This window comes from Eubalaena glacialis, chromosome 5 (assembly GCF_028564815.1).
Source record: "Eubalaena glacialis isolate mEubGla1 chromosome 5, mEubGla1.1.hap2.+ XY, whole genome shotgun sequence".
Taxonomy (NCBI): Eukaryota; Metazoa; Chordata; class Mammalia; order Artiodactyla; family Balaenidae; genus Eubalaena; species Eubalaena glacialis.
The window spans coordinates 53,238,920-53,519,198 of record NC_083720.1 but is presented as its reverse complement, the minus strand read 5'-3'; the positions used below and the strand labels follow the sequence as shown (position 1 = coordinate 53,519,198).

Below are 280,279 nucleotides of genomic sequence, written 5' to 3'. Positions count from 1 at the left end.
TGGATGGAATACTGTCTTAGCATAGGGAATGTTAAATGCCAGAGGGGGCAGAGAAATATTTTTCTACTTTAATAATATATATTGCTTAACTCCACCTTTATATGGTGATACGAAACCCCGTGGCTTCTTTGCCTCAACTTAATTTCTCATACTCATCCTCTTTTCTGGAAAGACCTCCAGGTACAAAGGAGAGCTGTAACCTATGTGCACCTGGCCAAGCTGGAAACAGGTGGAGTCAGGCCCAGAATAAAAACTGGCATACTTGGACTCAATTAACGAGTAGCTTTTGAAAGTCAAAGGCTGTATATGCCTTTAAATACAATCTACGTGTTTGTTAATGTTCATAGTAATTTTATGTGTATGTGGAATATGAACAGAGAAGTACATTCTTTACATATAGATATACTCTTCGGTGTGTTTAAAAAAAGAATAGTGAATGGAGGTTGGAATTCAGAAAGTGTTATCATTCTACATTCCTCTACAATAGTTGGAGTTTCATGAACTTCTTTTCTTTGCAAAATTGGTGTTGAAATCTCTCTCCTCCAGTGTAGAATCTCAACTTAAAATAAGACATGAGCTGTACATTTAGATACAAGGAAGTGCATTTCTAGAATAGAATGTGTCAATCCAGTCTACCAGCCCTCCTCCCTCCCTCCCCACCACTTTCTTTCATAGTTGTCATGCCTCCAAGCATCTGAGAGGTGAGCTTTTCTTTTTCCTGTTTTCTTGGGTCCATGACCACCCATGGATCCATGCCTGACAGACACTCTTTGTGGTGCACAAGGGCTAGTGATTTCAATTATCAAAAAAAATCAATATGGAAAGGGGAGGGGCAGAGAGTGGCAGGAAGTGATCATGAATAGGGGAAGGGACGTTGTATAATTTAACAAGATGTGAGTGTTGACATTTGTTGTTTTTTTGCGGGTTGGGGGGATAAAGTGTTAACAGGGAAGAAATTATTGAGGATGTGAACATATGTTATAGGGGACTTTTCAAGCCAGATGTTAGTTTTTCTATTCCTCAGACTACAATCTTATTTTAATAATTCTAACCAGTCATCTCTGTCAAAAAATTTCAAGGTAAAAATTCAACTGACTAAAACGTGCACTGCTAAAATAGTAATGATAAAAGGTGTAAGAAATGAAGATGTCTCCAATATTTGAGTAAATCCTACAAAACCTACCATTTTCCTGCCAGAAGAATAAGCCTTCCCCTCTGACAGTGTTAGCATATAAATGAAGCTAAATTAGCCTCTTTGCTCCCCACACCTTATTGGAAACCTTTGGAAATTCCAAAGGTATGTTAACCTAAAAATAGGGTTGCCAGATTTAGCAAATAAAATACAGGATGTCCGGTTAAATTTTAATTTCAAATAAACAATTAATAATTTTTTTTAGTATGAGTATGTCCCATGCACTAAAATATATCTTATATTTTATCTAGCAACCCTACTTTAAAATAATTTTTAAAGCATGTAAGAATATAAACAAGTTTTCCCAAATATAATATAGAGCAATTAAAATGCCTCTGTTCACTAAATTTATTGGAAAGTCTTTCACATAATGGAAGCTTTTTTTAAAAAGAAGAAAAATGCTATTAACTTTCAGAGTCTGTGCCTGACCTTTGGAAATGGTACTATCAATAGGCTGATTTTACTTTAAAAAAAAAATGTTTTTAACATAAATCTATTCTAGTACTTTGTTGAGTCAATTGCCTTTATTTCATGGTAAGCTGAATTCTTAAATTTGAAATAAAATGACCAATAGAGTTAAGAAAATAGATTCACCAAGTTTCTGGTATTTTCTAGTGTCTTCTGGTAGCTTCCACTCATCACCAGAGTGGTAAGTTTGAACCTGAGCACTGAAATGTATCTTTGATTTTTACTTAGCCCATGTGTCCCAATGGCTTCTCATGCCCTAGTTACTTTGGTAAACTCTCATGATAACTTACAGTGCTGAATAAGAAATGCATGTGTCTAGATGTTAGTTTATACATGTTCATGTGTGTATCTTCTCCTTTCACGTAAAATGTAATCATGAGGCGAGCGACAGTAGCTGTTGAATCTCCATTGTATTTCCTTCCAGTGCTTTGCCCAGTACTCTGTACACCATGAGTGCTCAATAAATGTTGTGACTGACTCCTGCTCTGCCTCCGATGCTTTGGAGAACTCTTTTTCTGTCCACAACAGTGAGTCTCAACAAGGGGGGCATACTCTTGGGGAGTATCAGAATCTCTAGAGGGCTTTTTCCAACTCTGCGTGTATCCCTACCAAAGACTTGGCTGTGTGAGCATTTGCTGCCATCTCTCCCTCTCTTTTGCTCTCCCCCGTGTGTGTGTGTGTGTGTGTGTGTGTGTGTGTGTATAATTGGAGATGTTACCAATGGGATGCTGTCACGCCTGTGAACAGTGCCAGGACACAGATTTTTTTAAAGGGCTGGGGAAAAGGACAAGTACTGTAAGATTCTATTCACATGAGGTATCTAAAGTAGTCAAAAATCATAGAAACAGAACATAGAAAAGTGATTACCAAGGGCTGAGGATTTAGTGTTTAGCCAGTGTAGAGTTTCAGTGTTGCAAAATGAAAGAGTTCTAGGGTCTCTTGCCCAGCTATGTAAATATACTTAAAACTACTGAACTGTGAGCTTAAAAATGGTTAAGATGGTAAATTTAAAGTTAATGTGTTTTTTAGCAAAATAAAAAAGGGGGAAGGGGGTTGGGAAGCACTGGTCTATAGTATCCCTTGGTTTTGCTCCTTCCCACCCTCATTCTCTTTAAGGAGAACAGTAAAAATAACCATCACTGTGTTCCTAATCCATGTTTAAGTACTCTACTCACTCGTTAGGGCTGATAAGTATTATCAAAGCCCACTTGGCGCCCTTAGCTGTTACCTCCCATCTATTTGCTCTCCTGCAGGACTCCTCTGGGTACCTCTGGGCATCTTCCTGGGCCATCTCCCCTGCCCCAACCCTACCTCTGAGCCCTGTGGCTGGCTCTCAGCTCCAGCCAAGGTGCTTCCTTGATTCAGATCTCTATGGCCACCCCAGCTTCCTGGTCACCCTCAAGTGGAACATAGATTCCACATTTCCTAAACCTGTTGCCACAGCTGAGGACCAGCCCCATAATTCCACCCCACACCCTGGCTCTGAGCAGCCCAGTCAGGGAAGAATTTCAGGTCCTCCTTCTTGCTCAAGAAGAGAGATCAGACAAGTATGAATTGTCCAGCAGCCACCCTTGTACATAACACATAACAGGTGCTCAGTAAGTGTCTGGGGGGTGAATGAATGAGTGAATGGATGAATGCATTTGAATGGGTCCTTCCTCAATGGCGGGCCTTTCCGGGCTGCTTTGGGGACGGCACCGTCCTAACCAGAGGCATCTTGCCCAGAGTGTGTGGTAGGTAGTGCTTGACAAGAGGTAAAGCTGACTGGGCAGCTTCATTCTGTTTCCAATCCTCCACGCTGAACATGAAGTACAGCAAAAACTGCTTTCGAGTTAGCTGACCATAAACACGTCCTCTGTGGGTAAAGAGGATATACTTTGGACCCCAAGTCCAGAAATCTGTGTCCCAAACTTAGCCCTGTCCCTAACTTGCTGTGTGGCTCCAGGCAGATCACACACCCTCTCTGGGTATCAATTCCTTCCTGCAAAATGATGGGTTGTCGCTCCATTTTTGGTACTGTGGGATTCAGTGGGTCGGAATTTGCTATGTGCTTTTATTATTCCATACCCTCCCTTAATTTCGTTGGCTTCCCGTTGTCTTTGCAATCAGAAAAGCTCCCTGACACCAAACACATAACCACCTCTGAGGAAGGCTTGATCTCCAGGGCACCTCTGAGAGAAGGCGGCCAGGGTGAGAAGGAAATGGTCTCAAAGAGGAATGTGCAAGCTCTCAGCCCCTTCTAGCTCACAGCTGTCCAGAGCAACTTGTGTGAGGCTGGTCCCTGGAACACGAGCCACATTCCCACTGAAACGTAGGCAGAAAAATCCACTCCCAAACCAAATTTTTCCTAGATGAAAGAAGTACCAACATTCGTTAAAGCCTGCTTTATGCATTGTGAAGTCACTGGTGACAGCGGGTAACAATACACACTCATGGAAGGATGAATGAATGTCTGGTACAGATGGGGTTAAAGGAGGCCGTCAAAAAAGATGCTACCGCCAGTTGACCCTTGAGCTGGAGGCTCCATTTCCCCTCCCCTGTCCTTGGAATATGCTTTCCACTTGCCTTCCCTGTTCCCAGAAGCTGCTCCAAGGATACAGCCTTGAGATAGAAATGTGGTGCTGAGGCTCCTGGACTGTGCAGAGAAGGCCTCTGAGTAAACTTCTAAGAGTCTGGGGGGCACGCGTGGAGATCTATTCATCTTGCTGCCACCCAAGAAAGTCCCCTTGCTTATTACACTCGCCACAACCAATCTGGAGGGCTGCCTCTGTCTTCAGTCTCTCCCTGCCCTCTACCAAGGAAGCCGGTTTCAGATTTTACCCTGGAAGGCCCCGAGAAGGTTGCTTGCGAAGCAGCATCTGGTTTCTTATTTAAATCTCAAAACAACGTGTGAGGCATCATTTTCCACAATTCACAGGTGAGTAAGTTGAGCCTCAGGGGAGTGACCATGTGTACAAGGTCCGACAGCTAGTAAACAGCAGAGACAGATCGAGCCCATTCTAATGCCACCAAGCTGCTGTCGGGATTAGGTGACATTCAGTAACCTAAGTAATCAATAGCTGGTGATTTCATTTCCTATAATGCTTCACGGTTCCTAGTCCTGGTGCTACACAAGCCTAAGGATGAGAAATCCCGTCTCTGTCCCCCCCCCCCCACAAACTCGCTCACCAATGGCCTTGCTCTTAGCTCCCTGAATGTGGAGGAGTTGAAAGCTGGCATTTTGCACATGTGTCTTGGATGCTTCTATCTCTATGTTTATTTTTAAAGGGACGATAATACACTTTGCCATATCACGGGGAAGCCGAGAGATGCTATCAGTCAATGAGCTTTCACCTCTTGGGCAAATTATCAACATTATTAAGGTAGGTCTATTTTCTCAGAAAAATCAGAGAGGAGACAAATATAGGCCAATTTATCTGTCAGCCTGCCATGTGAAGCTCCCTGGTCTGTCCCTTCACCTGCTACCTTTCTACCAAATCCCCCTTCCCCAGTCAAATCTACAGATTATTATTATCTACAGACCATCATTAAGATGTCCCCACCCCAAATTCATCATCTGAAATGGAATGATCTGTCATATCTCAAACCACCTCTCCTGATTCTGTCTGCTTGCTAATGGTACCTCCACTTGCTCAGATTCTCAGGCTCAAAATCTGGCTCATCTTTTAAAAGGTGGTATCAGGAAGTCATGGAGAACTTGAACTTTGGAGTCAGAAAGACCTGGATTCTCATCCCAGATCCAGCATTTACCAGCTGGGGGATAGCAGGCAATTTCTCTGCTCCCAAGTCTTAGAGGCCTCATCTGTAGTACTTATCTCAGAGGATTTTTGGGAGAATTAAATGATATTAAATAATATTAAAGGATATTGATGATATTAAATTTAAAATGACATTAAAGGATATTAAAGCAGACTTTCACAGACTCAGATTGTGGCTGTGGACAGGGCTGGCAAGTTGTCCCACATTTGAAAAGAGGGACTAGATGCCATCCCAGCTATAGACAGAATGTCTGTGTCCCCTCAAAGTTCATATGTTGAAATCTACCCCCCAATGTGATAATATTAAGAGGTAGGGTCTTTGAGAGGTGATTAGGTTATGAAGGTGGAGCCCTCATGAATGCGATTAGAGCTCTTATAAAAGAGAAGGTGGGGGTGGGGGGAGGAATTGGGGGATGGGGATTGACACATATACATTATTGATACTATGTATAAAATAGACAACTGATGGGAACATACTGTATAGCACAGGGAACTCTACCTAATACACCGTGGTGACCTAAATGAGAGGGAAGTCCAAGACGGAGGGGATATCTGTATGTGTACGGCTGATTGATTCTGTGGTGCAGTGGAGGCTAACACAACAGTGTTAAGCAATCATACTCCAATAAAAATTAAATCAATAAATAATAAAAGAGACCTCAGAGAGATCCTTCACCCCTCCCACCACGTGAAGACACAGCAAAAAGATGGCCATCTATGAACCGGGAAGCAGGCTCTCACCAGACACCAAATCTGCCGGTGCTTTGATCTTGGACTTCCCAGCCTCCAGAACTGTGTGAAATAAATGTTTGTTGTTTGAGCCACCTAGTCTGTGGTATGTTGTTATAGCAGCCAAACAGACTAAGACACCAGTGAAAAGTAAGGACAAGTCTGCTTGGGGTTTCTGGGTTTATTGGTCAATTTTTGTTGCCTTGTGCCTCATTAATAAACAACCCCAAATCTAGCACAGAGGATCATACATGAAGGTATTTAAAACATGTTTGATGAATGAATCCCTCACCTATAAAATAAAGTATTGGGTCTAGATTAGTGGATTTAAAATTTTAACACAGAGGAACCTTTTTCCTCCCCACCTCCCCAAGCAATTCTGTATGGAAGCCCAAATGGGAAAGAGATGAAAGATTGAGGGCTTTGAGACACTTCCTTGAAAGCTTAGTGGAACCCCTTGGGGTTTGAAAACCACTAATTTGACTCGATTTCAAGACTAAGAACCTGTGATCCTGGGACCTGTAATATCAGCTTGTCTTCCGTCAGGACTAGCCAGTGACTGCAGTTAAGCTTGGCCTCACAAGTTTAGGGTCTTGATTTCCAGACTTGCTGTGCCCTTGGCTTTGTCGAGTGAGCAGACCACTCAACACACCACAGCATTTAGCTGAGAGGAGATCCCGGTCCAACATGCTCCTGTTGTGAGCTAAATTGTGTCCCCCTAAAATTCATATGTTGAGGTCCTAACCCCCAGTACCACAGAATGTGACTGTATTTGGAGACAGGACTTTTAAGAGGTAATTAAAATGAGGCTGTGAGGGTGGGCCATAATCCAATCTGACTGGTGTCCTTATAAGAAGAAATTGGACACACAGAGAGACACCTGGGCTGCACGTGCACAGAGGGACAACCATGTGAAGAGGCAGCAAGAGCCCATCTGCAAGCCAAGGAGGGGCCTCAGAGGAAACCAACTCTGCTCATCTTGGACTTCCAGCCTCCAGAACTGTGAGAAAATAAATGTCTGTTGTTTAAGCCTCCCAGTCTGTGGTATTTTTTTATGCAGCCCTAGCTGACTAATACACCTCCCCCAACCAAAGGTGCAGGGCTCAGAAGGCCACTCTCATTCCTAAGGCCCAAAACCAGTCCAAACTGGTCAGAGAAGACAGAGCCTCAGAAATGCCCCTTGTGTGGCACCACCAGAACCTCTGAGAGTTTGAGCTAAGTCCTCACACTTGCCCCTAGGTCTCTTCTCCCTCAACTGCTCTGTCTTTCCCTCTTGGGCCCTAATTTCAGTTACATCCCTCAAGCACAGAAGCAGCAGCTGCAATAAGGAAACAGCTGGCTGGGGGCTGGGGGGCGGGGCAAATAAATGACCTGGGCAAGTGAGAACAGGAGTAGTGGCTGAGCGGGTTCAACCCAGCTGAAAAACTCCCCAGGTGGAGCCAATGGATCCCAGGACCTAACTCAGCAGGTGTTTCCCTGGGCGCCTTCCAGGTGGAGGGTTGCCAGATAAAATACAAGACACCATTTAATTTTGATTTCAGATAAGCAATGAATAATGTTTTAGTATAAGCATGTCCTGGGCAATGTTGTATTTATCAGCTATATCTGGCAACTGCATCCAGGGGCTCTCAGGTGCTGGGGCAGAGAAAGAATGTCAGGAAACCGAGACGGAAGAAATTAAAGATGATCACGTGCAGCACAGACGGAGGACACGGCAGAGACTGGCACATCATAGGTTCTGAACCAATTTGGGAAGAAGGAAAGGAGTGCTTCTGGGTGATGTGTCTCTGGCCGGGGCAGGTGGGGCTGGAGACTGTCACCATCCCAGCCTGAAGCCCCTCATTTGGAGTCAAGTCAAAGCATCCCAGTTGTATTCGTTTTCTGTTGCTGCTGTAACAATCTATCACAAACCTCGTGGCTTAAAATAACACAACCTTATTATCTTATAGCCCTGGAGGTCAGAAATCTGAAACAGGTCTCACTGGGCTAAAACCAACGTGTCAGGAGGACAACGTTCCTTCTGGAAATTTTAGGGGAGAACCCATTTCTTACCTTTTCCAGCTCCTGGAGGCCACATGACCTTCTCATCTTGAAGGCAGCAGCATAGCACCTTCAATTCTCTCTCTCTCTCTCTCTCTCCCTCTGTCCTCCCCCGCCCCCTCTCCCTTTCCTTTTTCTCCTTGCCACCTCTATGCTTCCATCATCCCTCTCCTTCTTTGACTTTGATCTGCCTGTCTTCAACATATAAGGACCCTTGTGATTACGTTGGTCCACCTGGATCATGATAACATACATACCCACAGGCTCTGGAGATGAAGACATGGATATCTTTGCAGGGCCATTATTCTATCTGCCAGTGTTTCTCCCCTGTGGCTTCTGCCACCTTGTCAAGGCTGCTATTAGGAAAAAACAGAGTTTGGCCAGGATCCATGGCTCCTAGATACATACAAGGATGGTGCTCAAAAATCAAGGTGTTGCGTACTAGGGGTTGAGACTTAGGCATGGACATGAAAAGCTGAGGGAAGGAGACAGAATGTAGATCTGAAACTAAAATGAGTAGACACACTCAGGTCTGACCTCCTGAATATACTCCCCAGTCTACCCTGTGGGGGCATTTCTGACACCCTAAGTCTGCCTTAAATATTGCTTTCAACCAGGTCTCCCTTGGTTTGGGTGGAGAGAGCACAGTATGCTTTCTCTCAGGTCGCAGCCCTGGGGCAGCCTGAGCCCTGCACCATCTTAGCAACAGCTCCACGTGTAGACCCTTGATGATCCAGGCTCTGACCCTTCAGAATCTTAGTGGCTGTGCTCCTTTGCTAAGGCTGCTGTGACAAAAGACCTCAAACATGGAGGCTTAAACAACAGAAATGTATTTTCTTACAGTTCTAGAGACTAGAAGTCCAAAAGCAAGGTGTCAGCAAGGATGGTTCTTTCTGAGCCCCGTGAAGAAAAGTGTGGTCCATGCCTCTCTCCTAGCTTCTGGTGGTTGGCTGGGAATGTCTGTCATTCTTTGGCTTGTAGATACATCACCCCATCTCTGCCTTCATCTTCACCTGGTGTTCTTCTGTGGTCATGCTTCTGTGTCCAAATTTCCCTTTTAATAAAGACACCAGCCATGTTGGATTAGGGCTCCACCCTAATGACCTCATTAACTAATAACATCCGTAGTGACCCTGTTTCCAAATAAGGTCACATTCTGAGGTACTGGGGAGAGGGTTAGGACTTCAGCATATGAATTTGGGAGGGGACACAATTCAACCTGGAACAGTGACTTAGAGATTTCAAATCTCCTAATTCCACAGCTCTCAGTGAAATGGGCATAAGTAAGTCTACCCATGAAGTATTCACCCATCTCCCTCAGTGCGTTTCCATTAAATGCTTAATCCCTCTGTTTCCTCAGCTCGTGGCAGAATGCAGTTTCAGATGTGCATGTCTCGTCCTTATCCTCACGGTTCCTTGAGGTGGGTATTATTAACCTCATTTTATAAACTAGACTAAGAGTTTGAGAAAGCTGCCAGAACCACATCACTCATGAGGGCAGAGCAGGAAGTCACACTTTGGGACCCTCACTTCCACTGGCCCTTTCAACAGAGGGACAAGTGAGTGAGGACTAGGGCTTACCAAGGGTTATCCCCAATAGAAAACTGAGTCCCCAGTAGAGAACTGAGCAGATGCCTGGGTCTGGAATCTTCTGGCAAATTCCTTGAGGTTCAAAAAGTGCTACCAGCCAGGGAATAATTCACTGTAGGTTGAGCTGTGGGAAGCATGAGGGTAGGGGGAGGTCAGCTTCCAACAACAGAGGTATCTATGCCTGCAGTCTTGGGTCACACCACATGGACACAACGGCTTGGCATTCCCCATTCTAAGCTCCCAGAGGCCACTCCACCCTGCCCTTTGACAAGGTAGATCCTTATAACTAGATAAACAGTTCCCCTTCCTCAGCCCAGAGCAGCATTACAGGAATCCCCTGGTAAAAGTAGAGAGAGGAGAAATAGTGGTCTCAGACATTTGTTTCAGGAGGACATGGGAAGAGTTTAATAAAAACTCAGATCTGGTTCAAGATGGTGGAGTAGAAGGATGTGCGCTCACTCCCTCTTGCGAGAGCACCGGAATCACAACTGCTGAACAATCATCGACAGGAAGACACTGGAACTCACCAAAAAAGATACCCCACATCCAAAGACAAAGGAGAAGCCACAATGAGACGGTAGGAGGGGCGCAATCAAAGTAAAATCAAATCCCGTAACAGCTGGGTGGGTGACTCACAAACTGGAGAACACTTATACCACGGAAGTCCACCCACTGGAGTGAAAGTTCTGAGCCCCACGTCAGGCTTCCCAACCTGGGGGTCTGGCAACGGGATGAGGAATTCCTAGAGAATCAGACTTTGAAGGCTAGTACTCCTTGACGTGAGCACTCCCAGAGTCTCCCATTAGCCCCACCAAAGAGCCAGGTAGGCTACAGTGTTGGGTCACCTCAGGCCAAACAATCAACAGGGAGGGAACCCAGCCCCACCCATCAGCAGACAAGCAGATTAAAGTGTTTTTTGGAAGGTTTTTTTTAAAATTTATTTTATTTTTGGCTGCATTGGGCCGTTGTTGCTGCACGCGGGCTTTCTCTAGTTGCAGCGAGTGGGTGCTACTCTTCATTGCAGTGTTCAGGCTTCTCATTGCAGTGACTTCTCTTGTTGTGGAGCACGGGCTCTAGGCACGTGGGCTTCAGTAGTTGTGGCACATGGGTTCAGTAGTTGTGGCTCATGGGCTCTAGAGCACAGGCTCAGTAGTTGTGGCACATGGGCTTAGTTGCTCCACGGCATGTGGGATCTTCCCAGACCAGGGCTCGAACCCTGAATTGGCAGGTGGATTCTTAACGACTGCACCACCAGGGAATTCCAGGCAGATTAAAGTTTTACTGAGCTCTGCCCACAAGAGCAACACCCAGCTCTACCCACCACCAGTCCCTCCCATCAGGAAGTTTGCACAGGCCTCTTAGATAGCCTCATCCACCAGAGGGCAGACAGTAGAAGCAAGAAGAACTACAATTCTGCAGCCTGTGGAAGGAAAACCACATTCACAGAAAGATAGACACAATGAAAAGGCAGAGGACTTTCTGGCAGTTGAAGGAACAAGATAAAACACCAGGAAAACAACTAAATGAAGTGGAGATAGGCAACCTTCCAGAAAAAGAATTCAGAATAATGATAGTGAAGATGATCCAGGACCTCGGAAAAAGAATGGAGGCAAGGATTTAGAAGATACAAGAAATGTTTAACAAAGACCTAGAAGAATTAAAGAACAAACAATCAGAGATGAACAATACAATAACTGAAAAGAAAAATGCACTCTAGTGTATTCTGTATCAATAGCAGAATAACTGAGGCAGAAGAATGGATAAGTGACCTGGAAGACAGAATGGTGGAATTCACTGCCACAGAACAGAATAAAGAAAAAAGAATGAAAAGAAATGAAAACAGCCTAAGAGACTTCTGGGACAACATTAAATGCAACAACATTCACATTATGGGGGTCCCAGAAGGAGAAGAGAGAGAGAAAGGACCCGAGAAAATATTTGAAGAGATTATAGTTGAAAAATTCCCTAACATGGGAAAGGAAATAGCCACCCAAGTCCAGGAAGCGCAGAGAGTCCTGGGCAGGATAAACCCAAGGGGAAACATGCCGAGACACATAGTAATCAAATAGAAAAAAATTAAAAACAGGGCTTCCGTGGTGGTGCAATGGTTGAGAGTCTGCCTGCCAATGCAGGGGACACGGATTCGAGCCCTGGTCCGGGAGGATCCCACATGCCGTGGAGCGACTAGGCCCGTGAGCCACAATTACTGAGCCTGCGTGTCTGGAGGCTGTGCTCTGCAACAAGAGAGGCCGCGATAGTGAGAGGCCCGTGCACCGCGATGAAGAGTGGCCCCCGCTTGCCGCAACTAGAGAAAGCCCTCGCACAGAAACGAAGACTCAACACAGCCAAAAATAATAAATAAATAAATAATTTTTAAAAAACATTAAAGACAAAGAAAAATTATTGAAAGCAACAAGGGAAAAACAACAAATAACATACAAGGGAACTCCCATAAGGTTAACAGTTGATTTCTCAGCAGAAACTCTACAAGCCAAAAGGGACTGGCATGATATATTCCAAGTGATGAAAGGGAAGAACCTACAACCAAGATTACTCTACCTGGCAAGGATCTCATTCAGATTCAATGGAGAAATCAAAAGCTTTACAGACAAGCAAAAGCTAAGGGAATTCAGCACCACCAAACCAGTTCTACAACAAATGCTAAAGGAACTTCTCTACGTGGGAAACATAAGAGAAGAAAAGGACCTACAAAAACAGACCCATAACAATTAAGAAAATGGTAATAGGAACATACAATATCGATAATTACCTTAAACGTGAATGGATTAAATGCTCCAACCAAAAGACACAGGCTCGCTGAATGGATACAAAAACAAGACCCATATATATGCTGTCTACAAGAGACCCACTTCAGACCTAGAGACACATACAGACTGAAAGTGAAGGGATGGAAAAAGATATTCCATGCAAATGGAGATCAAAAGAAAGATGGAGTAGCAATACTCATATCATATAAAATAGACTTTAAAATAAAAAATGTTACAAGAGACAAGGAAGGACACTACATAATGATCAAGGGATCAATCCAAGAAGAAGATATAACAAGTATAAATATATATGCACCCAACATAGGAACACCTCAATACATAAGGCAACTGCTAACAGCTATAAAAGAGGAAATCGACAGTAACACACTAATAGTGGGGGACTTTAACACCTCACTTACACCAATGGACAGGTCATCTAGACAGAAAATTCATAAGGAACACAAGCTTTAAATGACACAATAGACCAGATAGATTTAATTGATATTTATAGAACATTCTATCCCAAAACAGCAGATTACACTTTCTTCTCAAGTGCACATGGAACATTCTCCAGGATAGATCACATCTTGGGTCACAAATCAAGCCTCAGTAAATTTAAGAAAATTGAAATCATATCAAGCATCTTTTCTGACCATAAAGCTATGAGATTAGAAATCAATTACAGGGGAAAAAACGTAAAAAACACAAACACATGGAGCCTAAACAATACGTTACTAAATAACCAAGAGATCACTGAAGAGAAATCCAAGAGGAAATTAAAAAATACCTAGAGACAAATGACAATGAAAACACGACGATCCAAAACCTATGGGATGCAGCTAAAGCAGTTTAAGAGGGAAGTTTATAGCTATACAAGCCTACCTCAAGAAACAAGAAAAATCTCAAATAAACAATCTAACCTTACACCTAAAGGAACTAGAGAAAGAAGAACAAACAAAACCCAAAGTTAGTAGAAGGAAAGAAATCATAAAGATCAGAGCAGAAATAAATGAAATAGAAACAAAGAAAACAATAACAAAGATCAGAAAAGCTAAAAGCTGGTTCTTTGAAAAGGTAAACAACATTGATAAACCTTTAGCCAGACTCATCAAGAAAAAGAGGGAGAGGACTCAAATCAATAAAATTAGAAATGAAAAACGAGAAGTTACAATGGACACTGCAGAAATACAAAGCATCCTAAGAGGCTACTACAAGCAACTCTATGCCAATAAAATGGACAACCTGGAAGAAATGGACAAATTCTTAGAAAGGTATAACCTTCCAAGACCGAACCAGGAAGGAATAGAAAATGTGAACAGACCAATCACAAGTAATGAAATTGAAACTGTGATTAAAAATCTTCCAACAAACAAAAGTCCAGGACCAGATGGCATCACAGGTGAGTTCTATCAAACATTTAGAGAAGAGCTAACACCCATCCTTCTCAAACTCTACCAAAAAATTGCAGAGGAAGGAACACTCCCAAACTCATTCTATGAGGCCACCATCACCCTGATACCAAAACCAGACAAAGATATTACAAAAAAAAGGAAATTACAGACCAATATCATTGATGAAAATAGATGCAAAAATCCTCAACAAAATACTAGCAAACAGGATCCAACAACACATTAAAAGGATCATACACCATGATCAAGTGGGATTTATCCCAGGGATGCAAGGATTCTTCAATATATGCAAATCAATCAATGTGATACACCATATTAACAAATTGAAGAATAAAAACCATATGATCGGGGCTTCCCTGGTGGCACAGCGGTGAAGAATCCGCCTGCCAATGCAGAGGACACATGTTCGAGCCCTGGTCGGGGAAGATCCCACATGCTGTGGAGAAAGTAAGCCCGTGTGCTACAACTACTGAGCCTGCACTCTGGAGCTCTCAAGCCACAACTACTGAGCCCGCATGCCACAACTACTGAAGCCCACACGCCTAGAGCCCGTGCTCTGCAACAAGAGAAGCCACTGTAATGAGAAGCCCGCGGACCAGAACAAAGAGTAGCCTCCACTTGCCGCAACTAGAGAAAGCCCACGGGCAGCAACGAAGACCCAACGCAGCCAAAATTTAAAATTAATTAATTAATTTTAATAAATAAATAAATAAAAATTAAAACCATATGATCATCTCAATAGATGCAGAAAAAGCTTTTGACAAAATTCAACACCTATTTATGATAACAGTTCTCCAGAAAGTGGGCATAGAGGGAACCTACCTCAACATAATAAAGGCCATATATGACAAACCAAGAGCAAACATCATTATCAATGGTGAAAAACTGAAAGCATTTCCTCTAAGATCAGGAACAGGACAAGGATGTCCACTCTCACCATTATTATTCAACATAGTTTTGGAAGTCCTCACCACAGCAATCAGAGAAGAAAAAGAAATAAAAGGAATACAAGTTGGAAAAGAAGAAGTAAAACTGTCACTGTTTGCAGATGACATGATACTATACATAGAGAATCCTAAAGATGCCACCAGAAAACTACTAGAGCTAATCAATGAATCTGGTAAAGTTGCAGGATATAAAATTAATGCACAGAAATCTCTTGCATTCCTATACACTAACAACGAGAGATTGGAAAGAGAAATTAAGGAAACAATCCCATTCACCACTGCAACAAAAAGAATAAAATATCTAGGAATAAACCTACCTAAGGAGGTAAAAGACCTGTACTCAGAAAACTATAAGACACTGATGAAAGAAATCAAAGATGACACAAACAGATAGAGAGCTATACGATGTTCTTTGATTGGAAGAATCAATATTGTGAAATTGACTATACTACCCAAAGCTATCTACAGATTCAATGCAATCCCTATCAAATTACCAGTGGCATTTTTTTTTTTACAGAACTAGAACAAAAACATCTTAAAATTTGTATGGAGATACAAAAGACCCTTAATAGCCAAAGCAGTCTTGAGGGAAAAAAATGGAGTTGGAGGAATCAGACTCCCTGACATCAGACTATACTACAAAGCTACAGTAATCAAGACAATATGGTACTGGCACAAAAACAGACATATAGATCAATGGAACAGGACAGAAAGCCCAGAGATAAACCCACACACCTATGGTCAACTAATCTATGACAAAGGAGGCAAGGATATACAATGGAGAAAAGACAGTCTCTTCAATAAGTGGTGCTGGGAAAACTGGACAGCTACCTGTGAAAGAATGAAATTAGAACACTCCCTAACACCATACACAAAAATAAACTCAAAATGGATTAGAGACCTAAATGTAAGACCGGACACTATAAAACTCTTAGAGGAAAACATAGGCAGAACACTCTATGACATAAATCACAGAAAGATCTTTTTTGATCCACCTCCTAGAGTAATGGAAATAAAAACAAAAATAAACAAATGAGACCTAATGAAACTTAAAAGCTTTTGCAAAGCAAAGGAAACTACAAACAAGATGAAAAGACAGCCCTCAGAATGGGAGAAAATACTTGCAAAGGAATCAACAGACAAAGGATTAATCTCCAAAATATATAAACAGCTCATGCAGCTCAATATTAAAAAAACAAACAACCCAATCCAAAAATGAGCAGAAGACCTAAATAAACATTTCTCCAAAGATGACATACAGATGGCCAAGAAGCACATGAAAAGCTGCTCAACATCACTAATTATTAGAAAAATGGAAATCAAAACTACAATGAGGTATCACCTCACACCAGTTAGAATGGGCATCATCAGATAATCTGCAAACAACAAATGCTGGAGAGAGTGTGGAGAAAAGGGAACCCTCTTGCACTGTTGTTGGGAATGTAAATTGATACAGCCACTATGGAGAACAGTATGGAGGTTCCTTAAAAAACTAAAAATAGAACTACCATATGACCCAGCAATCCCACTACTGGGCATATACCCAGAGAAAACCATGATTCAAAATGACACATGCACCCCAATGTTCATTGCAGCACTATTTACAATAGCCAGGTCATGGAAGCAACCTAAATGCTCATTGACAGACGAATGGGTAAAGAAGATTTGGTACATATATACAATGGAATATTACTCAGCCATAAAAAGGAACGAAATTGGGTCATTTGTAGAGACGTGGATGGACCTAGAGACTGTCATACAGAGTGAAGTAAGTCAGAAAGAGAAAAACAAATATCGTATATTAATGCTATATGTGGAACCTAGAAAAATGGTACGGATGAACGGGTTTGCAGGGCAGAAATAGAGACACAGATGTAGAGAACAAACGTATGCACACCAAGGGGGAAAGTGTTGGGGGGGGATGATGAATTGGGCGATTGGGATTGTCATGTATACACTGATGTGTATAAAATGGATGACTAATAAGAACCTGCTGTATAAAAAAATAAATAAAATAAAATTCAAAAAAACCCCCCAAAAACCTCAGATCCTGGGTCGCATCCTTAGAATCTGGTGTGGAGCTCGGGAATATGCATTATTAACAAGCTCCCCGGGTGGTATTTACACAGGTGGTTCTGAGATGCACTTTCAGAATCTTTGTTCTGCAACTTTCTATTCTTTAGAAGGTTTGAGTCCCTGTTCCCCAAGACAAGGATTTATGGGGCAATAGATCTCACCACAGCCCCCCTGCCATGAGCCACTTGGGGGGCAACTGAGTCACAGGCTGGGACTGACCAAGAAGTCAAGTGGTCCAAGCCAGGAAGCAGGGGTGGTCTTCTTTTCCGTGATGGAATACAGAAGGATTGTGGCACTGCCAGAGAGAGTGGTGACACGGACGTGCACAATGTCATCTCGCTCTCCCAGCTCCACTCTCCGATTCTCCCTTTCAGGCTGCACCCAGGAGGCCCCCTGCTAGACCAAAAGAACTGCAAAGTAATGGCGGGGGTGGTTGGTGAGACGCCCCACGAGCTGAGGCCCCATCCGAGCTAATGCAGAGACATTCTTGTGGGAAGTAGGAGAAAGGGGGCATGGTGCAGCAACCAAAAGCAAGACTCCAGAGTCAGACCACCTGCGTTCATTCTGGATTCTTCCCTGTGTTAGCTGTGGATTCTTCTTAGGGCAGGTGAACAACCTCTCTGTGCCTCAGTGCTATTGTCTGTGAAATGGGGGGAGGAGCCCAGTGTCTGCCTCTAAGGAGATTACAGAGAAGGAAGGAGGTCATCCTTTTAAAAAGCACTTACCGTATCAAAGGCGCTCAAAAGCGTTAGCTAAAATTATTAACCCATGAGTCTTGGTTGGAATTGTTACTTTGGCTTCTGGCAAGCCCATAAAGAGGAAAGGGGCACATACTAGATGCTCAATAAATATCAGTTACGTGTGCGTTTGTAAGCCTTGCCTGCTTGCATGCTGCTCCTGTATCCACCCCCAGATCCGAAGCACAGGGAGGGCAGTGTCCTTTGATCTTCTCCAGGATCCTCACACAGGGTTTGCCCAAGATAGGTACCAACAAACAGAAGCCCAGCTGGAGATGGATCCCATGACAGCTGTATCATCTTCCCTAGTCCTTCCCCTCACACTTTAAAAACGGACTCTCCAGGGCTTCATTGCTCATGAAACTGGAAAGTCTTGTTGCTAATTCTTCATTCTGAGGCTACTTCACTATCCTGATGTCTTTACTGATGAACACCTGTGACCTCCCCCTCCTTTCTCATCCAACCCCCAAGTGGTACCAGAGTGGATCCAGACAGCGGGCTGCCATTGTATATGGGTTCAGATTATAAAAATGTCAAGTACTGGAAAAAATATATTTCAAATTAGCTCAATTTAAATATGGGGCCACTTCATTTAAATATCTAATTTGAATCTTCAGTGTTTCACTGAAAGAGGAGGAGGTGGGGAGGGGAGCAAAGGGTGGGGGGAGTGAGCCCCTGGCCCCTGCTGGGCATTGGGCTGGGCAGGTTTCCGGGCCACCCATCTGTCCCACTGGGTGTGAACTGGGTCTTGCTGATTCCCTAGGGCCTGGGACGGCAGGAGGCACACTGCTCCCGCCCGCTGTGGTCAGGAACCAGCACCTCCAGAGGAAGAAAAATGCTGCTGCTCGCCACCCTGGCTGGTCCCCTTCCTCCCCTTTACCTAAGTGGGTACCGAGCTGCCAGCTGCTATGAGATCAAAGCCAAAGGGGAGAGGCTCCGTGCATGCGCACTGCAGGGCAACCAGAAACATTGGTTTAGGTCGGCCGTTGTCAGTCTTGATCTGTCAGTTTCTTACTTTTAGCACAGCACTAACAGCATACACTTATTAACTATGAAAATAATGTTATAAGTGAATTTCCTGTGGGAAAGCTAATCTCTTTAAGGTGAGTCTGAAACTGTAGCTCCTGGCCCCCTTACCTCTTGTTTTTACAAAGGGGCATTTTGAGAAATTCAGGTATACTGGACAATGGCTGGTTTTTATTGGGGAAGGTGGTAGTGTTGGCCCCCCAGGATCTGAAACAAGAATAAAAAGGTCCAGAGAGGGAAATGGAATCTGATCAATTTGGGCCCAAAAACTAGAGTCAGTGGAGCATGTGGTCCTGGAGTTTGGAGTGAGGGGTGGCAAGGGGAGGAGCGCTGAGGAGAGGGGAGTCCTTTGCAGAATAAAATTAGGGTGCATGAGAGGGTAACATGACTTAAAGACCCTGAGGCCCATTTGCAATTCACTGTCCTAATCCTGTGAGGACCCAATAAACATGAGAAGGCTTAGTGCAATGGGAGGCTCACTGCAAGGTTGGTAAAAGTGGCCTTTGATACCCAGGCCTGTGAAAGATTACTGTTCAGCCAATATTCTTTCTCTTGACACTGCCACCTCCTCTGCAGGAGGCATATCCCTGCCCCACAGATATTGGGATTGGCCATGTGACTTGCTTTGGCCAAAAGAATTTGAGGACAGGGTAGTGACAGTGAGCAAGTCTGTAGCCTATGACTGAAGAAGCGTTGAGGGTTTCCATTTATTCCTCAGTTTGCAGCTGGTCCAAGAAGGATGAGAGACACATGGAGCAGATCTGGACTCTACCCACAGCTTGGAACCGAGCCCAGCCTAGCACAGATCAGCTGAACCCAAGCTGACCAATGGACACTTGAGCAAGAAATAAACCCTTATTATATATCACTGAGGTTTTGGATGATTTGTTATGCAGCATTACTGTAGCAATACCTGACTGATGCATTGCCCTTTCCCTGTTTCCTACCACTTCACTCTATGTGTCTCCTATCCTTTCTCCTATGTCTTCTCCCAATCAGAATATTTCTTTTTTTAAAATTTTTTTTGGAGTATAGTTGATTTACAATGTTGTGTCAGTTTCAGGTGTACAGCAAAGTAAATTGGTTATACATATACATATATCTATCAAAATATTCCAACCTAAAAGGCCTGAGGTCAACTTCTTATCACTTAAACTAAATTTTAATTACAGACTTTCCTCTCCCAAATATATATATGCTTTCCAAGTCATTGTCTCTTTGCAAAAAGAAAGACTTTGCTATTAGGATTTCAGGAATCAGCAAGCAGGTGAAAAAGGCATTTACAGACTGGGCACACTTTTTTATGTCTCCTGATTTCACACTCCTAGTAGCCAGGGTGAGGCACACCCCATCAAATAGCTGATTTTTCAAGAAGCCTCAAAATACTGAAAGAAGGGCTCAACAGAAGCCACACATCTGCTTCATTCTATCATTTGCTCACAAGAAGTGACAACATGGGTTGGCGATTCTAGCTGCCCACCCCTCCATTAAAGTTTGGCCAGCTCCCCAGTGCACATGGCAGCATGTGTTCAGGAAGATGATTAACGTTAGCAGAAGGCTCTGGAGACTCTCTCAGGGAACTTTTATTTATTAAACATAAAACTCCATGTTTAAATATAATGTCAAAGTACGACACAGACCAGCATTAGCTAAGACAGACTGCTGCCTCTAATCTTCAACAAAGAGATGTTCTTCATGTTCTGGCTCTGGGCTTAAAACCTCTAAAGATTTTCCAGGAAGCCTCAAACAACTCACCAGAGAAGTCAGTGGAGGCCAACAAAGCCCATCTATTTCTTTCCATCACCTGTTCTTAATGGCAGAGGCTATGGCTTTCATGTTGGGGTATAGTACATAGTTGACTCTAAGTTACTTTCCGTGGAAGGCAGCTGTTCCTGACTGCTTGGCCTGGGCTAGAGAACACAGCTCTCTTCTCCATGGAACCCAGACTTCATGTTCACTCGTCCACTCCTTTAATAAAGAGTTATAGGGATTCCCTGGTGGCGCAGTGGTTAAGGATCCACCTGCCAATGCAGGGGACACGGGTTTGAGCCCTGGTCCGGGAAGATCCCACATGCCACGGAGCAACTAAGCCCGTGCGCCACAACTACTGAAGCCCGAGCGCGTAGAGCCCGTGCTCTGCAACAAGAGAAGCCACTGCAATGAGAAGCCCGCGCACCGCAACGAAGAGTAGCCCCCGCTCTCTGCAACTAGAGAAAGCCCGCACACAGCAACAAAAACCCAATGCAGCCAAAAATAAATAAATAAAGTAAATAAATTTAAAATATATATATACCTTTAAAAAAAAAAAAAGAGTTATGGAGAACCTGCTGGGTGCCAGGCCTGGCCGCAGGGCCTGGAGGCACATGGAGTGTAGACAATGCCCAGGTCCCCTGTTTAGACTCTGGAGGTGGAGACACAGACCACGCACGAGTAAACACAGAGCGCTTTGGTCACAAGGACTAGGAAGAAAGAACAGGGTGATAGGATATGTGCGAATAAAAAGGGGGTACATCACGATTAGGTAGGGTGCTCAGGGAATACCAGAAGTGGAAGTTTCCATGCTGCTTACCCTTTGACGGACGCTATTTTAAGTACTTTGTGTACATTAACTCATTTAATGTTCACAGCAACTGTATGGGGTAGGTACTATTACTGCCCTTTAACAGATGAAGAAACTGATGCACAGAGAAGTGAGGTAACTTGCTCTATATCACACAGCCAGTACGTGGAGGAGCCGGATGCAGGCCCAGGTGCTGTGCCACAGTCCGCACTCTCACCTGCTATGCGACATACTGCCTCACGGAGCAGGTGACGGTGGAGCCGAAGTCTGGGTGATAGGAAGGGACCAGCCATGTCAAGATCTGGGGAAAAGTGTCCTCCTCAGGTGGACACGGAGACCAGCGCAGTCCTCCAGAAGCAGAGTGGCAGCTCTGGACGCAGTGAAAAGCTTTGGGATCTGTTTCCACTCTGTGGTGTTATTTCTCATTCAAAACCACCTTTCCTGCTAAAGCTCCATGAGGGTTTGTGCATCATCTGCTTTTCTAACCTTATGTCCTAATACCTCATACAGTACTTAATTCATAGATATATTTAATAATTCTTTTTTGGATCAATGAACATGTTGACTAATTAATGAGCACTGGACCAATCTGACGTTGGTTTGAATTCTAAATCCTTCACCTGTTAACTGTTCAACCTTGGGCAAGTTACTTAACTTCTCTGATTCTCATTTTCCTTTTCCGTACAATGAGGATAATGAGACAATCACCAGGTTGGGTATTGAGAGGGTTAAATGAAATAGCTTTTGTAAAGAGTCAAGAGCAAGGTCGCCATTGGATAGGTCCTACAGAAATGCTGGTGTCCAAATTTCTTTCCCCACTACATACAAAATCAGAGTTGTTCTAGTGACATGAACCCACTGTAGAATCTAGAGTTGAAAGGGACTCTTAAGCCCTTGTTACCTGAAGTGTGGTCCAAGGACTAGCCCATCAGAATTCCATGGGAACTTGCTAGAAATAAATAAGCTCAGGCCCTACCCCAGACCTACCGAATTAGACTTTCTAGAGGAGAGGACTGCTTATTTGTGTATTTAATAAGCACCCCTCTCCATCCCAGGTGATTCTTATCATCAAAGAGAAAGTCGAGATAGATGAAACCTGCTCAAGTCCAAGGGTCTATATCCTTCATACTGCCCCAGACACATGGACCCCAGCCCACTACTCTGGCGCTTGCTGCCTGGGCTTCCAAACATTGCTGCTAACCCGTTTCCTGGCTGCCATGACTCGGATACCTGCCACTCCTAGCTGGGCCCATAGTAGATTGACAGCCACCTCACTGGATGTCCACACTGGACCAATCAGCTGGGCTCGGGAGGGTCCAGTAGCATTGCACAAAAGAAGAGCCAAAGCCTGGCTCACTGACCAGTGTCACAGCCCCCTGTGAGAGGTGCCTTCTCTCCTTTGCAATCCTCCTGGCTCACCTGCTGTACCTTAGGAAACAGAATGGAACGGGATTCTGTGTAACTGTGGGAAGCGGCCTTATTTGTGAATCATCAACCATATCAACAAACCCTAAAGACAGAGGTAAAAGAGAGGACCAATTCTCACTCGCCTGTCAAATATTTTCCAGGCCTGTCTATGCTAATTGCTCATTAATCAACTCTGAACTTAGGGTGTCACAAAAATTGGTTTCTTCATTTTTAGGATATCATCAGACCTTCCAGAAACTAAATTTTCTTCTTAGTTGCTGCAGAACTCACTTTAGTGAGGTGTGGAACCTGTTGTTCAGTCTTGGTGACTGTACTCATTTGGGGTTTTCAGGGAGTTGAAATAAGAATGCCTTCCACACCACCTTGTAACCTCTTGTTTTGCACCTCAGCACACCTGCTTTAAACGTTGTTTAGAGACCATCTCTGTTGGGACGATAACCCAAATGATGGTGCTAAAACATAACTTCAGAATGGCGGTGATCCTGTCTGCCATGATGGCTCCGCCTGGCACAAAGTGGGGTTTCGATGTATATTTCTTAATAAATGCCAAAAAGCATAGAGATGTAAATGGACTTTACAAAGTTGCTCATCAAGGTGAGGACTGGAGGGCACATTGGGCTCGCATTTTTATCCAGAGCTGTTAGCTTTTAAATCTTTACTGTGCTCAGGCTGACTTTCATATCCTGTTCCAGCAAACTCGAGAAAATCTTTCCCAGGCCAAGTTCAAACTTGCTGCCATCTACTGGCCAACCCTTGACATTATATTTACCTGCGTACATTTAAATTTTAACTAAGCCCATGTGTAACTTAAAACATTTGCAGAAAGTTATGGGAACATGATCTATTATAAGGATCTGGCAGTAATATCCCATTTCAGAAGAATAAACATAAACTGTTTTGGATTAAGTGTTTTAAAATCTGAGATTATAAATTAGAGCACAGTGAAATTTCCAATTAATAAATTATGTTATACCCTCAATGGATGGATATATTGTTTTTCTGGATTTTATGGCTCCTCCTTCATAGTCTGCAAGTTTGGGAAAAAGCATATTGAGTCTGAAAGTCAGAGAATGTCTCCTGAAGTTACTCAGGCCCAGAATGTACACATTCAGAAAATTCCGGCAGGTACAGCTGCCCACTCAGTAGAAGATACTACTAGGAAGTCCATCTTCCTGGCTCCCCTCCAAGAAAGTGTGTGTGTGTGTGTGTGTGTGTGTGTGTGTGTGTGTGTGTGTTTGATATACTTTTAAAATATCTGAACTGCAAGCATTGGAGAACAATAGATCTCACACTGCTCCCTGCTGCATATGAAAGGTAAGTCGGGTCCATAAGTAAAACTCCCCCAGAAAGAAAACACACAGACACACACACACACCTCTAATTTCAAAGATTTTTCTGAGATTCAATGTGGCTCAAGACTGGCCATTGAGAGGCTGATGGTTCTGGAATGGGATCCAAAGTCTGGCTGGTGATTTTCTTTTCTTTTCTTTTTTTAAAAAATAAATTTATTTATTTATTTATTTATGTCTGTGTAGGGTCTTTGTTGCTGTGCGTGGGCTTTCTCTAGTTGCGCCGAGTGGGGACTACTCTTTGTTGTGGTGCGCAGCCTTCTCATTGTGGTGGCTTCTCTTGTTGCGGAGCATGGGCTCTAGGCTCGTGGGCTTCAGTAGTTGTGGCACGTGGGCTTCAGTAGTTGTGGCTCGCGGGCTTCAGTAGTTGTGGCTCACGGGCTTCAGTAGTTGTGGCTCGCGGGCTTCAGTAGTTGTGGCACACGGGCTTCAGTAGTTGTGGCTCGCGGGCTTCAGTAGTTGTGGCTCGTGGGCTTCAGTAGTTGTGGCATGCAGGCTTCAGTAGTTGTGGCACGTGGGCTTCAGTAGTTGTGGCACGCGGGCTCTAGAGCGCAGGCTCAGTAGTTGTGGCGCATGGGCTTAGTTGCTCTGTGGCATGTGGGATCTTCCCAGACCAGGGCTCGAACCCGTGTCCCCTGCATTGGCACTGCGCCACCAGGGAAGCTCCTGGCTGGTGATTCTTTAGACTGCTCCGAGCCACCAGTGCCCCACAGGACCACAGAGAGATGCCTCTGGCCAGGGGCAGGCAGGGAGACTACACTGTAGTCCAGGAAACATTCCCCTTCCTTGAAAACAGATTTTGTGTCTCTGAGAATTGTTTGTCCTTGAGAACAGAAGAGTGGTGTGTGCGTGTGTGTGAGCTAAGAGTTGCCTCTTGCACAGCTTCTCACTGGCAGGGCTCATCAACGTCCCCCTTGCCCAGTGACCTGCCAGGCAACTGCCACAGAGTGCGGTTCTCATCCAATAAATATTTTTGGAGCTGGGAAGATGGACTCAAATTCATCCAATAAATATTTATGGAGCCTTTACAGACACTGTTCTAGGCTCTGGGGACACAGCATTGAACAAGGCAGACAGTGCTTCCCTTCTCTTGGCTCTTGTCTTCTAGCAGGAGAGAAAGGCAATACACAAGTGCAGAAACTCAGGAGCAGTAAATGCTACACAGAAAATAAAACAGGGAATGAGATGAAGAGTGAATGAGCTGGGGAGCTGGAGGAGAGAGGCTTATTAGGATGGCCATCTTTTTCTCAAAAAGCAGACACCTGAATGAAGTGAGGGAGACAGCCATGGGGAGCTCTGGGAAGAGTGATCTAGGCAGAAGGAACAGTAGGTTCAAAAGCCCAGAGGTGGGAATCTCTTGGTATGTTCAAGGAACCAAAAAAAAAAAAAAAAAATGCACGTCACATACATAACCTCAAATAATCTTTCCGAAGACCCTAAGAAATAAGTGCTATTATTATCCCCATTTTACAGATGACGAAACTGAGGCTCAGAGAGGTTAAGTACCTTGTCCAAGGTCATCCAGCCGGCAAATGGCGGAGCTAGGCAAGGAACCCAGGTATCTGGCTGTAGAACCCAAGCTCTTAAAGAATTTGAATTGATATGAGAAGAAACAAGTGCCAGGTATTATCTGGAAGAGCTGAGGGGTGTGGGTGGTGAGTAGGGGTGGAAGATAGAACCCAGGACCAAACCAGTCTTCGGGAATAAAGGGTGCTTTCCTTTCCTCCTGGGGAGACTTGTAGAAGAGAATCTTTTAGAAGAGGGTGTATCAGTGGACAGGAAAGGAAAAGGAACACCTAGGGTGTGCCTATGGGGTTCCCAGTGAAGTGTGTTTGTGTGTGTGTGTGTGTGTTTTCTCTTGTACGACTACGGGGACAGTTACACTAAGCGTGTCATTTTAAATTTCTCTCCACTTAGACCCACACGTCCTAACGACCCGGTCCCTCTGTGAAGTCCGAGGGTTTGTGCAGCTGCATGGGACATTGTCATGGGAGAGTGGAGTAGCCACACCCCTGCCTCCCCTGGGCAGGTGAGAAGGTCAAGGCAGGTGGTTCTGAGGGTCCAGAGGGAGAAAAGAGAGAGCCCTGTGGTCTGCAGCTAAGCTGACTGCGAATGTAAGACAAAGGCTTTCTTTCCTAAATGCCCTGAGAGATCGTAGCCCTTGGGGGGAGGGTGGTGCCTGGGTCTTACTGCCTCATCCTAGAACCCAAGTTTCCTGAGAAGAGCAGTGTCGTCTATGTCACACACCAACCCCCAGCCCCCCAGCACCTAGCACAGGTCCTGGCAGGTAGAAGGCACTCAATAAATAGGTGTAATATGGACGTGTGATATGTCTATTGGGACCTTCTGCTGCAAGGGGCAGAAATTTTCTGGTTTCCAAAAGAAAGAAAATTTCTTAACCTGGTAATGAAAAAAATGGGAACTAGATTGGGCTTTTCACCCAATGGACACGGGGCTCCTATTGTGAACCCAGAACTCTGAGTTTGCCAGGTCTGAGCTCAGCCTTTCACTATATTTGTTTCATTCTCAGGTAAGATGGTTGCAGCAGCTTCAGTCCCCACCCAACCTCCCAAAAGAAAGACAGGGTCCTGGGAATCACTCTGATTGGACCAGCTTACATCATATTACCAGCCCTGAGCCAATCGTCATGGGCAGCGAAATGCAGTGTCTTGATTGGCCTCAATCTGGGTCATGTGCTTCACCCCAGATTCCTGAATGACAGCCCCACACTGACCTCAAGGATGAGCAGAGAGGGAGAGGAAGATCCCCTATGAGCACCTTATATTGGGTGGAAATACAAATGATCTGTACCATCAGAGACAGGGAGATGGAAATAATAGCAATTATAATGACAAACATTTATAGAGGACTAACTTCTACTGGGTTCCATTCTAAGCACTTTACAAGTGTTAATGCAATTCTGGTAACAATGTGATGGGTAGGTGGTATCAATAGTCCTTACTTCACAGAGCAAGCAGCTTAGAGAGGTTAATTAACTTGCCCAAGTTCACACAGCTATAAAATGGCAGAACCAGGAATCAGACCCAGGCATCCAGCTACAAAGTCCATGCACTCAACCACAGCCTATGTAAAAAACTGCTGAGAAAGCCCAGAAAGGGGACAAATTAGTGGGCAGCATTTCAGCTGATACCCAGTGCCAAGCAGAGCCCTGACCCGTAATAGACGCTGACTATTTGTCAAATGAATAAATGGTGCCCTGGTCTCACCCATGTGCATTTGACATCCTCAGACTGCAAGTGACTTGATTTCTGGGAAAATACTTTATACTGCTTCTATATCCTCCTAAGCTGGAGGTCCATAGTGGGTGCTAACAATTTTTATTTTTAGGAGAAAATGAAGAAGCAGTCGTGATTGGAAGAAATATCCTCTCCACCCCACCTTAGGGAGGATTCTTATTCTTTCATCCACCTTACATTTTTACCCTGGGCAGCACTTCCAGAAATGACTTTTCTGGGTGGTCTTGATACCAATTCTCATCTCTGCTCTTCTGGGAAAGCTTCCTTCAGAGACCATATCTAAGCTATTTGCCAGTGGACAGGGGCTGCGGGGTTCCACATGCTGCAGACTCGTAGATCTAAGCAGGCATCTTCCCGACAGAGCCCAGGTAACGGCCCTGGATCCTGGGATGGTGGGGACAGAGAAAGCCCGTGGTCTGGAGCCAGCCCCTCCCCTGGCCAGGGTGTCTGCGGGGTCCAGCTTGGAATTCACAGCTCTGCAGGTTGGTGCTTCTTGTCTAAATAGGCCCTGTGCTAGGGTCTGAAGTGGACCACCAAGGGATGGGAGTAATACATACAGCATTCACTCACTCACTCACTCCCTTATCCATCCTATTACCGATACTTATTTGAACACTAACCAAGTTCTAATCACCCTTTCAGTTGCTGGGGCATTAAAAAGAGGAAGACCAAGATTCCTTCCTGATACCCTCCTCCCAAAAGACACCTGCTCATTCTCCTATGAAGCTGAGACTCTCGGGGGATCAAGCATTAACCAAATAATCACACACATCACTGAAAGGACCAGGAGCTAAAAGAGCATGTGACGAGGCAGCTGGCAGAGGTAGGGCTGGCAGTGGAGGAGGGAGTGACAGCAAACAGCTCCCAGAAGAAGTGATATTTGAGCTGAGCTCAGCAGAGCAAGGGGGAGTTCAAGGTGAAGTGGGTTGAGGCGAAAGGCAGTCAGGCAGAAGGAAGAGTCAGGGCCAAGGTGGTGAAGAAGGACTGACAGAGGCAGTGCGGGTGTTGCAGAGATCAGGGGAGGAAGGAGAGATGGGGCCGGAGAGACAGGAGGGGCCTGACCCTGCAGGACTTTGTAGGATTTGTTGGGAATTTTGTCTTTCACTAGAGGACACTGGAAATCTAGTCCTGGGTATGCGTTTATGAGAAAGAGCTGTGATTCAGTTTCTATATTAGAAAGTCCCACTGGCTATTGTGGGGAAAACCAGAATGGATAAGGGGAGAACCATTAAGAGGCTATTGGAGGAATCCACAGAGGAGATGATGGACGTTTGGACGAGACTGATGGCTGTGGAAAGAGGTAGCATGGACAGAGTCAAGAAATGTTTAGGACACAAGTCAACAAGACAGCTCTGGGACCAAAGCGGATTCAGAAATGTGTTTTCTACTCACCCCTCTCATCCAGGACAATCGTAAGACTCCATGGGCCCTAGACACTTATCCTTGGAGGCCATGCCCCACATTCATATAAAATACCCACAGCTCACATCAAACATGGTTTTGTAGGGTTTTTTAAAATTGAAAATATTTTAATCATTTTGCCTTTCAAATTATCTAGCTACATGTATAATTAATACATTGAATTTGCAAATGGTCACGGTTTCTTGGCAATCATCATGCATACCCCAAAATCCTAGCCAAGGGAGAAAATCAAAACTAAGAACTGTTTCCAAATATAATCAAAGTGTTTGAATGTTACTCTGGATGATAAATTAGGTCAACATCTTCACACAGTCCACAAATTTAGAACTTTGAACGTGACCTCCGCCTAGGGCAGATGCTGTCATTGTTTTTATTCTGGGTGTGTCAATAGTGTTGATTGATTCAATATGCCACAATTTTGAGAACCCTCTTTTGGCATTTCTTCACCTGAAAAAAATTAGATTTACTGGGGTACCATTTACATCCAGTAAAATTCAGTCTTTTTATGTGCATAATTCTATGGGTTTGACGAATATCTATAGTTGTGTAAGTGTGACCACAGTCAAAATATGGAATATTTTCCTCACCCCCAAAATTTCCCTGGATCCCCTTTTGTATTCAGTCCTCTCCCTTCCCCCCATTCCCTGGCAACCACTGGTGTGATGTCAGTCCCCAGGGTCTTGCCTTTTTGAGGTCTTCTGATGGAATCACAGAGCATGGAGCCTTTTGTGCCTGGCTTCTTTCACTCAGCACGTGCACGTGAGATCAGTCTAATTTTGCACGTATCAATGGTTTGTTGCTTTTTGCTGCTAAGTAGCAGTTCACTGTATGATGTAGTACCATGAACTTGTTTATTTTTTGTAAATTTATTTACAGAAATTTATTCTCTCGCAATTCTGGAGGCCAGGCTTGCGACCCCTCCAGAGGCGCTCTGGGAGGTTCATGTCCTTATCTTCTCCAGCTTCTGGAGGCGCCAGGGGTCCCATGGCTGGTAGCTGCATCACTGCAGTCTCTGCCTCCGTCCTCACATGGCCTTCTCCTCTTTCCCTCTTGTCCTTGGATTTAGGGCCCACTTGATAATCCAGGGTGATCTCATCTCAAGATCCTTAATTACATCTGCAAAGACCCTTTTTCCAAAAAAGGTCACCTTCACCGGTTCAAGGATCAGCACACAAATATGACCTCTGGGGGCTGCCATTCACCCTATTACATATGGATAGATCACAGTTTGTCTCTTCTCTCACTAGCCGATGAGCGTCTGGGTTGTTTCCAGTTTGGGGACAGTATAAATACCCCTGCTCTGAACACCCGCAGGTCTTTGCACTGACCCACGCTCTCCTTTCTCCTGTGTGTGGAATGAGGGTGTCATTCCCCTACTTGGTGACACAGGAGGCACTTCAAAACAAGGCAGTGGCCTGTCCCTCTCTGTCCACCTCTAAGCGGCTGTGCCCTGGGGCCTGCGTGTCCCCCGCCCCCTGGTCCCAGGCCCCTGCACTTGGAGAGTCAAGAACATTTATATAAATGCGCTCTTGGAGAGGAAGAGCCCCAGCAGGGTCAGGGACTGAATCTCATTTCCCCGGGCAGCTTCCTCGAGCGCCAGGCTCCAGCTTCAGACGTGGCAGTTTCTCTTCCTGTCAGTGTCCCTGGCACGTGAGTCCCGGGCAGGCTCGGAAGCCAGATACCCGGTGCTGCAGCTGTGAGTCCCTCTGCCACCCCACACCCCCTGGGACCAGGGCACACCGACCCAGACGGGCTGATGAGGCCCCCCTGGGATGCAATTTTATCATCAACCGGTAACTGCGTTATCTCCAAAAAGAAATGAACAGTCGATCTTGCTAATCCCCTCGGGCTCCCCGGCCGAGCCTGGCTTGTGTTTGGCTACACATGTCCTCCTGTGGGTTCAAAGGAGTCTTCTGTTTAACATCTACATTTGCTTTTGAACCCTTTTCATTTATTTATTTTTTCATTGTTTGCCTCTGCTTGTCCTTGCCCAGTGTGGGAACACCCGGATGCTGGGCCCTTCTATTCTAAGGCGCTCCACCCCTGTGAGATCCTGCACACCTGTGTGACCCTCACCCACCTGCTTATCTCGCGCTGACTAGGACACCTTCAAACTCCCTGAGATGAAAGCGCCAATGGAGTTGTTTAGAAAAAAGGCTTGCTGGTGACCTCACCTGCTCCCCAGGGAAGGCTGCCTCCTAGCCTGCAGAGGGAGAAGGCTCTTGCTGGGGGGCTGCGGAGCCCAGATTCAGTCTCCACCTCCTGGTTGAATTCTGTGTCCTTGACCTTCGGCTGTACTGCAACACTAACTGTCACTGCTGCGCAGAGTATAGTTCCCTCCAGGATTCATTCCCTCCATTAAAAAAAAAACAAAAACAAAACCCTTTCTAGCCTTCTATGGGTTGAAATGCCTGGGGGTTTTTTTTTGCCAGAATTCAAAATCCTAACAGAGAGTCCGCTTCTACGGCAGAGATGGAGAAATCTGCCTAATTTCCTCCCAGTTCAACTTTTCTATTCTCTGCTACTCCGGGGGCCTCCTGAATTTTGTGCAGCCCTATTCACAGTGACAAACATGGTTCCTGGGAGGCTGAGAACAGGGAGCATTCACCCTTCTTACTAGAGAATTCAGATGACTGCTCAGACACAGGTGAAACCGCCCTCAGGTTTCCCACAGGTGAGATCTCAGTGAGGTGAAAATGCAGGTGGCTTCAAACATAACGCAGGTCTGCCTCTTCTCTTCCAAGCCACTGGCTCCCGCCTAAATGTGTAGCTGGGTTTCCATGTGACCCAAATCAAACTCAGCATTACATGAATGCCTACTTTATGCCAATCACTTTACATATTTAATTGCATTTTTATGTTTATCAACAACCTCAGTGAAGCAGATATCCTTCCCTTCATTTTACAGATGAGGAAACTGAGCTTTAGAGAAATAAAGTGAGGTGTCCAAGACCTCAAAGCTAGCTAGTAGTGAAAGAGGAAACCTGAACTTAAGCCCACGTCTCTGTGTCTCTAATGCTCATGTTCTTTCCCTGTCCATGCTGCCTTCTCCAATTCTGACATAATTCACAATGTGCCTTTGAACAAGTTACTCAGCCTCTCTGAGCCTCAGTGTCCTTGTCTATGAAATGGGAATAGTAAGTCCTGCTCCCCAGTGTTCTTGAGAGCTTTAAAAATGGGATCAAGCAGGTAAACTATTTAGCATATTCCTGGCACATAAATGTTCAGCAAGTAGCACCAACTTCTATTTTCTAGTAACAGCATTCAAGCTTTTGATGGTAGAGTCAGATCATAGAATCTTCCAGCTAGAAGCACCTTTAAGACCATGTTTTACAGTCCTCTCACTTTACAGATGAGGAGATAGAGGCCAGAGAGTTTAGGTGAACTTCCTGTGGTCAGACAATGTGTTAGTGAAAAACTCAGTCCATGTTCATGCTCTTTCAAGTACAGGTTCAAGTGCTTCAAAACTGACTTTTGGAAGAAAGGAATGTTTATATCTTGCCCTTTGAACTTCTTAGCTGCATTCCAGGCTGTCCGGTGCAGGGATGGGGGATGGGGAGTAGTTTCTGTTTTTGTTTTGTACCAAATCACAGTTGAGGAAAAGTTGTAAAGGAAAAGCAGATATGGGTCAACACTCCTTGACCCATGTGAGATCCCTGGGTCAGCATCATCTAGAAACTTGTTAGAAATGCAATTTCTTGGGCTCCAACCCAGATCTCTTGAGTCGGAAACTCTCTTAGGGACTTCCCTGGTGGTCCAGTGGCTAAGACTCCATGCTCCCAATGCAGGGGGCCCAGGTTCAATCCCTGATCAGGGAACTAGAGCCCACATGCCGCAACAAAGAGTTCGCATGCTGCAACTAGAAAGATCCTGTGTGCCACAACTAAAGATCCCGCATGCCACAAAGAAGATCCCGTGTGCTGCAACTAAGACCCGGTGCAGCCAAATAAATAAATATTAAAAAAAAAAAGAAGAAACTCTCTTAAAATGGATCTTACAATAAATACTTCATTTGAAAATATTGTATCCATAAAATACACAAAGAACAGAATGTTATGAAAAAAAGAACAAGAAAGAGTTTTTGAAAACTTAAAAAAAAAAAAATGAGAGCCAAAATGAAAAAAATACAAAGAAGGGCTGAAAGGAAAACTAGAGGAAATCTCTCTGAAAAATGAAATAAAAAGACAAAGAAATGGAAAACAGGATAAAGATAAGAAAATTAAAGAAGCAATCAGGGTGGTGGTTTGGGAGGGTCATCTGACTGGTAGGAATTCCAGAAAGAGAGAACAGAGATAATGGAGGAGAACAAACTTTCAAAGACATAACACAAGAAAACTCCAGCAAAGTTCATAAATATCTATTATTTATTTATTTATTTTTGTCTGGGTTGGGTCTTTGTTGCTGTGCGGGGGCTTTCTCTAGTTGCGGCGAGCGGGGGCTACTCTTCCTTGTGGTGCGCGGGCTTCTCATTGCGGTGGCTTCTGTTGTTGCGGAGCACGGGCTCTAGGTGCACAGACTTCAGTAGTGGCACACGGGCTCAGTAGTTGTGGCTCGCGGGCTCTAGAGCGCAGGCTCAGTAGTTGTGGTGCATGGGCTTAGTTGCTCTGCAGCATCATAAATACCTATTTTGAAAGCACCCAGTGAATGTCTAGCATGTGTTTGAAAAAAAAAGTGTACAGCAACACGTATGTCAGTGTACAATTTTAGAAACCAAGGATTGAAAAAAATCCTAAAATCTTCCAGAGAGGGGGAAAACAAACAAACAAATAGAACCACACAAATCAACTGTAAGGAAAGACAGTTTAAAAAGGAAAAGGCCCATAGGACAAACAGCAGTTAGAGGTCTCTGGAAGGATGACTTTCTAAGGAAAAATAATGGTTTTAATGATTATCTGACATGTTTGCATATTTGGAAAATAACAATGATGTTTATTTAAACAAATATAAGCTCCACGAAGGCAGGGATTTAATTAGTTTGCTCACTGCTGATCTTCAGTGCCAAGAACAGTGCCTGGCACATAGTGAAAATTTAGACTTAATGAATCTTATGGACCATTTGGAAATAAAGAGAGAGTAGGTGTATAGAAAACTGAGTAGGGGTAGTGGGGGAGAAAAATGTCGCTTGTATTAACTTCAGAAAAAACAAAAAGTTATACTAAAGAGGCAACATAATTATAGTGTCCTATCTATATTACTGTATACTCTCAAGAGTGAATAATTAAACAACCACAGTAACGTAAGCACTGACCAATGATTTAAATAAAAACTGTATTATATTTGGAGGAAAGGAAGTAAGAGAGGAATGGGAATCAGGGTGGAGGCAAGCAAAATCGTCAGCTGTCACCGCAGGAAAGTTGACAGATAATGTTTAAATTAACAAGTCAAGAAACAGAGAATGAGGACCGAGAGGCAGCAAGGCAGAAGGTGAGGGGCACCAGGAGGACTTTGGATTTTACTCTGAGCAAGATGGGAAGCCAGTGGAGGTCTTTAAGCAGCAGAGGGACACATTTTCAAAGACCCACTCTGGCCGCTGTGGAGAATAGACTGCAGGAGGGCCAGGTAGGAAGGTGGAGGTGCGGTCAGAAAGCGGCTGTAATACGCCCCGTGAGAGCCGATGGCGGCGTGGCTCTCGGTGGTGGAAGTGGTGAGAAGTGGTCAGAGTTTGAACATATTTTGAAGGAGCCACTGGCTGGCTTTCCTGATGGCCTGGAGGTGGGGCACGAGAGCGAGAAACAGTCAGCCTTGCCTTCGAGCTTCTTTCCCTGAGCAATTGGAACCGCGGAGGAGGCTCCGTGTAGGGAAAGGGGAAGAACGGCTGGGTGAGGAGGAGCAGCTGGAGGCGGGGGAGGGGAGGAAACAGGAGCTGGTTTCAGATCGAAGCCTGAGATGCCTATGAGCCTTCAGATGCCAAGCAAGCAGCTATATCTACAATTCTGGAGTTCAGGTGAGAAGTCAGGAAATATGCCCTGGGGAGTCACCCCCATAAAGACCTGAGACGGGAGAGACCACGGTGGGGAGTATATAGTAGGGGAGGCGGAGGGGATCGGTCTTCGCTCTGGGACCATCCGAGGTTTGCAGGCTGGGGAGCTGAGAGGGAACCAGAAAGGCAGACTGAGAACGAACAGCCAGAAAGCTTGGTGTCCTGGAGGCCAAGAGAAAAGAGAGTCTCAGAACCGAGGGGGGTAATCAGCTGTGTCAAGTGAGTAAAAGGGATGGACAACGCTCCAAAGCCACGCTGCAATAAACCACTCACATTTAGCTAATAAAATGTGGGCTTGCAAACATGTTTCTCTAACAGCTCAGAAAGCAAAGTATTTCATATGCTTTAACATGCTGCTTTCCACCTTTTAGAATACCTCCACATTTGTGACAAAGGTTAAAAAGGAAAAAATACAAAAGCAAAACTTCAGGTTGCCCTGGGCTCCAGCACCAACACACAAAGCCCAGTCTTTCTCTACTTGTCCTCGGTGAACCAAACTCCAGTAAACGTGCCCAAAGCTTTGCTCTTTACACACACTTGGCTAGCGTTGAAATCACATGAGAGACAGAAAACGTTAAACATCACATTCCAAAAAAAGACTCCTTGGTTTGGTTGAAATATTATCAGAGCAGGAGTGTGGTTGTGTGTGTGTGTGTGTTTGTGTGTGCGCGTGCGCACCTTTGGGCCCGTAACATTTCTGAGGATCTCTCACTCTATTTTGCTTCTCTGCTCACCTGGCGTCTATATCCCATCCCTGGAAAGAACCTGTGTATTGTTTGCTCCATTTGGATCTAAAATCACAGGGAGGGGAAGAAAACATAGCCTTCTTAGAGCCAGGCCACAGAAAGTTTCTCTGTGGAGAAGCTTAAGTGAAGGGTCTGCCTCTCTCAGCTCTGAGGGTTGTCTGTCTGAAATCTCATTAGCACCCGGATGCCACTCATTTGGGTTTTAGGTTTTTATGATAATTTAGTCTCTCTGAATTTGTAGAATTGCACTCAGGAGTAAGGGAACCCAATTAAAAATGAGGGATCCCCCCCTCCCCAAACCAAAGAGTTTTAAAACTCAGGCGCCCTTGAGCATCCCTCTAACTTTCGTCTTGGATGCTCTAAGGCTCTGGAGTTTATGACACATGGTTACGTAACGCAGGCCTCTGTGCCTCGTGACTATGATTGCACATGAGCACTTCGATCTTTAGACAGGCCGCATTATCAGCCCTGTAAGAATGTGATGAGCCCATTAGCGATGTGGTAACAGAAGGTCTTCTCAAGGGTAGAGAGAAATCTTGACTCTGTGCTTCAAAAACAATAAGGCTAATTCTAAAACCATTATTAGTGAGTTAATGCTGACTTGGAAAACAAAGATGTTAGCTAGAAACGATCACTTTTATGAATCAAAGAGGCATGTTACTCTTTTAGTCAATCATTCCCATTTCTGTCTGGGCGTAAGTGAGGGCCTCGCTACCCCAGGTGGGGTCTCTAGACCTGCATTACCAATGCAGCATCATAAGAAATGCAGGATCTCAAGACCCATGCCCACTGACCTACAGAGTCAGACTCAAATTTTAACACTCTCCCCTGGGGGAGTCTAGCACAAAAAAGTTCGAGAAACACTATTCAAACAGGGACTATTGGGGTGGGGGTGGGTCTTGGACCTCTTTTCTACCTATTCTCCTCCCCCGAGATCTCATCAGGCTGATGGCTTTAAACCCCGTCTACATGTGATTCACTCCCAAACGTGTATCTCCAGCACAGAGCGCCCTGAGCTCCCGATCTGGAGATCTACCTGCTTACTTGCCTTTCTAACTTGAAGTCTAACAGGTGTCTCCGAATGAGCCTACGTGACTCTAACTCTTGCCTTCCTCCCTCTGCAACCTCTCTCCAGCTGCATCCCCGGGTAGGGAGAGGCCATGCTTTAATCGAACCAGCAGAGATGGCAGAAAACCGTGGTGTGGGCACCAGGGCCCCTGCAGGGCTCCCGCCTCCCCTCAGCCTTGCTCCTCTATCCCGGCCTCCACCAGGGTTGGCTCTTCTCTGAGGAGGGGCTCTCTCTGGAAGCTTCCCAGAGCCCACGTAAGTCGAGTCCTCCTGGCACATGAGCATCCCATTCACAGCCTGCTTCCAGATGGGCTTTCCCGGGCAGAAACTGTCCTGTAGTCATCTCTCGACCGCCCACAGCTCACAGCCCCTCACCCTGCCCTGTGTACATGTGCCCAGGGTTTACTGCAAGGTGACTGAAAGGGACCCCAAGAAAGACAACAAGGACAAGCCTAAGTTCCTCGGCGGGCTGCGCACGACTGTGATGTGTGTACAGCACCTCCGCTGAAATGGTTGGCGAAGTACTCGTTAGAGACAACAGGTTTTTATATTGAATGTTACCTACTCAGTACCTCTAGGACACAGTAATTCTCACCCATAGATGCCCCTGGATGCTGCAGAGGGCTTTTGATGGTCAGATTCCATTATCTCTGGGCTTGAGATGGTGACATTTTCAGTAGGAGCCCTTTAATACGTAAACATGCATAGACATATACCTGTATTTATTTTTGCCTGTCTCTCCCCACTAGAAGGAGAGCCCCATGAAGCAGGATTTTATTACATATCTTCAGTTCCTGGCTGGAGAAGAACTAAATTAACTCATTCAGCAAAGTTATTAGTACTGAGTAAAGGGCAGAGGCCAGGAATCTTACCAAATGGTAGGTCCCTCCCACAAGGAAAGACATGTGGTGCAGAGAACCATTCCCCCTAACAGACATGGCAGGAGATTCTACCTATCGGACCCTGGTAACCTGTTAAATTTATACACAATCATGAAACAATCAATTCCCACTGCTCGCATGGTTCCATTACACGAGCGAACCTGCCTGGACTACACTCCGTGCCTTCCGTCAGCCCATCCACTCCTCCCTGTTGAAATCCTGACTGCCTCACTCTTTGAGACACTGTTCAAATGCTCCCATCTCGATGTTCCCCTAGATGTTGGTACTGCCTCCAAACCCTTACCTTCCCTAACTCACTCAGGTCCAGAGGGCCTGGGCTTGAATCACAGCTTTGCCACTTAAGGCTGCAGAACCCTAAAAACGACCCTTGCCTTTTTCTTAATTTCTTCATCGATGAAATTAAGGTAATAAAGGCAAGACTTTCCTATTAGGACACCAGTTGCAAGTAATATGAACCTATTCAAGTTAATTGAAGCCCCGAAGGGAAATGATAAAAATAATGGGTTATCTCTTGGAACTCAAGGGCAGGAATACAGCTGAGCCTCAGAAAGGGGCGGGAACTGGAAATGCTCCCACCTTTCTTTGGATGTCTGCTTCATTCTTCTCCCTGCAAACCAGTTCTTTGCTTCTCAGTTGACATGTCAATGTTGACATGTCAAAACAAGGTCCCTGAGATCTCCTGTTTGCTTCTTGCCCAATCACCTGCAGAAAGCATGAGGAAGTCTCTCCAGTGGTTCTATCAGCTGCCATGGGGGTGAGAAAAGCAGGTCAGAGTTCCCGAGAGCCCATCCTGCAGAAGGGGCATTTCTCGGGAAGGCTGGAAGGTAGAGGAGTTGGGAGGGGTTTTGATGATGTGACTCATCATCTGAGCATCCTTTTCAAAACTGCCTATTAAATTGACTCAGAAGTTTGAGGAATAAGAAATATTTCATGTAAAGCCCTGAACACAGAGAATACACTTAATACATTTGACTACAGAATTTATTGTCTGTAGCCCTCTAGAGGAGCTCTCTGGCACCTATTCCCCAAACCCAGCAACCTCAAATTCCTTTTTTGGGGAATTATCTCTTCCCCTGTTGGTTCTAAATCTAGGCCTGTGATCACACAAACCAAAGAGCCCCTAGAGGTTCCTTTTAACTGACCCTTCCTCTAAGTGCACAGGAACAGGCAAGTGACCTAGGTTCACATGGCCGGTGGCTCTCATCTGCAAAATTGAATCTGAAGCAGCTGACTTAAGGATAAAAGAAAAGGGGGAACGCTCACAGCAGTGGCGCCCTAAGCAGACCACTCCTACGATCCAGGGTTCCTTAACTCACAGGAGCTGCCTTCCTTGTATTTCTAAACGTGATCCAGGCTGCCCTTCAATCCTTGAGCTTCTGCTATTCTTACAAAATCCCCTTTCCCCAAGTTAACCAGGTTTGGTTGCTGCTTAACTCTTGTAACTCTAATAATGGCTATCATATTGAAGGTGTATATTTTCAAATCTTTGAAGTATTAAATGCAAAACCACCATATCACTGTTTTCTTGAATGAGCAGCAAAAAGCCTGAGGGCTAAGCTCACGAAGGTCCTGGAAGACCCAGGCCAAGCGGCCTCCTGAGCTGGATGGAGAGCAACCACAGCAGATACCTGGGCTCTGAGGTAAATACAGGACAATGGCTGAGGGCTCTTCATGTGTGCTTCCTCCCAAGTGCTGTGTGTCATTTACCCCCCAACTATGAATGAGACGAATGAGCAGTGGCAAGCTGCCGAATCTGCCACCCCAAGGACATTTATGATTTGAACACCACTCACTCAGGTCATTGTTCCACACTCTGGTCTCTGAGTTCTGGTCTTACTCATATGAGGTCCAGAAACTCACTGAAGTTTGAATTAACTGTTAGATTTATTCAGAGATGAAGATCCATTATCTTCACCTGGAAGATGGAAAGGTTTTGAAGTTGTTTTTATCATTATTTTTATCATTTCCCTTCAGTGCTTCAGTGAACTTGAATAGGTTCATAGATTTCGAATTCTCTCTACGGTTGTATAATTTAGCACATATTTATGTGTAAGGCTTGGCCAGGGGGACTAAGAACATTAACCAAGAGGTCATGATACTAAAATAATAATAAAAACAAACGAACACCCGGCAACTGGATAGCACTTTCAAGTGAATAAAGCATTTTCAATCCATAATCACGTTTGGGTTTTTCAACTTCTCTAGGGCTCTGTTTTTCTCAACTGTGAAATGTGAGGACTGAAATAGAATGGCTGTTCCCTATAAAGTTCCTTAAGAAGACAGAACTTGTCACAGAACCAGCTCCTAGAAACCCTAGTCCCTGCGCCTTTGTGACTGAGACGTCTCGCGTGGCACTTGAGCGTGACTGAGTCACCTGGGCCCGCATCTGAATCCCAGCTCTGCTAAATTTAACGTATGACTTTGGGCAAGTCCTGAGCCTGTGTCTTCACCTTGAAAACAAGCATATTAGCTCATAGGGTTGTGGTGAGGATTAAATAATGGCCAAAAAACAATTCACAAGTGGCCAAAGTGACTTCTCCCTCAATCTTGCCTCTCCCCTTGTCCCTCAGCCCAAGTCTGTTCACTGTCTTGGCTAACTGTTGAGAATCCCCAACCAGAACTTAAAAATGCAGGAAACCTAAATACCATCCTATAGATTGGTATCCAGTATACTGAAACTGTAACCCAGAAAGTTTTTAGGAAGGGCCCTGCTATGGACTGAACTGTTCTCCCCCAAATTTCATGCTGAAGCCCTAACTCCCAATGTGACTGTATCTGGAGATGGGCCTTTAGGAGGTAATTTAAGTTAAATGAGGTCATAAAGATGGGGTCCTAAGGGCTGTGGGCTTAAGAAGAGACAGAGATGTCTCTCTCTGTGCCATGTGAGCACAGAGCAAGAAGGTAGCCATCTGCAAACCAGTAAGTGTCCTCACCAGAACCTGACCATGTTGGCACCTTGATCTCAGACTTCCAGCCCTCAGAACCGTAAGAAAAATCAATTCCTGTTGTTTAAAGCCACCCAGTATTTTATTATGGCAGCCCGAGCAGACTAAGACAAGCCCTTAGTGAAAATTTTTAAGAAATGGCCACACCCTGAATGAGCTCAGAGCCTAGAACATTACTGGCCATTTAAAAATTCCTGGTTGTGTCTTAACTAATTCCAACCTCTGGCACTACCCAGAAGTAATAGGGATAGATATTTATGCTTCTAAGCAAAGAGATGCATATTCCATTATCCTTCACCTGAGGGTCTTCTCAAAGATTACACCATTTGCACCTTTGGAATCTTACCAACTACACTAAAATTCTCAGCGGACAACTGTTAGAGCTACTCCCTGGGACAATCGGTGATTAAAGTCACGATGACTATCTTTGAATCACAATCATTTTCCAAAACTTTTCATTATATCATCGAAGTACGTGAATTAAGAACTCAGTTGTGAAGGTTTAAGGAGCGGGAGAAAACCACAATCACTGACTTTGTGTTGTGTTATGAGCAAGGACAAAGCAGCCTTGTGGGGAGAAAACTTCGTTTCAGGATAAAAGAACAGCTGCCAAAGACTGCTCAAGAGGCTGCTGGGAATGACCTCGTCACACTCTTTACTCCTTTATATGAAGAAGATGGGGCGGGGGCGGCGTTCTGGATTGAGAGTTTGGGATTTCAGCACCAGTGGAAATGATCGACCAGGCAGAGGTGCCAGAAACAATGGACCTGCATGTTGACCGTACTCAATGAGCAGGGTAGTAGAATACAAGGAGGTGAAAAGCAGGGACTACAATCAATCATGCCAGAAAGAACCTGATACACACCTAAACCTCATACTTACCTTTTAAAAAACTTGTCATAGAATTCCACATTTTAAAGTGCTACTTCCGAGATTTCTCTAGGCCCTATTGGGATAAGTTCCTGGACTTGGCCCTATTCAGAATTGGCTGGGGGCAGCAGGACATGGAGATCAAGCCGTGGTGGCTGGTGCCTGAAGACTTTACCTTCCCTTTGGAATTTTACATAGAAGAGGACCAGGAGGAGCTCCTCTTTGGCCCCCTGGACTCGGACCTGGCGCGCGTCGAGGCACACAACCAGACCCTCATCCAGCTGGAGACGCGCCTCACGGCCACAAGCCTGACGTGCGTCCTCGTGTGGGGCTGGCTGAGTTGAGGCAGTGGCTGTTCCACATGATCTGGAGCCTTGGGACTGGGACCCCCAAAGCCGGGCTGGAGGACGCGAGATGCTGCGGCTGGTGCGGAGCCAGCCCCTGACCACGAACCACCTGGTCGACCCCCCAACCCCGTCCATCATGCTGGACCTGCCCGGCCTGTTTTCATCCCACAGGAAAGGGAGCACCCTCCCTCTTCGGCCTTCGCAGGCTTGCCCTTCCCGCATGCTTGGTTCCAGATGCCTTCAGATTTCACTGTGTCAGTAAAAGGATTTTGCTCTCCCCTGGGCAGTCGAGACTTGAGGGGAGTTTTGGCTCGGGCATATGGGTAAAAAGACCTGAAGGGCACTGACACGAGGCTGCATTTGCGGCCCAGTCTTGTCCCTCAAAGGCCTAAGTCCCCCAGGTGTAAGAAAGTGGTCCACCAGCAAACATCCAGTAAAACAAGTGGCCCAATGTGAAAAAACAATAAGAATAAAAATTTAAAAAATAAAGTGCTACTTCCGCAAAGCAAAACATTCTATAAATTCCGTTATAAAACAACCTAGCTGTGTTCATCATGAATGTTTCTTGTTATAGAGTTAAAACCTTGTTCCTTTTCTGTATTAGATAATACTTACCTGCCTTTTCTTTAAACCAAGATGAGTCATGATTTCTTACATACGTGTGCATGACACCTTACACTATTTATTGAACACCTGCATGCCAGGCACACAAAAAACCTTATCCTTAACACAAAGAACTGTGTATAACTGTCCAGTCTTGCAGGTCCTACGGGAGCTGTGGCACCAGTTCTATCCCCCAGCCATAAGCTTTAGGGTCTAACCTGTAGGTCAAGATGAAGCACCTCATTTGTACTTTACATACATCAACTTAATTTGCTGTCCTCATTGCTCTGTCTAGCACTAAACTAGGGTTTTTCAGGGTTTTTTGTACTGTATCTTTATAGATTTTTGTTTGTTTGAGGAGAGGACTTGCTTCTGTGATCCCTCACCACTAGCACCTGATGTAGCTTGCCCTCTGCATGTTTTTAACTGGCAACCATCTACGGGTTCAAGGACAAAAAATATACACATATATACACTTAATGGACCTTTCATTAGGTTGCTTAGAAAGTGATCATATACTATTTATAACAAGGGGTAGAAACATATTATTCCCATCTAAATTCTAAACCAAGAAGCTATTACCCAATCTATACATAGACTGGGAGTTTGGAACTGACATGCACACACAGCTATATTTAAAATAGATAACCAACAAAGACCTACTGTAAAATAAATAGTTTTTTAAAAAAAAGAAGCTATTACCAATCCTAGCCATTAAAGCCTCACAACTCAAATTCCAACTATATTGTTTCTAAATTATTTAACAATCACTATTTTTAGATGTATTTAGCAAAAATTCTGATAACTTTGCTTATATTTTTTTCTTTTGGGGGAGGTCAGATAAATGAACTTGTTATGATTGAAAAAATACGTAACAACTTCCCCCCTTTACTTTCTGTTTCCCTATTAAACAAAGTACGCTTTCTCTCCAATGAGGAGCTCACACCAAAAAGGAAAGAACATTCTATGTTCTTTCATACACCAAACCAAATGACAACTTTACACTGGAAAAGCAAGCTACTGTTAAATAATGCTCTCCAATCTTGTTGAGATTAGCTTGAAAAGTTCCTGAATTGGGAGACAACCCTTGAGTGGCAAAGCCCATTTCCCCGTGAAGAAGGAAGAACCACCCCCCCGCAAAAAAAAACTTTCTCTTTTTAAAGCACTGTGTAGTTTAAAACATTAAAAAAAAAAATCAGCATAGCCATCACTTTGATGTGATGTAGATTAGATAGCAAGGTAAGACTGTAAATATACCAACTGTAGTATGGAATTTAATTTTATCTCTATGAAGTATTCTGAAATCAAAGACGATAATACATGCATCAGGCACATCCAACAGAAGACTTTTACAATGGTTTACATTTCCTTTTTATTTATTTCTTGAAACTGCCCATATTGCAGGTTTCTCACGGATGAAATATGGAACTGAGCAGATTCTTTTTTCTACAAAATTATGGTATAAACTTGCTCAATTTTCTATCTTATTGCTAATAAACCTTACAGGTGCACAGTTTGTAAAATAAACCCCTTAAGGACTGAATGCGTAGAGCATGCTGCAAGGTACAAGAAATAAGCTAAAAATGAGCATATAAACCTACATCTGGACCAACACAGTACTGAATGCTGGCAAACATTTATCACAACACATGGAAAAATTAATAAAAGGAAATACAGTTCAGTCCTGAAAGGGTTAAATAGAAACCCTAATATATTATTGTTTCTAACCATCATCCCACATTACAGTGCTTGAAAACAAAGTCGAAAGTCTGGCACAGAAAATTACACACATTTGTTCAGTACTCATCAGAAACACAGCTGCTTTTGAAATCAAAAATAAGTAACTTGGTTAATAATTGAATAACATTTTGTTTCAAAAAGGAACCCCCCCACCCCCTGCATGGATTATCTGATTAAACATGACTAGTTAGTTTAGTTCTTAAAAACTGTGTTGGAAATTGAGGGCACAGATGGTACTAGTTTCATTAAAAAAAAAAAAAAAAAAAAAAAAACCCAAAAAACAAAAACCTAACCAGTTACAACTGCAAATAAGTCTGTGCAGTACGAGTGACAAATATTTCACTAATTAATACATATATGAGGATGCCTTTAGTTGCCACAGTTTAAGAAAAGTCAGCAGCAGGGTAAATTTTATACTAGTGTTCAACTCTGAAATCATTCAAAATAAAAAGGGCATTTTATATTTAAAGCCTTTAGCTTGCCATCCCAATCTATGTGATCAAATTCAACAGAATAAAAACATATTGGATAACAGACTCAGCTTCTATGCCTATTTTCAGAAACTGCATAGAATCATAAGAGCATAGGCTACACTTCTAATACAGAACTTAAAAAAAAAAAAAAGCTTGAATGTACTATACTTTAACTGAAGTGGTTACCATTCTGAGAGTCTTTATAAGGGAAAATGACCAGCATCTCTAATAACGCCACCATTGGAGGAGGGGCCGTGTTCTACCATAACCAGACGACAAGGCTCCTGTAAATTAAACACTGAAAATAATTCACAAAAAAATTTTTAATCAGCTGACAAAAGAACTACTAGTAAACAATAAGCCACAACAGACAAATCATTTCAGTCTTTAGTTTGTGGTATGTAGAATGTCATAAAATAGTGGGGGGAGAATGCCTGTATATTCTTGGACTTTTCAAAAAAAAAAAAGAGGAAAAGGGTTTACAGTCTAATATTTCAATTATCTTATTAAAATAAACAAAGAGCCAAAATTAGATACAGTTAAACAGTAAAAAAGCAAAAGTTCATTTTAATAAAGCCATAAACTTGAAAAAATTATTTTGAGTTGCAATGCTGGGTAGGAATAGTTTGTTCTTCAAAAGAATCTCATCTGTTATCAGTTCATTTAATATAATTTGGTAACTAAATACCAAACCTGGGAAGTGGAGGAAACTTGTGGCCCATTCAAAGTAAGGCAGCACTGAAAACATTTCGGCGCTCTGAACAAAAAGCACTGTGTAAAGACTACTTCCAGACTCAACAGAGAGAAGAATAAATACTACTCAGAAATAAGCAAGTTTGCAAGAAAAAGCCAGTAAACAGTTAAAACAAAGAAAGATAAGGCCACAATGAATTCTGCCCTTGGTCACTGAAACAGATTTAAAGTGTGAGGCAGGATTAGCTTACAAGAGAAGCTAGTGACGGGAGCAGACTTAAAGAGAGAAAGGCTATATATAGTATAATGCAGCCTGTGAGTAATTAAAAAGGCTTGCAGTAAAGAGAAGACCACAATAACTTTTATTTAACCACTAACATGTTTTACAAATGACTTCCCCCTTGAAAACTGAGGAAAAAGTGATGTAAAGATGTTAGGAATTGTATTTACAATGGCAGAGTCTGAGCAAAAGAATGAGTAATGAAGATATCAAAGCTGGGGGTGGAGGGGAGTTGGGGGGAAGCTACTAACAATGATGTTTTAAAAAGTCTACTGACGGAAACTTTTCAAAATAGCCCAGGACACCAGAAAGACAATTTCTGTATGGAAACTGCAGGAAGTGACAGTTTTGCATTCTTAAGGTACTTGTGGCTCCTGTTTTATGGGACAGTAAAAGCTTACCACAATCTAGAGGTAGTTTTTACTCAAAGAAAGATGATTGTATTACTAGACCATGTCCTGTAACATTACACACATAGTTCCTGTAGAAAACGTAGCCCAATGAGTCTGCTGCAATTCCTAAGAAACCGAACACAGGCATGCCCAAAGTGCAGGAACAAAACCAATGTAAAACCGGTGAGCCCAGCACACACAGCCAGCACACAACCCCGAATGCAACCAAATCTTAACTGAATGGAGAAGAAATGCCTTCCAAGTAGGAGACATTTGTGAAGATGCTCAGTACTGGGGAAGAGAAAACAAAAAAAAGGCAGGGAGAGAAATGGAAAGATAAAGTACATTTGCATTTTTATAATCTTACAGCTATCTGTTCCTAAAGTACTGTCTTCCAGCTATTTTAGTTGGTCATCTAGTAAAAGCATCTTGTTTCAAGGTTACAATGATGTTTTGGCCTAGGCTACCCCCCACAAAAAAAATTAAATAAAAACATGCTTTTGCTGAGATTTTCCTCATTATACAATAAGGGCACCGTCTACCAACCGGTAGCAAATACTTCTGATGATATTTTTTGCCATATGCCAACAAGGCAGAAAAACACCCTGCTGAATGAAATCACTGGGAATATTCTAACTTCAAAATAAAATGTTTAACTTACACATAATACAAGTTATGTACAAGATTAGGAGGAGGGAAAACCTGAACAAATCCTGGACCGCGTAGATACATTTCTGCACAGGAAAAGGGAAGGGAACACTGTAAAACCCAACATGTTCCTCGCCATTAACTCATTAATGACTAAATGGCCACATTTAATTCCAGGTAAATGTTAGAACCTCTTGGATTACAACTATAAATACATTTTTTTAAAAAAAGGAACACACAGAAATAACTATCAACGGTGTCTGAGAACAGAGACTAAGTCAACGTACGTTGCATGTATTGCAGGCAAGGCAGAGGCATTTTTTTTAAAGCTTTTGCACAGACTTCAAATAATCTTAAAAGAAATATGCAGGCCTTTACAAGATTTGACTTGCTGAAATCAAAACACCTTCCACTCATGAAAAGTCATAAGACTTCAGCTTTTAAAGAAAATAATAAAATAAAAAGAACAGTTCCAGCCTTAGACCAAAAAGACCTGGAGGAGTATGGTAATTAGATTAAACAAGCATGGTCAGGCTTGGAACCTGAATGTACTTAAGAGCAAAAGCTCAAAGGGGGTGGGGAGGAGAACAACCTATTTGGTAACAAAGGTGTACTATATATACTGTGATATAAAAAAGGTATGGTGAAAATGTACCTTTTACTAAAGCTTATACAAGTTCCTTGGTCCATAAAAACTATGTTAGATTTTCGTCTTCTAGTTTGATTACCTTTTACTCCAGCCACATCTCTATTTCTTGCCCATTTAAACAAAACCAAACAAAAACCAACCAAACAAAAATAACAGCTGAAAAAAATCAATTTCCAAAAGTTTGCACATTTTGATGTTTTTTTGTTTGTTTTACTGTGGCTTCTGCACTTCAAATCAGCACTTGCAGGTAATGGGGTTTTTGAATAGTATCACCGGGTACGAAAAGTTTTCCCAAGAAACCACAAAAGATTGTTCATTTTTTTCTTTCTTTTTTTGTCAACATTTTGCCGCACTCAAGTCAGTGTAAGTCCTAGCAAAAAGACGGTAGTTAGGACACAACTGTTGCTGTAGATGACGTGACATTGGTTGAATTTGTGCTGACATTTGTGTAACTCCCCTCGCTGTTTGTGTTTGACTCATTAGGGGGCACTTGGCTGGAGTTGGCTCGAAGGATTGCTCCCGCCGCACTGCAATGTGGCCGTGGCCCTGGTTCTGGGGTGTAGGTAAAGGTAAGGCTGGTGGAATAAATGATTCCATCATTACGGACCAAAGTTACTGGAACCTGGACTGGCTGCCGGACCCATCTCCAACCTTCTCGGAATGCAGAAATGTCTGGGACAACACAGAGCATACTCTCTCCACATCTGAGGAGGAAATAGAAATCACTTAAAAGCACAGAAAATTTTAGAACTGAAACTTAAAACAAGGTTGCTTAAATACAGGACAATCAATATCAGGAAAGAGTCTCATGTACCCACACCCCCATCAAAAACTCTGGGTGATGTAAAAAATTATATTAAGTACCTGTACATAGTTTCAGCTTCTACATCCCCAAACCACACTCGTAAATTTGGAGTGAAATTCTGTCCTGTAAGTTCAAGCATTGCTACGTCCCCACCGCCATTCAACTGCAATGCACAGAAAATCAGAACAATGTTGAGAAAACTTTTCATTTTTCATTAAAGTACAGTTTCTCATTCGACTATCATGTGCAAAAAAAAGAATAAAAAGTTTCCTTTAAATGACATGATTATAAAGACAAAGTGAACTAAAAATATCTCAAGATAATATACAAACTGATTTACATTTAAATTTTCTTGCATAAAATTATGCTCCTCTCATTTTCTTCTTTTCTTTTTTTTTTTTACATCAACAAATGATGTGTAACAAAACCTCCAAATCACAAGATTTGGAGAAAAATCAAATTTGTGAAATAAAATTATGCCATGTCATAGCTGAGAGCAGCTGCAAATCAACTTGTAAGTGGTCTCACCTGAAGACTTTCTACAACAGGCACCGGTGTGACTGGGGCAAGGACAGGGCCCATCCCCTCATAAAATGTATACTCTGCCTTATCCGTACTAATGATTGTCCAGGAAGCGCCATCATTTATCATCTCTTTATTTGGTTCTTTTGGGCATGGAGTGGCCTTATGAAAAAAAATGGTTAGAAACTGAGTTTTATACACACTGCAGTGTAAGACACTTTAACAAAGTAACACTCATAGACTGGCATTAACATGAAGAGAATTTAGTACAAATTTATAAACTTCCCAAGCACAATGCTTTGCCAATCCCTAAACAAACAGAATGTTAACATGGAAACCTCACATATGGCAGGTTTTATTTTAATACAAAATATTTCAGTGACATACTAAAAACTAACAATACCTTCAGAATAACCATTTAAGTAAGAGTATACCAGTACCTGTATAATTTCTTTAATAAAAGATCAGTATCTGTGATGTAAATAGCTGTTTAAAACTCTTTAGGGATCCGAGAGAGAGAATGGGAGCCCCCTCCTGCTCAGAGAACAGCTAGAAACTTACGTACTTTCAGCAACCATTTCAACACCTAGGCCAGACCATCAGTGCTGGGTTGAGGAGACTGGCTGTGTGTGGCCATCTCTCTGGAAAGTCTCCAGATGTTCAGAAATGAGTTTCATGTGAAAGTATAACTATTCTATTAAATCATCTGTTCATGTCATAAATGTCCTCATGAAAGCCTTCTGAGTAAATATAGTTAAAAATTAGCTTTTGAAATGTGTCATCATTACTATCTTAGAAGACCCCAATATAAATCTGATGAGAATTATGAACGCTCCTCCAAAATAGGCATGCATCATATACAATGTTGTCTGCACATAATTTCAGGTGATTTACTGAATACTCAACATCTACTTTTGGATAATCTGAGGGGCTCTTTGTTCCTCAGAACTAGATGTTAACTGCTTCTTTTAGAACATTTTCATAGTTTTGAGTTCTTCCTTGACGTAGGATGACTGCTATATCTGAGGAACATGTGGGCTAAGGACCCTTGAACTTGAGATAAATATCTGAACACACAGCTTCATGTATTTGGATACAATTAACATTAAGCAAGAGTTTCATGTTTCTAAATGCTGCTAACCTAATAGTTTGCACATTTTAGATTTTACCAGTAATTTAAAAACATACCTGAAACTGAATTATTCTTTCTTGAGAAAGGCACAAGTACATTCTTTCTGTATCCTTAAGGTAAAATGCACATTTATGGAGCTGTGACACAGGATCATCTGCATCCAGTAATGCGGTCTGCTTATCAACTTTCCTAATTATCTGTATTTCAACAATTAAAAAAGAAAAGATCATCACATATGGAGAGTTTTCATTTCGTACACTGTCAAGAGTACACAGAAAGAATCTGCCATATAATAATACATCACAGGTATCTGTCACATATCTACATACACAAAAGCATTTACAAACAATAAAGCTAGGTATAAGAATACTTTTACATTGCAAGCATGTTAAGAATGTAGAGATGTTACCTTTTTCCTTGAACTCCTAAAAAAATAGGGCAGACTGGCACCTGTTTTCTAGATCAGTGGTTTCCAAACTTTAATGTCCATACAAATCATCTGGGGTTCCTGTTAAACACACATCTGTTCTGATCCCACAGATCACATACGGGGCCTGATATTCTGCATTCTAGCAAATTTCCAGCTGATGTTAATCCTGACCTTTCCAATACTATACAACGACAAATATTCCAACATCAAAGGGGAAATTATCTCTAAAGGCCACTATGGGTGCGCTAGTTGGCACCTAAGTCCAGTATCATACTTATAAGTTATTTTTATTTTAACCTAAAAGAGGTTATCATTTTGCAGATTAGGAAACAGGCTCAGAGGTCAGGTTAAGTTCCTCAAAATCACTTGGTTAGTAGCTGAAGGACCAGAATATGATTCCAAGGCAGGCTGCCTGTCCAGCCTGAACTCTTTCCATTACACACTATGACCTTATAATCCAAATATTCCACAAAACACATATGGATATCTGAAAGATAATCTTATCAAACCTTAGATGTTACTTATCACATGGAAGGTAATCACTAAGTGTTTGAGGACTATGAAAATCACTCCCAACAGCATACAAACATGTTAGAACTACTTCTCATCTAAAATCAGAAGAAACCCTTCCTTGACTACACATCCCTGTCCTTCCCTCTCACCACCCTGTTTCTCTGCTCTCCTTCACAGCAAAACTCCTCTTCCTCACCACCCCAATTCCTGAAATCTCTCCAGCCTTTTGTCTCAAAATTGCTCTTGGTGAGGCCACTAAGGACTTCAAGACAGTTGAGTCCCATGAGCACTTCTCTGTCCTCATCTTATTAGCTTTCTCAGAGGCATCCGACCCACACATTCTTCCTTCGGGGATACACCTGCTCTAACCGGCCTTTAGTCTCCAGAGCCGAGTCCCCAGATCTCTTCTCCTCTCTCCATACTCTATACTTTCTATACTATTTAGAAGTTGGCAACTCCTAAATTTGTATCTCCAGCCATAGCCTTTCTCAGGCACTCAACGTGTATATTTAACTACCTATTCAACAGTTACACTGAACATGTCTATTAATAGGCATCTCAATCTTAATCAAAAACAGAATTTTTTATTTCTTCCTAAATGTGATCCTCCCTCAACTCATAGCTCAATAAATGACACCACGTTCACTCAATTCTAAAACCGTGGAGTCATCCTTGACTCCTTGCTTTCTCTTACACCCAAGCAGTCAACAAATTCTGTTAGGTCTACCTTCAAACAAATCGGTCACCTCTCATCACCTTACCAGTACCATCCTAGTCTAAGGTACCATCATCAACTTCTTGCCCGAATTTTGACAAAAGCCCAACCACCTTTCTCTTTGTTTCCACAGCTATGTTCCTATGCTCTCTTATCCACAAAGCAGCCAGAATTATTCTTCCAAACATAAACCAGCCATCATTCCCTGTTTAAAACTCTCCAGTGGGGACTTCCCTGGTGGCACAGTGGTTAAGAATCCGCCTGCCAATGCAGAGGACACAGGTTTGATCCCTGGCCCAGGAAGATGCCACATGCTGTGGAGCAACTAAGCCCGTGTGCCACAACTACTGAGCCTGTGCTCTAGAGCCCACGAGCCACAACTACTGAGCCCATGTGCCACAACTACTGAAGCCCACACACCACAACTACTGAGCCCACGCACTGCAACTACTGAAGCCCGCGCACTCTAGGGCCTGTGTGCCTCAACTACTGAGCCCGCGTGCCGCAACTACTGAAGCCCATGCACCTAGAGCCTGTGCTCCGCAACAAGAGAAGCCACTGTAATGAGAAGCCCACGCACCGCAACAAAGAGTAGCCCCCGCTCGCCACAACTAGAGAAAGCCCGTGCACAGCAACGAAGACCCAATGCAGCCAAAAAAACAAAAAAAAACACAAAACACACAAAAAAACCCTCCAGTGGCCTCCTATCTTACACAGATAACAGAAAGTCCGTACTGTAGATAGAGAGAGGGACTTGACAAGATGTTGCCCATGGCTAACCTTGCAGAATCACTTCCTGGCACTTCCCCCTCTGCCCCCCCACCGACTTGGCTCTAGCTACAATGGCTTCCTTGCTAGTCCTCACATATTCCTGTCTTAAGTTCTTTTTGCCCTCATTCTGTCAGCCTGAAATGCTCCTCACCCAGTTTCTGCTTTCCCAACTTCATTCTGGTCTCTGTTCAAATAGCCCCACTTCAAAAAGACTTCTCTGACCACTCCAAGCACTCCCATTTCCCTATCCCTTTATCCTGTTTTAATGTCTTATCACTTACATTAACCTTTTAATACATTCTATGGGTATTGCTTTAGCTGGTTTTTGTCGACCTCCCTTCCAAAATGTAAGCTCCGGGCTTCCCTGGTGGCGCAGTAGTTAAGAATCCGCCTGCCAATGCAGGGGACACAGGTTCGAGCCCTGGTCCGGGAAGATCCCGCATGCCACGGAGCAACTAAGCCTGTGTCCCACAACTACTGAGCCTGTGCTCTAGAGCCCGTGAGCCACAACTACTGAGCCCGCATGCCACAACTACTGAAGCCCACGTGCCTAGAGCCTGTGCTCTGCAACAAGAGAAGCCACCACAATGAGAAGCTTGCGAACCGCCACGAAGAGTAGCCCCCGCTCGCCAGAACTAGAGAAAGCCGACACGTAGCAACAAAGACCCAATGCAGCCAAAAATAAATAATAAAATAAAATTAATTAAACAAAAACCAAAATGTAAGCTCTAAAAGGAAAGAAAGTCTACCTTGTTCACCAATGTATCTCCAGCATCTAGACAGTGCCTGGCCCATGGGTTCAGGGCTATGCACGTATGCATGTAGGACTGTAATACTTTGCTCCACAATGAACATCCTTAACAGTACTCACAGAATATTGCGAGAACTAAATGAATCAATATATGTAAAAGTGCTCAGAACAGTGCTATTAATATTATGCAATATTATTGGGTTTTTATTACTTGATTCACACCTGACATATTCCAAGATGATTTTTCTTTACTTAAGCCACAACTATTAAAAATCCCAATCTTTTAAAGTCAACAGTCTTCATATTTACACATTTTTAGCTCTGCAGTTTATTAGTCAGAATATTTGTCATTCTACTCACATCACCACTAATTTTTGAGTTTAAAGGGAGACACTATACTTTTAGCAATTACAGCTTCTAAGATATTCTGTGAGACTAATTAAACTCAAGCAAAATGTTTCCATTCAATGCTAGTCTTAAAGGTGTATTTAAATTTAATGATGTTTGGATTTTAGGGAAATAAGTGAATTTTGAATGATGTAAGTTTAAAGCTTACAGTAAGTCTACCGCACTCACCTATGACTTTACCACGTAAGAGTCAACATTTGCCTATGACACTGTCATTTCTGTAATCCACTGTTTCTCCACTACCTAGTAATAATAAGCATATTGAGAACATGGGCCATGTTTGGTTCAATTTTATTTCCCATAATAGTTCTCTGGACATAGACACTGCTGAATGACCTAGTCTCACCAATAAAGAAACCAGAGATGTCCCCTACTATTTGGTATCAAACTTGCTGTGATCATTTCTAATTCTTAAGGATAGGAAAGAAATCTGAGAAACCAGATAATACGAATGTTCTAACAAGCTATGTGTGATGAATTCTACATTCATAAGACACCAGAGGTTACTCCAACTAGCTCTCTCTCTTCTACGCTGGCTTTGTAGGTTATTGGTACAGTATTTTCTGTATTTCTGAGGTAAACAGGATATAGCTCTTAAGGACAGAAAACATATCTTATTCATATTCCTAGCACTATACCTGGTAAATGCCCAGGCTGAATTCATGTCGCTGATTAGTTTATCTAACAGATTTTAGATGTCCCAAACCTCTGGGGCATCTGACAGCCTTGAGGACGTGGGATAAATACTAACCAGTGTCTCTTGTTAGTTGGCTAGACCTACATAGACTGTGCCTGTTTTTAAAGTACCCTAAAAAACAGGATTTCTCACTAGGACACTCATCCCATTGAAACTTGGTCTTGGAGGGAGAGTGTTTTCCAAGCAAAGATCTCCAATAAGGCTAATATTCTAGGAAGCATAGCATGCAATGTTCAGATATTAAGACAGTGTCATCCTTCTTGAAAGCACATGAAAGCTGTAGAATGCCTCCTCTGAAAAACATGCCTCTGTTGAAAACTGCACGTAAGTGGAGGTAAAGGAGGGCAGGAAGTAGTGCAGACCATATAAAGCCTAGCTATGACTCTGAGGAATCTAACTCCTCAGTCACACAATCTCTAGAAAGAGGTATTTATCGGTACATTGTTAACGATGGTACTGCAACTTTTCCTAAGGCATTCTCTGGATCAGATTTTTTATTGCAACATTTTTATAATCAGAGCCACATACTTTTGAATGTTGAAAATATTCAATTAAAAATGACATTCAAGGGGCTTCCCTGGTGGCGCGGTGGTTGGGAATCCGCCTGCCAATGCAGGGGACACGGGTTCGATCCCTGGTCCAGAAAGATCCCACATGCTGTAAAGCAACTAAACCCGTGCGCCACAACTACTGAGCCCGTGCTCTAGAGCCCGTGAGCCACAACTACTGAGCCCATGTGCCGCAACTACTGAAGCCCGCGCGCCTAGAGCCCGTGCTCCACAATGAGAGAAGCCACCGCAATGAGAAGCCCGCTCACTGCAACAAAGAGTAGCCCCCGCTCACCGCAACTAGAGAAAGCCCGCGCGCAGCAGCGAAGACCCAACACAGCCAAAAATAAATAAATAAAATAAATAAGTTTATTTAAAAAAAAAAAAAAAAGATGACCTTCAAGCAAGGCAGACTGGTACTTTACATGAAACTAAGCGAAAACACTATTTTAAGATTTGAGTCTGTCTTCTAAGTGGCCCATATATAAGCTGTTGCTGATCAGAGGCACAGGCCTCTGAATAGTGATTCTGTAGCACAAGCATTTAATACCAAAGCAAATAAACATTATCCTTGGACTACAGTGACACATAATGAATGAAAAGAGAAGAACTTGAATAAATGTTGATTCAGCTTGTTTTTTGGTGTGTCTTTCTTTCTAATTTATGCACCCTTCTTTCCCTACCTTTCCCCTTTTTATAATTTGCCTCAGGTTCAAGGTTTTGTAAATTTATATTACTATGTTTCACATATTTTGGCTTATGAAGTTGAAATGGGAAATAAAATCACCTTGTACAACCATGACACAGAAAAATATAACAAAACAAAAACAATAAAATGATGCATTTACTTAGATAGTTACAGATCAACCCAGCTCCTGCTGAAATAGTCCCAGAAAATATCAGCCAGGGAAATATTTCATCAAAGAGATACAAAGCATATTCAGGAAAGTAATACTAAAAGTTCTTCCATTCACTTAACCCCCTCCCCCAACCTGACCTTGAATCAAACTTACTCATAAACCCCCTCCATCTTTAATATAACTGAATTGTGTTCTGTTTCAGAAAACGAGGGGGAAGATGACAAAGGGTATATGAGGGGCTTTTGCTTCATTCTGCTAAGAAAAGCAGTTTTTTACAGTTTCAAAAAGCCCCAAACACTATGCCTCTCTACCAGAGTAAGAAATACCAATTTTATTTAATTTTTAAATCCATCTTCCTTTGGGAGAATAAAATAATAAAAATTATGCTTATATTTTTAAAGACATTTAAAATTCTATGCTTTTGAAAACTTGGTCCTGTGTCGGGATGCAGCAGGTACCACAAAGAATGAATAATGTATCTACATCAGTTAAGAAAATAAATCCTAATGTAACTTTATAGTGCCCTCTATTGAACATATCCACATACACAACCAAAAAGGGAAAAGGCCACCAACGTTTATTAGAAACAGTCATGAAGTCATTAAGGCCATACCAATCTTGGGAGTGCCATGCCAGTAACTGAACACACAAGTTTGACTGTCTGTCCATAATGGATGTATCCATCGCGGACTGTGAATTCCTCTCCTTCTGATTCATCGTCATCCACTGCAGTGCAATGGAAACAGATCAAATTATCATCTTTTAGAACTTATTAATCTGCTTATAAAAATGACAAAACTTAATATATCTGTATGTCTTATTAGTAAAAAGAATTTAACAATTTCACACGAAAAAAATCAAACGCATATTTTTATACTCACAGAGATGAATATAAAATGCTCCCCACTGCTGAGAACTGGCATGGAAATTACCTCCTTCTACATGCAAGTATCTGGTACTAACTGTCTGGGATCGAAGTCGATTAAACAGAGCCACCTTTGTTCCTGAGGCAATGCATACTGCAAAGAAAACACAGCTCTTATTTATGTGAGTGGGGTTTGGGGGCGGGGCAACAGTGGAGAGCAAGAAGGGACCAGTACCCGGTGAGTCAGGACTATGCTTTACTATCATTTAATAATTAATGGATTCTGCTAACAATTTTTTTAACCCTCTAAGAAAATACAGATGATAACCCCCCAAAAATCAAGGTAACTCTTTATCAATAATGTCAAGCTAAAGATATATAATACGTCCATAAAAATCTTTTTTACATGAGAGTTACACAGTATGTTTAATGCGGTGCTGTTTTTTAAAAGGAAGTTACTTTTAAAATAATAAGTGTCCAACAGTAGGTAATTGATTAAATAAATTATAATATCATTCACCTATTTGAATAATGTGTATTTAAACGCATTGGTAAGAAAATATCTCCCTGATATATCACTGAATGGAAAGCACACTCTTTATACTGTGGTTTCATTAGGTAAACATATACATTTTTATGTGACAGCGTGTGTCTCCATGTGCTCACATCTAATTCTATGGAATACATTCATAGAGAGGGGTGTGGAAGGATGTTTACCAAAGCTGATGGCAACTGCCTCTGGACACTGTGATTTTAGAGATTTTGTTTCCTTCTAAATACCTTAAAGTATAGCATTGCATGAAATTTCTTGAAAACACAACCACATCTATGTAAGCAAGAAAATACTCTGAAAATGAAATACGTTCTCTGCCATCAAGTAACTTAGAGTCAGTAGAAATACAAAATTGAAGAGGTTAAATAAAATCCTATCATTTGAATTGGAAACAGCCTAAATACATGACATTATACCTCCTGATGCAAGAACACTACATCGCTGTGAGGTAGGCTTGCCCTCCAGTAACAAACAGCAAAAAAGAACCAAAGAACAACAACCTTAAATCTGATCAAGTTTCTAAATTTCCTGACAAAGACTCTCTCCTTGACCAAACTTTAGACAGGCTCCTCTGAGCCCTTTTTCCACCGGGACTCTTCCTTGGGCTCTGGCATTGGCCTGCCTAGCCCAGTTATTGCCAAGAATCCTGCTAAACCATCCTCCCATCCTTGATATCTGATCTCAGTTCTTTACTGAAATCTCTTTTCCCTACTGCAACAGTAGTGAATAAAATCTGTTTCTAACCACCTTTAGTGTCCAGCTCTGTTCCTCTTTGACACTAAAATTTACAGAAAATACATTAAAGTACACCAAGGAAATACAATTAGCAAATTCCAGTATGTGGAAATCTCTCATGGTCAACGGACTCAGTCTCTTGAATAAATAAACTACAAGAAGAGAGAGATGAAGAGAAAATCCACAGATTAAAAAAAACTCAAGGACATGTCAACACAATATATAGAATAATATCTGGTGGATCTTATTTGAATTTTGATTCAACCAAAGGGCTAAAAAAAAACCCCCACATTTTAGATAATTTTAAAATTGAGCACTAGCTAGGTATTTAATGATTCTAAGAAATTATTTCTTTTTATAGTTGTTTTATGTTTGTTTTTATGTGATCATGGTATTGTAATTATATTGGAAAACAAGAGACCCTATCTTTCAGAGATACACAGAAATATTTACAGATGATATAATGTCTTGGATTTGCATCAAACTAAAATGAGGGCAGAGGAAAGTGTGGGTGGGGTAGGGTTACAGATGAAGATAAATCAAGACTGGCTTGAAGTTAAGATCACTGCTGCAAGTTAGAGGATGAACACAAGAGGTTTCATGTCATTATGCAACTGTCTACTTTAGTATGTTTGAAAATTTCCATAATATAAAGTAAATGATGATGATAATAATGACTGAGCAGACTAAAAGCCATCTACTATATAAAATCCCATTAAGTTCATAATAAAACAAAACAAAATAAAAACAAGCAAATAAACCAAAATCCTAAAACCTCACTGGTCACCTTCAAAGAATACTAATGTTATTCTGCAAATTAGTAAGTAAGAACTTATCCTGGCTTTTCTACATAGACTATACTTAAAGCAAACAGCTAACAAATGCAAAAGTTAAGAATAAAAGAATTAGAAAAATCATCATTTTGCAGCCCTTAATGAAATACTAGATTTAAGCAGCCATCATGAAGGGCTACTAAAATCATTAGGTTAAAGGTTGTTGAGGAACTTTATAACTGGTGGATTAGACTAACAACAGCTCAAATTACTATAACCAATCTTAATATAACAAGAAGTGGGATAACCAGATATTACATGACTTCTGATCTGATAGAAATGAACATACATAGGATCAGCTAATTCTAAAATAAAAGTTTAACCAACAGTTTGTAGAAAATATGAGAGACAGAGGAACACGTAATCAGCCAGATCCAGAATATGGAAATTCCACAGGAAAAATGACCCAGTTTCAACAAATAACACAGAAGGAAAAACAGGCTGGTGGAAAGAGAAGAAACTATTACAGATTAAAATGTATGAACCTTGTTTGGATCCAAGTTTGAACAAGCCAACTGTTAAAAACAACAACAGGGCTTCCCTGGTGGCGCAGTGGTTGAGAATCTGCCTCCCAATGCAGGGGACACGGGTTCGAGCCCTGGTCTGGGAAGATCCCACATGCCACGGAGCAACTAGGCCTGGGAGCCACAATTACTGAGCCTGCGCGTCTGGAGCCTGTGCTCCGCAAGACAGGCCACGATAGTGAGAGGCCCGCGCACCGCGATGAAGAGTGGCCCCCACTTGCCGCAACTAGAGAAAAGCCCTCGCACAGAAACGAAGACCCAACACAGCCATAAACAAAAATAAATAAATAAATAAAATTTAAAAAAAAAAAAAAAAAAAAACAACAACAACAACAACACTACAACTGTAAAAAGATATTTCTGAGACAATGTGATAAATCTACACACAGATTGGCCATTAGATGGCATTAACGAACTACCATCAACTGTTGTTGGGTATAATGATGTTTAAAAGAAAATTAGCTGTTAGAGAGTCACTACTGCAGAAATGGTTGAAAGGATAGGATGTCTGAGATTTACATTAAAAAATTCCAGCAGTTGGAGGAGGAAGGGGTGGTGGTGATAGAGATGATAAAACAGAATTGGTAAAACCTGTTGAGGCCAGGTGGTCACCTTATACTACTTTCTCCCTTTTATGTAAGTTTGAAAGTTTTCATAATAGAAAGTTAAAATAAAGAAAACTGGGTACAGTGGTTGAAGTGTATAATTCAAACAGCATTTATCTGCTATAGTCTAAAAATGTGTTGATGAGGCAGCAGTCTCTGCCAGTGCAACTACGTTAAAATTTTTGTTCAGGTTCTCAGGACAGCCTTCCAAAGCCCATTTGATGTAACAGTGTTTCTCAAAGGGGTGCTTTTGATATTCTAAGCGAATCAGTTCTTTGTGGAATGGGAACCTTCTCGGGCACTGCAGGACGTTTAGACACCCTAATGCGAACATTACTCCCTCCAGTCACTGGGACAGCAAAAGGAAACTCCCATTTCTCCAAATGCCTCTGGGTGGCAGTGATGAACCAATTCTGTTTAAAAAAAAAAACCACTTCCCTACACCAGGTATTGCCCATTTTTAATTAAAGAAAAAGACAATAAAGCAGCAGTAATAACTGAATATGACTTTTTCAGATAAAGTGAAGACCACAAAAATATTTGCAAAAAATGAACTGGCTACTGAAAAGCAATTTTTAATTTAAAAAATAGTTGAATTTGTCTTATTAGTTCATGCTGGGAGTTGAGGACAAAAAAGAAAACAAGTATACATACAGTCAGCATTTTTCAATGACTGCTTCTTTTTGGAAGGTTTGGAGATGACTTTTATCCGCTTGCTGAGGAACACACCAATGTCATCACTATTGCCATAGAACATCTTTACAGAGAGCATGAAGTGCTTTCTCTTGTCTGAATCAGATATATACAATGTTTTGGCCGTGCAATAGTTCTGTGAAAGAAAAGGCAAGTTTTAATAGCACCAAAACCCTGTCAGCTGTACCTACAACTCAGTATGGCCACGTCTAAGTTTGATCAGACTTAAAGGCAGTAATTCCAAAGAAGAGCTGATAAAACCAACTGTGGAAAGTACTGATCTCTGAAAACAAAGTACAAAGCCTTCCTTATCAAGTCTACGAAATACTAACACTGTGTTCTGTTTTCCCCTCTCAAAAAGGCTTCTAAAAAATAGTCTTTTCTTGTTTTATACAGCTCTACATCTATTTCACAGAATTACCAATGTTATAGCAGTAATTTTTTAAAATAAAATTTTACAGTTAAAAAATTCCATGACTGTCTTTCTGCAAATAAGATATAAAGAAGGCTATCAGAACTCAATTAAATTATGTAAAAGATTTTAGCACTGATTCTTCTCAAAATAGTACATACAATGTTTTTTCTTATATAGCCGAACACTAGAGTAACCACCCATGAGTCTGAGGAAAACAATATTTTTTGAAATAGCTAACTTTGCCCAATGGGATAATTCCTATTGCATCACCAAAAGAACTGAATTTAAAGGTACTAGAGAAAACAAACGCAGCAAAGTACTATGTCAGTTTACCAGAAATTAAATTCTGGTAACTGAAAGGATAGTATTAAGGAGTTACAGCACTTGTAAAACAACAAAGATACTCTGAAATGCTACTGTTTTAATTATATATGACAATTCTAAAATCTTTCCTAGTCCCCTGATCCCTGTGAATGAGGGAAGAGGCTAAATTATTGATCTCCTTTTCCAGACTGGGTAAATAATGCTCAAGTACAGCTTAAGTATTTAAAAATCTGAAATATATATATATATATATTTTAAAAATCATTGCTCTACTTTAAAATTAGGCTAAACAAGTTTCTTGACTACCTCTGCTGTGCATTCCTTTAAAAAGTAGTGCAAATGCCACTCATTTAGAAAATAACTAATGGGCTCTAGGTTTTTAATCTTTAAAATATTACTCACAGCCAATTTTAGTACCAGAACAAAAATCATGCCATAGCAGAACAAAAATCATGCCATACTCTATTTCATTTCTCAACAGCAAAGTTATATAAGAAAATTTAGGTGCCATCTTGAATATTTTACTCAATTAAGTTTTTATAAATTCAAAAGGGTGATAAAAGCTTTGAGAGGCTTTGTTCTGCACAAGGCAAAGTTAAGATAAAGCTCATAATAGTAATAAGAAAAATTAAAACAACAGCCTTGCACTCAAGGATCTCTAAGTGCTCAGGGATGCTGAACCATGGCCCTGCCCTACTTTAAAAAGCTCTGAAAGTCAAATAAAGCCTGAACTATGGAATTATTCTACAACGTAAGACAAAGTCTAGGAAAATGGGTATTGATACACTAAAGCAGAGTACTCCCATGGAACAAAAATAAAATGTGTATCTAAATGAAAGCAATTAAATTCTAATGGCAAAACCTAAAAATGATGAGATCACTTAATTTGAGTGTTAACATTAGGGGATATGATCTATATCAGAAAAGAGAAAATACTGAAATCTAGCATAAATGATAAGGTAGACTGGCAAACAGGAAAGGAAAAAAGCAGAGAAAATTGGGTCATAACACAGACACTCAAAGGGCTTTATTTTGTTTGGAAAAAGCAAACACATATATATCTCCTTGGAAGGAAAGGAAATATACCCCTAATTACAAAAGTGAGTAGTCTGAATCCACAAAAAAATTCTAATAAAGCTATCTCATATACAATTTATTATTTTTTAAAAGCTATAAAGCTACTGACCACAAACTACTCAAATTTCACAAGAAAAAAAAAAAAAGGACAAGTCACTGATTCAGAAAAAGTATTACGGCTTTAAGACACTAAGTAAATAAAAAGTGAAGTTACATTCGCTTCATCATACCAAAAGGCTAAATTAGCTAATAAAATTCTAAAACAGAAAATGGCATATAATAAATCTGTCTATAAACAATGAACAGTTTAACTTAAAAAACAATTTTCTGAAGACAAGATCTTCAGGCAAGAAAAAAAATCTGCCCTGAAGTAAAAAAGAAATACCAAATATAATGCTACAAAAGTTTATAGAAATATTTGAATTGTAGAATTTGAATTATATAAACAAAACAATACTAGCAACATAGGTGTAGGGGATGTAATTCTTTAAAATAAAAATACAAGTGTGCTAATTAGGGAAGTAATTCATGTTGCATAGCTTACCTAGCTCCAACTATGTAAAGACAAAAACTGAGGAAATGAATAGTTAACAAATTAAAAACATCAGATCCAAAATATTACCAACATATAGTCAAATGTCATGACCATAAAAATAAGGGCTGCATATATTAGAACTTTGTTGTAATGAAGATTAAAATAAGGACAAACACCCAATAATGCAAAATAAAATCCCTCCTTTTTCAATAATGACTAATTGTACCATTCAATGAACAGACTGTTGAAAGAAAATAATATTACCTTAAATGAATGGAGGTTAAGTGAGATAGGACCAAAGTACCTCTTTCTGAAGCTCAGCATCTATCCCACTGCTTGGTCCATCTTTGCCTACCTGGACCCAAACTTACCTTGTTCCTGCACCTTGACGGTCCCAGCATATGATTATGTTGTTCTTTCTGCCTGGAATGACTTCTGCTGACTCTCAACCAGTCTTATTCTCTATAGACTTCTCTAATAGCATTTTTCATTATAACTAAATATTAACACATAATTTTGGCATACAAACACTGTACTATCCTGTAAGTAGGTGTTTTAAGCACTATTTAATGCTCCAGCTCTCAGGTATTCTCTTCTGAAATTTCTAGGGCTTGGGGAAAGGATATAATGGCAGAAGTTGAAGAAAGATGTACTAAGCCATTATGCTGAGAAAAGCAACTGGGGATGCTGTTTGTTTGTTATTACCTCCCTTAAAATTGCTGGAAGCTGGAAGTGTTAAAGCAAGCAATGAAGTTCAATTAACACAATTATATACAATGGTAGCTAGAATCCCTGGCTTCTTACTACCTATCTAATCTAATTATCATTCACAGTTCCAAATGTCTAGATGTACAGCTTGGAGACACATCACTAAGACTTTCTATATAACAGAAAAGTAGATGAAACATGACTAAGGCCTATTTGTTCAACCCACTACTTAAATATATCTTTTACCTTGGCTCAAGGGTCATAATTCAGAAATATTTTACACTGCTCTATTTTAAGATGAAACAACCTTTATTGTAGTAAGTTTTATCCCAAACCTAATTTAAAATACATAGTTGACAAGCCTTAATGATAAAAATATAAAGATACAAATGACATAAACATACGCAAATTTGAAGGAGGCTGATATTAAGGATCCTTATTCTCAGTGCTCATTATCTGTAAGATGACTAAAATTGAATGAGAGTACAAACCCGCTAGCTCACCACCCTCAACCTTGCCCTCCAAACTCCCATCCTTAGTGTCGGCTACAATACAGCAAACACTAAGACATTCAACAAAGACTTACTGAATGAGAAAACAGCTATTTATGCAGTACTTTAAAAGACATTCATGTGGTCACTGAAATCAGAAATAACCATTTTTCAAATTTTAATATCAAGAGAAAACAAAGTAATAGTTAACGCTAAGTCAGTGAAGAACTACTTTTGAAAACTAAAGGTACAGACTGAAATAACTGCTTTCTAAATCCATAAAATACAATTAGTAAAACTAGCTCATAAATTTTATTCCCTAGTAAAGTAATCAAAGAAAATCCCTAAAAGTCTGAGTAAAGGTAATCATGGCTGTTCTTGTCTACACAGCATAGTTCCGTTCCACACTGAAGCTAAGTAAAACATTTATGATGTTTATAACCCATAATACTTTGTTTCTAGTATAAGACTAAGATTAAATGAGTAGAATAAAACATTATTGAACTATGTATTTTCATTGTTGTTTGACTATGATGCCCCTGTCAGACAGATGAGCAATTAGCCTCCTATACTGGCCCAACAGAAATCTGATTCACAGCCTGCTAAAATTGCTAGCAAGCTGAGGAAGCTTATTGTGTGCCACCTTTAGATGTCAACAGCTCAAGCTCCATGAATCATGACTAAACCACAGCTACTTGAGAAGTTTATTTCTGGTTCTGATTTATATATTCAAAAAAGTGCTACCAATTGCCATAAAAGGAAAAAAAAAATCACCACTACAAAAACAAGTAAGAAAACTGCATTCTGGTACCATAGTTCTCTTTACCTTTCCTTCCAAGTTCAGCTGCTGCATTTCTTGGTCACTATTTCCTATTCCAATAAATGCACATGGTTGAGACTCTTGTTCAGAACAACCATCGCGTTCCATTTGTTCTTTTTTTTTCTTCCATCCACTGCCCATAAGATACACACAAGGGGGAGGGCAAAAAAACCTGAAACAATGAGGGGGAAAAAACACAATGCAATTACATTCAAGAAAGCATTTCCTTTTCTTAAACACATGAATACAAAATCATGTTGAACTGCACAAAGTTAGCTCCTAATGAAACATTTTGGTGAAGTCTTTTGTATGCAAATAATCATATCCACAGCACAGAAATCAAGACTTCCACCTCCATTTGTTCAGGTAAGATTCATCTATTCTACGCATTCACTTAGCCCAGATACTTTTTAGAGCAGGGAACATCTCTTTTCACATAGCTTAGAGTTTTGAACTACTGCAGTTCAACAAATCCAAAGTACTCTAACATATACAAAACCTGGTATACCACCACAGAATCTGCAGTTACTGATTAATGTCTACGCAAAATGATGTATCATTAATTAATGACATTCTTGGTATGGATATTACTCTTAACTTCATTTGGTAATTAACCTGGAAAACAGAATTAGAGCAATGCCCAAAGTAGAAAATTTTGAAATACTAATACAACTAAGTAAAAGAATTAAAAGCAAAATGGATCATTGGATTACTATATATCTTACATCCTGAACAACTGCTGTATGTGGATGACTGAAAGAACAATATACTGTATCCTTTCAACTCACAGACAACCAAGAGATTTGTTTTGCTAGCTGCCAAAAACCCGCCCTCACAAATTCTTCCCACCTAGAATAATTTCCTTATAATCTTCTCTTAGTAATTACAAAATATCTATTTCAAAGCCTAGCTCAGGCCCCACATTTTACATAGTTCAGACCATCAATCCAGTCCTTATGTAGGGTGTAATTCCTTTGCTCAATTACACACACTGACTTACACATACTTTAAAACATTTATGTCGGGACTTCCCTAGTGGCGCAGTGGTTAAGAATCCACCTGCCAATGCAGGGGACACGGGTTTGATCCCTGGTCCAGGAAGATCCCACATGCCGTGGAACAATTAAGCCCACGCGAAGCCCGTGCGCCTAGAGCCCGTGCGAAGCCTGTGCGCCTAGAGCCCGTGCTCCACAACAAAGAGAAGCCATCTGCAATGAGAAGCCCTTGCACCGCAACGAAGAGTAGCCCCCGCTCGCCGCAACTAGGGAAAGCCCGTGCGCAGCAACAAAGAACCAATGCAGCTAAAAATTTAAAAAATAAATAAATAAAGTTTAAAAAACATTTATGTCATGTCTCGTCAAGGGGCCTGAAAACTCAAATACCTACTCAAATAGTAGCCAAGTAAATTCAAATAGCAGCCAGGTAAGTAATATAAATGGGTGGACCAGCTGTACAATAAATAAGTAGAAATATCCCTTAATTACCCAAAGAAGTAGGTTCCCTCCCTTCTTTCTTGAAGCATACAGCCCTCATGGTAATTCCCACTTTTTGTATAGTTATAAGCATAGAAATTTCTTTCTTAATCTTTTAAGCCCACTGTAAGAAAAAAAAAAAAAAAAAGAGCTTAACTGCAAGAGCATCAGCCAATGCTGTGTGGCTCTGATGACAAGGGAACAATTGGGAACAGCAAGCATGTGAGTATACACTCACCCACCCACTCACAGGGCTGAACTATGGGCGTGGAGGCCTACTGCTGGCCACATCCTCCAACTTCCCAATAGCTGCCTGAAATCAAGTTTTACATGAAATTCCTAATTTTAAAATTTGGCAAATAATTTATGCTTTTTAGGCCAACAATGTACAGACTTAAAAAAATAAAAAACTAAAGAACTGTACACAGGCATGTGTGTGTACGTACATACACACAGATACCATCATGCTGGATTTAGCTTTCAGGCCACCCTAAAGGTAGTAGATTGGAAGGTTGGGGTTGACATATATACACTACTATGTATACTAATGAGAACCTACTGTGTAGCACAGGGAACTCTACTTAGTGACCTGTGGTTACCTAAATGGGAAGGAAATCTAAGAAAGAGTGGATATATGTATACGTATAACTGATTCACTTCGCTGTACAGTAGAAACTGACAACACTGTAAAGCAACTATACTCCAATAAAAATTAATAAAAATATAAATTAAATAAAGGTAGTAGAGTAGTGTCTACTTGTTTGCTTCCCCCTCAGCACCTACTACAATATTGACTGAATTGAATCAAAATATACGGCACCTACTTTTTGCTCAACTCTACCAAAGACTACTTTAGAGGCAATCTACATATAATTTACAGGAAGTGAGCTGGGTTTATTTAATTTTCAATAATTCACAAAAATTTATTACACCCCTAGTCTGTACTAGACACTGGGAATATATTAGTAGTTAAAACAAACAAAAATTCTTGTCCTAATGGAACTCATAGTCTAATAAGAAAGACAATTTTAAAAAGCTAGATGACTAAAATAACATATATACTCTGTTAGCTGATGGTAAGTACTGAGAGAAAAAATAAAGCAGGGAAGGGGTACTTAAAAATGTATAAGACCTGGGTGGCCAGAGAAAGCCTATTTAAGAAGATGACCTTAAGTCATGACCTAAAGCCATGGGTATCTAGGGTAAGAGCATTTCAGAAGAGGGAATAGCAAGTGCAAAGGCTCCAAAGTAGAAAGGACTATAATGGACAGCGGAGAAACAACAGACCAGCGTGGCTGGAGCAGAGACGAGAACAACAGGAGATGAAGCCAGGGTAATGGGGAAGTAGACCTAGTAGGTCGAAGGGATCAGGCTGAGTTAGGAGGAAAATCTTCTGGGGTCTTCTCATATGTATTAAACTAATAGAAAGGAATCAGAGCAGCTTTTGTTCCTGTATACTCTCTGTCACCATGGACAGAGAGGTCACAGCCGAGGCAGTGGGCTCAGTTCCAGGTCACTCCAAGTTTGGAGGGATGCCTGGATTAGCTGGGCTAGTTCAGGAGTTGGCTCAGTTCAAGTCTGCACCACGGATCTTTCTGGCCTCTAATGCTGGGAACCACCCAATACTTACCATGGCACAGATTCAAATATCTAGCTGGCACACTATCAGGAAGTTGAGAAGGCATCAATTTTGGAAGCTTGTCTACTATTAGTATTTTATTGACAGATGTTAAGCCTCCTTAGTAAGTTGGTATATCAGCTATAAAATTCGAAAAGCTATGTTTTACTATAGTGTACCAAATGTAGTGCTGGTTTTCTCAAGAGTACTGTGATAAAATGGCATGAAACCAACAGGGCGTAAAAATCAGACAGGTTGACAAGAAATTCTTTACCACAAAACACTGACCCAGGTTCTATATTGAAAGTGCTTTCCAATCGTAATAAATTAAGAAAAATGAAGATTCTTCAACTGCCTCTGAACTAGCCTTATCTTTATATCAACTCTACAACTATTCAAGAAAGCTGTGATGCAAGAAAATAGCAAGTCCAATATAAACATTAAGATTATTTCTACCATGTGATGATGAAATCATATTTTAAACATCCCAATATTGTCACCCCCTAAAAATCAGCTAATGAATCAAATCTTCATTTCCAGAAACTTCAGTAGTAATATAATAATCAAATAGAAGATAAGCATCAATACAAAAAAATTTACAGACGAATGAAAGGAAATTAAAGGAAGGAGGGTAAGGAAAAAATGCCACCTAATTAACAAAAGAAAAATTAACATACACCTTTATAATGGCATGTGAATCGATGATTCTTTGAATTTGGACAGCTGGTCAATATGTACCAAACATTCAGTGAAAAGTTTGACCAAGTGGCTAGCTTTTGGAGTTTAACAGCTGCTATAAAAGGACACTTTATGAAACAATGTGCCTTTATTTTCTGATCTAAGCAACTATGGCAAACAATGCTTTTATTTGCCACTTGGTGGCGATATGCACACATTTATGATTTCATTCATTTCCTAGTTCAACAGTCAGTCTTTATTTTCAGAGAATGATTCAACAACTTTTCCCTCAAATCCTGAGATGAGGTCTGGAAAATACCTTACAGATTCAAAGAAGCCTTTTTATTCAGCCCAATATATAAGATTAGACAAAATCCAAACACATCATTTACATTTTTTATTTTGGCAGATTCATTACCCTTTGATGATTATTCATACCTCCCCTAACACAAAGTTGAAGAAATATTAATATGTCTAATGGCATTTCCATATCTTTAATAGAAATTTGCCTCTAGACAAAATAATTTTTCTTTATTTTTCAATTTGAAAAGACATTCGATGAAAAAGTAAAACTAGCCACTAACATACTAAGTGGGATACCAAATATGTTACGCAAATAAAGACTCATCATTAGGCACAAAAGTGAATCCTGAGAACGATTTAAAATTTTAGGATAAAACTTCCTACCCAAATATTTCTAGCGTCATTCACTGGAGTTATTTTGTAAGCCAAGAGGACTGTGGTCATGTCCCCAGGTTACCTCATGCCTAATGCAAGAAAGCAAGCAGATCTTCCTCTTTCCGCTGCACTCCACTAAGGAGTAAGGGACAAGACCTCTTCCAGTAAGAAGCCCTGCCAGTCACCCAGGAGGCTGACCTGTGTTAGCAGCCCCTGACGACTAATACCTTTTTAAAATCAAGTAATTTTAATAGGTTTTTACCTTTATTGTAAAACTAGTGCATGTCTCTTCTGGAAATTTTAATAATACAATAAACATAGGAAAGTAGTTACTCTGGCTTTTTCATCTTTTTTTTTTTTTTCATTCTTTGCAGTCAGAAGCTTAGATTCTTTGAGCTTTCCTTTGACTGGGGTTTTAGACCCACCAGGCTATACCCCAAATAATAGAAAGAAATTGAAAATAAGGGCAACCATAATAACAGTTAACCATTAAATCACCTATTTTAAAACTTGATAAACCACTATAGCTTTGTATTTTTAACAGTGACTAACAAACAGGAACCTTATCTGGACTCTAATTTTTTGAGTAGCTCTTCCCCTTCTGTTATCTGCACTGGGCCTCAGTTATCCACCGAAGTATTAAATGACATAGTGACTTTTAAAATTCCCATCCAAGATGCTTTTGCACAGTACCTGGAACCTAACAGGTTGTGAGAAATAAAGAATAAATGAGTTAATAAATGAATCCAATTGTACTAAACTGAGCAACACTGCCCAGGTTGGCAGCTTATACAATGAACATGTTTTCCTATCTTCATTAGATTCAGCCCAATCTCACTCTGCTAACGGTAAAAAGAGAATCCCAGACAAAGTGAAGTTTACAAAGTTTGTGTTTTTTAGACATCTTTAGGTTCTTCAGGTGCCTTTTCCATCTTCATGCCTTGCTGTAGATAATTAACACTCAAACACAAAATGCAAGGCTATGAAAATTAGGGAAATGAAAAAAATATGAAATTTGGAATTACAGACCCAGGAGTTCCAATCCTGGCTCTTATCAACTCCTAACTAAAGTGAATCTGGGCATATTTAAAGTCTCTGATCTTTAGTCTCCTCACTCACAGAATGGGGATTAAAGCATGCCTACTTTACAAGATTATTCTGAGGATTAAAATTTAAAGACATTTGTAAGGCATTTCCAGAACAATGTCTAGCTCGTGACTGGATAAAGGGAAGCTGTTCCTTCTTCAGATTCACTATGAAATACAAGGCTGACCCTTTAGACCCATCTCAAGTAATGAGGGTACTGACTTAAGCTGTTTTGCTTGGTGCAGGGGAAGGAGACAATCTCCTATATACATGTGATTTCATTATTGGCGGGGGGAGGGGGGAAGAGCGGGCAGAACACCTGAATTTCCAGTACCAACTTCATGCCAAAAGGGATCACTATCTCGATTTGGTTTCTATGTCCCAAACTGTAGGTACCAACTTCTTCACATATTTAACTCTAAATCAGATGATTTAAGTTTCATTAGTAAAGTAATCAGAAATTTAGTAAACTTGAATAACTAAAAAAGAACACTTGGCAGTATTGAGTCCTAAATGCTGTTTTCAGCTGTTCATCCTCTTTGAGGATAACATTATCAACTAAATAGTTTCACCTTTTTTTCAGCTCAGATTTAGAGGACTTTGAGAAAGAGACTATTTAAAATTCGTCCAGCCTGTAAATTAATATACTACCTTTCCCTTCTCTTATGCATATGCTAAGATCTCCTTTATCTCACAAACTCTAAGATTCCGCTCATTCCTTTCAATCCAACACCCAAACCTGAGTTTTCATTCCTTCTCCCAATTCAGTTTTGGTGCCTTTCTAGCCAATCCAAAAAAATCTTTCATCTTCCCCCATAAGCAGCCTTTGTCCACAAAATGCTTAACACAAAAATGCTGTCTGAAAGACAAAGACTTGAGAAACTATTAACAAGAAAATTCCAGGAACCAGGTGAAAAAACAAATAACAAAAATCCACAATTATATACCAAAAATGCTGAAATTTAAAAGATACTAAGACAAACACTAAATATTAAAATCCCTGTTATAATTTAATTTTGGCTAATCTGATTTATAGGTCATTTCTGTAGTGCCTCATTCATGTGGTATGAGTACCAGCTCAGCTTCGCTGGTTTTTTTTAACCTGAATAGGCACAGGGTCAGGGTGGAGAGGGCTGGGAGTACTTTTCTTCACAATCACTCCATAATTCAATTTGGGGGTTTGTTTAAGCCTTTTTCTTTTTAAAATGGTACTTTTGGGGTCACATTTCTTTATAAAACTACATTTTCCACCGAAAGGAAAGCTACTTTTTGAATGAGCTAATGTATCACAGAAATACTCAGGGAACACCATGCAGCCCCAAATAAAAACTATGGATTATTTCATTTTGTGAAATCACAGATTTAACCAGAGGATCTTTACTAAATAAGCCACAATTTACTTTGTTTCTCCCTCTTAAATAGAGACAAATCCCGTACTTTTCATTTCGTACTTGCAAATTAACCCAATAGAAACCATCCTCTTACTTGTATATTAATACATCACTTGCAAATTCATGATAGCTATTATTAGCCATTAATTAACTATCTACCAGAAAAACAATAATCTTACCTTTTTTCATTTCCATATGACTTCTGTGCAACTTTTGCATGAAGAATAAGTACTGTTTGATCCCCTCGTTCTTTTAAATAATTTCGCATAGCTTCCCTAAAATAAAATATAAATATCACCATTACAGGGGTAAGATTTAGAGTATTACTATGCTCTGTAATGAGAATACTTAAGAATATGTTTCAAACAAGCAACTCCAAAAATGAAAACAATAAAGCAAAACAAACCCATGAACTAAATTTAAAGGATATTATACAATGGGGAAATATATACTGCTCATCTTCAACTCTATTCTTTGTTCTTTGAAAGAAGCTGTCCCTCACTCTTGGAATTTATGATATAACTCAATTAAACCACAATTACAACTTAGAGAATAACTAGAATCACTATGTACACTGCTAATTAGGCTTTAAACCCTTTATAAAATTAATGACATGCAATACTTTTGTATTTAATAATCTGATTCCCTACCACCACTAGCCCCTCTCCTCCAGCTATTAGAATGAGTATTTTTTACTGAATACAAAGCCATAAGAAATCCTTAGGTCATACAAATTTATTATTACATGTTCTTAAAGTAACAACCCTACAAAAGGACTAAGAAAGGGCTACCATTTATATACAGATACATAATTACTCTCAAGGATGTTACTAAACACATAAAGTTAATAAAAGCTAATGCAAATTAGTGAAAAACAATTAAATTTTGGAAAAAATACAATGTTAATTATTTCAAGCACAAAATACTCCATCTATTTATTATGCAAATGTTGTATAAAAAATTCAATGTCTTAAAAATATTTATTCACCCAATTATTTTGCTAAGCAATATAAGAGTATAAAGAATACAAGGTCTACACAGATCAAACTTCACATTTCTGAATCAGCAGAATCCCAGTCCTTGAGATGTTTAACACATTACAAAATAAAGCAAAAGTGCTTCAAAGGCAATCATCAAGAAACACTTTTAATAAACTGAATGCTATTTTTACTTATAAGTAAAAGACAAATGTATAAGGGGATAGCTATAGAATAGTAGTAAGTTATTAAACGTGGAGAATTCTAGACTTCTGGCACTTTGAAACTAAGTGGCCTGGAGCAAATCTCTTAACCTCATCTAGCTTCGGGTTTCTGTATCTGATAATAACAATAATGCTGACATAACATAGAGTGGTTGTGGGGATTAAATGAGATGACAGCGTTTATGTTTACTGACTGAAAACATTTTGGCTCAAGGCAGGAATGGTAACACTGCAATCCAACAGATTGCGAATTATTCCTTACCACTGAAACAAAGCTCAAAGTCCAGTAAAGACAGCAAAAAATGTTTGGAAAACAAATTGTAATGAGATTCATGTTCCAAATAGAGGTATGACCAAAGAGCTCCAATAGGGAGTGCCTATGTAAAGGAGGGGAGAGGTGATAAAGGACCACTCCTAGGAAAATTTTCTTAGTAGAGCTAACTTCTGAAGGAAAAGGAATAGTCACAGTAAGTGGGAGGAAGAAAGAGTAAGGCATTCCAGGGCCAGGGAGAGAAGTATGGACGAGCAGGAATGACCCTGCAAATTTGGGTACAGTAAGAGATTCAGGCTGAGGAGTAAACCAGCCACAGAAAACAACAGTAGCTAAGATTTCTTCAGTGTTTACTATGTGCCAGGCCCTGAATAAATGCATTATTTCATTTAATCCTCATAATCCAAAAGGTAAGTATTGTTAAGACCATGCTGAATGTCTTGCAATTAATAAATGGTAGTCAGGAAACTGAAACAAATTCTCTAAAATTCTAAAGTGAGCCATGGCAGTGAATAAAATTGAGAAGTTGGGTAGAGTCAAATTGTGAAAAGCCTATCAAATCCCTTGAAAATCTGACATTTGTAAACTTAAATACTAAGTATAAAAGTTTAAGCTAATTCAAATATCACCCTATGATAAGATGGTGATAAAAGTGGTAGCAGGTAATAAAAATTTTAAGACACCTAGAAAAAACTTAAAATCTTTAAAAAAAAATCCATCTCTTTGAGAATTAGGAAAAGATCATTTAATTTTATCTCCACTCCATTATAGAAAAACACCATGCTGTGGAAAGTGGATTTTCAATCTACACAAAAGGCAATGCAAGATCTTGAGGTTTCTTTTAAACATACAGTTAATTTTCCTTTTTATTTAATTCTAGTGGTGAAATAGAGAAGGGGTTTTAGAAAGCATAGAGAAAAGACAAACTTGAAAAAAGGCTGACACACCAAGAAAGAGGTAATAGAAGGCAGTACAGGAGAAGACAGGCTTTAGGTCTTTTGTTTTAGGAGAAGCAAGTGTTTAATAGGTTCTATTGGACAAATGTCAACTCTGAAGTGCCCCAGAACTCCAAGCTGGAAGTATTTAATAGGTTGTTGGAAACAACCATCTGTAGTTCCAGAGAGGGATCTGGGATGGAAAAGTAGGGTTCATTGGTACACAGTTCACAAATAAAGCCATGGTAGTCAATGAAGTCTCCCAGAAAGAAAACACAGTGATAGGAGAGTCAAGAAGAAAATGTATAAAAGGAAATGAAGAACCAGTAGGGGTAGAACTGAAACTGTCTATTAGATGCTATGGAAGGAGACAACCTCAAATGAGGGGAACAATCAAAAGGTAAGATGCTAGAGAGGTGAAGGTCACTTTAATTTTAGCAAGAAGTCTAACAGCCACCAGCTAAAGCCTCACAAGTTATTTGTAAAATGAGAGGCCATTGTGATGCCTAACAAGTAAAAGAGCCATAGGTACTATTTGGAAATACCCTCTAGGGAATGAAGAAAGAAGCTGACAAGTACAAGTAAATGATTGAAAATCGGTATTGAAGGACTGGCTGATGTTGAAATCCATAAATGATAGTGTCAAGTCCCACTAACATTCCAAGGGAATAGATAGAGACAGCACATTCTCAAACCTGCTGGGTGCTGGACAAGAGGTGCAGCGTGGACAGGATAACGATTAATAAGGGATTTGAGGTGTTACTAAGTCATGTGACTGACCATAGCGTTCAAGGTAGATAAGAAAACAAAAGCTAAGCCAGGAGAAGGTCAATATCTTGACAAAACTGGCACAGAGGCCCAGTCACTGGCATAAAAAGTGAAAAGTTGCTATATACTTGAAAAAAAATTTTTAAGAAACCATTTTAAATATATTTCCCCACGCTGAATTCTATTTGCATTTACAGTCTCTATTTTATCATTTAGCAATCACTTGATATGTTTGTCAGATTTCATGCCTTTTTTCCTTGTCTTCCCAAATAGTATGCAAAGCCTTTAAGACACACTATTAGGTACATTTTAGAAATGGAGGAGGGGTTAAATAACTTTCCCAAGATGATACTGAAGTCCCAGGATTCAAATTTAGGCAGTCTGGCTTTGGAGGACAAAATTACTACTATCAGATACTTTTGCACTGGTATTATGAGCACAGCTTTGGTATGAAACAAACAGGGAGGGGTCTGAATCTTGACGCCTGTCAATTACTAAGCCTGAGTTTTCTCACCTGTTTAAAAAAAAAAAGACAGTAATAGCTCATATTGTGAAAAATATTTTAAATTAAGTACCCCCACAAACTGACAAATATCAAGTGTCAGTAAACTCTACCTATTATTATTATTTTCTGAGAACAATGGTAGGAGGGAGGGGGAGATGGAGGTGGAGGTCGGAAGACTTACACTGAAGTTTGAGGGCAAACTTGAAAAGGATCTGGAGGTAAATGATCAGGTGTCTCACCTGACTTGCAAGGCACAAGTTTTTGCAAGCATAATAGGTAAGCTGCACTTTTATCCATCTTCCCATTAAAGATTTATTGAGAACCTATTACATCCCAGGCACTGGTTATCGTGCTAGCTGAACTGTTCACAATAATCATTACGACAAAAGATTACAGATCTCAAGGTATTTATGATGAATGCAAGATGACAGCTCTAGTTTTCCTTGTCTTTTCCCTTCATATTTATAATACAAATTCTTGAAAAAAGCAACTAGAACCTTAAGTAACCATTAATAATAGTTGTCCTGTAGTAGTAATTTGCCAAAGAGCTTCTTTCAACAAGAAAAAATTTTGCTTTGTTAATAGAATATCAAACATTAAAATTATGTTATCTGGCAGTTAAAGGTTGACAGTTTTGTTGTGCACCTTAAGGAGCCGTTAAAAAAGATATAGGCAATATACTCAAAAGAAACACAATTAAAAAGTAAAGACCATGGAATGACAGCCCATGTGCTCTTCATTTAGTCTAGGGTTTGGTTAATTGAATAGGGTTTCAATTTCAGCACTGTTGACATCCTGGGCTAAACAATTCTTTGTTGTGAGGGAGCTGTGCTGTGCATTGGAAGGTGTTTAGCAACATCTCTAACTTCTACCCATTAGAAGCCAATAGCACCTTTCCTACAGTTGTGACAACCAAAAATGTCTCCAGATATTGCCAAACGTCAGGGGGGTAAGGGGGGAGGTCACCTGGGTTGAAAACCAGTGGATTAAAGAAAACCAAAAATGTTCCAACAGTAAGATGAGAAAATCACTCAATGTCTTTTTAAAAAAGAATGAGGGAAATTTTGTCATTTGAAAACATAATATAGGTGCTGTAAGAACGTTACCAGTAGAATTACTACTTTGTATTACTGAATTGTTAAAAAACAGTAACAACAAAGCTAAAACTCATAATTTGTTATAACAGTTACTATCTAACAAATTTTGAAGCTTATGTATTCTTTGTTATTTCATTTAATAATTCCTTATAAAATATTCATTCTGAATGAAAGCCAATTAACAATTATTTGAAGAACACCATGGAGCAACTATTTTTGAAAGAGTTTACTCACTTAAAACACATTAGCTTAAACGTTTAGAAAATCAAATTTTTACCAGTATTTTTACTAACATGAAAGCATGGCAAATGCCATTCTAGTTTGACATGTTTAAACTATCACCATCTTTGTCAAACTTTTGGCTCTTTTTTCCTTTATAAACGTCTACTTTTTTTTTTTTTAATATCGCAAACAAAATTCACAAAAAACAACGTCCTTAACAGTGTTAACCCCTATTTTTCTGAAAATAGAACCCTTACTTCCTCACCACATTCATATACGCCGCCATGATTAGGCCAAGGGGCACATAAGTGATTTAAACCAGATGTACATGTGCGTGCCCACGTTGGGGGCTGGGGGGAAAGCATTTGAGCTGGGAGCTAACCATAGCCAGTCCCAACTACTCAAGGAATGAAGTGGCCCACAAAGTTGGAAAGTCCAGACAGCCATCCTTACCGATAGGATCAGTCCCTGTACTACTCAAAGTGGATTTCTGTCACTTGTGAAATCCAAATAATAAAGGTTCCAACGTGAACTGTCTTCTGGTAAAGAAACGTAGTTTTGTTGTACCAAGTGTGCCCAAAGTAATTCCATACACACACTCTGTACCTGCAAACATTTTAGAGAGCTGCAGAGTATACTTTGAGAAATACTACTACAGGCCACAGGTCAGCAAACCACACCAGCAGCCTGTTTTTGTACTCTCTAGGAGCTAAGAATGCCTTTTACATTTTTAAAGGGTTGTAAAAAAAGAACAGAAGTCTATGCAACAGAGGTAGTATGCAGACCTCAAAGCCTAAAATATGTACTACTTGGCTCTTTACAGAAAACATTTGCTGACCCCTGCATAAGCAATAAAAAATAAAATGATTTTAAAAGAAAAGTTGCAAAACTGGAATTTCCCCGGTGGTACAGTGGTTAAGAATCCGCCTGCCAATGCAGGGGACACAGGTTTGATCCCTGGTCCAGGAAGATCCCACATGCTGCAGGGCAATTAAGCCCGTGTGCCACAGCTACTGAGCCTGCGAGCCACAACTCCTGAAGCCCACGCACCTAGAGCCCATGCTCCCCAACAAAGAGAAGCCACCGCAAGAAGAAGTCCGCGCACCGCAACAAAGAGTAACCCCCGCTCGCTGCAACTAGAGAAAGCCCGCGCACAGCAACGAAGACCCAAAACAGCCGCAATTAAATAAATAAATTAATTAATTAAAAAAAAAATTTTTAACTCTGTGTCAGCAAAACTGTGCTTTTAGAACACTACCTAAAAGATCATCCTCTAAATAACAACACACTTTTTCACTGTTGTTTAAGTTGGAAGATGGGGGTTAGGATAGAATAGGGTAGGTTTAAGAGATTTTTTACAAGGGAAAGAAACCCTCTCTGAATTGAAGTGTCCAACCTCCATACACCCCAATGAAAAGCGATATAAAATTCCTTATTTATTTATTTATTCATTCATTCATTCATTTATGGCTGTGTTGGGTCTTTGTTGCTGTGCGCGGGCTTTCTCTAGTTGCGGACAGTGGGGGCCACTCTCCACTGTGGTGTGCAGGCCTCTCATCGTGGTGGTCTCTCCCGTCACAGAGCACGGGCTCTAGGCGCCAAGGCTTCAGGCGTTGTGGCTCGCGGGCTCTGGAGCGCAGGCTCAGCAGTTGTGGCGCACGGGCTTGGTTGCTCCGCGGCATGTGGGATCTTCTCGGACCAGGGCTCGAACCCATGTCCCCTGCACTGGCAGGTGGATTCTTAACCACTGCGCCACCAGGGAAGCCCTAAATTATTTTTGATCAAATAGAAGACACTAAAATTTTCCTAAAATGGAAAACTCTTTAAAGGAGAAATGAGAAAATATGGTGAAAAAGAGCCAGATGGGACCTAAACTTGCTATACTGTCAGAAGGGAAAATGTCCTGATTTTTGAGATTAAGGTTAAATTTTTATCACAGAATTGGGAATTGATTTTACATTCCAATTTTCTGTTTTATACAAACTGTTTTACTAAATTGCTTTATACTAGCTTTGATAATAAAGAGTAAAAAATCTGTAAGCTTGCCCTCTTTAAGAGATTTAAACAGAAATAAAGCTTACCTAAATTCTCCCCTAGAAGACACACTAATTTCTTTTAAGGTATTTTTAAAGGGTAAAATGCTACTAAAATTTTTTACAGCTTTACTGAGGTTTAATTGAAATACAGAAAAATACATTTATTTTCAAGTGTACAATTTGCTAGGTTTTGGCATATGTATACACCATCAGCACAATCCAGAAAGACAGACAGTCATCATTCCCAAGTTTCTGTCTCTCCCCAACCCCAAGAAACCACTGATCTGCTGTTATCATAGATTAGTTTGCATTTTCTACAATTTTATATAAAATTGTACTTTTTCCTGACTTCTTTAGAAAATTGGACATAATTATCCTAAGATTCATCTATGTTGTTGCATGTATCAATAGTTCATTCCTTTTCATTGCTAAATAGAAAGCCATTGGAGAATATACCACGATTTGTTGGTCCATTCACCTGTTGGTGGGTATTTGAGTTATGCCTATATGGCTATTATAACTAACACTTCCACAAACATCTGTATTCAGGTCTTTGTATTAACACGTTTCCATTTTTCGTAACTGAATATGTAAGAATGAAATGGCTAGGCCATACGGTAGGGGAGTTTTAACTTCTTAAGTACCATTTTATTGTGCTTCACTTTATTGCACTTCACAGATATTGTCTTTTTTTTTTAACAAATTGGAGGTCTGTGGCAACCCTGCATCAAGCAAGTGTGTCAGCACCATTTTCCCAACAGCATTATTTTTTAATTAAGGTAAGTACTTTTTTCCCCCAGACATAATGCTATTGCATTAGACATAATGCTATTACATTATAGCGCAAACATAACTTTTACATGCAAAAAAATTTGTGACTTTTTTCCCCCAAAATCAAAAGAGCTGTTATTGCATCTTTAAAATATCACAAATGAGTCCGAAGAATCATCTGGCATCTTGCTGTTTCTGTAGCCAGACCACTCAAATCTTATTCATCAGCCTGCTGAACTGTTTCTTTTTTCAGAAACATAGATACCATCCAAAAATTTTCTGATATCCTTGTTTTTAACTGTTGTGGCTTGCTGAATCAAAGCAGCTAAATTTGACACAAGTTCAATGTTGTTTCCTTCAAGAATCAACTCATCTTTCTGGGCCTGAGATACTGAACAAGCAAGGCCTGGCCTCATCCAAACCCTGCGGATGTGTTTTTCACCTCCCAAATTTTGGATTTCAACAAGAGAACCATTCTCTTGAATATCAACATTGATGGGGGAACTGAGCATATACAGACCTCATCTTATAACAGAAGCCCAGTGTAACACCCTTGATCATGTTCTGTATATGACTACAGACAGTGCAAACAGTCGCCAGTACCTTTCTATTTCCCCACCATTTGTGAAGCCAGAGTCTCTTCTTTTTCTTTCCAAGGAGACTGAGTTCTACATTGATGTGACTGAAGTCCCTCCACAGGGTGCCTCTAGAAAATTTGTGTGTCTTGCTTGTTTTCGTCTAAAAGCTGTATAATTTGAAATTTTACATTTAGGTCTATTTTGATCTAATTTTTGTATATGGTTCCAGGTATGAATCATAGTTATTCTGTGTATGTTATGTAAGTGGTGGGTGCATATGGTTATCCAACTGTTCCAGAATTCTTTGTTAAAAATCCTTTAGCTGACTAAACTGCCTTTGTACCTTGACTAAAAAACTTATCTCAAGAACAATTTCTGGCCACTATTCTGTCGCAATGATCTACTTGCTATCTTTAAACCAATACCATCCTTGATTACTGTAGCTATCTAACAAGTTTTGAAATCAGGTAGTGTTAAGTTCTTACTGCCCTTTTTCAAGGTTGTTCTGGCTAGTCTAAGACATTTGCATTTGCATTAAAAATTTTTGAAACAGCTTGTCAACTGCTATAAAAAAGTCCATTGGGATTTTGATTGGGATTATGTTGAATCCATAGATGAATTTGGGAAGAACTGACACTACTGAGTCTTCTGCCCAAAGAACATTTATTTAGGACTTCTCAGCAATGTTTTGTAGTTTTCAGTATATAGTTTTCCCACACCATGTGTCAGATTTTTTCCCCTAAGAATCACATATTTTTTGATGCTATTGTTTTTTTTAATTTCAATTTCCCACTGTTCATTACTAGTATAAAAAACACAATTCATTTTTTTTTTTTAATTAATAGCTACTTTATTTATTTATTTATTTTTGGCTGTGTTGGGTCTTCCTTTCGTGCGAGGGTTTTCTCTAGTTGCGGCAAGCGGGGGCCACTCTTCATCGCGGTGCGCGGGCCTCTCACTATCGCGGTCCCTCCCGTTGCGGGGCACAGGCTCCAGACGCGCAGGCTCAGCAGTTGTGGCTCACAGGCCCAGTTGCTCCGCGGCATGTGGGATCTTCCCAGACCAGGGCTCGAACCCGTGTCCCCTGCATTAGCAGGCAGATTCTCAACCACTGCGCCACCAGGGAAGCCCCCACAATTCATTTTTGTATGCTTTATATGTTGACTGCGTAGCCTACCACCTTGTTAAACTCACCTATTAGTTCTAATAACTTTTTTTTTTTTTTGAAGATTCCATAGAGATAATAGTGATGTCTACAAATAAAGTCAGTTTTACTTCTTTCCAATTTAGATGCCTTTCTTTTTCTGGCCTTACCCGTACTAATTAGAACCTCAAGTACAATGTTAAGTGGTAGTGGTTAAAAGTGGACACCCCTGCATTGTTCCTGATCTTGAGGGAAAACATTCAGTCTTTCACAAGTATGGTGTTAAATGTAGTTTGTTTATAGGTAACCTTTATCAGAATGAGGAAATTCCCTTCTATTCCTAGTTTGATGAAAATTATGATGAAGAATGAAATGTCAAAAGCTTTTTCTAAATCCCTGAGATGACCAAATGATTTTCCTTTTTTGTTGTTAATGTATTAAAATGAAACTGATTGATTTCCATTTCTGAGATAAATCTCATTAGATTACGATATATTATCCTTTTAATATATTGTTGGGGGACTTCCCTGGTGGTGCAGTGCTTAAGAATCTGCCTGCCAATGCAGGGGACACGGGTTCGAGCCCTGGTCCGGGAAGATCCCACATGCCACGGAGCAACTAAGCCCATGCGCCACAACTACTGAACCTGCGCTCTAGAGACTGTGAGCCACAACTACTGAAGCCCGCGCGCCTAGAGTCCCTGCTCCACAACAAGAGAAGCCACTGCAATGAGAAGCCCACGCACCGCAACGAAGAGTAGCCCCCGCTCGCCAAAATTAGGGAAAGCCTGTGCACAGCAACGAAGACTCAATGCAGCCAAAAAGAAAAATAAAATTTAAAAAAAGAAATAAATAGATCTAAAAAAAATAAAAATACTGTTGGATTCATTTTGAAAAACTGTTAAGACTTTTATATCTGTGTTCATAAGGGATATCAGTCCACAATTTTATTTTATTTTAATGTCTTTGTCTGCTTTTAGTAACAGGGCATCACCATCCTAACAGAATGAACTGGGAAATATGTCCTGCTTTCCAGTTTTCTGGAAGAGTATGTATAGAACTGGCACGATGTATTTCTTAAATGTCTGGTAGAATTCAATAGCAAAATCATCTAAGCCTGGAACTTTCTATGTGGAAGGTTTAGAATTACAAGTTCAATTTCTTTAGATATAGGGTTATTCAGGTTATCTATCTGTTTCTTCCTGAGTAAGCTTTGGTAGCTTGCCAGTTTCAAGGAAGTTGTGTATCTCTTCAAAAGTTGTTGAATTTATTGGCAGAAAGTTATTTCTAATATTTGCTTGTTATCCTTTAAATATCTGTAGAATCTATAGTGATATTACCTTTCTCATTCTTGATGCTAGTAATTTATACAGAAACAGATTTCTATTTGATATGATTATCCTTCAGCATGAAGGATTTCTTTACCATTTTTTGTAGCTCAGGCCTGTTTATGAATAATTCCTTTTCCGTTTCTTACATCTAAAAATGTCTTTATTTTGCCTTTGCTAGGCACAGAATTCTAGGTTGCCATATTTTTCCCCCTTGAGTACTTTAAAGCTCTTGTCCCACTGTCTTCTCCCTAGCAAGGTTTCAGATGAGAAACCTCTGTCATCCTTATCTATATCTTTTTTCCTCTGTATATAATTTATCTTTTTTTTCTCTGTTGCATTTAACATTTTCTCTTTATCACTGACGTCAAGCAATTTGATGATGATGTGGTTTAAAAAAAAATGATAGTTTTTGCACTTGGGGTTCACTGAGTTTCTTGGAACTGTGGTTTTATAGTTTTCACCAAATTTAGAAAATTTTCAGCCATTATGTCTTCATATATTCTTTTAGTCATACCTTCCCCTTCAATGACTCCAATTACATGTACATTGGTGTATTTGAAAATAAATGACAGCTCATTAATGATCTTTTTTTTTCCAGATATTTTCTCTGTGTGCTTCATTTTGGATAGTTTCTATTGGTATGCCTTCAAGTTTGCTAATCTCTTCTTCAACAGTGTATATCTGTGATTAATCCCACCAAGTGTATTTTTTCATTTAAATAGTTTAGTTTTCATCTCTACAATTTGCTTTGGAACTTCTGTTTTTTATCTTCCATGTCCTCTATTTAAGTTGTTCAACCTCTCCTCTAGCTCAGGGATCTGCAATTACAGCCTGCAGGTCGAATTCAATCCACCGCCTATTTTAGAAATAAAGTTATACTCCAGTATACAGAAATGTCCATTGGTTTACACATTGTCTGAGGCTGCTTTTGTGCTACAACAGAGTTGAGTAGCTACAACAGAGGCTGTTTGGGCCACAAAAACAAAAATACCTACCATTTTACCCTTTAACAAAAATTTTATACACTCCTGATCTTAGCTTCTTTTTTTTTTAAACATCTTTATTGGAGTATAATTGTTTTACAATGGTGTGTTAGTTTCTGCTGTATAACAAAGTGAATCAGCTATATATATATATATCTCCCCATATCTCCTCCCTCTTGCGTCTCCCTCCCACCTTCCCTACCCCACCCCTCTAGGTGGTCACAAAGCACCAAGCTGATCTCCCTGTGCTCTGCATCTGCTTCCCACTAGCTATCTATTTTACATTTGGTAGTGTATATATGTCAATGCCACTCTCTCACTTCGTCCCAGCTTACCCTTCCCCCTTCCCATGTCCTCAAGTCCATTCTCTACGTCTGCGTCTTTATTCCTGTCCTGCCCCTAGGTTCTTCAGAACCACTTTTTTTTTTTAGATTCCATATATATGTGTTAGCATACGGTATTTGTTTTTCTCTCTCTTACTTCACTCTGTATGACAGTCTCTAGGTGATCTTAGCTTCTTAAACATAAAGAAGACAAATGTAATAACTGTTTTAATGTCTTTGTCTAATTCTATCATCCGTGTCATTTCTGGGTTGGTTTTAATTGACTGATTTTTCTTACTATGAATTATATTTTCCCTATTTCTTTTTACAACTGGTTATTTTGATTAGATGTTAAGACACAATGAATTTCACTACCTTTTTGAGTGCTGCATATTTTTCTATTCCTTTAAATATTCTTGAGCTTTGTTTTAGGACACAGTTACTTAGAAAAAGTTTTATCCTTTCAATCTTGCTTTTAAGTTTTGTTAGGTGAAATCAGAGCAGCATTTAGTCTAGGCCTAATTTTGTACCACTACTGAAACAAAACCCTTCTGAGTACTCTTGTTGATGCACTGTGAATTATGAGATTTTTTTCCACTTTGGCTATTGGGAACAGGAACAATTCATAGTACTGAGGGAGCTCTAGGAATTCTTTCCTCTAATTGTTTAGGTTGTTTTTCCTCCCAACCTTGGGTAGTCTCCTCACACAGGTGGTAATCAATACTCAGCTTAAGACTAGAGAGGACCCTTCTGTAGATCTCTGGAACTCTGCATACCTCTTTCCTCTCCAGTTCTCTGCCCTAAGAGTTCTGGCCACCTTAGCCTCCTTATAGTCCCAGCTCTACCTCCACAACTCAAGGTGCTTACTAGGCTCCACCTGGATTCCCCTTCCCTACATCATGTACTGGAAACTTTCTCCAGGCACTAAGCTGAGGCAATTGTAGGGCTCACCTCATTTGTCTCCTGTCTCTCAAGGATCACTGTCCTTTCTGGCCTGCCGTCCAATATCTTGAAAACCACTGTTTCATATATTTTGTCCAGGTTTTTAGTTGTTTTAGGATGAAGAGTAATTCCAGTCCCTGTTACTCCATCTTGGCTAGAAGCAGAAGTCCTAAAAGCTACTAAAATTTTCCAAACAGGGAAAATTGCTTAAAGGGTAAATGGAAAATCATGATAAAGTAGATGGGACCTAACTATATTATTGTATATATTTAAGGAAAGGAAAGGAAATTTTCCTTACATATGCAAGTAACTATTCATCAAAATATATTTTATCGGGGACTTCCCTGGTGATCCAGTGGTAAAGAATCCACCTTCCAAAGAGTCTGTCATACAGAGTGAAGTTAAGTCAGAAAGAGAAAAACAAATACCGTATGCTAACACATATATATGGAATCTAAGAAAAAAAAAACAAAGTTCATGAAGAACCTAGGGGCAAGACGGGAATAAAGACACAGAACTACTAGAGAATGGACTTGAGGATATGGGGAGGGGGAAGGGTGACAAAGTGAGACAGTGGCATGGACATATATACACTACCAAATGTAAAATAGATAGCTAGTGGGAAGTAGCCACATAGCACAGGGAGATCAGCTCGGTGCTTTGTGATCACCTAGAGGGGTGGGAAAGGGAGGGTGGGAGGGAGGGAGATGCAAGAGGAAAGAGATATGGGAACATATGTATATGTATAACTGATTCACTTTGTTATAAAGCAGAAACTAACACACCATTGTAAAGCAAAAAAGAAAAAGAAAAAAAAGAATACACCTTCCAATGCAGGGGACATGGGTTCAATCCCTGGTCAGGGAACTAGGATCCCACAAGCCACGGGGCAACTAAGACCACGTGCCACAACTACTGAGCTCACACGCCTCAACCAGAGAGCCTGCGTGCCACAAACTACAGAGCCCACGTGCTCTAGAACACGTGCGCCACAACTACAGAGCCCATGCGCCCTGGAGCCTGTGCACCACAACTAGAAAAGACCTGCACGCCAGAACTAGAGAGAAGCCCGTGCGCCACAACAAAAGATCCCGCATGCCTCAACGAAGATCCCACGTGCCACAACTAAGACCCGACACAGCCTAAATAAATGAATGAATGAATGAATGAATAAATATTTTATCGTTAGGAGTCACTTGAACCTATTGCTGCTGGTAATGAAATTAAAATATTTATCTATTAAATTTTAAATTTCAAAATGCCTATATATGTGAATTAAGCAATTCCAGTTAGAATTTCAAGATATATAAAAATAAGTAATTGAAAAAACATTTACATGGACCTGGGAGATAAGTTATATTTTCCCAGCCCACTTGATCTGAAATACACCTTAAAATTTCTTTTTTTATTTTGAATTTCAGGCATACAGAAAAGTTACGAAAGCACAAACAATTCCTAGTCCCCATTTCCCCCAGACTCTCGAGTGTTAATATTTTACCATATTTGTATATTATGTTTTTAAAACCATTTAAGAGCACATTATAGACATAAAGTCCCTTTACCCAAAATACTTGTGTTTATTTCCTAAAAAGACAGTCTCTTATACAATCACAATGCAATTATCACTGATACAATACTTTTAGCTATAGATTTTATTCATATGTTTCCAACTGTCCCTCTAATGTCTTTTATTGGGGGTGGGAGTATGGAGCAGTATTGAGAAACAGCTGTCCTCAGGCCAAATCAGAATAGCCTCCAGTTTGTTTGTTTTTATAATTAATCTGAGCTGGAACACAGACACACCATTCATTTACATATTGTCTACGGCTGATTTGGGGATGCAAGAACAGAGCTGAAAAGTCAAAACAAACTCAGTGTGCCCCAAAAAGCCTAACACTTTTATTATCTGGCCTATTACAGAAAACGTTTGCCAACTCCAGCTCTAGAGCACAAGAAAAATTTGTTCCTGGTCCAGGTTCAGTTGAATTTGTCATGTTTAACTTAGCTGTCATGTCTTTACTGGTCTCCTTTACTCTGGTACTCCTCAGTCTTCGTTTTTTGTGATTTTGAAAATTTTGAAGAATAGGTGCTGTTTATTTTATAGAAAAGCCCTTCCATCTGTGTCTGTCTGATGTTTCCTTATGCTTAGATTTAGCTTATGCATTTTTGGCAAGAACCACTACAAAAGTGATAGTATGTCCTCAGGATGCATATGATACTTACTTGTCCATTATTGGTGATGTTAACTTAGAACGCTTAATTAAGGTGGCGTCTGCCAGGTTTCTTCACTGTCATGTTACTATTTTTCACTTTATAATTAACCATACTTTGTGAAGATATGCTTAGACACTATAAAAACACTTTGTTTCTCATCAGACTTTAAACCAGTAGTTTAAGCATTCACTGATGATGTTGGCCTGAAACGATTATCACTGTAATGGTTGCCAAAATGTACTTTCCTGGTTCCATGATTCCTTCTACACTTATTAGGTGGAATTCTTCTGTAAAGAAAAGCTACCTCCTCTCCTCCATTTATCGAATTATTTATTTAACTCAGTGTAGACTTCTAAACTGTCATTTTATTTTATGGGTTTTAATCTATTACTATCATTATTTATTTTGACGACCAAAGTGTCCATGATTTGGCTAAAAGAAGCCTCTTCAAACTGGCTCCATTTGTGTGTACTTCTGGCATGCCCCTGCCATTCTTTGAGTGAAACAGCTTTTTTAATAATAGTAATAATGCGGAAATAACCCAAATGGCCATCAGTGTGAATTAAATAAGGAGCAGTGGGAAGACAAGGAAAAGCTATGGAGACACTAAGGAGAACAAGGCAGAAGATCTACAGTTAACAGAACAATGGTAGAGTATGATGCCAGACCTTAAAAAGAAAAAAGACAGGTATATGTTTATACACGCATACGATTTTCTTGAAAGATACTAACGACACAGGGTAGCATTAACTCTAGGACTGTAATTGTGGAACTGAATGTCTTATTTTTATTTTACAATCACTGATTGTTAGAAATTTTTAAAATCATTTTCAAGACTAACACTTTTAAATTTAACATGTGTAATTAAAATGCATACCGTAAAAAATTACATAATTAGAATATAATATTTATAGTCTCATTAAAAACGGATAATATATTTTGTTTTAAAATTCTTTTCTAAAAGCATTTAAGTATCTTTCAAGTTCCAGTTGTGATCAACAAATTGTGACTGGCTAATGAAGCTAGATATAGGAAACTATCTTTACATTGTAGCCCTTGTTATATTAACTATATAATACTCAATATTAATTCTTGAAAGGTTTCATTTTTCCCTTTGAACTGTATCCTCTTACCCTGTTTTTTGAAGGGAGAAAAAGGGGAGATGTGGGGAAGGGAGGATGGAAATACGCTTATGATCTAGATATCATTATGTGAATAACTTCTTGTAAAGAACACCTAATATCGTTTCCAAAATGACAGGATCTAACACTTTTATGAAATGTTTGGGTGAAAGACTAATATAATGCTTACCTAGTAAGTCGTTTAGGTGGAGGCCGCTCACCAAATTTTCTAGAGAAAAAATAAGAAAAAAAAATTAAATAGGCTGTATGACACGCTCCACAGTAAGCTTTTTAGGCACCATGAAATCTCCTTTATGACTTATACTTCAACCCTACTAAAGTCTAGTGTAAAAAGAAATCCTCTAGTAAACACCTATACCCAGTTATAACAAAATACATTCTTTAAAACCATTCCTAAACAAAACAACACACCCTAACTAGGCCTGACACATCCACTCTGAGCATGTACCATGCTGATTAGATGAGGATGACAGGTACCTTCCAGAGACACCTTGCTAAAAAACATCTAACCAAAGACCCCCCTGCCCCAGTCTCACATAATCTGGAGCACTCAGAAAAATCCTCACAGCCCAAGAGGTGGTGTAGAGCTCACAAGTGTTTACCATGTGCCAGGCACTATGTTATACATTTTTTTACCCTTTCCAATCATTATAAAATAATTCTGGAAGGTACATATTGGCCCATTTTAAAGATGTAGAAAGCAAGGTGCCCAATGTCACATAGTAAATTAAGTGACAGACAGAGTTAAGATTTAAACCTAGATGTTGACTACTTAATTAGTTTATAGCATATGGCCCTTCAAAAATAAATATGCTAAATGTACTAGCATAGAAGCATTTCAGTTGTTTGGGAGAGGGCAAAGAGAAAAGCATGAGCAAGGATAAGCACAATTTAGGTTGGAATTAGAAATACATACACCATGCAGGTTAAGAGAAAGACTCAGAGTGAGATTAGCTGAATTCAAATCTATGATTTGGTATTGGGTTGGCCAAAAAGTACCTTTGTTTTTCAAGTAGAAATAAAAGACACATTTTTCATTTTCACCAAGAACTTTATTGAACATATTCACCGTTTTGTTCTACTACCTTCTGCCATTTTTCAGGCAACTTCGGAATTCCGTCTTCCCAAAACTTTTTATCTTTTCGAGCAAAGAACTGTTCCAGGTCCTTTTACAGTCTTCCAGGGAATTGAAATTTTTTCCATTAAGAGAATTTTGTAAAGACCAAAATAAATGGAAAACCAAAGGTGCAATGTCTGGTGAATACTCGAATGAATCAGAACTTCCCAGCCAATCTGTAACAGTTTTTGCCTGGTCATCAGAGAAACGTGCAGCCTTGCGTTATCCTGGTGGAAGATTATGCGTTTTCCATTGACTAATTCTGGACACTTTTTGTCCAGTGTTGCTATCAGTTGGTCTAATTGGGAGCAGTACTTGTTGGAATTAATCGTTTGGTTTTCCAGAAGGAGCTCATAACAGAGGACTCTCTTCCAATCCCACCATTACACGACATCACCTTCTTTGGATGAAGACCGGCCTTTGGTGTGGTTGGTGGTGGTTCATTTCGCTTGCCCCATGATCTCTTCTGTTCCACATTATTGTACAGTATCCACTTTTCATCGCCTGTCATAATTTGTTTTAAAAGCAGAACGTTTTCACTACATTTCAGTAGAGAATCGCATGCGGAAATACAGTCAAGAAGGTTTTTATCGCGTTATGTGGAACCCAAACATGAAAGCGATTAACATAATCAAGCTGGTACAAACGATTTTCAGGGCTTGAGTCATATATTTTGAGTATGTCTGCTGTCTCCCGCGTGGTATAACATTGATTGTTCTCAGTTAATGTCTCGATTTGATTGCTATCAACTTCAACTGGTCTACCCAACCGTGGAGCATCGTCAAGCAAGAAATCTCCAGCAGAAAACTACACAAACCACTTTTGACGTGTTCGATCAGTCACAGCACCTTCTCCATACACTGCCCAAATCTTTTTTTGCATTTCAGTTGCATTTTTGCCTTTCTTGAAATAATAAAGCATAATATGCTGAAAATGTTGTTTTTCTTCCATCTTCAATATTAAAATGGCTAAACAAAAATTCACCAATTTTGATAAGTCTTTTTTTAAATGCATGCTGATATGACAGCTGTCACATACAATCTAACAAAATTGTCTCGAATGAAGTTTCAGACAACTAAGTGCTACTAGAGCCATCTTACGGAAAAAACTGAACGAACCTTTTGGCCAACCCAATATTTACTTCCTGTGCAGCCCTGAAATTATTTGACTCTCTACACCTCAGTTTCCTTCCTCATCTGTAAAAAGGACACAGTGGTTGTACTGACCTCAAGGAGTTGCTAAAGGGATTAAATGTGCTAATTAACATATAGAAGACACATAGAACAATGTCTGGAATGCAGTAAATGACCAATAAATGTTAGTAATTATTACTGTTTTTTAGTTATAAATGGTTAAGCCAAAATAACTAAAGATATTAAGTGTGATATTAATAAAGATAAATAAGTATAAGAGGAAGAAACTAATCCTTATGTGATGACCTCCTATTTCCTCTGAAATAAGAAATGAGGTCTTCTGAAAGACATGGTGGAGGCACACAGCACTTGAAGAAAAATGATCAATAGAATTTTGTTTTCTTTTTAAAGAAAGACTGCAGTTATAAATAGTTTAAGTAACTTGTTCATAATCACAGTTATAGGTTTGTGAAGCCTAATTTGACTTAAGATTTCTCTACTATATTTGTGGTATTTTACATAATTATTAACTTTGATGACAAAAGTCTTAGAATCTCATGTACTTCCTTTTGTTGAGTAATTTAATGCTATATGACATTGTTTATGAACTCCATTTATAAACAATGGGCATCTGTGACTTTGAATATTTTGGTATTTTAGTTAACTCTAAAATATTGAAAAGTGACTTTAATTGAAATAGCACTAAAAATGAGCAAATAATCCAAGTTTTTGTCAGAAGAATTAATAACAAGTAATTCTCATTGATTTTATCCTATAGGATATTCAATTTTAAACACAATGATTTAGTAGTAATATCAGCAAGGCTGCTGAAGACCGTAGGTTTTAAAACACTGAACTATTGGCTAATCTATGATGTGAACTCCAATTATGGAGTTAAAGGCAAAACTCTACTCCTGAATCTTTTTCCACAGGAAAGACTTTTTTTGAACCTTTGAGATTGATTAAATGTACCACTGCAGCATATGATTAAAATAAAACTGCCTCACTAGAATATTTTACAAAAACCAGGAAGTTTAAGATAATCTTTAAATTACTTCTTCACATATGTATTTAAGAGCAGTTATACTTTATAAAGAGAAGCAAAGTTAGGTGTGGCCAGAATCTAGCTAAGGGCTTAAAATGGTGAAAATTTTAGAGAGAGACACAGTTAACAAATGAAATAAAACTTTTCAGTGAGAATCACGATGCCACTAACCCTTCGAACTAGCTAATAACTCCAACCATCAAGCATCCTTTGGGATCTAACACAGAATTTAACATAAGTTTATTACATGGCTAGTAAGAGATCCACTGCACTCAAAATTCAAATGCAAATTTTGTTTCTTGGTGCTCTGAAATGCTTACAAAATTAGATTAACAACTGAATGTTGATTAAAATATGTGTCTACATTCTTTTTTGGAGCTACCCATTAGATGAAGTCAACAATCATATAGCATGCTTGTGCAATATCACTCCTGCCCCAATAGAAAACATGAGCAAGAGAACTCAGCAATTTGCCTGCTGAGCCTGAACAGCATTTCAAAATGATGCAGTGTTCTATCTAGGTGCTATCCTAAGGCTAGAAAGCTTATAAACGTTAACAAGATTCAACTGGTTCTTCAGTATATAATAAAGCATCTCCAATTGTGTGCAATCTCAATCCTCTCTTTAATGCATATGCTATCACATTCCTATCTATCCCATTAAAAACTAATGGTTACTGCAAATATCATATGATATAGCTTATATGTGGAATCTAAAATAAAAGGGTACAAATTAACTTATTTACAAAACAGAAGTAGAGTCACAGATGTAGAAAACAAACTTATGGTTACCAGGGGATAAGGGGGGAAGGATGAATTGGGAGATTGGGATTGACATATACACACTACTATATATATATAAAATAGATAACTAATAAGAACCTGCTATATAGCACAAGGAACTCTACTCAATACTCTGTAATGGCCTACATGGGAAAAGAATCTTAAAAACAAAACAAAACAAAAAAAGAGCGGATATATGTATATGTATAACCGATTCACTCTGCTGTACACCTGAAACTAACACAACATTGTAAATCAACTATACGCCAATAAAAAATTAAAAAAAGAAAACCTAATGGTTACCGTATCTATTAGAATGGGGGGAGGATAAGAAAATGAGGTTTCTGAGAAAATTCATAAAAGTGTTTAGTAGGTTCACAATGCATAATTCTGAAGCTCACAATTGAACTAAATTCTAATTATTCAATAAAATTCATAGGTCTACGCATTTAAAACTGTCGTTATACCAAGATACTATATGCATCCCATACTTATCAAGATCCATTTTCCTCTACTAATCTGATGTATCGATAGAATATACAAAATTTCAGGAATTATCTACTACAGAAAGAAGGCCCATCTTTAAACATGAGTGACTCAAGAAAATTCATGATGTAGTATTTACATTATGCAATCAAAATAACCAGTTTTCAGCAGAAATGACAAGTCAGCTAACAATTACTCAGAGACTGATTATGATTTAAAGATTAAGTTCTATCCCTCCCTTTTGCAGTAGGGAATGGTGAGACAGGCTGGTACAAATTTTTTATCTTTACTTGTAATCTATTTTTTTGAAAATTTATTTATTTATTTATTTATTTATCTTTGGCTGTGTTGGGTCTTCGTTGCTGCGCTCGGGCTTTCTCCAGTTGCGGCGAGCGGGGGCTACTCTTCGTTGTGGTGCGCGGGCTTCTCATTGCGGTGGCTTCTCTTGTTGCGGAGCACGGGCTCTAGGCGCACGGGCTTCAGTAGTTGTGACTCGCGGGCTCTAGAGCACAGGCTCAGTAGTTGTGGTGCACCGGCTTAGTTGCTCCGCGGTACATGGGATCTTCCCGGGCCAGGGCTTGAACCCGTGTCCGCTGCATTGGCAGGCGGATTCTTAACCACTGAGCCACCAGGGAAATCCCTTGTAATCTATATTTAAAACAAGATATCTATTGACGTGTTGACAACTGAAAACCAGAAATAAATTGGATCAACCAAGTTCAGACCACTCTTCCATAAGACACTTTTCATAATAGGTGCATGGTATATTTAACAATGCAAAAACAAAAAAATCTAAATCCTTAAGTACCCTAGGGACACCTTTGATTTTATGAAGTACTGACTTAATTCCTCATTGTAACAAAGAATCATTGTTAACCAATTTATCTTTTTGATATTATAGGTTGCCAATATCTCATTTGCATGAGTAGGTTTCTTAAATTTTTTGCACACTATATAAAGCATACTTTTGATTAAATGTGATAATCAACCCTGCTATATATTTAAAAGAAAAAAGTTGTAATTCTGGACTTTTTTTAAGTAACAAGCAAAGGTTAGCTTATATAAAGGTGATTACACCCTTTTCTTCTTCTATTATGTATGCTTTTCCCTCAGATTGGGATTGGTGAACAAAACACAAAAATCTATGTGCTAGACTTCCCTGGTGGCGCAGTGGTTAAGAATCCGCCTGCCAATGCAGGAGACACGGGTTCCAGCCCTGGTCCGGGAAGATCCCACATGCCGCAGAGCAACTAAGCCCGTGTGCCACAACTACTGAGCCTATGCTCTAGAGCCCGCGAGCCCCAACTACTGAGCCCACGTGCCACAACTACTGAAGCCCGTGTGCCTAGAGCCCGTGCTCCGCAACAAGAGAAGCCACCGCAATGAGAAGCCCGCACACCACAACGAAGAGTAGCCCCCGCTCACCATAACTAGAGAAAGCCCGTGCGCAGCAACAAAGACCCAACGCAGCCAAACATAAATTTGAAAAAAACAAAAAAACAAAAAATCTATGAGCCATCATTACTTAGTAATGCTCATATAATACTATGGCTCAAGAAAACTTACATTGTCCAAGTATCTATGTTGTAAGTATAATTTTAGGCTAGCAAACTCATTTTACTTTAACTTCACTAGCTTTCCCTTTCTAAGATAACAATGATCTTTTATTCAAAATAGAGCGAGCTAGGGAAAATATTATTATAGCTAAATCTATTTTCATATACCTGGCAGTGTGAGGATTTTTTAAATTTTGCCATCAATCACTAAACATAGCACTTCCTACCTATAAATAGTATTGAGGTTCCCACATATCCTCCAATCCATTAGAATTTTCAAATAGTAAAAAACCTGCATACACTTTACACACTTCTTTCACTTCTTTTTTGCTCATGGTGAAGATGTAATATTGTTTTCCCCACAACAGATACATTTCCTTCTATATTAACCAATCTGTTAAGGAAGTATATGACCCCAGATGTATTGAAGACAAACATGATAATATCAAAACTTCACCGTCTTAACACCTTTTCTAGCTAACAGATGATTCACACGAGAAAAACCAAGTCAAAAAGCAAAAGGCGGGTGTGGAAGGATAAGAAAAAACTTTTTTGAATATAGAACAACTTAGTAATTACACTGCTAGACTACTGTCTAGTAACGATATTAGAACTTCTGAGTTTAAAAACATAGAGCTAGATGGAAAAGCAAGCTCAAGTCGTGTGGGAAACTATTCTGCCCTTGGGTGTAGAATTAAAAGTAATTTCCTCTATTTTTTTGTATTTCACAAATTTTTTGCTTCATGCAGAAACGAGATTACAATAAATTAACTCAAGAAACACTGGTGTGGTATTTGCAGGAAAAACGCAGAAAAGAAAGCATGAACAATTCAAACTCATAATTAAGCCAAACTTTGCACCAAATCTGCTGTAAACAGTATACAGTTCAAAAAAGTACTAGAATTCTTGAAACATGATTCAAGATACTGAAATTAAACAACATCTGATGGGAAAATTAGGAAACCTGATTCATACACTCAAGAATCCATACCTGATCATTCCACCAGGAGAAAGAAACAAATAGGTGATATACACTATCACCACAGTCTATGCTAAAATATAATATGAAAACAAAGCAAGTGGTACTAGGAAGCTGTTTAGTAATTTACTCACAAAAATAGAAGAGGCTAATTAGAAAGGACTACACATAACATACCGTCTTTGTCTCTAGATTCATTCACTCACCTAGTATGTACCAAATATAGGTACTTGGTATACATCAGTGAACAAAAGAGACACAAAATCCATGTCCTTATGGAACTTACATGCTACTAAGACAAATGGACAATGGCATATGTTCAAAAATGTTATCTATATAGTTTATAAAAACAAAAATGTAAGAAACAACTTAAATATTGTACTTATTGAATATGATTTAAAAGATTAATATTTGACTAATCTAAAAAATATATTTAAAGTAAATATGTAACATTTTTACTTCTAAAAGCTTATTCATTCTATACCTATGGCAGAGAACAGCCTACATATTAAGTCACATAACTTCGAGCAAGACATGTCACCCTTTGTCGCATTTCAATTTCTAGCTTTGAAACTACTCTTACTTTAAGAACCATATTTAATGGCAATAATGCTCAAAACCTGTCAGGGTGTAACTAGTGGTCTTGGATACTGTAACAAAGACAATCAAGGCATGATGTAGTCTCCGGAACCATCACATTTATTAAGCATGTTTCTATTAGAACAAATATCCTATGGGGTAGACTTCAAAGACATGCCACACTTGCAGTTGACCCCATCAGGTGGAGAAAAACGCTCCCCTTCTTACTAGTATACTGGGTAGAACATTTGAAAAGCACTGCTTCCTTAATTTTTAAAGTCCCTTTATTCTACCTTTTCTTTTTCAATTAAAACAACAACAGCAACAAACTTAACTTTGTAACAGTCTGTCAGCAGTTTGTGTAAAGAAGCAGGAAGAGTGGAAAGATACAAAGAATGAGTGACTGGGACCATCATTTCCAGCTATTCTCAGCATCTGGCTTTTTAGGTATCTCCAATATTATTATTACCAGGTTAGGGTAAAGATGTCTTTCCTAAAATCCATACCTGAGGAGGGATTTCCCCCAATTAAATCTGCAACAGCCATAAGCCTCACCACCCAGTTAGCACAACTGAGTTATGAGAACACTGGCATCCATTAACATCACATATAAAGATCTTATATGAAAAGTATATGTCTCAAAACCTATGGCTCAACAAGAGGGAGCAATGAGACACTGAGCAAACTACTCCAATTTCATGTCAAGAGACTGAATAGGACAAATTGACATCAAATGCCTCCTAACATGATGCATAAGAGCACAATATCACTTCTGTGATATCACTGACAAAAAAACACAGAACTTGAATCTAAAACATGAGGAAACATAACATACCTAAATTGTGGAACCGTCAACAAAATAAGTGGACTATACTTTTAAGAGCATCAAGGTTGTGAAAAACAAGCAAAAAACTGAGAAACTGGCCCAGATTAGAAGGGACTAAAGATACATGATCACTGAATACAACAAGACTATCCAGAATTTACTCTGCTATAAAAGGACATTATTTAGACAACTAACAAAATCTGCATAAAATGGTAGATTAGAAAATAGGATATCAATTTTAATTTCTGGTTTTGACAGCTGTACAGGGGTTCAATAAGAGAATGTCCTTATTTTGTAGAAACACTCACTGTAGTGTTTAAGGAGAAAAGGGCATGATGCCTAATTACCTTCAAAGGGTTCAGGGAAAATAAGTATATATATATATATATGTGTGTGTGTGTGTGCGTGCGTGTGCACGTGTGTGTATAGATACACAGAAGGATAATGCAAATGTGGTAAAATCTTAATGACTGAAGTATCTGGCTGAACTTCTTTGTAATATTCTTGCAATTCTTCTGTAAATTGAAATTATATCAAAACAAAAAAGGCCACAATCAGAGAAGCACTAATCTCCTGATCAAGTTGCTGGCCTGACCCTAACTGCCACAGAACCTGGTGGTGACAAACCTATCAAAAAACATTCAATGGAGGCGACACATAAGACACTCTATGGCCAGTTTCCTGGCATAGCTCTTATGTTCTTACGACAATCATTTAAGAATTGTTGGGACTTCCCTGGTGGCGCAGTGGTTAAGAGTCCGCCTGCCCATGCAGGGGACACGGGTTCGATCTCTGGTCTGGGAAGATCCCACATGCCGTGGAGCAACTAAGGCCATGCGCCACAACTACTGAGCCCACGTGCCAGCCACAACTACTGAAGCCCACGCGCCTAGAGCCTATGCTCCGCAACAAGAGAAGCCACCACAGTGAGAAGCCCGCACACTGCAACGAAGAGTAGCCCCCGCTCACCGCAACTAGAGAAAGCCCACGCGCAGCAACGAAGACCCAACACAGCCAAAAAGAAATAAATAAGTAAATTTATATTGAAAAAAAAGAATCGTTGCTGTAGATTTAAAGTTTGATAATACCCATCGTTGACGTACAAGTAGAGAAACAGGAATTCTCACGCACTGTTGGGAGTTTAAATTTGTGCAATCTTTTTGGAAGGCATTTGGCAGTGTCTATTATAATTCAAGATGTGCATTTCTTTGAATTCCTAGCCATTTCTATACTGGAAATTTATTATATAGGTACACAACTGTGACTATGCAAAAATTTGTATATGAAGATATACAATAAAACATCATTTGTGGCTGCCCTGGTGGTGCAGTGGTTAAGAATCCGCCTGCCAATGCAGGGGACATGGGTTCGAGCCCTGGTCTGGGAAGATCCCACATGCTGCGGAGCAAATAAGCCCATGCGCCACAACTACTGAGCCTGCACTCTAGAGCCCGCGAGCCACAACTACTGAGCCCACATGCCACAACTACTGAAGCCCGCGCTCCTAGAGCCCATGCTCCTCAACAAGAGAAGCCACCGCAAGGAGAAGCCCCTGCACCACAACAAAGAGTAGCCCCCGCTCACCGCAACTAGAGAAAGCCTGTGCGCAGCAATGAAGACCCAAAGCAGCCAAAAATAAATAAAATAAATAAATTTATTTTTAAAAAAGCATCATTTCTATTAACAAAAAAATTTTTAAATCCATGTGTACAATTAGGAATAGATTGCTGGTTACACATAGCACCTCCCAGTCGTGCCCCCCCCCCCACACACACACACAAGGAGAGAAAGAAAAGGGGAAAAAAAGCTATCCAATTAGTAGCATTAATCTTTTTCTCCCCCCACCCCCCGCCATGCCATGCAGCATGCGGGATCTTAGTTCCCCGACCAAGGATCGAACCTGTGCCCCCTGCAGTGGAAGCAAGGAGTCCTTACCACTGGATCACCAGGGAATTCCCAGTAACATTAATTTTGAATGAGGAAATGAGATCTACATTTTCATCCCCTTTCCCCAAGTGCATATATAAAACAACACACAAATACATACACCCCCCCCATGCCCAGTATTAATGATAATGGTGGGCAGCAGCAAAAATTCCATTTTGCTCTAGAATGTATTATACAATTTGACAGATGTTTTACTCATTACTAATTAAGTGTGGCTTAGGTAAACAGCAAAATAAAATTTCAGTCTCTAGACATCAATTAAAGCCACTCATACACCAAGTCTAGAATACAAGTGGCTTAAAATAAAAACAGAGAAAAACATGTAGGTTAAAAATTTACCCCCATGGGGACATATGTACATGTATAACTGATTCACTTGGTTATAAAGCAGAAACTAACACACCATTGTAAAGCTATTATACTCCAATAAAGATGTTAAAAAAAAAAAAATTTACCCCCAAAATGGTCTCAGTAAGCAAATTTCACTAGGGGAAACATTTTAGAAAAAAGTATGCCAGACGCAAATAAAGAACACACCTTTATGGAAAACATACTTCCAAAAAAGGAAAACATAATGCAACTTAAAGAATTTTAAAGAGGTTCCAATCTTAACCGTCTGTTTAATTTTTGCTAAGAACTTCTTCAGACACCTCACTTGATCTTATGCACTGCCTTTTAAGACAATGTTTAAGAGGTGAAAAGTGTCATCTGATGAGAGCACACACACAGTTTGTCACCAATGCAAGTCATGGGAGAGGTAGCCGCATACTGTGGTAAGGTCACGGACTCAGGAGCTAGATTGTTTAAGCTCATATTCCACCTTTAAAGCAAACTAGTGGAAGTTACTTAAACTCTCTGTGTCTCTTTTTTCTCAACTGAAAACACAGATGAAATATGTCCATATAGGATTCTTGCAAGAATTTAAAAAGTTCCTAAGTGTACAGCACCAAAAAGAGTTCTAGGCACTGAGTAAGCACTAGACAAAACACCACTACAGCTTCAGGAGTGGATTACTGAATATTTGCCCTAACAAATATGGACAAAACACCACTACTGCTTCAAGAGTGGATTACTGAATATTTACCCTAACAAATATGGTAAAACTGAAATAGGCGCTTCAAAACAAATACATATTTATATTGCTTTAAAATATATATAATTAATCATACATCTCACAAAGAGATTAATATCCAGAATACATAAAGAACTATAACTCAACAATAAAACACCTGATTTACAAACAGGCAAAGGACTTGAAGAGATAAGAAGATATGTATCTCCAAGAAGATATACAAACAGCCAATAAGCACATAAAAGAAGCTCAACGTTACTAATCATTAGGGAAATGCAAATCAAAACCGTAATGATACCACTTCACACCCATCAGGATGCCTAGTATCAAAAAAAAACAAAAAATAACAAGTGTTGGTGAGGATGTGGGAAAATTTGAACCCTTGTATGTTGCTGGTGGAAATATAAAATGGTGCAGCCACTGTGGAAAACAGTATGGCAATATCTCCAAAATTAAATGTACAATTACTACATGATCTACCAATTCCACTTCTGGGTATATACCCAAAAGAATTAAAAGCAGAACTTCAAATAGATACTTGTACACCAATGTTCAGAGCAGCATTATTCACAATAGGCAAAAGGTGGAAATAACCCAAATGCCCACCGATGGATGGATAGATGTGGTATCCACATACAATTAAATATTATTCCACCTTAAAAAAAATTCTGACATATGCTACATACAACATGGATGAACCTTGAATACATTGTGCTAAATAAAATAAGACAGACACAAAAGGACAAATATCCTATGATTCCACTTATATGAGGGACCTGGAGTATTCAAATTCAGTAGAATGGTGGTTTCCAGGGACTGATGCCAGGGGTGAGGGTAAGCATGGAGAGTTATTGTCTAATGGGTACAGTTTGGGAAGATGAAAAAGTTTTGGAGATGGATGGTGATGGTGGTTGTGCAATAATATGAATGTACTTAATGCAACTGAGCTGTACACTTAAAAATGTTTAAAATGGTAAATTTTATGTTTTATATATATTCTACCCCTCAAGTAGTACATTTAGTTTTGCTTAAACTATGGCTTAGTGAGGGATAATAGCTCAGCTTTGAGGGGTATCCTATGTTACCGCCAGGTTAGGTGGCGGCAGCTGCCCAGTAACTTAGAAAAAACAAACAAGTGGGTGCCACAACAAACAAAAGAAAAACATGAGAAGTATATGTATATATATAAAAATGGTTCCTACTACCATCAAGGCAAAGATACAAAAGGAAAGAGAGAAATCTGTCCTAGAATCTACACTTCCCAAGGTAGGGCAGCCCAGAAAGCATGCAAACAATCCATCAAAGACTGTTTGGGGCTGAACATCTCCCATGGAAAATGCCAAGTGATCATGGAAAGCAGCTTGTACATGAGATGAAATCACACAGTTTTTGCCATTGCACCCCCCATTACTTCTCACCCCCACCTCAAATTATAAGCAGTGAAGATCTTTTTTCTCCACAAAACTTCTGCCAAAGATGTTAAGGTTGTCAGTTCTCTGAGGTCATTTGAAAATTCTTTGCAGGAAGAAAGAAATCTGATATTAATCAGAAGTTATTAATTTTCTCTCATCTTTTGAAATGCTCTTTCCAATCCTAGTGAGACTTTAAAAAAAAAAGAAGAAAGAAAAAAAAAAGCCAATAAAAGTAAATGGGACTTTTCCCCCCCTTATCCCCTTATCTAAAATGAAATTTAGAAAGCCATAGATTATAACTATCCATAATAGGATGTCTTCACCTGTTCTCCTTGGGTCCTATTCTTGAAAATGTATGCAACATTTAGTGTGTAGTTCATTTATCTAGGAAGGGGTCCAGTTACCTATATGCTAACCACTGTTCAGGACAGGTGTTTGGCACTGAGAGATCAGATCCCCAAGAAGTGACCATCAATGGTTTCTGGTAGGGAAGCTTGACTATAGCAGAGAGGGCCAAAGAGATTTTTAGTGGGGAAGGATATGAGGAAGATGAATAAGTTACATTTCAGGAGGCCTCTCAAAGTAAGTTCTTGCCCCCATGGAATTAACAACCTATGGAAAAATAGGTGATTTTCAGTTAAAAAAGAGAGCTACTAAGCCAAAAGACTTTGCAATTTTAAAGCTGGGCTCTATATTGATTCCTAACACCCTATAAATAAAAATTTCCAAGTAACTGTTGAGGAATCAAAGGATTAAACTTGGTAGAGAGAGACCAGAATTGTACTACTTAGCTCCCATCACAAGGAAAATATGAGTAGAAAAAAATATTTCCCTGTAAAAGTTAGGTCCAGTGGACCTCTCTCTAAATTAACTGATTCAGCCTGTGGAATGGAATAGCCTCAGAAGCAACATCATGCAATTAGGTGGTACGTGAAGGCCCAAGACTTTTCCTTAATGAAAGTACACCTGAGAATATAGTGATACTGATAAACCATTGACAACAGTTTAAAATACATGCTTGTTGACTTGAGATTATTACTGCACATGTTCAAAAGTAGTAAGAATGCTATACCCCCACAAATGTGTATACATGGGTACCAAAAGACATCTACAACAATGTCCACAGCATCATCAGACATAATAACCCCAATCAGAAACTCAAATGACCACTGTCAAAGGATCAAATAAATTATAGAATAATCATACAATAGAGTGCTATTCAGGAATGAAAGTGAACAAATTATCATTACATATGCAATAATGTTGATTACTAGAAAAAGAAGTCAGGCTCAAAAAGGTACAAAAATTGTATGATTCTATTTATATGAAATTCAAAAAAAAAAAAAGCAAAACTAAATCTACTGTGCTCACAAGAATACAGGTTACCTTTGAGAGGAAGGTACAGACACTAGGAGGAGCTATAAGAAGGGTCCCTGAAGAGCTAGTAATATTCTGTAACTTCATCTGTGCGATGGTCACCCATGTATATTCACTTTGTGAAAATTTACTTTATTGTACATTTATGATTTGTGTGCTTTGCTTTTCTGTAGGTATATTACTTTAATTGATAAATACATTTCTAGATATATAAATATCTAAGTTTCTTGAATGAATGGATGGTTTTGAAAAAAAGTTCTTTCCTAGACTTTATTCCTATTGTCTTCGAATTTTATTTTAACATCAAAATTTAGAAGCCGGTGATTTCTAGTCCTTGGCTATACCATTCCAGAAGGTATGTATTTCATATCAAGAAAGGTTAGTATAAGGGTATAAGTCCTGACAAAATTGGTCTTCTTCTCTCCATCCAAACTGCAGATCAGAATTTACAATCTCCTCTCCTAATTAGTAGGCAAAAAATCAGGATCAACTATGGTCCTCTGTTGGGGCAAATCTATTCCAGAGTATGCATTTTTTAAAAAAAATCACTAATTATTCAGTGTCACAGAAAAAGGCTGAATGTGTACTAGGATTAGAATCTTCCTACTGTTAATTTTTAAACTGGCTTCCTATGCCTCCCTCAACTAAAACCAAGATGAAGGAGAAGGTCAGAGAAAGTGGCATAATTAATTGTTTTCCTACAGTCTCACTCCTTTGCTCTTTCATTAACATTTAACAAATTTTAAAGTGCCTATTGTATGTTAGGCACTGTAGTAGACACTTGGAACGTACAACAGCAAATAAGAAACATGGTCCCTATGCATACAGAATACACTACAACAGCAGCATCAGGCTATGCACTGTGCATGCATACCTCACTTCACACACACACGTCAACCTTATTGAAGTAGGTGCTATTATCCTCATTACACAGATCAGCTTAGAAACTACCTTGCCCAAATTGACACAATGTTAAATTTGGTTTAAAACGTAACTAGAGAGATAGCCTCATCCACCACAGGGCAGACAGCAGAAGCAAGAAGAACTACAATCCTGCAGCCTGTGGAACAAAAACCACATTCACAGAAAGATAGACAAGATGAAAAGGCAGAGGGCTATGTACCAGATGAAGGAACAAGATAAAACCCCAGAAAAACAACTAAATGAAGTGGAGATAGGCAATCTTCCAGAAAGAGAATTCAGAATAATGATAGTGAAGATGATCCAGGACCTCAGAAAAAGAATGGAGGCAAAGATCCAGAAGATGCAAGAAATGTTTAACAAAGACCTAGAAGAATTAAAGAACAAACAGAGATGAACAACACAATAACTGAAATGAAAAATACACTACAAGAAATCAATAGCAGAATAACTGAGGCAAAAGAACGGATAAGTGACCTGGAAGGCAGAATGGTGGAATTCACTGCTGCAGAACAAAATAAAGAAAAAAGAATGAAAAGAAATGAAGACAGCCTAAGAGACCTCTGGGACAACATTAAACACAACATTCACATTACAGGGGTACCAGAAGGAGAAGAGAGAGAGAAAGGACCAGAGAAAATATTTGAAGAGATTATAGTTGAAAACTTCCCTAACATGGGAAAGGAAATAGCCACCCAAGTCCAGGAAGTGCAGAGAGTTCCATACAGGATAAACCCAAGGAGAAACACGCCGAGACACATAGTAATCAAATTAGCAAAAATTAAAGACAAAGAAAAATTATTGAAAGCAGCAAGGGAAAAATGACAAATAAAATACAAGGGAACTCCCGTAAGGTCAACAGCTGATTTCTCAGCAGAAAATCTACAAGCCAGAAGGGAGTGGCATGATACACTTAAAGTGATGAAAGGGAAGAGCCTACAACCAAGATTATTCTACCCAGCAAAGATTTCATTCAGATTCGATGGAGAAATCAAAAGCTTTAAAGACAAGCAAAAGCTAAGAGAATTCAGCATCATCAAACCAGCTCTACAACAAATGCTAAAGGAACTTCTCTAAGTGGGAAACACAAGAGAAGAAAAGGACCTATAAAAACAAACCCAAAACAATTAAGAAAATGGTAATAGGAACATACACATCAATAATTACCTTAAACGTGAATGGATTAAATGCTCCAACCAAAAGACACAGGCTCGCTGAATGGATACAAAAACAAGACCCATATATATGCTGTCTACAAGAGACACACTTCAGACCTAGGGACACATTCAGACTGAAAGTGAGGGGATGGAAAAATATATTCCATGCAAAAAGAAAACAAAAGAAAGCTGGAGTAGCAATACTCATATCAGATAAAATAGACTTTAAAATAAAGAGTGTTACAAGAGACAAGGAAGGACACTACACAATGATCAAGGGATCAATCCAAGAAGAAGATATAACAATTATAAATATATATGCACCCAACATAGGAGCACCTCAACACATAAGGCAACTGCTAACAGCTCTAAAAGAGGGAATCGACAGTAACACAATAGTGGGGGACTTTAACACCTCACTTACACCAATGGACAGATCATCCAAACAGAAAATTAATAAGGAAACACAAGCTTTAAATGCAACAATAGACCAGATAGATTTAATTGATATTTATAGGACATTCCATCCAAAAACTGCAGATTACACTTTCTTCTCAAGTGCGCACGGAACATTCTCCAGGATAGATCACGTCTTGGGTCACAAATCAAGCCTCAGTAAATTTAAGAAAACTGAAATCATATCAAGCATCTTTTCTGACCACAACGCTATGAGATTAGAAATCAATTACAGGGGGAAAAAAATGTAAAAAGCACAAACACAAGGAGGCTAAACAATACGTTACTAAATAACCAAGAGATCACTGAAGAAATCCAAGAGGAAATCAAAAAATACTTAGAGACAAATGACAATGAAAACACGACGATCCAAAACCTGTGGGATGCAGCAAAAGCAGTTCTAAGAGGGAAGCTTATAGCTATACAAGCCTACCTCAAGAAACAAGAAAAATCTCAAATAAACAATCTAACGTTACACTTAAAGGAACTAGAAAAAGAAGAACAAACAAAACCCAAAGTTAGTAGAAGGAAAGAAATCATAAAGATCAGAGCAGAAATAAATGAAATAGAAACAAAGAAAACAATAGCAAAGATCAATAAAACTAAAAACTGGTTGAGAAGATAAACAAAATTGATAAACCATTAGCCAGACTCATCAAGAAAAAGAGGGAGAGGACTCAAATCAATAAAATTAGAAATGAAAAAGGAGAAGTTACAACGGACACTGCAGAAATACAAAGCATCATAAGAAACTACTACAAACAACTATATGCCAATAAAATGGACAACCTGGAAGAAATGGACAAGTTCTTAGAAAGGTATAACCTTCCAAGACTGAACCAGGAAGAAACAGAAAATATGAACAGACCAATCACAAGTAATGAAATTGAAACTGTGATTAAAAATCTTCCAACAAACAAAAGTCCAGGACCAGATGGCTTCACAGGCAAATTCTATCAAACATTTAGAGAAGAGCTAACACCCAACCTTCTCAAACTCTTCCAAACAATTGCAGAGGAAGGAAAACTCCCAAACCCATTCTATGAGGCCACCATCACCCTGATACCAAAACCAGACAAAGATACTACAAAAAAAAGAAAATTACAGACCAATATCACTGATGAATATAGATGCAAAAATCCTCAACAAAATACTAGCAAACAGAATCCAACAACACATTAAAAGGATCATACACCATGATCAAGTGGGATTTATCCCAGGGATGCAAGGATTCTTCAGTATACGCAAATCAATCAATGTGATACACCATATTAACAAACTGAAGAAGAAAAACCATATGATCATCTCAACAGATGCAGAAAAAGCTTTTGACAAAATTCAACACCCATTTATGATAAAAACTGTCCAGAAAGTGGGCATAGAGGGAATCTACCTCAACATAATAAAGGTCATATATGACAAACCCACAGCAAACATCTTTCTCAATGGTGAAAAACTGAAAGCATTTCCTCTAAGATCAGGAACAAGACAAGGACGTCCACTCTCGCCACTATTATTCAACATAGTTTTGGAAGTCCTAGCCATGGCAATCAGAGAAGAAAACAAAATAAAAGGAATACAATTGGAAAAGGAGAAGTAAAATGGTCACTGTTTGCAGGTGACATGATACTACACATACAGAATCCTAAAGATGCCACCAGAAAACTACTAGAACTAATCAATGAATTTGGTAAAGTTGCAGGATACAAAATTAATGCACAGAAATCTCTTGCATTCCTATACACTACTGATGAAAAATCTGAAAGAGAAAGTAAGGAAACACTCGCATTTACCATTGCAACAAAAAGAATAAAATACCTAGGAATAAACCTACCTAGGGAGGCAAAAGACCTGTAGGCAGAAAACTATAAGATACTGTTGAAAGAAATTAAAGATGATACCAACAGTTGGAGAGATATACCATGTTCTTGGATTGGAAGAATCAATATTGTGAAAATGACTATACTACCAAAAGCAATCTACAGATTCAATGCAATCCCTATCAAATTACCAATGGCATTTTTTACAGGACTAGAACAAAAAATCTTAAAATTTGTATGGAGACACAAAAGACCCCGAATAGCCAAAGCAGTCTTGACGGAAAAAAACGGAGCTGGAGGAATCAGACTCCCTGACACCAGACTATACTACAAAGCTACAGTAATCAAGACACTATGGTTCTGCCACAAAAACAGAAATATAGATCAATGGAACAGGATAGAAAGCCCAGAGATAAACCCACGCACCTATGGTCAACTGATCTATGACAAAGGAGGCAAGGATATACAATGGAGAAAAGACAGTCTCTTCAATAAGTGGTGCTGGGAAAACTGGACAGCTACATGTAAAAGAATGAAATTAGAACACTCCCTAACACCGTACACAAAAATAAACTCAAAATGGATTAGAGACCTAAATGTAAGACCAGACACTATAAAACTCTTAGAGGAAAACATAGGAAGAACACACTTTGACATAAGTAACAGCAAGATCTTCTTTGATCCACCTCCTAGAGTAATGGAAATACAAACAAAAATAAACAAATGGGACCTAATGAAACTTAAAAGCTTTTGCAAAGCAAAGGAAACTACAAACAAGATGAAAAGACAACCCTCAGAATGGGAGAAAATATTTGCAAACGAATCAACAGACAAAGGGTTAATCTCCAAAATATATAAACAGCTCATGCAGCTCAATATTAAAAAAACAAACAACCCAATCAAAAAATGGGCAGAAAACCTAAACAGACATTTCTCCAAAGAGGACATACAGATGGCCAAGAAGCACATGAAAAGCTGCTCAACATCACTAATTATTAGAGAAATACAAATCAAAACTACAATGAGGTATCACCTCACACCAGTTAGAATGGGCATCATCAGAAAATCTACAAACAACAAATGCTGGAGAGGGTGTGGAGAAAAGGGAACCCTCTTGCACTGTTGGTGGAAATGTAAATTGATATAGCCACTATGGAGAACAGTATGGAAGTTCCTTAAAAAACTAAAAATAGAATTACCATATGACCCAGCAATCCCACTACTGGGCATATACCCAGAGAAAACCATAATTCAAAAAGACACATGCAAAAAAAAAACAAAAGACACATGCACCCCAATGTTCACTGCAGCGCTATTTACAATAGCCAGGTCATGGAAGCAACCTAAATGCCCATCGACAGACGAATGGATAAAGAAGATGTGGTACATATATACAATGGAATATTACTCAGCCATAAAAAGGAACGAAATTGGGTCATTTGTAGAGACCTGGATGAATCTAGAGACTGTCATACAGAGTGAAGTAAGTCGGGAAAAGAAAAATATCGTATATTAACGCATATATGTGGAAGCTAGAAAAATGGTACAGATGAACCAGTTTGCAGGGCAGAAATAGAAACACAGATGTAAAGAACAAACGTATGGACACCAAGGGGGGAAAGCAGTGGGGGGTGAGGGGGGTGGTGTGATGAACTGGGAGATTGGGATTAACATGTATACACTGATGTGTATAAAATGGATGACTAATAAGAACCTACTGTATAAAAGAATAAAATAAAATTCAAACAAAAATGTAACTAGAGTATAATGTCCATGATTTTCCATATACTCTGCAGTAAGATAGAATTTAATTACAGTTCAATTCTGGATACTAACATATGAAGAGGTATGAATATAAAAATTATGAAAAGATTGTAAAATGTACTAACTGACCCTAAAAGTTTCTATGCTATAGTATAGACCTGTTTTGCTTCAGTGAGGGGTCAACAAAAAACCTGAAAGGAAACCTTCTTTCATTACGCTCCCAATACTTCCGCTACTGACTAAATTTTATAAGTGTAAAGGATAATTTTTTCTTTGATTACTAGAAAGTGAAAAAATCTTTTCTAAAGCTATAAATGCATAAAATTCAGGAAATCTAAAGACATCTGCTGTGGGAGCCATACCTTAGCTATTGCATAAACAGACACGCATGTTCACACATATCTGTATGTCAAATTTTTGATGATTACTCTTTCATATTCCCTGCACAGACAGTATGTTATATTGTTCACGTGATAGTGTCTACACTATTAATCATAATTTCACAAAGTACATTTTTTTCTGAGTTGAAAAGGACCAAGAATACATAGACATCTTCAATTTTCTAAAAATTATAAAGACGGTACCAGCCCAACCTCTATCAAACCATTTTTTGGCCAATTTCTTAAACAGCCAAACCTCTAGGATACAGTTTGGTATTCTAAAGTATTTGAATTCTGCAGTGCATCTGCCTTTTATTTCCCTTTTAAATAACACAGACCAGAACATTTATGGATGTGTAGCCAAAATAAGGTCTAATTCATAAAGGAAAGGCTACGATTCAGGTTTACAAGGAGTTAAACCTTTTCAAAGCAGCCTGTCCCTAAGGGAAAAAAATAAAAGATGGCAATTATCATTTTAAAACATGCAAAATAGGACAGTGAAGGGAGACTATTCAATAAACAAAAATAATAAGATGGTCAAAATTCGTATATTCAGAATAGGGAAGAAAAGATTTCCAGAACGTTTTTTATAACACCACTGCATGAATAAGGAAATGCCTTTCTGCTTGAGTGTTTATACCCAAAACAATACATTTCTTTTGAACCGTAACTTAACTTTCTGTTATCACGTCATGTTATAACGATCAAACCTACATTTGTGGTAAAGCCAAAAACCACTCTGAAGAAGTGGTCTTAACCACAATTCAAAGCTTAAAGAATGGCTTTTCTGCCAAACCTTATCTGAGCCATTAACCTGTCGTGCTTTCATACACTGCTAGGACCACAGACAGGCCCAGCAGCTAGCATCTGCTCACGCAAGCCTCACAAGGAGGCCATGGGGCTCCTCAAGGGGAATACACAACACGGGCACAGAGGTTGATGGTACAAAATCTGACAGCATACTGCTTTGCCTTGGGTGGTACAACAGGCAGCCTAATACTTCAACAACCATCTGAGGAGCCTTGGCTCGGCACAGGCAAAAGAAAGATTCTGAATTGAGAATCACCATAAAGTGACTGAAAGTATAGACCATGAGTAAATTATAGTAGTAAAACACTAGAACAGGAGGCAAAAGCCTTGGGATTTGATAGCAGCAATGAGGAAAACAAGTCTATACCCTTAGCAGGTGTAGACTTAACTGTCACAGTTCGGGACATTCATGCTATATATTTACTTGGTTATTTTGCTGTGCTATAAATTCAAATTATGCAAACCGCAAAGCTGTTGTGTTACAAATTTTCTAGTTAACTGGCTAGTCAACTGCCCTAACATGCGTTGTCTAACTAGAAAATAGGAGGGCACAGTTTTTCTTTAAAGATGAGCTGCTCCATTGCAGCAGCTAATTCTTAACATTCCTTTCTTACCAACTTCTACACATGCATGTTCCCTAAAGACATGGTGGTCTCTCTTCTCTACAGTACTAGTATTATTGACCTCTTCCCCTCATTCTTGCCTTCCATCACAAGCAATTCATTGACAAATGCTATCAGCTGCATTCCCAAATTATCTTCTATATCTCCACTCCCTGATTCCATAAGGTTAGATGAAGCTCTTATTACAACTTTTATATCCATAGGATCCTAAACGGGCCTCATGCAGTAAAACAGACAAGCACATAAAAACAAACAGAATATATCTGCTTATATATGCTCTCATTTAACTCTCATTAACAATTCTGATAGGCATTATTTCAAACTTAGAAGGGAAAACTGAAGCTCAAAAAGTCACAAGGTAGGACTTTCCCCTGTTTCTGATTACACACTGATCATACTAAGGTTGAAGATCACATATAAATATATAAGGAAGCCATAGTCTAGTCTTTAAACCACTTTTCTTTGCCTTCGCAAAATAATTGTTTTTTCCCCAATTCACTTATAAATTAATTTCTATTTGCTTTTTTCCATTAAACAAACCACCTATCATATGAAAATTTATTTAAATGTTTCAGAAAAATCACTTCTTAACCTGTAAACTATTTCTCAGCAAACCAAAACTGCTGATTCTCAAGGATGAAACGCTGTTGTAATCCAACTAGAGAATACAGAACGATGCCACATTTAAATAAACCAAGAAAATCTGACTGTGTTAACAGCTCTAGGAATTAGCCAAATCTAGAGACTTTAAAGAATTGTAAGTATCCCAGTAATGAAGAAAATGCCAACCTGTTTCCATAATAAACTGAAGATGCACAGGGGATTTTTTAGGCCGTAACTTTTATGCTGGACAAATTTTTTTTTTAATGGCAGAAGTGTACATTAGAGAAATATGCCCAACGCTATAAGCATGTACTGTTCATAATTAAAGTTGACTCAACTGCATAAAATATTAAGTTTTCAAATGCAATTCTGTACACAGTGTGTGCTCACTAAATGAATGAACCATAACAATAGCAAGTCATCTGTTAAAAAAAGGATAACAAAACAAGAAACTGTCATGAAATCGTAGCTCTTAAACTATAATATTATTTAGACCAACTATTTTGAATTAACAAATGATTATGAACAAACTGATCTGAAATGTCTAAAAAGTTATTTTCTACAGTGGAGGAGAAAATTATAAATGGTCCACCGAACAAGTTCATACTAACTTCACAAATTTTATAATGAGGAGAAAAAGGAATTAACTATTTTACCAAGTCCAAAGAGCTAAAATGATGATTATTTTCCTCACCCTAATGAAACTGTCTACTTTTCCCACAGAGAATGCCCTGCAAAGATACCATGCTATAGGTAATTACTGTTACTCGCTCTACAACAGCAATGTAGTTTAATGTGGCATGCTGGCACTTCAAAAAAGTGCTAATCCATGTTGTTTACAGATTCTATTAGGAAGTGGTATCAAGATCTAAATGGGGCTACAAACAATACAGCTGAAAAGAGGTCCTTAGAAGTTTATGTTTTTTCATGTAATTTTGTTGAGTCTAAAACTAATTGCTAGGAAAACTTGCATACACCAGGTGTAAGTCTTCAGCAATTTCACCCAGGCAATTTTTTACTACAATAACAATAAGCAAATACTAATATAAGATCCATTATGGGGCTTCCCTGGTGGCACAGTGGTTGAGAATCTGCCTGCCAATGCAGGGGACACGGGTTCGAACCCTGGTCTGGGAAGATCCCACATGCCGCGGAGCAACTAGGCCCGTGAGCCACAATTACTGAGCCTGCACGTCTGGAGCTTGTGCTCCGCAACAAGAGAGGCCGCGATAGTGAGAGGCCCGTGCACCGTGATGAAGAGTGGCCCCCACTTGCCGCAACTAGAGAAAGCCCTTGCACAGAAACGAAGACCCAACACAGCCATAAATAAATAAATAAATAAATAAAAATTAAAAAAAAAAAAAAGATCCATTATGTGTAAGACAATAATAATGATGCCATTAACAAATTAACTTCCTGGGCTTTTAAAATGGTAGTAGCTCTTAGGTATGACGGATAGTTTAAGACTGAAGTTAAATCCTTAATTCTAAGAATAAATTTGAACTCTGGAATGAAAATCAAAGTCAAAGGGGGGTCATTCTAATTGCTGTTTTCCTGGATATCCATCAATGCCTTGGTTTGTTTCCAGTATTCCTCTCAAGAAATTAATCCTACTTGTCTGGCCATTATACTCAACGACTGTTTATTCTGAAAGAGGAATATTACTTTGTCCTGAGTCGGCCCTCTTCACTTTTGGACAACTTCCTAGGACCTACATTCTATGCTGTTTTCATAGCATCCTCATTTCTCACTTGGCCTGCCAGGTTCTCGGACTCAAAAGCACATTCACTGGACTTGAGGACACAGGGAGGGGGAAGGGTAAGCTAAGATGAAGTGAGAGAGTAGCATGGACATATATACATTACCAAATGTAAAATAAACAGCTAGTGGGAAGCAGCCGCATAGCACAGGGAGATCAGCTCGGTGCTCTGTGTCCACCTAGAGGGGTGGGATAAGGAGTGTGGGAGGGAGACGCACAAGGGAGGAGATATGCGGATATATGTATATGTACAGCTGATTCATTTTGTTATACAGCAGAAACTAACACATCATTGTAAAGCAATTGTACTCCAATAAAGATGTTAAAAAAAAGCACATTCACATATTACTCTAAACAGTAAGAATGTAGAGCTAATGTTCTTATTCATTTAGGTTGCATGTAAATGAGGGAGAGAGAGGGCTGAGAGGTAGGAAGGAAGAAAGAAGACAGAACACTGCAGTGTAAGAGAGCAGTAAAAAAGATGGAAGAGGAAAAAAAGATTGCTTGAGGAAGTGTCAGAGGCCACCAAGTTGAAGAGACAAAGAGAGCAATGGAGTGTCTAGTGGCCATAAAAGGGCAACGGTCCACCTCCTAACAAACCAAATCTGGTCAATACCAAATATGGAAATGTTTTCATTCAAATACAAAGCTTTTCTTCTGTGGGATATGAGCACAGATCACAAACGTCTTTCCCTATAAAAAAATCTCACACTTGGATATCTACCACTGTGAGAAAAATATGTTGAATTATTGTGTAAACTATTCCCAAGTTTTACTCCCCCAAAGTTCAGGACTTTCTAACAAAGAAAACACTCCAGCCCTTTCATAGTTATTCTAGAGTTTCTTCAGTCTCCACGTCTGTAAAATAGGAAAGTTAATTGTAACAACTTGGAGAGCTGTGTGAAGATCGAGTTAATACCTGTAAAACACTTGAAAAGGGGCATTTTGTAAGTGCAATACCCACTAAATGTTAGCTATTATGCACTCAGATTTTCTCAGCCTTTAGACTTACAAACCCCAACTCACAAAAGAGCTAACTGACGACAAAAATGTACAATTAAGATTAAGACTAGGGACTTCCCTGGTGGCACAGTGGTTAAGAGTCCACCTGCCAATGCAGGGGACACGGGTTCGATCCCTGGTCCAGAAAGATCCCACATGCCACGGAGCAACTAAGACCGTGCACCACAACTACGGAGCCTGTGCTCTAGAGCCCACGAGCCACAACTACTGAAGCCCACGCGCCTAGAGCCTGTGCTCCGCAACAAAAGAAGCCCCCGTCACCACAGCTAGAGAAAGCCCGTGGAGGAAAGACCCAACGCAGCCAAAAATATATAAATAAAATTTTTAAAAATAAAATAATAAATAAATAAAAATTTTAAAAAAGTAAGACTACCTCCTTATATAGCCACTCATTCTATTTGTAAATTAAGAGGTTAGTTAATAAAAGAATGGCATGTTCTGCCATGACAGGACAGATGCATGTCTTAAAAATCTAGGGACTTCCCTGGTGGCACAGTGGTTAAGAATCCACCTGCCAATGCAGGGGACACGGGTTCGAACCCTGGTCCGGGAAGATCCCACATGCTGTGGAGCAACTAAGCCCGTGCACCACAACTACTGAGCCTGCGCTCTAGAGCCCATGAGCCACAACTGCTGGGCCCGCGTGCCACAACTACTGAGCCCACGCACCTAGAGCCTATGCTCTGCAACAAGAGAAGCCACCGCAATGAGAAGCCCACGCACCACAACGAAGAGTAGCCCCCACTCGCCGCAACTGGAGAAATATTTACTGAGTACCTGCTATGACTAGTCACTGTCCTGGGGCTGGGGATACAGGAGTCAACAAAATAAAAATCTGTATAATGTAGAGGGGTGGGGGTTGGGGAGGGGTAGGATTGGAAACTGGCTCCCTGCAGAGGAAGCTACAGCTTTTATTTCAAAAGTGAATGCTTTCAGTGGATTCTACCTGTTCCAAGTCACACCTGTTTTATATATTTATGTTACCTGCCTCTGCCCTATCCCTGCCCCTAGGCTAGAATTTCTCACAGAGTACTTTTTCCACAGGAATTTCAACAATAAAGGAATTCTAATAAAGTTAAATTTCATGCACACAATTAATCTAGCTGCTATCACCAGCACTTGTATGTACATTATTAATCACCTTCACCCACCCATTGCTGTGATAAAACACAAAAGCACTCAATCAAAGTAAATGCTTTGAAAGTGTTTTCTGTCCTATCTCCCCACCCCAGGAAGCCCCAGGATTCCTTATAACAAATAATTAAGGGGCAGGGGGAAGGAGGCAGTTGCCCTTCCTGACCACTGTCTGCTAAACTAGCACATTTTCAGTCATTATCTTTCAAGATTGTATGTTGATCTGATAATTGTTAAAGCAACACCCAAAAACTTGTGGAGGTCTGTTAAAGCTGCATGATTTTAATTGCCGTTCCCTCTTCATCAGCTATCAGAGCCTCACAGAGCTCACTCATTCTGAGGTGTAGGAACCTGGCTACAGAAGATAAGGTCTCCATAATGAAAGCTGTACTTCTCATTGAAGGGACAAGTTTGGCATTTCAAAGAAAGAATGCATGCACATTTTCCTGCTCAACTACCTACACTCCTCATAAGTCCCTAACAATTCAATAGTACAAGATCAACTGACTTCACTGTATTTTTCAAAAGAAAGAGATTCCCTGATTTTCATGACAATTACTGACACAGCATATACCACTTTTCAATTAGGTTCATACTGGAGATGGGTTCTAAAGTACTCTTTTAATAGATATCCCAGATCCCATAAAAATGCAAAACAGTATTATTTTTGAAAGTAATGAAATACAAATTAGTTTGAGAAAGTGCCTAATTCTAACAATACTACCATATACGTAAAAGATTTTTTAAACTTTGTTATCTTCAGAATCTAAAACATCTTTTAAAATACTCTCAAATAATCTAATCTTCATTCTTAGAGGGTGTTTTTGACTTGTTTTCAGTAACCAAAAGTATACTGGAGCCATATCTAATAGCTGACCCAGTAATTTATAACATGCTCTTTCTTCTAATCCTAGACGTGCAGTTGGGGTGCTGCCTCTGGTCAGTACTCTCAGTTCTTGGTCAACTAAACTACAAGGTAGTTTAGTTTCTTCCTAAACTACACTTCAGGAACTTCCCTGGTGGTCCAGTGGCTAAGACTCCGTGCTCCCAGTGCAGGGGGCCCAGGTTCAATCCCTGGTCAGGGAACTAGATCCCATGTGCCGCAACTAAAGATCCCGCATGCTGCAACTAACAAAAGATCCCACTCGCAACAACTAAGATCCCGCCTGCCACAACTAAGACCCGGCACAGACAAATAAATCAATAAATATTTTTTAAAATAAAAAAATAAACTACGCTTTAGGAGGAAAAATCTTTGAAAGAAAAAGATGACAAGCTGCTCTTGTGCGTTATGATAACCAAAGTAAAAGGAACACAGTTGTGCACAAACAAATGCCACAAGATGACAACATGAAACCTTGCACTCAACAGGATAAGCAGCATGAGGCAGAAAGTGATGACGCTGGAAGTAAATATAACTGAAATAATAATGAAAAGCTAAGCAGTGCTACTGATAAGAGGAGAAAAGGTTGGACAGTCTGGGAGAAGACCAGGTTGGGGTGGGGGTGGGGGGGCACTTGGGGAAACAGTAATAGAAAAAAGGGATTCAACTCTCCCATTCTCTGAATCCACAGGCTCTTGTTCCCTGCCCGCATCACTAGCAACAGTATGTCTTTACGCACTGACGCAAAGACAAGCCACCATCATGAAGGCAGTTAACCCACGGGGCGGGAGGGAGGTGGGATTTCTTTACTTACCTTCTGTAATTCCAAAAGATAATTTCTAGGTTTAATACATCATACCCAATTCAGAGCAGGAACTATATATGTTTTTGACTCAATTTCCAAGAACTTGCAGAGAAACATGAATTGTACTTATTATCTTTTGGCCTCTTATTTTGGCAAAGATTTTATCCATTGTTCAACTCCCAAGTGTAGAAAACTAATGTACAAATTCCATTGTTGTGAAACAATTTACCAGAAATCTTCATTCTCGTATTGTTTTCTAGGAAGGAGGAAACTGTATTTCAAACACAATCTTAAAACATGAATATGCTGATACTGTCCTACTCTGAAGCTTTATTTTTTTTAAAATATTCACCAGAAACTCTGTGATCATCTTCAATATATCTGTAAAGCAAATCTCTGCTGTTATAAGGACACTGGAATAGGCAGAGGCACTAATCCAAGAAAAATAAAATTTTAAATATTATCAAAATCCTCACAAAAACAGAAGTTCTAACATTCGACTACCTTAAATATTTGTGACATATCTAATTTAAGGTTAATTTTTTTTTGCAACATTAAACTTTTATATTTACCTTCTGAAGTAAAGAAGCACCTGGTATATGAAAAAGTCCTAAGATATAAGGAATGGGAAAATGAAGTGGGTGGATTTTAGTATGTATCATCAGTTTTTTTGTACTTTTTTAATTGCATGGGTCATTTTCATCAATGCAAAGAAAGTAAATTCCTTCACAACTAGGAAATATTATAAATTTCTTACCTATGAGCCTTTAAATATTTACGAGGGCAAGCAAGAAAACACACACACACACATACACCCCCCCCCCAAATAACACAACAAAAAACAAAAACAAGGTTTCATAGCTAACTGTTTCCTACTGTCAGAGAGAAAACTACTGAGCTAACAATCCTGTTTTAGGTATCTGAAGTCTTCTCTGGCTGAGGTCAGTTTGGCAATATAGACTTATAAGGCTGAGTGCCATACAGTTTCCCAGTTGATCATTACCAGAACTTAGGTCTGCAATACAGTACACATACATACCCTCAAAACAAGAGTTTTACAGAACTATATCATATGATCCATTCATGACATTTCCTATTCTGTTCTTTTCTGCTTCATATAATTCGCAGGGTGGGGGGGAGTAGGGGAGGGCAGAAACTTATTAAACTGACTCCAGAATGGGCTACCACTGGCAGTTTGAAAACCACTGATCTATAAGTTGATTAACACATTAACAGAATGCATGCCAAGGGGCAGTTTACTAGATTACTCTACTTGATAAAATATCCTTAGTTAATGCCACTCAACAGCTGCTGCTATTATGTTCCCCTTTTCTCCCTGCTCCTTAGATATTCTCCTGAAATAAACTTCACTTCAAATGCAAAGCATGGTCGGGAGATCCTTGAAGATGATATAGAGAGTATGTCATACCATTAGAAGCCACAGACTGGAACTTACCCTGGTCACTTTTTCTCAGCAAGGAAAAACAATATAAACCTAATACCACATCTCAGGGACATCTGTGACTATGGGAGGCATACACTTAGTGGAACCAAAACGATCCAAGCAACATACACATAAATGTGCATGTATCTTGTTTATTTCAGCTTTTTTTTAAAAAATGAAAGAAGTTTTTTTAAAAAATGCTCTTTTCTACATTCACTGCACTGATTTTATTTTCTATTACAATACATGTCTTAATGCTGATCGTAACCCCCACTATATCAAGTTCTTAACCAACTAAATCGTGTTCTTGACCCACTAATGAATGGGTTGAAACCTGCAATTTGAAAAACACAGCTTTAGAGGACACACAAATCGACCTAGCAGGATAAGAGGACCAGAGATAAATTACCAGTCTCTAGTGGCCACCTTCTTTCACTGATGAGAAAAAGCTCAAAGAATTGAAAACGTTAGAGTGATTGTTTATTTAACTCTAGGAAGATCATAGAAGAAAGTATAAGATTCAGGAAAAGAAATAATGTAATAGCATCTCACCCCACAAAAAAGAGGTTCCTGATCTGGCATTTAATAATCATCATCGGGCTTCCCTGGTGGCGCGGTGCTTGGGAATCCACCTGCCAATGCAAGGGACATGGGTTCGAGCCCTGGTCCGGGAAGATCCCACATGCTGCGGAGCAACTAAGCCTGTGCGCCACAACTACTGAGCCTGTGCTCTAGAGCCCGCGAGCCACAACTACTGAAGCCCACACGCCTAGAGCCCGTGCTCTGCAATGAGAAGCCACCACAATGAGAAGCCCACACACCACAACGAAGTGTCGCTCGCCGCAACTAGAGAAAGCCCGCGGGCAGCAACAAAGACCGAACGCAGCCAAAAATAAATAAAATAAAATAAATTTAAAATAAAAAATAAAAAATAAATCATCATCATCACTGTTAATCTAACACTGGCTTCTTGCATGCTCAATCCTACACTAAATGTGTATGGAATTTATTTATATATTTGTGTGTATATATATACACATACATATACACACACACATATATAATGCAATATATAATTATATAATTATGGTATTATATTTTTAATACACAAGTTTATTTTTTTTCCAGATCATTCTTTCAACCTGTCAAAACAAAAAAAGTAGTGCCAGATTTGAAACACAGATCAGCTGGCCACAGAATCTAAGCTCTTAACCACTAAGTTATAAACTCTTCCAAAGAGACAGGAGTTCCCAAATCTGGCTGTGCATCAAGAATCCTTTGTGGCATTAAAACAAAACAAACAGATGCCCAAGTACTACCCTAAAAAGAGATTTTTTTTTCAAGTTGAAGTGGCAAATATTATGGAGAAATATATTTTGTAAACAATGTATCAAATACCATCTCCAAGCAAAGAAAAGATCTTTTTGGAGAGTAGACACTGTTGTATTGGACATAAAATACCTGGTTGAACTTGGTTAATAGGCAGCTGACTTCACCTTGAAACTTGATTCACTGTCATTATAGACCAGAATTTAATAAAAAGCAGTTTTGTCTTAGGTTTAATAACTAAATTCCATTAATAATTTAACTGCTGACACATCAAAAGGATCTTAACATAAGGTAGACTAAATGATAAAAATTACAGGCCGCACCAACGTATTTCTATTACATTTATATATCCATGACTTAAACATCTATCTTCCCAACATATTTTCCTTCATTACCTAAAAGATAAAGAATTTTGAACCCGATGTAACATTATGAACTCAACATTCTAGTGGTTGATTCACTTCCACTACCCCAAGAAAACATTCAGTAGCAAGCAAACAGTACAAAATTAGGAGGTTTCCAAGGTTTCCAATAATTAAGAAATGGTTTTGACTACATCACTCAAATAAAATGTTATGAACATAAAAACCTTAAAGATTTTTGATGGTTAAGTGGGTAATATGAAGCCTAGAATTACCACTACTAGCAACCACAAGTAACAGTGGGACTACATACCACAAACACATGAAAGATTAACTGTATACATATGGTGGTGAAGAGACAACAATCACAGTGTTAGTAAAGAATCACTCATTTTCCTCTCAGTAAAAATTCTTTGTAAAAGACAAAAACAAGCACAAACTATAAATGGTCCAAGTAAAAATTATTTCGTTTGGTCAAATTAATACTCCAACTGAAGAACTGTATCCAATTATTTCCTGTTCAGGCTACCACGAAATGACAGCACTACAGAGAAACTAGTCTATGATGTAAACCAGAAAGATAATTACAGACTAACATATGAATAATCCCTAAACTATTTCGTGAAAGAAACTATAGCCCATTACTATTAAAATCTAGCAAAAATATCTACCCTAGTGCCTCCTATAACCATATCTCAAAAAGGGGGGGAAAAAAAATCACTCAACAAGCTTGTGATACATGTTTTTTTTACAACACAAATTACTTTTGCCATAAATCCATAACCACATCTGCAATCTAAATATTAAAATATCTTAAAATATGCAATAATTAAATATAGAACCATGAGTGTTCACTCTACGCATGACCTTGGGGCCACTGGAAGATTTCTAAAGCATACCTTTTAATCCACGCCATGGTACTTCAAGAACATGTTAAGGTAAGCCACAGGCTGGAACACTTCGATGCACCTCAAAACACCTCAGCCAGTGTATCTGTATCATTCTGCTTTCCTTTTGAGATCATAATGGTTCCGAAGAACTATAATGCTTCCATTTGAATGATAGTTTCATAATTTCAATGACTTAAAAACAAAAACAAAAAATAAGGACTTAAGTGTTGGTATGTTAAGCCACTAGTGAGTGCACTGTGTTAACTGCTGCCACGGCTAAGAAAAACAAAGCAGCTACTGCTACTACCACATAACACTGTCATTTTTAATATGACCCTCATGTGAATGAGGAGGAGTACATGCTTAGTGGTCAGAGTGACAGCCCTTGCTTTATAGAGATCTATCCAAAGCCCACAAATCTCTTTACCCCAACTGATCCTTCAGTTTTCTTCTCAAGGAATGAAAACAACCTAAAAGACAGGTCTGAATACTTGGTAGGTGCCAGGTTCACCTCTGACCAACTATTCTATTCTGTGTTGAATGAGAGCTGGAAACCACCCACACACCTGCATAAAAGGGAACTCATTAATAGACACAACAGGGATTCCTTCAAACAATGCCCCTTCTGGTGTTAATATTACTGAATCATTTTAATTCCATGGAAGTCATTAAACTGTAAAAAGTTACAGTTTCTAAAGCTTACTTCTATGAAGAGCATGCAGATAAATGAACAGATCCATGGCTAACTATCAGGTTTTAGTGCTTCTCTGTGATTGCCTTGACAGGTTACCTGATTCCTCCTTCCTCCTCACCCCACTCCACCTTTCTTACATAACAACATTAAAAACACTTCATTATTTAAATGATACAGTAAGAAGTCTATGTATCACATTTTAAGTCTAAGAATTCACTCTACTTCTGCTTCAAGTTTGGCACTCTATAGTTACAAGAAAGAATACTCAACCTACACAAAGGAAGAAAAACGGATAAATTATCAGTAATACACATACATTTATGTCATAAAGCAGTTAACATTACTTTAGGATGACTTGATAGGAAACTTTTAATAAAAGCAAGCAATAAAAGGGGCTTCCAAGGAAAGAAAGTAGCTGGGAGAGGTTTGTTATACTTTGGGTTTGTGGGACAGCTCGTGCAAAGGTTAATAGACAAGGAATGGAAGACAACAAAGTTTCCCAGCTAGAGCTAAAAAGTACGTGCTAAAGAGAAAGAGAAATTATTCCCTGTTTGAAAGGGTAGATTCAACTGATGAAAACTTTTTAGGTCCACTATCAGAAAAATTACATATTCCTGAGATTTAGATTTATTGCAGGTTGTAGGGAATACAGATTACAAAATGTAGGTCACTCTTCAGAAAGCTGGTAATGGTGCCATAATCGAATACAAGAAAGAATTCTACCAGGGTAGGTGGGAAAATACTAAGGAAGAACAGAAACAAGGGCCCTGGTCCAATGAAATCACTGTAGCCACAACCATCTTTAAAACTGATCATTTTACTGCTTTAGTGCAACCCCCGACCCTTCCCCCTCCAGCTTAAAACCTTTCAAAGGCTCTATATATGCTACAACCTCCTGGAAGGAAACCCACATTGTTTCCTACACTCTGTTTCTCCAAATAAACTCTGGACTATCAGGTTAACGTTCCTGAAGTACAGTTCCTCCCTTGCACATAAAGAATGATGTTAATCACTGGGAAACAAGGCAAGATATAAATACATTAGATAATAAAGGAAAGAATAAAAGCCTAGGTCTGTAACACTTACTCATTCATCTCATTTAATTTTTCATAACGCCATTTTACAGAGGAGAAAACTGACACTCTGTGGTCAAGTGACTGACCAAAGAAAACACACAATATGAGAAAAGAACTAGGACTTCAATCTAGACCCTCTAGCTGGAATTTCAACACTTGTTCTATGCAACATTTTTGTAAAATATTGCTGGAGGAAGGAGGTGGTACTGGGGCTAACATTTGTTAACAATATGCCAAGAATCATGCTAGGGACTTAATGGTATTTTATTTTATCCTGATTTACCACTCGTAAGACTGACTAGTTGCCTCCTTTTACAGGTGACGAGATTGAGGCTCACGGACATTTAAGCATTAATCTGTTCAACATAATGCATCTGAGACTGAAAGAGGTTGGTCAGATATTCCCTCTCACACGTCCAACTCTAAAATTCACACTCACGTTGCTATGCCAATCTATCTCCCAGAAGCAATCAGAAGAAATCAAGTCCAAACTTAAGTTTTATTTTTCAACCTGGCTGATCTAGCAATAATCTAATTTTATAAATGCTGCTTACTCAAAATGTAGTCAGTATATACAAACAGATTTTTTTTAGCTATGGTTTAACACGACACTATATATATGCACATTCACTAAAGCCACTAAGAAGGTTTAGAATCATATTTAATAACTCAAATCAGAAAGCTCATTTGATTCCTACAAATGAGATCCAGTTTTTTCATGAAGTTATGCACTTGAAGATCTTTTAAAGTTGACTTGTAAATCATGGTAGTTATCAATATAAATTTTAGTTGACAAAACAAAAATAAGCATAAAAGTTATTTTCCTTAAGAGGGTGCACTACCATGTTTCCCCATGGACTGCTACCAGTCTTAGCCTCATAGGAAGCAAACCATTTACTAGGTGAGGGAGGTGAGGCCATTCAGTCAGATTATCAGTAATTAAAAAAAACAGAGAGAGAGAGAGAGAGAGAGAGAGAGAGTAGATGGTCAGCTCTCTACAATGCTTCAAACCATGATTAAACTAAGAGTAACAAAAAGCACTGGAAAAATTCCCCAAATTAAGGACAGGAAACGCCTAAGCAACTTCAAATTTGAATAGAAACCAGCACTCACGTTGCATTCCAAAACTGCCTGCAGAAGTGATCAACAGAACTACTACACCAGTGTTTTCGGTAACAAGTTAGATGACTCAAAGAAACCATTTTTTAAATTGCTGAAACAAAATTTTGCAGAATTACCATATTTAAGGGTTCAAAACTGTTACAGGAAGAAATTAAATAGTTATTTAACAAATCTTCATCAGGGACTTCCCTGGTGGCGCAGTGGTTAAGAATCCGCCTGACAATGCAGGGGACGTGGGGTTTGAGCCCTGGTCTGGGAAGATCCCACATGCTGCGGAGCAACTAAGCCCATGCACCACAACTACTGAGCCTGAGTGCCAGAGCCCGTGAGCCACAACTACTGAGCCCACGTGCCACAACTACTGAAGCCTGCGTGCTGCAACTACTGAAGCCCCGTGCCTAGAGCCCGTGCTCCACCACAAGAGAAGCCACCGCAAAGAGAAGCCCAAGTGCCGAAACGAAGAGTAGCCCCTGCTCGCTGCAACTAGAGGAAGCCCATGCGCAGCAACAAAGACCCAATGCAGCCAAAAATAAAACCCAGAAATTCTGATGCCCAACTATATACCTTTTTTTAAAATAAATTTATTTATTTTTTATTTACTTATTTTTGGCTGCGTTGGGTCTTCATTGCTGCGCACGGGCTTTCTCTAGTTGCGGCGAGCAGGGGCTACTCTTCGTTGCGGTTTGCAGGCTTCTCATTGCGGTGGCTTCTCTTATTGTGGAGCATGGGCTCTAGGCGCACGGGCTTCAGTAGTAGTTGTGGTCCTGGGCTCTGTAGTAGTGGCTCGCGGGCTTTTGAGCGCAGGCTCAGCAGTTGTGGTGCAAGGGCTTAGTTGCTCCACAGCATGCGGGATCTTCCCGGACCAGGTCTGGAACCCGTGTCCCCTGCATTGGCAGGCGGAGTCTTAACCACTGTGCCACCAGGGAAGTCCCCCAACTACATACCTTTAATTGCAAAATTAATGTGTATTAAAACCCTATGCAATTGTCTACAAAACATTTCACTTCTTTTGGAAGAGACAGAAATACATTTTCATGACAGTCGTTACGGCCTCCTTCACTATGCTGTGTCCAAAGGGGTTAGCTTTTGTCTTTCATCTCTGTAAAACTATTATCTAACCACCAAAGCCTGGAACACAATTGGCACTAATGACTTAAGCATGTGAAAATGTTATAAACCCCATTTGGGACACACAATCGACAGCTAAGTACAGAATGTTCGTGATGGAGTGCTTGTCTCATGTGCTCTAAAATATATTAGGCACACAAATATCCCAGTGATTTGAAGAAATTATTTAGAAATGGCTTATACATGCTGCAACAATATCAAGGACAACAGAGACTTTGAAAAAAGATGATTTAACATGGACACCATTTTTTGACTACTGAATTTTGTTTGCTTTGTTTTTGACTACTGAATTTATAATACACAATGATTATGAAGGTATAAGATCAGCACTACTGCTAAAACATAAGCTTCAGGAATGTAATTAGAAACAAATGTCAGTAACTTCAAACTTCTATGCTTTTATAAACAGCCTCACATAGTAAGCTGAAATGACAATAATGAATGCATTCCGAGGCTCACTGCAATATTACCAAGCAAGGACTGGGAATTTCCAACAACACAGGAATAATTAAATCATGGCACATCCATATGATGGCAATAAGTCAGTAATGTTGAAATTTATAACATGGTAATATTCTAAATATAAACATGGTTAGTTAACTATATATAGTGTTGGCACTTCCCTGGTGGTCCAGTGGTTAAGACTCCGCACTCCCAATGCAAGGGGCCCAGGTCCGACCCCAGATCAGGGAACTAGATCCCGCATGCCGCAACTAAAAGATCTCACACGTGGCAATGAAGATCCCATGTGCCGAGACTAAAACCTGGCACAGCCAGATAGACTAGATAGATAGATAGATAGATAGATAGATAGATAAACAAATAGATAAATGGTGTTTTCTCACATTACACTTTGTGTGTGTGTGTATATAAAGTATAGAAAATTATAAATATAAATATGTTAAGTTCCATGAGATCAAGAACCATTTCAAATGTATTGCCAGCATTTATCACAGTGACTTCACACAGCCGGCAATAAAGCTTGGTGGTTAGAAGAATGGACTCTGAATGGGCTTGGGTTTGAATCCCAGATCCATAACTTACCAATATATAACTCTGAGCAAGTTAATTAATCACTAGGTAACTTAGTTTCTCCTTTTGAAAAATTGGGATAAAAATTTCATGTAATAGGAGAAAAAGTGATCTAATATATGTAAATCGCTTAGAACAGTATCTGGCACATAGTGATGACTCAATGAATGGGGGTGGGGGGGGTAGGGAGGAGAAACAGTAGATTCTCAAATACCCAAGTAAATGAATAGACATTATTTTTAAAACATACACAGAAATGTTAGTAGGTATATGCAAACATTAAACAGGGTTTTTCAAACTTTGCTAACCGCAACTAAAAGTAGGTTTTAACATAACAGCCACACACACATTCAGGTAGATAAAATCTATTCTATTTTATATCATGAATTTACTTAAAATGCTGGTTGTAACCCAATAAATGGATTTCACAATTAGTGAATCACTTTCTAAATGATGGACTCACAAATAATTTCTCCTTTATTTTTATCCTGCAACTTTACTTTTCTCAACAAGGAGCAAGAAAAATTCACTATTATATCAAGAATCTAAGGTCAGAAAATACTCCAGGTTGGGGAAAGGTGCAGGGGAGGGATAAATTAGGAGTTCAGGATTAACATATACACACTACTATATATACAATAGATAACCAACAAAGACCTACTGTATAGAACAAGGAACTCTGCTCAATGTTATGTGGCAGCCTGGATGGGAGGGGAGTCTGGGAGGGAATGGATACATGTCTATGTATGGCTGAGTCATTTTGCTGTGCACCTGAAACTACCACAACATTATTAATTGGCTATATTCCAATATAAAATAAAAGTAAAATAAATAAATAAGTAAAAATAAAATGAAAAAAAAAAGAATCTAAGGTCAGAAAATACTCCAGACTGGGGAAAGGTGGAGGGGAGGGATAAATCAGAAGTTTGGGATTAACATATACACACTACTATGTATACAGTAGATAACCAACAAGGACCTGCTGTATAGCACAGAGAACTCTACTCAATACTCTGTAATAACCTAAATGGGAAAAGAATCTGAAAAAGAATAGATACATGTATATGTATAACTGACTCACTTTGCTGTACACCTGAAACTAACACAACATTGTAAATCAACTATATTCCCGTATAAAATAAAAATTAAAAAAAAAACTCCAGAAAAAGCTTTAATCTGTTATATATTTTTAATTTTGTTTTATAGTCTTCCAAATTTTATTATTTACTTTTTTTTTTTAATTTATTTATTTTATTTATTTATTTTTGGCTGCGTTGGGTCCTCGCTGCTGCATGCGGGCTTTCTCTAGTTATGGTGAGCAGGAGCCACTCTTCATTGCGGTGCACGGGCTTCTCATTGTGGTGGCTTCTCTTGTTGCCAAGCACGGGCTCTAGGCACGCGGGCTCAGTAGTTGTGGCTCATGGGCTCTAGAGCACAGGCTCAGTAGTTGGGGCGCACAGGCTTAGTTGCTCCGCGGCATGTGGGATCTTCTCGGACCAGGGCTCGAACCCGTGTCCCTGCACCGGCAGGCGGATTCCTAACCACTGCGCCACCGGGGAAGCCCTTGTTTACTCTTAAACCACCAGAAATCTCAATAGAAAACTTTAAAAGATCATCAAAAGGTGATACAGATATTTGCCTGCTTTTAAAATATACCTAGGTAGACTTACTCTTGAAGTTTTAATAAAGGGAGAACGCAATATTAAGAGGTATGAAAGAAAAAAGGTTGCTGGGTTTGGTTTAATTGGACAACTGCAACAGGATCCTTCCTGATCCAGCTTCTGGTCTCCCCCTAGCCATACAAATAAAACATATGTTCTGGCCACACTGGAAGTTTGTACATTTCTCAGAGGACACCATGGTGTTTCAGATCTCTGGACCTTCGCCCCACCCTCCCACATCCACAAACTGCAGGAGCAGCGGGTAAAACAGAATTTAACGTCACATGATATTGTTTAAAAGGAGAATATAAGAATAAAGGAGGGAAAAAATGAAATAGGTGAGACTAGGAATGAAAAACAAAATTTTTTAATGTTTTTGGTGCCTGCAATAGATGACATTCTACATGCTGAGCTAAGTTAGTGTTTTTCCATAAATTCTCACAGGCTTATTATATGTAAGATATTTTTAAGAAGAAAAATACTAAATACTGAATTGATGAAGCAACGTATTTTTAATTAGATACCATAATTTAGGGAATGTGTTCTACAGACACTTTAATTTTAAATGAATTTTGTCAATGAAGTACTTGGAAACAGTTGTTAAATAATGAAAGAAAATTAACCATTGCTATTATCTAAAATATGAAAATCACATATTCTAGGTATTTCAATTCTAAACTTGTTTTTGCCAGTGCTAATAAAGGTTTCAAATCTGGTTTGAGGGCTTCCCTGGTGGCGCAGTGGTTAAGAATCCGCCTGTCAACGCAGGGGACACGGGTTCGAGCCCTGGCCCAGGAAGATCCCACATGCCGCGGAGCAACTAAGCCCGTGCACCACAACTACTGAGCCTGCGCTCTAGAGCCCATGAGCCACAACTACTGAAGCCCGCGCGCCTAGAGCCTGTGTTCTGCAACAAGAGAACCCACCGCAATGAGAAGCCCGCGCACCGCAACAAAGAGTAGCCCCCCTCTCAGCAACTAGAGAAAATCCGCATGCAAGCGAAGACCCAATGCAGCCAACAATTAAATAAATGAATAAATAAATAAATTTTAAAAAAAAATCTGGTTTGAGTAACTTTCAAAGAATCTTTCTGAGAATCATAAACTATTCTGATTCCACCGTAATAGTAAAGCTGTAACTCCTTTTCCAACTAAACACTGGGGGCAAGGGGAAGTCAAGCACCTAAGAGGCTAAACTGAAGATCAATGAGACCCACTAACTAAAAGACGCTTGACATCTAACAATTCTGGAAGATGGAATATTCAGCTAATTTTATTTTTGAGGAACTCCCAACTGGGGAAGCTCTTTTCTCAAAATGTATATCCTAAAATTTTCAGTAACAGCGTTAAAGAAACCATCAAAGTGCCTGATGCTGCTGCTGCTCTTAAAGTGGCAAACATCCAGGGTGTCAACTGGCATATGCCTGAATTTTTTGCTAGAATTCTAGATGGCACAGTATGGACAGGTATAATTTAAATATAAATACACACATGCATACACACACACATATACACACAAACACACACAACTATCCTTTTTCAAATAGATTAGTGTTAGCAAGTTGACCAAAGCTAGGAGGGTGGGGAACGTGGAAAGGGCGATGGAAGAATTACACTGTTCAAAAGTGCCGAGTAAAGGACGTTAAGAAGGGAAAAGTAGTAATACAGTAAATCAGCTCATAAAAACTATTATACATTTATACAAAACAAGCAAATCAACAGAAGCTTCTTTCCTTTCTAGGATTTGAGAGGAAACTAAGGAAGAAGTGCTAAAGAGTCTGAATCAAATTTACCTCTACTTTCTTTTTTATGTATATATTTATAAAAATGGTTATGAGTGAATTCAGTTTCTCCATATCATTTTCTTTCTCCTTTGGTTTCACTGCTTAGGTCTCTTTTTGTTTAAAATAAAACGTAAATTTTGGTGGCTTGAAAAATTGTGTGGTCATGAGTATAAAGAATGTGCTGATCAAGTTCTGGGCTTGGGAGTCAGGCGTCATAGGTTAGAAACGCACTGGATATGTAACTTCTGACCAGTCACAACTTCTCTGTAGATAATAAGAGAATAATAAACTACAATATTAATGCTTAAATACTGCTTAAATGTGAAAGTACCTAGAACACTGCCCACCAGAGCAGGCATAAATATTTACTGACTTTGAAGACACAATCTGATAATCAGTTACTGCTAATGTCACAATTCTAAAGCCAAAATAAAACATTTTCCTAAAAATTTTTTAATTTAATGTTCAAGAAATACTTAAGTTTTAAATTTTTCACACTTATGTTTATTTCAATTATGTGGATGATGATCCAATCTGTAGCTCTTAATTCATGCCTTCAAGCATTCTCCTTTCTCTTGACAAATTCATTAGTTCAACAAATATTTGAACATCTACAATGTGTCAGCCCTTTTTTAAGTACTAAGGATACCTCACTGTACAGATAAGACCAAAACCCTTGGTAGCACAGTTTATAGTGTAAATATAATGTCAGATAGTGGTAAATGCTACGGAGAGAAACAGAGAAGGAAAGGATAAGGAAGACAGGAGGTGAGGTGCGATTTTAAATAAGCCCTCAGTGAGGTAATATTCGAGCAAAGATCTGAAGGAGGTGATGAAAGGAGGAAGATGTCATGCAAAGGGAACAAACAACAGGTCCAAGAGCCCTAAAGCAGGAGTGTTTCAGTGAGGAACAGAGACTACAGGAGAGGCGTATCAGGAGACGAGAGGTTATGTGAGTTTGTGTGAGTACGGGTGGTGGTGTGCATGTTCAAGGGACACCACAGATCACAAAGGTCTTGGGCTTTTTACTCCAAATTTTGAGTCAAGGAAGATCAAGATCTAAGCAGAGGAAGATCAGCATGAATTTGGCTGCTGAGCAGAGAAAGAGAAAAGGCATTAAGGGAAAAAGCAGTAGAGACCAGTTAAGAGGCTATGGTGACTATGCAGGTTAAAGATGACAAAGCCTCACACAGGGTGGAAGCAGTGGGAAGTGTCACAGGTGATGAAACTATGGGCATATTTTAAAGACAAAACTAACAACATCTGATGACACTCTGGATCGTGGAGTTGAAGAAAAAAGAGGAAGAGAGCAATGGTGACTCCAAGGTTTCTAGCCTAAGCAACCCAAAGGATAAAGTTACTTAATGAGATGGGGAAAATTTAAGGAGAAGATCTGGGGTGGGGAGGGTTCATTTCTTTAATTTTGTATCTATATGAGATCGTGGTTGTTCACCAAACTTATTGTGATGTATGTAAGCTATCATTATGCTATACACCATAAACATACAATGCTGTATGTCAATTATATCTCAATAAAACTGGAAGAAAAAATACATTAGGAAAAAAAGAGGGGGTTTCAGTAGCTCAGTTTGGATATAATAAATTGGATATGCTCAGATATTCTAACAGAATTTATTAGTTTATCAGAACTTTCTGCAAAGAGTAGGGAGATATGACAAATCAAGTTAGTCTATTTAGTTCTTGCTTGTAGTTGGAATTTTTTAAAAATGAGGTAAATGTATTATTTACTAAACAAATGTTCTAATAATCTTAGCATTTTAATTATGCATCCTCTGCCGTCTGTATCTGTCAGTGTTAAATAAATGATAATGTGGTAAAAATATTTAAGAAAATCTCTAATTACAGAGACTAATTTAAGGGAGACAGTCCATATTCAAACACTGTACAGGTAAAATAAGAAAGGCAATCTCAGATAAGAACAGGAACCTATTACCTGATGCTCTCTAGTCACCAAAATGCTTCTCAGTCTCAATTCCATAGATTAGAAACAATAAATTTAACAGACAACACATATGAAGTGCTTTCCACATGCTAAGCATCTCATTTAAATTACCAACTACCTTCTATTAGCTTACCTATTAAAAAGAGGCTGAAAGAAATTAATAAAGCTAAAGAACCATCCTATAACTTTAGCCATACTAGAAAGAACTAGTTTAAAAGTCTCTAAGGACTTCTTTTGACCTGTTGCTTTAATTTTCCATCACCATTCTTCATCTAGATTTTGTGTTCTCTTCAGGCTTTTCAATTTTCCAATGCCAAATGACAGGAAAGGAACATGAAGGAAAATGATATATTAAAGAGTTCCAAAATATAACACATGTTCCTGAGATGGAACTGTGTTGAAATGTATTAACAGAAGTCACAATTTCAGGCTGTGGGCCTAGAATTACAACTCTGCTTAATAGAAATGAACTGCAGAGAACTTGGAAAGTGAATATGTGTTTTCTAGGGAGTAATGAATGAAAAGAGAAAGGAACCTCTCTGATATACTTATTCTCACCTCACTGCTCTTAACTTCAATTAGAAAATTACTGCCACAAAGTATCAAGATTTTAGAGACACTTTCAAAATTAACAGGTAACACTTACTTGACAACTCATCCCTATTTTAGGATAACCCTATCACTTAACTTTTTTCATCAGATGCAGGGGCTGTTTTATTTCACCTATCTAATAGTTCAAGTTCTTCAAGCAGTTCGTCAGTCAACCAGACTAGAACATGTATTACGACACCATCTCTGTTTTGGGCACTTCAAAGTGTACATAATTTTGTACATTTTACTGAATCCTCACAATAATCCAATGATTATATTAAAAACCTCAAGTCTTCTAAGTCCAGTTAACTTTATACTATACCTCCATTGTGGTGTCTACCACTAGTAGGTTAAGCATTTTAGGTCATTTTTCCAAAAGCCATAATATATTTGAGTTGTACAAAGTATTTATATGATCTTCTGTAATCATCCTTGTGGCAGCAAATACTATTTTCGAACAGTGGGTCTCAGCAAGACTGTAGTGGTTTGCACAGTTTTATCAAACTCAATTTTATTATATGCAATCTCCAATAACAAACAAAAAACCCAAGATTCCCACCAAAAAAACAAAAACACAAAAACAAACAAAAAACTCAAACAAATGCAACCCAAATGTCCACCAGGAGATGGACAGATTTTTAAAATGTGGTACATGCATACAATGGAATACTATTCTACCTTAAAAAGGTAGGAAATTCTGACATGCTACAACATGGATGAACCTTGAAGACATTATGCTAAGTAGCCAGTCACAAAAGAACAATGCTGTATGATTCCACTCATGAGGTACCTAGAACAGTCAAATTCATAGAGATAGAAAGTAGAATGGTGGTTACCAAGGGCTCAGGGTAAGGGGGAATAGAGTTATTGTTTAATGAGTTCAGAGTTTCAGGTTAGGAAGATGGAAAAAGTTCTGGAGATGGATGGTGGTGATAGTTGTACAACAACATGAATGCACCTAATACCACTGAACAGTACAGTTAAAAATGGTTAAAATAATAAATCTTCCGTTACATATATTTTGCTACAATAAAAAAACTGAACACACATCACGGAAATACATCAACAGCAGATAGTGAATTATCTTCTTCCTTATATTTTAATAAAGTTTCCCTTATTTTACTCCAAACCTATTTCTCATTCTAGTTTTGTTTTTGTAAATGGTGCTGCCTACCCACTCAGATAGCCACCACATTCAGTTTCTCTGTTCTCATCCTAAGCCACCAATCTTACAAACTGGTTTTAACTCTATACCACTGCTTGAATCTGATTCTTTAATTTTTAATGTCACGAACTTCATTACAGCATTTTATTACTATAACAGTCTCATAGCCAATTTCCCATCTCAAAAACCTAGCCTTCACAGTTACTGCTTTTGAAATAAAGCTCATGTGTAAAACCTTTCCAAAGGCTCCCATTGTCCATTCAAGTTTAAAGTTCTGAGCAACACAGTACAAATACTTCGCTATTTGATCCAACCTACCTTTCTAGACTTGTCCTCAAGCCCCTCTTGCTTCCTATACTCTACGCATCAGATTCTTTACTCCCTTTTGTCTCACCATATTTACTAGGCTGTCCTGCCTCCATGCTTTTTCTGACACTTCTCCATCTGTACAGAAGTCCCTTCTTCTCAATTCCTATTGAAATCCAGTCATCAACTCTCACACACTGCTATACATACGGGTGTGAGTTAATATAAGGTTCTGGAGCTGGCAGTATCTATCAGAACTACAAATGTACATATCCCTGGAACCAGCAATTCCACTTCTAAGTGTATGTCCTACAAAAATACTCACGGATATGTGGCTACTACACAGAGTTGTTCCTAAAAGAGAAACACAGGTAGTTGTATGCCAAATGCAAACTGGCTAATAAATTCTGTTACATCTATATTATGGATACGGAATACTACACAGATATTTTTAAAGAAAAATTTTTTTTTTGTGGGGGCAGGGGGGGTGACCGCGCCACGCAACTTGCAGCATCTTAGTTCCCCGACCAGGGATGGAACCCAGGCGCATGGCAGGGAAAGCATCAAGTCCTAACCACTGGACCACCAGGGAATTCCCAAGAAAAATAATTCTAAATGTATGCTAAGAACTCAAGAATGATTAACTTTTTAAAGTAAACATAATATATAATATACAAATACAATAATATGAGCCCATCTGCCCTCTAGAAAACCCAAAGTATATGGAAAATTGTCTGGAAGAATATATCTCAAAATTTTAAAACTGGTTACCTCTGGGGAAAGAAGTAGAACTGGAGGCTTCTAAACTATCATAATAATGATACAAGAATATATTCCTGTATCAATTGCATAACATTTCTAACAGGCAGGAAGAGCTTATACAGACAATCTCTCTCACTCCTGATCTATTTGGCCTGATCTAGCTCCTACTCTATTTATCCAATGATACAGAACTTAACTGAATGGCACTCGTTACACAGAGCAGAAGCACAAGCAGCCTGTCTTGGCACAGATTTATCTTGGCTCAGGCTCCCTAATGACATTCACAGCTGCCAGTGACACACGCCTCAGGTCCAGGGAGAAAACAGCCACATTCTCACTCGGCCACTACTCAGGCTTACCCTTCGACTGACTTTGTTTTCCTCCACTTGAAGGAATGTTTACAAACTGAGCACTCATGGTTTTTTAATTAATTCATCTGTCTCCTACAAGAACCACATCCTGACTGGGAGGGACAGAGGACGGAGAGTACCCAGGTATTCCTTTTTTTTTTTTTTTAACATCTTTATTGAAGTATAACTGCTTTACAATGGCGTGTTAGTTTCTGCTGTATAACAAAGTGAATCAGCTATACATATACATACATCCCCATATCTCCTCCCTCTTGTGTCTCCCTCCCACCCTCCCTATCCCACCCCTCTAGGTGGTCACAAAGCACCAAGCTGATCTCCTGGTGCTATGCGGCTGCTTCCCACTAGCTATCTATTTTACATTTGGTAGTATATATATGTCAATGCTACTCTCTCACTTCATCCCAGCTTACCCTTCCCCCTCCCTGTGTCAAGTCCATTCTCTATGTCTGTGTCTTTATTCCTGTCCTGCCTCTAGATTCTTCAGAACCACTTTTTTTTTTTTTTTTAAGATTCCATATACCCAGGTATTCCTGAACAAAATCTCGTCTCCAGATTTCCAGAACTCACCTTCCTCTAGCACAATTTAAAAGTTTAAGGGGAATTCCCTGGTGGTCCAGTGGTTAGGACTCGGTGCTTTCACTGCTGAGGGCCTGGGTTCAGTCCCTGGTCGGGGAACTAAGATCCCACAAGCCACACAGTGCAGCCAAAAAAAAATTTTTTTTTAAGTTTAAAAATAAGAAGAGGAATAAGAAATCCTTCATGAAGGCTTTGCTGAAATCCCCAGTCCAAATTAATCACTCCTTCTTCTTCTGTACTTGTGAAATGTCTCTATTATAGGAGTCATTATGTTCATCTTTGTATTACAGTAAAAGTTATGAGCATAGCTGGATTCCCCACTAAGGTACAAACAGCCAAAGACCAAACTGTCTTAACTCATCTTTTATAAAACTTAAGGTGTTCAAAGATCTTGCCTGTAACAGGTTTTCAAGAAATGACTCCTCAATAGAATTTGTTGAAAATAGTTCAGTGCACGGTACTAAGAATAAAAATGTCAATAGGAAATATCAAATCAAATAAGAAGGATCAATGAGAAGTTTTAAATGGAGTTCCTGTTCAACTTATTTGGTTAAATGAAAGCTTTGAGTTGGAAGAGAGAATGTAAACCTTAAAAACCACTACACGTCATAGGCAAAAGCAGTATAGAACTTTTAACAGCGTTTAAACAGAAAAAAGTTCATCTCCTTTGCAACCTAAAGGAAAAAACCTGTTTGTATCCCCTTACATAACACGAGCCTAAATACAATTACAGCTTCTTCATTTTCTGATTATTTTACCAGTTTCCTATATAAAACTTTGCCAAAAATATGAAAATACAAATCTCATTTATCACATTTTGTGTGTTTTCCTTGTGACCTATATTTGACAGTAAAAACAAAATCCTGCCTCCTCATATTTTATATTAAATAAAATTGATAAGCATCTAAAAGTTATCTGAAAAATGTTAAACTTGCTGAAAATATTCCTTGACAATGGTATATGTTATGCCACGCTCTGAAGAGTACTATGAATTATAAATGACAACTGCAAATTAAGAGCTAACACTTACTATTAGTAAATTCAGTGTGTAAAAAAAATTGTCAGGTATTATCTCCTTTATTTACTACCAAACTCTATGGACAGGTATAATTAATTCCATTTTACAGATACACAAATTGAGGCTTAAAGAAGTCAAGTAACTTGCAGAAAGTGACATTTAAGTGATAGAGCCAGAATTCAAAGCCTGATTCCAAAATTAATACAGTTGATCCTTGAACAACATGGATTTAAACTATGCAGGTCCACTTACACACGGATTTTTTTTTTTCCCAATAAATACTATAATACCATGCAATCCATGGTTGGGTGAATCCAAGGATGCGGAACTGTGGGTACAGAGGGCCGACTGTAATGCTATATGAGGATTTTCCACTGCACAGGGGTCTGATGTCCCTAACTGCCAAGTTGTTCAAGCGTCAGCTGAACTCACCTGCCACTCACCCTATGCATTTAACAAATCAAATCAAAACAAGTGTAAAGTCTGTTCTGCTATAATGTGTGTTCTTTGTTGTGAATTACTTCTTAGGCAACTAGAAATAGGAGAATGATGCTAGTGTAAAAGGAAGTTATGTTGCTTCTTACACTATTCTTCCTAGCATGTTAATGTTTTGAGGCAAATGGGGAAAGCTTTTCCACAAATAAAGATGAAAGCTTAGTAAGAGATAAATATTTTAAGGAAAAAGCCCTGAAAATCTACAAAAGTACTTTTCTTTCTTATGAGTAGTAGCTGGTTTCGCGGCTTCAGGAATTGCTACTCTTTCAGCTAGCTGGGTTAACCTATTTGACAAAGCTGCCTGTGCAGATGAAGAAGCTGCAAAAAATACCCCCTGTATTAAAACAATGGATTGGGACTTCCCTGGTGGTGCAGTGGTTAAGACTCCATGAGCCCAACGCAGGGGACCCAGGTTCAATCCCTGGTCAGGGAACTAGATCCCACATGCAGGCCACAACTAAGAATTCACATGCCACAATTAAAGAGCCCGCGTACTGCAACTAAGAAGCCGGCGAGCCCCAACTTAAGACCCAGAACAACCAAATAAATAAATATTAAAAAAAAAAAAAGGATTAATGAAGAAAGCTACACATAGGATTAGATTTTTAATTTTAATGAAAATGGTCTCTTAGAAGCAATGCCTTTCCAGGACCTACAACTAGAAGAGGCTGAATCCAAGGTTCAAGATTCCAAAGATTGATGGTAATACAAGATACAAATGCTAGTCCTTTGTTTTTTTAGGATTGCTATTGTTTTTAGTTAGTATCCAAGATCACAGTTTCATGGAATTTCACTAGTCTGTCCCAAGCCTTTTTTCCCCATGAGTCTTATTACTTTCACTGCACAATTTTGCAAATCTCAAGTTTTGTCAAGGTACATATTCATCCCTCAGTATTTGCGGGTGATTGGTTCCAGGACCCCCTTGGATACCAAAATCTGCAAATGCCCAAGTCCCTTATATAAAATCACACAGTATTTGCATATAACCTATGCACATCCTCCCGTATATATAGCTTTATTATTGTTATTCTTTTTTTTTTTCTTTTTCGGCTGCATTGGGTCTTAGTTGTGGCATCCGGGATCTTTCACTGCGGCGCACAGGCTTCTCTAGTTGTGGTGTGCAGGTTTTCTCTCTTTAGTTGTGGCACGCGTGACCTCTGTAGTTCGTGGCACACAGTCTCTCTAGTTGAGGCACATGCGCTCAGTAGTTGTGGCACATGGGTTTAGTTGCCCCACGGCATGTGGGATCTTAGTTCCCTGACCAGGGATTGAATCCGCATCCCCTGCATTGGAAGGCGGATTCTTTACCACTGGACCACCAAGGAAGTCCCTCCCTCCCATATACTTTAAATCATCTCTAGATTACTTATAATACTTAATACAATGTAAATGTTCCATAAATGCTATGTAAATAGTTGCCAGCAAGTGGCAAATTCAAATTTTGCTTTTTGGAACTTTCTGGATTTTTTTTCTCCCCAAATATTTTCAAACCACAGTTGGTTGACTTCTCAGATGCAGAATCTATGGATACAAAGGAGCAACTGTATATGGCATTATGGCAGAAACTCCCGTGTGCATTAGACAAAACAATCCCTACGAATCTTTAGTACATGGATTTATCAAAATGCCATGGATAGTTTTTTGTTTGGTTTTGGGTCTGGCTTTTAAAAGTGTGACGTAAACGTCAATGCTACAGAGAAAATAATAAAAGTGTGTTAAAACTGCTACCATTAGGACAAAAATGCAGTAGTAGTGATTAATGATATTTTGATGATTTGTTGTTGATCTTTTTTTTAAATATTTATTTACTTATTTATTTGGTTGTGCTGGGTCTTAGTTGCAGCAGGTGGGCTCCTTAGTTGCAGCTCAAGAGTTCCTTAGTTGTGGCACTCAAACTCTTAGTTGCAGCATGCAGGTGGGATCTAGTTCCCTGACCAGGGATCGAACCCGGGCCCCCTAAATTGGAAGCACGGAGTCTTAACCACTACACCACCAGGGAATTCCCTGTTGTTGATCTTTAAACAAAGATCAATGTCAACTAATCGTGATCCCAAAGTAGACATGAGGGGCGCGCATGCACGCGCACACACACACACACCCCCTAAAGCAGCCCTTAATGTACTTCATTTCTTAACGTAACAACTAGAGAAGATGATCCTATGGGAGTGATTCTATTGAATAATCTATTATATAAACTAAGGCAATGGAGTCCACCCAGCATGCATGTATTTCCAAATTTATAAATACAGCATCAAAACAGAAAGCTCGGGCTTCCCTGGTGGTGCAGTGGTTGAGAATCCGCCTGCCAGTGCAGGGGACACGGGTTCGAGCCCTGGTCTGGGAGGATCCCACATGCCGCGGAACAACTGGGCCCGTGAGCCACAACTACTGAGCCTGCGCGTCTGGAGCCTGTGCTCCGCAACAAGAGAGGCCGCGATAGTGAGAGGCCCGCGCACCGCGATGAGGAGTGGCCCCCGCTTGCCGCAACTAGAGAAAGCCCTCGCACAGAAACGAAGACCCAACATAGTCAAAAATAAATAAATAAATAAATAAATTTAAAACAGAAAGCTCATATAGAAAGATAAACATAGTCTGTATAGAAAACAGGCCATATAATGCAGATATTTTGATACACAGTTGCCCAGAATTAATTGTTTATAACATAAAGCATTCTCAGAAAAAAATCATTCAAGTGATGCCTGGAGACTGAAGTATGTGGTTAAATGTAGGTTCAGGTTCTGGTACTAATTCCAACATGGAAAGGGGACTTCTCATACCAACAAGCAGTTCCCTGGACAGCAGAAAGGTATCCTACAATTCAACTCAATTCCGACACTATCTACCCGGAGATAGATCTCCGAGGTTCCAATGACCTCCAACTTGGGTTTCAGAAGCCAGTCTCAAGCCCAACTTATTACATGTGTTTCTGACCAGCCAGCTATATAGATCAGAGGTTCCCATGACCCCCTTCCTTGGGTTCGATTAATTTGCTAGAGTGGCTCACGCTTACTACATTACCGGTTTCTTATAAAAGGACATAACTCAGGAATAGCCAACTGGAAGAGATGCAAAGGGCTAGGTATGGGGAAAGGGCCACAGGTTACCTCATTAACATAACAAAAGACACCTTTATCACTCAGGAAATTCCATGGGTTTTAGGAGCTGTGAGCCAGGAACTGTGGACAAAACCAAATACGTATGAGAAATATATTCTGGTCATCTGATGACCAGATTTATAAATCACAACATCACAGTGGTAAAAAATTTGTTTCTTCTTCCCATTAGTCTTAATATTATACCTCCCTATTTCCCTGTTTCTATCTAAACAGTCTCAGTATTATGACCCTCGTATGTCAGAGATCACATACTAATCTATACAATATTACCACATTTATTGTTTAAATCAACAGGGTTGGGGGCTTCCCTGGTGGCGCAGTGGTTAAGAACCCGCGTGCCAATGCAGGAGACGGGTTCGAGCCCTGGTCCGGGAAGATCCCACATGCCACAGAGCAACTAAGCCCATGCGCCACAACTACTGAGCCTGCACTCTACAGCCCATGAGCCACAACTACTAAGCCCACGTGCCACAACTACTGAAGCCCACGCGCCTGGAGCCCATGCTCCGCAACAAGAGAAGCCACAGCAATAAGCCCACACACCACAATGAAGAGTAGCCCCCACTCGCCACAACTAGAGAAAAGCCCACATGCAGCAACAAAGACCCAATGCAGCCAAAAATAAATTAAATCAATTAATTAATTATTTTTTTAAAAAAAACAGGGTTGGGAGAGACGTTTTGCATTTTAATAGAATAAAGCAAGAAAATTTCAAGTAATCATTTAAGAAATCCAAAATTACTGTGTAAAACACTCATTTACTCCAGGAAAGTTCCCTTCCTTTATTAATTACCTTTGGCTTGAGCAAATAAATTAGTTTATCTTCCCTAAGTGTCATCAATTTAGAGTGAAAGTTATTCAAAAACACATTTCTTGCCTGAGTGACATTTTTTGATCCATCACCATGCAAAATCCAGAAGCCATGCCAGCAAATTATTCCTGTACATACATCCTCATCTCCCAATCTCACACCCAAAACCTGTTTCCCATATCAAATGATGGCGACCCTGTAATTACCATTGCTCAGACCACAACATGAGGTTAGCTTTGATTCTTGTCTTTACTTCACATACCATATCTAATCTAGGCACGCTTTGCCTCAGGGTCTTTACATTTGCTGTTCCTTCTTGCTGGAATGTTCTGTCCCCACATACAACATGCCTCACATTCTCACCTTATCCTTAAGGTCCTTTGCTCAAGTGTCACCATCTCAGAGACCCACTTTATCTTGTTGCAACCTCTTTCTGATACTCCCTATCCTATTTCCAACACTCTTTCTCTTCTGAAGCCTTTATCTCAGTAAATATTTAACTTATTTGGTTTTCGTCTCTCTCACTAAAATGCAACCTCTATACACTGGCAGATTATACATATTTTTATATATATATTTTGGTCTGTTTTGTCCACTGGTATATCCTAGTGCCTGGGACATAGTTGGCACTCAAAATCCTCTGAATACATCACTAGGGCTCAGTCTATGTCAGATGATCCCAACCTGAGAGAATAAAAGGTGTTCCATAATGTGAAGGGTTGATAATGGTGCCCTCACTGACTGATCTGTTTCAGCACATCACAAATTACCTAGTTTAATGACCTGAGCCCTCAAAAAACAGGTGAGGGACTTAAGATAATTTCTGCAACAAAAGAGGTATTGGAGATAGTACTAATAATTTAAGCACACTAAATAAATAAATGGCAGAAGGGTACCTCTTCCTCCTAGTATTCCCTCTTTACCAAGTAAAAATAATGATTAATCAGATATAACAAGACAGTCAAAAAGAAGATAGAAATAACCAAGATAACTTTTTAAAATATAGATTTACATCTATTATCAACAGTAACTTCACCGTATATATAAATTTTGCCCCAAAATACTAGCAAATGACAGTGCAATCACAATTAGTAAAATACTTAAAATTTTAAGTACTTAAAACATAACAGGTCTCTATCGGTTGTGAGTTTTTTCTCTCTGGCAAGGTTTAAAGTCATGATTTTCAATTCAGTACTTTAGAAAATGTCATTGAGTTTACATGCCTCTTTTGTGACTTCTTATAAAGCAGTGTAAGATAAAAAGCCACAGGGACTTCCCTGGCGGTCCAGTGATTAAGACTTCGCGCTTCCACTTCAGAGGGCACGGGTTCGATCCCCGGTTGGGGAACTAAAATCCTGCGTGCCGCGGTCAAAAAAAAAAGAAGCCACATATCATGGGAAAGACTTATTCTTCCTCTCATGGTAGAAAAGCCTGAAGTATGACTTGGGGAACAACATGAACATAAACCAAAATGTATTTTTCTGTCAGTAAATTACTATATAAATATGCACAGAAAACACTGTTGAAGATTATGGGGGGGGGGGAATTGGTATTAGAAAAAACTACATAGTGTGGGAAATTTGTCATACAGTAGGTAGTTATGTTTTTTCTGATATGTCTCAGTTTATTTAGTCTTTGCTGGCTTCTTAATGAAATGCAAAGTTTTCTAAGAAAATATCTATAGGAAAACATATTCTCAACTGCAAATTCATTCTACAGTTAAATATTTACAGAGTGCCTTTTACATGACAGGAACTCTTATAGGTACTAGGGATAGCAAACTGAACAAAAAGACAGGATGTCTTCAGGTGGGAGCTTCTTTGACCTCTTTTAATTAAAGCTTTTTATGGAAAATCAGTTAAGAGTATTATCTGCTATGAGAGTGGCTGCTTTAAGCAAAATAAAACAAGATTTCTATAAAAAGCTTACTGAGATCCCATCACACAAGAAACTCATTCATTTCATCTTTCAATTAGGAAGCAAAGAAAATGACAACAGAATGACACAAAGTACTACCAGATGTCATGGATATGGCTAGTTACACTATATCTTCATGAAACAGGGAGTAACCATGAAAACCTTTTGTACCACACAGAGGTTTGCTCTTCATCTTGTGGCAAAGCACTTAAAAGGTTTTGAAACTTGACAAGTTACTCATTTTTCTTACACAAAAAGGTCCCCAAATTGATTACTTTTCCTGTGAAGACATGCAGCTTCCTGTAGTATGTGATCTAGCAGTTACTTCTGTAAAATTAAAAACACTTAAGGTAAGCATGGCATTTTAAACAATGGCTTTTCAACTATGAAAATCACCTGATTTGTATAGAAATAACTTAAAACTAGCCCTTTGAATGACTCTCACAAAGTATTAACCAAGATTTTTAAAAAATAATGATGCATATTACATATACCACAATTAAAAAAATAACAAAGTAAACTTAAATACACTGCTCTCAAAAAATACTTGTGAAGATAAAAAGGGGTTCTACCATTCTATTCAAAGTATCTTCAAAATTTTGTTTACCTCATTTTTATCACAAAATTTTTTAACATTTGAAATTTCTATAGATACTTCAATGTATATATTAGTAAAGTACAACACTTCATTATAATTTATTAATACACAATCACATATACTGGGGTACATGTTAACTTTCTACTGATATAGGTAAACAACCAAAAGTCTAAAGACTATAGTATAGTACAAAGCAAAACAAAGTGCTGCACAGGCCACATAGCTCTTGTAGTATATGGATCAAGACCCCAAAGACAGGCAATCTTCTTTGGCTTCATATGAATTAATTAAATCCACCACCTCAGTCACTAGGGACACCAAGCAAAAAAATATGAAAGAATCAACGAATAAACATCAACCCTTGAGGAGAAAAACAATACAGAATATTTTCCCTCATTAAAATGAGATAGTCAGGACTTCCCTGGTGGTCCAGTGGTTAAGACTCCACGCTTCCACTGCAGGGGGCACGGGTTCAATCCCTGGTCAGGGAAGTTGTACATGCCACACAGTGTGACCAAAAAAAAAAGAAAAAAAATTTTTTAAATTAGTCAATGTGGAAAGACTCTGAAAACTTAAGAGAATCAAGTTCATGAATGTCTTCATTGTCACGTTACTGAATATGTGCCCCTCTCCCCAACAAAACCCCCTTTAATGTTGACTTTCCATTAATACATGAGAAGCTGCACAATGTTACAGAAAAGGCACCAACAGGAGTTTCAATTTAAATTTCATCCCCTTCCCTCTTTGTGTTCCTTCCAATAAGCATCTAAACAAGTCAAGCCTATTCCTCCATCACAACACCTAGGTTCCATTCCCACCAAGTTCTGAACCACTGCTCTTGAAAGAGCTGTCTCCACTTCCTCAACCTGTGTCAAACCACATTTTAGCTCCCACCAGTTCTTACCAACTTGAAGCCCTAAAGTGCTAAACTAGTGAGCATTTGTGTTTATCCCATTTGCCCTCTTTGTAGCATGTGACACAACTGACAAGTTTCCCTCCTCCTAGAAGTACTCTCTTCATTTTTGTGATACTACACTGTCTAGGTTTTTGTCCCACCTCTTCTATTATTAGTTTTCCTTTACTAGTTTTTATACCTCTACTCACTCCTGAAGTATTGATGCTCACCAGTGGTTTGTCTCTGCTTAACTCCACCTCTCCCTGAGGAGATTCTGCCCACTCCCAAGGTTTTAATTAACATCTAACAGTCTTCAAGTATGTGTGTACAACCTTGACCTCTCTCTCCTGAGCTCCAGGAACCACACACATAATTTATATATGTAACTGGCCACTGGATATCTTCATCTAACTCTCACAATGGCCTCAAACAAAACATGTTCAAAACCAAAAACTCCCCACCAACACTAACTCTACTCTTCTACTATGCCATTTATCACAGTGCCATCTAATCTTAACAAATGGCACCACCATCCCCCACCCCAACAAAATGTGTAAAGCACCAGAGTTTTTTTCCTTCTTGACAATTTTTTAAAATATTTATTTATTTATTTATTTATTTAGTATTTATTTATTTTGGCTGCGCCAGGTCTTAGTGGCAGCATGCGGACTTCTTAGTTGTGGCATGCATGCAGGATCTAGTTCTCTGACCAGGGATCGAACCCGGGCGCCCTGCATTGGGAACTCAGAGTCTTACCCACTGGACCACCAGGGAAGTCCCTTGACAAATTTTTAATAGCTCCAAAATCGAGATATACCCGCCAAGACTCTATTCACTCTTACAACTTACCCCAACCAGTTATACTAAAGAAATAAAGCCCTACCCTGTCTTTTCAAAAGGTAACCTGTCTTCACAAATTTTGTCACTAGATTCCTTTCATATATTTAAAAATGACTTCAAAAATACAGATAATTCTTGCTACAGAGTAAATATAGCTTACAAATGCAGTTTTTAGAATCCTAATAGTGACTCGTGTTTTTGAAATTTTAGGAGCATAAGTATACATGTGGATCCCCAATATGCGTTTGTTTTAAAATGTCCAACAGGGGAATTCCCTGGTGGTCCAGTAGTTAGGACCCTGCACTTTCACTGCCGAGGGCACGGGTTCAATCCCTGGTCAGGGAACTAAGATCCCGCAAGCCACACAGCGCCGCAGGGCCAAAAACAAAACAAAACAAAACAAAATGTCCAAAAGAAAAAGGAAAACAGACACATTAAAAGGGAGAAGATAATCCTATTAATAGCAAATCCTATTAATAGCAAATAAAAGCTCACATTAGAGCAGAAAAAATATGTAATTTTGTCACTTCAAGTAACTGTATTCTCTGAAAATCTTCCTTGTACACCACAGAAACCTATCCTTAATCCTAACAAAAACCTACCAATGCCTCAAAGCACTGGATGGGCTAGTCATCTGACCAAGCAGAAATGAAAACAGCACAGATGTCAGAGCTAATGAAAGTCAAAAAGTGTAAGAGGTAGCTAAGGAATCCCTGAGAGGATAGCTGAGGCATCAGTATCCATTACTAGGTGATTCCTCTCACAGGAACAGACTATCTTCCCCCAGGAACGTGGGAATTATATATACTCTCAACTTTTGTAAAATTTCAAGTTCACTAAGTCATTTTAATATCTACATCATATTCTGTTGTCAGGTGTCATCTTTCAAAAGTACACCAAGTTGGTGTGATTAGGAAATCATCCAACATAAACAGGATCCTCAGTAGCACTGTTAGGGACCAGTGCTGGAAAAGCCATCTGTTTATGGAAATAATACTTCCATTTCCCTAGTGATTATAGCTACCAGTGACAACTGTAAGATCCCAAGAGAAAAAAAGAAAATTTAACTGCCTCAAAACTTTAATTATTCATATAAACTAGCCAAGAAACTAAAGTTAAATGTTACACAAAGGGCTCTCTAACCCCCTAATATTTTTTGGCTAATTATTCCTTCGGTAGCCCACATCTGCTCTGCTAAAATCTGATTATGAATCAGAAGTAACTCACTGGGAATGCTTTTTTTTTTTTTAACTTAAAGGAATAAAACACTTTATTTTAAAAATTCGAATACGCTTCAAATGAAAGCTGCCCCTTTATTAAACACCCACAAGTTCCAAGCTTTGTACAAAACATTAGAACACTTGTTCATACTCTTTTAGAGCAAAATTGCCTGTTCTGCCGCACTTGTTTTTTCTTGACATTGACATTTTAGCTCCAGTCATAAAATGACCAGTTCTTTAAGATTTGATCAAGAAACAAGTTTCTGATCCATAGAAGTAGATCATGAGGTTAATGCAGAAGTCAACTGGCGAAGTTTCTGTCAACTGTTACACTTCATGTCCTCTTCCACCTCTGAAACCACCACCTCTAGCACCTCTGCCACCTCCTCTTCCTCCTCCTCCTCCTCGACCTCCCCGGCCACCGCCTCTTGGAGATCACTTCTCACCTGAGGTTGAGGTAGAAACCTCTGCAACGGCAGCGGCTTACATGGATCTATATAAAACTTCTGTAGTTTTTTAAAGGAAGATGCCTTCATGTTCTCTGACAATTTAACTGAAAATAAAAATCTCTAAGCTGTCCAAGTATTTCATCCACTTTTCCAATTTCTTTGTTTTCTAAATAAACTGGAGCACTGAAATAAGGCACCTTATTGTCATCTGTGGAACATTTACAAACTATATCATCTTCACAGGGGTGCCGGAACTCTCCTAATAAAACTACTTTCTCTGGAGGTCCTTGGTCCTGGCCTTTGTTAAAACCTCCGTGGCCGCCCCTCGTCCAAATACTTCTCTGCCGCCGCCGCCTCTGAAATTACCGCCGCCTCCACGTCGGAAGTGGTGGCTGCCGCTGCCTCCGCGACCTCCACCTCGAAAAGACATGCTCTGCTCCCACCGGAGCCACGTGCATCTCAGGCCCTGGAAATGCTTTTATATCTAAAAGTAACTGTGGATAATAACTACAATTCACAAAAACTGTTATTTTTAATGTGCATAAAATGCTGTCCCACACAATAAAAGAACAGAAGTTACTGCCAAGGTTTAAACTCTCCTAACTACGAGGAAAAATGAGGCAATTTAACAACAAAAAAGTTCATTTTAACAGCATATTCAACCCGTACTTTTAGAATATCTTCAATACTAAGCAATTTGGGCTTCCCTGGTGGCACAGTGGTTAAGAATCCGCCTGCCAATGCAGGGGATATGGGTTCGAACCCTGGTCCGGGAGGATCCCACATGCCACGGAGCAACTAAGCCCTGTGTGCCACAGCTACTGAGCCTGCGCTCTAGGGCCCGCGAGCCACAATTACTGAGCCCGCATGCCTAGAGCCGGCGCCCGTGCTCCGCAACAAGAGAAGCCACTGCAATGAGAAGCCCGCACACCACAACGAAGAGGAGCCCCTGCTCGCTGCAACTAGAGAAAGCCTGCAAGCGGCAAGGAAGACCCAATGCATCCAAAAATAAATAAATTTATAAAAATAAATAAATACATAAATAGTTTAGAGGTTTGCAAATATATACTCTAATAACTTCCTAAATACTGACTATAATCTCACATATACAGTTACGGCGTTTTTTTATTTTTGTTTTTTTTGGTCAGGGAGCCTCATTTGTTTCAACTATCGCTCTACCACCCTTCCCTTTTTTTTTCTTTTTTTGAAATAAATATTTTCTAGAATTCTTTTCATTGGAGAAATTTATCTTCTAGATATTTTGATAGAAAATACCAAGGCTCACCTTATTTCTTGTAACTCAGCTCCAGGTGTGAGCTTTAGTATCTCAGCGTAATACTTTTAATAATTTATAGTTAACTATTTGGATCTGCTCAATAACGTATTAAAACCATATACTTTTGAAATGAAAACAGGTATACACATTGTGCCTAAAACTATATGTATGAGCTAATCATACCAAATGGAAAATATTTAGTTCCAAACAATCCAACATTTAAACAGCAGACACAGGTAAAGCATCATCCATAAGTGCTATTACACACAGTAATTGCTGAGGGCAAAAGTATTTAATGACATAAACCATGTCCATAAAACAACTAAAATTACAATTTACCTTTACACGTATCCAAGTAATACACTTAAAGATCATCAAAAAGTCAAGCGAAGCATTCCAAATTCCTTCAAAGTCATAAGAAATAAAGAGCAGTAGCAGAAATGACTGCTCCAAAGATTCCCAGGATAGAAACACTCTCTCAATTTGTACTATCCTAACTCACTCCCCTCAAAACACATTCACCCTTAGGGAACAAACACAGAATTCATTGCAACTGTGGCTACAATTTGTAAGCAGCCTTTCATTGCTCCATAAAGGCTCATCATTGTAGAAGTTCATCAGTTTTTAAGCCACATCCACAGCTGCTGTCTTAGTTAGAAAAACAACAAAATTTGACAGCAGAAACTTTAAAATAAAACAGATTTACATAAAACAAAATTAAAAGTACTCCAGTATAATAAAAAGAATGAATGTATCTAGAGTACCAAAAACATGAGACTCTTGAGTCATTTTTAATAGTGATACCTTTCATTTACATGGCGTGAGAATTACTCTCTAGGCTCTCTGGCACATATAGTATCATTTCTAACTTAAAGCCTAGATCAAAGATATCATTTATGCAGAAAATAAGCAAAGCAGGGATATTACCAAATTAGTGGTGAAGAGAATCTATTTCATGACCACCAGCCTGTGTTCTTTCCACAACCTTCCTTCCAAAATCATATTCTAAAATTCAGAGGCAAAAATCCCACATAAAACTGTTCTAAAAAAATATCTAGGGGCTTCCCTGGTGGCGCAGTGGTTGAGAATCTGCCTGCTAATGCAGGGGACACGGGTTCGAGCCCTGGTCTGGGAAGATCCCACATGCCACGGAGCAACTAGGCCCGTGAGCCACAACTACTGAGCCTGCGCGTCTGGAGCCTGCGCTCCGCAACAAGAGAGGCCGCGATAGTGAGAGGCCCGCGCACCGCAGTGAAGAGTGGCCCCCGCTTGCCACAACTAGAGAAAGCCCTCGCACAGAAATGAAGACCCAACACAGCCAAAAATAATAAATAAATAAATAAATAAAAAGGTAACTTACCATTTAAAAAAAAAACCTTAAAAAAAAAAATCTATTGAAAAAAGTCTATTAAAAAAAAAATCCTGCATAAACCAATTCCCTATTCAACTTTACCCTCCTGCCTCAGATCTATTCTCTGCCTGGACTGAGGGAAGGGGCTCCTCTGGTTAGTGAGCACAGCCAATCATGTGTTGATGGATGACTAAGCGTTAACTACATATGGGGAAGCATTATCACATATGAGACTGCACAATCACTAGAAGATGTTCATGGCAATGGAATTGGAATCCAGAGACATGAGTTTGAATTTCAACTCTCCCACCAACCAACAGGTGAACTTGCTTAAGTTTCTGTGAAACAGAGGAACACTATCTTCCTCACTAGAGGATGGCAAGGGCTAAATTCAACAACAGACCTCAAGGCTACTGAACACCATATTCAGGTAATAGATTATATTTAAAACACATTAGATGAATCTGTATTTATACCAGGGGGCTTATAAAATTTTATAAGTATAACACATAGTAGTAAAAGTAGGACTTCAAAGCAAGGAGAAAACAACAGACCATTCAAAAAGTGATGCTGTTAGAACACTTCGCTCATTCATTCAACAAATACATACTGAGTACCCACTACATGCCAAACACTATATTCTAGTGGGGAAGAGAAATAAATAAAAGGCAAATAACATATATTGTTAGAAGCCGACACATGCCAATGAGAAAAATAAAACAGGGAAGAAGCACATAATGTGGGATAAAAAGTAGGATAAATGTAGTAAAATCAGAAAGCACTAGGAGACCAAGAAAAAGGTGCCAGTGAGGTGGGAAACTAGAAGTGTGGTATCCTAGAAGGCAAAAAAATGTTTGAACAAGACATCAAATGCCACTGATCAAGTCAAATAACATTTGAAAAAAAAAAAAACTACTACATTCACCTGTGTGGAGGGAATTGGTAACCGTGAGAAAAGCAGTTTTGCTGAAGTGGTCCAGACAAAAAGCCTGGTTGGAAAAGGTTTAGGGGGAATGGAGTAAGAGTAACTAGAGATAGAAAGAACTCTTAATACGAAGTTTGTTGCAAAGAGGAATAGAGAAATAGGAACTAGAGGGGAGTGCAGAATCCAGAGAAGAAATAACAGCATGTTTGTATATTGTCAAGAATGCTTCACTAGGGCTTCCCTGGTGGCAGCAGTGGTTAAGAATCCGCCTGCCAATGCAGGGGACACGGGTTCGAGCCCTGGTCCAGGAAGATCCCACATGCCTCCGAGCAACTAAGCCCGTGCGCCACAACTACTGAGCCTGCGCTCTAGAGCCCACGAGCCACAACTACTGAAGCCCGTGCACCTAGAGCCCATGCTCTACAACAAGAAAAGCCACCGCAACGAGAAGCCCGCGCACCGCAACAAAGAGTAGCCCCCGCTTGCCGCAACTAGAGAAAGTCTGCGCACAGCAGTGAAGACCCAACGCAGCCAAAAATAAAAATAATAAATCAATAAATTTATATATTAAAAAAAAAAGAATGCTTCATTAGAAAGGTAAAAATTGAGACCAGAGGAAAGGCTAGTGGACTAACCAATGTCCTAGAGTAGCTGAGAAGGGAAGGGATCTAGGGCACAAGTAGAGAGTTTGCCCTAAAGTTTGGAAGTATACTCGCCCCACTGTAAGCAGTGCATTATCTCTGGGGGTTGGGATTTAGGTGTGAAGAGGAACTATTTTATTCACTTTATACTGATTTCCATTTACAAGTAACATGTATTTGTCTAAATTACTTTTTAAAAAACTCAAGACAGGATTTTAGGATGGTGGTGGCAGCAGCATAGTTTTTCAATCTCCCCACATAAAAGAGCACCTAGACAACAAAATCAAAATCGATGGACACCATTTACAACAAAATTAGGTTGCCAAGTAACCCCAAACCTCTAAATACTAACAACTGTACACTAGCAAACCACCAACAGCCAGAGACTAAAGAAGGAACTGACAAGGCTATGACAGTGGTCCAACCAAGAGATGAAGCTGACCTGGAGAATAAAGCAACGGCAGTGAGCAAAGACAGGAGAGCCCAGAATATGAGACAAGTAATCTGGAAGCAGAAAGGGAATGATTTGGTCATCAACAAAATAAGAAAATACAAGAGTAGGAGGAAATGAGGAAAATACGGAAGTTCATTTTTACCTGCTGGATGAACAATGGCATTAATAACAGATATCAAGCCTATTTTATAAGATGGTATAACAGGTCTAGTTGGTGGAAAAAACATGTTGTTTTGGAAGAAACAAGTTTGGTGGGCCTACAGAACAACCAGTAGTAGTTTTAGAAATATGGATCTAAACATCTGAGGTGATGATACACGTATCAAGTCAAATAATAGATAAGACAAAGAGAGAAAGACAAAGATTGCAGACCACAATATTTAAGACTAGAGGAGGAATAGGTAGAAAAGATGGAATGTCCAAGAGATAGTGTCTTATTAGTCATGAATAAAGACACCATGGTCAACAAAAACAAAGGAGGCAGAAAAATTAAACAAGGTTTTGGGATCCAGTTGAAGGGCTATTTATTGATGGCCTGGGATGAAAAACCAGATTTTAACATTTAACAAAAAAGATAAGTGGTAAAGAAAAGATCTGGCCCTGGCTTGAATGAGAAATAAGAAAGGAAATCAACAGTAAGCAATTCTTACAGAACAGCCTAGTCTGGCAGCCTCTTGCATACATACATTTGATCCTCACAAGAATTCTGAGATATGCTCCCCACTTTACAAATGGAGAAACTTAAGTTACAACACAATTAGGTAACTTGTCCAAAGCCAAACAATGTGTATACAAAATAATTAAACGACCTGAAAATTGGTCTTTAGGCCAAAAAGGAATAAGACGATAGATAAAAACTAAAAACACAAATAGAAGAGGATTAACTGATTTAACATCATCCCAGGAGTACCTGACAAGATTATTTTTTAAATGATACAAAATTTTACTTAAAGATAAACAATGCTACTTCAGAGAACCTTCTGAGTTCAAACACTAGTCAAGAATATATATTTATTTTTAAAGTAATGTAATAGAGAAGAATATAATAATCTCCTTTTCCTTAAAGCCTTGTGTTAGGCTTACCTATGTCTGGGACTGTCTTGCCACCTAGTAGAGAGCTTGGAAACTTTCAATTGATTAACATTTAGGTGGAGAGATAAACAAAAGCTCTCTGAGTACATGGTAGTGCAATGACAAAGGCAGAAGGGAAGCTGTGTGAACTTGGGATAAATCACTAAATCCCTGACCCTCGGACATCTATAAAATGGAGATACTATCTCCCTTCGCAATGTAGTTGAGGACTCAGTAGATAGTCAACAAAATGTCAGTTCCCTAATATTTAAGGGGTTAAATATTCTGTTTGCTAAACTACTGACATCTTTAATATATCAATAAAATAGAATGTTAGCATTTCCATTTAAAACAAAAAAAGTTGAAGAATATGCTCCCAAATTGATAACAGTAGTTAATTTCCTGGTGGAAGACTACAGTGGCTCACTTTACATGACATATTTAAATAACTTTTGAGTTTCTTTTAACAAACATTATTTTTCCAACAAGAAAAATAATCAAGATGAGTGTTTACAGATGACATTAACTAGCCCTTAAGGAAAACTTCCACTCAAGATAGTCACTTCCCTGAAATGATTTTATAAACAAGATAAAATACAATGAAAAAATAAATCAACTGCACACCTAAGCTACCATGTGAATTTAAATTGTAATGTAATTTAAACGATATTTAATGTACCAACTGACAACTTCCAGGACTTATAGCTAAGAAACTAGGATTAAATGAATAACATGCCACTAAATTCTGTATTAAAATGTACCCATCACACTATAGCATAGGAGAAGGCCAGGATGAAAAATACTTGTTTACCAATAATTATGAAATCATCTTTGAAAGCTATGGCTCTCCAGGTTTGTTTTTTTAACATTACAACAGTGAAGCAACAACCCCCACTAGTTCAGTACAATCCATTTAATCAAATAATGACACTCATTACTGTAAGCTGTAAATAAAGTACCAAACCAAAACTATCACTACTATCTTTGGAATGCTGAAATGGATTTAATTCACTTCCCTGACATTTGGATAAGCACAGATGACAGACACAACAGATTTAATGAATTCCATAATCAAGAGTGTCATACTGTTTTGACATAAATACACTAAAAAATATCACTGTATGAAAATCATCAGGTTCATAAACAAGCCCATCTTTCAGTATATGATTTCAAGTTGTGGCCTCCTTCCCTATATGACAGTCTTCTTTTTTCTCAATCTCCCCTCCTGTCCATTTTCTCTTCCAGAAGCTTTGGAAATAGCCAGCTGCAATTTAGTGCAGGTGGCAAAACTAAGAAGCTAAGGAGGCAAGAAGCAGAGACTGGAGTGAACCAGGGGTAAGTGAACCCAGGCAGTTCTTGCATAGGGGCAACTAAAGCAGACTGGGTGAGGAGGTGTGCAGTGAGAACAAGTGTGTGGCCACCCTGGTCAGTCACAAGTACAGTACAAGATAAAGAACGCAAGCAGCATCAAGAACAGGAAAACAGCAAAGGAAGAAAGAACAGGCAGGCTCAGAGCTGACCGCTTATTAAGCAACACTGGCAGCAGCACTCCCGGGCTTGGGGCTGAGAAATTTGTATTCTTGGTCTAAGCCCACAAAAATAGGGGGAAGAAAGTATTTTAAAAAACAAAGTGCATGTAACATTAAAAGGCAGCTGAGTGGTATAAATACAAAAGAGTGAAAGACCAGCATAAATCTCTCCCCTTAAAAAACAAACCAGAACAAGTCTCAGCTCAGGCACTGAATGTGTCTCAGCCACTAGCTAATTGTAAATTATTTACTCTGTCTCTGCCTACGTTTAAATGAGTGGTTACTTTAGAACATATGATTAACAAGGTCTTTTCCAGGTCTGAAGTTTCCTGAATCTAACGGATTTAACAATCTATAACATTTGTCACACAGGATGGAGTTACTTTCTATGGTATGTTTGTTACTCCACAACAGAGAGAGCACAATACACCAGAATATAAATTAGAGAATACAGAATCGTGTCCAGTATCCCTACGGACCACACTTCATCATCATCTCTCATTAAATCCAGGAACAAACAAATTCCCACTCTTCTCCTTTAAAGCAATCCACAAAGTCTTAAGAAAAAACAAGGCCTAAAATCTAAGCACCAGGCTTCACTTTAAATACACTCAGAGATGGGTAATTTAGTCACTGTGAATTTTAACTGAGCTTCACTTCAGCTCCTTTTTACAGGACATATTCTAATGCCATTACACTTTTCTGTTTTTCAACACTCTGAGGTTTCTGTTTGCTATATGTTTCATATCCCACTTCAAAAAGTATAGTCCAGAACTGGGAGAAAGCTAAACAATAATCCAGGGTGTCAGTTTATCAGTGGGCTCTACACACAAAAACCAATCTATGCTGAATTTCAGCTTTATCACTTAGACTAAGTGCCACCTAGTGGCAAGTATTGTATTTTATTAAATCCATTCAAGTCATGTTCATCCAGCAAGTACAATCTGGCCAATAGCAGTTGCTCCACAATTATGCAACAAAAGTAAAATATTGGCCCAGTCTTTACGAAGCTCGCTGATAGATTAGATAAATGGATATAGACAGAAGAAGAAAAAAAGATAATACAGGTATATTTACACAATTGCAGAAAAATGTTAAATGTTATAGCAGAAGCATGCAAAAATATTCAGTATTTATTTAAGAGCTAAAAGAAACAAACACTATTATGTAGGCTCTCTTATACCTGTTCACCTCACTCAGACTTTCCCACCTGTAAATACGTCATCACCCGGGTTTCAATCGTTCAGTTTCCCCCCACCCCGTCCCACCTTCTCTTCCATGCTTCTCCCCACCCCCATCTAATATCCTTTAAATTCTATTCCAGAAAGGAAGAGGAGAACCTATTTTTTGAGCACCTACTACTCCCAGAACTGAGTTAGGCATTTTATATCCTGTATCTCATTTAATCCTCATATCGATACCATGAAGTATTATTTTCTCCCACCTTTTAGACAAGGGCAAGACTTAATGACATGCTCACAGCCACAGATTTTATCTACTGCATCGATTCCAAAGCTCCCTATACCACCCTGCCCCCAAAAGTGCTGCTTTGTTCCTTCCACTCCTAGGCTTTCCAAGACCAGACTTTGCTCATATATATTTCTCTTATGTTCTCCATCAACTCCAATCTATTTTACACTACAACTGACCCTCGAGCAGCACTGGTCCACTTATATGAAGATTTTTTTCAGTAATGAATACTAAATACCACGTGACTCAGGCTCGTTGAATCTGAGGATGGGGAACCATGGGTACAGAGGAACCTCAGGTACCTGAAGGTCCTACTACAAGCTATTCGCCCCAACCCACCCCCCCCAACCTGTGTTATTCAAGTGTCAACTGTATCTACACCCAGCCTCACCTCTTCAAAACTCGGTCAGTGCCCCACCCCATCCCTGTTTGATATTCAAATCCTTGGTTTAGCACTCAAGGTCCTCTAAGAGGCCCCAACCACTTTTCTAGCTTTATTTTCTACCACTCCCTATGATCTCTCCTCTCAAATTAAAAGATAATCATTTGCACCCATGTTCCCACCAACATTATACATCTGTTATATACATATAATCTCCCTTATTATCTGTGTACTTTCCACTAAATCATGAGCTTCACTGGACCATTTTTTAGCCATCTTTAAAAGGTTTTATACAGCGGTCTTATACCTATTAAGTGCTCAATAACTTTAATAAATACATTATTAAAACAATTATAAAGAACCACTAAAGCATGGTTATACTCTTCATTTCCCTTAACCATTCCTTCATGTCTGGAGATCTCAATGTTTCTACCTCTTCCACTTGGTGTATGGATCAGGAGCTCTGTACAGAACTACATAATTTTTTCCATGAAAAAATTCCTCATACTCAAACCAAAAGTTAAATGATTTGAAAAAGTATGCTGGAAACAATGGAGATAATAAAAAGTTCAGTGGTTGCAGGATGGGATAAGGGAGGAGAGAGCAATGGACAGGCAGAGCACAGAGGACTTTCTAGGGCAATGAAACTACTCTGTTTGATACTACAACGGCACATACATTTGTAGATACGTTATACATTTGTCCAAACCCACAGAATGTACACCAAGAGTGAACCCTAACGTAAACCATGGACTTGGGGAGATAATAATGCGCCAGTTAAGTTCATCAGTTATAACAAATGTATCACTCTGTTGGGGGATGGTGGTAATACAGGAGGCTATTTGTGGGGGGGCAAGGAGTACACAGGAAATATCTGTACCTTCCCCTCAATTTTGCTGTGAAACTAAAACTGCTCTAAAAAATAAGTTCCAATTAAAAAAAAAAAAAGGAATTCCCTGGCGGTCCAGTTGCTAGGACTCGGCGCTTTCACTGCTGGGGCCCAGGTTTGATCCCTGGCCGAGGAACTAAGATCCTTCAAGCCGTGTGGCACGGCCAAAAAAAAAGTATTCTGGATAAAAAAGCAAGATCTTAGTGGATCTGCAGTTTTCCAAAAATGGAATACCACTGTTCCAAAAGAAGTTGTTTGAAGAAAAAATATGTAACACTGATTCTCTATTTTATAAGGCAACTGATATTGCAGTTATATAACACAATCTTTACAACACTAGTAAAAAATAACAGGGTTTCATAAAGTGATAAACATTTTTCCTAGTTATATAAACTTTTTATGAGAAACTATTCTTATTCATTTACAACTCTATCATCTAATTAACAAACGCACAAAAAACATTAGTTCTAAGACCAAATGAAAAATATGGAATATAGATGCAACTTCCCTGGTGGTCCAGTGGATAGGACTCCGCGCTCCCAATGCAGGGGGCCAGGGTTCGATCCCCGGTCAGGGAACTAGATCCCGCATGCATGCCGCAACTAAGAGTCCACACGCCACAACTACAGATCCAGCCTGCCGCAACTAAGACCTGGCGCAGCCACAATTCATTAATTAAAATACTGAATATAGAAAAGAAAGCACGGGAGGGGAATTAAAAAGGGTCAACTTGATTTTCTAGTGTACTCCATCTCACATCCAATCAGCACAGCATTTTCATTGCAAGGCTTTTGCAACTTAGGATACCCAAGATGCAGTGGTTTCTATCTTTTTGTTTTTGTAAATTTAAATAAGTTAAATATTCCCAAAACTGCCATGAACTTACCAATGTGGCTGAAAAGCTGTCATGCTTATCACTCTTCATTGTCTCAACACAACAAACCTACACAAATATTTATACAGATAAGTAATTACTACCAATTATACAAACCAAGCCAGAGTGACTCCAATGCTTGCTTTTTCCCCAGTAGTAAGTTGTGTTCAGGAAATGCATTACCCTTTTCACACCATTAGGATATCACTTCACTCCCTGAAGCAGAATCAGGCCTGATGAGACATAAGTGACATCATGATGTTGTACCAGGCCTAACAGGCATCCAGAACTATGGGCAAGGTGTCCTGAGAGATGGTAGCAGCTGGGCATTCAACATTCCTACATCATTATCGCTGTCCAAGCAGAGAAGAGAGCAGCAAGAAGCAGACCCCAAAAAGTTGGGGGTGACTCAATGACAACATGTGTGGTCAAGCAGTAATGTATCAAATATGTCTGCTCAAAATGCCAAGGCATATATTTAAACGGCTGCAGTCCTCTGCACTAAATACACTGTTGCCTTCCTAAGACATGATCCACAAACCACAGGTTGCAATATAAGAAAGCTCATCTTGAATCCTGCCAGTGAAAGATTACCAAAAGAAACTGATTATCAAAATTAAAGTATTTGTATACAGTGCTTTACAAATCACTTACACATCCATTGTTTTATTTGACACATATTTTTCCTTATTTGATAGTCACAATGTGTCCAGCAGATAAATACAACAAAATTATCATTCCTTATTTTATAGAGGTAGAACCTGAAGCTTAAAGAAATTATCTATAAGTAATCTGTCCACAAAACCTGAGCCTTCCTGAAGATTATAAACCTCTTATTTGGCTCAATTGTGTGGATCCCCCAAAAAAGCAGCCTACAGTGTCTTAAGGTTTAATGCATGTCCCTATGCATCTAAGAAGTACTTAAAACACTTAAAAATAATGAAACCTTCTGAAAAACACTGAATAGTCAACCATACAAAAAAATATATATATGATATTTAAGCTTGTCAGTTTGTACAAACAATACACTATTTTCTAAAAATCCAAAGGAACTTTTGCCTAAGAATTTTACTACAATGTTGTCAGGGGCTATAAGACTGTCTTTGACTGAAAATATCAATTCCTTTGGGTACTTCAGCAATTAATTACTCTATATAATCAATATATTCCCTGTACACATCAAATTCTGCTTACACAAACCATGTTGCATTATGGTTTCAAAGTTCTCTGAGTCCTTCGTTCAAAAAACTTTTTACTGAGTCCCCATCATGTTCTAGACACTCTTCTAAGAATATATAATTTTTTTTTAACGTTATCTGTCATCAAGTAACCAACAGCCTTTGGGTATGACAGACAATTACAATTCAGTATGACACTTCCAAGTGAATTATACCCAGTCCTTTAAGAACACACGGGAGGGGTACTGAACCCAGCCTGGTGGATCAGGGTAGAATATCCTCAGACCAAAATCTTGAATAATAACCTACCTAACACCAGCACTTTTCAAGCACAGGGATACATTAAACTGCGGAGCCCATACAAGGAATTCCAAGTTCTTGAATATGGCTGGAGAACTGAATATGAAGGGAGAGAAAGGCAAAACAGTTCAGCTGGAGAAAAGGTAAATGAAATAGTTATGGAGGACCCTATATGCCGTGCTAGCTAACATTTTTTGAGCACTTGCTATATGCCAGGCATCCTAAAATGTTTTCTTGCATTTAATCCTCACAGAGAACCACTGAGCTAAGATTACCTTGCAACTGATGGAGGAGGCAAGGAGAGGTTAGATCGTTTGTCAATCTTATAGAGGTTTTAAGTGGCAGAGACAGAACTGGAACCCAGTTCAGATTAAATCCTAAAAGTGAGCTCATAAACTCTCCACTCCGCTGCCTCTCTTAACGAAGGCTGCTAGGGGGAGCCATTGAAAGGTTTTTAAAATAAGGAGTGAAGTGATCAGATTTGCTCTTTAGAAAGACTATGTGGAAGCTGGATAAAGGGGGTGAGTCTAGAAGCAGAAAGAGGAAGCTGCCAATGTCTGTAGTAATCCAGGTGAGAAACGATGAGAGCATGAATTGCGGCAGTGAGGATGAAGGAGACAGATTCAAGAGTTTTCCAGGAGGGAAAATTATCAGTTCTTAGTGATTAAACATAAAGAGTTAGTGTGAGAGAGAAAACCTGGCTTGGGGAACTATTGGGACATGACATAATCTACCAGGAATAGAGAAACAACTGGTTTTGTTTTTTCAATAAATATCTACAGAGTGTCTCCCAAATGCAAAACACTTTTCTAGGCCAAAGGTCAAGTCTGAAATTATGGTCCTGGTTGTTAGAAAATATTGAGAGTAAATAACAAAGCATTAAAAAATATAAGGCATATTGAAAATTAGTCACTACTATTAACAGACTTGGCCTAGAGTCTAGTGAAAACATTTTGTGCTACCATTTAAAACAAAAGAGTACCACATGCAGAAAACAAATCAACAGAGGAAAGGCATCCCACAATTTTAAAATGTGTTATTACATTTGAGTTTGACAGATCTTCACTCTCTTACACAACACAAACACACACACACCACCCTGTAATGTGTTTTACTTATCCCTCTCCCTCTTAAAAACAGTATCAATTTTATTACCCTAACTATAATACGTATTTGGGGATTTTTCATCCCACTATCACCACTGTGATTTGCCAAGAACTTAGTTCATAACCTCCTACTTGATTTCCTATAAAATATGACCTACTTCACATTGGCTTAATTCAGTAACAATTCCTAGATTTTTTAACCACACCTTTCATCCAAGGATGCTCTCTGCAAATCCTAAAGCACAGCAATCCTGTGCAGATGTGGCAAGTTACTACAATTCCCATTTTACTACATAGTTAGGAAATTGGCCCAGGGGAAGTAGAGTAACTTGGAAATAATCACAAAGCCAGATGCCAAAAATAACAACTTTTAGCCAATCCATGAGAAAATACTGCCCCTAGTTGAAATAACATGAAATTTAGTATTAAGGAAACAAAATGTGAAATAATGTTTTAAAGCCAAGTCCTGGGTTTTTAAAATATATTTTTAAAAATGACCGAATACTAGAATTAAGATTTGTAAGAACTTTCAAACACACCATTTTTTTCCCTAATACTTTATCCATCCAGAGCGCCAAAGATTATTTAATGAATTACATCTGGCAAGAGTAGCTTCCCTCCCACCCCCGAAACGTTTTTTATCTTAGCCACTTAAGACACTGATAGAAATCTGTGGGTATAGAACAACAGGTAAGTTTTAAACAAACCTATTTAAGAAGCATATATTAGAATAGGAGTGAAAATACCCCAAGTGAGCCTCTTATATTTTTTCCTGAAAATGAAAGTTTCCCAATTACAACTAATGCTGTATGTTTCTAAATATGCTGCTATTTAATATAATTTAATAAAGGTAGTTTTATTTGGTCACGAAGTAAAGGTCTTACATGATTTAGAAACAAAAAAACACAACTTGATTTTTAAAAGTTGCTTTTATGAGGTTTGTGTGATCATTCTTATCTGCACACGTCAGAGCAAAATACCTTCCATTATTACAAGGTATTTGCTTACAGTCAGAAACAACAGTGTGTGCTCAAGATTTCACCTTCAAAAAGAATGATTATGCCCTAGGTACAAGTAAGGAAGACAAATGATTATCGGTGGAATCCACTCATGGAACCCAGGCTGCAAATTTTCACAGAAGCCTCACATATCAATCATGAAAGATGATTTTCCATTAATTAAAATTCAAACTAATTCATACTAATTCTAATCACAGCCTTAAAAAAAAATGCTTTCCTCTCCACCAACATTCCTCACACTTGTATATCCTCTACTAGTAGCACTTCATGTGGTTTACAAATGAAATGACACTCCAAGTGATTTTATGGATAACGTATTTTCTAAAAGTAGTGATCAGCTAGTTGGGGCGGGGGGGGTACCTCCTGAACAGTCTACTCAGCCTAGTAATACTGGTAAATCTAATACCTCTTATTCCAGCACCAGAATATCCAGGCCATTTAAACACACCATACCACCCTCCCCCAACTCCCACACCAAACTCCAAGCTTTTAACATTTCCATAACAATAAGCACTCTAAACAAATTAAAGCTCCTTTAACACTAGAAGTGCCTTTACCTTACTTAAAGACTATTACTTAAATGTCTTTTAATTGCATTTGATTAATGCATTCCACAAAGATTCCAGAAGCAGTATTCATCAACCCAAACTGCACTCTTAAGCACTTTCCTCGTTTGAACTTCGAAGATGGGGCAGAAGAGCTGTCATAAATCTACAGAGCAAAAGCATGTAACTGTAAACTATCTAAAAATTAAGAAAAAGTAAAATATTTATATCAAATTTCCAAGCAGGATGCCCTCCCTTTTTCCTTGCGAAGCAGCAGTTACTGGTAAATTAACTGAACTCTTGAAAATGCTGAAATTCTCCATCCCAAACCAACATTCACAAGTTTTTTGACACCAAATACTCAACTGCTATGCACGTACCAAATGAATATCCAACGTAACAATTGAAACTATTCTCGCACACCAACAGAAAAAAAACACCTTTCGTCTCTACAACACCCTCAGGTAACCCAGACGCAAAGCTACGACAGCTGCCCTTGGCCTAGGCCATCAGAAACCAAGGGGCGGGAGGGCGGGTACTGGGGGGGGGGGTGCGGGGGAATAACCAAGAGACCTTTTTCCAGGGCTACTGTTGCCAAGCAAAACAACCAGGGGCCCAAAGAGACCGCGAAGAAAACTGGAGACACTGTAATCCCGAGAGAAAGGGGTGGTGGGGAGGTGTGCACGCAATCCCGAGAGAAAACGGTGCGGAGAGGAGGAGCGCTGAGGAGGAAACCAAGTATCCCCGCGCATCTTTCAGACGTACAAAAACAACAACAAACCCTAGGGTCTGTCTGTACTTCGGAGCACCAGATGGAGTCCCCAGGGCTGAGACAGTTCAGCCGACAAACACCGTGGGTAGTGGATAAATCAACCGATGGTGGGAGGTGAAGGGGGTACCAAGCGAATAAACCACTGGACGGGGGAGACAAAGCCTCCGGGGGTGATCAAGGACCAAGCAGAAAAGGGAGAGGGAAACGCAAGAGAAAAATAATGGGAGAAAAATTAGAAGAAAAACAGAAATCTGGTACCTGGGCTGTGGCAGGTCACTGAGCTACCGAATAGAGAGGGGCACAACAAAGGGGCAAGGGAGGAAGGACAGATGAGGGGAGGAGATGGAGAAGGGATGCGGGGCGCGACGGGTCGGACAAAGCGCCCAAGGCGGCGAAACAAAGGGCCGGGGGTAGAGAGTCGCGGGGGGCAGCGGGGAGAGACAAAGCGCCCGGGGCCGGGGGCACCCGCCCGGCGAGAAGGCGACGACGGCCTCAACGAACAAAGCTGCGCGGGGCCGGGAGGCAGGGCCCGCGAGCGGCGGCGCGGAAGGCGCGCTGCGGGCACGGAGCCCGCGGGCCCCGCGCGCCGGGCCGCACTCACGCCCGCACCCGCCGGCCTCGCCGCCGTCGCCGCCCGTCCTCACGCGCCGGAGCCCGAGCCACAGCAGCGCAAAGCGGGCAGCGCACGGCCACACGCCGCCGCCGCGCTCGGCGCACGCTACACCGCCCCCGCGGCCCCCGGACGCCAAGCGTGCCGCGGCCCTCGAACCCGCCGCCCGCCGCGGGCTGCGAGACGCCCGCAACTTTCCCGGTTCCCAGCGCTCCGATTCCCCCAGACTTACCCTGTCACAACAGGCGCCATCTTCCACAAACTCTCGCCAAAACTCCAACCCTCGCGAGATTCCCCCTGACGCCTTCCCTGGTCCCTCTCCCCCGCCCCTTCCCTTTTTCCTCACTCTTCGATTCCACCCAGCCCCCGCGCTCCCTTTCCCCTCGCAGCAGCCGCGAAGAGCCAGACGCCTCGCGCCGCCAGCGGAGTAAGGCATACAGCTCACTGCCTTCCCTGGAAACCTACCCAAGAGATGGAGCATGCGCAGGCGGCTCCTCCGCGGGCGAGCCCTCCATCTGGTCCATGGGGAGCGCTCCGGTTATCCGGGTTTTGGGACGCGCCCTGAGGGACGTACGTGGAGACTGAGGAAAACCGGAGGGGATTACAACGGGGACGGAGAATGGAGGGGTCAGGAGGCGGAGCCGAGGGGAAGAGCGGAGGGGTCCTGGGAAAATCTGCCGCGTTTCACAGGCCTAGATGAAACACCTCCTCAAATGGGTGTTTTCCAAGTGGCTTCCCGCTCACTCTAGTTCCCAGCCCTTTTCATTCATTCAAACGTTCATTGGACGCCTCCATTATAGTAATGTCAGCGTTAGGTGCTGGAGCTACAAAGATGCCTGGAGTTCGGACGAGTGACAAACCAAGAACTATCTTAGTTCATTCGACCCCCTTGCTAACAGAGAGACAGACAATATTACAACGTGGTCCGACCCTCCAGAACTCTGTAAATGGACAACTTTTGCAGTTGAGCTCTATTAGAGCCTTAGCTTTCTTCTCCTTGGGTGTGAAATGAGGTCAGGCCAAGGCCTCTGGCAAAGACACCCCTACTGTGTCCACTTTGCATACACACGCCAGAGCACCGCGAAGCTTTCTCCAGAAGTGAAAACTGCGTTGTAGTTGAAAGCCACCACTCCCCCACCCCGCACTCAAGCCAAAGGTTTTGCTTGGGCAGAGAGCTGCCTGTCGTGTAAATCTCCCTAGGACCTCATCGCAGCCCCCAGACTTGTGTGAACGCAGATGTATACGGGGACACACTGACAAGGTCCTCCCGTGGGCCTGGCACAGTCGAGGACGCTGCTCGTTGCCCGAAGTGCATCTCAGACGATCTAAACCTGGAAGCCCCCGAGCAAACTTGGCCCGTCTGGGCACTTACTAGAAAGGTGCAGGACCCGAGCCCTACCTCTTCCTCCCTACTTGCAGCACCCCTTTCTTCCCCCCACCCTTGCCCTTTCAATTCCTAGAGATTCCCAGATCCAGCACTGCCTCCCGCAGGGATCCCCAAAACCCGGAGAACTGGAATCCAGAGCCCGAAACCTGCTGAAGGCGCTGCAGGATTGGCGCGGCACGAGCGAGCGGCACTGCGCATGTGCCCAATGCGGGCAGCCCAGTCTCACGCTACACCTCCTTCCCACCGCCTTCCACTACTCGATTCAGACACAACACGGGCCGTGGGAAATTTCTTAAACCTCGCGAGAACCCTCCCACTGTTGCCTATGCTTTCGCTCCAAATCTCGCGGAGCCCAGGAGGGACAGGTGTTGGTCTACAGCAGCTCCCGGCGTTGTTCGTGCCGCGCGTGCCCGGGTGGCGGGCGCGGGCGGGGTGGGAAGGGAGCTGCTCTTGGAGGAGGTGCGGGGGCGGGCTGGGGGGGTGCGCGTGGCTGGGAGCGCGGAGCGGAGCGAGGCTGGGAGCGCGAGGCGGAGGGCGGCTGGGAGGGGCCCGACGTCTCGCACACACACGCTGCGTGACGCTTTGTGGAAGGAAAATGGGGGTGGTGGAGAGGCAGCTTCTGAAAGAAGAAGGGGAAGCCTGGAGATTAGAAACTCCTCCTGGTGTGGATGGTAAGAGGTCAGACTCTAGGGCAGGAGGAGCCCCAGGCCGGTCCCCGGGGAGGTTTCCTGTCGCCCTCCACGCGCCTGGTACTTTCCTAAAATGTTTTTGACGCCGCGCCCCCGGCCTCCGGGAGCTGACGGCCCCCAGTGTCGGGTTTGAGTCATGCCTCTGAGTCACCCAGTCTGGCCACCACTTCACTTGCTTTAAAACACGTTTGGATTCCCTTAGCTACTCTCTTCTAGCGAATGGTTGTTTTCTTTCTGAGGTACCCGCTGGTCTTGCGAGTTGGGTAGGGAAAAAATTCTGCTCTGTGCGCTCTTGCGTTGTAGACTTGCATAGATTCCGCCTCCCACTCAGGGACACATTTTTAAAATTTCTCCCCCTTAATCTCTTTTTAGCCTTTTGAAATAATCGGTATATATCAGTTTCTGTTTTGTTTTGTTTTGTTTTTCCTTTCTCCTAATTTAACTTAAAATACTGGTTTTGCTTTCCTTCACTTTATGTGTTTGTTGAAATATTCATTCCAAATTTTAGGTATTGTTTCATCAGATGCTTTAGTGACAACTGTTTTAAGTGTATTCCTTCTTTTTGGTTTATTTGTCCAGTGAATTCCGGTTTGCATTCTTCAATCAGGCACATTTCAGATTGCCTTGGTGTGGTTTCTGTAACCAGCCTAGCCTGGCATTGTCTAGGAACTGGTGTCTTGATGACATCGTAGACCCACAAATGTAGAGTTGAATTGAGTTTTTTATTTTCGGAGAACAGTGAGTCCTTTAATAAGGGTTCATGTTCTGCTGGTTATGTAGTGGACAAGAAATCAAGTTTTTTAGTTGTTTTCAAGGTTAGTTGTGTGTGTGTGTGCGTGCATTTGCATATCCCTTTGATTAAGTATTTCACAAAGAAAAAGAAGATGCAAGAACATTTAATGCAGTATCTCAGTGCAAGGCTGATTTGGAATAGGCTAGCACCAGGAGGAGAACGATGCCCATGGGCACACATTCCTTTGAGCCTTCATCCCAAGAAGGCATTTCAGTCATGGCCTTGTCTAGGCCATTAATCGGATCTGGAACCATGGCCATCTGAGAGCCCCAGCCACAGAGAGCCATGGTAGCCACAAGTCAAATCACAACTCACCTTCACCCTAATACCTGCTCTACCTCCGTTCTTTCCCCATCCCAGTATATAATTCCATTCTTCCACTTATTTAAGCCAAGAAACTTGGAATCATTCTCACCTCCTTTCCGCCTCACATCCAACATCCAATCTAACAAAATCTTGCTGGGTCCACCATCAAAACTGACCCACAGTCCAAACACATCCACACCTCCATGGCAACCAGCGCAGCCTAACCCATCTCATTTCTCACCTGGTTTCCAGGAAGTCTCCTAACTCATTCTGCCTTCATCCATTATTGCCTTCCCTCAGTCGGTTCTCAGTAGAGCATTCAGAGTAACCCTCTAGAACTCTCCAGTGGTTTTCCTATTTTCCTGTGAGGCCTGCCGCCCAAACCCCCTGACCTCCTTGATCTCACCTCTTCCCCTTGCTCACTGAGCCCTAACCAGCAGCCTTCCTTGCTGTTCCTAGGACGTACCAGGCACACCCTCAACTCCTACCTTTGCTCTTTCCCCCCGGATGCCTTATAAATCCTTCCTTCACTGCTTTCAGGTCTTTGCTTAAATGTCACCTTCTCTTCAAGGCCTTCCCTGACCACCTTTCACGAAAGTAACTCCTCATACCCCCTATTCCCTCCATTTTTCCCATGGCACTTATCGTAAACTAACATACCATATATCATATCTGTGTATTGTGTTTACTCTCTGCCTCCCCCCATTATAATGTAATCTTAATGAGGGCAGGGACTTCTGTCTATTTTGTTCATTGTTCACGCCTCAGCCACCAGAACAATGCCTGGTGCAGGATAGACGCTCAGTAAGTATTTGTAGAATGAATGGGATGTCTTCCACTTGTAGAACAGAGTAGAAATGATTCTGAAGACTCACTAAGCCTTCTAGGGTTCAAAACAATACCGAGGTTAGATCAGTAATGAATATCCCAATGCCAGCTTGCCTGGAGAGGAGAAATGAGCCTACAAAGCAAACACCTGTGTTGACTTTTTGCAAAAAATATTCTTACTCCTGGGTTAGACCAGTAGATGAGCCTATACTTACTTGAAGGGTTTCCTTTACTCTCCATCCTAGAACCTCAGGAAACAAAACACTATTGGCAGGATATAAAGAAACAGGTATTCTCATGTGTTGCTAGTGGAGTGAAAACATGTATAATCTTTATGAAAACCATTGTGATAAAACTTATCACTACCTGTTAATCCTACAGTTCCGTTTCTAGACATCTGTCCTACAAATAAACTCATAGTGTGTGAAACTAGCTGTACGTATATTGTAGCATTATTGATAGTAGAGAATACTGGTAACAACCTAAATGTCGATCAAGAGATGTCTTATTAAAAGAAAACCACCAGGCTTCCCTGGTGGCGCAGTGGTTAAGAATCCGCCTGCCAATGCAGGGGACACGGGTTCGAGCCCTGGTCCGGGAAGATCCCACATGCCGCGGAGCAGCTAAGTCTGTGCACCACAACTACCGAGCCTGCGCTCTAGAGCCCGTGAGCCACAACTACTGAAGCCCACACGCCTAGAGCCTGTGCTCTGCAACAAGAGAACCCACCGCAGTGAGAAGCCCGCGCGCCGCAACGAAGAGTAGCCCCCACTCACCGCAACTAGAGAAAAGCCCTCGTGCAGCAATGAAGACCCAATGCAGCCAAAAATAAATAAATTAAATTAAATTAAAAAAAGAAAACCACCCTGATATATTCATAGAATCAAATAGTATGCATCTGTTAATAAGCAGAGGCTGCTTTTTATGTGCTTATGTGGAAGGATCACAAAGTTTAAAAAAACAAGGTGCAAGGGACTTCCCTGGTGGTGCAGTGGATAAGACTCCACACTCCCAATGCAGGGGGCCTGGGTTCGATCCCTGGTCAGGGAACTAGATCCCACATGCATGCTGCAACTAAGAGTTTGCATGCCGCAACTAAGAGTTCACAAGCCACAACTAAGGAGCCCACGTGCTGCAACTGAGGAGCCCGCCTGCTGCAACTAAGACCCGGTGCAACCAAATAAATAAATTTTTTTTTTTTAAGTGCAAAATAGTGACAGATAAATGTATACTTATTTGCCTATATGTATCTAAAGAGTTCTGGAAGTACACACGAGAAACTGTAGCAGTGACTGGTTCACTGTAAGGGACTCAGTTGTTGGAGGATGTAGGTGAAGAGGTGGCTTATCTTGGATCCTTTGAATTTTGTACCAAGCACATGTACTGCCTGTTCAAAATATAAAACATTTTAATTAAAAGGGGGGAAAGAAAGAAAAGGAATAAATGTGCAAGAAGAAAAAAATGACCAAAGTGTTTCCTTTTTCCCACCTGCTAAAAAATTATTTTCTCATAGAAGTCATGTACTTGATGTACCGTCTCAATAGAATTAAAAACTGCAGAACTGTCAGGACTTCACCCCAATCATTTGGTAACACTGAACTCAGTCCATTCAAGCAGCAAGTTCAGAGTCCCTACTACTCTATGTCAGGCATGATCTTTGGTAGTTTACAAAGGATAGGTAGTGCAGAGACCTCAGGGGACCCCCCCCCGCCCCCGGCCAGCAGAGTACACAGACCAGTTGCAGGATAATTCTAGGGTAGAGGCATGAGTTTAATGGCGTTGGGGTACAGTGGAAAAAGCACCTAACTCTTGCCTGATGGGCCCAGGGAAACCTTGCAGAGATGACTTTTGAACTAAATCTTAGTGGAGTGGGAGTTCAGAAGACAATAAGAGGAGGAAGCATAAGAAGCACAGGAAACAGCATGTTCAGGCTTTGAGGTGTGAAACAGCATCTTGTATTCAGGGGAACTCCAGGTGGTGCATGTAGAAGCGGGGGTAGGCAGCGTAGGCAGGGTCACAAGAAGGACCTTGTAGAAAGGTGGTCCACAAAAGTTGGTGGGCCCACTCCCTAAGACTTTAAATGAGTGAATCTGGGCTGAAGCCCAGGAATAGGCTTTTCTAGCAGGCTGATCAGGGATTCTGATGCAAATTGTCCATGAACCAAGCTTTGAATCTTTGTGGTAGGAGTTTGGTGTACTCTTTCTTCAGGAGTTTCACATTAAAGGGACCAATGGTGCATAGTTTCTTTGTTAAAACAATAAATGAAATATTTAACTATTAAGAGGAATAAGTTTGGAGGCCCCTACGTGTATATCCAATAGACATGTGGAGCAGATAGTGGCAGTGAGATCAGCACATTTGTGATGGGATCACGTTTTGCTGTGGTGGTTTAAACACAGCGGCACGTTTCAACATTGCTTTCATTCTAAAGTTAAGTTACACCAACTCATATTAATGAGACACACTAAAACATTGAAAATTTTATTGAATACTAGGCAGCCCCATGATGGAGAACACGGGTTCCAGCACCACATTGCATGGTTCCAGCTGTAAGACCTTAGACCAGTTATTTAACCTGTCAGTGCCTGTTTCCTCACATATACAATGGAGAAAATAGCAGCTAATTCATAGGGTTGTCATGAGGATTCAAAGTGTTTATTCTGTCTAAAGCACATAGAATGATACCTGTAACATAATTGCTATAGTAGTGTTCATTTTTATCATTATTATTTTTATTTAATAAATCCATAAGTTGCCTTCATCCCATGAAAATTCTTGCAAAGCATGTCAAAATGTCTTTAATGCTTCAACAATGTTAAAATAGCCAAACATAGTGATGATTTTATCCAGATTGATGTTGATTCATTTCTTTATCATACCCATTCAGCAATGGCAATATCATTATTATTATTTAATTTCTAAGAAGTTCACATGTCCAAAAAGGTTAGGAAACCTGCTGTAGATGGCCAACAAGAGCAGGGCTTGATGTGATCAGATTGTGAGGTGGTTGTGTGCCTAAGAAAACCTTACTGATAACTCACGTTAGAAATTAGGAGCCTTTTACTCCACAGAAGTCTCTTAACTCATGGTTTTCATTCATCCTAATACCTCCCTTTTTAAATAAAAGTATCCCTATCATTTTCTACTGTGTGTTAAAGTTAATAAAGTGTATAGAAGATTGAAAAAGTGTCAAGAAGGATTCCATAAAGACTATGTGATTCTATAAGGAAAATAAGCTCTAATTCTAGGATTAAAAGAAAGAAAGAGAACATTGAAAGTAAGTCACAGAGTGGGCTTTAGGAGAACTTGAGAAACAAAAATAAATATTCACCCTTTGCTTTCCAATTGCGTTTGATTTTAAACAGGATCTTTGGCCCTGGGAATTTGATTTATTTTCTTTTTCTTTTCTTTCTTTTTTTTTTTTAGGTCCAAGTAAAGCAAAGCTTAACATGTGCAGCAGTTCAAGAAGGTGAAACAAGGGACTTCCCTGGTGGCGCAGTGGCTAAGACTCTGAGCTCCCAATGCAGTGGGCCCGGGTTTGATCAGTGGTCAGGGAACTAGATCCCACATACATGCCACAACTAAGAGTTCGCATGCCACAACTAAGGAGCCTGCGTACCACAACAAGCAGCTGGCGAGCTGCAACTAAGGATCCCTGGAGCCGCAGCTAAGGAGCCCACCTGCCACAACTAAGACCCAGCGCAACCAAATAAATAAATAAAATAAAATAAAAATTTTAAAAAATATGCAACGTAACAAAATATTTTTTTTTAAAAAGGTGAAACAAGAAAAAGAATGAGCCATTTACTCTAATGATGTGGAATGCAAATGGAATCAAATGTACCTTCCGTGAGAATGTGTACAAGGTGAATAATCTGTCAAAAGTTGTTGCTAATGTAATTGAAAGAAAATGTTTCCATGTGTGATTGATACATCTTGTTCTTTCTATGACATAAACAAGATAAAGCTAGTGAACACTATCTATGCAGTAAATGAAAACACTGTATGAGTTGTAAAATTCCAGTTATCTGTTTATAAAAGAATATATTTGAGTTTTGATTTTCTAAATGTTCCCCTTTGTCATGTATCATATATTGTGGTTTTTGGTTCTGTGTTGGGTCAATGTTGAACACTCATAATTAACAAAACAGCTGGGGTATAAAGGAAAAAGCATTGGACCAGCTCTCCCATTGAGTCCTACATCCACCACTAGCCAGCTGGCTAACTTTGGGCAAGCTAATATTTCCTCATGTGCAAATGGGGAATGTAAAACCTATGGCTTACGGTCATTTTGAAAATTATTTGAGATATTACATGAAATAACTGGGTACATAGTAAGTACTCAGTAAATGCTGCTGCTTTAGGAAATTCTACCACCCATGCCAATGCTCAGTTTTCTTTTCTATTAGATGGACTAAAGACTCCCTGCCTTAGAGATTTGTTACACAGATCAAATCAGATAATGATGTAGGTAATTAAATGGCAAGAATTATCTTTAAATAAGTTTATTGTATTTATTTTTGGTTGGCACATTTATTTGTAAAACTTTGAGTATGGTTTTATAGCAAATCAATAGAACAGACAAAGATCCCTAAATTTTCTCCTCTGGCCCATGTTACTATTAACCTGGGGTGCAAATGACCTTTATCAGTTTTTCAAAGAAAGCCTACCAGAAAGGTTTTACTCTTTGCATCTGCGTTGTTTTGTGTCAGAGATAGTGTAATGATAAGCATCAACTTGCAGATATGACCTTTGTGGCTAGCATCCTTGTCCAAAATAGACTAAGAACTAAGAAGATCAGCTTTGGAACCAGTCTATTCAACCACTGACAAATAGTGAACGATATCAAACAATTCCTATCTTGTGAAATACCAAACTCTGTCAAGGACAGCTGTCAAGGGCAGCTGTCAACGACAATGGAGAATCCCCTTGAACATCATAATCAAAGTTGTACATTGTCACTTTTAAAACAGCCATGATGTCAGGATGTCAATATTTTTTATTTTAATTAATTAAAAAAATTTTAATTGTCATTATGTCAACAAGAGGAGTTTAAAAATGAAATCTTGTGAAATTACAGCAGGAAAAAATATATAAGATAATTTCTAAGTAAGCTATCAATAAATATTGAGTACAGATTTAGTTTAATGCAATAGGAAAAACAGAAAAGTTTCATCTCAGTCCCATAATGATGTACTTAATTTGTAAAATGCATTAGAGAAACTCTCTATTTAAAGGAACCTTTAAAGACTTGGTGTTACATATTATAACTGGTACTGTTCTACATGTCCTTTTTTTCTCTTAAATGGTTATTTAACAAAATTCTATCATGATTAGCATTCTGTGGAAGGTAAAATAAATTGTATTAAGGTGTTACTAATATCCCACTAGTGGAAAAAACATTTCTCAAGATCTTAACTGCAAATCTCCTCCCACTTAAGTACTTTGGGAAGATTTGGAAATTTATGCATGCTTTTTTTTTTTTTCCTTCTCCCAGCTTTCAAAACACTTGGCTTAAATTCTACCCTCAGAATTACTTCTGACTTCAGTGAGAGTTATAAACTATTGTTTGGGAGAAACAACTGTCTCCTACTTTTCAAGTCTAAAGTTCTCCCGAAATGTTCTTATGAAATGTGAATCTGATTTTCATCATGCAGTTTTACCTACATAACATCATAGTTTCCTTCACCAGCAAACACTAAGTATTTTATTTTTAACCAGCAAAGCTATATCTGTATTTGCATGGTACTTTCCAAGTTTCCAAAATAGGCAACAAATCACAGAATCTAAGCCAAAGAAAAGGACTTAAGAACTGAAAGATAACTTCTGAAAAACATATTACATACAGAAGTACTCAGTTTTATGAAACAGAGGGTTTTTTTTAAAGTTGTATGCCAATTTAACATGCAACAGAACCCATTTCTATTTAAAGGGATACTGTGATATGCAATTTGTGAAATGACAATATATATGAGCGAGTCTACACCATCCCAAGCCTTCTCACAAATATCATCTCAGTCAGTCCTCAGGACAAAGCTGCAGGTAGGTAATTTTATTCCTGTTGTAGCTGAGGCTCAGAGAGCATGACTTGTACAAGTTATAGTTCTGGAAGTGGAATTTATGCTTGTGAGGTTTGTTTGGACTTTTTTGCTATAGAAATTTAAGTTATTTTATTATTACAACCTGATAGAGAATATCTTGTGTCATATACTCAAAGTATCAGATTATAATTTTAAAAATTATTTACAAAAATATAAATGCTGGGCTTCCCTGGTGGTTCAGTGATTAAGAATCCACCTGCCAATGCAGGGGACACGGGTTCGAGCCCTGTTCCAGGAAGATCCCACATGCCACAGAGCAACTAAGCCCGTGTGCCACAACTACTGAGCCTGCGCTCTACAGCCTGCGAGCCACAACTACTGAGCCTGCGAGCCACAACTACTGAAGCCCGTGCACCTAGAGCCCGTGCTCTACAACAAGAGAAGCCACCGCAATGAGAAGCCCGTGCACCACAATGAAGAGTAGAACCGGCTCGCCGCAACCAGAGAAAAGCCCACGCACAGCAACGAACACCCAATGCAGCCAAAAATAAAAAAATAAATAAAATAAAATAAATAAAAAATAAAAAAAATATAAATGCTTAAGAATGCAAAAGATTTATTTTTAAATAGCAGGTAATATTTTATATACATAAATCAATTGTATGAACTAGTAACAGTGGCTAAGGATGGGTAGCCAAAGCAGGGAGAAGACCTAATTCCCTTGTGGATTTTTTCCCGTGTTTATTATTTTAAAAAATAATTCACCAAAGACATTACAAGAAAAGAAACCTACAGACCAATAAATATAAACACAAAAATTCTCAACAAAATTCCAGCAAACACTGAACAAACTAGGAAGGGAACTTCCTCAACCTGATAAAAGCATCTATGAAAAATCCAGAATCAGTGTCATTTTTAAACATAAAAGACTGATGCTTTCCCACTAACATCAGGAAGAAGACAAAGATTTCCATTTGGACCATTTCTATTCAACATTGCACTGGAGGTGCTACCCAAGCAATTTGGCAAGAAAATTAAATAAAGGCATTCAGATTGGAAAAGAAGAACAAAAAGTGTCTCTATTTTCAGATGATAGGACTTTATATATACAAAATTCTAAGGACTCCACTAAAAATGTATTAGAACTAATACACAAGTTCAGCAAGTTTGCAGGATCCAAGGTCAATATTCAAAAATCAATTGTATTTCTATATATTTGCAAGGGACAATCCAAAAATAAAATTGAGACAACAATTCCATTAGCATCAAAAAGAATAAAATACTTCGGAATAAATTTAACAAAAGGAATGCAGTTCTTAATACTCTGAAAACTACAAAATGTTGTTGAAAGAAATTTTTAAAGATCTAAATAAATAAATGGAAAGACATTCATGTTCATGGATTGAAAAATACTAATAAGATGGCAACGCTCCTCAAATTGACCTACAGAATCAACACAATCACTATCAAAATTTCAACTGTCCACTTCGCATAAATGGACAAGTTGTTCCAAAAATTCATATGAAGATTTAAGGAACCCAGAATAGCCAAAACAATCTTGAAAAAAAAAAAAAAACAAAGCTGGAGCAGTTACACTTCCCCTTTTCAAAACTCACTATAAACCTTCAGTAATCAAGACTGTGTGGTGCATGCATGAGGTAGACATATAGTTCAATGGTGTAGAATTGAGAGTCCAGACATAACCGTCACATTTATGGTCAACTGATTTCCATCAAGAGTGCAAAACCAAATCAATGGGGAAAAAATAGTCTTCATAAATGGTGCTGGGACAACTGGATATCCACATGGAAAATAATGAACTTGGGCCCCAAACTTCACAACATATATTAAAATTACCTTAAAATGGATCACAGACCTAAATGTAAAAACTAAAACCATAAAACTCTTAGAGGAAAGCATAGATCTTCATGAACTTGGATTAGCAATGGTTTCTTAGATATGACACCAAAAGCCCAAGCAACAAAAGAAAAAATAAATAAATTGGACTTCATTAAAATTAAACTTTTGTGCTTCAAAGCACACTCTGAAGAAAGTGAAAAAGACAACCCACAGCATGGGAGAAAATATTTGCAAATCGTATATCTGATAAGGATCTAATATCTAAAATATATAAAGAATTCTTAAAACTGAATAGTAGGATAAACTATAATGGAAAAGAATATTAAAAAAAAGAATGTATATATGTATAAAACTGAGTCACTTTGCTGCACAGCAGAGATGGCACAACATTGTAAATCAACTATACTTCAATTTTAAAAAAACTAAATTAAAAAAAGGGAAATAATCCAATTTAAAAATGAGTAAAGGTGCTAAATAGACATTTCTCCAAATAAGACATGCAAATGGCCAATAAACACTTGGAAAAATATTCAACATCATTAAGCATCAGGAAAATGCAAATCAAAACCACAATGAGATACCATTTCATACCCACTATGATGGCAACAATCAAGAAGACAGATAACGACACGTTGTCAAGGATGTAGAAAAATTAAAACACTTGTACACTGTTGGTGGGGATGTAACATGATGAAGCCATTTTGAAAGACAGTCTGACAGTTCCTCAAAAGGTTAAAATAGAGTTACCATATGACCCAGCAATTCTCCTAGGTATATACCAAAGAGAACTGAAAACATATGTCCAAACAAAAACTTGTACATGAACAGTCATGGAAGCATTATTTGTAACAGCTAAAAAGTAGAAACAAGCCAAATGTCCATTAACTGATGAATGGATAAATAAAATGTAGTATATCTATAAAATGGAATATTATTAGGCCACAAAAAGAAATGAAGTACTGATATATATTATAACATGAATAAACCTTGAAAACATGCTATATGAAAGAAGCAAGTCACAAAAGGCTCTCTGTGTATATGAAATATCTAGAATAGACAAAATTATAAAGATAGAAAGTAAATTAATGGTTGCCTAGGGCTAGGGAGTATTGGGAGGGGCATGTTGTGAGTGACCGCTAAAGGGTATAGGACTTCTTCTGGAACGATGAAAATGTTCCAAACTTGATTGTGGTGATTGTTGCACAACTTCGTGAATATACTAAAAACCATTGAATGTACACTTTAAAGGGTGAATTATATGGTATGTGAAGTATATCCCAATAAAGCTGTTAACAAAAAAAGCAGAAAAAAATTAAAATTTAACTTTATTCATTTAGATGCTTTAAAAGTCAATATGATCTTAACCTTTACCTTAGCCATATGCTGGTATAAATGTTCATGTGTGGACAAATAAATAATAAGCTCCATAGAAAATTAGAGAATCGTCATCACTATGTCAGTTGATTTACCCTCTAGCATCATAGTAAGTTTGAGATTATATTTCTGGCAAGGATGAGATTTCTTAACATTTCAGAAGTGAACTGACCTTGTTTTAAGATAAAATTAATAGCTGCAATTGTTGAGTACCAACTTAATCCAAGGGACTTCATGTCCAGGATCTCATTTGATGCTCTTACACCCCTGAATAGGACTCCTTGCCCTTTTAATAGCTAAGGAAGCTATGGCCCAGAAAAATTAACTAAATTTCCTTAGCTCACAGTTACAGATATAGCAGAATATGAACATTTCCTGTCATTTGCCCTATGCTGGACCTACTGGGTCACTTTCTCCCTCCTTACCTTTGATGAATTAAGAACCCAAAGTCCTGGGACTTGTAGGGTAATACATGATAGGTATGCTAATGTTACCTTGAAGACCTAAGGATTGGGACACCACCTCTAGGCTACTCCTGAGAGCTGGTGATGGGGAGTTGGAGGGTGGGGGTGGGATGTAGAGGAGTTGGAAATGGAAATTCCTTATTTTCAAATGTGGAGGAAGTGATGAAGAAATTGAAAAGAAAACCGCAAAGTTTCCTTCCAGCTCTAAAGCTCAATCAATTTAAGATTCCACCTTTGTGGAGCTGAAGGTAATTGGAATTCAGATAACTATTTCTTCCTCTCCTGACTTAGTCTTATCCCAGGATCCATGATTGAGAAGGTGTTTCCTTTACGGCGCCAATGTTTACAATTTCATCAGGAAGTGTGTTTTCAGACTTTTTTCCCCCTTAGCTGCACTATTCTGGCAAAATGCATGCCATCAAAATCATCTTTGCAAACGTAATCTTTTTATACTTATTTTAAAAAATTATCCTTAAGTCTCATATTTAACTTCAGTCGATAACGATGTCCACTTCCATTCCTTAGCTAAAATTGCCTTTAAATATGTGACAAACAGCAAAAACTGCCTTATTAAATAAAATAATTTTATTATTTTATTATTTTTAGAATGGGTCTTATGTACACATGAAACAAAATTTTAAATTCACAGAAAGGAATGCACATGGGGTTGCCAGATCTAGCAAATAAAAATACAGGACACCCAATTACAGCTGAATATCAGATAAACAACAGCAACAAAATTTTAGTATAAGTTTGTCCCATGTAGTATTTGGGACATACTTATCTAAAAATTATTTGTTATTTATCTGAAATTCAAATTTAAGTGGGCGTCCTGTATCTTAGCTGGCAACACTAAATGCAGAGAAATGTAAGACTCCCTTTGGCTGGGGTCTCCCAGGGACCCAGTTGCCCTCTCCAAAGAAAATCCTATCACCAGTTTCTTGAGAATCCTTCCAGGGATATTCCATAATCAACTTTCTTTTACAGGAGTCACTTTATCAAGCCTCAGCATAAAATAGAATCTGAAAAAAAAGGATCTAAACAATATAACGATGTCCGTATTTTTGATTTGGACTCATAACAGTTACTAAAGGAACTTAATGGAGGCCATGCAATGCACAGAGGGATTTTAGTTCATTCCAACTGGGTATGTTCCTTAACTTCTAGGATCCTTTACAAAAGGAGGTAAATATTAATAATCACCTCATATGTTTGTAGTGAATAATATACATACAACATACATGCAAAATGCCTGTCATAACAAGGTAGGCGTCAGATCAGCAGAGTCCCCTCCCTGTTTGGGTGTTTTAGGATACTCATCTGTAACTTTCTTAAGAAGTTCAACTTGAAGGCCCCTGAATGGAAATACAGGCCAGATTAACTGAGGGTGTCTCAGTATAACCTTCTAAATTTGCAATCAAGTAACTAACTCAGTTGCCTCCTTATAGCCTCTACTCCATCAAATACCATTCAGGGCCCTGATGGCTCAATTTATCCTATCCTACTTTCACCTTATTGAATCTATCCCTCTGTCATCCATTGATTGAAAAAGAAATATTTACTGAACACCCACTCTGAGCTGGGCACTCTTGTAAGCACAGGGGAGACAGGTGTGAGCCAGTAAGACAAGATCACTGCCCTCAGGGGACTTGTGTTCAAAGATAGAGACATAGATAATAAAGGAGTAAACAAATAAGTAAGACCATTTTAAATAATGATGAAAGCTAGGCAAAAAATTAAACAGGAGTGAAAAATGCTAAGCGGAGAAGGAAGCTGATTTTATTTAGATCAACTGCCCTCTTAATGGTAAATTCCTTTCATTGTGCTTAAACTGCTCGGAAGTACTTTAATTGTGTAATTCTTTTAAAAAGATTTTCAAAAAATACAAGTGGAGAGCAACAACCTTTACAATTTTAAGTTCACTCTTTAGACTCTAGCAGGATGTAGATATCGAGGTCTTTCAAAAGTATAGACTTGGATATTTCCACCTTTCTTTGGTAAAGTTTACATAGGAAAAGGAAAGTGATTAGCATTCAAATTCTGAGTGCCAATTATAAATGGACGAAGCCTCTTACCAGCTAGTCACGTTTATAATCCACCTCCCCATACCCCTATCCCAACCTCCCACCCAGTGCTGGGAGTTAGATGTTTTTATGTTTATTTTATAGGTGCAGGAAGTGAAGCTCCCAAAGTTCAAGTGATTTGACCAAGGACACCCAGGTCAGAAGTGGACAGACCAGATTTGATGCCGTCTTTCTGCCTCCAAGTCAAGAACCCTTTTACTTATACCAGGTAACCTATAATTTGCCATTCCCTCCAAAACCTTGCTACTTCATTAAGAGGTTTTCATTTAAAAAAATTACTGTGAATGGAGTTGGGGTATGTTGAGATTTGGCATAAGTGTTTCAGCATTGTTAAAAAAAAAAATCACAATATATAACTTCCCATTTCATTTTTTCGTTAAGTCACATATTATCAGAGCTAATATTCAGAAATAATTATCCATTTGTAAGGGGAGTGATCACTACACTATTTTAAAAGCAGTCTTAACTATCTTTTCTGAGAAGCAGCTTGTTGTTTGCCAGGGTAATGCAAGTCCTGTTTGTATATTATAAAATTAGCAAGGTTTATATGAAGAAAACCTTCTTCCTTTGTTCCATCCAGTGAAATGATGCCTTTTCATGATGATTAAAAGCAAAACAGCCTAAAATGCTATATTAGTTCACCAAAATTTCTCAGAATGGTGTATTAAAACTGAAACTGAAACATTATGGAGGTGGTAAAATCTACTCACATTCAATTATCTATGAGCAAAAAAAAATTAGATACCATCAGTATCTGCAGATCTACACTATGTGTTAATAATGATGTTGAAAATAGCATGAAATTTAGGGTGAATCCTCTAGATAAGGATTCTTCTAAACAGTTATAGAAGAGCTGATAAATTAGTAGACCCTTACAGTTAACTGAGGTGCAACATTGGACACACTTAAGATGTTATATTAAACTTTGCTAAGAAGATAAGAATCATTTTGAAATGTGACTGGTTTCCAGCTTCTTAGTTGACTCTCCCTCCCCTGCCCTGTCCCTAAATAGTTTCTCTTTTGAGGTATAAAGTATTTATTTCATAGCCTCATTCCTATGTTGGAGTTCTTTTCTTTCATTTTTTTGGAGCTGGAGGGAAATGTGATGTTTCTAAAGGACAGGTTGCATATTTTGAGATAATAATACAGCTTTCTCTGTCTTACCTTTCCCCTTAGAAGTCTAGATTTTAAATGCCTCTAAAATGGTTAGTCTTAATTCTACTTAAATACACTTGACAGATTTACTTCTTAAAAGTGCTTTCTGTTTTTACTTTTTGCATTTCAATAACTTCACTGGTCTTCCTGCCTCTAAAATGTGGATTTTCCTGACTTGGTGACATCATTTTTGGTGTTGTCCAGTGTTCTCCCCGCAATGCCCTCCCACCCTGAATCAGTCTCCACTATTAATAATCACCTAACTAATAAGAACAGGCCTGTCAAGCATACTGCTTTGAACTTGAGTTTTATAGGAATTTATAAGCCAGACTGTTTCCTCAAATTATGGTTATATTGAACAAATATTAGTTATTAAGAAGATCCTTTTAATGCCTCTTCTTCCTCTTCATTCACTCTAAAGTGTTTGGTTTCTTTTGGAGGCACGCAACTAGTCTGGAATTTAGCTTTGTCCATATCGTGTAAATCCCCTGTAGGGTTTGTAAAACTGCAACCCATAATCCCCTCTTGAAAAAATACACTGATTATTTGTGCTTATCCTAGTTCTAAATATTACAATAGTTTCTGGATTTTTGCCACATTCCTCTCTAGATGGTCATTTGGGAGACTTTGTTTATAATATGTGTTTTGAATGAAATTTAAAAATTCCAAGACCACAGGATGTAAGACTCAATTGTGGGTTAAACTTAATTTTTGCATTTTTTCAAAGAGGCCTTACTTAGATTACAACAATAGCAAACATTGAATAGAAAATGAGAGAAGGTATGTTTTTTCCAAGGATTAGTGTTTGAAAGAATATAAGAAACCACGGTATTTCCAAGGATTAGGGAATGTTTTCAAAGTGGTCTATACCATTCAGTTGGTGGTTTAGGTAAATTAAAACATTAAGCTGTTTTATGTACATCAGGAGAAACATTTTCTTTAGTGATTGTGCTAATTGTGATTTTAAAATCAGAAACAAAACCTTGAATTTAAAATAGTACCCCTCCCCCCAAAAAGTAGTTTAATTCATCAGGATAAACAGTATAATAGCTTTTTTTTTTTTTTTTTCAATTTAAGGCAATGTTAAAAATATAAAAGCTCCTCTGGGACTTTTTCCTTCTAATAAATTCTGTTTCTTCCCCTCTTATTCTTTGTTTATTTTAGAAGCTGATGCTCATTAAAGAACTCATAGATTTTTTTGACAAAATGAATTGGTTTTTTTTAATGTAAATTAAGGCTTTTTGCATCTGATTACGACTTCAGGAAGTTTTTTAACTTTACAAATGATAGACTTAATAAACCGGTGTGTCTGACTTTAGTTGTTTTGTGCTCTGCTTCTTTTGCCTGTTGCCTCTTGAATATATCCTTTTACTCCTCTGCTTAGAAAACAGAAAACTGCCCACAATAAGGAACACTTGTAAGTTAAGGCCAGCATCCGCTTTAAACATTCTCAGTCACTATACACTGATGGATTTCTCCTCAAGATGTTTAAGCTTACATTCTCTCTATAAATCAATCTCTCTCTCTCCCTCTCTCTCTCTTACACACACACACACACACACACACACACACACACACACACACATATGCCAGTGATTTCTATGACATAACCTTTCTGGAATTCTATAAACACAGGATATGCAACATGGGTTAACCACTTGTCTAGAAAAGAAAATAAGCAGACAGTTGCCCACAGAACACATCTTACATTTGGGCTCCGACCTATGCCAAGAAAGTGATCCAACGAAGTGATCACTTTGAGTCCCTGCCTGAATAACAGCAGGACCTTGAAAGCTCTGTTGCTATTTTAGATGGATGTTGCTTGTTAACAGAATGCAGAAGATGAATTATGGCCTCTGTATTAAGCTCTTTCATTGTTGACCTTGATCTTCAGAGAGGGTGAGGTAGGTAGCCAACTGCAAGTATAAAGCTTATATTAGGTACAAAGGAAAATATTCTACTTAAGAGAAAATAGGATAGAAACATTAAGTCACAGGCTAAAGTAAAATCATTTGTCGTTCATCAAGGTAAAGAATAAGATATTAACCGTTCAGGGATTCTCTGGTGGCGCAGTGGTTAAGAATCCGCCTGCCAATGCAGGGGACACGAGTTCGAGCCCTGGTCCGGGAAGATCCCACATGCCGCAGAGCAACGAAGCCCGCAAGCCACAACTATTGAGCCTGTGTGCTACAACTACTGAAGCCCGCGCGCCTAGAGCCTGTGCTCCGCAACAAGAGAAGCCACCACAATGAGAAGCCCGCACACCACAACGAAGAGTAGCCCCCGCTCGCCGCAACTAGAGAAAGCCCGAGTGCAGCAACAAAGACCCAACGCAGCGAAAAATAGATAAATAAACTTATTAAAAAAAGAAAAAAATTAACCGTTCATATTTAGCAGCTTCCTTAGAACATTTATGAAATAGAGTGAAGAACAAATGAGTAAATAAATGCCCTAAGTATTGCCCTTCTTCCCTAAGCTGATAGACTGATATTGAGCCTGATGAATATTGCCCTAACACAGGGACACCGTCCACCACTTTAAACTTAGCAGCTACATTCAACAGCAGAATTTTAGGTCCAGTTCTACTCCCAGCTACGTAGGCATTGTTAGAAGTGGGGTAAGTAGGGATGTGACTAATAGTCTTGTGTCCCTGTAATCATAGTGGGAGATCACTGTGCTAAATGTTTGCAACTTTTCTATTCTACAGAAGCAATGACATCAGGAAGTGATACTACTAGTGGTGATGACAGAAACTGCCATTTCAGGGAGTCAAATTAGTTCCTCTAAATTCCACTTAAGACAAGATTCAAAGAAAGGCTCTTCAGTGGAGGCAGAGGGAACACTTTCACTCCACTGCACCCTGATGGACTCGTTTGGGCTCATTAATTCAGGAGCTATCATAGCAGTTCTAAATGGGAAGAATCTGTTTTTGCAATTACTGATATCAAATAAGCATCACAGTGAGGCAGGAGACAGATGAACTCCAGGCTAGACATTTACAACTAGCCTCCTGTTTATATTTCTTGAGGCAAGAAATGGATGGGCTCCAGGTTGGACATTTACAGCCAGCCTCCTGTTTACACTTCCAGATAGAAATAACAACAGGAACAGGGTAAAAAGCCGGACTTTGCCTCCGGTGGACACTTTAAGGTAACAGTAATGTCAGGGGCAGAGAGTAGCTGAGTCCTGTCCAGATAAAAGATAAAGAGACCACATATTTCTCATTCTTGAGGTCAAGGAGACCTCCCCGACTACACATGCTCAGAAGGGCTCTTTAGGGGTCAAAAGGGAGAGGGTGCCACCCCATAATGGGTGTTGTCAACCTTCCCATTGGCCTCTGCGCTGGAATTCATCTTGGCTAAAAGATGCGCACGCATGTCGGGTAGGGACCTAGGACAGGTTAGGTGTGGAAAAAGAAGTGAGATAATTGGCCAAAGGTAAACAAAGATCCGGAACTTTAACCGCCTCTTTACCACACTCCTCCTCGTTAGGGAGGATGCCCACACCCTTTCTCTCCAGGTGTGTATCTCTGCCTTGCTTCTGTCTTAACTAAACAAACTGTTTCTCTGTGTGCTTTCCCACATGTTGTGCTGTGTCTCTAATAATAAACTTTGTACCTATTTTTACAGTTTTTGCCTCCTTGAAATATTCTTGCTTTCAAACAGGGCAAGAGCCAGGGGAACTTTGTTTCTAGTCTCTAGCCCTTGCTGGTCTAGCGGCTAGGATTTCTGGTTCTCATCCAGGCTACCCAGGTCCAGTTCCTCGACAGGGAACCGAGATCTCCCTTCAAGTCATCACCTACTGCTGTCTCCACAAGATCATCAGGAGTGAAGTGATTTACTATGGTTATACAATTACACAATTCCTCTAATTTTATCCTTGGGGTAACTCGACAGCATCACAATCTGAATGTGAACCCAGCAGAAGGGCTCAGATTGTGGAGGCAGGGAATTCCTTAGGAGGCTCCTTTCCCTTCAGAGATCCTTGAATTAATAATTACTGGGTGAGCAGGGACCAAGGTGGTGAAGATTCACCACCATTGCCATTCCTTTGAGCTCCAGATCAGCCCTGTGATTGATTCTTTGGTGCAGCATGGCCAACAAGGATGGAAGGGACCTCCAGCAAACTTGCCTTTTTCACAGGACTGATTCTGAGAATTGGGTGTAGTAGGGTAAAGTGGGCCTTTGGAATCACTATCCTTCTTTTACCTCTCCTACTGCTATCAGCATTTTCCTCTCACTCCCATCTCCTCAGTGTTCTAGTCCTGCATTCCATCTTGTCATTTTCCTAATATTTAAAAATATTTTAAATATTTAAATATTTTCAATTATTTACAGCGCTTCATCCCCAAGCCCAAAGTTACTTGGTCCAAACAGGGCAACACTCAACTAGGTACTCAATGATTCATCCTTGATTCCCTTCTTTTCATCATCAACCCTATCCAATCCATTGGCAAGTCCTGGTGGTTCTATCCTCAAACTATGCTCCACGTCTAATAATTTTTACTGTCTCCCCATTACATCCTAGTCCAGGGTACCATCACCTCTCTCTAGGTACCTGCATTACCTTCCCACCTTCTCTCTACTTCTACTCTATCCCCTACAATCCATTCTCTGCAGGATATCTGGAGTGATCTCTTAAAAATGTAAATCATGGATCATGTTACTTTCAAATTTAAAACTTCCCATATACAAGTCTATCTTTTTTGTTATTCCTCAAGCATTTTGTCATCATCATTAGCAATGAAAATCCTTGAACAACAAAGCTGTGTGCTGTCTTACAGGAAACAAAGAAGCTGGGAACTGAGAGCACCACCTTCCAGAGGCAGGAGAAAGGGTAGGTGGTGATGGCCATCAAAGGGAGGAAAGCTAGCAGAGCCCTGGGGACCTGCAGTCAAGGAAGAAAGGAGGCTGCTGAGAGCTGACTTGGGCCTGAGGAGGGGGTCTAGGCTGAGCAACAGAGGACCCCTATCTGGCCTCTGAGGCTCTATAGGGTGTGGCTTCTGCCCTCTCCAGCCTTTCCCCTCACTCTCACTCCCTTCCCTGAGTCCTGTGCTCCAGCTATTTTCAAATGTCTTTCCTTCCTCAATGCAGGAATACAGACTTGCCCTGCCATTCTTTTTCTCTACTTAGAAGGACTTTCACTAGCTTTTCTTCCTGGTAAATATTTATTCAATTCATACAATTCCCCAATAGATTTCCCCCACCACAATTTTTTTTTTGTTTTTTTTTTTAATGTTTTGGCCACACCACACAGCATGCAGGATCTTAGTTCCCTGACCAGGGATTGAACCCTCACCTTCTGCAGTGTAAGCGCAGAGTCTTAACCGCTGGACCGCCAGGGAAGTCCCAGCTCCCACCGCATTTTAATATCTTAATTTTCCCCCTTGCTCTGAAGTTTGTACAATTGTTAAGCCTATTCTTTTACTCTAAATGACAACTTTGTAATAATATCTTCCAGTAGTTTTCCAACTTTTGAAGTTTTCTACATGCCATGAAAATTAATACTTACAATTCTATTTGATTAGAAAAAAAAAGATTATGCTGAACAATGGCCTATTGAATTGGAAAGGCAATGCATCTGATGCATTGTTAAGGCTAATGCAGATGTTAACCAATGGACCAGAAGAGCATCTAAATATACTAGTCATTCTGACAGGTAGCTTCTCTGCTCTGATCGCCTCCTTTTCTGGACTCTGGATCATTGCACAAAGAGTAACACTCATTTCTCTCTACTCTTCCCATGTACATTAATTTTTTTCTCTTTACAACACTTCTCAAACAAGTATTATAGAAATATAGTTAATAAAGAGAAAGCAAAACCTTACAAGTGAATATCTATTTGCTCAGGGCACATAAACAGTGTTCAGGGAGAATGCTTTTTATTTTTTTAATGAAGGATTATTTACTTTATTATCTATTTACTTCCTTGAAGGAAGACCAACTGGTTTAGAACAGAAATAAAGGCTATTAATTTTTATGTATTTCATTCACAGTTCTATTCTGGAAGGAGGATTCCCATTAATAAATAGAAACCTAAGTATTATAATATCTAAATAAAAGTACACTAAGTCATTTACTTTGGGGTTAATATTTAGGGTGTATATTTCAGCTCACTGGAGAGTTCCTGACAGAACCAGAGTACTTGGAAGAAGGCACATTACTGAAGCTAAACTTGAGTTCTTTTATGGCAGGAGTGGACAGCTGCTTGCACCTGCCTTAACTTTTTTTTCAGGCTAAAGTTATCTATTCCAGGAACCTATGTCATGCGGTATAAAGCTTTGGTTTCAATCAGTCACTAACACAGGAGCTTGGATATACTTGAAATTCCTTTTGGGGGAAAAAAATTGGCCAAGGCTTTTGGCAGCATTACTTCTCACACCCAGGCCAAAGTGGGCTGGCTCTCTATGGAGACAGGAATGTGTAATGGTATCTCACCCTTAAAGTCACAGAATCATAGCAATTTGGCCCCAGAAGTGACTTTGGAGTTCATGTGGTCCAACTTACTTATTTTACATTTTTCTATAACATTATGTTAGCATTCCTTGCTCCCTTATAGCAGGTAGCTGAAGCCCTTAATTTAATTGACAATATAGAACATTTGTACTATAGGTGCCTGGTAGAGGATGTCAAGGCAAAGAAATAAGATTAGGCAAGTCATTCAAGCACTGTCACTTAGAATTCCGGATACTTAAGACAGTCCAGCAGACAGATTAACCATCTATTTATGTATATTCTCCACATTACATTTCTTAATTTAATAAAGTAATTAGAGGGCAATGAGCCTGGGCCACATTTTCCTTAGCCTCTTGCTCAAATATATTCACCAAATTAAGGGTGAGGTATGTTCTCTGTGAATATATACAGGGTTGAAATGAGAATATCTTCCGCACAAGCACAATTGGAGATATTGACCACAGCGTCAAGTGGCATTGTCTCTACACAGATCCATGTAATAAATTCCTTCTTGAATTTAGTCTCAGGCAGTGATAACTTGTATGCTTGTGCCTGTCAGAAAGTGAAACCCCTGTAGCCTATCATGTTTCTCTTTTCACCTTCGCTCTCAGAAATATATGAACCAAATTTATTGCCAAGTGTTGTAGTCTGATCAACTCTGGTGCCTAGAGGTATTTACTCCTCCTGCTTTCTTCCTAAATATTTTATTTGTAAACCAACTCAAGTAATTTTAAAAGTATTTAAGTTGACAACAGATATCAAAATTAATAAGATGGGTAAAAAAAATTAGTAGGCAGTAAGGAATAGTCAAACTTGCCAATGACTTGTCTGTGCAAAGGCCTTTTTGCCAGTTTTCCCATTTGAAAGGGAGTGAAGAGATCTTTGTGTTTTGTGTCAGAAAACCTGGTTTTAATTCCCGGCTATATAACTCACTTGCTGAATAACCTTACAAAAGTCGCCTAGCCTCCATTTCCTCATTTTTAAATGGGGATATTAATGTTGTCAATCCACTAGGTCGTTGTGACAAACAAATGAGAAAACATGGGGAGATGCTTTACAAACAGTGAGTCACTGTAGAAACGTTCGTTGTTGAAATTTCCATACTCTGTCTTGCGTGTTGACCCACTCTACTTTAACCAGCACATGATGTTCGTGCGGGTTTTAAAAGAAGTTCACGAATTCATAAACAAATTCACAAATTTGTTGATACTCTTCCTTTTAAGAGGTCGAGCCTCATTTCTCTCCCCTAAGAGCATGGGCTGTATTTAGTAACTTGTTTCTAGCCGATAGAATGTGACAGTGTGACTTGTGAGACCAGGTCATTAAAAGCACAATGCCTTCTCCTTGCTCTCATGCTTAGATCACTCATTACGAGTGAAGCCAACACTCAAGCACCCCGACAGGGAGGTCCATGTGATGAGCAAATTAAGTCTCTTGCCAACAGCCAGTTGAGTGCTCCATCATGGAAACACACCCTCTGGCCCCAGTCAAGTTTTCAGAAAACTGTACCCCCAAACAGCTTAACTACAAACTCCTGAGGGATTCGAAGTCAGGACCACACAGCTAAGCCACTCCTGGGTTCCTGGCCCTCAGAAAACCAGTAAGAGAATAAATATGTATTCTTGCTTAAAGTCCCTAAATTTGTGGGTGGTTTGTTATACAACAACAGATAACTAATAAAATGTCTACAGTTATGTACCCATCCTCTTGGAGAACACTGCTGAGGACCAATAGGAGACCTTGCTCTTCCCAGATGTTTTTATTCAAGGAAATTCTTAGTGCCCCAGCACCTTAGATCATTGTATTGGAAATCACCTCAGAGCCATGTGGTGCAGTTCTCTAATTTTGCAGAGGGAAAATTGAAGCAGAGAGGTAAAATGAGACGTTCAAGGACATTTAAATGAATGGCAAAATTGGGGCTAGACCCTTCTCTTCTCTTCTTCTATTTTATGTCATCTTTTCTATTCTTTTTTTAATTTAATTTTTATTTATTTATTTATTTATTTATTTATTTATGGCTGCATTGGGTCTTCATTGCTGCGTGCGGGCTTTCTCTAGTTGCGGCGAGCGGGGGCTACTCTTCGTTGTGGTGCGCAGGCTTCGCATTGCGGATGCTTCTCTTGTTGCGGAGCACAGGCTTCTAGGAGCACGGGCTTCAGTAGTTGCAGCACGTGGGCTCAGTAGTTGTGGCTCGCAGGCTCTAGAGCGCAGGCTCAGTAGTTGTGGCGCACGGGCTTAGCTGTTCCGCGGCATGTGGGATCTTCCCAGACCAGATCCCTTCCCAGGGATCAAACACGTGTTCCCTGCATTGGCAGGCGGGTTCTTAACCACTGCGCCACTAGGGAAGTCCTTTTCTTTTCTGTTCTCTTTTTTGTATATATAAATTGTTTTTTATCACTGTGTTCTGAATTCACAGCATTTTTAAAGTTTATTTTTAATTTAATTTAATTTATTTTTGGCTGCGTTGGGTCTTTGTTGCTGCGCGCGGGCTTTCCCTAGTTGCGGCGAGATGGGGCTACTCTTTGTTGCGGTGCGCGGGCTTCTCATTGCGGTGGCTTCTTTTGTTGCTGAGCATGGGCTCTAGGCGCACGGGCTTCAGTAGTTGTGGCACATGGGCTCTAGAGCGCAGGCTCAGTAGTCGTGGCGCATGGGCTTAGTTGCTCCGCGGCATGTGGGATCTTCCCAGACCAGGGAAAGAAGGAAGATTTAAGCTTAACTTGTTCTAGGGATGAAGGTCACACAATAGGCTTTGCCATCCCAAACAAAAGAGAAAAAATGAGTTCATATGAAGCAGATATGATGCTTTGGGATACTCTCAACTTGGTAATGTCAGTTTCTAACCAAATAGTTGTTACTCAGTTGCAGAACCGAAATTTATTTCCACTAAGTATGAAGTTGAGGCCTGAAAAATCTTAATTACAGTAAGGGGTTAGTAAGCGGAAGACAACCTTTACAAACCCAGCAACACAACTACTAAGGAATACATTATGGTTTGTACTGATGAATGAGTGTGAAGTCAGTAGCCCTGTGTTTTGTAACCTTTTTTCTCTTCAACCCTTGTTTCTCACTTTGGGATTTTGTAGGTAGCATAATATATCACAGTAAAATAAGTACTGTTAAAAAGAACTTCCCAGTTTGAGAGGTGCTTTTAATAATTATTACCATATTTAATCCTGTAATTTGGATATATTGATTAATTTGGATATTATGAGAAAATGAAGACTTGGGGTTAGGTGACCTGCTCAATATCATTTGCCTCTAACTTGAATCTTCTGGACATCTTAGCAAACCACAAAAATCACTGTATTTGAGCGGGGCCCTCTCACTGTCCCTTGCCTACGGCACGTGCATTCCAGCCTTACTGCCTTTGCTCCCTCAATCCCTCTTTGCCCCCACTCTCACCCAAAGAAATGTGTCACTCAATTTGGACCTATTGAACAAGAAAGCGAATCCCATCTTTACCAAAACTTCTTCTCCGAGCCCCCAGCCCCTCACTGATCTTGCATTCCCCAGGTCTCATGCAATTGTGGTCAATACTGTGGTAATCTCTAATTGTAGTGACTGTATAAGTGTGCATTAGTTGTGTCTCCCCGGCTAGATTGTAAGCTCCTGGAGGACAGCGACTGCCTCTACAAAAAAATTTAAAAAGTACCTCCCCCATCTTGTACAGTGTCCCAGGACCCTGCTGGGCAGTGGAGGCGCACCAAAAAGAAAAAAAAAAAAGCACTGTGTTTAAAAGCTTATTTACATGCACTCAGTAGGAGAGAAGAGAAAATAGCTTCTGACCCTTTTTGCTTTAGAAAATCCTATAAGATATCTTTATTTTAAAACTCAGAGTCTACATTTAAAAAACAAAGGGGCGATATTTTCGTGGTCTCAACTAAATATTTCCTTTTATTATATCAAACTGTTAAGAAATAGATCAAGCTCATTTGATATGTTCTCATTTAAATTTCTTAGATGCTTATTTGAATATGAAATCTATCATTCAACTCTCTTGCACCAGTTTATTTATTTATTTATTTTTGTCAGGTGATTTCAGTTCACGTTTTCATACTTAATTCGAAACTGGAAATTAAAATTCAAGCGCAATCTCATAGTAGCATGGGATTTTAACATGGTGTTGGCAGTTTATCCCAAAAGAAAGAAACGCATGGGACATGGACATTTTTTTTTCAAGGATTTATTTATCTTGGTGACCATCAGGATACGTACCTACTGTCCATAGCAGAATTCTTTTTTCGATGATTCATAGGCAAGATTTACATTAGCAAAAAGAAAAGGAGGATTAAGGATGAAGGCAATTATTTACGTCTCATAAACCCCTTGAGAATTTGATAAAACTTTGACCTTCTCCCTAGATAAACACGTATACGTCACGTTCGCATGAAAATTGCGTGTGGGGACGGTCCTCCCCAATCTAAATAATTTGGAAAGGATGAAGCACTTTCTTTGAAAGAGCTCTGTAACTCAGAAAAGGAGGATTAAATTAAAACAAAAGGATTTTAAGAAATAACTTGAGGGAGGGGCAAGATGGCGGAAGAGTAAGACGCGGAGATCACCTTCCTCCCCACAGATACATCAGAAATACATCTACACGTGGAACTGCTCCTACAGAACACCCACTGAACGCTGGCAGAAGACGTCAGACCTCCCAAAAGGCAAGAAAATCCCCACGTACTTGGGTAGGGCAAAAGAAAAAAGAAATAACAGAGACAAAAGAATAGGGACGGGACCTGCACCAGTGGGAGGGAGCTGTGAAGGAGGAAAGGTTTCCACACACTAGGAAGCCCCTTCGTGGGCAGAGACTGCGGGTAGCAGAGGGGGGAAGCTTCGGAGCCACGGAGGAGAGCGCAGCCACAGTGGTGCGGAGGGCAAAGCGGAGATTCCCGCACGGAGGAGCGGTGCCGAGCAGCACTCACCAGCCCGAGAGGCTTGTCTGCTCAGCCGCCGGGGCGGGCGGGGGCTGGGAGCTGAGGCGCGGGCTTCGGTCGGATCCCAGGGAGAGGACTGGGGTTGGCTGCGTGAACACAGCCTGAAGGGTCTAGCGCACCACAACTAGCCGGGAGGGTGCACGAGAAAAAGTCTGCAGCTGCCGAAGAGGCAGGAGACTTTTTCTTGCCTCTTTGTTTCGCGGCGTGCAAGGAGAGGGGATTCAGAGCGCCACTTAAACGAACTCCAGAGACGGGCGCGAGCCGCGGCTATCAGCGCGGACCCCAGGGACGGGCATGAGACGCTAAGGCTGCTGCTGCCGCCACCAAACAGCCTGTGGGCGAGCACAGGTCATTCTCCACACCGCCCCTCCCGGGAGCCTGTGCAGCCCGCCACGGCCAGGCTCCGGTAATCTGGGGACAACTTCCCCGGGAGAGCGCATGGCGCGCCTCAGGCTGCTGCAACGTCACGCCGGCTTCTGCCGCCGCAGGCTCGCCCCGCCTCCTCCGTACCGCTCCCTCCCCCCGGCCTGACTGAGCCAGAGCCCCCGAATCAGCTGCTCCTTTAACCCCGTTCTGTCTGGGCGGGGAACAGACGCCCTCAGGGGACCTACATGCAGAGGCGGGTCCAAATCCAAAGCTGAACCCCGGGAGCTGTACGAACAAAGAAGAGAAAGGGAAATCTCTCCCAGCAGCCTCAGAAGCAGCGGATTAAAGCTCCACAAACAACTTGATGTGCCTGCATCTGTTGAATACCTGAATAGACAACGAATCATCCCAAATTTAGGAGATGGACTTTGGGAGCAGGATATATTAACTTTTCCCCTTTTCCTTTTTTTTGTGAGTGTAGATGTGTATGCTTCTGGGTGAGATTTTGTCTGTATAGCTTTGCTCTCACCGTTAGTCCTAGGGTTAGGTCCGTCCGTTTTTTTGTTTTTGTTTTTTTTTTGTTTGTTTTTTGGCTTAAAAAAATCTTTTTTCCCTAATAAATGTTTTCTTAATAATTTTTTCCTTATTTTCTATTTTTAAAAAAATTTTTTAATAAGTTTTTTCATATTTTTTATTTTAAAAAATTAAAAAATTTTTTTTCTTAATAAATTTTTTCTAAATAATTTTTTTATTATTTTTAGTATAAAAAATTAATAAATCTATTTTTAAAAATTAAAAAAAATTTTTTTTCTTAATAAATTTACTCTTAATAATTTTTTTTCTTATTTTTTATTATAATTGCTTTATTTTATTTTATTTTATCCTCTTTTTTTCTTTCTTTCCATTTTTTCTCCCTTTTATTCTGAGCCGTGTGGATGAAAGGCTCTTGGTGCTCCAGCCAGGCATCAGGGCTGTGCCTCTGAGGTGGGAGAGCCAACTTCAGGACACTGGTCCACAAGAGACCTCCCAGCTCCACGTAATACCAAACGGCGAAAATCTCTCACAGATCTCCATCTCAACATCAAGACCCAGCTTCACTCAACGACCAGCAAGCTACAGTGCTGGACACCCTATGCCAAACAACTAGCAAGAGAGGAACACAGCCCCATCCATTAACAGAGAGGCTGCCTAAAATCATAATAAGGCCACAGACACCCCAAAACACACCACCAGACGTGGACGAACCCACCAGAAAGACAACATCCAGCCTCATCCACCAGAACACAGGCACTAGTTCCCTCCACCAGGAAACCTACACAACCCACTGAACCAACCTTAGCCACTGGGGACAGATACCAAAAACAACGGGAACTACGAACCTGCAGCCTGTGAAAAGGAGACCCCAAACACAGTAAGATAAGCAAAATGAGAAGACAGAAAAACACACAGCAGATGAAGGAGCAGGGTCAAAACACACCAGACCTAACAAATGAAGAGGAAATAGGTAGTCTACCTGAAAAAGAATTCAGAATAATGATAGTAAGGATGATCCAAAGTCTTGGAAATAGAATAGACAAAATGCAAGAAACATTTAACAAGGACGTAGAAGAACTAAAGAGGAACCAAGAAACGATGACAAGCACAATAAATGAAATTAAAAATACTCTAGATGGGATCAATAGCAGAATGGCTGAGGCAGAAGAACGGATAAGTGACCTGGAAGATAAAATGGTGGAAATAACTACTGCAGACCAGAATAAAGAGAAAAGAATGAAAAGAACTGAGGACAGTCTCAGAGACCTCTGGGACAACATTAAACGCACCAACATTCGAATTATAGGGGTCCCAGAAGAAGAAGAGAAAAAGAAAGGGACTGAGAAAATATTTGAAGAGATTATAGTTGAAAACTTCCCTAATATGGGAAAGGAAATAGTTAATCAAGTCCTGGAAGCACAGAGAGTTCCATACAGGATAAATCCAAGGAGAAACACACCAAGACACATATTAATCAAACTATCAAAAATTAAATATAAAGAAAACATATTAAAAGCAGCAAGGGAAAAACAACAGATAACACACAAGGGCATCCCCATAAGGTTAACAGCTGATCTTTCAGCAGAAACGCTGCAAGCCAGAAGGGAGTGGCAGGATATACTTAAAGTGATGAAGGAGAAAAACCTACAACCAAGATTACTCTACCCAGCAAGGATCTCATTCAGATTTGATGGAGAAATTAAAACCTTTACAGACAAGCAAAAGCTCAGAGAGTTCAGCACCACCAAACCAGCTTTACAACAAATGCTAAAGGAACTTCTCTAGGCAAGAAACACAAGAGAAGGAAAACACCTACAATAACAAACCCAAAACATTTAAGAAAATGGGAATAGGAACATACATATCGATCATTACCTTAAATGTAAATGGATTAAATGCTCCCACCAAAAGACACAGACTGGCTGAATGGATACAAAAACAAGACCCATATATATGCTGTCTACAAGAGACCCACTTCAGACCTAGAGACACATACAGACTGAAAGTGAGGGGATGGAAAAAGATATTCCATGCAAATGGAAATCAAAAGAAAGCTGGAGTAGCAATTCTCATATCAGACAAAATAGACTTTAAAATAAAGACAATTACAAGAGACAAAGACGGACACTATATAATGATCAAGGGATCGATCCAAGAGGAAGGTATAACAATTGTAAATATTTATGCACCCAACATAGGAGCACCTCAATACATAAGGCAAATACTAACAGCCATAAAAGGGGAAATCGACAGTAACACAATCATAGTAGGGGACTTTAACACCCCACTTTCACCAATGGACAGATCATCCAAAATGAAAATAAATAAGGAAACACAAGCTTTAAATGATACATTAAACAAGATGGACTTAATTGATATTTATAGGACATTCCACCCAAAAACAACAGAATACACATTTTTCTCAAGTGCTCATGGAACATTCTCCAGGATAGATCATATCTTGGGTCACAAATCAAGCCTTGGTAAATTTAAAAAAATTGAAATCGTATCAAGTATCTTTTCCGACCACAACGCTATGAGACTAGATATCAATTACAGGAAAAGATCTGTAAAAAATACAAACACATGGAGGCTACACAATACACTACTTAATAACGAAGTGATCACTGAAGAAATCAAAGGGGAAATCAAAAAATACCTAGAAACAAATGACAATGGAGACACGACGATCCAAAACCTATGGGATTCAGCAAAAGCAGTTCTAAGAGGGAAGTTTATAGCAATACAAGCCTACATCAAGAAACAGGAAACATCTCGAATAAACAACCTAACCTTGCACCTAAAGCAATTAGAGAAAGAAGAACAAAAAAACCCCAAAGCTAGCAGAAGGAAAGAAATCATAAAGATCAGATCAGAAATAAATGAAAAAGAAATGAAGGAAACAATAGCAAAAATCAATGAAACTAAAAGCTGGTTCTTTGAGAAGATAAACAAAATTGATAAACCATTAGCCAGACTCATCAAGAGAAAAAAGGAGAAGACTCAAATTAATAGAATTAGAAATGAAAAAGGAGAAGTAACCACTGACACTGCAGAAATACAAACTATCATAAGAGATTACTACAAGCAACTCTATGCTAATAAAATGGACAACCTGGAAGAAATGGACAGATTCTTAGAAATGCACAACCTGCCGAGACTGAACCAGGAAGAAATAGAAAACATGAACAGACCAATCACAAGCACTGAAATTGAAACTGTGATTAAAAATCTTCCAACACACAAAAGCCCAGGACCAGATGGCTTCACAGGCGAATTCTATCAAACATTTAGAGAAGAGCTAACACCTATCCTTCTCAAACTCTTCCAAAAAATTGCAGAGGGAGGAACACTCCCCAACTCATTCTACGAGGCCACCATCACCCTGATACCAAAACCAGGCAAAGATGTCACAAAGAAAGAAAACTACAGGCCAATATCACTGATGAACATAGATGCAAAAATCCTCAACAAAATACTAGCAAACAGAATCCAACAGCACATTAAAAGGATCATACACCATGATCAAGTGGGGTTTATTCCAGGAATGCAAGGATTCTTCAATATACGCAAATCAATCAACGTGATACATCATATTAACAAATTGAAGGAGAAAAACCATATGATCATCTCAATAGATGCAGAGAAAGCTTTCGACAAAATTCAACACCCATTTATGATAAAAGTCCTGCAGAAAGTAGGCATAGAGGGAACTTTCCTCAACATAATAAAGGCCGTATATGACAAACCCACAGCCAACATTGTCCTCAATGGTGAAAAACTGAAACCATTTCCACTAAGATCAGGAACAAGACAAGGTTGCCCACTCTCACCACTATTATTCAACATAGTTTTGGAAGTGTTAGCCACAGCAATCAGAGACGAAAAAGAAATAAAAGGAATCCAAATCGGAAAAGAAGAAGTAAAGCTGTCACTGTTTGCAGATGACATGATACTATACATAGAGAATCCAAAAGATGCTACCAGAAAACTACTAGAGCTAATCAATCAATTTGGTAAAGTAGCAGGATACAAAATTAATGCACAGAAATCTCTTGCATTCCTGTATACTAATGATGAAAAATCTGAAAGTGAAATTAAGAAAACACTCCCGTTTACCACTGCAACAAAAAGAATAAAATACCTAGGAATAAACCTACCTAAGGAGACAAAAGACCTGTATGCAGAAAATTATAGGACACTGATGAAAGAAATTAAAGATGATACAAATAGATGGAGAGATATACCATGTTCTTGGATTGGAAGAATAAACATTGTGAAAATGACTCTGCTACCCAAAGCAATCTACAGATTCAATGCAATCCCTATCAAACTACCACTGGCATTTTTCACAGAACTAGAACAAAAAATTTCACAATTTGTATGGAAACACAAAAGACCCCGAATAGCCAAAGCAATCTTGAGAACGAAAAATGGAGCTGGAGGAATCAGGCTCCCTGACTTCAGACTATATTACAAAGCTACAGTAATCAAGACAGTTTGGTACTGGCACAAAAACAGAAATATAGATCAATGGAACAGGATAGAAAGCCCAGAGATAAGCCCACGCACATATGGTCACCTTATCTTTGATAAAGGAGGCAAGCATATACAGTGGAGAAAAGACAGCCTCTTCAATAAGTGGTGCTGGGAAAATTGGACAGGTACATGTAAAAGTATGAAATTAGAACACTCCCTAACACCATACACAAAAATAAACTCAAAATGGATTAAAGACCTAAGTGTAAGGCCAGACACTATCAAACTCTTAGAGGAAAACATAGGCAGAACACTGTATGACATAAGTCACAGCAAGATCCTTTTTGACCCAGGTCCTAGAGAAATGGAAATAAAAACACAAATAAACAAATGGGACCTAATGAAACTTAAAAGCTTTTGCACAGCAAAGGAAACCATAAACAAGACCAAAAGACAACCCTCAGAATGGGAGAAAATATTTGCAGATGAAGCAACGGACAAAGGATTAATCTCCAAGATTTACAAGCAGCTCATGCAGCTCAATAACAAAAAAACAAACAACCCAATCCAAAAATGGGCAGAAGACCTAAATAGACATTTCTCCAAAGAAGAGATACAGATTGCCAACAGACACATGAAAGAATGCTCAACATCATTAATCATTAGAGAAATGCAAATCAAAACTACAATGAGGTATCATCTCACACCGGTCAGAATGGCCATCATCAAAAAATCTAGAAACAATAAATGCTGGAGAGGGTGTGGAGAACAGGGAACACTCTTGCACTGTTGGTGGGAATGTAAATTGATACAGCCTCTATGGAGAACAGTATGGAGGTTCCTTAAAAAACTAAAAATAGAACTACCATATGACCCAGCAATCCCACTACTGGGCATATACCCTGAGAAAACCATAATTCAGAAAGAGTCATGTACCAAAATATTCATTGCAGCTCTGTTTACAATAGCCAGGACATGGAAGCAACCTAGGTGTCCATCATCGGATGAATGGATAAAGAAGATGTGGCACATATATACAATGGAATATTACTCAGCCATAAAAAGAAATGAAATGGAGGTGTTTGTAATGAGGTGGATGGAGTTAGAGTCTGTCATACAGAGTGAAGTAAGTCAGAAAGAGAAAAACAAATACAGTATGCTAACACATATATATGGAATCTAAGGGAAAAAAAAAAAAAAAAAAGAGGTCATGAAGAACCTAGTGGCAAGATGGGAATAAAGACACAGACCTACTAGAGAATGGACTTGAGGATATGGGGAGGGGGAGGGGTGAGATGTGACAGGGTGAGAGAGTGTCATGGACATATATACACTACCAAATGTAAAATAGATAACTAGTGGGAAGCAGCCGCATAGCACAGGGAGATCAGCTCGGTGCTTTGTGACCACCTAGAGGGGTGGGATAGGGAGGGTGGGAGGGAGGGAGATGCAAGAGGGAAGAGATATGGCAACATATGTATATGTGTAACTGATTCACTTTGTTGTAAAGCAGAAGCTAGCACACCATTGTAAAGCAATTATACTTCAATAAAGATGTTTAAAAAAAAAAAAAAAAAAAAAAAAAAGAAATAACTTTATAAGACCAAGACTAAGAACTGTTAAATTAGCATAACTCTTCTGTTCAGACATTAAGGAATTAGAAGTCTAGTGTCTATTATTTACATGTAGCCAGTTGAAGATGGGAATAGACTTACTGGATATTTCCATCTTTGGGATTTGCCTGTTCTGAAGGTAAATATACATCTTACTTATATTATGTTTTCACTGCCTGCTAAAAGCAACTCACGCAGTATGTCTTTTTCAAACACTAAATGTTTTACAATTGTAACAATAAACAAGTCAGAGAGAATTTTAAAGATGATGCAGTAGAGTGGTTCCAAAAATTTTTTTTTAAGCAATGGGACTCTCAACAGTATTTTAAAATACAATATATTAAAATGGCATTTTTAGCATAAATTGTTTTTTTATATGCTAAAATTAAAACTCCTCATTATAATGTCATTCCAAGAAGCTGTTTTTGTTTAACAAAACAGTTAGAAATAGGACCTAATGGAAAATCGTTATAGCCTCATCATCCAATGTGTTTCTGTGTTTAGTCTTAGCTAGTCAATAAATATCAAAAAAATTCTAATTTGGATATAGATGTAGTTACAAATGGCAACAGTTTTAATAAACAGTTACCTTTGACCTCAGGATATTCTTCAAATAAAGATGGAAGGAAAGGCTTTATTCAAAGTCTACCTAAAAACTGGAAAGCATATGGGAAGTCCATATTTTATGAAAATTTAGTATATAACTAATCTGAGTGTACATTTGTTTTAAAATTTCTTTAATTGTAATAAAATATATATAACATAAAATTTACCATTTTAATCATTAAGTGTATAATTCAGTGGCTTTAAGAATATTCACAAGTTGTGCAACCATTACCACTATCCATTTCCAGAACTTTTTCATTATTTAAAACCATTTGCTTTTGTTTTTTGTAAAGGTTTTCCAGTTCAATTTTTAAATTAATTTATTCTGTTGCCCTCTTTTAGGAAGATTCACATTAGGAAGATGGGTGAATTATCAGTCATCTAATTCACATCATTAATGGGAAAGAGCTGTTTGCCGAGCATTGGAAATATTAAGACCATAAGACCAGGAACTCCTCGCGTGGGTTTTTCATCCCCTTCTCCTCCCTGCTCCACCCGTGTATGACAGCTGGTCCAGAGCTGAACCCTCCAGGGGGACTCTACCCGGACTGTGAGGCGACTCTGACCACACTCTCTTGACTACAGGGAGGCTGAAGCAGTGAGCTGGGCCTCGGGAAAATGCCTTGTCTGGCATTAATCATACCATTTGCTTTTAATAACCAATTTTTAAACAGTGAAAAATGAAATTTGAATCAAATGTTTGCAAAGCTACTAAAGCACTTTCTTCACAGAACAGTTTAAAAAGTATGGTCCACTCAGTTTGAGGCGCAGAGGATGAACGGGTCTGGACAGACTGGTCCAGATGAACTGGTCTGGACAGAACTGGTCTGGACAAACTGGTCTGGTTTGCCACTATCGACGGTTAAACCAGGGCAAGAATGGTGCTCTCCTGGCTCCCCAACAGTGCTGATTTTTCTCTTCTACCCTTCCATCCCCGAGGAGCAGCAATCTCTTTATGATTCTAGTCCTTGAAAGACAATTACAACCCCATTCCTCAGAAGCCTTTCACCTCTCTCTACTTGAAAATGAGAAGTTCAATTGTGGCATGCAAAAACCTGCTATCTTCTTGGGAGGTTTTACTGAAATTCATCACAGCTGGTCTTAGAATCATCCTAAATTAAAAGCAAGTCTAAGCAACTCCAGGAATTGGTATAAACATTTCAAATATCTTTTGCAGAACAGCCTGCTATGCAAGACTTGTCTTCTGCAAGTGGCCCCTCTGTTTATGGCTAGGCTCAGACCACCATCTTCCTCTACCCCACCTGCCCTTCTATTCAATCAGGTTCAATTTAGTGAAGTTTATTAAGAACTACCAGGTAGGACAGATGTTCACCACAAAGAGTTAACATTTATTGAGTACCTACTGTGTGCCAGGAGATTTTGCATCTATCTGTAAATTCCTCTTGGCATTCCAGATCACCTACATATATTTGTTCTTCAGATTGTCCTTTGAACTGGTTTTAACATCTTTCTGGTTCCCTCATGAATGAATTAATGAGTTAAAGTCTTTAGCACATATTCATTTTGTATTTGTATGGGAGTCATGGTTTTATCTTATTTGAAAATTACATTTTAGCGCCTTATCTTTAGACAAAAATTGGAGATGAATATGAAGCACATATGATAAAATAACTAGAAAGCAAAGGCAGCAAAGAGAGGATAAAGGGACAAAATCATTGAAGAAGTCCTAATCAGAATGTCAAAATCTTGGCATTCTCGATCACAATGCTATATACACTGCTTAGTACATAGTAGGTGCTCAAGAAATATTCAGCAAAGAAGCTAGCTTGGAAAACAAGATATATATATATGTATATGAAATATATATAGGCAATAAGCGCATATATAGGAAATAAGCAGCAACTAGGAAAAAGAACATGAAGATATCACGTACAAATAACTTGTAAAGATGACATGGACACTGAGTCCAATTTTTAATAGCATGACAGAAGCCTATGGGGAAAAGTAATACATTTAAAAACCCTAATCCTGCCAGCAAAATGCTTCCTCTGGGCCTTTGTGGCTAGAGAGGGTCAAGAGAACATTTCTCTCAGGGAAAAATGTGAACCCGCACATACAAGCCAAGTCTCTCCCTTCTGCTAACATTTGCCATCTTTTCCTCCATCACTACCACCCTAGATAGTTTTAAATCCTGCAAAAGAGATGAACTGGTGCCCTCCACCCCTATAAGGTTATGTGCCCATCACATCATGTCTCTCACGGATCAGATTTTCTGTAGTTCTGCCCCTGCTTTCTTGGACACCTACAGCTCGGCCAGACTGGCACTCACCTACACGACTTACAAAGGTAACCCACAAGGGCCATGCATTGGAAAATCCAATCCTCCATGGCCCTCGGACTTGTAACCTAGTTCCAGACCCAAGAGAGGAGAGAGGCTCCTATCTGGTGGTGCAGGGGGTAGAGCGGAGATTCCTAAATCATTAACTAAGGAATTCCGTAAACATTGGATTTTTCATGAGTGCTAGTGTTACAGAGGGGGATCAGAGCCCAATTTTCACAAGTTTGTCTTTTTTACTTAGAAAAAATCATGTGGCCCAATGATTCTGTTCCAGCCAAGATATGGAATACCATCTAGCCAAAAGAAAACAAAATAATTTCAAAACCGACTTCACAGGTTGAAGAAGGAAGATATTATTTGACCCTGCCCTTGCCGCAAGGGACACAGAAAGATTTCTTTGCTAAACAGTCTTCTCCAAAGATACAGGGACACTAAACCTAACACTTGAAGTTTGCCTGTTTTAAAGTTTTTTCTTTAACACAGTATGTACTCAATTAAACATCAAACAATTAAAGCCACTACTCTAGGTCTGGTGTCTTGGTGAAGTAAGACTTGTTTGTATTTTTCTCTCCCATTTAAATGATTCAAAGGGTTTCACATACAGCATTTAACCAGCAAACCCAGGAAAATGGAAAAGTAATCAACAGAGTCAAGCATTCCAATGTGTTAACAACAAAGCAAGTACAAGCCTGGAGGCCACTTTAGCTTTTCCATAGATTGCATGTTAATTGACTTCTGTGGATTCACCAGAACATGTAGCATCCATGCTCATATCCAGCCTTCCTCGCCCAAGCAAGATCCCTCAGCCCCAAGAGCTCATCTAGCATACTACAATTTCCAAAGCTTCGCTTTAGTCACCTTATGGAAAGAGCTTTGCAAGTAGGAATTTAAATTCACTACAGCTTCAGAGTTAGCATGTCATCCTTAATCTCTCTTGAGCCATTAAAACTTTGTGGTTTGGAGAAGAGGCGACAATTGTGACTTGTCAAGACACCTCCTGCCCCGGTGGTTTTTCTTCAGACCACTGACTTGACATGTTACTTAACCACACAGTGAGTCACGTAGTCTTCCTGGCTTTTAATTTCTTCTTCCTATCCCACCGGGCTTTTGGGAGGTGTAAACAGAATTATAAAATGCCAGGTCCCACCTTTTTTTTTTTAATTTATAGGGAAACAGGTACACACAGAGATTCAGAGCCTTGCCTAAAGCTACCGAGGTGGGATTTGAAATCTCATCGTAGTGCATTTTAACTGAATCTGCTTAGGATGACAAATTACCAGCCTTTGCCCTGAACTGGAGTCAGGGAACCAATGGCAGCACATGGGAAAGAGCACCCTATAGAGTCAGACACCCCTGCCACTTTCTCTTGCTGTCACCTTGGGTAAGCATGGAAACTTTCTGTGCCTCCACTTCTTCATTTGTGTCTTATCAACAATGACACCTAACCACTAGTAGTTATTGTAAACATCAAGGACAAAGCAGGCACCTCTCCTTCACTTAAATGCTATCTTCCTCCATGCCTTCTCATGCTGGCCCTCTTGCCTTGGTATTTTAGATTCTCCCTGATCCAAAATTATACCTTCCCGTATCTTCTTTCTGGTTTCAGAAATTCCTCAAATTCACTGACTCTTCAACAAATACTTATTAAGCACCTACTATGTACCCGGCGCTATTCTAGGTGCTGGGGGTGGAGCAGTGAACAAAGTAGCCCAAATTCCTGCGCCCCAGAGTTTCCATCCCAGAGGCTGAGGGTGGAGCGGGTGAGGTGGGGTGGGCGGTGGAGCAGGTGGCAGAAGATAACAAAAAAATAAAATAAAGAAGTAAAATGGGGTTTCCCTGGTAGCGCAATGGTTAAGAATCCGCCTGCCAATGCAGGGCACACGCGTTCGAGCCCTGGTCCGGGAAGTTCCCACATGCCACGGAGCAACTAAGCCCGTGCGCCACAACTACTGAGCCTGCGCTCCAGAGCCCGTGAGCCACAACTACTGAAGCCCGCACGCCTAGAGCCCGTGCTCCACAGCAAGAGACGCCACCGCAATGAGAAGCCCACGCACCGCAACGGAGAGTAGCCCCCTCTCGCTGCAACTAGAGAAAGCCCGCGCCCAGCAACGAAGACCCAACACAGCCAAAAATAAATAAATAAAATAAATAAATTTATAAATAAATAATAAATTAAAAAAAAAAAGAAGTAAAATGGAATGCATGGACAAAGCATGTTAGGAGGTGACAAGTGTGATGTAGGAAAATAAAGCAGAGAAGAGAGCAGCAAAGGCTCCCTCGGGGTGGGGGGCTACACCTGTGGTCTGGAAAGGCCACATCTGAGCAAAGACCTGTAGCCGCAGGGGAGTGGATCAAAATTAAACTCTTTTCCCCCAAACCAGAGATGACACAGATACCACCAGGAGAAGCAAACATGGTCCTGAACAGATTCCCAGGAAGGTGCCGATGGAGATGACTGAGTCTTGACCGTTCAAACTTTTAAGAAGAGGGAAGAACATCTGGAGTCCTGAGTTCTGGGACTCAGACATGCAAGAGTGGCTGCAAAGGGCTCCGGGGAAGGCTGTGGTCACCGCGGATGACAACGACAGCCCACTTCCCCACTTCTCCCTGAAAGCTAACGAGGGGATAGAGGCAATTGCGTGACCAGCTCCCTGGCCCAGGTCTTTTAGGCTTTTCTGAAGGAGGAGGTGCATCTTTGAGTAAAAAGAGTCAATGGAGTGGTTCTTCCCTGGTCTTGTCATGTGCGCCCTCCATGTCTTGGGTTCCAAAACGGCCCTGGAGGTCTACAGCCCTCTCTGCTGCCAGCCTTTCAGCCAGCGAGCTCTCGAAAAGCTTTCACCCTTGCTGCCTGCCAAGGCCAGGGGACTGGTGTGGCATCCCACCCTCCCGGAGGTCGCCAGCCAGCCAGCTTTGGAAAACAGGGAGCTTGGAAAAAAGTCACTTGAATTTTATAAAGTGGTAACTACTGCGAGGCTTTAGGTAATTAAACATAAATGCCATTTTCCTGCTAAAGCTCTCGGGTGAGGTAACAGTTCTCTTTAATGTCAACTCAGGAAGTTTTACCCAAGAAAAAGGAGGTGGGGGGAGCACTGTTTGCCAAATCAGGAAATGTGAATTAACTGACAAGGAGCTGAAAATAAAGAGACAGAGGCGACCGAGAAGAAGGGAAGTTGGACAAATGAGTAAACTTGGGAAACACAGGTCAGTGGTTATTACAAGTAAATTCTGCTGGGCGAACCTTCCTTTTTTATTGTGGGTTGCTCTGAAAAACTTGGGAGGAAAGAAAACCCCAAACTTAATGCCGTCCTCGTGGAAGGAAAACCTAAGGCATTAACAGGGATTCCAGCCTTGGTAATGTCAGCATTCACCTTGGGCATGGAAACTCTGGCTCCAAGAGCTTGCTCCAAGTTCCCTCTTTCACACCACAAATCTCACCAACGCTTTCTGCACAATGTATGATTTTAAATAATGAATACACTATGTAGATCAAGTCGGACTTTCCTCCACCCCACTACCCCTCCCCTGGTATTAGACCTACCTCATGGTTTCAGACCTGGTTGGCACTCCCTAAGGACAGAGAGAAGAAAGCCATGTTTTTTAAGCAGGTGTTCAGGAATCAAGAAGAATGAATCACTTTGGAAAAAACGAAGGCAAAATGCAAGTTCATCTGTCACCAAATCTGTAGTAAGTTTTAGAAAACAGAATTAGCCTTTTTGTCATTTTCTCTTTCCTTGCAAATATCTTTTGGTTTTATCTAGATGCAGAAGCCAAAGGTCTGCAATACAAGGAACTTTGTCCAAAGAGGTTTTGCCCTAAACAGCTCTTTTTTCCCCTACCTAACTTTCAGACTTTTAGTTAGGGCGGTCCTGGACAGAAGGCCTTTAAAGGGATGAGGTAAGTGACCCCAGGCACTGGCCCTGAAGAGATCTGGAATCTATTGAAAGTGTGTGTGCACACTGCATGCATGCATGTCTGTGTGTATTTTTGTGTGTGTGTGTATGAGAGAGAGAGAGATACTGGGCAGAATGAATGAAAGGACATCATAGTTTATATTCTGGAGTCTCCTGGTCTCTCCACATTGACAAACCTGGCTTTCCCATAGAAGGCTAGGTCTTCAATGAAAAACACTCCACACTAATTGGACCTCGGTGGGACGGAGGGGAATGAAATGCTTTCAGGAAAGACCACATCAATGCTTTTCAAACTCTAGTACCCTGGGTACTTGTTAAAAAATCTCCGAGGTCCCACCCCCAAGAATTCTGTGTTCCTAGTCCAGGGTAGAGCCAGGAATAGGTTTTTTAAACTACCAGACCAGCAATTTCACGGGTTGAGGAACACCCGTTGACTTTATGAGCCAGAGTCTGTTTCCACGCAATCTTTCCCTTAACTCTTTAGTAAGTGTTGCTTCCTTCTGAGGGCCTAGATCCTTCTTAAAAATAGATATTTGCTGCCTCAAAGTAATTTGGGATGCCAGCTTTAACTCTCTGCTCTTCTTTCCCTCAGGCATTCCCCTCCCTTCTCTCCCGCTTCACTTCCCTCCCTTGAATTCTCCTCACCCCTCACCTAGTCCTCCTTTTCCTTAGTTTAGTTCCAGAAGCCATTTCATGCGTTTCCTCTAAAGTTTAAGGTGCTGGGGTTTTCAGAATGAATTAAGAAGCTGAAGTCTGGTTGAGGAGACAGACGGATTGAACAGATCATTTCCACAGGGAGAGAGCCACGTGTTAAAATAACAGCAAGTCCTGGGGCTCAGAGGGAAGGGTATTTGAGAAAATGCGTTGAACGGCCCCAAGTGCTATGGTTTTCCAGTAGCTGGAGTCGGGGTACGGGTCCAAGCTTCCCAGTTCCTCCCCCCATCAAATTAAAGAACATGCATTTGCCAATTGCTAATTTTTACCAGGCGAATAACCCAAGAAGCCAAATATCAGAGAAAAAGAGCAAAATTAATTCAAAGTTATAATTAGAAAATGATATGGTATCCAAAGTGCCCAGGAATTGAGCACACATTTATCAAGTTAATATATGAAGTCTGTTCTAAACAGGTTTTCTAAATTTAGATTTTTGCTTTCTTCATTTGCATAGAAAGGGCTTTGCTTGGGGGATGAAGCAGAGGAATTGGGAGATTATATTTACCCCCGCCCCTCCCCCCAACCCACTCCACTGCCCCTCCCTCTCCTTCGGGCAATGCTTGACCTTGGATATGACACTTTGTTTTTTGGTTTCCAACTCCTAAAGTAGGCAGAACAAAATACCTTTGCTTCCAGCTGCTTGACAATGACACTGAGAAGATTTATGCACTAATTCTGTCAAAATCACCTGAGCTCCCTGAAGGAGCAAATAGTGTGTGTGCCTCTAGTGAGGAGAAGGGAGAGACAGAAGAGGCACATTTTTTTTTTTTTTTTCACTGTACTCCTTGCTAGCTAATTAGAAAACAGATTCATTAAGGCTCAGGTCCCAAGAAAAAGCCCAAAGCGTGAAAGAGACCAGAGAGAATTACATCATTTCCTCTGTATCTTCCCGGAGGGCATCCTGGTTTTGGAGAGAATGACTCAGGCCACAGACATGAAGCAAAAACAGCGCAACTTCCAATGCTGATTATTTTGGACCAGAACCTTACACAAAAGAGAATACTTTTTTGGAAAAACAAAGGAGTGAGGCAAGCAAAAAGCATGGTTTTCTGACTGGGCTGAAAATAAAACAGAGGGAAGTTGTCGCTAAGTCAGAGCATGTGCTGTACTTTTCCTTCTTCCCTCTGTATAAAAATCAGAACAGCTTACAGACTTACTCAACTAAGTTTTAGGAAATTTAGATCAGTAAAATTCTTGGAATAGAAGCATTGGTTTAGAAGTTTACTCTTATTTTTTTTTCACTCACAGGAATGTCAGATGTAATTGGGCAGATAAATTAAGTAGGAAGATCTTTTTTTCCACCTCCTGCAAGTAGCTGTTGCTCTTAAAATGAAATTGTGAAGTTTCCTGCCCTGTGAATACCTCATTAAATTCATTCCTTTGCCTCTAGCAATAACCTGCACTTAGAAATCTGTTGTCCTTGGGCTTTCCTGGTGGCGCAGTGTTTGGGAGTCCACCTGCCAATACAGGGGATACGGGTTCGAGCGCCTTGTCTGGGAAGATCCCACATGCCGTGGAGCAACTAAGCCCGTGCACCACAACTACTGAGTCTGCACTCTAGAGCCCGCTGAGCCACAACTACTAAAGCCCGCGGGCCTAGAGCCCCGTGCTCTGCAACAAGAGAAGCCACCGCAATGAGAAGCCCGCGCACCGCAACGAAGAGTAGCCCCCGCTCTCTGCAATTAGAGAAAACCCGCGCGCAGCAACAAAGACCCAACTTAGCCATAAATAAATTTATTTTTTAAAAAAAGAAATCTATTGTTCTTGCTCAGGTGATGATAGACTGCTGATATTTACATACGAATACGAGTTGTTTCTTTTTTTTCTTTTTCTTTTTTTTTTTTTAAGTTAGTCCAATACACACAGAGGAACCCAGGAATGATCTTTGGGCAGCGTCCATGGCAAATTCCTAAATTGGGAGTTTGTTATTCTGGCTGCTGAGTTGCGTATACACTGGGAGGCTGGACCCAGGACAAGCTTTGTCCTATCTCCAAGCCCCACCCCTCCAGTCTCCAAGACTCTGGAGCACACACAAGCAAATATACTTGGGGAAAATCGGGTCCTCTTTTTTTTTTTTTTTTTTTTTAAATTACTTAGCTACAGATAACTTGTCTAATTTTTTTTAATAAATTTATTTTATTTATTTATTTTTGGCTGCGTTGGGTCTTCGTTGCTGCGCGTGGGCTTTCTCTAGTTGCGGCGAGCGCGGGCTACTCTTCGTTGCCGTGCGCGGGCTTCTCATTGCAGTGGCTTCTCTTGTGGAGCTCGGGCTCTAGGCGCACAGCTTCAGTAGTTGTGGCACATGGGCTCAGTAGTTGTGGCTCTCAGGCTCTAGAGCGCAGGCTCGTAGTTGTGGCGCAGAGGCTTAGTTGCTCCGCGGCATGTGGGATCTTCCCAGACCAGGGATAGAACCCATGCCCCCTGCATTGTCAGGTGGATTCTTAACCACTGTGCCACCAGGGAAGTCCCTCAGGTCCTCTTACATTTACCCATTTAGAGATCTATCATGCTCCATGAGCCCCAGGAAAAACAGGTAGAGTAAATGTTAGGCTTCTGTGTAACCCCATGTCCTACTCTATCTTGAAATCAAGAGAAAAGACAACTTATTAACCATTTGCATCATCAGAAAGTGCAAGTTTAAGACCATTTGGGTTTTAAAAGTTAATGTATGAAAGAGAAGAAAAACACCTCTTTGGAACTTTTGCAATAAGACGATGATTAAGAGGTTCAGATTATGGAAAGAAATTTGGAAAACATTTTTGATTATTAATGTTTCTACCTTTAGTACAATTTTACCTAGGAATTATGGAGTTTCCACCACTGAAGGTTTTTGTTTTTTTGGTTTTTTTTGGCCATGCAGCATGCGGGACCTTAGTTCCCCTGGCCAGGGATCAAACCCGCGCCCCCTGCAGTGGAAGGGCAGAGTCTTAACCACTGGGCCACCAGGGAAGTCCCTACCTGATCTTGTTTAAAGTTGAACTCAGTGGCTCAATGGCTCCTCCTAAATGTCATCCATCTATCCATCCATCCATCCATCCTCTATTTCCAGGATGTAGACTATGTGCTAAGCAATGTGTTAAGTGCTGGGAGCACCACAGGGAATAAGATGTGGCAGGGCAGTCTGCTGGGGGAGAAGCACTTGATAACTTCAGGCAAATCATAAAATAACCCCTACAGTAGGTAGAGGGCCATGGGGGCACAGGGTAAGGGGACCAACACCATCTTGAGAGCTAAGGGATATTCTCAACAAAGTGTCAGACTAAGCTGAGACTTGAGGGCAATGAGCAGTTAGCCAGGGGAGGGGCACGGTGCTTTGGGGGGAAGTGTCAATGTTTGAGTGTGGCTAGATTGGAAAGGGAGTGAGTATGTGTGTGAGAGTGTGAATGAGGGTGTGTGCATCTGTGATGGGAAGGAATGTGGAAAGAGAGCAATGGTGAGAAGGAAGGCTGGGAAGATGAACAGGAAGGGAATTTACATGGCAAAATAAAGAGTTCTGAGGGCAATGAAGGACTCTTGAAGAGTTTTAAAGTAGAGGAAATGGCAGGATCAAGTGTACAGTTTAGGAAGATCCCTATGGAGGGGCTCTGCTATGGAGGGACTAGGAAGGGAGATAGGGAGGTCAGTTAAGAGGCTGCTGTAGTGCTCCAGGCTAATATGCTAGAGCAGTGGTCCTAACCTTTTTGGTACCCGGGACCGGTTTCATGGAAGACAATTTTTCCATGGATGGGGTGGCGGAGGGGATAGTTCAGGCGGTCATGCGAGCGATGGGGAGTGGCAGATGAAGCTTCCCTTGCCCACAGCTCACCTTCTGCTGTGTGGCCCGGTTCCTAACAGGCTGCAGACTGGTACTGGTCAGCGGCTGAGAGTTGGGGACCCCTGTGCTAGATCTAGATTAACAAGAATTTACTGATTAACTCAACACATATTTTTAGAGGCTTATTGAGACTGGGTTGTGAACAAAAATGCATCTGCCCTAACATAGGTTAAAAATCTGGTGGAAGAAATAGACATTAATGATGTAATTGTACAAATAAATATAAAATGGCAACTGTGATAGGTGATATTGTGGCAGAGACTGCTTTCCCCCCAGATCTGTTGTTTGCTTCTTTGCCCAGGTAGACAGCTAACTACATTTCCCAGCCTCCCTTGCAGTGGGGTATGGTCATGTGACTGAAGTCTAGACAATGACATCTAAGCAGAAGTGATGGAGTGTGGTAGAGAAATAAACAGAGAGGAGCCAGGCCCGCTAAATGTGTGGAGGAAAGTTACACTGACAACCTGAATACTAGGCCAGGAGTGTTACGTGAGTAGGAAAATAGTTCCTGATGATTGAGCAATTACTTATTTGGGTCTATTTGGTATATCAGCTTAGTCTACCATAAACTAATATCTATTGTAAGAGAGAGGCACAGAGTAAAATGAAAGAGTAAAATTGGAAGACCTGACAATCTAGCAAAGGAAAGTCAGGAAGATTTCATGGTAGAGTTCTGAGGATGAGTAGGAGTTAACTGAGATTGATGGAGCTGACCGTTCAAGAAATACTCAACAGGTAGACTCCATGGGACCAGATAACTGGATGTGTAGCTGAAGGAGAAATTAAAGATAACATCCAGCATTTTGCTTTGGGAAACTTGACAGATGATTGTGCTGGCATAAGAGCATACAGGAAGAACATGTTTGAGGGGGAAAATAAGATCATTTTTGGACATGTGAAGTTTGCAGTGCCTGAGGACCACACCAGAGGCGTCCAGACTATCTGAATTATGGTTCTGAAGCTTCGTAGAGGGGGATTAGGTGGCAGATAGAGTATGTTGGGGGTGTCATCTGTTTCTGAATAATAATTGAAACAATGGAAATAGAGCAGATGTTCCAAGGAGATTGTGTAATGTTAGAAAAGCAGAGAGTCAAAGATGGACTCTCAAGGAATGCCAACATAAGGGAGGAATCTATAATAGAAGAGAAGGCTTCAATGAAAACTCAAGGGCAGCGGTCAGAGTGGAAAGAGGAAAACTGATGAGAAAGCTATCCTAAAAGCCAACAGAGACGATATTACACATCTATCTTTAGTTTCTAATTTAAACAAAATTAGAACTAAGTTTTCTCTGATACTTTGCATAATGGGCAGGATTCTGGTGTCAAACTTAGGATGGTCATAAGACATGCTAGATTAGACAGTCATTTGAAAGTTCTGGTTTAAAATGGTTGAAAAGTTCTTATTTGATGACAAAAAATTTAAACATATGTTTTAGAAGTTTTACCTACAGTTATCCAAACTGCACAGAATTTCTGACTCAAAGCATCACATACTTGATCACATTTGTGGTCCTGATAAATCATTCAATATCTCAGGGTGCTGTTTGGGTCTACATCATCGTCAGATTAAAGCAGAAGGTGGAAGTAACTTTAAAAGTATAGTAAAATATTCCATTGTAACAAGTAAAGTATAATCTAGACTTCAGTTCGTTTCGTTGCGGTTTTCTTTTTTCCCTTTGATTTTGCAAAGTTGTCAAAAACTGATTTTGTGTGGAATAATTTTAATAACCAAAAAAAGGACCAACCACTTCCCTCTCTTCTTCCCCTTTATCCTCTATTTACTTTTCTCAGTTCTCTTACCTTTGACCAAGGGGTAGAGCCTTCCTCATTTTTTTCCTACTTCCCAAAGCCCAAATTAGCTCTTCTGGTTGACATAAAGCATTTTCCTAAGGAGATTATAAAGATGCTTTTCTGCCTTTTTCTTCTGCCTTTATCTCCCACTTCACTTAAAAAAAAAAAAAAAAATCTCCTCTTTGCTGCTTGTCCATTCATCTCAGCCCTCTAGTGATGCATCTCTTCCTTTCCTGTCTCTTCTCATTCTTTCTCTTCTTCCTCATTTTAGTCTTTGCCAGTCTCCTCTACTTCTACTTTTAAATTGTCTCTTTCTTTGCTTCTGCACCTTGGTTTAGGGCCACCATGAGTCAGTGCAATATTTTCCTCAGTTCCCAAATGGTGTGTTTTTTCTTCCTCATCTATAAAGTGGGCATAATCATGCCTTTCCCATGTATTCCCCTCATTTATTTTTTGATACCTTTTTTAAAATTAATTTTTATTGGAGTATAGTCGATTTACAATGTTGTGTTAGTTTCTGCTGTTTTTCATACCTTGCATACGCAAGATACTGTTTTAGGTGGCTCATTTTCTCTGCCTTCAAGGAATTTACTATAAAAAAGTAAAAATTTATGGTTTTCTAAAAGTAATTATAGTGACATATGTCATGCCTGAACAGCATAGCCAACGAGTACTAGTGAGGTCAGAGAAAAGAGGGATCAGGTGGATTCAGGAAACCAGGATGGGCTCATGGAAAAGGAGAGGATCCTTGTATGGGACTGTGAAGGATTTTCATTTTATGGTTTGGCAAAGTCAAGGCCCCAGGGAAGTACAAAGGAGTAAGAGAGTAGCATGTCAATGAGGAACACTTCAAAAATACAAAATGGTCTGCAAATTCAAGGTACTATTATTTCCATCCCCTTGTAGGTCAACACCATCAACAAAACAAGTTCAGAAACCTCCATTATTTAGCCATTTAAAAATGTCAGATTTATCAGAGCCTCTGGGTTACAAAAGAAGAAGACAGGTAACAGCTGCTTTTTTGTATCCTGAGTCAACTAAAATTTTTCACTATAGATTCAGCAGGTAAGAGAGTTGAGGATGAAGAGCATTAAGAGAGTTTATGGTGTCCAATTCTGAGTGTGCCACAGCTAATAATGGAGCTATAGCTGAAGTCTACAATGAGAGAATTGTTAGCAATGACCCTTTATTTTTTGGTTTCTACCCTTAAGTTTAATAATCATTTTTTTTCAGCAAAAGCTTTTGTCCTGATTAGCACCATCAGTACATGAAAGAGGATTTGTATTTGTACCAGACAAGCCATACAAATTGTTTGCCATGCTCAAAGTTCCCTTCTAAACGTATAGGTCATGCTTTGTTCTATATGATCCTGCTACTTTGGCTGCAACTAATGGACACAAAGATGTTTCTCTGGGGAGGAGGGGTGGTGAGTGGGAAGGCAGCCATCTATAGACTTTGAGATGGCTTGGTGTGAGCACTCTACCCAATGGGAGTACCATCTCCTAGATGCACCAGTAGATCTACTCATGTACCTGCTCAGATTCTCTCTTTTTCATGGAGTCTGATTGTGAGCCCTACAGGAAAAAAAATGGGTGATAAATAAAGAAGTAATAATTAAAAATAAATAAATAAAGAAGAGAGATCAGAGCAGAGAGAGACAGGAGAGAGAGGTAGGAGAGGTGAACACAGAAAAGTCAATCGGTAGTGAGTAGGTTGAGAGATAGGAGACCAGCAGAGAAGTGAAGTAAGTCATGAATGTGGTGGACAACTAGAACTGCTGTTGAATGACTAGAGCTACTACTGCAACCTGAAGAAAACTGAATGATGTTCCCTGAGGCCTGACTGCAGCCACTGAGACTGTTTCCTGTGCTTTCTTACCTTTCTATGTGTTCTTACCACAAATTTCCCTACTAACTGACATAACAAGAGCCTGTCTCTGCTCCTTCTTGCAGAAAGAATCTAGCTCACTTAGTAATTTACAAATTACGTTTTTATACGAGGCCACCATGTGCAGAAAACATACTTTCATGGGCCATATCTATACCTGTTGAAGTTTAAGCATTGCTGATACCATAATAAAATCCTGGATTGTCCAACTTATTCAGGTTGCAAATGGTCTTCTCTCTTTTTTGGCTCCTCTATCTCTAAATGTCTCTACCACCAGCTAATATTGAGAAGCTAGGTGAATGCAGAGAGAAGCAGCTCAAGTTAAGCTATTGGGTTGGCCAAAAAGTTCATTCAGGTTTTTCTGTAACATCTTATGGAAAAACCCAAATGAACTTTTTTGGCCAACCCAATACTTGTTATTTCTTCTAATGTTTGGTGATGGGAAAGTAGAAACTAATGAGTAGGTGGTATAGCATAGAGACGTTGCATATGTATTGGTTTAAGGGTATGTTTGAACTTGAGCATGACTCAACCACTTTCTCAGTATCTTCACCTATAAAATAGGAGTAATACTACTACTTTATAAGATAATTTAGAGGATTAAATGATTTATTAGATGTAAAAGGCTTAGAAAAGTGACTATTCTCCCCCCAACCCCCACCCATAGGGCTAGTTGGGGATTAAATCAGATAATACAGGGACTTCCCTGGTGGCGCAGTGGTTAAGAATCCGCCTGCTAATGCAGAGGACACGGGTTTGAGCCCTGTCCTGGGAAGATCCCACATGCCGCGGAGCAGCTAAGCCCATGTGCAACAGCTACTGAGCCTGTGCGCCTAGAGCCTGTGCTCCACAGCAAGAGAAGCCACCGCAATGAGAAGCCTCCTCACCACAGTGAAGAGTAGCCTCCGCTCGCCGCAACTAGAGAGAAAGCCTGCGTGCAGCAATGAAGATCCAACGCAGCCAAAAATAAATTAAAAAAAAAAACTTAGAAAAAAAGAAAAGGATAATACAAGTAGCACATAGTAGAGTACCTGACACATAAACTCAAACGAATATTAGCAAGTACTGTAACAACAGTGTAACAGTGAATACTATAATTCCTCAACTGGTTTCGCAGTTAATGGACTGATAATTTTATATTCCAATCCACCATGTTCTGTGAGGGGTTGGCACATATAATTGAACTTTGCAAGTCACTACAGCTTGGTGTGATGAGAAAAGCGTGGAACCAGGAGATCAGAGGTTTTGTTCCAGCTCTAGCCCTAATGGAGTCTATGACCTTGGCCTAGTCATTTGAGCTCTCTGAGTTTCAATCTCCTCATGTGTTAAATGAAGGTCGCAATGTTCTTCCGGTTCATAAATGCTGAGATTCTAAGCCTTCATGTGGTTTTAAATTTTAAAAACTTGGTTTGTAGGTATGCATTTACAAGCATATGAACATCTGTCTTTGCAGCTGATATTGACTTCAGTTCTAGGCATGGAAGAAATTCGCTTTTTCATTTCCTGAGATCATTTTTCACAGGATCTGAAAGAAGGAATGGTGTAAGTTCTAGTGTATATCATTGCTATCTAATCATCACTATATTGTTTTTTAATGTATATTTCTAGCATATTGTAACTAAGTGGCTAAAAGTTAAGCATGTACAAGGATAGTCACTGTAATTAGGTATGGCCTAGAAAAAGTAATTTAGGAATTGTCTCTGGCAATATCTAAAATTTGATATTGCTCTCCTATTATCTTCATGAAGTTTATTACATTAAAAAATTTATAAAGTTGTAATCAATCCTGTCAGTTGCACCCTGATTTCTCCAGAAACACCATACTAGTTAAAATTTGTGCAGCATTTTTTTTGTTTTTGTTTTTTTCAGAAGCTGGGGATCCTTGAAATTCCATTTTTATTTTCAAAGGCAGGGTGGGGCTGTGGCTTGGCAGTGGAGGTGTGGTTTTGATGGGATTGGCTAGGCAAGGCAAAATGAACACTACAACAATTGTGATGACAATGCACTGTCTAGAGACCATACGTCCTTGAGATGTCTGTGTTTATGCATAAAATTTCTCCAACTGGTTTAGAACTATCCATGAATCCAAGGAGTGCTGCTGACAGAGGGAGGGAGGGGTGGAAGGAGGGAGAGAGGAAAGAGGAAAGAGAAGGAGAAGGAGGAGGAGGAGAGAGAAGAAAAGGAAGGGAAGGGGGAAATAATATTTGAATATGAACCATGGAAATATAAAACAAGAAGTGCCCTTAATGATCATGTAGTCCAGCTTACTAATTATTCATAGGGGAAACCGAGGTTCAAAGAGGTTCAGCACTTGCCAGAAGTTACTCCATTACTCAGAAGCCAGGACTAGAACTTGGTGATTTCTGAAGCTGGGTATTCATTCATTCATTCATTCATTCATTCAAGCAACGTTATTGAAAGACTTCTATGTATAGACGTCATATTAGGCATTGAGTGACAAGGCACTCCTGCAGCTTACGTTCTATGGGGAGAAATGCTATAGCATAAGCTAGTTACCCAATAAATGGTAAAGATGAAATCAGAGTGTTGAGTGCTTTAAAGAAAATAAAAGAGGACGTTGGACACAGGGTGATGGCATGCATGGGGAGGGAAGACTTCTCTGAGGACTTCTTAGAGAAGGAAGGAACTGTGCAAAGATTGTGGAACAGAGCATTCTAGGCAAAGGACTAGGCAGAGAACTTCCCTTTCTTCTCTCTTCTCCCTCTCCCCCACCCCCTTCCTCCTCCTTCCTTCTTCTTCCTCTCTCTCTCTCACCCCCCCCATACTTTAAATATGTTAAATATAATCTTTATAGCAAACATGCAAGTTCTGGATTATTATCAGTCTCTAGTGTAGAGAAGGGACAGCTGAGGTTCAAATGAGGTAGTGCCAAAGTCAGGGAGTGTTAAGCCCCTAAATTGGGAATGCCTTTGGAGGATGTGAAGAAAGAAAGCCCATGAAGCTGCAGCACAGTGAGCAGGGAGAGTAGTGGTATGAGTAGAGGTGACAGAAGGAAGCCTGGGACAGATCAGGAGAGTCTTAAGCAGGTAGTGACATGATTTGATTTTGTAGCTAAGAAAGGCCAATCTGACATATTGTATGGAGAGTGGATTGGAAGGGGCTGGAGTGGAAGCAAGGAAACCAGCTAGGATGCTCTTGTCTGGGTGCAGTATGATGTGCACCAAGATGGTTGCAGTAGAAGTGGAGAGAAGTGGACAGATTCTGATGCTCAGAGGAGACACAATTAGGCATGTCCCCCAACCTTGTTACTCAATGTTCTTTTTACTAATAAGGGGGAAAAATGGAATTTATAAGTAAAGCAAAATTCCGAAACCTTTAAACAAGATTACCATCATTTTGCACCAATGTTGTTTTAGACCATGTAACTATTTCAAATATGATTACCACATCTAAACTCAGAGGGACAAGAATCTTCTCCCCCCATTATATTCCAATTATAGAATAAAAATAATCCATCACAAGAAAGCAAACAGGTGTCAAGATTTTCATAAATAGAGAAATAAACTTCCAGTTTATGATTTGAAGTCAATGTAGATTTAGCTCAATTTCATGTATGCCTTATACATTTATACCCACATAGACATTCACATGTCAATGATTTTAGTCTGACCAGCGATGCTGAGGCAAATCCACAAAATTTTACTGTATAAAAGTGGATTGGCAGGGACTTCCCTGGCTGTCCAGTGGTTAAGACTTCGCCTTCCAATGCAGGGGGTGTGGGTTCGATCCCTGGTCGGGGAGCTAAGATCCCACATGCCTCGTGGCCAAAAAACCAAAACATAAAACACAAGCAATATTGTAACAAATTCAATAAAAGACTTAACAAAAAAAGTGGATTGGCAGACTTCGGAAATATTTTCATTGTTGAGGGTTAAAATACCTGCTTTAAAAAATTTAACTAACCAGGAGAAGTTGATAAAAATTCAATTAATTAGACTTTAAGGGTTTTTACTTTGTTTTGTTTGTAGTTTTGTATCCTATAATAGCATTGGCAAATATTGCCATTCCTATAGTGCACCTGATGTCACTGAGTCTGCAATTAGAGCGAACTTATTAGGTTTGCCTCTATTCTTTTTCTGTTAGTTCTTGACTCAGCATCATGGCAATCATAAATATAACAGTAAACAAGGGTACCGACATTGGTTGGCAATACTTGGCTAGAAACTGGTCATTCAGATGATCCAAATAATGCTTACAACTATATTTTAGTTTATCTCACAAATGTAAGCACAAAATTTCATTTTATAAGTAAAATGTGTGGACTTAGAAGAGTATGTCTGTGGAAACACAGGGTTCCACGAACTCCACTTTGAGAAAGCTTGTGTTTACATTCTATAGTCTCAGTTTATGAGACTAGGAAACCGATATCACCAGCTTTATTTTTTATACTTTTATATTGTATTGTTAGATATTTTACTGTGGACATGATTTAATTTCACAACCAAAAAATCATCTCTTAACCTCATTGGTTAACAGGAAATTGCAAATTAAAACTACAATGCAATACCATTACATATCCACCAGAATGTTTAAAATGTAAGAGAAAACCAGGGTTGGTGAGGATATAGAGCAACTGGAACTCCTTTATATTGTTAGTAGGAACATAAATTGGTATAACCACTTTGAAAACTATTTAATAATATCTATTAGAGCTGAAAATACAACTGTCTGTGAGCAGGCAATTCCATTCCCTGATGAACACTCTGCAGAAAATCATATATGTTCATCCAAAGACATACAGTAAAGTGTTTGCTGCAGCACTATTCTTAATACTTCCAATCTGGAAACGTCCTAAATGCCCATCAACAACAAATTGGATAAATGAGCTGTGATATATTCATATAAAGAATTATTATACAGCAGTGAGAATAAAGAAGTTATTGCTACATATCACAATAACATGGAGGAATCTCAAAAATACAATGTTGAACAAAAGAAGCCAGATACAAAAAAGTACATAGCACTTATGTTCACACACACGTACACACACACACACACACACACACAAAAGTACATACTGTATGATTTTATTTATGCAAAGTTTAAAAACAGCTAAAATAAATCTATGCTTTTTGTGATTACCCTTGGAGTGGGTAGTGGCTAGGAGGGGGCTTAAGGGAACCTCTGAGGAACTGGTGATGCTCTATTTCTTGTTTTAATTGGTGGTTAGTTGGATGTAATAATTTATTGAGCTATATAATTTGTACACTTTTCTTTATGCATGCTATAGTTTAATAAAATGCTTACTTAAAAAAAGACCTTTCAAAAGTCATCTCTCAAAAAAAAGTCATCTCTCTTGGTATTAGGTATTGACGCTTTTTCTTTGGCTTTTGAAGTGCTATTGTTTTTCTCTCTTCTTGTCTATTAATTCAACAACAACAAAAATTTTTTGATGACCAACTGTATACAAAGCATTGTGCTAGGCAAAGAACTCTACTACACCAATAGGAAGATGACAAGTTACATTTAGAAAGCTTGAAAAACTCTGTTCTAGAAGCTGCTTGTCAAGACTTTCAATTAATCTTCAAGATTCTTTCCAATCAGAGTTTCATATTCCCTCTTTGGCTTCTGTATTAAACTGTTTTGACTTAGTGATCACCTCCCAGCTGGTGTTTTTGGCTTTTGCCCAAGAAAATCCTGCTTTCTGATCTCTGGTCTCTTGTTCTCCCCAGCTGTTCCTAATCTTTGAACTCTTACCCTGCCATCTTGGATATATCAGATTCTTCCTGGCTCCTCTCTCCCCTCAATTCTTTTAAGAATTTAAGGGATGAAAAATTCCTCCAAGTCTCTATTTGTATCCCACGGAGACTCAAGCTTACTCTGCATTCAGGGAATTATTCACTATTATATATCCTTATATATTTTTATATATTATTATATTAATATATTATATTCATATCTACATTATATATATAGTTGTTGCTATATCCCCAAAATGATATAGTTTACTTTCCTGTTTGGTATTAAAGCTCATATTGGCTGCGAAATTTTCAAAAGCAAATACTCTTGACTTCAGTAATAGGTTAACAAATGTCATCACTATTACTTAGTATTATTTGGGAGGATCTACTATGTAATAAGACAGGAAAAGCAAATGAGAATTTCAGATATTGAAAAAGAAAAGGCAAAGGTATTTCTGTTTGCATGTAATATACTTTTATGCCTAGAAATCCCAAATGACCCATTTAAAAATATTAAAACCAATAAGATAATTGGTATAGTGACTGCATATAAGATAAATTTAAAAAAATTGCAGTATAAGGCTTCCCTGGTGGCACAGTGGTTGAGAATCTGCCTGCCAATGCAGGGGACACGGGTTCGAGCCCTGGTCTGGGAAGATCCCACATGCCGCGGAGCAACTGGGCCCGTGAGCCACAATTACTGAACCTGCGCATCTGGAGCCTGTGCTCCACAACAAGAGAGGCCGTGACAGTGAGAGGCCCGCGCACCGCGATGAAGAGTGGCCCCCACTTGCCACAACTAGAGAAAGCCCTTGCACAGAAACGAAGACCCAACACAGCCATAAATAAATTAAAAAAAAAAAAAAACACTTAAAAAAAAAATTGCAGTATAGTTGATTTACAATATTGCGTTAGTTTTAGGTGTACCACATAGTGATTTAGTTATTTTATTTCAGATTATATTCTATTATAGGTTATTACAAGATATTGACTATAACTCACTGTGCTATACAGTAAATCCTTGCTGCTTATCTATTTTATGTATAGTAGCTTATATCTGTTAAGCTCATACTCCAAATTTGTCCCCCCCTACCCCCTTTTGGTAACCATAAGTTTGTTTTCTATGTCTGTGAGTCTGTTTCTGTTTTGTATATAGATTCATTTATATTATTTTTTAGATTCCACATTTAAGTGCTATCATGTAGTTTTTATCTTTCTCTGTCTGACTTACTTCACTAAGCATAATATTCTCTAGGTCCATCCATGTTGCTGCGAATGCAATATTTCTTTTTATTCTAAGACCAAGTAATATTCCATTGGATATATATATCACATCTTCTTAAGCCAATCATCTGTTAATGGGCACTTGGGTGGTTTCCATGTCTTGGCTATTGTAAATAGTGCTGCTATGAACATTAGGGTACATGTATCTTTTCGAATTAGAGTTGTTGTTTTTATCCATATATACCCGGAGTGGGATTGCTGGATCATATGGTAGCTCTAGTTTAGTTTTTTAAGGAACCTCCATACTGTTTTCCATAGTGGCTGCTAGGATAAATATTATTAAAACAAATAACTTTTCTGTATATTAGTAATAATGAATTATATATAGAAATTACAAAATAAATTCTTTAAAAATCGTGTCATGAATAAATTTAACAAGGGAAGTCTAGAACCTATATAAAGTAATAAAATTTAATTGAAGGAAATAAAGCATGTCTTAAATAAATGGAGAGACATACCAAAATCTTGGATTAGAAAAAAAATCATGAAAATAAAATCCTTTCCAAGTTAATATAAAAATGTTATTGATCGAATCCAGTCAAACTCCTACTAAGGACCCAGTAACGAAAAGGATATTAAAAAATAAAAATTCAAAAATTGTCAAGAGAATCTTGAACAAGAACAATAAAGGACAGTTTGCTATACCACATATTTTAAAAAGATACTATAAAGTGACTGCAGTAAAAATATTACAGTATGTCCTATAGATAATACTTTTACAGCTCTACAGACCTTTCTTTTTATGAACAGGGTGATTATAAATGAGCCACATCTGACAATAGGCTGTGAGGCCCCTCAGCAAGATAAGATCCCATTAAGCTCTGTCCCCTGAGTAGTTCCATTTTTTCCCCCTCCACTTAGTCAGTGAATCAGGGAAAACACTCCAAGCAGGCACCAGACTGAGCTTTAGAGAGAAAATTGTGCAGAAGACCCTGTTACCGCTCTCAGAGAGTTTGAAGTCCAGTGAGAGAACCTGGCAGTTACAATACTGAAGGACAGAATATCTGCCTGTAGGATTCTTGCCTCTTCCACTTCCATGGGTGCACCTGAGCCCACAGTCTGACAGGTTGCATGTTTATGGTCCCTTAGCCAATGCCAGCAGCATTTTCCCAAAGAGCCAAGCTAATGAAATTCCCAGAAAAGTTAATGTCCTGGTAGCATGCAATCAGAATGCAAATTATATCTCACTAGAACAGTGGGTTTTCAAACTTAAACACTCTTAAATATTATAGCAATCAGTATACCAAAATCAATTTTATTTCTATATACTAGAAATGAAAATCTGAAAATGAAATTAAGAAAATTCTATTTACAATAGCATTGAAAAGAATAAAATACTTAGGAATAAGTTTAACAAAAGAAGTATAAGACCTGTACACTGGAAACTACAAATCACGAAATAAATGAAGACCTAAATTAATAAAAAGCCTATGTTCATGAATTGGAACATTTAATACGATTAAGATGGCAGTACTCTTCAAGTTGATCCACAGATTCAATGCAATCTCTATGAATATGACAACTGACTTTTCTGTAGAAATTGACAAGCCAGTCCTAAAATTCATGAAGAAATAGAAAGGGCCCAGAATAACCAAAACAATCTTTAACAAGAACAACAAATTTGGAAGACTCAGACTTGCCCATTTCAAAACTTATTACAAAGCTATAGTAATCCCTGGACTGTGTAGTATGGGTGTGAAGATAGATACAGAGATCAAGAGAACGGAATTGAGAGTCCAGAAGTAAACCCATACATCTATAGTCAAATGGAATGGTGTGGTCAAATGAAATACAGGATCCCCAGTTAAATCTGAATGTCGGACAAACAACAAATAATTTTATAGTAGGTCCTGAGCAATGTTCAGAACATACTTATACTAAAATATTGTTCGTAGTTTATCTGAAATTCATATTTAACTAGGCATCTTGTATTTTTATTTGCTATATTTGGCAATCCCAAACAGGAAGGCAGGACAGACAAATTTTGCCCACGTTGTCATCTGCCAAAGGCTCTGGGAAGGGGATGCTGGGAGTCCTAAGTATTTAGTTACTTAAATTTCTGCTAAAAGGATTCTATTTTCTGTATAATAACATCCTTTACAAGAAAAATATTGCAAAGTGGTAAAATGCGTTTTACATCCCGTTAAAAAAATCTCTTGGCTTTGAGTAGAACCACGATTAAAAGGATTAAAATGGCGAATGAAAGAGTGTAGCTGGATTTACCGTAATAACTGAAGTAATTAAGGAACATTCCCCATTTCCCCATAAACAAACTTTCATTCTATCAGGCTCTTCTCTCTCTCTCTCTCTCTCTATCTCTCCAACGCGCTGTGCCTGGTCTGGAAACGTACCCTGGGATCTTGGGTTGGCATTTCCTTTCAGTACCTTCTGAGGTCACTCTGTGCAAAGTTTACAGTTTTTTCCTTGATTACATTGTGCCTAAAGTGTTAACCCTGTTAGCAGTCACTGCACAGATTTCCTCAATGAGACTCTTGTGCGCCTGACAATGTAACTATTTATTTGAAAGTCACTACCATTGCCATTTGTGCTGCTCAAAGCTAAGTGTTACCAGTGCTTTCTTTATGTTACTGTTTCTCTTCAGTAACCAAGAAAAGCAAAACAAAGTACAAATAACTGCTTATTCAGAAAGAAATCTCAGATTGTTCCTTAAACCTGCTCCAGGCAGCACATACAGACTTTTGAGTGATCTGGAAAATATGAAAAGCCCTTGGCTGGGAGACAGAACCCAAACTGATCTACCGTGATGGCAAAAGCAGAAATAGGAGCTCAATAATAAAAATAAATTTCTGTACAACTGATAGTGGCTTTGGGAGGGAGGAGGAGCTCTCAGAAGTTCAACTATGATCTGTGCGGCCAATGCTTGGGGGCCTGCATGGGGGCAGGGAGGGAGACAGGGCTTTGATTCAGGGCTGGTCCCTCAATTGTTGGCTGATTGATTGAAAAAGGCAAATGCGGCTGTCGTCTCCCTGCCAAGGGTTTTATTTGGCCTCGGCCCTCCCTGGGTGCCTGGAGTGTGGACTCTCTGTGGCCCTCACCTGCTGCTTTGTTCCGACAAAGCTGGCGTCTGGCAGCCGCTGCCACTCACTCCTCTGAGCCGTTGTCCCGGCTGTCCTGAGTGTGTAAACCCTGCCATCCCCATCTGCCCAGCCACCTGCCTCCTTTAAATATCTTCCTGCAGCCCCACCGCTTCTGGAAGCTCTCTGGAATCATTGCCACCCACTTGTTTCTAACTGCCCACACAATCCTCTCCTGGAGCCACCCTGAAAATGACCGTGTCTCATTTCTGTTGATTGTATGCCCCGACAGAGGGCAAAGCACAGGCACTCTGAGGCAGGTGGGCTAGGGTTCATTAACTGATTTTTGTCCCTTGCCAGCTCTGTGACCTCCGGCCACACAGTCATGATGATACCTAGACAGCGAGCTCTCGCGGTGTGCCAGGCAAGCGCTCAGCAGGTCACATGCTCCCTTCTATTTTCTCCCCCTGTAAAGCTATGAGTTAGGTGCAATTATTCACCTTGTTTTACACACCAGAAAGCTGATAGAGAAGTAAAAGAACTCGGTCAAGGTCAAATAGTGCCTTCATGGTGGAGCTCGGTTTGGAACCCAAAGGGTCAAGCCCTTACTGGGACCCAAATATCAGGCGAGGTACCTTTATTATTTAATTTTCTCAATAGCCCTATGAAGTGTGTATTATCCACATTATACTGATGGGGCACCTGAAGGCCAAAAAATTTTAGTGGCTCATCCATGATCATGCCTCTAGGAAGCAGGCAATACTTCCAAATAGGAGGCTTACACCTGCAGTGGGGAAAAAAGAAAATGCGTGTTTTGGTCTAATGAGTTTGCAAAATGCTGGGTCAAATCTAACTAACAAGGTTTTTGGTTTTTGTTTTTTTTCCTTTTAATGTTTAAATTGTTTAACCATAGGACTTCCTAGGGTTTTGAACATTGCACAAAATGCACACTCTAAGTTTCCAAAAAAGGATTTCATAGGCAGCCTTTTCAAATGTATTGGACCATGAAGCTTTTTTTGAGATCTACCTATTAACGTTTTTTTGCAGTAATGCTTCCCTGAATACAAGTTTGGAGAACACTGCATTACACTATTTAAGTGATAACACCTGCAAAATAAGGATGTAGCTAGAGATTCATTCGTTGTTGCTGTTGCTGTTTAGGTGGTAATGACAAGGTACTTCGGGTGCTTCCCAGCCTGTTGAGCCTGCCAGGGCTAACCAGCTACCCCTGGTCCTCAGGAGCCTGGCACCCAGGTGCCACTTGCTTTATTCATTCATTGAACTGATATTTGTTGTTGCTGCTGTTTTGCCTGAGTTCTGTGGCTTTCTGGGTTCTTCCCACTGGGTTCTAATGTGGGATCAAACATCTCACAGGGTAGCTTCTTGTTAAAATGCAATAAAATTAAACTCAAGGCAGAGTTTAGAGTCAGCACGAGGCTTACTGTAAGTTGGCGTTTAGCAATTTAGACATTTTGTAGTAATAGCTACCATTTATTCAGTGTTTATTATGTACTGGGTTTAATCCTCCTCATAACCTATGGGGTAGATACTGGTGTAGAAGCCTCCAAGATGACCCTGTATGGTCCCCTCCCACACTGAATTAGGGGCTGCCTTGGGTGACCAATAGAACATGGCAGAGGTTGTGATATGTGACTTCCAAGTCATAAAGGTATAACGTCACTGCAACTTCCATCTTGGTCTCTTGGATTGCTTGCTCTGGGTGAATCCAGCTGCCATTTGGTGAAGACACTAAAGCCGCACTGTGGAGAGGCCCATATGGAGAGGAACCAACTTGCCAGCAATGTGAGTAAGCCTTTTTGGAAATGAATTTTCCATCCCCAGTCAGACTTTCAGGTGACTGCAACCCCCAGTTGACATCTGACTGCAACCTCATGAGAGACCCTGAGCCACTCCCAAATTTCTGACCCATAGGGATGACTATTGTTGTTTTAGGCAACTATGTTTTGGAGTGATTTGTCATAAGCAGAAAATAACTAATAACAGGTACTTTTACTGTCCCCCATTTTTCAGTTGAGGGAATGGAAAGTATAAGAGAGGTTAAGTTACTTACTCAAGGTCACAGGACTTACTCAAGGTCACAGCCAGAGTTTATGTAGCTGAGGTGGGATGGAGCAAAGGACTCTTCCCCTCACACCCCAAAATATTGCCCCAGAAGTCTGCTACAGAATCCAAAATTCTATTACTAGGCTCGTTTATTCAGTGCAGTGATGTGATAACACAGAAAATTTTGGATTCTGTCCATTCTTTACCTCTCATGAACTTTAGGTCCTCAGAGAGTAATATCATTTACCTAGTTGCAGATGAAATAATTTAATATCTTGAAAGCTCAGGCAGAGTCTAGGCACTGGATATTTTAAGTTTCCTTCCCTTCCAATTCCTCCTTTAGCATCAGGCCTCACTTTGGTGGTGAGGAAAAAAGGTTAGCCCAGCCAACAATCTGTCATTCCCACCCTAGAGGGAATTAGCTCATCAGGATCCAGTCCTAACTGGCAGGAGAGTGAGGAGGCAGACTTTTCGCTTGGAGAGCAGAGGACAGGAAGACATAATTTTTGAGTATGGTTTACTTCGGGAGCAGGCAAGCTTGGATGGGTGCCCCAGGAGGCTTTTGGAACACCTAGAGGGCATCAGAAGAGCCCAGAGAAGCCACTGTAAGCGGGAGGGAACTTTTCTTCACAAATTGACTTAAGGCCTGCCCTAGGCAAGTCAAATCAATGAAGACGATTGTTGTGCAAAGCATCACTTGAATATCTGCTGCTTCCGTTTCAGTCAGGAGAGGCTAGGAAAAGAATGCAGTGATTCTGTCTTCAAAGTTTTTTTGTTTGTTTTGTTTTGTTTCGAAGTCCTTGGCCCCAGGTAGAAGATATTTATCTTCAGAGGGCCACAAAAACCAAAATTAAGTGCCTTGGTTTAGGTCACAGAGTTTGGTCTAGAACCCAAAAACCTGTGTTGTAATCACTATGTTTAATTAAATCAATTTGTTTTGGGTTGAGGGGCACACATTACTTCTTCCAAGAAACCTCTCCTCATTAACACTGCCAAAGGCCATCACTTATTTTGAAAAATTTTAGCACTAGTATGTAGTCTGACATACACTATTAAACACTTTATTAGGCAAGTTTTTGAACACTTACTCTGTGCCAGGTATTCTATTACCTGCTAGGGATTTGGCAATGAACAAAATGCAGCCCCTCATGCTGTTATGAAGGTTACACTTAGAGGTCGGGACATTGTAGGATAGATGATAAATTATGTAATAAGCTAAAAGGTGACTGAGAAAAATAAAACAGGAAAAAGGAATAGAAACAGGGTTTGTGGGGTGGGTAGTGCAATTTATATAGAGATTGGTTAGGGAAGTTCTTACTGAAAAGGTGACATTTGGGCAAGACTTGAAGGAGGTAAGGAAGTAAGCCATGTGGCTATCTAGGGGAAGAGCATACCACTAATTTATATGTTACTAGGGAATTATTCTTGGGTTCCTTCATGCTTGCAATTTTATTATTCTTCTGTCCCCTAGTAAATCTTCAGGAGCGTGTGTTTCATCTGCTTCCTTGGGTCTAATGTAAGTGCCTTCTGCAGAATGTTATTTGTACCGCAGGCTTTTAATAAATGCTTGTTGAATATTTTGGTTAAAGTCATTTTCTCACTATTGCCCTTTTTAGGCAAGAAATGAAGGGAAAACTACAGTAGTTCAGTACTCTGTCCAATAGTCTAAATTACTTACAATGTCCAAACCAACATTTAACTGCACTGTCCAACATTCTGGGTTGGTATCCTTTGCCTTCCATAAACATTACATCTAAAAAGATTTGTGAAAGTCTTGGCTTCTCCTAAATTCAAAACAGGAAGCCTCTATAATCTCTAAGCTGTCTTTATTCACCTCCAAACCCCAAACTGGAATCCACCATTACTGTTTTGTAATTATAATCTTTGTGTAAAATGAGCTCTGACATTTTTTGAAAATGATTTCCTGCCTAAGCTAGAGACATCCTGTTATTCTTAATAATATTCTATGCCACCTAAATATTAAGATACCTTGAATTCATAAGGACAGAACCATACATGGCTGGTAACTTACGTGTTCCTCTTTGATTTTTGCAAAAAGAGACACTTCGCAGAAACTCTTTCCAATTTCTTTTTGAACAAGATTCTCAGTTTTCATGTCAATGAGACCCTGACCTTTTTGATTCAGTGCTTTCCGCAAAGGTACATAACCTGTGCTTATTTGATTTGCTCTTGATTTTGTTTTGAAACGACAAATTGGAAATGCAAAGAGTTATGACAATGTTGAAGATCCCAATGACACCAACAGTAATGGTGTTGGGGAAAATTTAACAGAAAATCCAAGTCAGAAGACAGAGTCAGCAGCTGAGTGATGAGCTAACATTATACACAGGAAATGGAGACAAGGGAACATCCTAACGAAGCTGAAGGGACTGGGGAGTCAGGGGGTATAATTCTCTAAAGGATAAACTGGTTAAAAACCCAAATGGGGAAGACAAACTCATTGTAAGAGACAGATCAGATGGTGGTAGGTAATAAGAAAGTCAAATGTGTCAAGAAGAGCTTGCTACTTTGACACCTGTGGTCATGTAAATGCCTCTAAGGAAGAATATTAGGATAATATGGATGTAATCATTCAGGTTTCTTTTCCCGGTATTTCTTTTTTTTGAATTTTATTTTATTTTATTTTTTATAAGCAGGTTCTTATTAGTTATCCATTTTATACATATTAGCGTATATATGTCAATCCCAATCTCCCAATTCATCACACCACCCCAACCCCCTGCTACTTTCCCCCCTTGGTGTCCATATGTTTGTTTTCTACATCTGTGTATCTATTTCTGCCCTGCAAACCGGTTCATCTGTACCATTTTTCTATCCACATATATGCGTTAATATACGATACTTGTTTTTCTGATTTACTTCACTCTGTATGACAGTCTCTAGATCCATCCACGTCTCTACAAATGACCCAATTTTGTTCCTTTTTATGGCTGAGTAATATTCCATTGTATATACGTACCACATCTTCTTTATGCGTTCGTCTGTTGGTGGGCATTTAGGTTGCTTCCATGACCTGGCTATTGTAAATAGTGCTGCAATGAACTTTCCCAGTATTTCAATTTCTAGCACATATTCTTTCAGTCAGTCCTCAGATGTATTCAGTAATGCTTTACTCACCATCTGGGGTAATAAACATCCAATCAAGTACCAACTGTCCCGAATCTTAATCATTTCAGGATGTCAGATATAGAAGAAAAGGGACTGCCTTAATTCTTTCTACAGTGCATATGATACTACTTGCACATCTGGAGAGGGAAAGACAGCTGCTCCCTCTGTATGTGAGACCTTGGGCAAATTATTTACCATTCTGAACTTCACTTCCTTTAACTGTAATATAGGGATAAGAGTACAAAACTTAGATGGTGCTTAGGAACATGAAAACAATAGCCAACTTAGACAAGGCTCCAGGCATGCTTTCAAACACTTTACGTGTATGAATGTATTTAATCCTAATAACAATCCTATGACATAGGTATCATGATTTATGGATGCGAAAACCAAGCACAGAAAGATCCAAGCCATTTGCTTGCAGCCATGCAATGGTGAAACTGGCTGCAGAGACCACGTACTCAGCTGCCACTCTGAAATATCTCTCTAATGATGGATGTAAAGCACATAGTCAGTGCTCAATAAATGGCTATTATTGTTGTCATAGGGAGAAGATACAATATTTCTTACCTAAGCAGATTCAAAGTGATTGCTTTCCTGAGACTCCCATACTCATTCAGGTGAGAAGAAAACCAGAACTGATAAAAGCAGACACTTTAAAAATAATTGGATCATGTACAACTTTTCCTTTTGGACCGCATGTCATAGATTTACAATCAGGCTGAACTGACTGCTCATCTCAGCAAAAAAAAAAAAGGCTCGGTTAAATGAAAATAGCAGTTCAAGCTAATTGCTTGACTAAATTGTTTCCTTTTATTTAAAATAATCAACCTGTCAGTTCAGTGAGGCTCCAGCCTTATTCCTATGGTTTTGTGGTTCTTTGGGGGTATAAAATGGAGTTAAAATATCGATCTCATTCCTTCAATCAATTAATTTGTAAACAGGTCACATCACTGAAATGGCCAGTCTTGCCACCTACACATTTTTATGTTCAGAATCCATCACTTGTGCTGATGTGTATAAAGCCCACTTACATGTTTCCTTGTTGGATGTTGTCGGAGAGACTGGGGGAGGGATTTATTCTTGCCACGATCTCAGTGAGGTGATAAAAATGACAGTCAAGTGGAGCACTTTCCTCAAGGTGTCAAAATATATCAGTGGAGATATTTCATCAGACTTCATTACAAGGTGGCAGAATGCAAAAGCTATGCTTGTCATTTTTATTTTATCATGAATATATTTTGTGGGCCATTCTGATGTTAGGACAAAAGTGGAAAGCTAATGACTATTTGAGGAAAAAAAATAGAAGAGAAATGAACTGAACTTATTTGCAAGGACATGAAAATAAAACATCAGTTGCATCAGAAACAAAGAGCATCTAGAGAAACAAAAGAACCTTTATAACAGACCAATTATTTGTGGGGAGTAGGTCTAGAGGTTAGAACAAAGACTTATCTGAATGAATCTTTCAGATTCAAATGCTGACTGCCACTTACTTGCTATATACTGCGTAAGTGTTAAATGTTATTATTATTGTTACTATTATTATTATTGGTACATTTGTATGAGTTATAATAAAAATGTAAGTTTGCCTAAATTATGGTACCTAGTAATGTAAGAATGAGGCAAAAAGCCAGTCAGCCTGGTTGTTTCCACCTTTTGGCTACTGTGAATAGCGCTGCAACGAACGTGAACCACATTGACTTTTTAAAATCCATTTTACAGGTAGTGGTATAACACAGTCATCAAGCACGTGGTCTCTTCACTCAGACTACCCTGCCTGGTAATCCTGGCTCGGTCGTTTACATGTGTTATCTCATTTTATCCTATTGTTCTTTTCCTACTATTATCCTACTAGTCTTATACTACTATTATTATCTTATAATAATGTCCATACATTATTGGCACTATTATTAATCCACATTTTATAGTTGAAGGAAATGGAAGCTTAGAGTGGTGAGGTCCCTCTGAACAAGGACACACAGCTAGTAAGTGGCAGAGGTGGGATCTGAACCCAGATCTAGCTACACCTAAGCTTGTGCCCTTCATGATTACTTTATCCTGCTCCCAGTGAGGGGAACTTTTTGATGCAGTGGAGTGAGATGGAAAAGTTAAGAGGGCAAATACTTCCAGATAGGAAGAGACACTGGGGATGGGGTGCAGTTTCTTCAAGTAGCCAAGTTCAGAGCAGTCAGGGCCAGTGGGTGCTCTTGAGTGCCCAACAGAAGGAAGAAGACACAGAAATAGAGGCCAGCTCTGGAACTCGTCACTCATTCCTTAATTGTGCCAGGGTTCAGCCCTAGAGGTCCAAGCACACTGATCCACTCCTGAGGGGTTCCTCTCATTTCCCTCAGCTACCTTTGGTTTTGTTTTTTAAATTTTTAAATGCGCCACACGGCATGTGGGATCTTAGTTCCCCAGCCAGGGATCAAACCCAGGCCCCCTGTATTGGCAGCACGGAGTCTTAACCATTGGTCCACCAGGGGAGTCACAACCTTTGGTTTTTTAACTGCAGCCCAACTCAACTGAAGAGGTGATTTGGTTCACCACACCCACAGAACTTTCCGCCCTATTCTGGAAAACATACCCCCTGGAAAAAGAGAAGAAAGGCACAGAGTTTATTAAATTTCTTTTAGGCTCCCTGCCTGATTCTCCACCCCGCAGCCTAACCTGTTTTAATTTCTCCCAAGGAAGCCCATGGGTATATGCTGATTTGCTTGGCTATAGTCATGGGTACTTTTTAGAAAAACAAAGCCAAGAAGAGCCCTAAAGCCTCCCGTGACTTGAACCATCTGCCAATAGCTGTTTTATTAAGTGCTGATTCTGCCTGTGGAGCTGACTTAATGGAGGTGGGAAAAAAAAAGTCAGGGCTAAAACAAGGCACCATTCAGATGCGGTATTGAAAATATCAAGGTAACAGAGAGTTTCTGTACCCAGCCCTGCAGGGCCAAGTACTATATGAATGAAAGGGGAGCGGCTGTTCCACATCCAGCTGGTCGAACTATTCATAGAGACCCAGCAAGAGGGAAAAGACCTATTACTCACCGCCTCCGCTCCTAGCCAGCTCGAGATTCTTCCAGATGGGAGAGTTCCTTCCATTTTGTCCAATTTCATTGAAAAATTTGAGTTTTACCTAGAATTTTGTTGATTAGTCACATGTGTTCTTGGGTGTTGTTTTTCTTCCCCTGCTTTTCAAAAGAGGGGGATTGCAGAGACTTGCAGGTGCAAGTCAGAAAACATAGGCTCGAATTAAAGAACCTTGCAAAATGCGAAACGGGGAACAAAATACGAATTGGAAGGGGAACTGAAAGCGATATAAATCATGGCTATCAGGACAAAACATCACTATTAATGACAAATCCTGTGGCAATGAACTCTAGACAGGTGCCTCACTAGAATTCTTCCCCTGGACAGTATGCCCACATGTGGGTGTGAGCTCGAGTGTGCGCATGCGTGTAATTGTGTGTATGAGTATATGTTTTAGAAGGAATAACCCAAACAGAGGCGGTCTGCAAAGCAGCAACTGGGGAAAATGGCAAAATGAGGAGGGATGGATAAAGTAGCCAAACCAAGAGTCTGCTGCTGAAATTACAACCAGATTGCCTCTGAAAAGCAAAAAGCAAATAAGCTCGAACAAATAAACCCGTGGCTAAACCTCTGTGGCAGATTCGCTTTCACAAGGGTACCTGCGAGACAATGTCCAGATCCCTCCTTCCAGATGAGAGGCCGAGGGCTAAGAGGAGGAAGAGGGGTGATGCTGGCTGCAGATCGGGGAAGCCCTGAGTGGTCCCAGTGGCCAGCTCGTCACGGTGGGATCGACACAGAGGTGAGACCTGCTGGGGAGGCCTGGAGACAAGTAGCAGTTCAGGAAACGCAGAAAGCAGAGATGTTAAGAAGCTTTGGGAATGAGAACGTAAAAGCAGCAGGAAAAGGCATAGGCCGGCAGAAAGACGTGGAGCAAATGTGCTGACATCTGACATCTATCAGCAGCACCCAGACGATCCGTGACTAAAGCGAGGGCTGCTGTGTGTTTCTGGATTTCCACATCACAAGCGGCAGATTCTGGGAGAGCGTTCTTGGAATGAGGTGGACATATGGTCATGCACCCTGGGCCTGCTTCCTCGGATGTTCTGAAACGGCAGCAACTCCAAGTAAAAAAGAATAAATGAATACAAGATGGTGCAAAACTCCACTCCACTGGGGGGGTGGGAGGGATGGTATTAATTCACTTAGATCCCAATATAGAGTCTCATCGTGGGCCCATTCCATGAACTAGATGAATATTAAAAATGATCATTGCTAATATTTATTATTGCTTACTGTGCCAAGCTCATTATTTGGATTTTCTTATTGACTTTTCACAGCTACCCTACGAGGTGGCCATCATTAACATCCATCTGCGTTTTACGTAGTTGTTGGGTAACTAGCCAAGTTGCCATAGCCAGGACGAGGCAGAACTGAGGTCTAAACAGCAGGTCCTGCTCACTCCAGAGTCAGCTAACCACCCTGCTTGAAGGACTGAGGTCCTGAGCTCAGTTGAGAAATTACCCAGGTCTTTACAATGGCAAAGGTTACAAGAAAGGATTCAAATCTAATTACATGGCTGCCAGTCATGCAGGCTCCAACCATCAGATGACTCAAATGAGAGATTTTTTTATTCTTCTAATGTTGCTGCATAAACATTCTCTACTCTGCTTTCCTGAGACAGAGACACAGGGGAATATCTGGGAGTTATGCAAAAGAGCTACTTCCAGGGCTCTTCCTCATGGTCAGTGAGGATTCATCCACCTCTCCCAGCCCCTATGTCTCTGCAGTTCTGAAAAAAGAAGTGACATTTGGAATGACACAGTGAGGCCCTGCTGGATTCTGGAGTGCCTTCCTTATCACTAAGGACTCATCATTGAATAAATTTAAATTTCGTTTGGCCTACTTTTCTCCTTAAACCAGTTTTATTGCACGCATTCTAATTCTGAGAAAATTGGATGGCTATGTATGGTATCCACGGCAACCTTCACTTAAACAGAATATGAAATTAACCAGGCCACTCTGTGCCTCTGACATTCCAGAAAAATGGAGTTAACCACAGACAGAGCATGTTGGCAGTCTTTTCAAGGCAATTTCAGGAATTCTATGCCCATAGGGTCCTAGAAGTGTCAGATTGGGTCCCGTCTAACCCCACTCGGGTAGACGAAGTTAATCAGAGCCTCAGTTTCCCCATTTCAGAATTGTAGAATTTTGGTGGTTAGCTCCTTTAATTGTTCCCCCATCCCCTATTTTCATTGGATTGACAGCAATTTTTATTTTTTTCCCCTCCTTTAGTGACGTGGCAGTTGCATATATCCTACTTCTATTTTACTATTGTTTGCCCTTGATTTAAAAAAAAAATGAATAGGCTTATTTTTTACAGCTGTTATAGGTTTATAGAAAAGTTGATCAGAAACTACAGAGTTCCCATATATCCTCTCCCCAATCCCCAGTTTCTCCTGTTATTAACATTTTGCATTGGTGTTGTACATTTGTTATAATCGATAAACCTACATCAATACATTATTATTAACTAAAGTCCATAGTTTGCATTTGGCTTCCCTCTTGCTGCTGTATGTTCTATAGGTTTTGACCAAGGTATAATGACATGTATCCACTATTCCAGCATCATACAAAATAGTTTCATTGTTATAAAAATCCCCTGTGCTCCCCTCCAAATCCCTGGCAAACGCTGATCTTTTTACTGTCACTATAGTTTTGGCTTTTCCATGTCATGTAGCAGGAACCAAGCAGTTATAGCCTTTTCATACTGGCGTCTTTCACTTAGCTGTATGCAATTAAGTCTTCTCCATGTCTTTTCATTGCCTTTAATTTTTCTTTTTTTAACAAACATGTAAACCTATATTTTTCTGCCAAAATAAAGAATCAGTATTTACTCTGCTTTCCTACCACAAAGCAATGCAAAATCTTACTTCTGTTTTCCTTCATATCAGCTACCTCCAACACAGGTTTTGTTGAAATTTTGGTTCCAGATAGGTATTAATTTTTTTTTATATTATACCTCTTATATTGGACAAATCTTTTCTTAATGTACGAAGCCTCACTACTCCATTGTCATCAATCGTTTAGACTTAACTCTATGTGTCCTTGTTTTTTTACTTCTTGCTTTATTGGATTCTTTGTCGTGGCTCTAGTTTCTATGTCTCTCTTTGGGGCTGGGTAAGCAGAGGTAGATCAGGCGGGGCAGGAACTCATTTGACTCTTGGAGTTCCATTGGAGATGTAGCTAGACTTCTAACTCCAGCCCTCCTGGACTGCCTCTGGGAAATTGGACTGCCCTGCTTGGCATAAATTTAGCAAGCATGTATTAAGCAACTGCTACATACTAGCACTGGGCTTCAGGAGAAGCATATGTCACTTGGATTCTGTTGTCAAGAATGTTCTATCCTCACTGCTGTGGATGAAACATCAGGGGGAAGGGACAGGATGGTGGTACTTGGTGTCCGAGACGTACTCTCTGAGTCAGAAAATAATGGAAAGCAAGTCAAGATAATTAACCAGTATTAATACAAAAAATATTAATGATTAATATCTATTGAGAACGGCAGAGATTCTCCTAGACTCATTAAATTCTTATAACAACTCTATGAGGTGGGTAATATTATTCCCATTTAGGAAACTAAAGCACAGAGAAATCAAGTAACTGTCCAAAGGTCAGAGAATTAGTAAGTTGTAGAGCATGGATTTCAACTTGGGCAATTGCCCCCAGTACTGGGCTAAAGTGGGGGATTAAAGAGAGTTTCTCAGCGCTGAGTCTCTCCTGGCCCCAATCTGTCCTCTGATGCCACTCTTGCTATATCCCTAAGAAAAATTCTGCTCCTGTCTCTTCTTTTCTGATGGTTTTGCTTCCTAGGGACAAAGCTGGGTGCACAAAGCCCTTTACCACCTGGTCCAAGGCCCTTTACCATCCTTTAGTTCTGGCTCCTCTTCTGCCCTCACTTCAGCCTCCCTGAGTCTTGACTCTTCTCTGCCTCTGTCTTGCCATATTAGGACTCTGTCTCTGCTCCTTATCTTTCTGGAATGCCTTTCCTCTCCTTTGTTACCTGGAAAGCTCCTACTACTTATATTTCAAGACCACTCGCAGCCATAACCTCCTTTGTGAAGATTTTCCCCAGATTCCTAGGCAAAGTTGGTAATTCCATTCTCCAAGCATCCATACATCTACTCATATCTCTGTTATAGCCCATGGCAAAGTGAGATGTACATTGCTATCTATTTACTTGTCTGTGACCTCCTCAGTGTCAGAGAATGTGTCTTATTCATCTCTGTGTGCTCAGCCTTTCATGGAACCTATCACATTGTTGTCTCTCAACGTGTAACTCATATAAGAACAAGCAAGTGTTGTGGTCCCCCATCTCATGGAGTGCCCTTCAAAGAAGCATATTCACCATCAACAATTAATGAAAGTATTATAATTCTTACTCAGTTGCTCGAGGAAACTTCCAAGGATTGTATTTTTTTTTTTTCCATATAAGAAGAATTTTTGTTTTTATTGCTGGTTATATTCATTTTAGTAGTAGTACTTCCTTTATTTTCTCAGTTGAAGATCCTTCTACCACTTGAAAATAGAGTTTTTATCTCACATTCTGATTTCATATAGAGTCCTTGATTACATGTGCCACTGGTATTCATTATGCCATTTAGATTTTGTTCCGAAATGGTAATTGAATTACTTTACTAAACTACCTTGTGATTGCGTGGTTAAAGACCTTGATTGGATCCTACGTACCGAGTTTGCCAACTGATTTTTTTTTCTAATTAATTAATTAATTTTTGGCTGCGTTGGGTCTTCGTTGCTGCATGCAGACTTTCTCTAGCTGCGGCGAGCGGGGGCCACTCTTTGTTGTGGTGCGCAGGCTTCTCACTGCGGTGGCTTCTCTTGTTGTGGAGCACGAGCTCTAGGTGCGCAGGCTTCAGTATTTGTGACATGAGGGCTCAATAGTTGTGGCTCGCGGGCTCTAGAGCGCAGGCTCAGTAGTTGCGGCACATGGGCTTAGTTGCTGGAATTGTATGTTTCATGCACTGTAAAGCCTTTAGAAAACTCGCCTCCTTGTCTCTGCCACTTTCAGTTGCCTCCATAGACATGGCAGCTCCTCATTCATTCATTCATTCATTCATTCACTTGTTTGTTCATCTATTCAATCAGGAAACATTTATTGAGAACCTACTAGGTGCCAGGTACTCTTCTTGGCACTGTTTCCTCCAAAATGCTCTCTCTCCTCTATTCTCACTTTTCAAATCTCAAAATTCTCTCCAGACATCTAATGCAAGGGCTTTGCTATCCCTTTCCTCTCATACTCCCTCTTGTCTTTATTCTGAAGATCAGCTAAACCTTTCTGGCCTCTTTATTTTCTCTGTTGGTCCATTAACAAGATTCCTCTTGAAAAATCATAGCCTAGAAACTGACCCAGAAAACTAGAATCCTTGCTCCTTTCAAATGGAAGGGGAATCTATCTAAAAGGAAGGGGAAAGATTATGAAAATTAATGGTGGGAATGTAAATTGGTGCAGCCACTGTGGAAAACAGTATGGAGGTTCCTCAAAAATTAAAAGAATAGAACTACCATATGATCCAGCAGTTCTACTCATGAGTATATATCCAAAGCAAATGAAAAGACTAATTCAAAAAGATACATGGGCCCCAATGTTCATAGCAGCATTATTTACAATAGCCAAGATATGGAAGCAACCTAAGTATCTATCAACAGATGAATGTATAAACCTAAGTATCCATCAACAGGTGAATGTATAAAGAAGATGTAGTATATATATGTACAATGGAATATTACTCAGCTATTAAAAAGAATGAAGTCCTGCCATTTGCAATAACATGAATGGCCCTAGACGGTATTATGCTTAGTGAAATAAGTCAGACAGAGAAAGACAAATACTCTCTGTTTTCACTTATATGTGGATTATAAAACACAAAACAAATGAAAGTACATAACAAAACAGATGTATAGAACAAACTGATGGTTACCAGTGGGGAGAGGGAAGCAGGGAGGGGCAAGATAGGGGTAGGGGATTAAGAGATACAAGCTACTGTGTCTAAAATAAATAAGCAACAAGGATATAAAGTACAGCACAGGGAATTATATCCATTATTTTGCAATAACTTTAAATGGAGCATAATCTATAAAAATGTTGAATCACTATGTTGTACACCTGTAACTAATATAATATTATAAATCAACTATACTTCGATAAAAAACAAATAAATAAATATATTTAACATCAACCTTGAACAAAAAGAAAATTAATACATTAGTAATATTGGTCCTTGTTACAGGTTAATGTGTATATATACAAATTAAAAATTAAGGATCCATGCAAAAATATTCTAAGTTCCAAATGAATGATACAATCAGTTGATGCTGTAGGATTAAGGGCCAAAATATGTGTTTGGGCCCCAGATGAATTTCCTCAGAGTGATGTAACTACTGTAGTGCAGTGAAATCAACCCTGGACCTGGGGCCAGGAGACTTCAGCTCCTGGCTCTGGCGCTTAGCATGGGTGGGAGGTGGGGCATCTGGAATAAGCACCTTAACTCCTTTTGATCCTCTAGTTTGTCATCTCTAAGATGGGGCTGTTTATACCAGCAATCCTCCTCTCTGAGGCACTCAGGGGCTCTAGGACATAACAGATGACTGGTCCTTTGGAGCTCAGGGAATGGTTGTTCAATCTGAACCCTTCGGTTTGAATTCTTTATGTGTGGGACCCAGTGAGAGGCAGAAAATACTGGGACCAGAGTTCAAGGTCTGTGTCACAACAAAATAATTGAAACCCACCAGCATATAAGCTCTGTCAGGGCAGAAATTTTTGTTTCTTTTGCTCACTGATCTATCCTAAGTGTCTGCAACAGTGGCTGGACACTCACTAAATATTGTAAGAGCTTACTAAACATTGGTTGATTTTTTTAAAAAGTTCCTATAGCAATATGAAGATGTATTTCAGTGCCTTTGAAACCTAGGTCTCAAACACTGTTACTGAGAGTGACTACTGGTACAGCCTTTTGAGGGGCAATGAGGTGGAATCTTTCCAAGTTTAAAATGCACACCTTTGCAGGTGGAATATAAACGCCTACCCTCTGGTTATTCAATTAGATATTATTGCAACTCATCTGCATATTTTCTAGGTCTGCATGTATCATTTATGGAGCACGTAAAATGTGTAAAGTAGTGGCTGAGAGCACAAACTCTGAAGCAGAGTGCCTGGATTTAAACCCTGGCTCTGCCAGATACCAGCCAGTGTGCCCTTCATCAAGTTACTTAGCCTTCTGCATCCTTGTCTGCAGAATATGCATGATAACCGCACCTACCTACCTTCTAGGGTTTTTCCAGAGCATTAAAGGGATTCAGCTGTGTAAATGTGTGGAGTAGCACCTGCTCTGTGAAAGTACATGCTCAATTTTTATTCCTGGGGATTTTGGAGGCTCACCACAGCCCTTTTATAGCCAACGTCTCGGAAAGTTAAAAACGAAGGCCAGGAGCCGCCAGTCAGCTGCAGAAGCAGCGCTGGAACTCTGGTGGGTCTACCCCGGCACCCACGGGCTTGCCCATCTCTCTCCTCAGCGACCACAGGCAGTACCAACAGAGACTCCTTGACTCACAAAGTGTTTTTGTCTTGATCCATATTTTCCAAGTGCTCTGCTCTGATTCTGGTCACAATCACCCTGCCTGCGGTCAAGAAAACACATACAGGGCTTCCCTGGTGGCGCAGTGGTTGAGAATCTGCCTGCCGATGCAGGGGACACGGGTTCGAGCCCTGGTCTGGGAGGATTCCACATGCCGCGGAGCAACTGGGCCCGTGGGCCACAACTACTGAGCCTGTGCGTCTGGAGCTTGTGCTCCGCAACAAGAGAGGCCGCGACAGTGAGAGGCCCGCGCACTGCGATGAAAAGTGGCCCCCGCTAGCCGCAACTAGAGAAAGCCCTCGCACGGAAACGAAGACCCAACACAGCCAAAAATAAATAAATAAATAAATTAATTAATTAATAAAAAAAAAGAAAACACCTACATCATCTGCCCCGGGTAATCCTGCTTTCCTCAATAATCGTGCAGGCTGGACGGGCAGACTCTCATCTGGTGACATATCAGGGTATCTGGAGGGTCTTTTTTTTTTTTTTTGATGTGGACCATTTTTAAAGTCTTTACTGAATTTGTTTTACGTTTTGGTTTTTTGGCCACGAGGCGTGTGGGATCTTAGCTCCCCGACCAGGGATCGAACCCACACCCCCTGCATTGGAAGGCGAAGTCTTAACCACCGGACTGCCAGGGAAGTCCCGGAGGGTCTTCTTAAAAACCAGCCCTCTCTCAGCCTGACCCCCAAACCTGAATTTCTTCATTAGATAATCCTATTCTTATTTGTCCTTGACTTGGTTTTCTGTTAATTTTACTTCATTAATGGTATTATTTACATTTTGAAAAAATCCTTGGCATCTAGGGGTTGAGGGTTGGCCCTGAAAGGGGCCTCGGCCCGGCCTTGGCTTCAGTGCCGGGTCTGAAGCTCTCTGTAGCTGGCTCTGGAGAGAAGCTGGAGGGGAGAGGCAGGCTAATCCATTTCTCCTCGGTGCTAAGGCCTGTTTCTCGTTAGAGCTCCGACTCCACGCAGCTCCATGCGGCTTCCTGCCCTCCCCCCATCGCCCCACACCAGGCATACTCTTTCCGGCTCTTAGCATCCTGACAGGGCTTATTTTTAGGGTTAATCAACAAGTGGTATTGAGTGCCTGCTGTGTGCAGAGATGGGGCTGGAGACCCCGATGGGGAAGGGGAGGGGCCGTGGCAGAAACCAAAGGCGAGGGCCCGCTCTCAGGGGTTTGCACTTCTGGTACAGACGCAGCAGCGTGGTCAGAGGGCCATCTATGAACCAGTAGGCTGTCGGGTCCCAGAGTGGTGGCCCTGTTTGAACCCATGAGCTCGCCCTGGTAGGAGTGCTTATACTTCAGTGCTTTTCGAATGGAGCATCCTTCTGTGGGGAGAGAGGACTGGATGGGAGCAGAACCAAACATTTCTGCCCTCAGAGACAAGGACCGTGCAAACCCAGGTCAACCTTGAGAACAGCCCCAGCTACAGAGTAGGCTGGGTCTTAGGGGGGAATTTAGAAGTTTTGTGTCAGAGTGGAAGGAATTGGGTGAAAATACCATATACCGGTTCGCATTTTTGTTGGTTTTTTTCCAACTGGGCAAATTTTCCATCTACTTCTGGTTTTACATTGATTGCAAGCAATGCTGCCAAGAGTGGAAGGATGTTCTCTTTTCAAGTCAGGAGGCCCACTGCACGGTTCTGAGTGGAGGGAGGGTGCACAGCCCTGAATCCTGGGGCAGCTGCTTCTCACAGCCTTTCGAGTTACAGGGCACTAGATTCCTGGAGACAATAATTGGGCTTCTGGGGTCTGCTTGGGTCCTCTTGGCACTGGGATGCTGGCTAAAATATCTCAGGCCATAAAAATACCAGCATGAAAGTACTTGTAGCAAACCACACATCCGCGTATTCCAGGCAGAGGCTATAAAAGCTCCCAATTACACCAGTATTGCTCTTCAAGGGCACAAGAGTGCACAGCTGAATGGAAAAAGAAGGGATATTTTCGGGTGAAAATGGTGAGTTCAGCACCATTATGAGCTTTCATTTGTCCTCCTAAGAATGTCTTCCTCAAGCCTTTAAAATTAATTTATGAAGGTTGACTCCCTTTTTAAATGGTTTTGCCAGGCCACAATAAGGCACGGTCTTTACATATTGCCTTCCTCAATGTGACCAATCAAAGCTCTGGTGGGGAGAGACAGGGTCCAGTAAAATTTGGTGGTTCTGACCTACCCTTTCTACCCTAGAATTCTTCTGCCTCTCTCCTAGCCCACATCCATTCTCCGCGAGCCACAAGACTTATTTTCCTCAAATGCACACCTGGCCGTGACCCTCCCTTGCTTAAAATCTCAGCCGTTCCCCGTTGCCTCCAAGTCCAAACATTTTCCCAGAGCTTAGCAGGCGCTTAATGATCTGGCACTGCCTAACTTCTCTGACCTCATCCTGCACCATTTCTAACTTGGTTCATGTCCTTAAGATGCTCCACGCTCTCTCTTCAAGGTCTTCAAACCTGCCAGGTCCCCTGCCTGGATGCTTTCTCTCTCTCCTTCACTCAGCTAGTTCATGTTCACATTCAGGTCTCAGTTAATATCCTGTGGGAGGGTGGAGCAAGTCTCTCATTCATTGCTTATAGTTGGTTGAATGATATGCCCTCCCCACCATACCCCCCTCCCAAGATATGTCCATCTAGTGCCTGTGACTGTAACCTTGTTTGGAAAAAGGGTCCTTGCAGATGTAATTAAGGATCTGGAGACGAGATCGTCTCGGATCATGTGAGTAGGACTTAAATCCAATGATAAGTGACCTTATCAAAGAAAGGCAGAGGGAGATTGGAGACCCACGAAGTGAAGGCCATGTGTAGATGGAGGCAGGGACTGAGTGATGCAGCCACAAGGCAAGAAGCACTTGGAGCCCCCAGAAGCTGGAAGCAGCAAGGAAGGATTCTCCCCTAGGGCCTTAGGAGGGAAGGCAGCCTTGCTGGTTGGTTTCAGACTTCTGGCCTCCAGTATCAGAGAATGAATTTCTGTTGTTTTAAGCCACCCAGTTGGTGGTGATTTGTTGTGACAGTCCGAGGAAACACGTACCCGGCTGTACCGCTCACACCCAACACACTGCCCAGCACTGAGGGCCCCAAACAATTTCTTGAATGAACTGAGTCCAGGAGACTGGCAGGGAGATGAGAGGGTCTGGGGAGAGTCGGGGTGGGGAGATGTGCTGAGAGGGGCTAACAGGTGCTAACAGCAATTTCCGGATACGCCTCCCATACAAGGGGTCACTCTGCTCTTAGACGAGGGGCCCTGGAGTGTGTGGTTTGCAGTCTTATTTACACAACACTCCAATGTGCCTCCTGTTACCTCAGGAGGTGCTGCAAAATCTCAGAAATGTTCTCTCGGCAAAATGAGTTTCATTCACTTTTAATAGGTAGTTGTTTATTTGAAACATATTTCAATTAATTAGCAAGTATATTTGAGTAGCTATGAGTCTCTTCAAACTTTACATGAGTTGAGCAGACTCTTGATTTTTCCCCTGAAATCTGTACCTTTTCAGGCCTCTTGGCCTCTTGGTCTTGGTAAATGGCACCACCCTCCCCTTAGCTGTGCACGCCCCAGACTTGAGCGACACCTTATTTTCCCTCTCGCCCTCACCTCCACCAGCCAGAGCTGTTAACTCCATGTTCAGAACACACCTCCTGGTACTCTGCCTCTCACCTCCTCCAAACCTCCCCTCTAGTTCAAGCCACCATCCTCTCACTCCTGGACTTCCACAACGGCCTCCTCACGGATTCACAGCAGGCTCGCTTGCTCTCTTACCACGTAGTCTCTACCCAGTAGCCAGAGTCACCTTTCCAAACATAAATCTGATCTCCACAATCCCCTGATTGAAATCTTTCAACTGCTTTTCATTGCATTTAGAAAAAATCCAAACTTACTACCACGGCCTCCTGAGCCACTGTGGATCTAGCCCCCGCCTACCTTTCCATTCTCATCTGGTACAGCTCTCACCTCGGACCACCATGCCACAGCCTCACCCATCATCCTTCTGTCCTTCCGACAGTCTAATCTCTTTCCTACCTCAGGGCATTTGCATTTTCTGTATCCTCTGTGGGAACGCTCTTTTATGATTTTCATAAGAGTAGCTCTTCATTTTCCCACGCCAGGCTTCTTCTCAAAGAGGGCTTCCAGTACGACCCACTGTACAAAGTAAAAAGTAGCCCCCTTCTGCAACTATCCCATGGCACCCTTATAATTTCCTCTGTAGGCAGGCTACAAGCTAAACGATGGAATTCGTTTGCTAGGGCTGATGTAACAGAGTACCACATACTGGGTGCCTAGATGAGATCAAGATGTTGGCAGGGTTGGTTCCTTCTGAGGACAGTGGAAGAGAATCTGTTCCTTGCCCCTCCCCCAGCTTCTGGTAGTCTGCTGGCAATCGCCGGTGTTCCTTGGCTTCTGCTGCCATCACCCTGATCTCTGCCTTCAGCTTCACATGGTGTTCTCTCTGTGGATGTATCTGTTTCCAAATTTCCCCTTTTTTATAAAGGGGATAAGGGGCCCACCCTATTCCAGCATGACCTCATTTTAACTAATTACATCTGCAGTAACCCTATTTTCAAATAAAGTCCCATTCTGAAATGCTGAGGGTTAGGACTTCAACATATGAATTTTTTGTTGTTGTTGGGTGGGGGACACAACTCAACCCATAACAGAATTGTTCACTTGTTTGATTACTTATTTATTGTCTGCTCCAATAGAAGTTTCTTGAGGGCAGAGATGTCCTTCATCTTGTTCCCACTGCTGTATCCATTGTACTAAGAACAGTGCTTAGCACAAAGGTTCTCAATAAGTAATCCTTATTATAGAGTGGGAACAGTCGCACAACTCTGTTTATACTAAAAACCACTGCATTGTACACTTTAAAGGGGTGAATCTATGGTATGTGAAGTATATCTCAGAAAAAATTTCCTCATGAATGTATAGGTGAAATGATTATGCATTGTATAAATATCTATTCTTTCTGGGACTCACTTTCTCTCTCCGTCATACGTCCTAATTCCTTGGAGGTTTAATGACATTAACCTTTTTGAGAATCTGATGAACATCTCTCCCCAGTAAAATGCCAACAGGCATGTATATCTGCAGACAGCGGCTGCGTACAATACTTTTTATATAACTTCAGAGAGTTCATGGACACCTTAAGTAAGACTGCTTCTGTGGACTGAAGTAATAATGCTTAGGTTAGAGGATCTCACCAAAGACCCTTTTAGCTCTGAAAATTATGGGATTGCACACACCTGTGGTCTGCAATGCACAGGCGCTCTAGGTATGCCACTGTTTACAGGGAGTTTATGGTCAACTTGGAGAGAAAAAAAACCGTATAATCCGAAACCATGTGGAGAAAGGTTTCATGCAGGCTCTTGGGTTGAAAGCACCCATGACTAGGCTTTCCTTTGGCGCACTGACAAAAGAACCAGGCATATGTAGAAAAAAGAAAGAGAATGCAAGCTTGCTTCAGGGTTTGAGAACCAGTGTCACCGATAAAAATGGGGTTGACACAATAAGTTTAACAAAAGTCTTATTGATAATTGAAATAAAAGGGATTTTTGTTACTTTCCTTTAAAACCCTGTTAATGTCATATAGCATCTATTTAAAAAAAAGATATGAACAATGTTTTTTGATGCAATGAGAATAATTGTGAAGCAATGTAATCACATTCTGCTGCCCTCTGCGCCCGGACAGGCCCATCAGCCAAGCTGTCGTGGAGCCACTTTCTCCACGTGGATACGCCTAACTCTCCCTCCCTCCACTCACATGCCAAATAGAAATCCTCATAGCAAGACGTTTAATAAAGAGGAGGGGGTGGGCTAGTGGAGGAGGGGAGAAAACTGGCAGTTAGAACCTTTATAAATTCAGAGAAGACAACATTCCCAACTGTAAAATGTTGTAAAACTCTCCCAACTGTGTTGAGGGTTATCTCTTTGCCTCTGAAATGACTGTGGCCAGTACATATCTCATTAAGAACACTTTAGGAACCCCAAATAAAGAGCTGAATTAGAAGAAAGAGTTTCTGGAAAATTGGCCAGAAGGAAAACCAATCCAACAGTTGTTTTAAGTTCTACAGCGGTTATCACATGGGTTTAGGTTGGCAAGATCACTGGCCTCAAAAGTGTTTTCCTATCCCACCAACGTCACCGTTAAATCAACAGCAAAACCTACCACTCAAAATGAAAATGGCAAGAGAAGTTAGGGAGGTGAAGTGATGGAAGAAGGAACGGAGGGAGGAAAGAAGGGCGGAGACAGAATGGAGCTTGGTTGTTTGGTTGGCTTAAGATAACAGATTTTCATTTTTTAGGTCCATCAATTTAAATACAGAACCTTTTCCACAACCTGACTCTGGAATGACTAGGTGAGTGATTGCTACGTTGCTAAGGCTGGTATTTCAAATTAGCATATATTCGAACCAAAAGCCTTTGTTGAGATGGAAAACCAAAGTCACCATATCCAGCAAAGATCATATTTTTGGGGAGAGCCACTTGTACCAGCTTAATAGAATCCCTTGTTAAATATTCAGGAATTTTGCAAGCTAGTTGACATCATGCTGGTAACATGAAATAGGCCACCGTGAGAGTATTTATATCACAGGAAATGTTAGCGACCAAGGCCTTTTTTTTCTGGAGAGCTGGCTGCTAAACATTTACCAGCACACTGTCTTTATATGTGAATAGTTACCATTTTAACTGCAAGAAAACAAAGAAAAACAAATACCTCTAGCCAACCATTTGGAACAAGCACAAATACTTCTGAAGAGGCAACTTGGAATTCATCTTAAAGATAGTCATTCAAGCAGTCAGCAAACATTAATTGAGTACCTAGGTTAATCCTGAAGGGACAATGAAAGCATCCAGTATAGATCTCAGTCTTTGAGTATCTTATAAATTGTTTGGGGAGACAGGATGGGCATACATGGAATAATTATGTAAGAGTACAAAGTATAATTACATGTAATACTGTCTTGTAAAAATTGGGTGCTGCAAGAGTTCAGAGAAGAGGAAGATCACAGGGTGGTTAAAATAAGCAAAAAAACCATGCAAATCACGGTCCTCTGTTAATTCAAAGCAGTCACAGATAAACCAGCTTCATCCTAATGGGATGTTTGGCTTGCAGCAAAGGGATCTTCAGACAATTTAAAAAAATCCTTTGAGTTTCTCTCCCTCTTACTTAATATAACGATCATTCTTGAAATATATTATTAACACAGAGACTATTGTGCTTTGTAATAGATGGTGACACCTCTGGTGTGTGGCTATTCATGTATTCCTGGGCAGTTGGTCAATGGGCCAAACTTCTTTTCTGCACTTGAGAGAGTACACTGCCCTTAGGCCCAGAGCTGCAGCTACCGTTTGAGGAGGCTGCTTAAGTTTGAATGACCAGAGTTTGAATCCAACCTCTGTCACTTTTTAGCTGTGTGACCTTAGGCAAATGATTCAACCTCTCTGTGCCTCAATGATCTCATCTGTAAGATGGGGAAAATACACACGTTTATCTCACTGAGGTGTTTTGAGAATTAAAATGGGTTAACTCATATAAAGAACTTAGAACAGTGCTGAGCATGTAGTAAGCATTATATTTATTAGTATCGATATTATTCTTCTGAGCTTGAAGCCCAGCCCTGCCATGTGGGTTTTGTGCCTTGTGCAAGTCACTCTTGGTCTTGAAACTGGGGTTTCCTCATCTATAGGACGGGAATGATCATTTCTGTCCACCCTGCAGGGGTATTGTGAGGACTACAGTAAGTAGTATATGTGAAAGCTCTTGGCAGACTGGAACGTTCTGGACAAATATGAGCTCTTGGGGCTGGTGGGAGATATCTGTGCTCAAAATTAGCCCCTGGGTTCTCGGCCTCGTGATGGCTTGGTGTGTTTGGTGTGCTGTCATGGTTTCCAGAATCCCATCGCTGTGTCCCAGAGCACAGAGTCATGGCTTGCTGGCTTTCAATTGTTTCCTCTTCCTGTGTTTTGTCAAAGTATCATGTAAATGTACTCAAAGTGTCTGCCCTAAAAGATTAGTTCATTGTTTATAATCTACATGCTCCCCTCCCATTAGAGCATCAGCTCCCTGAGGGCAGGGCTTGCTTGTCTGTTTTATTCCTGGCTGGACCCCAACAGTCTGGACAAGAGTCTGGTACGTGATAGGCACTCAATACACGTTTGTGGCAGGAATGGATGTTCACTGTTCTCAGCTCACATTTCTCCAAACCAGAAAAGTGAACTGAGAGGCGTCTCCATAGAAAGGAATCAGTATCCTGTAGGCATCCACAAAGGAATCACTCAGTCCATCAGTCAGCTGATTTTCAGCTGTATGTGTGTACAAGCCTCTCTGCTGTGTCCTTTGGGGGAAGGCAGGCATGGAGGGGAAGGTGCAGCCTCTGTTAAAACTCTTTTTTCAGATGAAGAAGATGCCCAACTTGAGATCTCACAGATCTATTACCCCACCCTAGTTCCACATCCTAAAGCTGACCTGCTTGTCGCTGACACCAGCTCCCAGAAATGGACACTCGTCTGCATCTAGAATAACCATGAGGAACTGGTTTCTAAAGCACCATCTGCTTACCATTTACTCGCTAAGGTTTTCCATTTCAGAATCAGACGTGAGCCACAGAACCCTTTGCCTTCTCCAAGGGGCTTAGAAAAGACTGTCATTTCCACATTAAAAAAGATGGGTGGGAAGGGAGAGGGCTGCTTGAATCTAAACCTGGAAAAAGCTGAATTGATTTATGGAATTCTGCAGGTGGGTAGCCCTGGAGCAGAAAAGCAAACCTTAGTCACCTGTGCAGCTGACATGCCATGATTTTCAGGAGAGGCACAAAGGTTTAAGGGATTTTATGTAGATATTTAGCACTATCGTCCTTTTAAAAGCTACCAGAGTTCACAGAAAAAAAGACCCAAAAATGTTTTCTTGGCTATCTTTCTTATAGTGACTGTGAAAACCCATGAAGGAGGAAAACTGGCCAGGAATTTTTTTTTTTTTTTTGAGGGTATGAAAGCCTCTCATTTTTATAGATTTGAAAATCCTTGGAGTTTAACTTTGAACTTTAACCAAGAAAAATTATATCTTATAAACAATGGCATTTGTTGATTGGATGAAGGACTAGATCAATATTGGTCTTGGCAACCCCTTTTGGCTGCAGTTGCCTCCAGAAATATGCTGGTTGTGGTGTTAAAAAATTATGTCAGTTCCTCACCATGTGCCTCTTTTTCTTGGAGTTTGCCTGAGCATTAGTTTCCAAAGATACTTCCAGAAGTTAACCTAGAGCCTGGCCTCAGCAGTGAAGGAAGTTACACATAAACTCTCAGAAAGCAGCCACCACGGTGAGCTTCTGGGAGGGACAGAAGAAGAAATCTCAACTTTTGGAGAAAGGAGATAACCTAGGGCAACTTTGAATTCCCGGAGGATGGCCGCATTCTCTCTCACTGCTAAATTTTTCACTTAGACTCATTACACTGAGAAGGGAAAAACCCCAAACTAAACAAAAATAAATCAGTGTTGGTAAGTGAAAACCATTGCTTTGAAAGAAAATAATCATATTGCAGACACGATGGAGCTGTCTACTTTAGAATGTCTTAAATCTTTCCATTTTGGGTTGAGGGGGAGAGTGGTGTTGGCTGGGATGTTTAAGGAGGGAAGTAGTAAAGGTTTTAGTGTTTTATTTTAGACTATTGTATTAGCAATTTATTTTGGGCATAAGACTTTATGCCACATGTTTACTTAGCACATATTTATAAAGAAATTACGCATATATTGATTTTACTCAACTCAGCAGATTGGTTTGGGTTATTTATCCTTATTCTTTGTAACTTTGGTCTGGATTTTCACTTTAAGTGTAATAAGTAGAGCAATGCTTGACTGTGAAAAGGGGAGCAATAAGAAAAGTTAAAAAGGAATCCGGCATATCACTCCTGAGTCTGCCAGCCTCTTTTGCCCTGCATGGTTGGTCTGCTCTGGGTTCTCCTGCACTGTGAAGAGCGTGGGGCAGTGTCCCTTACACTAAAAGTTGGCAATGAAAAAAAGGCTGGAGCTGCCACCGTGTCCCTGCTCCTAGTGAAAGATGAGTGCAAGCCTGCCACTGCCTGGGAAAGACTGAGCCAAGAGCTGCGTGCCTCCTCTTGAGGACCTGCTGGCTGAGCCCGCCCTGTGCTCCTAGTAGCCAATGGGCACCCTTGGTCCTCCTAAGCCCCACCCCCCATGTAACTCTGCTACCAGAGACATCTCCTTTCAGCCACGTGGCCCCTGGCACCAAGGCCGGGACCTTGGCATGTCCCTTTGGAAAGGTAGCCAATTCTGCACTTGCCAGATTCTCACAGTTTTCTGACCCGTGTCTCGGCTGAAATGAGTGCGGGGGTGGTGGGGGGGTGGTGGGATTATTTTCAGGGAGATTGTGCTGGCCATAGACTAACAATCATAAAACAAGGCTACTGTGAACGTTTATTGAGCCCTTACTGTCTACCACGCATTGTGCTAAGCACTTTGCACACTTTTTTATTGAGTTGTAACAACCATTTTATGAGAGTAGCACTATTTTCCAGATGAGAAGATTGAGGCTGGGCATCTCACGGCTAGCAACAGTGCTGGGATTTCCTCTGGGGCTGTCTCCTTGCGGAGCCATGGCACTTCTAACTTGGACTAACACACAGGTCATTTTGCCCCACTGTGCTACCTCTTTGCAAAGCCACATCTACGAGGGTCCCCACCAGTTGCCCTCACTCATAAATACATTGGGTGACCACACAGATGGCGATGGCGGAGCTGCACCTACCTGCCCCAAGGACCCGGCCAGCCTGTGAATCATTTCCAGAACTCTCACAGCCTTACTGAACAGAGCACTCAGGGAACCCTTCCTTATGTCCTGTCTTCAAAGATTATCACTTCTTTCACTGGCATGAGAACAATTTGCTCAGCTAGATTCAGTATTCCCTAAGTGCAAGAACTGTGTCTTCTATTTCTTCCAAATTAAAAAAAAAAAAAAAAAAAAAATCACTGACTCTTAGGGTTAGAAAGGATCCTTAGAGATCACCTGCGCAGTTCTGTCATTTTAAGGAGGTGGATGTAGGCCCAGTGAGGTTCGACAACATGGCTGAGGTCCCGCAGCAGGAGAGGCAGCCTCAGGACAAGAAGAACCTCTGGCTCCTGACTGTCACGCGCAATAAATCCTCCTCTGGTTGACCTGAATTGACCTATTCAGCTACAGTGGGGAAGAGAAGAGGGGCCGGGAAGCAATCACCGACAGGTCAGCCTCAGTGGTCTCATCCCTGGTGCATGTCACCTCCCTCACTCCAACCTACTCCTTAGCGCGCGCGGTCAGCGATGCTTGTGATGGAGAGAGAACCCTGGGCTGTGCCTTAGAGGAAAAATACATCAAAGCGTCTTCCCCGTCGGGTGAAGCGTCTTCCCATAGGACCCCGCGGACACACAGCCGCGGGCCTGATCTGGGCACAGGTCTCCCGCAGCCCCTCTCCGAGCCCCCCTCGTGTGGCCTCGCCAGACTCGCCGGTCCGCAAACACACCGGGGCGGAAACCGTTCGCCGCAGCCCGGGAGCGCTCCCCGCAGGGTTCCTTGCCTGTCTGGCCCCGGGCCCTGCTTATCTCGATGGAGCCCCGGATGCTTTGTGCGCCCTCCTGGAGGCCACAGCGGCCCCCAGGGCGGTGCACTGGCGGCGACGGGAAGCAGGAGTCCCCAGGGAGTTGTGCCGCGGAGCCCCAGTGATGGCTGCGCGCTCTCAAAGTCACCTCGGCCACAGGGATCAGGCAGCCCTTTGCCTGGCCGGGCCACCTTCTCCAGCGTCCTCAGGCCTGGACCGAGCCGACTTCTGGTAGGGCAGGTCGCTGGAAGAAGTAGGATTGTGTGCAGAAATCTTGACAGGTTTGAATGGGCATGTATTTAGGAAATAATTCAATGAATACTATTGATTTTAGTCCCCCCCTACCCTTCCCAGGCTAAAAGGACTTTACATCAAGGGTAATAGATAACACTCATTAAGCATGGACTTCTAGCTTGAAATTGTGCTTGGTCATATGAACTTTGTGTTATTTCGTGTTTTCTGTCCTGGCACATGGCAAGCATTAGTGAATATTTGATGAAGGAGTGAATTTATTCCTCACAGCAATGCTACCGTTATCTCATCTGCAACTGACGGAAGCTCTAAGATTTGTACAGCCCACCTCTCTCCAATCATGAATTCCTTTGATGTGAAATTTTACTCCACCTGCATAACAGGGGCTCTCTCCCCCTCCCTCCCTCTATGCCCCTCTTCTGCCAAAAATATCCCTAAGGAAGAAAAAACCCATCTCTTCCTCCATAGCTCACCTCTTTTATGAAAGGGACCAACATTTTACGAAAATAGTAGTGAACACGTATCATGACTCCAAGCACTTAACATGAGTTAACTAATTTAATCTGTACAACAAACTTACAAGGGAGAGACTCATTATTATCTCGATTTTGCAGGTAAGGAAAGTAAGTCACAGAGAGGTTAAGAAACTTGCCCCAAGCCACACAACTGTTAAGTGACCAGGATTTGGATAAAAGAAGTTGGTCTCCAAAGTCTACTAAGTATTATGCGATATGTACTGCCTCTCAGGGTTCTCCTTTTCTCCAGGAGAAAAGTAAGCAGTTTGTGTGTGTATTTGAAAGGTGGTGGTGAAGTTATAGTCTGCAAGACAGGGAGGAGATGTGGAGGGGCAGAGAACTATGCCCCGTGCCAATGCTGAACCCCTAAGGCACAAGGTTACCTGAAGATGGCTGTCTGGAAAGCTCTGAGGGCTGAGCACGAAGGGCAGTGAGTGTGGGAACCTTGGCAAAGATCAGAGAGGGAGAAGCTGCTGGCAGCCATCCCCTTCACAAGGGTTCCACAGGTGGCCGCAGCAGTGGCCAATCATTTACTCAGCTCAACACACAGCCTTTAGTCTGAGCCAGATCCTGTGTAAGAGTGGAGCATAGAGGGGTGAAGAAAACAGACAAAAGTCCCTTCTCTCAATGAGCTTACATTTTAGAGGACGGAGAAAGACAGTTCAGAGCTAAATACATCTATGACAAATCATGCTAAGGGCTATGAAGAAGAATAAAGCTGGTAAGGGGACAAAGAGAGACAGGGTTAGGGGATGCATATACAGGCTGGTCAGGGAAGGCTCCACTTAGAAGGTTGCATTTGAATACATACATAAAGGAGGTGAGGGAATGAGCTGGGTGAGTATTTGGGAAAAGGTATTCCCAGCAGAGAGAACCACATCATGTAAGAACTTGCAGATCATTGTAAAGTCTTTGGCTTTTCCTCTGATAGTGATGAGAAACTATTGGAAAGTTTTGAGGATAGAAGTGATATAATCTGACTTTTAACTTTAAAACAGGGGTCCCCAACCCCTGGGCCATGGACCGGTACCGGTACGTGGCCCGTTAGGAACCAGGCAGCAGAGCAGGAGGTGAGTGGCGGGCGGGCGAGCAAAGCTTCATCTGCCGCTTCCCATTGCTCCCCATTGCTCGCATTACAGCCCGAGCTCCGCCTCCTGTCAGATCAGCGGTGGCATTAGATTCTTATAGGAGCGCGAACCCTACTGTGAACTGCACATGGGAGGGATCTAGATTGTGAATGCCTTATGAGAATCTAATGCCTGATGATCTGAGGTGGAGCTGAGGAGGTGATGCTAAGGCTGGGGAGTGGCTGCAAATATCATTAGCAGAGAGGTTTGGCTGCACAGAGACCATAATAAATCAATTGCTTGCAGACTCATATCAAAACCCTCTCAGTGAGCGGCAAGTGAAAACAAGCTCAGCTCTCCCGCTGATTCTGCATTATGGTGAGTTGTATAATTATTTCATTATATATTACAATGTAATAATAATAGAAATAAAGTGCACAATAAAAGTAATGAGCTTGAATCATCCCAAAACCACCCCCCACCCTGGTCCGTGGAAAAATTGTCTTCCACGAAACTGGTCCCTGGTGCCAAAAAGGTTGGGGACCGCTGTTTTAAAAGATTACTTTGGCTGCTCTGTGAAGAGCAGATTTAGGGGATAAGGATGGGCGTGAAGCAGGTAGACACTTTATGGCAATAATACAGGCAAAAGTATACTGGTGACTTAGACTAGGATGGTAGAAGTGGAGGAGGTGAGGAACTATATGACAGTCACATTTGCTGATGGGATTGAATCAGTCTATCTATCTATCTATCTAGAGGTGAGGGAGTCAAGAATGACTGCAAGGTTTTTAGCCTGAGCAAACAGTACGATGAAGTTGTCTTTACTGAGGTAGGAAAGAATGAGGATGGAGCCGAATTGCGGGGGAGGGGGTGATCAGGGTTTGGCCATGTTAAATTTGGCCATTGGCAACTAAGTGGAGATGTCAAGTAGGCAGTCAGCTATAGGGGTCTAGAGTTGATGGGACAGTTGGAGTTGAAGGTCACTTTGGAAATGATCAGTGCAGAATGATGATATTTAGGACCACGGGGCTAGAGGAACTCATTTAGACAAGGAGTGAAGAGAGAGAAGGAGTCTAAAGATGGTACCCCAATTTTAGAGTTAGAGGAGAGGAGGAAGAGCCAACAAAGTCACTGCCAGAGAAGGGGAAAGAGAGAAAGTTTTTTGGGAAGAGGCAGAAATAAACCATGTCAAATGCTGTAAGATGAAGACTGAAAAAATTACCATGACATTTTGTACTAGCAGCTCCTGAGTATCATTGAAAAGATGGATGGAGGACCAGGGACCTTCCCTAAATTTCTGTTCTGAGTAAGCCCCGAGTTTCTTGTGTGGTGTAGGGGGCAAGGATAAATCATGGAAAATTTCTGGGATTTGGCAACTCTTGATCCTTTTGAATGGAGGGCATGATAAAGGTTTAATTTGGTTGAGAACATTAAAGAAATGTGGCATTTTTTTGTACTCCAGGGTGTCACACAACCATTTACAACTGTTGCTTTGAGATTTACTTCAATGTCCGTTTTGTTCCCAGAGACCATGAGTTGTGAGTCATGCCTGTTGAGGTGGAAATGCAAAGCAGAGGTAAAGGCAGGGAAGGGTGGAGGTTTTGCAATGAAGCTGTGGGAGTAATACATGGAAAATGAGGGCAAAGCCCACGTGGTCCTTGGAGTCACACTGATGCCCTCTTGGGGAGGGGGATGGAGGCACCTGTAATGGGAGGTCCATGACATGTTTTTTGGCACAAAGCTCTCATAACAGAGCTAAAGCTCTTTAACCTTGAGTACCAGAGAGGGAATTAAGAAATACCTACTCAGCTATGTCACCCAGCTAAGTAAAAGTTACACCATCCTTTTTCCATCTCCAACATCCCAATTACATCACAAGTTTGGGATCACAGTTAAAACCAGGAGGACAGACCCCAGAGGCAAAAAATAGCCAACAAGTCTGAGTTACAAAATATAAAAAGCATCGAACATTTGGAAAGAGAACCCATTGGGGGAGAGGAGCTTTACATTATGTGCCTTATCCATAACAAATAAAAATGAATTTCCAAAGTTTTTGGAAATTACAGAGTAGGGAGATCCTGAACAGTCTCTTAAGAGTAAAAGATGGTAAATGGAATTCATTCACTCATTCAATTTCACTTTGGAAAACCATCCATATGCCAGGCCCTGGGCATAGATCAGAGAACAAAGTGGATGTGATTCCTGCCCTCACACCACTTACAATTGGTACAGCTGAGTAAATAGGCAATTATGGCCTAGGGTGATCAATAATGCAAGTGGAGAAATACAGGCACTAGAGAGCCATAAAGGAGGGGCACTTAATCAAGGGGTCAAGGAGCCTTCTGAGATGAAACAAGGTCTAAGCTGAGACCCGAAGATGAGGAGAATGAAGTGATTTCTAGGTGCCTATCATATGAGAGGAAACAGTACAATGGGCACTGGAATCCATTGCCTGGGTTCAAATCTGGGCTCTGCCATTAGCTGTGGAGCTTGGTGAAGCTAGTCATTTGTCTGTGCCTCAGTTTCCTCATGGTATGATATACTACCTTTTTCTTTTAATTTAACTTTATTTTTAAAAATTTTATTTTATTTTATTTTATTTTTTTTGGCCATGCCACACAGCATGCAGGATCTTAGTTCCCCAACCAGGGATTGAAGCTGTGTCCCCTGCAGTGGAAGCGTGGAGTCCTAACCACTGGACCGCCAGGGAAGTCCCCATACTACCTATTTCAAGGAGTTGCTATGATGATTCAAGTACGTCTGTAAAGCATTAAGTACAGCACCTAAAAATAGCTACGGAGATAAGTTGAGTAAAATGTCAATAATATCTTCTTCATTTGAAATCTTGTTTCATAGCTTTGAATGTAAAAATATATTTCTAAGAGCTTTACTAACTTCATTCAACACCCTACTTTCCTTACAATGTTTTGAATTCCTCAATAGCAAATGCACCTACTGCCAGGTCTCCAGGCTCTGTCCTTGAGGCGGAGGAGGGGAAATGAGAAACATCAGGACTTGAGGTGGAAAGGCTACTGGAGGGTGGCGGGCACCGCCCTCAGTCATTGAAAGAATAAATCACAGGGCACTCACCCAAGCAGAGATACTTACAAAAGAAAAGAGCACAGTCACTGTGACTGAGTGATACTGGCCAGGATTTGTGTGTGTGTTTTTTTTTTAATATGAAGAATTCTTTTTATTGAACTATCATTCATATACCATAAAATACACCTTTAAAAGTGTACATTTCAGTGGTTTTTAGTATGTTCCCAACGTTGTGTGATCATCACCACTATCTGATTCCAGAACATTTTCATCACCCCAAAGAGAAACCACTTGCCGGGTTTTTGAATGGTTCGAATCTGTGCCAGAGTTGCTGATGCAGAAATAAAGTATCTGTGATCAAGAAATGTATAAACAGCAGCAGATTGGAACTATAGAGCTCATTCCAGGGATTTTCTGCGTCCTGCCTCCTCATCCCCTGAAGATTCACTCTAGACCTTCAAACTGACCTAGATGAATTGTCTCACAGCAACACTGTCTGGTGTTCCATTCTGACTGTGTGTATATTATATATACAAGTATATATATAGGGAGTGTGTGCACGCGTGTATGTGTGTGTGTGTGTGTGTGTGTGTGTTAGTGGGTACCTGTTAGTTAGCAGCTGACCTGTGCTTTTAGCATCCTTCCTCAGCCTGTCTGACCCTGGCGTACACAGGAGGGGCGAATCACACAAGCAGGACCTCTTGGTTCCTTTCCCCGGTACTCCTTGACATCTTCCCTTGAGTGTTTCACAAGACTCTCAATTGAACTTGTCCAAAATGGAACTGATTAACTTCCCCCCCAAACCAGCCCCTTTATCTCAGTGAATGGCTGCAAGTAACCACCACCCATTCAGTTATCCACACTAGAAACCCAGGCATCATTTGTGACACCTCTCTCTCTCCCCCCATCTCCCTGCAAGCACTGAGTCCTGATAATTCTGTTCCCACAGTTCCTCTTGAACCTGCCCACCATCTGCATCTCTGCCGTGGTCACTCTCCTGGTTCAGAGAACACTCATCTCTGGCCTGATTTACACAATCACCTCCTACCTGGGTCTCCCAGTTCTCAGTTCTGTCCCTCCTCCCTTTCCGTCTTCCACAGTTTCTGATATGCAAACCTGATTATGCCACCTTCCAGCTTAAAATCCTTCTGCAGCTCCAAGTTGCTGTCAGGACAAAGTCCATATTCCTTCATTGGGATTACAAGGCCCTGCCCACCACCTGAGCCTTCTTTCTCTCTATGCTCTTCCCACGTCATACCTCACCCCACCTCCTTCATCACTGGGCACTTCCTCATGTAGGTATCTGGCATTCTGGTCTTACACATACTGTTCCCTTTTCCCTGGAACACTCTCCCTGCTCTCTCTCCACTTTTCCCCAGCCTCCTTCATCCAGCTAAGCCTTACTCAGACTTGAGGTCTCTGCTTGGATGTTGCTTCTCCTAGAAAGCCTTGAACGCCTCCTGTGTGTTCCCAGAGTTCGAGCACCTCTTCTTCCAGAGCATGGAGAAAAGATGGATGGAGGACCAACGACCTTCCCTAAATTTCTGTTCTTCTGAGTAAGCCCCGAGTTTCTTGTGTGGTGTAGGGGGCAAGGATAAATCAGTGGCCCCCACGATAATGCTCACTGGCGTATCCCCGGGGCTTCAGCAGCGCTTGGAACCTGGCGGGTACTCCTCCATACTTGATGAGTGAATGAAAGAAGGCAGGCCCAGAGAAGCTAGGGGGGAAGACAGTTTCTTGGTGGCAGTCTTCCAATCTTCCCTTTGAGCCTTCCCTGGATCCCTCCACATACTTGTGTTGAAAGCAGCTCAATGGCCTAACCCCCTCTTTGTGCTCTCAAAGGCCTCAAAATCTTTAAAAACTGCAAGAACAAATGACTCCTTAGTGGTAGAATGTTCAAATTTATAACTGCTAACAGGAAAGCAAATTTCAAGGTAGGAATTCTTTTCTGTTCCTCTCTAATCATTCCACACAGCTGATTTCCCAGTCCAGCGTCTAACCCTGGCTGAATTCCTCCCCTGTGAAGAACTTTATAGGAAAGGGGAGTTCGTGTTTAATGGGTACAGAGTTTCAGTTGGGGAAGATGCAAAAGTTCTGGAGATGGATGGTGATGATGGTCACACTACAATGTGAATATACTTAATGCCACAGAACTGTAACTTAAAAATGGTTACAATACAATGCAATTTTATGTTATGTATATTTTACCATAATTTTTTTAAAAAAGAATTTTACAGGCTATGGTTGTAGTAGTTTGTGATCAGACAGTTCTCGGTTTGAAACCTAACTGGTTCTACAAGTTGTGGGACTTTAGTAAGAGGCTGAGTTTATGCATCTGTAAAATGGGTATGATCATTCATTCAACAAATATTTATTGAATATCCATCAGGAGAGAGGCAGAATAGCATCATGGTTAAAATCAAAGGCTGGTGGCCTGGATTTGAATCCTGGTTCCATAGCTCTTTTTGTTTTTAATTTTAAATTTTTATTTATTTATTTATTTACTTATTTATGTATTTCCGGTTCTATAGCTCTTTAGCTGTAGGGAAACAGGCAAGACAATTTTTTTTCCCCTCTGTGTCAGTTTCATCATCTGGAAAGTGGAGAGAGTAGTTTTTCCATCACAGGGTTGTTATGAGAAATAATTGAGTTAATGTAGGAAAATAGAAGTGTCTGGCACAAGATAAGTGGTAGCTATTAATATTATTATTATTATTACTCTTTGCTTCAGTTGTGTGAAAGCACTTAGAACAGTATCTGGTATAAGTGTTACCTATAATTATTATATGTTATTATGTCCTAGTTCTTGAAACTGGACATATAGCCATGAACCAAATAAAGTCTTTGCCTTCCTGGAGCTTATTATTTAGTGAGGGAAACAGACAATGAGTAAGTAAATGTACAGTATAGCAGGGAGCATCTAACGTCTGCCTCACAGTATGAGTGCAATTACAGGAGACTGTATATGTAAGGTGGCTGATGGGGCCAGACCTGGCTCATGATGGGCACTTAATAAATGTTAAGTCCTCTCTCGTCTCCTCTCGTCTTTCTCTCTCTCTCTCTCTTTGGAGAGAAGCCAGTTAAAGCCAGGCAGCCTCCGGACCCATCAGCCGAGGAAGTGGAGGGAGCAGCTCAGGCCAGGGCCTTGAAAGGTTGGTAGCAATTTCTGCACCAGGTAGTTTCTCTCTTGCTATGTCAGAGGAAATATGAATCATCTGCTGTTTGGCTTCCATTTCCTCGGAGGCTGCAGGCCCAGGAAATCTGTGGCTTGAGCATCAACGCGGAGCTAGGACCACTGACAATCATCTCTTGAGCCAAATGACTCATCTTGAGCTGACACCTCAGCCTTCTGATTGCATTCAACTCACGTAATGAGTCGAATTTCCAGGCATGGGGTGATTCTTCCTTAACTGTGCTGGCTGGTGGAGCACACCCGGACCAGGCTGGGGCAGGAGTAAAAGGGGTCCAGCCTGCATTCCTGTCTCCATTTTACAGATGATGGAAAGGAGGCCCGGGGTCACCAACCCCTTGTATGTGCGACAGCTGATGGACGGTGGAGTCAGGAAAGCTTCCCCTGATTCTTCGCCCCCCCATCATGCTGTTTCCCCAACTGTTAGTAGATTCCAGCACATCCAAACCATTGGTTTCACCACAACCTTGCCCATACCCACCTTGGTTAAGTCCACTTATTTGATGCAGCTGTACTGCAGTGTAGCAAAACAATTGGGTCAATTTCGTGGAGGTTTTGAAAGGAGGATTACCAATTGTTAGAAAAACAGAGAAAGAGAGAGACTGTTACTGATGGCAGATGTTAAGATAAGAACATTCATCAAATATTTCTATATCATTCTTCCCTTGGGGTCCTCTTTCTCTTCCAAACAATTAGTTTGAACCAAGGAAATCCCCATAAACATTAACGTAAAATGAAGGAAAAAGGGCTCTCCATGATAGAGGGATTGTACTTAATTCTACACACCTCAGTGGGGTGATCTGGTCCTCTCCAGGATAGTAGATCCTTGTACAGGATAGAGAACACTGTGACATCAGTGACACAGTGGAGAGAGATGGGGAGCTCTGAAGCCAGTGCAGAATCTCAGGGGTGGGTACCTGGATGTCTGCTGTATGATTTAGTACTTTTATGTATTTTGAAATATTTCATACTAAAAAGGCATGGAATTTGAAGTCAGAAAATCTGAGCTCAAATTCCATGTCCTTGGACAGGTCCCCCAATTTCTCAATGTGCTTACCTGTAAAATGGGGATGACAGTAAGTAATTCTCAGGTTTGTTATGGTGATCAAGCAAGATAAAGCATTTTGTAAATTCTGAATCATGTCATAAATGTCATTAGTGGTCATGACAATAGCAACAACAATAGAGAGTTGCCTTACTAAGTTGTGAATGCTCCTCACTGAAAGAGTTCAAATGGAGGGTGACAGTCAAGAAGAGGACACCTGGGGTGTGAATGAGGACTCCTTTTGTCCTGTTTTGTGGGGAGGTCAGACTGGTGACATCTTTTCTAACTTGGAGATTACATGATGGTCTTGACCAGAAGCTGAAAACTCAAATTCCCGGGCCAGGCAGAAAACATCGTTGAGGGAATTGGGCAAGCTTGGAGTTGGGCATGGGGAGAGGTGGAGATTGTGGAGAACTGGAGGAATCATGATTCATTAAAGGGGCATCTGTTACTTAGAGCAAGCCAATAAAATCGACTATTGCTATAGATCTATATCTCTATCAACACGTGCATATATGTCTACATATATTTTATACAATTCTGTGGGTTGTTTTTTAGTATATTCACAGAGTTGTGCCAACCATTGCCACACTCAATTCTAGAACATTTTCATCACTCTAAAAAGAAACCCCATACCCATTAGCAGCCACTCCCCATTCCTGCTTTCCCCCAGTCCTACGAAGCTACTAATCTACTTTCTGTCTCTATAGATTTGCCTATTCTGGACATTTCATATGAATAGAATCATACAATATTGGGTCTGTTGTGACCTGCTTCTTTCACGTGGTATAATGTTTCAAGGTTCATCCACGTTGCAGCTTGTATCAGTACTTCATTCCTTTTTATTGCTGAATGGTATTCCATTGTGTAGATCTACCACATTTCATTTATCCATTCATTACTTGATGGAATTTTGGGCTGTTTCTACTTTGGGCCTATTATGAATAATGTTGCTATGACCATTCATGTACAAGTTTTTCTATAGACAGATGTTTTCATTTCTCTTGGTATGTACCTAGAGGCTGCCAGATATTTCAGTACTTCAACAGAACTAGAACCAACAGAACCCTTTCTGTGTATGTCTGTGTGTATGTGTAAGCATACAATTTAAAAATATTGACTCAACTTAAAAAAATAATGTGGGCCAAACACAGAACATATTAAGGACCAGGTTTCAAGATTGGTTAGACCTTATTTCTTTTATCTGCAAAAAGGGAGAAGAGAACCAGCTGACCTCCATGAACTTTAGCTTGAAAACTTTACTTTTCTGGGATTTTATTAAACTCTCACCACATATGCATTCATTTATAAATAAAACCCACTTATATTTCCCAAGAGATTTTGAGGTGACTTACAATATTGACCTGATAGGACAGTTACTCAGTTCAAAAAGAGCTCATTTTCGACAAAATTCAACACCCATTTATGATAAAAACCCTCCAGAAAGTAGGCATAGAGGGAACTTACCTCAACATAATAAAGGCCATATATGACAAACCCACAGCCAACATCGTTCTCAATGGTGAAAAACTGAAACCATTTCCTCTAAGATCAGGAACAAGACAAGGTGGCCCACTCTCACCACTATTATTCAGTATAGGTTTGGAAGTTTTAGCCGAGCAATCAGAGAAGAAAAAGAAATAAAAGGAATCCAAATCGGAAAAGAAGAAGTAAAACTGCCACTGTTTGCAGATGACATGATACTATACATAGAGAATCCTAAAGATGCTAGCAGAAAGCTACTAGAGCTAGTCAATGAATTTGGTAAAGTAGCAGGATACAAAATTAATGCACAGAAATCTCTTGCATTCCTATACACTAATGTTGAAAAATCTGAAAGAGAAATTAAGGAAATACTCCCATTTACCATTGCAACAAAAAGAATAAAATACCTAGGAATAAAAACCTACCTAAGGAGACAAAAGACGTGTATGCAGAAAACTATAAGACACTGATGAAAGAAATTAAAGATCATACAAACAGATGGAGAGATATACCATGTTCTTGGATTGGAAGAGTCAACCTTGTGAATATGACTATACTACCCAAAACCATCTACAGATTCAATGCAATCCCTATCAAACTACCAATGGCATTTTTCACAGAACTAGAACAAAAAATTTCACAATTTGTATGGAAACACAAAAGACCCCGAATAGCCAAAGCAATCATGAGAAAGAAAAACGGAGCTGGAGGAATCAGGCTCCCAGACTTCAGACTATACTACAAAGCTACAGAAATCAAGACACTATGGTACTGCCACAAAAACAGAAATATAGATCAATGGAACAGGATAGAAAGCCCAGAGATAAACCCACACACATATGGTCACCTTATCTTTGATAAAGGAGGCAAGAATACATAATGGAGAAAAGACAGCCTCTTCAATAAGTGGTGCTGGGAAAACTGGACAGCTACATGTAAAAGAATGAAATTAGAACACTCCCTAACACCGTACATAAAAATAAACTCAAAATGGATTAAAGACCTAAATGTAAGGCCAGACACTATCAAACTCTTAGAGGAAAACATAGGCAGAACACTCTATGACATAAATCACAGCAAGATCCTTTTTGACCCACCTCCTAGAGAAATGGAAATTAAAAACAAAAATAAACAAATGGGACCTAATGAAACTGAAAAGCTTTTGCACAGCAAAGGAAACCGTAAACAAGATGAAAAGACAACCCTCAGAATGGGAGAAAATATTTGCAAATGAAGCAACCGACAAAGGATTAATCTCCAAAATTTACAAGCAGCTCATGCAGCTCAATATCAAAAAAACAAACAACCCAATCCAAAAATGGGCAGAAGACCTAAATAGACATTTCTCTAAAGAAGATATACAGATGGCCAACAAACACATGAAAGGATGCTCAACATCACTAATCATTAGAGAAATGCAAATCAGAAGTACAATGAGGTATCACCTCACACCGGTCAGAATGGCCATCATCAAAAAATCTACAAACAATAAATGCTGGAGAGGGTGTGGAGAAAAGGGAACCCTCTTGCACTGTTGGTGGGAATGTAAATTGATACAGCCACTATGGAGAACAGTATGGAGGTTCCTTAAAATACTAAAAATAGAACTACCATACGACCCAGCAATCCCACTACTGGGCATATACCCTGAGAAAACCATAATTCAAAAAGAGTCGTGTACCACAATGTTCATTGCAGCTCTGTTTACAATAGCCAGGACATGGAAGCAACCTAAATGTCCATCGACAGATGAATGGATAAAGAAGATGTGGCACATACATACAATGGAATATTACTCAGCCATGAAAAAAAACGAAATTGAGTTATTTGTAGTGAGGTGAATGGACTTAGAGTCTGTCATACAGAGTGAAGTCAGAAAGAGAAAAACAAATACCGTATGCTAACACATATATATGGAATCTAAAAAAAAAAAATGGTTCTGAAGAACCTAGGGGCAGGACAGGAATAAAGACGCAGATGTAGAGAATGGACTTGGGACACTGGGAGGGGGAAGGGTAAGCTGGGACAAAGTGAGAGAGTGGCATGGACATATATACACTACCAGATGTAAAATAGATAGCTAGTGGGAAGCAGCCGCATAGCACAGGGAGATCAGGTTGGTGTTTTGTGACCACCTAGAGGTATGGGATAGGGTGGGAGGGAGGGAGACGCAAGAGGGAGGGGATATGGGGATATATGTATATGTATAGCTGATTCACTTTGTTATAAAGCAGAAACGAACACACAATTGTATAGCAATTATATTCCAATAAAGATGTTAAAAAAATAAAAAAAAATAAAAAAAGAAAGAAAGAGAGCTGATAATTGTACAGAAACCGGGATTGAGCGGGTCAGTAGGAGACTGAAATTTAGTGTACCTTGCTCCCTGGTAGGTGCATGCATAAATGTGGTTTGGAGGAAATGCAACGCTAGGCCTTTTGTTGTGCTTCCTTTGTGTTCTCAAGTTTGAAAGACATGCGCCCGACTCTGAGGAGCTCACGTCTCTTAGGGAGACACATAGGTCCACACAGTTAGAATCCAGTGAACTAAGTACAAAGATAACTTTGGTTACTCAGAGAAGTATTCTGAAGTGTGGTGGTGGTGGCTGGGAGTCCAGAAGGATCAGAAAAAATGTCCTGGGGTCGACTGATCGACTGAGCTCTTTGAAGTCATGTGCCCTAGCAGCTCCATCACCAAAAGGCTGTCTGGCTTTGGATAAGTCGTTTCATCTTAATGGACTTAGTTTCCTCATCTGTCAATGGGGACAAAATAGTACCTGCTTTACAGGTGATTTTTTTTTTTTTAATTAAAGAAACAAAGTGCTTAGCATAATGCCAGGTATGCTGGATGTGCTCAGTAGTATCATTTATTGTCATTATATCAGTCTCCCTTAGTGTTTCCTCATCTGGAGTAAACGTGTGTGTGTGTGTGTATAGTGGGGGATGGTTATAAGCTGAGGCTGAAACCTATGGGAGCACCTCTTACCTGGGGCTGCAAATGGTAGCTGGTTCATGGGAGTGAGTATCATAGTGTCAGCTGTCCAGTGGGGAAGGCCAAGCTCAGAAAACCAGAAAGCAGGTTAGTAGGTCAGTACGCAGCCAGGAAATTTGAGATAGATGACATAGGAAACCACAGCTCAAAAATAAGCAGGAAAGATGTTCTGGACCCACACCCGTGTGTGTCTATCAAGTGCTGCTACCTACGTCTTTGCAGGTGACGCGGGGACAATTGGAGGTTTCATTGAGCTGGAGAAGGAGAGGACAGAATTACTGCGATGGAAAAGGGAGCGACTATTGACATAGGTAAAGGAAGCAGAAGGTGCAGGGTACAGAGGCTTGAGAGAACCTGCCGGGTTTCGGGTTTCGGAGCACTGAACGCCTTGGTAGGGCTGGAGCACAGGAGAGTGTAGGAGAGAGATGCCAGGTGAGGTCGTGGGGCAATGGGGCGGGGAGGGGTGGATGTATCACAAGGGGCTCTGGCTATCAGACTTAGCAGTCTGCTCTCCATTCTGAGCGTTATAGGGATCAGGGAAAGAATTTGAGGACAGGAATGACACTGTCATATTTCTGGAGTAAAAAGCTCCCTCTGGCTGCTGTGTGGAGCCGAGCTCCAGGAGGACCATCTGACGGCAGAAATAACAATTATGTAAGAGCTAAAAAGGTGCTTACTTTGAACACAGGGTAATAGTTACATGATTGATTGTAGTAGCAATTATAATAATGCCAGTGTTCTGGAGCGATTTAAATAGCAGAGTTAGGGCTCAAACCCAGTGGAAAAATGCTCAGGAAGGGAAAGTTTAAAAAAGACTTCAAGTGAAAAATTGACACTGAAACAAAGAAAAGGGGGAAAATTTCAAAGACCTACCAGAGTCAATTTTGTAAAAGTAAAAATGAGAAAGCGTCTCCGTGGATAATCTCCACTTATTCCAAAACTGAGATAAGGGGCACCTTCATTTTCAATACGGAAGCAAGAACTTGTTTGTTGCTTCTTAGCTGCTCAAATGTATTTCCTGGTTTTATCTGGGCAGCAAGCATGTTGCTGCAATCGGCTTGTATAAAATGGTTTTTGAATGTTCACACCCTCCTCTTATCAGTGCCTTTTAATAGTGTGTTGGTGATTGTATCAGTCTCCTGTTGCTACTGTAATAACTTACCACAAATTTAGAGGCTTAGAACAACACAAGTTTTAATTTTACCGTTCAAGAGTTCAGAAGTCTGCTGGGTCTCATGTAGGTAAAATCAAAATGTTGGCAGGGCTGTGTTCCTCTCTGAGCGCTCTAGAGGAGAATTCTTTCTTGCCTTTTCCAGTTTCTAGGGGGTGCCTGCATTCCTTGGCTCGTGGCCCTTTCCTCCATTTTCAAAGCCAGCAGTCACATCACTCTGACCTCTGATTCCACCGTCACATCTCCTCTGACTCTCTTCTGCCTCTCCTTTTCACTTATAAGGCCCCTTGTGATGATGTTTTGCCCACCTGGATAATCTGGGGTATTCTTGTCATCTCAGGATCCTTAACTTAATCACATCTGCAGAGTCCCTTCTGCCACCTATTCATGGCTTCTGGAGCCTAGGGCATGGACATCTTTGGGGAGCTGTTATTCTGCCTACCACTGTGGTTAGTTATGGAATGGAAGTAATGAGAAATGGATGCATGTGCCAGAGAGGCAGTGTGTGTGATGGATAACCTGAGCTCTAGGGACAGGCATCCTGAGTTTGCACACTGCCTCCCCATCTGCCAGTCCTGTGGGCTCTGAGTGTCCACTTCCTCATCTGGTAATGGGAGTGTTAATCAGACCCAACTCACAAAGCTGTTGTAAGGACCAATTAAGTGCTAGTATATGTCAATAACTTTGAATAGTGACTGGCACATACTTAGCTCTCATTAAAATAGTGGCCATTACTATCTAACGGATGGGTATTCTATAATCCTTTTTTTTTTTACTGTGGTTGAATTTAATTATTATTGTCAACATCTGTGTGTGTGCATCTGTGTGTGTGTGTGTGTGTGTGTGTGTGTGTGTGTTGGGAGAATTCATGTGTTTAAGAAAAGTCTGATTTCTCATCCCTAGGACTTGTCATTAGCTGGAAAAGAGAGTGCCTGACAATAGTTGAGCAGTCCAGGCCAGTTAATGATGCTAACTCTTAATAGATGTAACTGGAATATTTTCTGGAACTACTAAGATTTCCATGATATATTGCATAAAACCTGCAGATAGAAATTTTAGGTTGTGTTTTTCAGATATTGTGTGTGCTATTCCATGAGGTAGATAGAACTGATTTTATAAAATCATATATGAATTTCCTACCTCATATGAATACTTAGGATTGTGATACATGCTGACCTGATTAGTTTTAGTAGTATACAGATACGTATAGTTTTACTATTAAATAATTTCATTAAACAGAAAAGTTTGAGCATGAGGGCTAATTAAATTAATGAAATTACTTCTGATTTTTAAACATAATTGTTATTTAATTATTCCCCAAACCACACATCAGAGTCAGATGCACACATTCACACTGCTTCAGGAAAGGATATTATACCTTCTATCATATTTCTGGCTCCATAAATAACATAATTTTAGCAAAATAGTATGTCATTTTATTGCAAATAAAGTAATGAGAAACAGCATTATTATCCTGTTTTACACTTGTTGTAAAATTAAGTATATCTAATCTACATCAATGTAAACTTGGCTGCTTTTTAGGAATCTATTGTATATGATGAATTCCATAATTTATTTCTCAGTAGTTTTTATAATATTCTCTAAAATGAAAATTAAGACAGTTTAGTTGAAAAATAAAGTCACACTTTTAAAGACAAGAAATACATCTAATCTGGCTGATTGGTTTGACAATTAAGCTTTATGATGGAACATTTTTCATCAGTTGAATGAGCCAAATCTGAAGCTCCAAGATTTTGACAAAATTTTATCTCAGGCACACAGCAAGATAAAAGCATTAAAGTTGTTATATTCTAAAAGATGTATGGAAATAAATATTTTGCTTTTCTCAACTCTTACTGAGACAAATTTAACAAAGTACCTCTGAGGGAAAGGATAACAGGTAAAATAATAGTAATTTAAAAGTCTTGCCCTTTTTGGTATACAACACAGAATGAGACATTAATGACTGAATAATAAATCCTTTCTCAAGTCAGGTGGTTTCCAATTATTTACTTTCAACAAAATTGAAGGAAGACCTAATCAAAGTGATAGACGCTTAAGAATTATTACACTGTGTTTTGGGTGTGCAATTCAGAGGGAGTTCAAAGAATTGAATGTCAGTGCTTTGGGAAGACTTCCTTCCCTTCCCATCTCCTTTTTTATGTGAATAAAAGTTCTCAGTGGTCACATCTATGAAACAGAAAAACAGGAATAGAAATGATTCTAAACTCTCTCTCTCTCTAATTGTAAGTAATCATCATTCCTGAATATATGAGCTAGTGGGGGAAAATATCTCCACCCATCTCACTGAGATGCATTAAAAATTACTTTTAATATTATAATTATATACCAAAAGTTAAAATCTATTGATATTTTGATCAATTGTATACTACTAACAACTTGTAACGCTTAAATCTGGAAGGATTAAAAAAAATTTTTTTAGAGCTTGGTGGCTAGAGGAAAAAATATTCATATATGTGTTGTAGATGCACAACATAACTTATAAAATAAAAAATACATTAAGATAAAATTCTGAGAAGGAAGAGAAATAGAAATAGCAGTTCGAGGAGGTAAAAGAACAATGTAGAATTTCTGAATGTGAAAGAAAAGCTTGCTTGTGCCTTTTTAAATGGGTGATAGCACAGCAAATTGCTAGGGTATTGCTGGGGTGATAACTCCAAGGGATTCGTTTAACGTAGTGATACAACTGTTTTCTTTTCAGACATCCATTTTTATAATATACTCTAGGGATTTTTGGCAATCATTTAATCTTAAACTGAAATGATAAATTAAAATTAGGTAAGTTAAGAATGTGTGCAGAGGTGTAGTTTTCAAAATTCATTTTTTGGGAGTATTAGAGTGAAAAAATTTGAAGTCTGCTGACAGTTTCTGAGTGGACGTTAGCAGGTCTGTGAAAGCAAATGGCCACGCTTGGACCCGTGTCTCCCAGTGGCCCACTTCTTGGTTTGTTTTTGAAGGGCTGTTCAGCCCTGACCTCAGTGTGTCCCACTCAGGCTCATTCAGCAGGAAAGAGAGGGTCAGATCTGCAGGGCACAGTCAGCCAGCATCGCCCTTCAGATTACTTCACTTGATTTGGTTAAATACGACAATTTTCTCCAAGTGTATTTATGAAACACAGATAGTACTCACTATGTACCAGGCACTATTCTAATTGCTTAGCTCATTTCAGCCTTGTAAAAACCCTATTAGGTAGGTATTGTGATTATCGCCATATTATTGATGAGGAAACTGAGGCACAGAGAGATTAAATAACTTGCTAAAGGTCACACAGCCAGTGAATGGTGGAGCCAGGACTTCTTATACATTGATTTTTTTTAAGGGAGCAGAAAGAAATGATTCTTTTCTCTGTACCCAGGGTGGACTACCATCAGACTCCTTTCTCTCCAACATGCCTGGTACTTCATGCTCTTTTCTCTATACCCAGCACTTGTCTGGATTACAGGTACGCTCGATTTGCCTGTGAGGATCCAAAGAATCCAGTTGGGAGATGCAACAGAGTTGAATTTCAATGGCCTGTTCACTGACGCTGGCTTCCACAACTGTGAATCATCATATAAATGTCTTATTCAGACAGAAAGGCTGGGTAATTAGTATTGCAGGTCACTAGTAAAAGGCCTCAGAAAGTATCAAACCATCCCGCAAAACTATTTTTCCTGGCCTCCTCCATATGACCTCGTAACTCCAGTTTCAGAGGTTTGGAGTGGGCAAAGCCCTCTTACAGTTTCCTTTACATCAGTGAGGAAAACAAATTACCCTGGCAGAGCAGTTGAGGGGAGAAATCGCTTTTCTGCCATCTGCCCCGCCTTCCAAATGACTTCCATGGGGCTTGCCACTTGACATAGGCACAGGGGTCAAAAAAGATTGCCAGAACTTTGAGGGTGAAAAACACCTTAGGAAGTTTGCCACTTTGCAAAAGGAAAACCCTTTAAAAATACAACCCTCTCCTGAGAAAAACCAATCCCTCCTCTCCCCCAGACAATATAACTATCTTAAAAAAAAAGTCCTGCATTTGGAGTTAGATTGGTATCTATTACCAATAGATACCCAGCAAGTGAAAATTACTTTGGGGCATCTCTGGGACATTTTAATATCCTTAATATTATATAGGGCACTGCAGAGCTGTGAGCCAATCCCCACTCCAGCTTGTTATGGGGCTAAAGCATCATGGGCTATGAGTCCTGGTAAGAAGGATGCCAGGATCAGCCAGTGCCTACCGCCACCTACCAGCCTTAAATCTGTTAGAAAAATATCCCAAAGCCTCATTAATTTTTTCCCTGAAAAGATTAAATTGCCTTCTAGTTGTCTGAGTTGTTGGGAGCATCAGGAGATAGAACTGAAGTGAAAAATTAGCTTTGCTTTAAAAAGTGCTATGCCAGGGTCAGGCTCTATATGCAGTGCTGTAGAGACATCTGTGTGTGATGGGATAGATGATTATTAATATGACCCTGTGCCCTCATTCTTCCCTGTCCACTGTCCTGTAAAAAGGAATTAAATAATAAAAAAATTGGGAGACTGAGGAGAAGTGTCGGAAGAGAAGATCATCTTTGTGGTCTAAGGGTATAAAGAAAAGCATGGAAGCAGCAGCATTGGGTTTGGGAGAATTTAGGAATTATCAGAGTTGCCGGGGGGTTAGGAATTGGATCCTCTTTAATTTTATTTTGACAGATGCAAATCAGAGGTTAAAAATATACTTAAAAAATTTCCTATGGCTATTTTGACTGTGCTTCTTTGGATATGTCTTTATGCTGATATTGTATTGGCCACATGGAGTTAGAGCTGCAGTAAAATCAGGAGAGGAATCAGCAACAATTAATAACACATTTTCCACTGATAAGTTTTTAGGGTTCCAGAGCAGGGATGGTTACTGCTCATGTTGGGCTGTTTTTGTTCTGAAGAAAATGGGGGGAAAATAGATGACATCACTGCTATGGTCTGAATATGTAGCCCCCCTGTGCCCCACCCCGCTCCAATTCATATGTTACATCCTAACCCTCAGGGTGATTGTATTAGGAGGTGGTCTGTTTCCAGACCAGTGGAGTTTTGAGAATTAAATGAGATCTGGGAAACACATCCATTCCAGCGTGTTCCACATTACAGATATTCAACAAATGTTCATTAATTCAGAATTACAGATTAAAATTCAAATGTAAACGCATTTTTGTTGCAGTAGGGGCCCTAAATGTTTCAAATGGGCAGTGGAAAACATGAAAAATACATTAACTATTTCATTTGAACCTTACCAAAACCCCGTAGTGTAGATAAGCTACATCAGCTGCTTTTTTTATGAAGGAGGGGCAAAGTGCTTTAATGTGTTGTCTAAGGTCCCACACCTAATAAGTGGTGTTGGCAGCATTCAGACTCAGGGCTTCTGACTCTCCAAGTCCAGTGCTTTTTTCTGCAACACCATTTGTTATGGGCTGAATTGGGTCCCTCCCCCTACCAAATTCATGAGTTGAAGTTCCAACCTCCAGTGCCTCAGAATGTGACTTTGTTTGGAGACAGGGCCTTTATAGAGGAAATTAGTTTAAATGAGGCTGTTAAGGTGGGCTCTAATCCAATCTGACTGATGTCCTTGTAAGAAGAGGAAGGTGAGACACCAGAGGAAAGGTCATATGCGGACACAGTGAGAAGGTGGCCACCTGCAAACCAAGGCGAGAGGCCTCAGGGGAAACCAAACCTGCTGACACCTTGATCTTGGACTTCAGCCTCCAGAACTGTGAGAAATTTAATTTCTGTTGCATAAGCCACCCAGTCTGTGCAATTTTGTTAATGGTAGCCCTAGCATGGCACCCGTCTTATTCCTGTACTAGAAATGTCAGTGGCTCCCATTGACTATAAATAAGGTCTAATTCCTTAGCCCAGCATTTAGTATAATACTTAGGACTCTCCTGACTGTCTTTAGCCTACTAAACTCACTTGATCAGGACTAAAAGCTTTTTACACCCTGGTATCATCTCTCCTTTTTTGGTGATGTTGTTTCCTTTCTATACCTAGGGGTTGAACTATTTCTGGGTCTTCAAGGCCCAGACCAAATACCACTATCTTCCTGGCCTTCCTCATTCACTTTGCTTCTAGGGATCTCTTACTTAAGGTTAGGTGAACACAGCCTCTGGAGGCAGATGACCTGGGTTTTGAATTCTCCCTCTGCTACTGATGCTTTGTGACCTTGGGCAAGTTACTTAACCTCTCTAAACCTCATCCTTTCCCCTGTGCATGAGAACACCAATAGTACCATTACATAGAAGTTGTGAAGAATAAGATAATGCCTGTAAAGCCCATTGTGAGTATCCCTCCTCCTGCAGCACTGTAAATGTCCAATGTACATAATTTATTGCCTTATTACACAGGTTTTATTATTCTTAATATTTCTCATTAATTATTCTTATTCTTATTTAATTCTTTTTCTTCTTCTTTAAAGCTTTCATAATATTTTATCTGTACTAATCTAAAAGCGCTTGGGCCTTTTAAAAATTTTTAAAATTTTGTTGAAAATTCTGATTATTGAAGTCATGCATGCTCATTGCAAAAATTTCACTAAAAACAGAAAAACAAAGGGAAAAATCACTTATAATCTTGCCATCCAGAATATCTACTCTTAACATTTAATATATCACCTTCCATCTTTTTTCTATGTGTAAATGCATGGTTTTAAAACAAAAAATGTGATCACATTAATATATTACTTGTATAAAGTGCTTTTTTTCATAAAGGTAGGTATATGTCCATATTAGCAAATGTAGTCTGCATCAGAGTTTCACCTTGGTGGCTTGTCCTGATCTAGCCTATAGGTACATTTTGTTTAGTTTGCATAGTTTAAAAAATTTAGCCAACTTAAAAAAAATCAGGATATTTTCCAGAAAAGTCACATTCTCCTGCTTTGGAAAATCTGAAGTTCCAGCCACACTGGGCCTGGGTTCCAGGAAGCCAGTTACTGGCTAGAACTGAGTAGCGCTTTTACATTGTATTCCTGGCCCATGTAGATCCCTGGTCTCCATCATTACTGGTAATGTGTGTGTAGCATTTTCTGGCTATTTGTGAACACATTTATTCTCCTCAACTAGAATAGGAAATTTGAGGGCAGGGCCTATTCTACTTTATCTTTTAACCCTTAGACTCTCAGTGCCTCCCACTTACTTAGCTCTTAATAATTATGTGACATAAATATGTGAATGAATGAACTCAGTTGTGACATCTCACATATTCACATCACTCTAGGAGTGCACGGAGGATTCTGGACCCCACCAGAGCATTGGGCTTCTTTTGTCCCTTGCAGTGGCTCCCATAGCTGGACTCAAAGCGGGGCTCCATCCACACTGGTAACTTTGGGGAATCTGACATCTTTCTTCCAGGAGGAGCCTTAAAAACTTTCAAAAGGCAATACATGGTAACTACTTCACTTCCCACCCATAAGCAGCCAACTCTCAAGCGGAAGATGACAGCTCCTGAATAGCACAAAGAAGACTTTCAAAACATCTAACATTGGAAGAGAGTAAAGGAAAAGAGGTTTGTCATCATCTACCAGTGGTTGTGCTTGCTTTTTTGTTTCTCTTCACTGTCTTTTAAGCACCGTGAGTGTCTCTTAGGAGCCATGGGGTGCATTCTGCATGAGTTCCTGTGGGTGCCGGTGCCCAGATTAGAAGCTGGATTTCGGGGACAGCTGGAATGCTTCCTCGCTGCTGCACCCTGCAGGCTGCCCGTGAGGCCCAACCACAGGATGTGAGGCGGGGCCCTTTAATCCTACACCAGAGTCTTGACTTCCAAAACCTCATCCTCCAACATTTGGACTTATATAACTTATTTGTTTATTTTTAAGCCAGCCCTGTCCAAGTTGAGAACACTTAAGACCCTTTTAGAGGAAATTTGGAACCCAACATTATCATTAACTGAATCAGCAAGCAACGGTTCTGTAAAAACACCGAGTGGCACAGTTCTGAGGACTTTTATCGTCATGTTCCTGGTGGAATTACATCGTGTGGTAGTTTGTCTGAAAATTGTCCTTGGGATTCTTTCCCTCTCTCTCTCTGTCTCTTCCTCTGTCTGTCTCTTGCTCTCTTTCTGTCTCTCTGTCTTTCTCTTGTAAACCATGGCCTGAGTTTAAGGGAGGCGGGGGTGGGGAGAGCTGAGCTTCCCTGCTGTGTAGGAACCCCTTTCATTTGACAAGGGACTGGGTCATTCTTATTCTGTAATTGACCACAGAGGTTCTCCAACGAGTTCAGCTGGTGGGGCCTCTGGAAGACATAGTACTCTTTGTAGAGCATGGTAAAGCAGAAAACATGATAAGACACATGTCTTTGGGTCAGATCGGATGCCATTTTACAGTAGATTCTAGACAAGAGGGAACAGGTGCCAAGAGTCTGATAAAAACGTATGTGAAACCAACAGGGACCTACTGTCTAGAACAGGGAACTATACTCAATATTGTGTAATAACGTATAATGGAAAAGAATGTGAAAAAGAATATATATACATATATCTATATAACTGAATCGCTTTGCTGTACACCAGAAACTAACACAACATTGTAAATTAACTATACTCCAATAAAAATTAAAAAAAAAAAGTATGTGAAGTTGTTGACTGCTATACTATTTCTATTAGGGACAACACTAGAAACACTCTAAATGTTTAGCAAGAGGAGAATAATTAAATTACCTATGGCCATTTTCAATGCGTCCATTAAGGATTCATCAAAAGTTACAAAGACTCTTTGGAGAGTCTTTAACAATGTTGAGAGAAGTGTCTATGATTTGTCAGGTTAAAAAAAGTGGAAATAAAGTCATATATGAAGTATGAGACCAATTACATTTATTATATAGACAGAGATCCTCAGGAAATACACCATAATTTTAGGACAGGTTATAGCTCTGCATGATGGAATTATGGGTAGTTTTTATTGCTTATTTATCCTTTTCAGCATCTTCAAATGTTTCCATGATGAGCATTTATTGCTTTGATTGTCAGAAAATAAAATGATTATAAGGTAGTCAACTTCCCTGGTGGCTGCAGATTTGGGTCCAAGTTTTCTTTCAATACCATTTTTTTTTTGTCCCTTACTACCCTCTGTCCTCCTAAAGCTCCTCCAGTGAGGATCTGGAGGAAAAGGCTGGGGTTTAAGATGAGGAGGGTGAGATGTGCCCCTGTGCGCAGAGCCATAGCAATTTCCCTGGCGACCCGGAGGTTTGTGGGCACCTATGAGCTACATGCATTCTGTCTGGATTCCTGTCTGCAGATTCATAGAGCTTTACTAATTTAAGAAAGAAACGAGCCTGAAGGAACTTTGAATCGGCTGATCGATCTCATCTTCGGGTGAGAAAGAGTTCTAGAAGGACCCCTCTTCCCTCTTCTTATCCCCACAGCCTCTGCTTCCTTAAAACAACCCTGAGGGACATGCAGACATATTTTCAAGTTCGGGTGGGGCAGCCTGGTTCAAGCAAGGCTACTGGACTGCACATGCTGAGCTTTCAAGGTTGTTCGGCCAAGAGGCGACTGGTTTATTCCTTGGGCCAGGCAATTCCTTCGGGCCTGTGGGTTTCCTCCATGTGTGAAATGGATGTAACACGACTCAAAGCTTCTCTTGGAGCTGTGTCCCATGACCTCATCTACCACTGCCTGTGCACGTGGGGTGAAGTGCTCCCTCCAGGCACTGAAGGGTAATGTTGAAGGACTTGAGCTGGGACTCAGGAACAAGTCTTAGGAGGATTTTTAGGAAAGGAGCCAAGTCTTTTAGCTACCAAGCATGGCAATAATTCAGTTCATTATATCCACCCACTGTTTATTGAGTGATTGTCTACATTTTGAGCCAGGCATCCAAGAATCCCCCAGACTCCTTAGAGAAGCCTCAGTTTCCTCCTTTAGCATCCCATCTATCCCTTTCGTTTAAGGCCTGGATCCCTGCGTGGTGTGGAACCAGCAAGGGTCCTGAAATTGATGGGTCTGGGTTGAAATCTCATCTCTACTCTTGTCACCTTGCAAGCACTGTGGCTTTGAGCAAGTTGCTTAGTCTCTCGAAAGCTTATTTTCCCCACATTTAAAATAAGAATAATAATGCCAGCCTCATGGGGTTGTTTTTGAGTATGGTTGCTAAATTTAGCAAATGAAAATATAGGCACCCAGTTAAACTGGAACGTCAGACAAACAACAAATATTTTCTTAGTATTATTGGTATGTCCTAAATATTGCACAGGACATACTAATTACTAAAAAATTATTTGTTTATTATCTGACCTTCCAATTAACTGGGTGTCTGTCCTGCATTGTACCTGACAACCCTATTCTTGTGGCCGAAATACAGGGATTTATCTGAAAGCCCCTGACCATGGCTCAGTGAGTACTCTTTCCTCTGTACCTTCCTCTCCCAGGGAGGGCTGCATGATTAGTTGCTTCCCGTTTTCATGGCAGGGGAAATAAAGACTCTGTGACCAGGTTGGTGGAAGAAAGGTGAGGATGCTCAGTTAGAGGGGGACATCTCCACGGGAAGAGTAAGAGAGGAGAGAAGACATGTAGGCTGGCATGAACTAAACCTCTAGCAAATAGTGTCCCTTGGTCCTGTGTGCCTTTAACACTCTCTGCTTGCTCTCTGCAAGCCTGTCAGAGGAGGTGACACCTTGGGGCCATGAGGGGCCCAGATGGGGATGCTGACCCCAGGGAAACCCCAGCTAGGCATGACCATTCAAAGGCATCAAAGGCCAGCTGTTGTGTTAGACAGAGGGACTTTCCTGGAGGTGATTTTTACAAAGAAGGGGTAAAGGGGACTGGGTGCCCCAGGGGCCTTACTGTGACTCGGGGGAAACCCGGGGTACGAGCTGACAGTGGCCCGTCCTTCTGCTGCTTTCCGTGGCTCCCCCCCCAAACTCGAATCCCCTCTGACTTCAGCTCCCCCGGCTCGTGGGGTGGAGATGGACAGGTGGCAGGTCACACTCTGGCCTTTGTGTGCATCACAGGCTGCTCCAGTGCCCCCAGAACCTCAGGGTGTCATTTTCCTTTTCTGATCATCCGAATTCCGGGTGAGGAGCTCAGCTGTCTTTGGCTTCAGGGAATTTTTCCACCAGGATTGAAATCGGGGCCAAGAAAGTGTGGGCATGCAGAAGGCATTCTTTCTACTATTCAGATGTGCTTTCTCTTTAGTTTGGGCACTAGAAAAGGCTGCCTTTACCCAGAGTCCCAGATGAAAGTTTTGAATTTCATTACGGTGAAAAAACACATGAAGAGAGGTCCTAATCTCTGCCACATTTTCCCCATCCCTCCTTTTAAAATTTAGACAACACGTTAACATATATTATTTAAAGTTAAGAAAAAGAAAATTAATTCAAGCCATGCCCAGTGCAAAAAGAAAAAAAAAAAAAAAAAAGGGAAAAGGAAAAGAAAAATTTGAAGGGAGACCTCTATCTCTAGTCTCTACTTAAGGATCAGTCAGCTTGTTATTTTTATTTTGGAAGAGACGATGTAACAATTGACTATTACTTACTAAATAGTTTTCTTTAACTTAATAAACTTTCTAAAATTTTTAATTCATCCTAAGAAAGAATATCTTTAAATGTAGGATTTGATGTGCTATATATATTTCCCCCTTAACATATGAAGATAAACATATGCTATTAAAAATTTAAAATGCTCATCTGTGTATCATTTAAAACTCTTTCAGAAACACAGTTCTTGAATAACTTCATGAAGTTATTTGAAGCCAGAAATTCCTATCTATCACCCAGTTAACAATAGGCAGATTTAGTGAGACGTTTACTCCATTCTGGGACACGCACTTTGCACGTATTAGCTCATTAGTCCTCCCAGGAACTCTATAAAGAGGGTGTTTTTATTGGCCCCATTTTACAGATAAGGAAACTGAGACTGAGAGAGGTAAAGTCAAGGTCATATGGCTGGTAAGTGAAAGTCAGATTTAAACCAGAGCAGTCTGAGTTCAGAGTCCATGCAACCCCCCCACCCTTTCTAACCTTTTAGGAAAAACAAAACAAAACAAAACAACAGGTACTGATACCACCACTTGCCAGGAAAACAGCAGGCAACAGTTCTGTTGAAGAAAGAGTTCATTCAGAATGAAATGGTAAGAGCGTCCTTCCCATAACTTCTAATGCATTGCATGCAGTTCCCAACTTGCAGAGGGGTTGGATTCTAAAAGTTGATTTAAAAGCAATTTCGCTGTCGCCTTGCTCTGTGCTCCAAGGCGCTTTGTACACACCTCTCCTATTACACTCAGCACGTTGTCCCTTAGTTGCTTACCCGTCTCTCCCCTACAGGGCTCCAGGCTACTCAAAGCCAGGGGCCTTGCCTTGTATTTCCTTTGGTATTCCCAGCACCCAGCACAGCGCCCAGCCCGCGAAGACCCGAAGTGTACACGTGTTGTATTAAATTACGAGTCATTTGTTTGGAACTCAGCACACATTTCCCTAAAGAAATGCATTACAAATGGGAGTGGAAGCCTTGTGTTTCCAACCAGCCCACATGAGTTTATTTTAACCTTTCTCCTAGTCTACCAAGAGTACTAATAAGTTATGCGTAGCCGTGGGTGGGGCGAGGGGTGGACACGGAGATAGATAGAAATCTTTCTCTCTCTTTCCTGGGTCAGACCTAGATGAAATTTCACATGGGTCATAGTTCATCTTTGACTCCCCACAAACTGCTCTTTTTTACTATATCTACCATCTATGGTCATCACTGTCTCCAGGCTTCCTACTCAATATCAAGCTGTGGTCCCTTGCCCAAGTCTTCCCTGTTCTTTCCCCAAATAACCTACTTGACCCCCTTGCCGATCAAAATTCCTGTTTCCTGAATGCAGCAGAGCACAGTTGATGTCCAGGAGGAAATTCACAGATTAGCAAGAATTAACTCAATTATTGCTAATCTGTGAATGATAGCCTCTAATATCCCTCCACCACCACCTCACCCCCACCCCCAGTGCTAAGCACGTGACAGTTTATAGCACAGTAGTTAAAATGATAGGATTTGGAGACAGATCTAGGTTTGAATACTGATTCTACTTCTAAGTTATGTGGCCTAGGGAAAGTAATTTAATTTATCTAAGCCTCAGTTGTCTCATCTGCAAAATGGGAATAACTGTAGTTATAAAGAGAGCTAATACCTTGTTTTTTGTTTTTAAACATTTTTAAAAATTTTATTTATTTATTTATTTTTGGCGCGTTGGGTTTTTGTTGCTGAGCGCGGGCTTTCTCTAGTTGCGGCGAGCGGGGGCTACTCTTCGTTGCGGTGTGCAGGCTTCTCATTGCGGTGGCTTCTCTTGTTGCGGAGCACGGGCTCTAGGTGTGCAGGCTTCAGTAGTTGTGGCGCACGGGATCTAGAGCGCAGGCTCAGTAGTTGTGGCACACGGGATTAGTTGCTCCTCGGTACGTGGAAGCTTCCCGGACCAGGGCTTGAACCCGTGTCCCCTGCATCGGCAGGCGGATTCTTAACCATTGTGCCACCAGGGAAGTCCCTGGTTTTTTTTTTTGTTGTTCTTTTGGTTTTTTTGGCTGTGCCAGGCGGCTTGTGGGAATTTTAGTTCCTTAACCAGGGATTGAACCAGCGCCCTCCGCAGTGAAAGTGTGGAGTCCTATCACTGGACCGCCAGGGAATTCCTGAGAGCTAATACTTTAAAAACATTTAGTGTTATGTCACAGTGCTAAGGACTTTTAGTTCATTGATTGACTTTATCTTTGCAGCAATCCCATGAGGTAGATAACTTTTATTATTAACTGTTATAAAGGCAAGTGATTCTTGAAAGAGAATTTAATGGTAAATTAATTATTATTTATTCCCTGCCTTCCTTCTTCCAAAAAGGCTTTGAGGCAAAATGCTACATTGATAAAATTTCTGACAGCATGGATGGGAGAGGACAGTCATTCCCGGGAGGAGATTTTTCAGGGCAAAGGGAGCAGGGACTGCTGCTAGATCACCCATGGCTGAAAATTTATCCTGAGAGTCCATTCCCTTACGTGGTTCCTGTTTCCACAGCTTCTTCCCTTCCTCTGCCTCTGAATGTGCCGAATCTGCAAGTGGTCCAAGTTTTTTTCTATCCCCTTTCTTTCTTTTTTAATTTTTTCACACAGCCCGTGGCAGCTGCAAGGTGGTGGGGACCAGGCGGGTGGCAGCAGCTGTTTGTATGTATGGGATCTCTGTAGTCTTTCTTTGTGAGTCAGGGGCTGTCTGTATATATCACAAGCTACCACCTGGCAAGATATTTCGTTCCATCTATGTTGTTTAAATGTTTCCTGGATGATATCATAAATGCATACGGATGGGAGGAACTTCAAGATGTTGATTTCCAGCCCCTCATTGCCCTACACGGGGACATCCTAGGGCGATTTTCTCCTCTAGCTTAGGAGACAGCTTGAAATTTGCTTCTCGGTCCTTCCCGTTTACCAGATGCGGAGATTTTAAAGCCAGTGGGGTAGGCATCTGAACAGAAGCCACAGTGTAGTCCTGGAAAACACTGAGCAGAAGCTGAGCGCAGAGGCAGGTGGCAGGCTGACCCCCTCGGGCCCCCTCAGTGATGTCCTGTTGATTGAGTAACTTCACTTCGCTGGGTCTCAGTTTCCTCTTCAGTCGAACAAGGAGGGTGGGCTGAATTATCTCTGGTCTCCCCTGAGCTTTAGGACTCTTTGATTCTCTGATAAATTACCCAGGACAGATGGCTGTTCATCCTTTGTGATGCCACCCTAGGGGTGGACAGTCCATGGTGACCCATGTACGCCTGTTCAAATGTTTCCTTATCCTTAAAACTGAGAAATTTCCCTTTATGCTAATAAAAATTTCTTGTGATTTGAGTGTTTTCTTTTTTTTTTTGGTTGTCGTTGTTATTTGGACTTCTAAAAACATAGGTAGAATTCTACCTGTATTCCTATTTTATGGTGATACCTTTGTTATACACACAGTGACATGTCTGTTCTAACCTAGATGATGAGTTTTCGAAGACTTGATAGCAATGAAATTCTATATTTATATGACATTTATATTTAAAAACTATTTCACATGTATCATTTCATTTGAACCTCAGACTAAAAATAAGAAGAGAAATTATACTCATTTTTATAAGAGGGACTTCCCCGGTGGTCCAGTGGTTAAGACTGCATGCTCCCAATGCAGAGGGCCTGGGTTCGATCCCTGGCCAGGGAACTAGATCCTGCATGCAGCAACTAAAACCCGGCGCAGCCAAATAAATAAATAAATATTAAAAAAAAAAAAAGAATTTATTTATAAGTGAAGAGATTCAGGATGAATAAAGCTAAATTCCTTGAAAAATATTTCATCTTACAATTACTAAGTGAAAGAGTCAGGACCCAAACCCAGGTCTTTTCTCAGAGTCTAGTACTCAGGCCACGAGAACTCATATTAATTTAAGGCAGCACCACCAGCCAACACACCAGCTCCCCCTGCTTGA

General features: G+C 40.3%; 1 protein-coding gene and 2 pseudogenes across 3 annotated transcripts; all 3 read right to left on the bottom strand.

Moving 5' to 3' along the window:
* Positions 1-43,645: 43,645 nt before the first annotated feature.
* On the bottom strand, positions 43,646-162,567 carry LOC133092637 (recombining binding protein suppressor of hairless). Of its 3 annotated transcripts, none has more exons than XM_061192144.1 (11): positions 162,495-162,567; positions 87,977-88,015; positions 71,525-71,620; positions 64,429-64,594; positions 60,014-60,188; positions 56,126-56,263; positions 55,858-55,970; positions 49,608-49,748; positions 48,426-48,581; positions 47,957-48,060; positions 43,646-47,796 (listed from the first exon to the last, which is right to left on the bottom strand). In XM_061192144.1, exons 1-11 carry the CDS (start codon positions 162,512-162,514, stop codon positions 47,481-47,483), a joined length of 1,464 nt encoding a protein of 487 aa, XP_061048127.1. In that variant the 5' UTR covers positions 162,515-162,567; the 3' UTR covers positions 43,646-47,480. The 3 variants fall into 3 exon arrangements, with proteins under 3 accessions (XP_061048127.1, XP_061048129.1, XP_061048128.1); XM_061192146.1 differs by lacking the exon at positions 162,495-162,567 and adding an exon at positions 161,261-161,282; XM_061192145.1 differs by lacking the exon at positions 162,495-162,567 and adding an exon at positions 120,291-120,463.
* Positions 79,369-86,682, bottom strand: LOC133092470 (large ribosomal subunit protein uL6-like; annotated as a pseudogene).
* On the bottom strand, positions 145,749-146,300 carry LOC133092469 (H/ACA ribonucleoprotein complex subunit 1-like; annotated as a pseudogene).
* Positions 162,568-280,279: the final 117,712 nt, after the last annotated feature.

Coding starts and splice junctions, on each gene's coding strand:
- LOC133092637 (XM_061192144.1), bottom strand. CDS start 162,514: ATGGCGCCTGTTGTGACAGG. Junction 71,621..87,976: donor CCACCTAAACGACTTACTAG/GTAAGCATTATA, acceptor ATTTTATTTTAG/GGAAGCTATGCGAAATTATT. Junction 55,971..56,125: donor AGCATTTTATATTCATCTCT/GTGAGTATAAAA, acceptor ATTGCACTGCAG/TGGATGACGATGAATCAGAA.